This window comes from Meriones unguiculatus, chromosome 11, assembly GCF_030254825.1.
Source record: "Meriones unguiculatus strain TT.TT164.6M chromosome 11, Bangor_MerUng_6.1, whole genome shotgun sequence".
Classification (NCBI taxonomy): domain Eukaryota; kingdom Metazoa; phylum Chordata; class Mammalia; order Rodentia; family Muridae; genus Meriones; species Meriones unguiculatus.
Window position 1 is genome coordinate 59,952,426 of NC_083359.1, and position 288,358 is coordinate 60,240,783.

Consider the following 288,358-nt stretch of genomic DNA (forward strand, 5'->3'; position numbering starts at 1 on the left):
TTATCTCCAGACGCAACTGAATTTTCCCATTTGGCCATTTCTTTCTCATTTAGAAAATGTAAGCAGTCAATACAGAACATAACTAAGACCAACTATTGACCTCAACAGCTCGATATGGATGTTCGATATTAGTCAGACATAGCTCAGTTGTCAAATTTGCACTTGAGGAAAAGATTACTGCTTCCATTCCTATTACTTATTCCAGGAACCAGCTGATTCCCTGTGGCCCTCTGTGTAACCTATCTGTCATATTCAAAACAAAGCTGCTTTCAAATGCAGTATTGACCTTAGAGAGCAAACCTCAGGATGGAGAGATTGTTCCTGCTCTGAGTATTTGTGCATCAGCCACACATTTATCCTGACTCTTGCCAATCACCTGGCCTTGAGAGAAAAAGATGCGTGCAACAACGCATCCAAGCTGTGTAGGAAAGATCCACACAATAACGATGTAACCCTGAAATCTCTGCTCTTACATTTTGTGAAGTCCATGCTTTTCTTTCTAGGAAACAGTGAAGTACTGTAACTTTCAGCTGCCAAGTAACAACACAGTGAAGCTAGAGCAATAAAAAAAAATGTTTAGGGGCCGAGGAGATAGTTAAGTCAGTAATGTGCATGTCACATAATTGGAAGGATGTAAGTTAGATCCCAACACCCATCTAAAATTCTAGTTATTCTCTTTTATTCCTATGGCTAGGGAAGTAAGGCAGGAGGAACCCTAGGGGGTCACTAACCAGCCAGATTAGCCTAATTAGTGAACTCAAAATTCCAGTGAAAAACTATATATCTGCCCGTCTCATTAAAGCATAGCTAACATTTATGTGCATGTGTATGATGTTGTTGGCATGAATGAAATGCATTTTGGGGAGGAGGCAGGAGGGAAGCCAAGGAGGATGGCTCAAGAAAAAACACTCAAAGCTGACCTCTGGTCACACACACATACACACAACTACCAAGAAAGAGAGAGGGAGATAAAGAGAGAGCATCGAGGAAGCACAGTTACTAGGTTCAAACAATAGAGTAGAAAGAAAATGTCTTAGAGGCAATTCCGGCACAAACCACACAGCACGCAGCAAGGTTTCTTAGCCTGCTCTACCAAGTCAGGAAAAAGACTCTCTCCAGACCAACTTCGTAATACAAGGTTTATGTGTGGCACACTTTATTCTGCACTCCCATTTTCAGAACATAGTTATTTAAAAATAATCATATAATTTAAGGTTTGATTGTGAGAATAAAATAATTGGCTGCTGACTGATAAACAAATGGCCTGTTCATTAAATAATTCATGTGCTTGGTTCTTACCGGGCCGATAGTGAGTACTACTAATAAGATAGAAGCTAGAACACGAGAACAAGTAAGACACAGGCTGTGGTCTCTACAAGCATCTGATGTCGTACGTAAGCAGAATATGTGCAACGAGAACACGGTTAAGAAAAACAAAGGCATACAATGAAGCAGTCAATATCAGGACAAGTTTCCATACAGACAGAAAAGTGAACTAAGCCAATAGAGATAAGCAGAGCTGCAACTGGATAACAAGGGTCGCAGAGACCAGTAGTTGAGGCCAGGCACATTGAATGTGTTTGTAGTCTAGAAGGCTAAGGAAGAAAGGTTGCCATCCATGTGAGGGTACCCGGGATTATATATTGAGTTACAGGCTAGCCTAGACTATTGTGTGAAAAATTGTAGTGAAGACCAAGGAATGAGCAAAGAGGTAGAAAGAAAAAGGGGAAAAGATTAGTAGTTCAGACTCTATGGGCCCAGATTAGTTGATTCTGTAAATCTTGTGGTGTCCTTGACCCCTTTGTCTCCTTCAGTCCTTCTCCCTCTTCTTCAACAGGATTGCCCAAGCTCCATGTAACATTTGGCTGTGAATCTCTGTTACAATTTCCATCAGTTATTGGGTGAAGCCTCTCTGATGACATTTATGCTAGGCTCCCGTCTGCAAGTATAGCAGAATACATTATCAGTATCAGGGGTGGGCCAGTCAATGCTTGGCCATTCTCTCATATTTAATCCCTGCACATCTTATAGGCAGGACAAATTGTGGGTCTAAGGTTTTGTGGCTGGAATGATATCTCAGTCCCTCCATTGGAAGTCTTACTTGGTTACAGGACATGGTCGGTACAGGCTCCATATTACCTAGGAGTCTTAGCTACAGTCGCCCTCATAGATTCCTAAGAGCTTCCATTGTCCTCAGTGTTTAGCTTATCACAGAGATGCCCCTCGGAATCCAGTTGTCTCTTCAAGTACTCTCTCTCTCTCTCTCCATCCTCCCCTCCCTTCATCCATCCTATTCCCATTTCCCCCTCCCCCATTCAGTCTCTTCCTTCCATCCCCCCTGTCTAATTTATTTCCTTTTCCAGTAAGATTCAAACCCCCTCCCGGCAACGGGCCTCCTTGTTACTTATCTTCTTTCAGTCTGTGGTTTGTAGCATGGTTATCCTGTACTTCATGACTCATATCCTCTTATAAGTGAGTGCTTACAATATTTGTCTTTCTGGGTCTGGGTTACCTCACTCAGGATAAGCTTCTCTAGTTCCATTCATTTGTGTGCAAATTTCATGATGTCATTGAGCTGCCAACCAGAGAGCATGAGTGAATCAGACCTAGTCCTTCTGCACATATGCACAGTAGTGCAGCTGGGTCTTCCTGTGGGACTCCTAAAGCAGGAGCAAGGGTCTATCTCTGGCTACACTGCCACACTGCCTGCTTTTGGATCCCTTTCCTCTAACTGGGCTTTTTTGTCTAACTTCAATAGAAGAATATGCATCTAGTCTTACTGCATCTTGATATGCCAAGGAGGGTTGATATCCATGGGAGACCTCCTCTTTTCTGAGGAGAAGGGGAGGTGGGTGAAGGAAAGAGGGGTGAATGGGGAGGAGGGTGGGGAGAGGGAGGGACTGGGAAAAGAGGCAGGAGATGAATAACTTAATCAAGAAAAGGAAAAGGAAAGGAAAGCGGAAAGGAAAGGAAAAAGGGAAAGAGTTCTTGTCCCTGAAAAAGGGAGCAGATACCACACTGTGTTAAAAAGAACACTAGCATAGCCCTTGTCACTTATGAGTGCTCGGTGCCTCCTTGACAATGGGACATGAATGTGGCTTTTGCTTTGGAGAAAAGACTCGATGAGAAAAAGAGAGTAGATTCACAATTAGTGAGACATAAGTGCCCCAGAACACATTGACCAGTGTAATTAACTAGTTTAGAAGTTGGCTATTTGGGAGAAAAGAAAAAAAATCTAGAATTCATAGTTTGATCATTGTGTGACTTTGATTGATGGTAGTATGGACCACAGAGACAAGACAAATGAGAGAAGGCTAGATTTCTATTAGAAAATTATGTGGACTGCTTATCCCTGTCATAATACAACTACATTTAAAGATTAAGTATCGCTTTTATTTCAGATGCTGTGGGTCTTTATGTACTTCCTTATAGTCTATGACATAATTCTTGGCACAGACTACATATTTATTTAGAGATGGGAAGAGAAGAGGGGCATAGACAGGGAATAAGAGACAGGAGTGTAAAAGAGGAAAGGAAGGGAGGAAAAACTAAGAAGGTGTCCAGTTCAGAAGAGATGAGTATAGGTCTGCAAATAGAATTATTAGCATGGCCACAAATTTGATATGCAAATTAAAGAATCAGGAGTGTTTTGAAACTACAGTTTTAACCCTTCCCTACTGACATAGATATTTTTCAACCAATAAATTGCTTCTTGATTAAAGAGTAGATTTTGCCATAAATTCACATAAGTTTCTAGTGACTGTACATCTATTGATTGTTCTATCTTCAGTTGAGGTATTATTCATTCCAAAGCTTAATAGCAAACTAATAGCTCCTTACGTGGACTCCGATAAAGAGCATTAGAGTGTCTAAAGAGTGCATTTGCAGTGTGCCATTTCACAGGATAAGATACAAGCATTCAGAAAACTACAGACAGGCTGACAGATGGAGAAATGACTCTCTGGGACTGGAGTTTTTTGGGCTTACAACAAAAGTGTGCAACTGCATTCAAGCAATAAACTGTTCACTTGTCAACACAACGATGAAGACGAAAATCATCCTCATAATTTTGATATTAACATTCTTTGGTGTTTTGAAAAAAAACACCTAAAATTATGGCATCTACAATATCACAGGAAGAAATGGAGAAAGGAAAAAAAATAACGAGTTAAAAAAAAGTCACGTATGCTTTAATATGTAGTGTCAAATGTAATTTAACACTTAACACAATTTGTCTTTAACAGGGGCCTGACTTAATGCGAGATGGCTGACAGTCTCTCCCTATTTCATCTATTGTGATATTCTTCAATTGCCTGTGCGCTTCTTAATCAAAAGACGAGTTCTGCACCACCTTTGGATATCAAAGGCAAAGGTTTCTATAGCTATTACTGAATCAAAGAACTATTCTTTGAAGAACCTAAGGTGAAACATTGAAAAATCCTTCTGGGAGGCAGATGGAAAATGCCACGTGTGTTTCCCCCACGTATCCAGTGCCATCCATCAAAAGACTAATGAAAACACCAGCCCACACTCACTTACTATGCGTATTCATTTCTCCTATTATTTTCTTGCATTTTCTGTGTGGTCGCTGGTCTTTCTCACTTGGAGTATAGCTGGACTAAGGAAAACTGCCAAGGCCTGATTAATGAGTCAGGTGAGAAAATGACCCCAGAAATGCTTTCATTTCAATAAGCCTTTTATGCTAAGGAGCCAGGCCAGGGTGTGAGAGGCATCCTCACGGAAGAGCTAAAGGTACTTTACACACGAATAATGATGAGATTTCCTGCATTATGGCATGTGCTATCTGCGGCCATAATGTCACTGGGTGAAAGTTATTTAATTACTTTGTTCTGGAAACCTAAGCCTTTTTGGTTCAAAAGAAGACATTTATAAAGGCTAGTGAGAATTAAGGTAATTAACACATATCCCGTTATTTTAACGCTCAATTCCATGAGATTAAATAATTATAAAATTCACATCAGGAATGACTCAACATTTTTTTTTCTAAAAGATCCAGTAAAGAGTCTGTTTCCTTTCTGTAAATTTCTTTTTTAAGGTAGAAACGACCCATCTGAAAACAGAAGTTGTTAGCCTGCGCCTTGGACTTAACATCTGGTAACATTTTCATCTTTTGCAAACTAGTGAAATGTTATAGTATTTTTGACAGTGGGAGGTTCAGTGCCAGGAGAAATTTTATCAGTACAAAGAGACTACAAAATAGGTTTCTTACTGGGCCACGGGGTTTCTTAATCCTTATCTTAAAGCATAAAAAAGTCACCGCGGGGAAGGTGCTATTTGCTTGTAATTTCTCTAAGAATTAATTTAGGGAAAAGTTAATGGCAAAGAATGGGATATAATTATTCCCATTTACTGTGTTAATGCACAGAATGAAATCTGCTGTTTTAATGTTTTGGTTATTGAAAAACTTTATGAGCACTGCTACTTTTCTGGAATAGCTTTGCACTCTTATTCAATCAATTACATCAATCTTTTAATGGACTGCATTTATCATTCATTGATGTAATTTTCAAACAATGCTAATTTTTATTACTATGTGATATTCAAAGACAAACACAGTAAATGTTATCAGTAAGTTTTTAATATGGAAAAATGGAAACCTGCTGGGACCATTGAGACAAACTCACTCCCAGGGTTCAGCCAGCATATTCTGAGGAGCAAAGAACTCTGCCTTTAACAGAAGCAGAGATGGGCAGGCACTGGGCAGTGTGGGGCTGGGAGTCTGGCTTTGCACGTGGAGACCTTGATTTGGCTTCTCCTTCTGGCACTTGAGAGCTGTGGATTTACTCCAGAGCTCTGAGCTTGCATCCCTCCATTTTTTTTTTCACTTGTAAAATGGCAGCTAAGATGTGAAGAACCAGATAACTAAGAGAAAGAAAAAAACAATGAGCACACGCTGAGGTTCCGTGAATGATGTGGTACCTGTAGGTGGCACTGTGTGAAGTTTCAAGTAACATTTAAAATACCAGCCTCCTGGTACAGAAAGACAGTTCAGTGGCTAAAGTGCTTGGTAGGAAAGCATTAGGACCTGAGTTCAAATCGCCGGATTCCACCTTGGGGGAAAAAATCCCTGTGCACAGTGACACATGCCTATAACTCCATCAGTGGGGAATTTGAGACAGTCACTACTGAAGCTCATCAGTCAGCCAGCCTAGGCCAACTGATGCTTCAAGATCACTGATAAACCCAGTCTCAAAAGATAAAGGTGGAGAGGGACTGAGGAAAGACACGTGATGTGAACTTGTGAAGACACACATGCATTCATGCCTATACACATGCATACGCACACACACAGACCTTCATGTATACCCTCATGCACATGTGCACACACACACAAAGAAATAGAAAGGCCACACATACCAAGAAATATATAAGCCGTTTACAACACACACACAATTTCAGTCTCCTTATAGATTTTGAGCAAAAGGATGGTATGGCTACACACACAAAATAAGTTAATATTTGACCATGGATATTTAATATAAGAGCAGATAAAAAAAAAACTGTCTTCTTAGTTTTCAAAAGTCTCTGTATACAAAATAAATTATTTATCAAGGACATCAAAGCACAGATTACTTCTCCAAGGACAGAGGGTCAGGCCCAGTAAGTGTTGTGAGTAAAGAGTTACAGTCAGAACTGACTCATCTGCTGTGTTATAGAAACAATTTATCAGCTAAAAACAAAATAGAGAGAGAGAGAGAGAGAGAGAAAGAGAAAGAAAGAAAGAAAGAAAGAAAGAAAGAAAGAAAGAAAGAAAGAAAGAAAGAAAGATTTGTCATTTTTTCAACTAAACAGAAACTATTGAAGTCTTGAACTAGGAAAAAAATGGTATACCCAAAATCATCCTGTTTTCCCTAGATGCCACATGACAAAAGAGCAAGACTCACACAACAGTTACCATTTAATTGTTATTAAAATAATAGAATTGCTCACATTGCTTGAACCTGCTATGGAATGTTCTGTGTTCTTTGTTTATGGTGTTACCAATGGGTCATAATTCCAGAAGGAAAAGGAAGCTAAAGAATGAAAACTTATCCCAGTTCTCCCTACTACAAAGGCACCTGGGATGCGTACCTTCTGAGTTGAAGATGTACTTTCAAATCTTTTCTTTATGTTCTGCAAAATTAGAGCAATTAAGACATCTACCAAAAACAAGGCTTACTTTCATGAAAGTTTAGCTGAATTTTCCCACCAACAGTATGTGTGCATTGCCACAAGTTTATGCACCGCAGTCAGAGATGCATTTTAAATAAAATGTTTTAAAAAGCACAGTTGTGTCTGGAAATACAGAAGCCGGTAGTAACGAGTGAAGCAGTTACTTCAGGAACACAACGTTAAGGCAAAGAATGGGAATAGCGATTTGTTTTCCTTCAGAATATCATTTTGAAACAGTAATGTGGCTTGAGCATAAAGCTTTATCAAATCCAGAAATCTGTGGTGACAAATCCCTCCCATGTCATAGGAATAATAGGAGTAATAGGAGTAATAGGAGTAAAACTTCATTCGCTGATTCCACAACACAAGATAGAAAGTGTTTGTCTTTCAAGCCGTGAGCAGGGAGAAGAGGCTAAAAAAATATCTCATTCTAAAAAATTGATAAGATTCTCTATTTCTATTGTTTTGTTATTATTGGGATGTATGTGTGCATGTGTGCATGCGTGTATGTGTGTGTGTGTTTGCAGATGCATGCATGTGCAAGGAGCCAGGAAGACTCCTTGCTGACTTGCAGTTTGCACATGTGCCAGACTGGCTGGCATCGAACACATTCCATTGTTAGGGCACCTGTCTGTGTTGGTAACTTCTAGAAAACACTTTAGTATGTGGGACATTTATATGTCTGTTTTATATACTTGTTCAAGCCTCGGAGGTCTGCTGTGGTTTCTGGGCATTACACACAGGTCCTTTCCCGAGCTGAGCTATCTCCCCAGCCCACCTGGATCGTTTTCTCAAGAATTGTGTCTTACACAAGAAGACAAGAGTCTCCTGGCTGCAGCCCTGCCTTGGCGAGCTGCTCTGGGTGAGCTACCTAACCTGGCAAAGATTCCACAACTCAAAACTCACGTAGCACCTTACTCAGCTCAGATTAGCTTTTTGTTAAATAAATCTTTGTAGTTACATATGTAAGTGAAATGTTTGCATTACAGATGATAATTGAAATATATTGGCTGGCTACCATATGCCAAGTGATGAAATAAATCCCTTTCCCTGAATGAGTGTATTTAATACTTTCAATAAATTTTGGTGGTGCATGCCAGGTGAGAAAACTGAGGTTAAAGAAATTAAATCACTCCCCCAAGGTCATGTCGCTGACGCGCAGTGGCACTGAGACTTGACCTAGGCCATCTGGCTCCAGAAGCCCTCCCCTTAATTGGAACCCTTCGAACAGCTTTCCTGAACAGGAAGGAAATCTCATCATTAAAGCACTGTGGGAACGGGTTAATGATAAACATCAAATGAGTTCCGAATGAAGTTGATTTTTAATTAATCAACACACAGACAAAGTCTTGTAGTGTCTTTAACTCAAAGAGAATGTTTGTGTGTGAGTTTAATTCCTCAAAGGCCACTAATTTGAGTCCAAAATAAATATTAAAACTCTTGAATTTTCAATATTGATTTATATCACTATATAGAAAAGCAAAAACAAAACAACAAAAAAAACCCCAATCATACATGGATTAACCATGACCTGATTATTTTGCTTTGCTCCCTGCAGAAACTTTCTGCCTTAATTATTAGCTTTTCATTGGACTGTAGACAACCCCATCTATCCTTACTTATTCTTATGCTACACACTTATAAATCCACTGATAATAGCTATTGTGTATTGAAATCCATCCCATTCCATACAGCATACAAGAACAAGGCTTCCCAAATTGTGTTAAGAAAAAAAAAATCTTTCACTCTTTCACTTGCTGTAATTAGATATGCCAAGAAAACAGACCTTGCCAAACAAGTAAGTTGGTACATTTAGGCTGTTGACCAGGCTTCCCTTTTTACTGCAGTTATTAATATTGTTCCGATATGTATGCCGTGCCTCTCCCAGAAGGAGATTTAGCAAAGTGGCCTTTCCCACATTTATTTGTCCATGGAGACTTCAATTTTTAGAGCACACATTTATGCCTTCTGGAGGTGAGTAATTTCTAAAATACACTTCAGTACATGTGACGTTTATGCATTTATTTTAAACAGATTTTCAAGGATATGTATCATCATCTCTGTTATGCTACTGAAACTAATGTTAGAAATGTTGATAATTTTTACTGAGATTGCAGCTATAATATGGCTGTGGATTCAAACTCAGGACCAACTCAGTGCAAACTGTTCTGTCTGTTCCATCACACCTGCTTGCCTCATTTTAATCCCAGCACTCAAGGAGGTAACAGCAAGCAGATCTCTGTGAGTTCAAGACTAAACTAGTCTACATAGTGAGTTCCAGGCCATATGGGGCTAATAGTGAATTCCAGGTCAGTCAGAGCTCCATCACGATACCCTGTTTCAAAATACAAGATGGGCTGTCTGAGGACTTCCTCTGCTCCCCAGAACTTTCCTTCCTTCCTTCCTTCCTTCCTTCCTTCCTTCCTTCCTTCCTTCCTTCCTTTCTTCTTTCCTTCCTTCCTTCCTTCCTTTCTTTTTGAAGATTTATTTATTTTGTACTTACTCCCAACATGCAGCCCCGTGTTTGCATGCAAAGAAGAAAACAACTACTGAGTTATACCCTTGATATTCTTTCTACTTTCACCTCCTGCCCCACTGACTAGGTAAAAACTACCAGACCAAGTTGACATCAGAAGCAGAAATGAAGGAGTCTAGAGAAAAAAAAGAAAAGAAAAAAAGTAAAGTCAAGTCTGTCTCTACCAGGTAATGCATACCAGAATCCCTTTACAGACTCAGGACTTCCCAGAAACATCCAAGCATGGATATAGATTTCCCTCAGAGGATGAGGGTCCCTTAACCAAAATGGATTCACAGCCAGAATCCCCATTCAGAAGGAAGCCTTTAGAAGCTCAGAATGCAATCACGTTTCTTTTGAGTTATGAACCATAGTTGTGCTGGTTTTTGTTTTTGTTTTAAGGTTTTTTGTTTTGTTTTGTTTTTGTCAATTTAACAAAAACTAGAGTCATCTGGGAAGAGGGAAATTTAATTTCGTCCATGAGGTCGCCTGCAGGTGAGTCCTTTGGGCATTTTCTCGATTAATAATCAGTGTTGGTGGGCCCAGCAGAATACGGGTGCCGCCACTCCAAGGCAGGTCTTCCTAGTAAAAATAAGAAAGCCAGCTGAGCAGGCCGCGAGGGAGGAGAGAGCCAGCTGAGCAGATTTCTCCATGCTCTCCAGTTCCTGCCTCCAGATTCCTACTTGAGTTCCTGTGCTGACTTCCTTAGTGATGGAAGATAACCTAAAAGCTGTGGGCTGAAAAAAACGCTTCCCAGCCCACAGTATTCCAATCATGGCATTTTATCACAGCAACAGAAAGCAAACTAAGCTCATAAATTTTGTCCCTCCAGGTACAGAATTTAATAGTAAATGAAAACCTTTCTCTTTTCTATTGTGTTCATAAATGGACTATTTCATCTTCAAGATTGTCCAACACGCTTACTCCCAACATGCAGCCCCGTGTTTGCATGCAAAGAAGAAAACAACTACTGAGTTATACCCTTGATATTCTTTCTAAACTAAACTGGGCGTGGTGGTGCATGCCTTTAATCCCAGCACTCAGGGAGGCAAAGGCAGTTGAGTTCAAGGCCAATCTGGTCTATAAAGTGAGTTCAGCACAGCCAGGGCTACACAGAGAAACCCTGTCTCACAAAAATAAAAAATAAAATAAAAAAAAGGATTTTTTTTCATGTTTACATCTTCCATGTTATCTAACACTGTAATCTGTAATCACACACATTTGTTGAGCTTGCACTGTGTCAAATGATCTACCCCCCCAAACGCAAAAACAACTCTGCTAGGTATGCAAAGAAAAGAAGTGCCTTCTGGGTAAATTAGTCCAGGCTTAAACATAATTGGAAAGTAGCTGATCTTTATTCTCTTTACTCCAATCTGTGATTTGGAGGAGTTAACTCAAAGGTGAGGATGGTGTGAGAATCTTCAAAGTTTGTACAAACTTACAAGTTTAAGCACAGTGGACTTTCCCCATCAAACTTATCTCCTTTCTATGCTTAGAAGAAGCACTGTTTGTTTGTGAAATTATACACAGTTTTAACCCCTCATTCGTCTATCCACCTCAGCACTCTCTCAAGCTGCCATGGATGGGTTTACTTTGGTCAAATAGATGCAGTGCTTTCCAAACTGCGAGGTAACAAAAGCCAGACCCCTAAACTTTATGTCATAAAATAAGTGTTTTCCTCTTCTGTTTCATGACATCATCATTTGAAGGGGTGCAGTTTCTTGTTTTCTACTATGATCTGAATGTTTGAAAGTGAAGTCTTTTGAAATTGGATGGAGAGTGAAGGCTGGGGAAACAGTTACACAGCCAGACTAAGCACATGCCCGTTCTTCAAACTGCTCATTTTTTTGCGGTTACCATTTAAATATATGTGGCTTGTGATGCGAAGCACAAGAAAAGGAAACAGAGCGCCTGCATTACCTTTAAAGCGAGCACTCGAAATGCTTCAGCATACCTGTATGCAGCACTTTGTACTTTCCCGGACACCATTGCTTACAGCCTTCCAGTCACACGTCTGTAACTAAGAATGGGGCAGGTTTTTCTAACCACCAGCATTAGTGCCCTATTTTATTAGTAGCTAATAGCTGCTACCAAAAGAAACTTATTATTTGTTGTTGTTTTGTTTTCTGTTTCTGTGTTTCTGTCAGGGTATCAGAATTAAAAAAAAAAAAAAAAAAAAAAAAAAAAAAAAAAAAAAGGTGAACCTGCCCCAGTGGGTGGAAAGTAAAAATTCAGGCCCAACCTGATGAAAGCTGAGAGTATATGTTCTGGGCCATTCACTGACAAGAAAATGTCAAAGTAACAATGTTACTTGGGAGAACAAACAAAGAAAAGCCAGCGATTCTAACAATTCCCACTAAAGGCTCTGTATTTTACTAATAAATTCTCTACAATCAGGCATGAGGAGAGCTTTAGCAATAAAGTCATATCCAAATATAGGTGCTTGCTACGTGGTGATAATTGTTTTCTTCATTTACCCGAGAAAATATGCAAGCTGTTAATAACAATTCAAGTTTAATTACATTAGCTGATATGCTTTCAGCTCAAGAGAAACTGCTTGTATACTATCAATTGACATACAGACAAGGATAGAATACATTTCTATCAAGAACCTCCCTAAGGCACATAAATCTCAAGAATAAAACAAAGGTTTTTTTTATCGGTGGGGGTTGGGTCAAATAAAAACTGGGATATTTAATATGAAAGTAGGCAATACTCTTTCTTTACAAGAAGAGATTTCTTTCAATAACAAATGAATAGACCAGAGTGAGGGTGGAGTGGCCAGAACAAGAGAGAACTTCTCTTTTGTTGAGATTTGGTAAGATGACATTAGTCCCCAGGATGTTTTACAATGGCAGGTCCAGTCACTGTTAACAGGATGGGAAACAAAATCTCACAAAAAGCCACTAATTTCATGAGTTGATTGGAAAGATGGGGGGGGACCCATATGTTTTCCAAGGAGATAATAAGCTATTAAAGAATACAAATATATTACAGCACTGTATTTGCCATAAAGTTTTAGCTGCAGGAAGCTTAACTTGGGGAGTCCCTTTAAATTTTGGCCGATGTATTCATCAACTTTCACACTCTATAACAAAACATCTGGCATATAAATGGTTTGGCAGGAGAAAAGGCTTATTTTGGTTCAGGGGTTCAGGGGTTTTCTCCATGGTCATTTGGATTTGTTGTTTTTGGAATTCTGTTGGTGAAGGGCAGCATGGTAGAAGGGAATGGCGAAGGAAAGCCACTCACCCTGAGGCTCTCTAGGAAGTATAGAAGAGAAAATAGAAAGGAAGACAGAAACAGAGAAAAGGAAGAAGAAGGAGGAAAAGAGCACAGTCCCAATATCCCCTTTACAGGGATACCCACAATGCCCAGCTTCCAACTAGGCCTCAATTCCTGAAAGTTTAACCACTCTCAGTTATGACACAGTTTGATAACCAAACCTTTAGTGTAGGGTCTTTTAGGGACATTTCAGAATGAAATTGTGACATAAAGTAACCAAAAAGTACTCCTATGGTGCTGTAAGTTTTTGCAGTTTGCAAAAATAACTATTGTAACTTGATTCCATTGCAATTAAGGTCTTCTTCCATATGGGTTTTGCTTCCTTGAACTTTTGCCTACATTTCAGGTATCATGAGGTGGCTGTCAGTATATATGCATTATAGCTGAGGAGAATTGAACTGGAGATACAGTTAATTTGGAGTGTCATCAATCTGGCTCAAATCACAGACATAGAGATCACAGCATAGCATATGGGGAATTTTTTTAAAATAAGAATTACTCTACAGATGGATTGGAGTAATAAATGGCTAATAAGAAAAAGAACTCTGAGCAAAGGACACCATCATCAAAACAGAATAACTGCCTACAGATTGGGAAAGAATCTTCACCTACCCTTTATCTGACAGAGGGCTAATATCCAGTATATATAAAGAACTAAAGAAGCTGAAAAGCAACAACCCAAGTAATCCAATTAAAAAATGGGGAACAGAGCTAAACAGAGAATTCTCGATAGAGGAATATCAAATGGCAGAGAAACCACTTAAAGAAATGCTCAACATCATTAGCCATTAGGGAAATGCAAATCAAAACAAACCTGAGATTTCACCTTACACCCATCAGAATGGCCAAGATGAAAAACTCAAGTGACAGCACATGCTGGAGAGGTTGTGGACAAAGGGGAACCCTCCTCCATTGCTGGTGGGAATGTAAACTGGTACAACCACTTTGGAAGTCAATCTGGCGGCCAGCTATATCACTGCTAGGTATATACCCAAAATTTGCTCAAGTACACAACAAGGACATTTGCTCAACCATCTTTGTAGAAGCTTTATTTGTAATAGCCAGAACCTGGATACAACCCAGATGTCCATCAACGGAGGAATGGATACAGAAATTGTGGTATTTTTACACAATGGAATACTACTCAGCAATCAAAAATGAGGAAATCATGAAATTTGCAGGCAAATGGCGGGATCTAGAAAAGATCATTCTGAGTGAAGTATCCCAGAAGGAGAAAAACAAGCATGGTATATACTCGCTTATATAGACCTACAAGATATAATAAACATATTGAAGTCTATACACCTAAAGGAGATAAACAAGAAAGCAGACACGATGTAAGATGATCAATCCTCACTTAGAAAGACAAATGAGATGTGCATTGGACATATGACAGGAGTCTACCGCAGAAGGCATCTGAAAGACCCTACCAAGCAGCATTTCAAAACAGATACTAAGACTCATAACCAAACCTTCGGCAGAAGGGGAGTTAGTATGACAGGGAAAGAATAGGAGCCCCATAAGGACCAAATATATCTGGGCACAGGGTTTTTTTCTGAAACTGTTTCTCCAACCAGGGACCATGTATGGATATAACCTAGAACCTTTACTCAGACGAAGCTCGTGGTAGCTCAATAACCAATTGGTTTCCCATAGTAAAGGGAACAGGGACTATCTCTGACAGAAACTCAACGGCAGGCTCTTTGACTCCCCACCCCCCAAGGGAGGAGCAGTTCTGCTAGGCCACAGAGGAGGACTTCGAAGCCAGCCCTGAAGATACCTGATAAAACAGGGCCAGACGAAAAGGGAAGAGGTCATCCCCAATCTGTGGACTTGGAAAGGGGCAGAGAGAAGCTGAGGGAGGGAGGATGGGATTGGGAGGGAATAAGGGAGCGGATACAGCTGGGATACAGAGTTAATAAAATGTAACTAATAATAACAAACAATAAAAAAAGAAAGAAAGAAAGAAAAGAAAAAGAACTCTGAGTAGAACCAGGCAGCTCATGCCAGAAATCCCAATGCTGAGGAGGCTGAGACATTAGTTTAAGTTCAACCTGAAATACACAGTGAGTTCCAGACCAGCTTAAGCTACAGTGTAATATTTAGAAGAATCCCCTAAGGTTAAGATCCAGTCAGAGCTGGAGAAGGTGTGGCCATGGCTTTCTAAGTGACAGAGAATTTCCCCCTGGTGCCTTATTGGTAGAACATGCAGGAAAACAACCCTCTATGGTACCAAGGAAGCTTGTCATGAGGACACACCTTAGAAATACACTCCCCTATGAAGCCACACAACTGGATGTTGGTTTGGTATTGGAAAAACTGATAGAGCTTTAGGACTTGGGATTGTAATATATCTGCCCAGAGGTAGCTATGTGCTTTATCAACAGAAAAAAAAAAAAAAAAAAAAAAAAAGGAAGCAACATCCTTCTTCCTCTAGTATCTTACCAGTGCCCTCTACTATCAAAGTCTGATGTGACAGCTGGAAAAAAATTAGCAAAATAGACCAAGATCCTTTCACTAGAGCAAGCAATGAATTTACAGTGAAAAGTCATAACTTTACAACTGGCGCAGTGAATTCCTTTGTTCATTTTCTCCACACATCTGTATTTGTGTGTACATTCAAATTATAGGTTGTCAACAAAATGACTTTATATCTCTATCTTAAAGGAGATGTCTATCTTGTGTTTACAATGTTTCATTTTTCATCCAAAATGAGAACCTCCACCCAGTCATTATATCATTGCTACTTTTAGTAATTATTTCCTGTATTCATTTATATTCACACCAGAAATTCTGATTCACAAAAGACTAGATTATAAAACCAACATTCACCATTTTACATAAAATGCAAGCATGTAGGGAAGAGAAGAAAAGTTGTAAACAAATGTGAATAACAGATGTGTCAAGAAAAGTACTTCTAGAAACTAGTTTGTTCCTAGAATTGGTCCTGATTTTTTTTGGTTGCTATCTATAGCTTTTTTCTTTAGAATCCATTCCACTCTTTCCTTGTCCTTAAGTAAACATCGATTGACCTCGGGTCTTTGCCTGATGGGATAATCTAAACCTTCATTACAAAGTGTCAGCCCTTCCTTTTCCAGCCTTGTGGTGATTCTTGTCATTTTCCATTAGTATTTATGATGAAGGAAGGCGATGCTAAGAGTGTCCTAAAGGGTTTCATGAGCTCAAGACATCGTCCTTTTAGAACGTCTATAAGGCAACTCAGCTTGTCCTTGCTAGTCAGGAAGAATCACCTGGACTCTTCTTCATTTGCTTACTGGTTCAGGAAGCCAAGAGTTCCGAGTGTCCAGCTGGCCATTTTCCAGCTCCAGGAAATAATGTGACTCTCCTAGTCAGAACTGTCACAGGTGAAAGACTGGAAACTGTAAATCAGCAGACTAGAGAATGTTTTCATCTTCCAGCCAACAAATGGAAGCTTTATGAGTAACTTTTTACATAGTTTAGGACAGTTCATCCAGTATGGTATCAGCTACCTTCAAAGCTCACAAAGTAGTCCCCATAAGATGACCTAAGTTTTATCCCTAGCACTCATGGTAGAAAGGGAGAACTGATTTCAACAATTCTGACTTCCACATAGGTGAACACTTAGACACACAATATAATGATGATGATAATGATGATAAATAGGCATATTTTAAAGATCCAAAACAGGACTTTATAGGTCCTAAGTGGTGCAAAGTTCAGAAAACTTTCTTTCACTCCGAGGAAGACGTCTTAGTAACTTCAGACTATTCAACTCTGAGAAACTGTACTAAGGCATCAGTTTCCTGAATGTCTGCAGGACTCCACCCTGTCCCTCATATGAATCCTGTTAAGGTGTTCTCCACCCTTGCTACTTGCTATTCTTAAAAGGCAGCCTACATCATGTCAGTGCAGTGGACTGGGTGGCGTTGTGTGGAATATCGAGAGAAGCGGGTGTGGTTTTTCAGTTACTTCCATGTATACTGGACTTCAAACCAATCATTCTTATGCAGGAATAACTTCCAATAACTTCTCACTGCCTACTCGCTGAGCAAGCAACACCATAAAATGCATAAAAGTGAAGATCGACTTTTGGAAATTTCTTATAGTCATTAAGTACATACATATGTACAAGTGGAAAATACAGTCACTTAGACAAATGAATTTACTATTTGGTGACAAAACACACACAATTAAGAAGGCCTTATAAATGTTTTATTTTGTAAAAATTCCATGAAAAGTATTCAATAAGAATGAGTGTGTTTCAATACATAAACAAACACACAAATAAAGAAAAGAATTACTTTGTTTCTAGGCAGCAAACCTGTCATGGAAGTCCTACAAAAAGCAAGACCATCTGTGATGGCTCATGAATCAATATAACAATAATTTTTAAATGCATCAGCCATGTAAAAAGAGAGAGTTCTCTCTTTTCCTTATTAGAACTATTAGTTATTTTGTTATTTCGAGTAAACCAAGACTACGCAAACAGTTATTGATGATTTTTCCATTTCCCGAGATATATGTTTTATCTGTCAACCATTTAAAAGACTATCAGAACTTATATTTTTGTAATTTACATTCAATACATATTTAATGCTAACCGTTTTCTTAAAAGTTTCTGAAATTAGCTTTAGGTCCAATCAACTAGAATCTAACCTATATAAATAAGTAAACTACACAGAGATTGGCTTTGTAACATACAAAATAAATTTGTTTCAACACAGACCAGTATTTAATATCAAATTATTCATATGGATATTTACATATCAATGAGACATATGCTGTTGAATGCCTAAGGCAACAAAAACAAACGTAAGACACTAGCTATAATGAAATTTCTCCCATGGCCTATGGTCTTCACTAGATCCAGCCACATGCCTCCCCAAATGTACACACACACACAATCTTAGCAAAGATCTTACATTTTACATTAAAATCCTAATGTTACAGTGGTAAGTTTCTATAAATTGTTTTAAGCTTTATTAAAATTGAAGCGGGGAACAGGGACTATTTCTAACAGGAACTCGATGACTGGCTCTTTGGTCTCCCCACCCCCGAAGGGAGGAGCAGTCCTTTTAGGCCACAGAGGAGGGCTTTGCAGCCAGTCCTGAAGATACCTGATAAAACAGGATCAGATGAATGGGGAGGAGGTCCCCCCCATCAGTGGACTTGGAAAGGGGCACGGTGGAGATGAGGGAGGGAGGGAGGGAGGGACTGGGAGGGAATGAGGGATCGGGACATGGCTGGGATACAGAGTTAATAAAATGTAACTGATAAAAAAAAAATAAATACTATTCAGAAAAGTAAAAAAAAAAAAAAAAAAAAAATTGAAGCAAAGCATCTGCAACTTTTGCTTACTTAAGGCTGACTTCAAGGCCCACCAGCAAATTTATCCTTTGCAATTTGAAATCATATATTTGCTTATCAATTATGAATTTTTCCAGAAACTGGTATAAAACATAATGTTCTAAATAAGTTAGTAATCATAAGTTTTCTGACAGAAGGAAAGAAAATGTCTTAGAGACATTTTGTGCTGTGTATAAAGGCACTACGTAAGATTTTTCATAGTTGATTTAAGCAAAGTACTCTAGCTTTGCTTAAATAAAAACTTGAAACTAGTTCCATCCATTTCCCTCCAAATTCATGATTTCCTTGCTTTTAATAGCTGGGTAGTATTTTATTGTGTAAATGTACAGCAATTTCTGTATCCATTCTTCGTTTGAGGGAATGAGTTGTTTCCAGATTCTGGCTATTATGAATAAATAGTTCTGAACATAGTTGAACAAATGCCCTTGTTGTATGATGGGGCATATTTTGGGTACATGCCCAGGAGTGGTAAAGCTGGGTCTTCAGGTAGGACTATTTCCAGTTTCTGAGAAAGCACAAGATTGGTTTTGCCCTGGTGGAGGTGCCTTGCCAGGTCACAGAGGAAGAGGATGCAGGCAGCCCTGAGACTTGATAGGCTGGGGTCAGATGGTAAGGGTGGAGGACTCCCCTTCTCTAAAGAATAGGATGGGGGATGGGCTAAGAGGGAAGGAGGGTGGAACTTGGAGGAGATGAGGGAGGGGGCTACAATCAGATATAAAGTGAATAAATTATTAAAAAATAAAGTTAAATTAAAAATTTAAAAAACTTGATACTAAAACTTGGTAGAAAAATTGTGATTCTATGAGCCTGGCAACCAACAAAGCTACCTAGCTTAGATATCAAATTTAGCTAAGGCATCTTGAACAGATGAGCCAGGTCAATCATTCTTTCAATTGAGGATGAATGAAGTTGTTGCCTTATTTTAATGTGTAAATGCCTGCATAGCTGATAAAACTTTCGCTGGCACGTAGAATGTGATGGATCTAACTACAAAGTCTCATGCTGTAGCAAGAAGAACTACAGTGTACTCTAAGATGTGGGGCAGGGGAAACCTCTTTAAGCCATTTCCTGAAGTCTTAAATTTTGAAAAGAGTACAATTGAGCCACAATTTTCATTTTTTAGTAGAAAACTTTCAGTACTTAAAGAATTTTTGTCATTGTGTACTCTCATTTTTTTAATATAGTTTTTTTTTTTTTAAGTCAGGATTTCTCTGTGTAGCTTTGGCTATCCCGTTAATATAGTTTTTAATTAACAACTACTCTTATTTATGGAGTATTTGTGATTTAAGCAAAAAAAAAATCTTATAAAAAATAAAAACATATCTACCAGTCTTCCAAGCTGCCAGTAAATAAGATAGACCCTCTTTCCTTCCTCTTTTCTTCTCTCCCTTCTTCCCTCCTTTCCTCCCTCCCTCCCCTCCTTCCTTCCTTCCTTCCTTCCTTCCTTCCTTCCTTCCTTCTCTCCTGTTTTGTTATTCTATCTGACACAGGATAAACATAAAACATGTTTTTTGTTTTTGTTTTTTTTTTTTCAGTGAGCAACCATAGCCTCTAGAGAGAGTTGATTTGTCTCAGGCTTTAACCTCACCCAAGTAAGACTTGAGGAAATCTGGCTGGCTTTATGGTTGAGATTAAGCACATCTTCCCATTAAAGTGCTTCCCATGTTTCCTCACAAATAAAAGGTTATTCAATGCACATGAGCCTTAAAAAGTCTTGGTTCATGAACATTCAGCAACCAAAGGGACAGTGCCATTCGAAACATGAATGCTAGGACCATTTTAGTGAGCCAGTGGACAGAAAGGGGTCAAAGATAAAAGAAGAAAATGAAGACGTTAAAAAAAATTGGGATAAAGGGAGAGTGACTTGATGAAGGGCTGCTTGTTAAAAGCAGATAAGAGAAGACTAAAATCAAGAGGTTACTTTGCAGAGCACAGGTCAGGAAAGGGTTCTTTCAAAGGTATTATCCTTCAGGACCAGCTGACATTTAAAGTTCCTTTTCTCCGAAGGAACTACTTGCAATGCAATATGATTTCACTTAGAGGGAGGAGCTAGAACATAAGAGAAATGTAAAAAAAGAAGAGGCATGAGAGGGGAGAAAATGGAGGAGATCTGTAAGTTGGGCTGAAATGGAATAAAGTATGACACTAAGAGGAATAAAGAGGAGACCCCAAACGTAAGAGGCATCAGGTGGATGAACAAAACCAACTTAGCAATTCTCTTCTTAAAAACAACAAACACCCAACATTTTAAGAACATTTTATTTGGGAGGAGGTAAGCATACATGCATTTGCTCTGTCAAGCCATGCCATGCATGTTGAGGTCAGAGGGCAACCCTGGAGAGTTGCTTTTTTCCTCAGTTATGTGCAATCCGAAGCTGAAACTCAGATCATTGGCTCTGGAAGCAAGTGCCTTTACCACTGAGCTTTATCGCCTGCCCTGTCCTTTTTTATTATACTATAATGGTAACTAAGATCCCCCCTCCATCTAATGGATATACTCTAATAGTGGGAACTGGAAAAGACCATCCTGAGTGAGGTATCCTAGAAGCAGAAAGACACACAGGGTATATACTCATTCATAAGGGGATATTAGACATATAATATAGGATAAACCTATATTTACCTTTTACCATCTTTTTATATTCTAAGTTTTGGGTTTTTTTCTATGCTGGATGAGTATTTTCTTTCTTTTTTTAACATTCATGTTTTTTCTTTTATTTTTAATTTTATGACTTCAATAGAAGACCCTGAAATAAACTCACATACCTATGGACACCTGATCTTTGACAAAGATGCCAAAACCATTCAATGGGGAAAAAAAAAGATAGCATTTTCTTTTTTTTTTTTTTTCTTCTCAATGCAGTTTATTCAGGAACCTTGAACAATCTTCTGACCCTGGGGAAAGCCAGCCCACAACTTAAATAGCCTCTGGGTAGCCAACCCCAGCGTGCCTCGTGGGCAATGCAGATAGGTCCACATACACGGAAGCAAGCCAGAACCTCAGCCTCACAAAAGATAGCATTTTCAACAAATGGTGCTGGTCCAACTGGATGTCTACATGTAGAAAAATGCAAATAGATCCATACTTATCACCCTGCACAAAACTAAAGTCCAAGTGGATCAAAGACCTCAACATAAAACCAGACACACTAAACTTGTTAGAAGAAAAAGTGGGGGAGAGCCTTGAAATTATTGGCACAGGAGACAACTTCCTGAACAAAACACCAACAGCACAGGCTCTAAGAGCAACAACCAATAAATGGGACCTCATGAAACTGAAAAGCTTCTGTAAAGCAACGGAAACTGTCCTCAGAACAAAACAACAGCCTACAGATTGGAAAAAATCTTCGCCAACCCTCTATCTGACAGAGTATATATATAAAGAACTCAAAAAGTTAAACAGCAACAAATCAAGTAATCCAATTAAAAAACAGGGTAAAGAGCTAAACAGAGAATTCCCGATAGAGGAATATAGAATGGCAGAGAAACACTTAAAGAAATGTTCAATGTCCTTAGTCATCAGGGAAATGCAAATCAAAACGACCCTGAAATTTTATCTTACACCCATCAGAATGGCTAAGATCAAGAACGCAAGTGACAATGCATGCTGGAGAGGATGTGAAGAAAGGGGAACCCTCCTCCACTGCTGGTGAGAATGCAAACTTGTACAACCACTCTGGAAATCAATCTGGTGCTTTCTCAATTAGGAATAGCGCTTCCTCAAGATCCAGCTATACCACTCCTAGTCATATATCCAAAAGATGCTCAAGTACACAATAAGGACATTTGCTCAACCATGTTTGTAGCAGCTCTATTTGTAATAGCCAGAAGCTGGAAACAACCCAGATGCCCCTCAACTGAGGAATGGATACAGAAATTGTGGTACATCTACACAATGGAATATTACTCAGCAATAAGAAAAACAAGGAAATCATGCAATTTTCAGGTAAATAGTGGGAACTGGAAAAGACCATCCTGAGTATTGTATCCTAGAAGCAGAAAGACACACATGGTATATATTCACTCATAAGTGGATATTAGACATATAAGATAAACCTACTAAAATCTGTACACCTAAAGAAACTAATCAATAAGGAGGACTCTGGCTAAAATGCTCAATCCCCATTCAGAGAGTGTTTTCTTTCTTATGTGACTTTCCTTGCCTTAAAGAAGGTCTTCCGAATTGTTTCAGCACGCTGTTTCATTAAATTCCACTGGAATGGCCTGTAGAGGCCTCTGAAGCCTATTACTGTAGAAGAGACATAAGCATTTCAGGCAGGTCAGTACCATGAGTCATTTGGTACACTGATGCTGCTTCTCTGCCCCTGTTGTTTCCCAGAATCACACATCCAGAAGCTCAGGCTTTCTTAGAAGAATAGATCTTCAACCCAGCTCCTACTTCCTCTCCTATATAGATCAGGACTTAGGACAGAATAAAATGCATCTGCCTATCTTCCCTCCTTTACATCTTTGCTGTCTCTAGATTGACCCTTGATTTATAAATTAATTGCCTTTGCAACTCATTTGGCTTTGATCAGTGGAACAATTGGATTAGAAAGATAGGAGGGATATTTCTGAAGGAAAGTTCAAATTATGAAGAAAATGGGGATGAGTGTTCAGAAGAGAGGCAAGCTGAGGATCACAGAATTTCTAGCTATGAAGACAGTCGAAATGTCAGCATTTTCCAAGTGCCACACCGAGAAAAGACAGAATGTGCACTAGGAAGTTGGTTATATATAGGAAGGTTCCTGAGTCCCTTTTGTCTCAGCTCACTGTCATTGATGAGTCTTGCCAGCTTGTCTGTGTCGTTAGTTCTTTATCGCTGCCCATGATTAGCCTTTGTTTATTAACCATAAACCTCAGTAAGTCACACTGAAAAGTTAATAACAAACTGGCTGTGTAGAGCTAAAGAGCTCACAGACGGCAGCTGAGCACGTGGAGGCACAGAGGTTCCATGTGAGTACTTGAGGATGCATCCAAGGGGTTAGTTCCATGGCTTGAGGATGCCTGTGTCCATCCTCTCCTTGAAGGAATGATGCACTCACTCATTTTGACACTTGTTAAGAAAGCAAAGCATTTTCTAGTGAAAGAGAACTGGGAGGGGACACACACACAGGATCTCACACAATTATGAAAGCTAACAGGTACCATGCTCTGTCATCCACAACCTAGAGAATCAGAAAAGACATCAGTGTTATTATTGAGCTTCTGAAGAGAGAGCATTGCTATGGGTCAAACCAGGAAAGACCCCTTTTGTTCCACTTCACATCTAGTCAGGCCTTTGGTGAATTGAATGGTGTTGCCTGCACTGGTGAAGACAGACTGCCTTATTTTAATGCCACTTTCTCCCAGAATCATTTCCACAAACATGTCTAGAACTAATGTTTCATCGGCAATCTGGACATCCTTCATCCATGTAAACTGACTAACACATTAAAATTAACTATGGCTCCAGCCTTGCTCTACTATGGTACAGGTGATTGTTAGGGAACAAAGATATGCATATATATGTAAATGAAAGAGATGCTCATTAGTGTATACAAACCAATAAGGATTAATTAAATAAGTATTTCAACAAACTACAGTAGATTGTTGATATCTTTTCAAAAGTGCAAATGTACATCAAATTCTAATTGTTCAAGCAAATAAGGATCAGTTATTTTTAGTTGGCATCATATAATTCAATTAAACCTAATACCATTTACCATTAATTTTCTTATTACTAATAATCGGAGTAGTCAACATTACATGGGACTGAAAGTCTACATGGCTAACCTTGTTTGCCAACTTGATTGGATCTGATATCAACCTAGAGAAGACCTGACTTTGGGTGAGCCTGGAAAGAACTTATTTCTTGAGAAGACCAGCTCAGGAGGCAGTTCCTCTTAGAGTACCTTTGCTTCTTTGCTGAAGAGAACATCAGCTTGGGAGCTATTTCCGTCGTCCTCCACAGGCACTGCAACTCATATCCTCCGAATTTCCATGTAGTGAAGGCCAGTGGCCCTCAAGGGCTTCTCCAAGTTTTCAATGTCAAATGAGACTGCGAGACATCAAAATTTGGGGTTTAGCAGCCATCAGCTTCTCAGCTTCTGCATTTTGCACACAAGCACTGTCGGACTACCCAACCCATATTGTATAAGCCAGTCAAGTAAATCTTGTTAATTGTACACATTTGTATATATTATGTATTTTATTATACGTTTATATTAATTACATTTGTCCTGTTCCTCTAGAGAAGCCTGTCAATATACTGGACTGTCTAAAAAAGAAAATAAAATACATAATTACTGTGTTCCAAAAGGAGTCCCCCACCTCACTAGAGACAGACATTTTGCCAGTTTGTTAAGGGTATTGGGGTCCCAAAATATTCGTATGGCAATATTATCTTCCCCTTGATGCAACCATTACCCCTCTTCTTGTTTGTGGTGGGTCCACTGACTGAAGACATTTTTCTGTTATCCTCTGAGATTATATCCTCTGAGATTATTACCAAGAACACATTGAGAGATAAGATTACAGTCTTTCTGTATACCCAGAATCATGTCCACACTGACTCCCAAGAGTTTTGTATTATCCTAGAACTTCCATAAATCCCGGGTTACATAGCAAAAATCTAAGAGAGTAGAAATAAGACTCTTATTTATATGACCTATTTGGAAAACTAGCAGATTTCAAACTTTGTCAGTCACATAGCTGGTATGATTGCCCTCACAACCAAGCTGAAACAAATACTTTTATTCATCTCTCAGAAACAAAGACAAGCTTAAAGAGTTGATACAAAAAAAGTAGCTTCTAGACAGCAGAGAATGAAATAGGAATCGGTTGATTGTAAATCCCCTGCTTCTTCTGACATTGTATCAGAAATGTGTAGCCGCTAACAGAGTATTAGCCAATAATATTTTGAGAGTTCTATTTGTCACTTGAATTAGTGTGTCATTAATACATTGAAGATAATTGTAGAGAAGGCACAAAAAATGTGTCAATGCCACACTAAAGAAAGAGTGAGAGGCACTTCTTTTGGATTAATTTGACCAAGGATTATCCCAAATTTGAATTCTCTATTTCTCTCCCTGTGGTCTGGGGCTATTGGCCTGTCTATCATCTACCTGTTGTAAGTGTCTGACTTGTCTGTTTGTCCCTGTTGCTTGTTATGCCTCTGACTCTTCTGTTCCTGTCCTGAAGAAAGGGTTTTTACTGTATTTCTTGAATAGCACAGAAAACATGTTTGGCAAAGGGAACAGGAGATGCTTTACAGAAATCTTTGCTGAAGTTGTACAATGGAAGAAGTTATTTCTTTGATCCAGAAGAACACTCAAAACCACAAACAGGTGTTATCACCCTATCTCAATGTGTTGCTTCCAGTGCTTATGGTGGATACTGGTTTTGTTTAAGGTTGCTTTCAACCTGCTGGCCACTTTAAGCAAATACTTAGCACAATACACGCATGCATTTTTCTGAGCCAGGGACACAGAAGAGCGTGTGACTAAAGTGAAAGCAATGTATTTAGCTTAGGTTGTAAAAGCTGATTACACAGGAAACCTAAGGGATAGTAAGGCTGGTTACATCATTCTTTCAATGGCAGATTAAACCTAAGGCCGAGTACACAGTAGGGTAAAGAGTTAAGTACATAGCTATAAATGGCATATTTTTAACTTGGTTATAAAATCCTGAAAATTTTCAGTCTCTTTGGAGTTAAGAGGTGTTTTCAGAAAAATGTATCACATTACAAATTAACTGCTTGCTATCCTGGTTATATAATTCCTACAGTGACTCTGAACTATAAAAGTTTTTTTTTCTCTAACTTTCCATTAGAACCAATATATGAAGTTCAAAGGGTTCTGATAGCACCTTCAGCATCTCAGAGTCATTATAGAATGCACATAAATTACTTTAAAGGCATAATAGATCTCCAAAGACACCCTCATCGATTACGTGTCAGAAATGAAATATTGCTTCTCAACTTCATAGGCTTTGGTGAAGAAATGGGGACAATAATTGAGAGATCTATGAGTTGCAATTTATGGTACTTCAATTCTAGGCTCCATTAATTTTTAGTAACAATTTTTAAATGCATGATTTGGCCTCCTGCAGTGGATTACAGTCCACATCCTATCACCTTCCTGATGTGTCCCAAATAATCCAATTGTGTTTGCCAACCAAAGAATCTATCCTAGCAAGCTTCCTGATTGTGAAATCTCTGTGCTGTAGGAAGGAGGATAATCTTTAGTGGAACATTTTGCAAACCCCTTGATCTCATCTCGAAATGAAAGAATTCTTTATTCATACCGATGCTGAAAATAATGTAATTATCAATAATGTGAAGTTGACTTTGGTTCATGGGTAGTTCTTTAGAATGCCAGCAGCCAGCATGGTCCTTCAGATGTAAGTGGGTGGAAGAATCAAAGAAGAAATCAGGCCCAGTCCAGCTTCCTGCCTAGCAATACTTACTCAACTTGTCTGTGTTCAGAATACATAGACAGCGCTCAGTGGTTTCTGGGCAGCAGGTGATCTGTAAATTCCCTTGTCTGTCTGAAACTGCTCCGAGAGCATCCTATTGAGCTCTGCAATATTGCTGCTGCACAATTTCCTATATGACTTCTTAGCCCTTCAAAGAATAAGGAAATCAATAACATTTCTTTCGTTTGTTTACTGCCACTTGGCATACAGTCCCTTCAAATCCTCTCCATGTGGGCAGAAACAGCTGAGGGAGGGCAGACAGGTAGAAAAGCGTTTCTTTCTCTGGGAGCTTCATTATGTCTTCCCTATTCCCTGTGGCTGAGTACAGGATGATTTAGCAACACAGCACAGTGAGAGGGCTGTCATGATGGGCTCTGACATTGCCTGCCTGGGATGAAGCAAGGGCCAGAATCACCATGATCACTGATCATGCAGCAGAGGAGGCAGACAGGCATCTCAACAATGGGACTTGTTTGCCAGCAAATCTTTGGCTCTTTAAATTTAGAGATAACAATTCTTGCAGTGATGTTCAAGTGTTGTCAGGTTAGTCAAACAAATAAACCATCATTTTTGACTGTTGCTGAACAGTCTCTGAGCTTATGGCTATTGGAAGCATTCCTATTAATAAAACCACCCACTGAAGCAGTATTCTTACAAAACTGACCATCTTTCTCTAATGGGTTATGCTTTAAGCTTAAGTCCCATTTTGCATTTTAAGAATGAATATTAAAGCTGTACCTATGAATGATTGTTTCTTTGAAGACAAATTGGCCAAACTGAACATAGCTACAATACATATATAAAAATGAGTCATCAATTTCTCTGTCCTAAAACATTTTCACAAAGTGGGAGTTTTTTTGTGTATATATAGGCATACCACATAAAGTATTCATTGCTATATTCAGGTAGGCAGCTAATATACCGAGTTCTCCACAAAGACTTAGTTATTATTTTGTCTTATTTCAAACTGAGAACCATATTGTTCTAGAACACACTGCTCTTTGGGGGAAATTATAGTTGCCCTTGCTCTTGGCCGGGAGGAGCGCAAAGCAGGTATGAACAGTTTAACACTGTCAGAGGTTGGGACAGGGAGACACAGCAGTATTGTCTATGCCCTTTTCTACAGCTCATGATTACAACTCAGTGGTGCTGCCGGTCAAATGGGCAGAGAGTGTCTTCATTTTGCCCGCACAAGGAGCAAATCCAAAGAAGAAAGAAGTTAAGAGAAAACAGCTCTCAGTGACAAGAATATGTCAGAGCCAGAAACAGACATTAAATTCACAGTGATGAATCAGAGCAGTAAACACACAGTGGAGTTGATATGTACCATGGATGCAATGAAAAGTGCCACTATAAAACAGAAATATCTGCTTTAGAAAAGGGAAAAGAAAACCCAGGATCAATTGGTTGCAGCCTGAAGATACGAGTATCATACAACCACCATTAACCAAGCAACCATGAAGATACCCAATACAGAGATCACTGCGATAATTTTTACTGCAGTTGGCAATGTTGACAATTTTTTAATTCCATAGAGAAAACTATGCAATAGTCAAAGCTGATTTATCAGAGCGCCATGACAATGACCACAGAGAGGTAAATTGGTCAAATGGATGATCTTTGATAATCCAATCAGAAATTAAGAAGGGGAGAAATGAGTACATCTACATCCCAGGTCCTTTTTTTTTTTTTAACAGCTGAGTAGTACTCCATTGTGTAAATGTAACATTTCATTTATCCTTTCTTTTGTTGAGGGACATTTAGGTCATTTCCAGTTGTTTGCTATTATGGATAAAGCCACACTGAACATGGCTGATTGAGTGTCCTTGTGGTAGGATGGAATATCCTCTGGTTATATGAACAGCGGTCTAGCTGAACCTTGAGGTAGACTGATTCACAATTGTTTGAGGAACTTCCATCTCGACTTCAATGGTGGCTATACAAGTTTGTACTCCCACCAGCAATGGAGGCGTGTTCTTGCTCTCCATTCTCACCAGCATTAACTGTCACTCATGTTATTGATCTTAGCTATTCTTACAGATGCAAGATAGAATCTCAAAGTAGTTTTATTTTGCATTTCCCTGATGGACAAGGATGTTGAACATCTCCCTTCAGTGCTTTTCAGCCATTTAAGATTCCTCTATTGACAATTCTCTGTTTAGAACTACAGTTTTTAATTGTATTATTTGGGTTATTTTTTTATATCAATTTTCTTGAGTTCCTTATACATTTTGGGTACTAGTAGTCTATTGCATGCTTTTCAATTCAGGGTCTCTTTGTCTAGTCTTGACTGTCCTGGAACTCATTCTGTACACCTTAAACTCATAGACACCTGTATGTCTCTGCCTCCCAGGTGCTGGGATTAAAGGCATGTATCACTAATGCTCAGCCTTTTCTTCCTTAGGTCCCATTCATTGCTTATTGATCTTAGTGCCTGCATGATTGCTCTTTTACTCAGAAAGTCATCTTCTGTGCCAGTGTATTCAGGGCTCTTCCCTGCTTTCTGTCCTATCAGGTTCAGTGTGTTTGGACCAGACCCGATCCTCCAACATTGTCCATGGTCTCTGTAAGGCCATATTGTTCTTAGTCCTTCCACTGCAAGCTCCCTGGCATTGCAAACTGGCATGCTCAGTTTGCCCTGTAAAACACACTAAGGGTTTTTTTCCTTCTGGCTGTGTATTTCAGAGAGTTATATTTTTAAGTAAATAAACATTGCAAGTGTTTTCCTCTTTGAAGTAGCATATAGAAACATTTTGTGTTTGTGTGTCTATCCATGTATATCTATGTGTGTGTACATGTGAGTGTGTGTGTATGTGTGTGTGCACGTGTGCGCACGCGTGTATAGGCTAGATAAACGATAGGTGTCTTATCTGCCTATCTTCACTGTAGTTTTTGAGACAAGGTCTCTTACTGAACCTGGAGCTCATGGATGCGGCTACAGCATCTGGGCAGTCAGCCTCAAGGATGCTTCTGTGTCTGCTTCCTGGTGCTGGAATTACAGACACACACCTGTGTGTCCAGCTTTTGCAACGGTACTGGAGATCAAATTCAGTTGCCCACACTAGTGCTGTGAGCACCAGGCTGAGTTATCTCTACAGCCCAAGTAACATTTAATTCATTTGAAGGTTGTCTGTTTTGATAACATAAAACATGTTCATTATAATCATGTACAGTCTGCTAGAACTGTAGCAATTTCATGGGTTCTCCATTAACAGTTTCATGTTAAGACTAGTGGCTGTGAAGGATAAGAGGGAGCACAGTAAACTCACCTAGCACTGACAAAATTCCCATAAGAATATGAAAACTATTATTCACATGAGCCATGACTTTGTTTCTTTTTCTTTTCTTTTTTGCTTTCTCTCTCTCTCTCTCTCTCTCTCTCTCTCTCTCTCTCTCTCTCTCTCTCTCTCCTTCTTGAGGCAGGGTTTCATGTCTTCCTGGCTGACCTCAAAATGTACTCTGTGACTAAGACTGGACTAGAACTTGTGACTCTCCTGCCTTCATCTTTCGTGTAATGGGATTACAGGTATATGCAACAATGTCAGCTTGTAACAACAATTAATGATTGAAAATAACCACATTTATTTTTACTTACTTGCCCAAATAGTTCTTGCTAGATGCTGTAGGCCCATAAAAAAGGACCTTCGTATAGCTAAGTGTTTCTGCATTCACTATCAGGGAGATGGCAGGGTTGCTGTCACACCTAGAAAAGAATGTGAGCTCACACTCTAATTCTACTAACCTGTGAAAAAGTTACGTTCCTTTCAGGGGCTGACTGCTGCAGTTTTGGAAAGAAGATCCAACATACATGGCTGGGAAAAAAATCAAATGAGACTGTGAATTTATGCAACTTTATAAAATGCAAATAACACAAGTGTCAGTGACAACTACCACAAAACATGAAAGTGTGCTCTAAAACAGTGTCTCCACACTTCCTGTCTTCATATCCAGGAAGGGAAACATGAGCTGCTGCCTTGCATCAGTTCCTAGTCCCGGCCTCTGCTCCTGTCTTCTTTCCGATGGCTCCTGCAACCTACAGCAGAAACAGAAGTAGTTTACAATGTATAGTGTAATTTAACCCAAAGCAGATTTTGCCTTGTCTGTTTCTTTCTTCTCCTTCTCCCTCTTCTCAGTGACCATATGGTGTCTTTTTATTGGGTACTTCTGTGTAAAGTTTTTTCATCACATCCCATGAGAGACTAGAATCTTGACATCTGTTGTCTGTTTGTTTGTTGTTTTTGTTTTTCTTTGTTTTGTTTTGGATTAGGGTTTCTCTGTGTAGCCTTGGTTGTCCTGTACTCACTTTGTAGACCAAGCTGGACTTGAACTCATAGAAATCTGCTTGCCTCTGCCTCCCAATGTGCTGGGATTACAGGCATGCTCCACCATTCCCAGCTTGAATCTTGCCATCTTTATAGATGAGGAAATTGATCCTCAAGAGCTTTAGTAGCCCCAAAAGATTAAGTAGCCAAGCAGTAGAAATTTAGAGACTTGCCTAACTTATATCCATGCAAGGTGGGATCAAATTAGTCATCAAATATTATACATCAGCATTAGAATAAAATCCATACTTGTAGGAATAAGAAAGAGGATTTATGGGGGAAATGAAGACTTGAAAACTAAAGTCAGCAAAAGAAGAAGCACACATTTCACCCATCTTCCCTCACTCTGTAAGTAAAGGTCTATCTTCCTGTGATGATGAGATGGAACACTGTTAACCTGCCTTTCACAAGACAAGTCCAAGGGAGTGCATTGTCTGTGGTTTCCAGCAGACTAGATGAGATGTTTCAGTTGCTTGTTAGGTCATCCAGAAATGCCATCTTCCAACGAGTCTTGAACTCAGAGCTCTTGGGATGCTGAATATCAGAGGAAGCCCCTGAACCTGGGGAAAATTAATCTTGAGCTCCTCCTCATGGGACAAGACAGAGGTACCTTCAGTTCACTGTGCAAGCAATCTGGAAAGATCTCAGACCTGTCATTGCATAACCCCATTAATTGCTCTAGATTTACGCAGGTTAGAGACACAGAAAACAACTTCATGCAAGTTGTCCTCCTATCCTGTGACATTTCTTCTTGATCCATTTTGTCAGCAACAGATCTTCTGACTACCCAAAGCCTTGTACGCCTCCCAGATATACAGGTATTTCTCCTCCTCCTCCCCTTCTTCCTCCTCTTCCTTCTCCTCCTCCTCCTCCTCCTCCTCCTCCTCCTCCTCCTCCTCCTTCTTCAACCACCTCAACCTCATTAAAATTCTTCTTAAGGGTTTGGTTATTAGTAAATTATGGGTACTAAAGTGTAAAATTAGCCTAAATGTTTATAAAGAGTTTTAGTTATCACAGAGAGAAGTGATAATTTTCCAGTTCCACGGGAAATTTTCCAGATGTTACCCTAGTGAAAGCCAAATGTAGAAACTGTTCTGATGACTGCAAATGGGAAATCACCATTCTTGGGCCTATCCACAGGCCACATAATAAATTTATATTTTTCAGGTTTATCAGCTAGTGAATTATTTTGGTAGACACTGGGAAACTGAGGAACTCTTGTCTTCTGCTTGGAAAGATATTTCTTTTTCAGAAGAACCAATCAACACTGGTAATGGTTTAGAAGATGTTAAACTTTGAAGTTCAGTTGTTTCAGAGCCTGAGGCTGACTTATGTTCCCAGTCATTCTCATTCATTAGTGAATGTGACTCCTACCTGCAGGCCAAAGACATGACAGAGTAAAAATGAACAGAAATAGAAATACATCCAACAAAACTAGGGATTCTGGGGGAAATGGCTGTCATTCCTTGGAGATGGCAGTGGACCTCAACATGTTTTTAGAAGTGGCTAATCAGGTTTGGTACTTGAAATTAATGAGACAGGTGCTAGAGAGATGGCTCAGAGGTTAAGAACACTGGCTGTTCCTCCGAAGGTCCTGAGTTCAATTCCCAGCAACTACATGGTGGCTCAAAACCATCTAAAATGAGATCTGGTGCCCTCTTCTGGCATTCAGGCACACATGCAGGCAGAATACTGTATAAAGAATAAATAAATAAATCTTTTTAAAAAATTAATGAGACTTGGGACTGGAGAGGTGGTTTAGTGGTTAAGAGTGCTTGTTGCTCTTTTGCAGGACCAGTTCCTAATATCTACATTAGATGCTCACAACGCTCTGTAACTCTAGTTCCTGGGCATCCATGGATGCCTTTGTCTTTCAAGGGTACCTGTGCTCACCTGAACCTTGACATACACACACACTCACACACATTACTTAAAATGCAAATAAATTCTTTGTAAAAAAAAAAATTGATGAGACATTTTCCAAAGTCTTTTTTTTTTCCCACTTAACTAATACTTGGTAAAATTTCAAGATGCTCATTTTGAAATCCTTTCAGCCTCTGAAAACTGCCTTATTTGCCAATGAAATTAAGATTGAGGACATTGGGCTGGGGAGAAGTCGCCTGGATTATATCTAGTTGTGCCCAATGTTAACATAGGAGCTTCTTAAAAAGCGGAGACCCTAATGAAGCTGAAAAATCAGAGAAATGGCAGAAAGAGACCTTCTCTCTGGCTTTCAAAATGGAGGAAGTGGCCAGGAGCCATGAGAAGCCTCTAAGACTAAGGAAGTACAAAGAAACATTTCCTTCTGTACAGCTTCCAGAACAAACATAGAGGGGCTGACCCTGTGAGATTTCAATGGAAATTCTGATCTTAAAACATCAAGATAATATCTTTATAGCTTTTGTATACTCCAGCAGCAACAGAAAATGAAGAACTATAGTGTGCTATCCCAGGCCAGCCCTGAGCTAAACACCACTGTTACAACGGTACATTCCTTAGACTTACCTCATGTCTTAATGAGGTGAACAATTTATGAATTAGGGATTCCTAAACTGGTGAAAGCTTACTTATAGATGCTTAAGATCCAACTGAGGCTCTCGTCAAGGTGCTTACCTTCTTCTGTATCGTCTCTGAGTCATCAAGGTCAATGACTCCTCCAATATTTGTCACTACTAAACATTCCTTTCACAAAAATAGAATTCATTTTGTATAACTTCAGAACATTTTTCCTACTGAAATAAAATAGCATTCAAGACTTGGTTTTGACATGAGAGTTCCCATAACATTGCTTAGAAGAAACTAAAGGAATGAGTGGAAAGAAATAAAAGCAAAAACAAACCAGGCAAAGATAGAAAGAAGCAACAGAGGGGGTTAAATTCTGAAGGTTCACAGTTTTGGAAAATCGATTGTTTGTAAACTTCTACACAGAAGCATAACTAAATGAAGACATAGCTAATATGTTAGATGAGCTTATGTTGCAAAAATGAAGAAATGAAGCATGTGTTTTCATTTGGTAAATTAAAGGGCATAATTTATATTTGGAATTTATACAAAAATGCTAAAGTGTGCATCTGAAAGACTCTAACTAGCAGTGTTTTCAAAGCAAAGACTCATGACCAATCCTTTGGCAGAGTACAGGGAATCATAAGAAAGAAGGGGAGTTAGTCTGATATGGAAAGGATAGGAGCTCCACAAGGACCAAATATATCTGGGCACAGGGTCTTTTCTGAGACTGACATTCAACCAAGGACCATGTATGGATATAACCTAGAACCTCCGCTCAGATGTAGCCTGTGGTAGCTCAGTAACCAATTGGTTTCCCAAAGTGAGGGGAACAAGGACTATTTCTAACAGGAACTCAATGACTGGCTCTTTGGCCTCCCCACCCTCCAAGGGAGGAGCAGTCCTGTTAGGCCACAGAGGAGGGCTTTGCAGCCAGTCCTGAAGATACCTGATAAAACAGGATCAGATGAATGGGGAGGAGGTCCCCCCAAACAGTGGACTTGGAAAGGGGCACGGTGGAGATGAGGGAGGGAGGGAGTGACTGGGAGGGAATGAGGGATCGGGACATGGCTGGGATACAGAGTTAATAAATTGTAACTGATAAGAAAAAAATAAAATTAAAAAAATGCTAAAGTGGTTGTCATTTCACAAGACATACAACTACATGTCTGTAGAACCCTGGTGATGTAGCTGAAATGATGATTTATTTTTAATTACTTTTAATAATTTAGTTGGCTTTTGATGACACAACCTCAACCATGTTCTCTGTGTAGAAATGGATTCTAATATATGTTAAAATAAGTTAGGAAGACGACAAATATCCTTACAGATACCTGACTTCAAGCATCAAACTTCTACCTGACTTTAGGAAAGGGAATTTCCTCTCAAAGACCATGCAAAAAAATTCTTCAGTGCGTATTTCATAGCTTTCACTCTGATCATATACATAGACACTATTTTCATGTTTGAAGTCAACTTAGTTCTCAATTTTTGGTCTCTACTGTATGTGAAGACTTTTTAACTCTATAACATTTTGGGGCTGGATACACTTTCTTAGAGAATTATTATTAATTTATATTCCATCCTTTGGAACTGGATATTCTTTCTTGGATATTCTTTTGCTTCCTCACTACCTACCCCTGCCTCTAATTTTGCCCATTAAATATTTCTGTAGATTCTGCCAATAAGAGGAAGGTTACAGAACCTTACTGATTAAAGGTTGCTGAAGTGACTAGTGATTCATGTAGATTAAAATAATATAAAAATGTACCTACCTGTAGAAATGTGAAGTTTCCACCTCTATTATTGATGTGGTGAGACAGAAAGCTTCCATTTTCAGAGTGCAGGACAATCTGCTCCCAGGAATTTGTGTAACCTACCGACTGCAATGTGATACACACAGAACTCTCACCTCAATATCTGACAATTTTCACTCTTATAGCTGGAATTAAAACTTAAAAGTTAAAAATAGCTGTTATTTCTAGCCACAGAGGAGGACAATGCAGCCAGTCCTGATGAGAACTGATAAACTAGGGTCAGATGGAAGGGGAGGAGGACCTCGCCTATCAGGGGACTTGGGGAGGGCATGTGGGAGAAGAGGGAGAGAAGGTAGAGTTGGGGGGGGGAATGAAGGAGGGAGCTACAGCTGGGCTACAAAATGAATAAACTGTAAGTAATATAAAAAATAAAAATTAAAGAAAAACAAAAAATAGTTATTTCTAGAAAAATACATATAGTATTTTATCAGCCACTCCCCAAAACAGGTGCATAGACCAAATTCGAATTAAATCCAAGGACAGCCATATGTGACTAAAAGTAGGCAAATCAAATAGAAACCCTGAAATTATTTAATAGGTACATCATTAGGAGTGAGAGCTGAAAACTTCACAATACAGTAGGTTTAAAAAGACTTTGAAAGATGCAAAAACTTAGCTCCTCAACATGAAAACCTGGTAACAGATAAATTCCTGGGGTGTAATGTCAAATATAAATAACATTCTATATTAATTTTTATAAATTTTCCTGGAAAATATTTAGTCCCAATAGAGGGAAGTGTTTGAAGAAAGGAAGGGAGGAAGGAGAGAATTCCTAAGAACAACATGCTGACTTATAGATCACTTTTATTATTTCCATAACCCAAACAACTTTCACTTTTTACACGTAATGGCAGTGGTTTTGAACAATGACTTGTGTTTGATATTTTAAAGGAAGTCTTACTTTTAAATCTCTGGGTTTTCAAAAGTGGAGTAACATACCCGAAAATAAAGAGTATCATCATGTGAAACTGAATGTTTTAAAACCTGGGTTTAAACCTCTAATAACACATAACCTAAGTGAGAGAACATGAAAGGCAGAGCTGTTGGACCTGTGTCGTTAAACTGCAGTGTGTCCCTGGAACGCTGAGGAGGAAATGCCCGTGGCTCCATGGACAGGCAGATACACTTAGAGAATGGATGGAAGGCCGGCAGAGCCTTCCCAGCTCACACCTGCATGACCAAGGGGTTTGGCAGTTACCGTTAGCAGAGGAAAGTGCTGTTTCACCTGAAACTTTCATATTTAAAAAACCATATAAGCAGCACAGATTAATGACTAAGTAGAGATCAACTTTTCAAAAATTATACTTTTCCTCATTTACCACCAAATACTCAAGAAGGGGGTGTGGTTTCTCTAAGAATGAGAACAAAACTTAGGTCTGCTCATTTTACGTAGCTGATTGCTGTATAATACATTTCAGGAAACAATGGTTCGTTTGAAGTTTACGATTTCTCTCCTAGAGAGTGAATACATTTGGGTTGCATATTTTTAAGTTCCTGTAACGATCTGTGTCATCTAATGTAGGAAAAAAAAAAAAAAAAAAAACAGCTCTCAGACACTCCATTTCTATAGACATGCACTGGGGTGTGTAGGGAGGTTGCATGCTCTTTTTGCCTGTAGGAGGTTGAAATTTGATTTACCAAGCTAGTGGGCAGATTGGCAATTGAAATCAAACTGCTCTCTGCCTCTCAGAATGTTAGGCATAAGGGTCGTTTCTACTGATTGGTTATCCCTGGAGAGAAGTAAAGAGAAGAGGAGAAAATGCTGTGTCCAAATGCACCTGAGCTAGCTGCTGGATCAATGGTCAGTATCAGCGGGGCTCTACTTAATGAAGCTTTCCCCGGTGTCACCGCCTCGCTGACAACAGTGGGTAGTGCCGGGGCCCAGTATAGGGGAAGCACAATCTATTGGAAGGCAAAATAATTGCTTCATTTTGTACGACAAAGACATAAATCTGATTTGCTGTGTCCATGAGAGCAAGCTTTAAATTCGTAACAGGAAGAGAGCCTCGCAAGAACAGGGTAAAACATGACAGAGACGGGGCAAGAAGGCAGGCTCCCAGAGCTCCAGGGAACATGCTAAGGGAGCTCTCCTAGAGGGCGATCACTGACTGTGGGGGCCAGCACTGCCCCCAGAGCGTGCTGTCTTGCTTACACAGAGAAAAAAGTTGTTTTCATTTGTGTTTTTTCCATGATAAAGTGTTTTGACAAATCAACAGAAGCACGGAGCAAACCCCACAGATGTGATTTACAGCTAATTTGTCTCCTCATTGCCTCATCATTATGGGGCGCCCCAGCAGGGCACCCCTCCCAAGTGGCAGTATCTGGCATATATTTGAGAGTCAGAAGGGAAATGGAATTGACAGGCCTAACTCAATATCCATACCTTGTTTAAATGTCCTTGGATTTCCTTACTTGCCTTTGTCCTGGAAAGCAAAGTCACGAGGTGGTTGATTCTTTTTCAAGACATGTTTTGAACGTTAAAAATTAAGGTGCAATTTCTCTGAGACACTGAGCAGTGTAGCCTAAAAATAAGGAGCTCGCATGCTACCGGAGGCTTTGTACATGCTTTCAGAGTTCTCTCCACTGACTGCCTTAAGTCTAGACCAGGAAAAATGTGTTGTATTTGCTTCGAGACAATAGAGTAAGTCAGTGGCCCAAGAGATTTGATTAACTTCTTCAAAGAAGTAGCTGGCGTGAGAATAGAGCGGCGGAGAAGTTCACTTGTCCTGCAGCTTTGGCGGAAAGAGTATGAATTCTAAGAGACGCATGCCCAAGTGATATTTAAGGAGCCTCAAGGCCAGTCAACACTTTACCTCCACTATGCTTTCATTTTGATTTGTTTATGGTGAAGGGGACAGAATCCAGAGCCACGCACATGCTAGGGAAGGTTTCTACCACAGGGCTGCCCCCACCAGCCCACCACATCCTGTGAAAGGATGCAATCTTTTCTCAACAACTCCGTATGTTTTCAATCTCATTTTTCTTCCTTAATGTTTTTTTAAGTGCTTATTTTGATCATCTAAACAGGGTGTCATCTTCACCCACTTTTACCAGACTGTGCATCATTTAGCCTGCCAGTAATTTGAGCTCCTCTGTCTAATCATGTTAAGAAGTTTGAGACTCTTCACAACTACTTGAAATGATTCTGATAGTTTTTAAAAGATGAATGTAGGGGCTGTGCCTAAGCATCATGCCTGCCAGGTAGGATGGTCTAGTGGATACAAGGTTGAAATATTTGAAATATGCTTCACTTTTCTATCTTTTTGGGCAGGCACATTGGAAGAGGTCTGCATGATGCTAAATAAGTTTGTTTTGTTTTGTTTTGTTTTGTTTTAGTCTCTCTTATTGCCCTATTATTTAGCCACAATTTCTCCATCTCTGGGCCATTCAGGAATCAAGATCTTTTACCCACTGTTGTGTTTTGAATAAAAATGGCCCAAAAAGTGGTACTATTGGAAGGTAGGTATGGTTTTGGTGGAGGAAGTATATCACTGGGAGGTGGGCTTTGAGGTTTCAGATGCTCAGTCCAGTCCCAATATTTCATTCTCTTTCCCTGCTGTCTGCCAATCTGCCTATAAAACTCTCAGCTACTTCTCCAGTACCATGTCACCTACAGGCCTTCATGCTTCTTACCATGATGATAATGGACCACCTCTGAACTGTAAGCCAGCCCCAATCAAACATAAAGGTTGCTGAGGTCATGGTGTCTCTTCACAGCAATAGAAACTCTAAGACATCCACTAACCACCAGGCTGGCTTTTTTGCCTTTGATTTTGCTGGATTCCTGTACCAGAAAACTACCAATGAGAGGGAGGAAACATCAAATAACATAAATGTCTCATCTAAATTTAATTTGTATGTAGAGGGGAGCATAGGCCACAGAATACACGTGGAGGTCAGAGGATAATTTGAGGAAATCAGTTCTCTCCTTCTATCCCCTGGATTCCAAGGATAGAACTCATGTTCTGGTTTGGCAGCAGGCAACTTCAGCTGCCGAGCCATCTAGCCCACCCCTGCATTTGACTTCTTTTTATTATTATTTTTTACTTATATACTCACATGTCAAGCAAAATCATTAAAAAGAGTTTATACTACAACAAGAAAAACAACAACTATCCAATAAGACGTTTCTCTGTGAATGAAAACTAACATACAATTATTTCTAAACTAAAAGGGAAATACATACACTACAACATTATTCATCCTAACTACTTAGAATACATTACTCGGGATTTTAAGGCAATTCTTAATCTTCTCAGATCCCTTAAAGTCAACAGATGACAGTGTTCTGAGAAGTGGACCAGAAGAACTAGAATAGCACCTGAGATTTTCAGCCATCTGGGAAGACCCTTTACTCCTGGACCCTTGGGAACGCAGCTGCTAAATGGAAGGAGACCGTGCTAGTATTCTGACTAGAACATCGAAAAATACAAATAAGTGAAGTAAAGGATGTATCTGTTCACTCAGCAAGCAATCATGGGTGCTCAGGACATTGCAGGTGTGCTGCAAACCCTGCAGACAGAGCTGGGAGAACAGTATCTCTTCTGACAATGAGCAGGTAGGCTAACACGCGAGAAGACATTAAAGAACAGTCGACTATTGTTAGGTCACAAGAGTGCTGTTGCTCAAGGGAGGCGGGCTGCACACCGAGAGAGCCCACTGCAGCAGTTAGGAATGTCAGGCAAAGGGCAACTTCAGTAAGAGAGCATCAGTCTTATGGTCAGTTTTAGATACTTGATAAGTTCAAGGTATACAGGAATAAATTTTGTTTTTCTGGCTCTAGAACTCAGGGAACTGTTGAAACAGAGACCTATCTCCTGTTTGTTTGCTTCAGTGCACTTTCATTCTAAAAGGCATACTATGGAAATAGCCCGGTGTTTCAACTGCATACTCAGGTTTTCTTGGATGTGATGAAAGATTGTATATCCTTCTGATGGTTGAATATTCAAATACTCCTTTCAGTCTTCTAAAGTTAAATAAGGTAGTTACTAAGAACATTTTTAGCCAACTTTCAATGTTTCACTAATCTACCTATTTATCCAGACACTATGTCCAATTCATACTGACAAAATTGCGAAATGATACAAATGCACACTTCTCCAGACTCCTTCTCTGCCCCGGTCCACGTGCTTCCTCTATTCGAGACATGAGCCTTCCACCGAAAACCTCCATTTAGCCAAATGTCTTTTCACATCGAACAACCCATGCCCTACTGCTGCCTTGTTTTAGATAGTAGATGATAGTGGAAGTACCCATGTGAGCCTTCTGCGTGGGCTGCTCTTACTCTGTCCTTGTGACCTGGCCTTGTGGATGCTCAGGGAACCACCCAATAAATTCTGCAGCTTCTGACCCAGCTCCTGGACGTGACTTATGCTGACCACCCAGGACTTCTCTGCAGCGAGGACAGTGGATGCTTGTGAAGATTCATGTGTGCACAGCATGTGGGACCAGAAGAGTATAAAGTGCTTTTTAGTGTGTGTTGCAGGCACTCAGCGGGAGGCCTGTATTACCTGACCTAGAAGCCCCGGTGAGCTTGACTCCCAGATTTTTTTCAGTGGCCAGGAACTGGATAAACATTCTTTTGTTACGTTTTTCCCCCCTCCCTCATTGCAGTTTGCACTATCCCACTCTTTTGATATAAGAACTTCCTTCCAGAGAGGAGGACCTCCCCTATCAGTGGACTTGGGGAGAGACATGGGTGGAGAAGGGGGAGGGAGGATGGGATTGGGAGGGGAGGTAGGAGGGAGCTACAGGGGGCATACAAAGTGAATAAGCTGTAATTAATAAAAAATAAAAATGGAAAAAAAGAACTTCCTTCCAAAAAAAATTGCCTGCATGCAACTTCTTGTCTGAAAATGGTTTTGGAGCTGAGGTGTCCAGGCTGAGGTCTCTATATGATCCATGCATGTATTTGGATATCAAGTATAAAAGATTGTGAGATAATTCTAAGTCGTGACGCATACTTTAAAGAAGTAGTAAGTGACAATTAATGATGTCAGCGTGAGAATGTGAGGAGACATCGTTTCAATGGGGTGAACTTGGAAGGCCTGTTGGAGAGGGAACCTTAAACTAGCCATAGTAGTGAGAGATAAGAGCTAGCTGTGGCAGAGTCTATGGGAAAGAAACTTCCCTTCAGGCAAAGGATCAAGTGCAAGGTCCCGGTGGCAGCTTAGGGGCATGTTCCTGAATCAGAGCACAGTGCAGTGGAGCACAGCGAGAGCAGAAACAACCAGCCTTTTCAGGACACGTTAGCTTGGATTCTGTAGCTGATTAGGAAAATTTCAGTATGTTAAGAAGAAAAGGTGAAGTCACGTGATGTTTATTATGAATAGATCACAGTGTCCATTGCATGGAAAACTGCACAAGGTTAAGAATGGTGGCAAGTGTGTCACTGAGAGATTGAGTTGGCAGATTACAGTCATTTTGACTGCAAAAGGGGGGAAATAAGGAAAGTTCAAGCATCTCCTCACTGACAGACTGACTCTGAAATCAGAGCTGGTCCCCTGATTCCTGGATGAGGAGACCTGTGTTGGGAGGTGGAGATGGTGCCGGCTGGTGTCCTCTCCCTGCTATGGGACCCACAGACCTACCTCAAGTGAAGCACACACTTATCCTGCTCTTTTCAAAGGACTTGGATCTGTATTTAAGGCACATTGAGCATGAAGCATTCCCTATGTCAGGGTCACTTCAGAACTGGCCCGTTTGCACTTTAGCCATCTCACTACAGCACTGCTATAAAGGGAGCGAAGGAGAGGGGTCCTACAGCGAGCCACACCCACATCCGTAGGACTAGAAGCATAAAACAGCAGCAGGAGTTTATGATTTAGTTAATGTGCAGCATTATTTGTTGAATAAAACTTTATTCAAATATCAATGCATTTTCTCTGTGTGTGTGTGTGTGTGTGTGTGTGTGTATGTGTATGTGTGTGTGTTTCTCTGTGTAGCCTTGACTGTCCTGGACTTGTCTGGTAGAGCAGGCTGGCCTCGAACTCACGGAGATCTGCCTGCCCCTGCCTCCCGTAGTGCTGGGATTACAGGCATGCACCACCATACTCTGCCATACAATGCGTCTTCATTCATAAATTTAACATAGAGGTAAAATTCTCCTTTCACAGGAAAGAATGAAATACTAAAAATCACTGCAAAATTCCAATGCAACAAACTGGAATGGCTTTCTTAGATATTTGTTGCACATTCACAGATTGTTAAGTGAAAACATACTTAACTCCATTAAAGAATATTTGCTGGCAAGGCATCTAGCTGCATATATGAAAGCTCACGAGTGAGAAGCCATTTGCAGGATCCTGGCTGGGAGTTTTTCCAACCTGACTTCATACTTACATATATATTTGTATAGTTGGATAATGTGCACATTTTTATTTTCAAACATTTTCTAGTCTTTGTCTTTCTTTTAAACAAATAAGGACTGAATTTCTCTTCATTTGAAACAAGTGAAGGCAATGTGATCTGTAGGACCTGGACCCTGAGAGGAGAGAGTGAGAGAGGAGGGTAAACCTGGGGCAGAGGAGTGGAGAAACCCTCAAGCCTGGCGCTAGGGAGACAGTCTTGTTCATAAAATCAGGTTTAAAAACAGAAACAAAAACAAAATTCTCACCACGTTATGTGTTACTGGAGTGAGACCAGCTTGATGATGATGTAGAATCTTTTTGCTGTGGTGTTGAATTTGATATGTTGGTTTCTCTAGAATGTCACTCCCTTCTCCCCATCCTGCTTGGCCTTCTTGGCCTCCTCCTGCTCTTCCTCTCATGCTGCCACCGCCTCTTCCTCTCCTTCCTTTCCTGTCTTCTTTTTAACATGATCTTGTCCAGTGTTACTAACAGGAAAATACTAGCTTGGTATAACAAGTTTGGAAGAATTTGTTTCCTTTTAGTTCTATGGACCTACTGGGAGGGGGAAAATGGCATTAATTCTTCAAAAGTTTAGAAAAAAAAATAATCCAAAATCATTTGGACTGGGTTTTTCTTTGCTGGAAGACATACTCACTGATTTAACCACACAGCTTGATCTCAGTCCATCCACATACGCAGCCCCTTGTTTAATAGTATGCACATAAACATGTCCGTTTCTTTTAGGCTTTTCACCTTGACATCACATAATTTTCCAAAATACTTTATAAGAATCCACTCTACTTATAATTTATCAGTTATAGTGTCTTTTTAATAGCTGTTTTTACTTGTGAATACCTTTTCTTATATTTGATAAGAATAGCAAATGCTTTTTAAACTTTATCTTTAAAAAAAACACACATTTTGTGCTTCTTTGTGTTTTATTTCATGCAAACTTCATTTATTTCTGTCCTGATATGTTGTTTCTTGCCTGATAATTTTTTATGTGTTTTTTTCCTTAACTCTTTAAGAGGCATCATTACACTGTTCATTTGAAAACACGACACATTGCTATAAATGTTCCTCTTAGAACCGCTTTAGTTTTATGCTTCGAGGTTTTACAAATTTCAACTTTTATTTCCATGTTTATAAAATTTGCAAATGTATAACTTTTCTCTGATTGCTTGAATGTTCTAACACTCAGTAGTGTGCTCCTTAGTCTTCCATACATGTTTATGATGCCTAAGCTTAATCTTGCTGATACCTTAAAACACTGACATGAAAATGTAAGAATTTACAAGTAGTTGTGTTTTACATTCTTTGAATATTTTTGATAGCATGATAACCTTCCAGTGAGTGTTTTATCTCAACACCATTTTGTCAAAAAGAACAGTTGCTACTCAGTTTACTTTTGCCTCTTCTTGAAGCATCATCGCTTCCTCCCTTCACTTTCACTGTGCCTTTAATTTTGAAGTGAATTTCTTGTAGGCAGCATATTTCCAAGCCTTGTGGTTTTGTTTATGAAATCCATTTAAATGGTGTCTTATAAAGTTTGATGTTGTATGCTCCTTGTTTTTAATTTGTTTTGTTTTGTTTTGGTAAAAGGCCTAGGCTGGCCTCCAATTCACTTTGTAGCCAAGGATGACCTTAAACTTGTGATCTTCCTGCCTCCACCTCCCAAATGCTGGAATCAAACCAAGGCTTCCACATGCTAGGCAAGCATGTTAACAGTTGAGCAACATTTTCAGTTAATCTGTCTGTACCTTTCGGTTGCATCATTTATTCTGTTCACAGTCAGAATTATTATTGCTACGTAAAGGCATTCCTGATACTTTATTTCTTTCTAGTCATTTTGAATAGTTTTTATATTTTTATTTCCCTGTTATTTATCCCCATAGTTTAATGGCTTATTGCATTTATAAAAGTTTGAGGGTTTTCTACGTGTGTGTGTGTATTTGCACTTTTAGTAGATTTTGTATTTAGATGTAAAATACTTCTCTTTCATTTCTGTACGTGGAAGTCTCCTTAGCCTGTTTTGTAAGGGTGGTGGTCATAAATGTCCTTTATTTTTGTTCATCTTAGACTATCTTTGTAGCTCCTCCTTTTCTGGAGGATAAATGTTCTGGATGTTGGGATTTTTGTTTGTTTGTTTTTGGTTGTGATGTATCATCCCATTTTTTCTGTGGTTTGTGCTGTTGAAAATTTTTTTTAAGATTTATTTATTTATTTATACATGAGTGCATATACATCTGCACACCAGCAGAGGGCATCAGATCACATGATAGATGGTTGTGAGCCACCCATGTGGTTGCCGGGAATTGAACTCAGGACCTCTGGAAGAGCAGACAGTGCTCTTAAGACTGAGAGGTCTCTCCAGCCTATGCTGTTGAATTTTTTTTTTTCTGTTACTGTGAATATGGATGCTGTCAAATGTAGCCTGATTTTTTTTCTTACAGATTTACTTGTTTGTTTGTTTGTTTACTAAAATAGAATCTTGTAGATCAAGCTGGACTCAGTCTCTTGTGATTCATCTGCCCCTGCCTTGTAAGTACTAGAATTACAGGCATATACCATCACTTTCTCTTTCAGATTTTAAAATTCTTTTTCTTGTCTCTAATGTGGTTTCATGCTAATATGCTCTGGTGCAGGTCTTTTCAGTCTAATCTGTGTGAGGTTTTGTAAGTCTCCTAGCCTGTATGTCCATGTATTTTCTGGATATATCTGGACAGTGGATACTTTTCTACTATTATCTCATTGAATAGGTTTTCTATGCTCTTTTTTAATTTTAATTTTTTATATTAATTACGGTTTATTCACTTTGTATCCCAGCTGTAGTCCCCTCCCTCATCTCCGTCCACCCCACCCTCCCTTCCTCATCTCCTCCCTGCCCCTCTCCAACTCCACGAATAGAGGAGGTCCTCCTCCCCTTCCATCTGACCCTAGCTTATCCCATCTCATCAGAACTGGCTTCATTGTCCTCATCTGTGGCCTGAAAAGGCTGTTCCCCCATTGGGGGTGGGGAGGGGACAGTCAAAGGGCCAGCCACTGAGTTCATGTCAGAGACAGTCCCTGTTCCCAGTACTAGGGAACCTACTTGGATACTGAGCTGCCATGGGCTACATCTGAGCAGGGGTTCTAGGTTATCTCCATGCATGGTTCTTGGTTGGAGTGTCAGTCTCAGGAAAGACCCCTGGGCCCAGATATTTTTTATATGTTCCTGATTATTCCTTGCCTTTAGTTATTCCAAACATGTAGCTGTTTGGTCCCTCTCCTTAAAAGAAATAAACAAGAAAGTCAGGTCCCCACCCCCCTCTTGGAATAAGAAAGGGAAGGTGAGCTGTGGACTTGTATCTTCTTTGTGATGGAAAGTAATGAAATGCTCATTACTAAAAAAAGAGCTGGCCTCCCCACGAACTAAAGGGAAATGTATGCACACAATTAAAGCTGATAGTGGCAAATTAAAACCCACTAAGATTGAACAAATGCCTTGGGGTTAAGATTTTACACTTCTCTTACAGAGGAAATCTCATGAGCAATTCACAACTGCCTGTAAGTCCAGATCCAGGGATTCTGATGGTTTTGGCCTCTGCAGGCACTTGTATTCAAGTGCCACCCCCCACAGACCCATACGCATAATCAAAGATGAAAAATTAAAAACCCACTGAACAAAACATTGATGAACATCAAATGCTTCCTTAGAGCAGAGTGTCAACTATTGATTTTAAAAAATGATGGAATTGGAACACCACTGTTTACAATCACAGTAATATTTAAAACAGGAACGACTGATGAATGGATATTAAAACTAGTTTTCTTGGAAACACAGTAATTACGTAGCCTCAATATATCCACTCCATGCCATTAAGTACTAAGAAAAAAATAACCTGATAGTCAAGGTCAGCTACAGCACTGGATGATCCAAATTGACATCACAAGCAACAGACAAATTGACAGTCTCACTTCATGACATGTTGCCCTGAGATAAACTCAGCATCACTTCTGTGATGTAACCGCCAGAAAATAATCACGAGGAAATGCCAGACCATCCCAAGTTGAAGGGCATTGCACAAAATAACTGGTTTGTACTTTTCAAACTGTCAAGGTCATGAAAGAGAAAGAATACGCCAAGGGACCCGTTCAGACTGAAAGTGAGTTAAGGAGATATGACAATTAAATATATTTGATTCGTAGTTTCTGAACTAAAAAGATGGAATTAGACTATTGCCTGTAAGATGGGTTTTTACTGAGAGGTTAGTTTTACTAATGATGGTTCTGTGGTTAGGTAGGAGGGGCCCTCTGTTTTTAGCAAAGACACATTAAATAAGGATACTAACTATCACAGCTACCTTTCACTCCCGGTTGGTTTGGGAAAAGATGAAAAGAAAACACTAAACTTATGAAGTGATAGCATTATACCAAAGCTGCTATATGAATGCCAAACAAAGGAATAATGTGTGGGCCTCCCTCCGTGTTAGCTGACCTAGGGTGTTAGCTTATTCTGCGATTGACTGTCCTTGCCTTCCTCCACAGTCGCTTGAATGTATTACAACACAAACGTTCTCACGGCTTCACCTTCTAACACAGAGCCAACCCACTATGAGCTTGTGACTGGGGGAAAGGAGTGCTGTGAACTCAGGGGAAGGACAGAAAAGCAAGAGCACTTTTATTAAGAGCAGCCTGGCTGCATACAATACTTTCTACAGACATTACCTGTAGAGTTGCTCCCCTCCTCCCCCTCCACGGTTCTCTGCCCACTGTGTACTGTGGTTCAGTTAATATCTTCATGGAATCATTACTGGGGGCTCCTCATGTGTCCTTGGGCTTGTCTTTATGTGTACATGGTCTTGTAGAGCAGACCCTGGAGTTTAAGAGTGACACGTAAAACCATAAGCATGCATATTTAACAAATTACCATGATATCCTGCACACGCACACACACTACACTGTGCTGTTTAAATTAGGTTAAACATGTTTATCCTGCCAAGATTCATATTTTCTTTGTGGAGGAATCTTTAAAAGTCCTTCTAGATTTTGGAATTTACAGTACATTTTAGGCATCTATCATTACTGTAAAAATAACTTACTTAGCCCCAGCAGTAAACAGCAAACAGCCATTCTACATCTTCAATAGGGTAATGCACTTTTCAGAGTTCACTGAACCCTCTACTGCTGATAAGCAACTGAACATCAACTGTTGAAAATTATCAATTCATTTTGTCCTGTGTTTTTTATTTATATTTGCTAACAATTTTGCTCATTACTGTGAAGCTATCCACCTGTGATGGCTCTTAGTTTACAGTTTGGATTTTAATTATTCTAGTGCTTAGACACCGATAAAGCATATACGTGGCTACCTGTGTGCTCAAATGTGGCTTCTCCACTACATCTCTAGATAGCACAATTTTGAAATTGTAAAATGACTGTTATTAAAACATTAATTATATATGAATAGGACACAGCTAGCTATTTCAAAAATATATGAAATATGCTCATGTCTTTAATCACTTAAGGAAATATAAATCAGTACTACAATGAGTTGTCACGTTACCATTGTTAGAGGGCTATTTTTATAAAGGGAAGAGGTTGTAGAAAGAAAGGAGCCACATACAGAACATTCATTTATCATACCCAACCATTTCTTCTCTACCTTTCCCAGCCTAGATGCATACAAAATCAGTCTCCAATAAGGAATATTCTAGTTCTAGGGGAACATATGAGAAAGAAAATGTGAGCTGCTCCTAGTTCTTCTTCATCAGAAAACACTGACTGGCTAGTTCAATCTCTCATTTCCTTATTGGTCTATTGAAGCTCTTTGTCCTTGCACCTGTGTGTCCAGAAAGTTCCTCATTTCATGTAGAGCTTCCTATTTGTCAACAGAGTTTTTCAAACTAAGTCCTAAGGGTCTGTGGCATTGCTTGCAATATCTCCTTTTTATCACTAATTTTATTTTTAACATGTATCTTTTATTAAAGCACATTAATTATCTACATTAGTGAGGTTACTATGTATTTCCATAAGTGTATATAATGTGTGTAGATCATAAGCAATCGCCCTTCTCCCTTTCTCCTTAGCACCAAAATGCAGTGATATGCTAATGACTTGCAGTTCTAATTCACATTTAACTAAATGATTAATGACATTCAGTGTGCTTTATATGTTGTCAATACCTACTTTTGAAAACATCTTAACTCAGATAATGTATAATTTTACAGTTGAGATTACTCGTGTTTTGTTATTCTTTTAGTTCTCAATATATTTAATATTAGTTTCTCTGAGGACTAGGTGCCAACTGTTTGTCATTCTCTTGATATCTTGCCTTGCTACACAGGGATTTTGTTTCTTTTTAATGTTTTTAGCTTAATATAATTTCATTTTTCTCCTTCTCTGTCTTGTAGTTTGGAAGTTTCTCTACACCTGTCTTCAATTGTTCCTATCATTCTTTTCTATTCAGCTTAATTCTTACATTTAAATCATCAGTTGATTTCAAGTTGATTCTTCTACAAGGTAAGAAATGGGAGTCAAAGTTAGAATATAAATTTTGATTCCAGTGTTTTGGTTTTTTTTTTTTTCCCCTTCAGTAAGTTTATTTATTTTTTTTATTTTTATTTTTTTTTTCAATGCAGTTTATTCAGGAACCTTGAACAATCATCTGACCCTGGGGAAAGCCAGCCCACAGCTTAAATAGCCTCTGGGTAGCCAACCCCAGCGTGCCTCATGTGCAATGCAGATAGGTCCACATACATGGAAGCAAGCCAGATCCTCAGCCTTAGCCAAATGTGGAATTGTTCATGACAGAGAGCACTCACCATCGGGAAGGTGGAAGGTGGAAACCAGCTCCATCTTTAAGGCATAGCATTCCGCAGCTCTCTACAGTTCCCCCTTTTTGTTTTAGACGCATCAGGCAAGAGTAGAGGTCTGATCTCTGATATTAGAAATAAATTGGGACTTTGTACTGATGTTCATTTAGGTGTCATCCACCCAAAGAGCATCAGACCCGTCTGATACCTTTTTCTCAGAGGCGGGACCTGGGGCATCAACCCGCATGCAATCAGACATGCTCTTCTCTGGGTCGAAAGCTGCTGACCCTGAGTGCAGTGCTTAGCCTCGCATCCTGAGCGTATCATTTTAGCTTTTTATGGTATCCAACCATGCTTGGGGAGAATGTCCTGCTTCAATGGCTGTAAAGGCCTGAATGATCATGGCTACATCGCACTGTTGTGAGACTCTAATCTTGCATATATACCACAGGCAAACCAAGGAGACCAACACCAGAAGGCCTGCTAACGCTCCCATGCCCGCCCATTCCTTCAGATGATTCATGGCTGCAGCAATCCATGATGATAATCCTGTGGCTAGTCCTGCATCCACTCTGGTAGAATTTACTGTGACAATGGCCACTCTCAGCTGCTCCATCGTAGTATCGAATTCTCCAGTCCAATTACCTAAAATATAGCTCAACAATCTTCTGTAAAGCAAAGGACACCGTCATCAAAACAAAGCGACCACCTACAGATTGGGAAAGAATCTTCACCAACCCTTTATCTGACAGAGGACTCATATCCAGTATATATAAAGAACTAAAGAAGCTGAAAAGCAGCAAACCAAGTAATCCACTTAAAAAATAGGGAACAGAGCTAAACAGAGAATTCTCTGTAGAGGAATACCGAATGGCAGAGAAGCACTTAAAGAAATGCTCAACCTCACTAGCCATTAGGGAAATGCAAATAAAAACAACCCTGAGATTTCACCTTACACCCATGAGAATGGCCAAGATCAAAAACTCAAGTGACAACACATGCTGGAGAGGTTGTGGAGAAAGGGGAACCCTTCTCCACTGCTGGTGGGAATGTAAACTTGTACAACCACTCTGGAAAGAAATCTGGCGCTTTCTCAGACAACTAGGAATAGCGCTTCCTCAAGATCCAGCCATACCACTACTGGGCATGTATCCAAAAGAGGCTCAAGTACACAAAAAGGACATTTGCTCAACCATATTTGTAGCAGCTTTATTTGTAATAGCCAGAAGCTGGAAACAACCCAGATGCCCCTCAACTGAAGAATGGATGCAGAAATTGTGGTACATCTACACAATGGAATATTACTCAGCAATGAAAAATAAGGAAATCATGAAATTTGCAGGTAAATGGTGGGATCTGGAAAGGATCATCCTGAGTGAGTTGTCCCAGAAGCAAAAAGACACACATGGTATATACTCACTCATATAGACATACAACATAGGACAAACCCACTAAAACCTGTGCATCTAAAGAAACTAAGCAAGAGAGAGGACCCTAACTAAAATGTCCAATCCCCATCCGGAAAGGCAAAGAGGATGGACATCAGAAGAAGAAGAAAACAGGAAACAACCTAGGAACCTACCACAGAGGGCCTCTGAAAGCCTCTGCCCTTCAGACTATCAAAGCAGATGCTGAGCCGGATGGGCAACTGTTGGGCAGGTGAACGGAATTTTAGGTAAGAACTGGGAAATAGTAAGAGCTGGAGAGGACAGGGTCTCCACAAGGAGAGCAACAGAACAAGAAAATTTGAACACAGGGAACTTCCAAGAGACTCATACTCCAACCAAGGACTATTCATGGAGATAACCCAGAACCCCTGCACAGATGTAGCCCAGGGCAGTTCAGAGTCCAATTGGGTTACATAGTAATGGGAAGAGGGACTGCCTCTGACATAATCTGATTGGCCTGCTCTTTGATCACCTCCCTCTGGGGGGGAGCAGCCTTACCAGGCCATAGTAGAGGACAATACAGCCACTTTTGATGTAAACTGACAGACTAAGATCAGAAAGGAGAGGAGAACCTCCCCTATCAGTGGACTTGGGGAGTGGCATGCAAGCAGAGGGAGGAGGGAGGGTGGGGTTGGGAGGGGAGGAGGGAGGGGCTTATGGGGGGGGATGCAGAATGAATAAAGTGTAATTGATGAAAATTTTAAAAAAAAAAAGGGAAAAAATAATTTAAGAACCTTAAATGACTTTCAAAATTGGAGGAAAACATGGAGTTAGTCAATTGGCATGGAGCATGTCTCGCCCCTGGAGGCAATGGTCTCCTGAACCTACTCAGACCTCGGACACCACCACTGCTAGTTCTAGAACTGACGCAGGATGTTCCAACGAGGGGTTAAGGCTTCTCATAATATTTCCTATAAGCCCACACCTGTTTGTCTATATCTCCCATTTTTATTCATTATTAGCCAGATAGAGCCAAGTAATTGTGGTAATGATACTTGCTTTTTTGCCCAATGCTGGAATGCTAGTAAATTTAGGTATGCCCTGGTTACTCGCATGCCTCACTGGGTGCCTGTGCCCATTGATGCCCCTCACGCTATGACTCTCTTCAGACAGAAAAGGGATCTTGGAACTACAGCCACCATTGTTACTACCATTTCATTGGCGGCTGTTGGAGCTACCACCAGGGCATTAGCCATGAGTCATACTGGGCAGACTGCTCAGACCCTGAATAATCATTTAGCCAATGTAGCTCATGCCTTAGTTGTACATAAAGGAATTAATGCTCAACTAAAAGGAAGCTTGATGGTGGTCAATCAGAGGATTGACCTCTTGCAGGAGCAAATTGATACCCTATGGCAAATCGCTCAACCTGGCTGTCAATGAAAGTATGCTGGACTTTGTGTCACTAGCATACAACATGAGAATTTTTCCTGTGCTGCAAATCTGTTTTTTTTTTTTTCAGCAACATTTATTGATGATTTTTTCCCCTGTCAAAGTATATTTTTACTACCTTTATCAAGAGTGATTTGGCCTGGATATGTACATATATTTCTTTTTTTAAATATAATTTTAAATTCTTTATTAATTACACTTTATTCACTTTGTATCCCCCCTGTGGTTCCTTCCCTCCTCCCGTCCCAATCCCTCCCTTCCTCCACCCTCTGCATGCATGCTCCTCCCCAAGTCCACTTATAGGGGAGGTCTTCTTTTCCTTCCTTCTGACCCTAGTTAATTAGGTCTCATCAGGAGTGGCTGCATTGTCTTCTTCTGTGGCCTGGTAATGCTGCTTCCCCCTCAGGGGGAGGTAATTAAAGAGCAGGCCAATCAGTTCATGTCAGACACAGTCCCTGTTCCTATTACAATGGAACCCACTTGGATATTGAACTGCCATGGGCTACATCTGTGCAGGGGTCTTAGGTTATCTCCATGCCTAGTCCTTTGTTGGAGTATCAGTATCAGGAAAGACCCCTGTGCTCAGTTTTTTTGGTTCTGTTGCTCTCCTTGTGGAGTTTCTGTCCTCTCCAGATCTTACTGTTTCCCATTTCTTTCACAAGATTCCCTGCACTCTGTCCAAAGGTTGCCCATAAGTCTCAGCATCTGCATTGATAGTCTGCAGGGCAGAGCCTTTCAGAGGTCCTCTGTGTCAGGCTCCTGACTTGTTCCCTCTTTTCTCCTTCTTCTGATGTCCATCCTCTTTGCCTTTCTGGATAGAAATTGAGCATTTTGGCAAGGGTCATCTTGATTAGTTTCTTTAGGTGTACAGATTTTAGTAGGTTTATCCTATATTATATGTCTATATGAGTGAGTATATACCATGTGCATTTTTCTGCTTCTGGGATAGCTCACTCAGGATGATCTTTTCCAGATCCCACCATTTACATGCAAATTTCATGATTTCCTTGTTTTTTATTGCTGAGTAATATTCCATTGTGTAGATATACCACAATTTGTGCATCCATTCCTCCACTGAGGGGCATCTGGGCTGTTTCCAGCTTCTGCCTATTTTTAAATAATTTTATACATTCACTTGTATCCCAGCTGTAGCCCTCTCCTTCTTTCCCTCCCAATCCTCTCCCATCTCCTCTCTGCCCCCTTCTGAGTCCACTGAGAGGGGGTGTCCTCCTCTCCTTCCATCTGGTCCTAGCTTATCAAGTATCTTCAGGATGGTTGCAATGTCCTTATCTGTGGCCTAGCAAGGCTGCTCCTCCCTCGGGGGGAGGGGAAGCTCAATGAACCAGAGATTGAGTTCATGTCAGAAACAATTCCTGTCCCCCTTACTAAAGAACCCACTTGGATACTGAGGTACCATGGGCTATGTCTGAACAGGGGTTGTAGGTTATATCTGTGTATGGTCCTTGGTTGGATAAACAGTCCAAGAGAAAACCCCTGTGCCCAGATATATTTGGACCTTGTGGGGCTCCCTGTCCCCTCTAGGATATACTAATTCCTCCTTCCTTCATATGATTCCCTACACTCTGCCGAAGGCTTGGTTATGGGTCTCAGCATCTGCTTTGATACACTGCTAGGTAGAGTCTTTCAGGTGCCTTCTGTGGTAGGCTCCTGTCCTGTTCTTTGTTTTCTCCTACTTCCAATGTCCATCCCCTTTGTCTTTCTAGATGAGGATTGATCATCTTACCCCTGGTCCTCTTTCTTGTTTATCTTCTTTAGGTGTACATATTTTAGTATGTTTATCCTATCTTATAGGTCTAGTATCCACTTTTTAAGTGAGTATATACCATGTGTCTCTTTCTGCTCCTGGGATATCTCACTCAGGATGATTTTTTTCTAGATCCCACCATTTGCCTGCAAAATTCATGATTTTCTTGTGTAGTATTCCATTATGTAAAGTACCACAATTTCTGTATCATGGTTGTCTATTTTAGCCAATTGGTCTATGTGTGTTTTACTCCTGGTATTTATTTCCTATGTTTATGTAGTATGTCTCGAAATCAGGTCTTCAACATGTCTAGCCAGTTGTTTCTTTCTTTCCATTCTTTCTTTCTTTCCTTTTTTCTTTTCTTTTCTCTCTCTCTCTCTCTCTCTCTCTCTCTCTCTCTCTCCCTTTCTCTCTTTCTTTTTTTAATGTGTGTATGGGTGTTTTGGTGTGGTCTTCAAGTACTTATTTCTGTGTACAGAGTTATATCCTACTGTACAGCACATACTTGCCTGTTGCCCACCAAGGCCAGAGTAAGAGTTGTAAGCTGCAGGATAGATGCTGAAAATCTAACTACGGTCCTTGGGAGAGCAGCAAATGCTCTTAATCACTGAGCTCTCACTAGCCACTAGCCAATTCTTTTTGTTGAAGTTCACTTTGTCTGTTCTCTCTCTCTCTGTGTGTCTCTCTCTTTCTCCCTGTGTCTCCTCTCCTTTCTCTCCCTCTTCTTCTCCTCCCTTCCCCTCTCTTTTACCCTCCCCTCCTCTCCCCCAACCCCCGTGCTTTTATGCTTCAACATGAATTTTAAGATTTTTCTTCTCTATTTCTATTAATGAATGTCATTGGTGTTTTAGTGGATCATACTGATAGATCACTGAGGTTAGTGAGGCATTTTAAGATGCATTCTTTTAATTTATGGATTTGTAGTTGCGGTCATTTCAATTGATATAACCTAGATATAACCTAGATGCACCTGAGAAGAGTCTCAGTAAGCAATTGTCTTTATCAGATTGGCCTGTTGGCCATGTCTGGAGGGAAGGGGAGACTTTTCTTGGTTCCCTTAATTGTCGTGGGAGGACACCACAATTAAATCCCGTGGGTGACACTGGCTTTGGGGCTCTGAACTGTATAAGGAAGGGGAACGCTAGCTGTGCACTAAACATACAGGCATTTATTTCTTCTGCTCTAGAGTGAGGCTGTGATGCGATTATCTGTGTCAAGTATTTGAGGTCCTGACTGTCCCACAATGATGGATAAACCTGCAACTGTAAGGGGAAATGCACCTTTCCTCCCCTCAGTTATTTGTTTGTTTGTTTTTCACAGCAAGATAAGTAAAACTAGGATAATAGGTCCTTTCATCTTTGTGACTTCTTCATTTTATTTAATAGACCTCGTGCAATTATTTTTGTGGAAATCCTTTACCCTCTTGGTAATTTCTCAATATGGAAACAATTTCATAGGTTTTTAAAGAAATTTGCTGGTGGTGAATACAGGTGTTGCTATTTTTACATGTTACGTCCTTGTGCACTTTATGAAAATGCTTACATTTAAAACTGTCATTTGGTGTAGCCTTTAAATATTTCTGTGCACGGAATTATAGCGTACTGTTTACATGCCGCTTCTTACTTTTTCTTTTGCTTTCCTTTTTCCAAGTTACTCTGACTAAAACTTCTATTACCCCAATTGCATAAAAATCACACAGTGGTTGCTCTTGTTTGATTTGTGATGTTAAAGGAAAAAGATGTTTTTGTTGTTTTGTTTTTCTGTTATGCCTCAGTTAGTAAAATGTTGGCTATTGTTTAGTGCTGCAGCTGTAAGATTCTGAGGTGTGAACTTCTGGACCTAATTCATTGACAGCTTTTTAAATTGAAGGCATACGACAATACGTCTGTTTGAGCAATCTTACGATACTTATTTTTCATATTGTTAGTGTGCTTATGATGTATTTATTAGTCGACTTTGTATCATCTGAATCTCTCTTATTAACTAACTTTGATCCTGGCATATTGATTATTTTGATATGAAATTGATATGTTTTCTTGGGGATTTTTGCATGTTGTCCATGAAGGATACTAGGCTAGACTCATATGCATGTCAAGCATTTTGGTACTGCAAAATGATGCTGTGATATAGAGAACTCGGGATCAAAACCCATGCAACTGAGTTAAAAACAAATAGCTCATGTTTCAAGAAATTTTACAAATTTTTGTGTTGGGCTACATTCATGGCTGTTTTTGGCCATGAGTTGGAAACAACTCATAAGTTTTCTCCTGTTATATCCTTGTCAGGTTTGTGTAAGAGGCTAATCACGACCTCATAGCATAATATTCTAACTTTCCTCTTGTTTTGAAATATTATCTGGGCATTGACACTTCTGGGTAAAAGTTTGAAAAAAATTCAATAGTGAACCCAGGTTGTGTGAATGATTTTTATGAGGTATGTTTTATACTGACTAATCTCATTCCTCATTACTGGTCTTTTCAGTCATTTGGTGTCTGCTTAAAATCAGAATAAATATGCCCTATAATTTTGTAATTTAATGTGCATTTTCTAATTCTTTACCATATAGTTTCCATAGAATCCCTAATTATACTTTATATCTTTGTGATACTGCATGTAGCTTCTCTTTTTCTTCTTGACATAATTTTTTTTTTACTTTTATTTGTTTGTACAAATTAGTTGTATAAATGAAATTCATGGTCTTTTCCCATAGGACCTTTTTTCCATAGGTCCTGATTGCATACCAGGACCCTATGCTTCTCTCGTTGTCCCTCACCCTCACACCTGGTAGCACTGAGTAATTACCATTCTGCTATCAGGTCATTTCTCTCTTTTTTAGCTCCCAAAACCAAGAGAGCGTGTAATACCCAATTCTGCATGCCAGCTAATTTCACTTCATAAAATACGTCTATTTTGCTATTGGTTACAAATTTTATTTTTCTGTTCATGTAATCTGATTTTTTCCCTATACTTGTAAATAGTGATGGAAAAAATATATAAATGAGAAAGTCTTTGGTTTGATGATTTTTTTTTATTTCTTTTAAAGATGTGCCCAGATAAGATATCTTAATAATGTGGCAATTTTCCTTTTAAATTTTGGGGGAATTCCTCATTCTGATCTCCACAGAAACTGCCAATTTAATGTCCAACAGTGTATAACTGTATTTTTCTTTCATATCTCCCCCAGAGTGTGTCTAAAATTCTCTGAATCAGACGTGCAATGTGTGATGACATCGTTCTTTATTAGTTTTGTTTTGCACATAAATAACTTTGAGATTACATTAATCACCATTTCATGCATTTTTTTACTTTAGAATTTTTTTAAAGTACAGGACTTTAGATGTTTGAGAGTCCTCCTTACAGATTTTGGTATTAGCGATGCTAATTTTAAAGGCTTATTTTATGTTTAATTATTTTTTTGTGGCAGGGTACATACATACCAGTAGAAGTGCCTGTGGACTTATTAGATACCCTGAAGGTGGAGATGCAGTTGGTTGTGAGCTGCCTGATACAGGTTCTGGGCACTGACTTCAAGTCCTCTGTAGGAGCAGGATGAGGTCCTAACCATTTAGCTATCCTTCCAGCCGGGCTATTCTAATTCATAGCACTTTTACAGTAGGTGTGTCTTCCTTTTCTATATATCCTCTCCTGTACATTTTTGTCAAGTGGTTGTTTTTAATACAGAATAGCCATTCTAGGTGCTGGAGAGATGCCTCCATGATTAGGACTGCCATGAACTGCTCTTGTAGAAGACCTGAGTTCAGTTTCCAGCACCAACACCCAGGAGCAGAGCTGCTCAAAACCTCCTGCAACACCAGCTTCGGGGAATCTGGTGTTCGGCTCCTCTGGTCTCCTTAATCAGCCTCACATATGCATATATTCACAAATAGGCATGCATACACAAAGTTAAGATTAATAATAAATTTTAAATACCATTTGAATTGTGGTAACATGTTATGTCACTGTGATCTTGAATTACATTTTCATGATGGTTGATTATATTGAGCAGTTTTCCTAACATAATGGACAGTATTGTTTATTGTTTTTTGAGAAGCATCAGTTCAGATTATATTCCCATTTTTTCTATGAAGATTTTTTGAAGTGTATAACCTATTTGAATATGTTATAGGGTCTGCTTGGATCCAACATAACTCAAATACCAGGTCAGCGCAGATGACAAAAAATTATTGTAATCAAGTTGCTGCTGATCAGTCATGGCCATAGAAAAGACTTGGGAGCTGAACTGTGAGCTGGAAGGGACGCTGTACAACGCATTTAAAGGATGAAGCCATAAAGTGAGGGGAGCAGGGTGGGCTGCAGCATTGTCCAATCATATTTTGACATAAGGAGTTGAGCAAGGGAGTTTCCATCCATCAGGATAGGAGTTGGTTTCTGGACCTGGAAACATGAACTTCATTTGAATCTGCCAGCAAGATGGTTGCCTCAAATGTGGCAAAGATGGCCACTGGACTGCTGGCAGCATGCTGTCCAAACTGTGGACAAGTTAGGACAAGGAGAAGTTGACTGTCCAACTTTGCTGAGATAAGGAAGGCCAGTCGTTAAAACTTCCTTCTTCACAGCAAAGTCTGTAAAGTCCAGCAGCCAAAGACTGATGCCCCATCGACACAGAGGAACCTGTGGTCCAGGTAGCCATCTCTGTCATTTTTAATAGACTAGGAAGCTGCTTGGCCTGCACTTCCTGCTTACTTAGGTGAAATTTATCCTTCTCAGGTCTCTGACGAGTTTGAAGGCTAGACTAGTGAAAGATTAATCAGTTTAGCAGCAGCAACCAAGGCTTCAGCTGCCTTCCCAGTAATCTTCACATGTAAAACTTAGGACACAGGCTTCAGTTTACTAGAGCTGCCACTACTAGGCCTAGACACCGTCTACCTCATTACCAGACTCAGAAAAGAAATTTCAAAGTAATGTTTTCTACTAAAGGGACTCACTTTACAGTGACTGCTCCTAGTAATCAACCACCTATGTCTCATGATAAAGAATTAAATAAGGAAAAAAAAAAAGTTTATATAAGGTCCGAGGAAACAGAAGCTTAAGTTGTGAGGGCCTAAAAAAATGTTTTATGATCTAAGAAAATGTTTTAAGGTTGGTAAATGCAAGTTATGTAGGTTAGAGGACATGAAAATTTAAATGATGATAAGAAAATAATTAAAGGTATATAAAAGGAATGAAAAAGGCATCAGATTTCTTCCTGTCACTATGCTACTGTAGTATTCAGTTCAGGGCATCGGCATTAGTCAATGGAGGTTCTTCTGTGCCCCATTTCTTTGGAGGAGATTAGAGGTGCTGTTAGGAGCCGGCATGTGGACCACGAAAAGCTTTTTTTATTGGACATTTTAAATGCTATATTCTGAAGATCCCTGAAGTGTTTGAGGACCAGTTCCCTATCTAAAGTATATCTGGACAGACAAACTTTGCTTGTTTTGAGTTGCCTATCCTAGGCTTACCCATGAAAACATACACAGGAAGCTAAATATGGCTTATTCATGTAATGAATTACATCAGTTCTTAGCATGGCTAAATATATTTTTGAACATCTTAAAGAATTTGATCATTTATGAAGCAACTGACAAGTAATTTGTATTATTTTTTAATACTTAACAGTTTACAATAAAATGAAAATGTTTGAATTAAAGCTCTTTCAACGTCAAGATAAGATTTTGAAACACAGAGACTGGCAACTTTCTTGATCCATACATGGCATGCCATTATACAACATAACAGGTCCTTCTACGACTCAGTTTATAAAAAATAGCTACGTCTTAATAATGCTAGCAAAAACAGGTAGATTTGACATTTATCTTTAAATCTGTCTCTGTTAGCTTGAGTAGACCTTATGTAGGAAAGACATATTTTAAGCCTATGATTTTAACCAATTTTTAATGCTGTAATCCTTTAATAAAGTTTTTTTTTATGTTATGGTAACATCAATCATAAATTAAACATCCAATTTGCAGACCATACTAGCATACCTTTATTAAAAGGTCTTTTGACCCCCAAAAGGGTTGCAACCAAAAGGCTGAGAAACTGTTCAAAGTTCTTTGTCAGACTGCCCAGAGCCATTGTCTAATTGCATCATAAGATAGGAATTATTTAGTCTTTGGTGTTTAGCTGTGACCATTTTTTTTAATTTTTTATTTATCTATTCATCAAGATTATATATGAAAAAACATTACAATAAATACCTGATAAATGTTTAAATGTCCCATAGCCTTATGAATTTAAACATTTTAAAAAAGCTGTTTCAACATCCAGTTTTTAATTTTCTGTAAAACTCCAAAACTTTCTTTAAAGAAGTTTAAAATCTCTCAGTTGTGTTGCGTGTTTTTGCAGCATCAAGATAAAGTACCTTTTTAAGAGAGTGAAGACACAAAGCTTAACCATAATGTTTAGAAGACAAAACCAAGTTTTAACAGCATAAACAATTTAATGTTTCTAAAATCAATACCAAGGGGATTACTTTGATGTTATAAAATCTGGCTGCCAGCAAGATATGTTCTTGTGTAGAAATACTTGGAGATGCAGCTTTACTATCTCATTAAACAAGGGTTGCTTTAAATCTTGTCTTTTATACACGGGTTTTAAGACAGGACATGAATTATAAAAAAAATTCTCCCAATTTAAAAGTATCTTGGAGACCTGTTTCTTTGGTTGGCTCATGCCATGTGTGAATATGGCTCATGCCATAGCTAGAATGGCTCCAACCATGAGTTAAGGGCTTTAAGTTTACTTTTTGTTACAGATATTATTATTATTATTATTATTTTACAATTTATTCACTTTGTATCCTCCCTCGTCTCCTCTCATTCGCATGCTTTCTCCCTCTTTCTCCCCTATCCCTTTACTCTATAGACTACAGATAGTCCTCCTCCCTTACTGTCTGATTCTAGCCTATTAGATCCCATCAGGACTGCCTGGATCCTCTTCCTCTGTGGCCTGGCTAGGTCACTGCACAGGGGAGAAGTGATCAAGGAGAGGGCAACAGAGTTCGTGCCAGAGATTGCCACTTCTCCCTTTACTAGAGAACCCACATGGAGACTAAGCTGTCTATGGGCTACATCTGAGCAGGGAGTCTAGGTCCTCTGTATGCATGGTCTTTGTTGATGAATCAGTCTCTGCAGTGGTCGTTGGGCCCAACTCTTTTTGGCTTTGTTGGTCTCTTCGTGGGGCTCCTGTTCCCTCCAGATCCTTCTATATCCACCCTCTTCCATTAAGACTCCCTGCGCTCTGTCCAAAGTTTGCCTGTGAATCTGCATCTGCTTTGTCCTCTGCTGGGAGGAGTCTTTTAGAAGACATCTGTGGTAGGCTCCCATCCTGTTCCCGCTCTTCTACCACTTCCGGTTTGTATCCTGTTTTCCCTTATGAATGAGAATTAAGCATCTTCCCTAAGGTCCTGCTTGCTGTTTAGCTTGTTTAGGTCTGTAGATTTCAGTATGTTTATCCTATATTATATGGCTAATATCCACTTATAAGTAAGTATATCCCATGCATGCCTTTCTGTTTCTGAGTTACCTCACTCAGGATGATCTTTTCATAGGCATCATCTCTGGGCAGGAATACTAGTTGCCTTTCTCTATTAGAAGCTTCAGTGACAACTTCTGGTACCAGAGAGGGGGCTTTCAGGTCTGTTCCAGCCAAGGGGTCTGTGGGGCCTGTGTCTGAAATGCATAATATTTTCAGTAATTATCTTCTAATTCTGGGGTCTAAGCAAGACCAACAAAAATAGGCTGTATATTTTGGGAGTCTCTTAACAGACCTAGCCAACAACTAAGAAAGGGCTTCTCATGTGTGGTATTGGAGGTTTTGTTAAATGATTTTGGCTCTTAAAGCGAGTACCATCTGGACTGGTGGTGAGAAAAGTTCATTAAAAGTATATATAATTTATATAGAGAGTTTCAGCATTATAGGGTTTTTGTAAGTAATTAATGGTAAGATTCCTTGTAACTTTTCAGACATCATTATTTCACCCAACATCCTTTTGCTGTGTTTACCTCCCTCCCCTTCCAGAAAGAGCTCTGCCTTTCCCATTTTTCCTATCAGACCACTTATGTCCTGCTATTCTCTTTTACCCTCTTTCCCATCTCTTGGCTATTTACCTCCCTTCCTGTCTCTAAGGAGCTTCCCCTTTCCTCATTTCCCTGATCGGATAACTTGTGTCTTGCTATTCCCCAACTCCTCCTTACCCACTGTAGAGATGGTTCCACTTTAATGTCTTGCTTTCTGCAGCTACACAGACTGTTTACACACATCTGAGGACTTGGAGCTAGCTAGCATCCTCCAACAGAGATAGAGAACAGGCTGCATTTGTTTTTCTGGCTCAGGATTACCTCTCTAAATAAGATATTTTCGAGTTGCATACATTTACCTGCAATGTACATGATTTTTTTTCTTCATGGCTTAATAGGATTCCAGAGTGTATATGTGCCAATGTATCAATGAATAGATAACTTTCACTATCTAATGAATAGATAACTTTTACTATCTAATGAACAGATAACTTTCACTATCTAATGAATAGACAACTTTTATTATCTATTCATTGGTTGTAGGACATCCAGGTTGTTTTAGCTATTGTGAATAGAGCAGCAATGAACATGGCTGTGCAAGTGTCCATGGAATAGGATGTTGAGTCCTTTGGACAGATGCCAAGGACATAGATGAGTCATATGACAGATTTATTTATAGCTTTTTTTTTTTTTTTGAGGGTAGCGTTTTATTGAGCAGTTATTGTGAGGTTCATACTACAGTATGTAGTAATAGCTTATTCCTATTGACAAGCACTCCAGATTTTATTGCTACAATAGCATTTTCTTTCTTTTTTTTTTTTTCAATGCAGTTTATTCAGGAACATTGAACAATCCTCGGACCCCGGGGAAAGCCAGCCCACAGCTTAAATAGCCTCTGGGTAGCCAACCCAGGCATGCCATGGGGGCAATGCAGATAGGTCCACATACATGGAAGCAAGCCAGATCCTCAGCCTTATTTATAGCTTTTTGAGAATTCTCCACACTGATCCCTATAGTAGCTGGATCAGTTTGCAGCCCCTCAAATAGTGAAAGAGGCTCCCTTTTCCCACATTGCCTCCTGCACTTGTCACTTGTTCCATTGGTATCTGGCATGTGAAATCACAAAGGTTTTATTTTATTTATATTTTAATTTTAATTTGTAGTTTCTTAATAGCTAAGGATAGGATGATAAACATTTTTGAGATGTTTATTAATCTTTTTTTTCTTCTTTTGAGATCTATTCAGGCCACAGGCCTAGTTTTTGAATGGGTCATTTGTGTTTTTGAGTTATTTTCATCCTCAGGGTATTAATCCTCCATCAGAAATATGCCTGACAAAGAGTCTTTCCAAGTCTATGGGCTTCTTCACCTGATCATTTCTTTAGCTGTACAGAAGCTCTTTAGTTTCATGAAGTCCTACTTGTTAATTACTGACCTTAATTCTTGGGCAAATGGAGTCTTATTCAGGAAGTCCTTTCCCACACTCATAAGATATAGAGAATTGTGTAGGTCACTTTTTAGTTTCAGAGTTTCAAGTTTAGGTCTTTGATACACTTGAAGTTAGTTTTGTGCAAGGTGATAGATAAGTGTCAAATTTCATTCTTCTGCATGTGGACATCCAGCTTTTCAAGCACCGTTTCTTGAAGACATTTTTTTTCCCTCCAGATTATAAATTTTGACAACTTGGTTATGGTGTGTATCTTTCTGATCCATGTCTATATTCTGTTCACAAGTATTTTGTTGAGTATCTTTGAGTTTGAATTCATCGTGGACATTGATCTGTAGTTATCTTTTATTGCATCTTTACCTGGTGTGGGTGCTAGTGTGATCCTGCTAACCAGGTGCTGCTCCAGTAGTGGAAACGTTTTAAGATTTCTCTTCTCTCCAAGTCTGTATAATAACTTTGAGAACATTTGATACTGGCTCATATTGCAATGTTGGAAAAATTCAGGGAAAACTTAACCATTCCAGAACTTTTCCATGGAGGTGTTTTTATCCTGTCTGAGTCTTGTTCATTGGATTTTATGCCTTTTTTAGTTCAAATTATCCAGGTCATATTTCTTTTTTCTTTTTAAGTTAACATTACATGAGTTTATCAGTTTCTAGCTCATAACATTTCCTAGTCATCCTTTGTATTTCTATGATACTAAATTCAATATCTCTGTTTTCAACATTAATTTATCTTTGACATATATTATTGGTTGGTTTTGCTAAATATTTTATAGTTTTAAATTTTTTATTGTATGTACTTATTTTATGTACTTGGTGGGAGTGGGTAGGCATGTTTAGAGGCCAGAAGACCACCGTGGAAGTCCTGCCTTTCCTTCATGTAGATTCTGGAGATTGAACTCAGGACGCCATGTTTGGTGGCATGCCTTTTACTTTCCAGCTTGTCTTCCCGGCCCAGGATTTGATAATTTTCAAAGAACCATCTTTTTCTTTTTCTCTTTTCTTTTCAGCTTTTGGTTGGTTTTTGGTTGTTATTTCTCTCATTAATCCTTCTTTGATTTTTTTCCTCTGGTGCTGGCTCTCTTTTCTTCAATAAATTTTGTGTTTAGTTTATTATCTCTCTCTTGTGTGTGTGTTTGTGTGTGTGTGTGTTTGTACCGTGTGTGCTATGGTGCATTGTGGAAGAACAACCTCTTTGTCAGTACTTGCCTTCTACAATGTTTGAGGCAAGGTCTCATGTCATAGTTTCATACAAGGTGGCCTACAAGCTTCAGGGTTTGCTCCCTTTCCATTTCCTGTCCTAGTGTAGCCAGGCTGGGGTTACAGACGTGGCTATTATAGCTCTCTTTTTCATGGGTTGTGGAAATCCAAACACATCATGCTTGTGTGCTAAGTACTTTGTCCACTGAGCATCTCTTTAGCTCTGTTAGATTTTTAAGTACTGAAGAAATACAGTTTTTATTTTAAGTGAAATAAATTTTGAGAGGGTTGACACTAGTCATTACAAATATTCCGCTTAGAGATCCATTTTGTTAAATTCCACATTTTGGCTTGTTATTTTTTTTTCATTTTTATTAGTTTTACAATTAAAAAAAAACTTTTGCTTTCATAGAGTATTCATTCAATATTGTATTACTCAGTCTCTACATATTTGTGTGATTTCTCAAACTTTCCTTTCTTACTGATTTCTAGTTTTATTATTTGTGCTTTTAAGTAAGAGACAGGTTATGATTTCCCATTTTTTTGACTTTTTAACACTTGTGGCCTGATGTGCAGCTTATGAAAAAAAATTATGCTTTAAAGAAAATAATTTGCATTTTCCATTTGTTGGATAGACTATTCACTAGATGTCTACTAGGCACATATAATAATTTAATTGTTCCCATGTTATGTTGTCTGCATGATCTATCCATTGATGAGAGCTGGACACTGAAGGCCCCTCATTCTGCTACTATTGCATTGGAGAGGATATATCTCTTTGGATCTAATAATGTTTGTTTTTGTTTTATTACATTTGATTTTTCTGACATTCAGACTCATATCTTCTTGTTGAATCAATTACTTGATCATTGCATAGTACCCTTCTTTTCCTGTAGTTTGTTTTAAAGTAAATTTTGTTGGGTAAAATATAGCTACTCCCACTTGATTTAAGTTTTATTTGATGGGAATATCATATTTAGTCTGTGTTTTCTTATAAAGTGAATTTCTGGTAGGTAGCATATTGTTGGGTGTTGGATTTTTGTTCTTTGGTTTTAGTTTCTGACAGCTATTTTATACCTTTAAATTGGAGAATTTAGTACATTTACAATTAATGTACTCTTTTCCTCCTCTATCACCATTATTATCATTGTAGTTGTGGTTAGCAGCAGCAGCAGCAGCAGCACTATCATCACTATCAACATTTTTAGTGGTATTGGAGATTGGACCCAGGGTCCTGTTGGCACTAGACAAGTACTTTATACATTCTGAGCCCTCAGAGTCATTATTGACAGGTAAAGAAACCTCTGTCATCTGTTTTCTGGTTATTTTGAATAATGTTGTTCTTTTCTATCTTGTTAATCTTTGTAGTTTGATATTGTAATGTTTGATTATTATCTGTTTTGCTTTTCTGTGTCTATTTTGCTAGGGGAAAATGAGTTCATGATGGGATGTTATCTTTTTTAATATCTGCAGAAATACCTTAAAACCGTTTTATAAATCTAAACATGGGGTCATGAACTCCCTAAATTTTGCTGATCTTGCCATGTATCTATTTCTCTGCCACTTTTAAAGGTTAGCCTTACTGGGTATAGCAATCTTGGTTGGCAATTTTTTTTTCAGGACTTGGAACATATCATTCCATTCTCTCCAGATCCATAGAGTTCTGCTGAGAAAGCTCTCTGCTAGTCTGAAAAGATGCTCTCAATGTGACCCACTGCTCTTCTGTATAATATTTACAGTGTTTACTTTTCTTATCCTTCTCACAGTAAAGATTTTTTTTTTTGTCATGTCTATTTGGTGGTTTATAAGCATCCTTTGTCTGGATACCTGTCTTTTCCAATAGTTGAGACATTTCTATTATATCATTAAATAGCTTTTCTCTGCTCTTCACCTTTGCATCCTTGCTGTTTGGGTACTCAAAACATGAGAATATTTGTTTGTTTAAGAGTATCTCATTGTTGTGATGAAGTACCTGAGAAGCAAGAAGAGTTTATTTTGGTTTACACTTTAAGGTTACACAGTCCATCCTAGTGGGGATGTTATAGTGGCAGAACAAAGGATGACTGATCACACCAGGAAACACAGAGAAAACAGAAAAGAAGGCTGGGAGAGAAAACCACAAGCACCACCCACCCGATTACATACTTGCCCCAGCAAGGTCCCTTCCTAAAGGTTCCATAACCCTCCCAAACAGCAACAGTAGCTGGGGCCCCGTGTTCAAAAAATAAAAGCCTTTACCATTTCATACTCAGAAAACAACAGTGTCCCAAAGATCTTGAAGGCACACTTTAACTTTTAAATTTCTTCTCCATTTCTTCATTTGTCCTTCCTTCTTTTCCTTTCCTCCTTTCTTATTTCAAAAGACACAGGTATTTTCTTACATATTTTTGTGCATGAATGTGTGTGAACATGTATATAAACATGTGTATGTATGCGTGCCACAGCATGTTATGGGATTGAGAGAACTTTTGGGCACTATCTCTCTCTATTGTGTGGGTTCTGGAAGAGTCATGGTTTTGGAAGCTGTGAGTGGTCTGGTAGCAGAGACTGAACTCTTCTCTGTTGCAACTATTATCACAATCACATGAGAGGGCTTTGGCCCTCTCGTTCATGCACACACAAGAATGAAGAACTGGCTAGAGATTTTCTCTTTTTTTTCTATAGTGTCTACGTGGATACAGCAGCACACAGCTAAAGGCAGGCAATCCTTCTCCAGGCCTCCTTTGGAAGTGTGTATCCAGATCTGGTGACAGATAAAGCTCCAGAGCCTGTACCCTCACATAAGGCCACCACATTCACAGCATTGCCTAAAAACATTGGAAAACACAGATGTTTACATCATGATTCAGAACAGTAGCAAAATTACAGTTATGAAGTAGCTACAAAAATAATTTTAAGGTTGGGGATCACCACAAACTGAGGAACTGTATTAAAGGGTCACAGAATTAGGAAAGTTGAGAACCACTTCTCTAGTGCCAGGAATGGGCTATGTCTTGTTGAATCTTTGGCCGAGGGGTCTGACAGATGCCCACCCTAAAGCATCACAGGCTTTTTGCCAAGGTTTTTAACCCCCGCAGCCTGACCCTCAGGCTCCACTGATGAAGACACCCCTAGCTTTTCTCATTAACCGTGGGCAGTTCAAGCTGGTGCACAACTAAAGGATTCAGTGTCAGTGATCAGCATGCGTGGTGCTGGAAGCTGCTCTACAGGCCACAGGAAGAGCGGCGATCTTTAACGCCTCCCAGCTACAAACCTTGCACCTTGTAACAGTGCCATGGCTGCAAGATCATACTGGCAACCGTGGCACAAAGGGTATGAGATTAACAAAAAACCTCTTAACTAGATGTGAGGTTCATTCTAGGATATGGAACCTCTACCTGACACTTCTAAAGTGGCCAACAACCAGATACTAGACAAATTATGGGCCTAGAGGAAAACCAACAGCTATCATTCTGCTAGATGGAGGTAGCAATAAAATGACTCCTAATGCCACAGTGCTATACCCATCTGTCGGGAATTCATTCAACACGTACCAGACAAACTTATTCTTATAGTAGATGGGTTGAGCAGAGACCTACAGCTGAGCAGTGTGCAGGAAATGAAACAAATTCCAGCACTCAGTTTTAAATAGCATGTCGACCAAACCCCTCCCTCTGAGTGTCAGAGATCTATGTGGAAAAGAAGTAGGAACTTGTAAGCAAAGGGGATAGACGACTATAAGGGAAACATCATCTTCCGAAATACAACACAGATGACACACATACGGACTCACAAGGAGGCTATGGCAGCACATACAAGACCCGCACAAGTTCAAAATAGACGGAATCCCAGCACTGAGCAGAAGAGGACACAAATCCTACCTGGAACCAACAAGGTATTTGCAATGATCTCTAATGAGAAAGAGAAAATCAGTTTCTTTCCAATGGCGTGTCACTGAGTTATATTAACCACATGTCAGGGCAGGCCTGTGCTACCCCGGAGTAGCTGGCCAGCGTAAAATGGAAACCATGATGTGTGTGTGTTGTTTAGGTATCATCTCATTGCTTTCTGTTTGTTGTGACCGTTCTTCTTTGTTTGCTTTTGAGCAAAAGAAAGAATGTAAAGTTGGGTAGGTAGGAAGGACATATGATCTGGCAGGAGCTGAAGGAGGAGAGAGAATACGACCAAAATATATTGTATATCATTTTTTTTTTAAAAATAAAAATTTAAAAGATATGGATTTGAGAGAGCATTCGTAATATTGTCAAGTACTCTCCCATTGAAGAATAGTGCCCCTCTCCTTTAAATTTGCTCTGTATTCTTTAGGAAGATTTCATAAATTTCCTTATACCTTTTTCATAAACATAAGCATTTTTTCTTCATTTTAGCTGTTATTAATCTTTCCCATCTGTGGCTTTGAACAAGAATGTCCACCACTGGCTCCAAGATTTAAATACATGATCACCATGGAGTGACACTATTAGGAAGTATGGCATTGTTGGAGTAGGTGTGGCCCTGTTAGAGAAAGTGTGTCACTGGGGGTTGTGGGTGTGTTGAGGTTTCAAATGCTTAACCCAGGCCAAGTCTTTCTTTCTCTCTCTTCCTGCTGCCCATCAATCCAGCTGTAGCATTCTGAGCTCAGTCTCCAGCATGCCTGTATACTACCATGATTTCTGTCATGACAATGGACTACACCTCTGAACCCGTAAACCACAGCCAATGAAATGTTTTCCTTTACGAGAGTCGCTGTGGTCATGGTGGCCTTCACAGCAACACAAACCCTAAGTAAGACAGAAGTGTATTGCTGCGATAGTCCTACCCTGCAAAATGTGTGGAGAAATGTGGACTTTGGGACTTTGGACTAGAAAAGTGATTGAATACTTTAAGTGAGACTTAATGGGCCATACTGGTAAATGATAAACTGACTCAAGAGGTACAGAGAAGAATATTAGTAAATGGCCTAGAGATCATTCTTGTAATATTTTGGTGAAGAATGTGGCTGTTTTCTGCCCTTGGCTCCCCCTCTCCCCGCAAAGAAAACCTTGCTGAGGCTAAATTGACAATTTTTGAATTAACAGCTTTGACAGATGAGATTTCAAAACAGCCTAATATTGACTGTTACACGGTTATTACTGACCAGTATTATGGAGATCTATAATGAAAATGAGCAAATTTACCAAGGAAAAATAAATGTAGTTTGAGGAGAAAGGGGGCACCCGGAAATACAGTGCAGCTAAATCCCGAGTTCAGAGAGGTAAACAGAGAGTAAAGCCTATGCTAAAGTAAATAAAGGGAGCGGTGACAGTAGGGCAGGACTCACCCAGCTAAGCTTCCAAGACTCACTGCAGCACTTATGGGAGGCAGAGGCAGCCAGATTCCTGAGTTCGAGGCCAGTCTAGTCTCTTCATAGCATTAGAAACCTAACTAAGACACCATCTTTTAGTACTGACTGGCTATTGCAAGCAGAAAACAGTATTCCAAATGCATCTTGCCTGCCTCAGCTTATCCAGTCTTCTAATGTGCGTCTCAGATGAATAAACCACTTTAACCTCCAGATCTTCCCAGACATTCTTCCCCTGTCCATCTACTTCAGCCTGATTTGCTCTTTGGCCGACTTCACTTCACCTTTAGGTACTGACTTAAATGTCATGTCCTGTCTCACTTGATCATCATCACGACATTCATCACAACTGTCATTTGCATAATTCCGTTAGACGTGTGGCCCCAGTATAGAGGAATAGTCAACAAGCTCCTGGGGAGTGGATGGATCCTTTCCAGGGGTCTCACTCTTTACTACCTCCATACCCTCTTGTTCTGTTTCTTCTCAGTTTCTAATAAAGTCTGACAACAGTCTAAGTTCACTTTATCTCAAAAATCCAAGTTACTATTACATCTAGATATCATTTAGTTTCTTTCATGGCCATTGTTTCTGTTTACCAAAGTCTGTTTTTTGTTGTTGTTGTTGTTTTTCCTGCTTACCTATGCAAATGGCTGCTTTAAAGATGTTATGATATTTCTCACATTAAGTTCAGGGGCCTATTCTCAGTCTCTTCAGTTTCATCATAAACCACTGTGAAAGTTTCAAGAACTTCCATCTGGTTTAGCTTTTCATCTGTTCTTCTCATTGCTCCTCCTAGTTCTTCCCTGTCCTGCTCTTCCCTACAGGCCTGAGGAACTAGCTGTACGTGCAGCGTCACAAGGCTCAATGATTAATTCACCAGTGACCAGTACAAAGGAGGCATCCTGCTAAGCATTGAACCCACAAAGAAGACAACAGGAAGAACTTGCTTTCCTGTCATTTAGGATCAAACAGGGAGAGTAAGTCACACATGGAATCATTTGGCTACTGTTAGGGTAGAGAGTAAAAATACTTGTGGGTCACCTGCATACACGCAAAAAAGAACATGTCACATCAGCTGAGAAAGAGTACTTGGAATTATTTGTAACAAAAATGGACTCACAGAAGTTCTACTGAACAGATCAGAGCATTTGAAAAATGAGGTAGCAGGACTAGAGAATGTGGAAAAGAGGATGAAGCTAAAGCCCAAGAAGATGTCACATGCATTCCTGCCCCCCAGCCATGGAATAATGACCACATTTATCAGGCTCTCGGGTGATATGCTATCCTACATAGGGTCCTTCCAAGACTGACTTTACCTGGTTAGGAATTTATATCCCAACTTTACACAGAAGGTAAAGACTAGAAAAATGAGGAATTTATCAATAGAATAGTTATGGCAAAAATTATTTCCTATGTGTTATAACCCTGGTATGGAAAATAATTTATTAATATCCAGAGCTACAAATCCTAACTCTAAAGATTTCCATTTACATTGGCTCTTTAAGATTTACAATGGGATTTGGGTACTGAAGTGAACAGTGAAGTCCAGTGTGTAAGGTGACAGGAAAGACTTGTTCCTGAGTTAAACCGCTCAAAAATAAATGCCATGGGACAAGCTTTTACATTCTCAGAAGTCAGTCAAGTAAATCTATTTAAAGAACACCATGAAGTTCTTTTGATAATTGAGGGACATCTGAAATTATTTCCTACTGTGCTTTAAAAAAAAAAAATCAACCATATTGTATGGTACCTCAACTGTACTCATTAGACTTTTAAACACACAAGCCTGGTACCTACTTTTCCAATGAATACATAGACTGGAAATAAAAATTACAACTAGCACTAAATATTATAATCTTGTTGAAACTGACTATTATTTTACAATTATGAACACATACCCACACTCCCATAATCAAACCAAAGCTTTTTTAATACAAGTCATGGTCTATAACATTAGCCAATTAACAAATAACTTATGAAATAAAATCTATCCCCCTAAGATCTTCTCACCTCCAGTTGGCAGGTGGGACAGTGATCCTCACTCAGGAGATCACTAAACATATCAATTATCTGTGATTTTGTTAGCAGCCCACTACAGTGATAGGGAATTGTCTTAATTCTAAAGGTTCAATCCAGGAAAACGAGTATCCCTTCCTTAAGGTTTAGATGTCTTTTATTCAATGACCAAAAGTGAGACGCTGAAGAGACTAGCGAGCTGTGTTTTGGAATATAATGCACATTCAAAAGCCAACCGTAAACCTCCAGAGCCTCCAGAGTGGTTGTCAAATACTGACTGGCTCATCTTTTAGGTTTCTTCAAGACGACAAAGTTCTGGAAATTCTTAAGAACTGTTTCTGTAGGTTTGGTGCCAAGCAAAACAATGGTAGATGTAGAGAGGTGAGAGAGAGAAAATTACAGATACTCAAATTTACAGTACTCATCTTTTATTTTTATATATTTATATTAAGATATTGTACAGTTTTTGAAGCTAAAAACAGAATCTTTTTGCATGTGTATTTAAAGCATAACAAAAGAAAAAGTATTTCACAAAAGAAATTCATATTACAGTACTATGGAAATCGGCAAAGAGTATGCATTTGTGGGTTATGAACAATACATTCATTTTAAAGAATAAACATTTCATGTGAATAACGGCGTCTTGGTTATAATAAATACAGAAAAAGTTAAGAGCAACACCTGAAGCATACAGATACAAGGAAGGTGTTTTATACTGGGCGAGCTAGACAACAGTGGAGCTCTCATGACGTGGGGGTAGCATCTCACTAAGTTTACAATCATTGCACATTGCTGAGGGCGAGAGAGGGGGTCCTTCATTCACCCCACACCTCAGCACACCAACCAAAGTTAATACCCATCCCCCCTCGGGTCTAAATACGCTGTGCCTTTCATTTGACCTGTTACTCAAATCAACTCCAATATTTAACTTAATATAAAATTTATTCACAAACAGAAATATAAAGAGAATATTTTATAGCTGATTGCTAAGATTAGATTCTAATCAATTCCATAACTGTTCGTAAATAGTGCACTGAATTTAGTTTTACACAATGGTTTCTTTGGGGAAAAATATGAACACTTGGACTTTAAAAAAAAAGTATTTGAAAGAAAGTTTCCTCTTGTAGAAAATTATAATAGACATCCCTGACCACTAAGCTCTCCAGCTCTTTCTTTTTAGGAGACAAATTCATAAAGCAAAATCACTACAAGGGGTTAAGGCTGAGTTTAGAACCTTGTGTTTTCATTTATTTGTCTATTTTTGGTATTCCAAGACAGGGTTATTGTGTAGCCCTGCCTATCCCGGAATTCTCTGGAGACCAGGATGGCTTCAAATGCAGAGAGTTCCATGTGCCTCTGCCCCACAAGTCCTGGATTAAAGGAGTGTGCCACCATTGCCCAACAGAGAGCCTTGTGTTTTTAAAGACGGAAAGCGAAGGGCTTTTGTAAGAAGGGGCTGCATTTCAGTCAACCCTGGGAAATCACAATGGACATCACACATATGGTCAACAGAAGCAGCTCTCCTCACACTTCTGGGGACTCATTTTTTCAAGCCCAGGGAAAATGCTAAGAAGCCACTAAGACCTGGGTGTACCAAGTTCAGCCTGCAAGACAAAAAACAACCAGGTTTCCTTTGTCTAACTCAAGATGAAATTATCCTTAAGACAGCATACATAGACAATTAAAATTAGGAAGACAGGCATTGTTTTTAAAATTTATAAATTACCTGAAAAATACCTATAAGAACAATCCTATGTGAGAAAATAGAGCCAGGAGTTCTACCTGCCAGAGCACGCGCTCCCTGAACACGGAGCTGCTGTGGGGTAAGCCTTCCCACGGCTCTATCAGGGCACACAGTGTTCTGCAACAGTGACTACCACTCTGTCCTTTGGCTGCACAACTCCATAAAGAAACTAGCTGGTATTAAGATGAAGACATTCACAGCATGGTTTCCTAACGTGTCCATTTCCCTAACTAAAATGAGCTCCTCCATGTCTGTCATCTTCATGCACAAATACAGTACTTTCCTCCAAAGCGTCTCTACTGAGAGTCACTCTCTGTCTGCAGTAAGGGCCTATCTTGTGTCCTTAAGCATATTCTAAAGTTACAACCTTGTCAAACAGTATCGACATTCACAGGCACATTGTAACACACATCCTTTCTTTCTAACAAGATAAAACATGCACACAGAGTGGCTCGAGAGTTTAAAAAAAAAAGTTTTAATCTAAGGAAAGTTTTGGCATACCAAATATCTTTTAAAAAGAATTATGTTCTCAGAAAATCTGAAACATTAATGGAGAAAATGTGCACATAATATAAATAAGAAAGTAATTTGAATAAAAAAATCCCAAGGGGATTGATCAAAACTTCATTACAATCTATGAATAAGAACACGTGGTTACATTACAGTGTACAGTTATGAGTTAAATGTACTTAGATTTATAAAGAAATTGAATTATAGTTACTGCAAGTTTACTCTAAGAATATTCTTCAAATGTACAATAAAAATGCACAAAGCCTCAGACAATGTGCAACTTTAAAAACTGTCACGCCAGCAAAACAAGTCCTTAACCACTTTTAAAATGGATTCATTTATACCATTTAAATGCAGAGGCTTTCGAAGGCATTAAAAGACAAGACTTTCAGTGTCTGACTCATATTTTGTCCCCTCCTTTTCACATTTAATAGTTGCATTTTGAATATATAAACTAAAATTTTAAATGTTTCTCAAATAGTTTATGACTGCATTTATCATAAGAATTATAGTTAAAAACTATAATGCTAAGAACTAAAACATGTACTTGAAACTTTAAAAAAAAAATCACAGAAGTTCACAATTATGTCCACTGCAATGTCTTAAAATGATTTAAAAGCAAACAGGTAAATGCTCAGGTCCTTTGCTTAGGTTCCGCATCTCTCCTGATGTGTGCCAATGTGTTTCTTCACCATTTGGCACTGACAATCAATAACACAATTTATCTGCAGAGAACTCCAAACAATCCTCAAACCTTAGGCCGTTAAAAATTCTTGCTGTTGCACTTGCATTCTGAATGCACTCTGAGTTATGGATTTGGAAGGTGAATGAGCCTGGTGGAAAATGAAGCTTATCTGAAAACTGGTTAAGGATTCAAAGCACATTAGCTCCGAAATAGTGATCTTAACATCCAGACAAAAAGCAGGGAGGTATGATTTGCACAGAAATACTCTGAAGTCTTCTTGGTTGCCTTCTGCATGATCCTGTACAGTTTAGCTGCTTGCGGTACATGCGTGCATCCTCTTCGCTACGTCATACACATAGGTGATGTCTGGTCGCTTCTCTGGATCTGGGTTGATGCACATATTAACTAATTGTCGTAGCTGAAAAAAACAAAACAAAACTGAAAATCCTCCTTCTTAATTCTGAACAAAGTAACTCAGAATAGTTAGCAAGGAGGGAGCCTGCTAGTTAACTACAGATATGCACACATTTACCTGAGCTAGAATTTAGTATATTAGGTTTGACAAGCTTAAGTTTTCATAAAAGGAGATGAGAGTACATGTCTATCAGATATATTTATTACAAATTATTTTATGTTAATAAAATATATACAATTTTATTCTTCAGTTTCGTAAGTTTATTTTCTTTTATATAAATTGTCAGCATGGTAAAGTATAAATATTCCTGTAATAACTATGTGAAGTAGTATTTAAATGTTCCCACTTTATAAAGGAGACAGTTGAGATCTGTCTATGTGCCAGGAAAAAAAAAATTCCCAAAGGTTAGATAGCTTCTTTTCCAGATTTAACTATTAGAGTATTGGGTATTGGGTTTATTCTCAATTCCAACAACCACTGTTTGGCAAATTAAGTGTCTATCTGTAACAGCACATGGCATCTTCATACCCAGATCTTCTTACCCTGTACCTGTTGTCCTTAGGAATAATTTAGACATTTTGACAACTTTCTGCTATGCAGATTAGCACAGACTTTGTGAGTTATTAAATCCTCACATCTCTTCATGTCCTTCGCTCGAGAGAGATACTGGTGAGCAATATGGGCACAACCTGTTTACACTACTGAGGCTAAAGCCTGAGTGATGTTATGTGAGGAGGAAGGGTGGGCAGGAGGCTTGCAGACGTGGAGTCAGGCATGTTGACGGGGGCAAGAGAGGGAGGCAGCAAGCAGTATTGCTGAGGGAACCTTGAAGCCTTGTGCCCTTGTCTTTGCAAGCTTATTTACCTATTAAATAGTGAGGCGAAAGCTGATCATCGGAAATGCTGACCCATTTCCGATTCCTTAATTACAAGTCTATCAGAATGAATATAATGATTTAGGTCAGCCATATTTGGAAATCACAATGTTGGGTGAAGTGATGCTATGTCCACTGAGAAGGCCTGAAAATACCAATTTATATTCCTCTCAGAAGAACATGAAATGGCACTGAAAGTGCTTTAATAATTTGGCAAAATGTAGAGACATTCTATTATGTTGAACTAATAAGAAGGGGACCATTTTACCAGTAAAAGACAAACACATCCAATTATTCATAACACAGACAACCTTAGGAAGAGTCCTTAGCTGATGATTCATATGTTAAAAGAGAGCACTTCTTACCAGGTCATCAGGTTGTCAGAAGTTCTGTTTAGAAATAGGAATGAGAAAGGAAGCAGAAGAGGTAGCTGAAAATGGCCACTCGCTAACAAAAACTCATCATATTCAACCAAAACAGCAGTGGGGAGGGGAGCAGTTTGCTTCCTAACACTACCACACCATGCAAGCTTGTTCAGAAGTCTCCCTATCTCTCAGAGAACTTCATAACAGGGTGCTCTCTGTAGCCAGTGAACAAACAGCCAGCCCTCATGCTGTGAAGAGCAATCAACCAAGATTCTGCAAGCAGAGCAGACAACAGAGATTGCAGAAGCCCTCCAAAGGGGCCTAGTGACAAGGAGAGACAGAGGTGGGGCACCAACAGACTGCTGAGCAGCACACTGTCCAGATGACAGCTGAACAGGGACTGCCTGGACAACTCCAGAGGCCACAGTAGCAGTGCTGGCTTTGCCTTCCCCTTTTGTATGTCCAGTCTCCACCAACTACAAAAATTATTGCCACGAAGTTTTCTTGGCCATAGGAATTACTGACAGATTTATCACTGTATGCCAGATATATAAGATACGGAATACTCAACATACTTCTGAATGAAATGTTATAAAATGTGTTTTACTATACATTTTGATATGACTTAACATATTCAATCTTCCTAATAGCCCTAAAGGAATACTACCAGTGCAGAACAACTTTATAAAGCAGTAATAGTCTTAAGATCATGAAAGGCATTAGAAGGCAGGATGCAGATGTGAACTGAAAGGGTCTCACTTCCAGCACAAGCTTTTAAGAAGTACATGTTTCTGTCATTAAAAAAAAAAAAAAAAAAATTCTAACTTGGTCAATAGGTTTCTCCATGACCACTTCTGAGCCAGGGTGGGATGGCCTTTCACACAGTGAAGGGCAGACTCTAGGCCATTTACTTCTCAAAAAGACTGCTAGCAACAGTGATTACAAGTTGGTGTTTCGTAATAGCATAGAAACCCTATGACCAAAAACAACTTGGGGAGGAAAGGGTTTATCTGGCTTACACTCTTCCACACTATAGCCCATCACTGAAGGAATCAGGACAGGAAGTCAAACAAGGCAAGAACCTGGAGGCAGGAGCTGAGGCAGAGGCCATGGAGGGGTGCTGCTTACTGGGCTTGCTCAGCCTGGTTTCTTATAGACCAGAACCACAAGCCCAGGGATGGCCCCACCCACAATGGGTTGGAACCTCTCCCATCAATCACTAAGAAAATGCCTTATAGCCAGATCTTATGGAGGCATTTTCTCAATTGAGGTTCCCTCCTTTCAAATAACTCTAGCTTGTGTAAGGTTCACCTTGGACCTGTATTTTTCCTCCCTTCTTCTCCCCCTTTCACCCATAAAACTAGCCAGCACAATGAGGCTTTAACATTAATGGCTCTGCACTCACAGTTCACAGGACAGTTTGCATCAAAACACAAACCAATCCATTTTGTCTAGGATTTTGAAGAAGGTACAAGTTAAACACAGCAGCTTAATCCTGCAAATACTTTTACATATTGACACAAACGTGTTTAGATGAATATTATAACCTAGCATGACAGTTTTAATTGCAATTTCAGTGTTGGTTTTAAAATGACTCATCCATGAAACTGTCAGGAACTCCGTCTGAACAAAAGATACTTGGATTTCAACTTAGACCGACCTTGTCATTAGATTATAAACTTAAACACAGTGGGCTGGAGAGCATTTGCCTGACAGGCACAAGACCTGTGATCCTCAGCAATGGGAAGACTGGGGTTGAAACCCTCATGAGGGCCTCATTTAAAAGAAACAAAACAACAGCAAAACTCTAGTAGTAAAAGGAGTGTGGAAGTCCTTATATAACACCCTCATAAAAATAAAAAGTGACACTAAGTGTTCTCCCAAAGTCAAACATTAAATAAAGTAAGACATTAAAGATCAGAATAAGATGATTATATTCAAGACCTTACTCAGTGTTAGCTGTGTGTGTGTGTGTGTGTATGTGTGTCTGTAATTTTAAGAAAAGATCTTCCTACATAGTTTTAGCTGTCCATCAGCTTTCCTACCTCTGCCACCTGAGTGCTGGGTTTAAAGGCATGCTCCCTTTGTATTACCTTTAAAAATTTTTTCTCTAGCCCTCTGGAAGAAAGAATTTTTAAGAAATTCTTTTAACAACTATTCAATGCTTTGCAATGACAGTAACTACTACATTTTTAACCAAGCTAAAGGAAAATGTCAAGAAAACAAAGTCGAGATTGCCACCTCTATTCTTTTATGTTAAGTTTTAATTTCTAAGACCACTAGGCAATCACTTGCTTAAAAATGAGTTCATTGAATCAAGAGCTACCCAGTTTTTACTGAGAAAACCAGCATCTAAATTATAACATTGACAAAAGCAGGAACAGATAATGCAAGCGAAAAGATACTTTTTACAGTCGTAGAAAGTTTATTCCTCACACTTTCTACCTTCTTTTTAAGATCATATGTTATTATTTTTAATATAATAGTTCAGAATCGGTCTGTCTACTTAAGAGCCTTTACAAAGCTAGAGAAAACTGCTACACTTATGCACTTTGGAGATATTTAAACAGGAACACAAAAACATTTAAATGACCACAAGCTAATTAAAGGATTCTATATACTATCTGTAAAGAGTTATAAAATTAATGCTTTTAAATTCAGTAGATAAACCACCAATATATTTTGATTTATGTATTTCCAAGGAAATATCAAAGCATGCAAGCTAAAACCAGAAATATTAAAGAGAGTGTCAAGAGTCATTGTTCTCAGGTGCTAACCCAATTACAGTTCAAGTTCAGCCACGTAGGGGTAATAACAGTCAGGCTCTTTGTGCATTATAGCTTTAGGTCACCAACACTATTCTCAAAAGGATAATAAAGACTAATTCTATTGGTACTGTTTCTTTATCACCCCATCTTAATCCCTCTGAGACCAATTATGCTATATCAGCCTCCCAGATATGCCCAATTTCCATCTATCCAAGGATACATTTTAGCACCCCAATGTGGGTCTAATATATTAAAGCCACTATATTTGGAGCTTTAGATATTTATACAAAATGATTAGTCAGATCCAGCATGGATACCATCAGTGACACAGTCTGGTGTCACTAATGATTGATTTAAGGGTAGGAAAAAAAGCCATCTTACACTGATGTAATGTCTGTATTTCACAATCAAGAGATCATTCAGCATCTTTAAAAGCTGAAAGTCTTACAGAAAGTTACATGGTTTTATAGGATCCCACAGGATACGTGAAATATAGGGCACCGTTTTGGATTCATGTCTTCAAGGAACAATCCTCCAGTGTCAGTTCTGTAGCACAGGTGGATAAAGGGCCTGCTTAAATATATATGTATGTGTGTATACACACACACACACACACACCACACACACACACACACACACACAGAGTACTCAAAACTTAATCTTACATAGCAACCTTTAGTAAAGTGGTCAAATAGCACAGTGATGAGAATATAAAATTTACTAAAACAATTTTTAGGAAGGAAAAATAAAATGTTCATAGTCTCTGAGGTAACAGTGGATGGTAATTTAAATAACTGCATAATTGTAATATTCTCATTCAATATTTACATACACAATACATTAAATATTTTTTATCTAGCTTGGAATATGAACACATTAATTGTAAAGATTGCATAAATGCACTTTTAAAATAGTGTGCGTATCAAATATTATAATTCCATTTATTTTGGTATTATTGTTGGCATGTATTAGGGAAAACTTCCAGCACCAATTTAAATAATTCTGGCTAATTTTCAGTAACAACCCTAAAAAATTCATAAAATTCTATTCAAATTTGAGAATCTAGAAACTATAGATAAATACATGTTTCAATTATTAAATTAAAATGTTTTATATTATTTATAGACTTCCACAAACTTCAAACATGAGAAACAGCCTCTGACACTTTCTTATTTACATAAAGCAAGGCTGTATGGGTGCAAAACAAAGGTCATTGTAGTTACTGAAAGTTTAAAGAACTTTCTTTAAATTTTCTTAGGTATATTCTGAGTTTTCAAACTGAGAATGTTTGGTAAATGTTAACTTCAGATCCATCATCTCTGAGATTTTTATTTTCTTTCACGTTGCCAACACTGGGAATGAAGACAAAGCCGTACTGGAGGGGCAACATGTCTGATTACTTGTGGTGTGTGCTCACTCCCGTTCTCAAATAATGCTGCATTCCACAAAGTATCCTCCTTCCTTCCTTTCTGTGTCGCATGGTCACAAGGCACATGAGCTTTGGAGGACATGAGTGCTCCCCAACAGTGGTAAACTCAAGGAATTGCAGAGAAGATGGGAGCAAAGGGTTTACGGCTGAGAAGTCTCCAGAAGTCAAACACTGCCTGTGGCGAGCACCTGAGCACTTTTAAATACTCTGAAAACGATGATCTTTATTGGCGTGTGCATGTGCACTTGCACACCCAATAATGAAACGTATCTTTTGTCAGTTCTGTTTATTTTATGTGAGGATGTCCCAAGACGAGTGAAAAGAGGTGTTTACTGTCAGTATTTAATGTGAGTGATGCACTAGGCTGCGGTGCTGTGCCAACCCAGGAAAGGCCAGAAAGGGAAGAGAAAGCAAGCGAACACTCCTCCTGCCATCACTTCTCTAGCTTGCCAGAAATGAAAAAAATGAAAGAGAGAGAGAAAGAGAGAGAGAGAGCACTGTCCTACTATAACGACAAAAATAACAGAGCAGGGTGAAAGCAAAGAGGGCTGTGGCTTCAAGGTAAAAGCTCCCGGCTTGTTTCCTGCCAGTTCTGAGAGGATCGGATCCTCAGGTCCACATTTCAAAGGATAATTCTATGAGAGATGTGGTCCCAGCGAATTGTTTTTTAATATAACACACCTTTCTATGAGATAAAGGCTTAAGAACTATAAAACTGAACAACCTTTAACATAAAATGAGAGACTATAACATGAAAAATGATTAACCAACTCTGATTCATACATCATAATTTGGTTTCTTCAGTTATAAAAAGCAGTAACAAGACTTACAAAGATAGCGAGTTTTCCGAAATATAACTAGGAAATACATTCTCTTATTTATAGGGTAAATTTAAAATTACTGAGCTGAGCCTGGTAGCATAGGCCTAAGATCCCAGTCACTTGAGGGCTTAAGTCACAGGACTCACCAGGGCAAAGGCAACTGGTGCTATGGCACAACATTGAACTCAGCTATACAACTTGCTGAGATCCTTTACCTCAGTTAAAACGTAGAAGGCTGAGCACATATCTCAATGGCATGTTTGCCCAGCAGGCACAGGGCCCTGAGTTCAATGCCTAGTGATATCTCAAACAAAATACCTAAGCAACATCCGCCACAGCAATAAGTTCATACCTCCTGCTCTAATAACACAGTTCACTTTAACAATTTTACCATCTTTCTAAGGTTTTATAGGTATGTATTTTTTTTTCTTCCTCAAAGGATTGCTATTGAGTCTTCAATCTTCTATTTTATTTTCTGGAATCAAGATGTATCCATTCTCATTCCATTTGCATTTGACTTTTCAGAACTTTTCTCCAAACTATCTAGATATTCAAGCTATTTTTTTTCCCTTGCTGGGTCTAAAGAGATGATTGACAGACAAATGCATAATTTTGATGAGTATTCCAGTGTCTCTTCAAGAAATTAAGCATAGGGACCAAGTCTGTGTCATTTTCTAGTAAATGCCCTGGATGTTTCATTGTTGATGCTTATGCAAAAGAATGAAAAGAAAAGCCACAAGGGGAAGAACGTTAGAGACAGAACACTGCCACATCTCCCAGTACACCTCTGGATGATCTATGGCTCACTAGACAATTCTTTTGAGAAGTTTCTGTCATTTAGTCCTCCCTGATTCCTTTACTTCCTCATTCCCTCAATCAGTCCATCACTCAACTTTTAAAATCCACCAGGCCCTCAAACTCTATACAGAGGAGAGTTTCTGTAGCTACCTGACATCATAGAGGGGCAGAGGCATAGATGAAGGAGCAGCTATCATGGGATATGACTACCGAGAGCAGGGGTGGGAACAGAAGAGCCAGGGGAAATGATAGAAGGCCAGCCGGACAGGAGGATGCAGCACCTTTAAAAACACGAAAATTCATGGACCTCCTAACCGACCTCACAGAGGCAGTGAAGGGAAAGGAGATGTGTCCATGAGCATTAAGCTTTAGGTGCAGGTCATACTAAGGCAAGCGCTTGACTTAGGATTCCTAATGAACAGCAAACGTCCAAGAAGTGCTTGCTAACACCAGACGACCTAAACAGAAAGTAACCTAGGAGAAGGCAATTGTTTCCAACCCCAAGTTTTAAGTACAATAATTCATTACTTACACATGGATGAGGTTGTTACAAGTAAAAAACCAAAAAGTATAAGAAATACCAAATTTACAAAAATAAAATCATATATAAAGTCATAATATACATTTTTAAGAGCCTCCATGAATAGCCAAACTATTTCAATCTAGAATCTACATTATCTACATATAAATACCATACTTCAGAGGAAAGATCTGATGTACATACTTATATTTCCAAAGCATATTGCTTTGGTTTTTAGTGTTAAACCGTATTCAACTTGTAGAATATAACATGGGTGAAATTCCCATTTTTTTAAGCTCTCAAGTTCCTTTAAATTTAAATGGAATGCCTGTATTTAGAAATCTTGATATGTTCCTTACAACTCCTATTGCTGAGGTGGGCGGACAAGCAAGGTTGTGGCATGAAGAAGTGTCCCCTGTGTTGGTGCCATGATGAAATCTTCCTTTTAAATCTTTTGTGGGCAGGAAACTTAGAAAATGTATCAGTGCCTAAGTAAATCTGGAAAGCTCTCAACATACTCGGAAAGCTGTTTGTTTTCATGCTTCACTTACAGAAACCTATGATTTAACTATTAAAGACACCGCGATTGGGTCTTTAGGACAAGGTCAGTGCTAAAGATGGCACTTGCCTCCTCATTGGTACCTGTTCTCTCCTGGTCTAACAAACACCAGTGTGGATTTTAAACTTTTAAAGGGCCTTTATAATAAGCCTATATAATATATTATATAATAATATAATAAGGGGTGTCACTCATATGATTGTGGTGGCACCAAATCTATTTGGGATTCTGTTGCTACCATAAATTTGGAATAATTATTTTATAAACAAATTTAGTTCCTAATTAAGGAGGGAAAATATTAACACCGCATGCATCTTAAAGACTTGTGCAACTCTTCATTCCTGATGCGATTACAACACCACTGCTATATCGACTGCATGCTTTTCAAATTTGTTTCTTAAGTATTATTTTCCATGTTTGTGAATGCACTACAGCCTCCTGTTTCATCAGGGCATTACAAAAGACCTTACCAATACCAGAAACTGCAGTCTCTTTTGGAAGGTGCACCATATAATATATTTTGCTTTATAGCTCTTTTTGGAACTGGTAACTATACAGAGTGAAGTAAAAAGTGGAATCTATTTTCCTTTCCCAACTTGAAGACCTTCTATCTGGGCCAGACTTTGATATTTGCCCCTTGGCTGAGAAGCCGCATATCCAACTTCACACTTAGCTGCAGTGAAGTAGCCCTGCAGGCAGGCCGACTTCAACGAACCACTAGTGGTATCATCATTAAAATCCTGCTGAAGGTCACCATGGTAACCGCCTGCTGAGGCTTCGCTGCTGCACTCGGCATCTCCTAATCAGCTACCATGTGAAATGCAAATTCAGACAGTCTGAAAATTAGTCAAGAAGAATAGGGGATGAGGATGCAGATATGTGAAATATTCATGTGCTTCATGGAAAAAAGAAGACAGCATGAATGACACAACAAAGAAAGGCCCCTGACATTCTTGCTATCGTTTTGCATTATTGTTCACACTCTACTGTATTTCTAGGTCTATAGTTCTGAAGTTGGTTTTGTGAAATGTCATATTTATATTCTATACCCAAAATAGTAATTAAAAATGGCTAACATAAGAGTATTAACATCAAATAAAGATAATACTTCCAAATTATCATCATTGCTTCCTAAAAGTATATTCTAATTATCTAAATACAGTACCATGAAGCAAAAATGGAGGCATCATTTGTTATCAGTATCAAACTATTAGATGAATACATACTAATTATATTCTAGGAACACACATGATTTACATATAGTAAAAAAACATTTACAGGTGTTTATTATTCAAGCTATATGGACACTAATCTCCTTGTATAATAAATGCTAAGACCAGATGCTATCCATTTCACAATAGAAAGTATAACAAGACTACTTAATAAGTGAACACTATAATTGTTTGCAATTTTTCCTTTGCTCCTTTCCATTTCCTGGGGCAAAAATATCTGTTGCTCATGAGATGAGACGTCCATGGCTTTACAGCTTAGAAGTCCCAGAAGAGCCTTGTAAACTCATCTTCATTGAGCAGGGACACTGCTCTTCGGCATGACCCTCAAAGAATCATGACGTATTAGGAGAGAATGGAAGATCCTGGTTAATGAAAAACTGGATGTTGGGTAAGTGCCAACTCATTCTACTGCATCAGAGGCAAGCAGGAATTCAGATCTGAGAGTCTTTGAAAATGGTCAGTCTCATCCAATGTATTTTATAAACACGTCTAGAGTGGTAACTTTAAACCACCTACCCAGAGGAATGAGGCTGAAGAAGTGAGCGGATGAAAGGACAAGTATTGCCCAAGAAGAAAGGAGGAGAAGGAAAAAAGCTCAAAGACAGGTGGCCGAGAGGTACACAGTTCAGATCTGGGAAAACACAAGGAGGGAAGTTCTACCGAAGTGAGTTTTCACTGTTTTCTTGTCTGCAAGGTTGGGACTGAGGACTCAGCCTGTCACAAGGTGCCCAGGAACTAGTACTGGGTCAGAACATTCCTCCTTCCCTTCAATGGTGTCACTCCATGTCAGTGAAGTTAACTACTTGTGGTTCTTCCCCTTGAGGAGGCCCCACTCCTCGTTGTGAATTGCAGAGTTAACCTGACAGCAAGACTCTGAGAGAATGAGAGTAATGAAGGGGCTCTTTCTGCCACCTGGACTAGTCGTCTGTATTTCTGAGAAATGTAAAATCTGGAGAGTGCTTACCTCCTCCGAGTAGTGATCGGACGGGAGGGGCGGATAGTCACACTGCTCTATCTTCTTGCACAGAGAGTATAAGTTCATCTTGTCGCCGTAGAAGGGGCTCTGCAGCGCAGCCATCTGCAAGACACAAGGAGACCGATGGGCGCACAGAGCGACTGGGAAGGTGACTTCACCAGGTACACGACACTGAGGTGGAAAACAATTATGAACGCTTGGAATAAAATTATATAAGCATTTTGATTTCTATGATTATCCTTTTCTGAGAATTGTTAAGTGTGAAAAAATCTTAATTCTATTTTTGACACATTTAAAATTCCTTAAAAATGGTTGTATCTCACACAACATAAAACAATATTAAGAAATGGACGGTATTGTGTACATATGGCCATTAAAAACAACTAGCATATTTTATGACAAAATAGATATCATATGTTATGGCTCAACTATGTAATAGTAAACTGTAACATAAAACTAATGTTAAAACTGAATTAAATTTATCGAGAATTTATGGAATAGGATGTAAAATGTATAGTATATTCTTTAGGAAAATGTTATTTTGAGAGGGAGAAGACGGTTTTTTTAATATTATAACTGATCCTTAACTAGTTTAACCACAGCTGTTCTTTTGATAATGTCCCAGAAGCATTAAATGTGTTTAAAAAAAAAAAAAGTCCATGACTCTAGATGCAGTTCAAGGTATCGAAAGGTGATTTTTTTTAAAATGCGAAAACACAACTTAGAGGATGAAGCATGGTAAAAGAGACATTACTGAATTTAAATGTATTTTAAGACAAGGCTCTAACTTGACATTTAAAAGTGCAAGCATCTACTTGGTAAGCAAGGTTACAAACTAAAAATTCAATTTAAAATGTTCGCATCCTGTTCAAAACCTTCTAAATCTCTGAGCCGCAGCCGTAAGAATACAACACGGAGTGCCAAGCTGCCCCAAAGTCAGTCACCCTTTTCTACATGTGCTAATAAGTTTGATTTTAGAAGGACAATGTGTACATTCCCCAGACAGGCAGAGTGTGTGTGAAACACGCCGGTCCATGCTGCGCTACTCAGTGAGCGTCAGTGGGGACAGGACAAGCTGAAAATGGCTCTCATCTGTCTTCTGTGCTCCAGACAGGCCTTTAACTCCTTCAGAGCCTCAGCCATGAGGGGGACAGGCTTGGAAATCCCGCCTAGAAAGCAGTTTTATGTACAGTTTTACCTGGCCCATGTTTTGTATAAAACCTACACACACCCACACAGAACAACCTTGGGAATAGTTGTTCCACATGACGACATACAGTAAATAATGACTTGAATGCCCTAAACACAAAACACTGAGCAGGAATTTCTAATGGAGGATCCACCACCATAAGCAATGCTTACATTTGAAATGTGAGGACAATATATGATAAAATCAAATGTTACAAAGGCCACCTTAAGGATCCACTGTAGATATAAGCTACCATCTCTCCACCTTTGTAAGACCTTAAGTAAGGGTACACCCAATCTCTATCATATCCTAGGAGTTCATTAGATTACTTTTGTCTCAATACTGCAGAGTGTTAAAAAAAAAAAAAATCTGAACGTCCCCTAAGGAGTTAAACAGGAATAGTATATTTTCATGCATCTCCTGCTTTGACAGATGAAAAATGTCAACTGTCCTGTTTTTATTTTCAAGCTTTTGCACTATTCATCTGGTTCATTAGTGCATCCCGGCGCTGCCCCTGACAGCTGCTCGCCCTCTCCTCCCAGCAGCTGAATTTTTCAGGCTAATTTGATCCTCCACACTGAGACGATCGCTAGAATGATTGACTCGCTCCCTGACCTCCAGGGTCTGACTTTCCTCATTAGTATTCTGGGGGTGTCGGAGGGACGAAAGCCCACTGTCTGTCTCCGGGCCTGGTGGCAGCTCTCTTTTTTTTTGAACTGTAAGCCACCAACCTCCAACCCTGTAAGGATGCAATCGCTGCACTGAACAATAAAGGAAATGTGTAAAACCTACTTTTCCATGTAAAGGTCCATGTAGCAAAGCACAGCATCTTGATTTTAATTAGTAAAGTCTACTTTGTTGCATATCAATTAAAACTGCACACCTAGTTTTTTCAAAGGTTTCGGGAATATTTGAAAGTCTAATTTCCCCCATTTAAAGTATGTTCTGAAAAAAGGGCTTCCTACTCCTTCATTGTTAAACGGTAATTTCTTGATGGATTATGATAGAAAAAAGCATCTATCTGATACTACAGACAGTTAGGCTAAATTATACCAGAAAAAATTAACAATAGAGCAATCTTGAATAAAGACAAATTAAATCTTTTTAAATGTTCTCAATTCTTGCATGGAGGATTTGGGAAAATACATTGAGATGGATTTTGATGTGAACATGATAAACACTTGAAATTATCAGGACATGCATACCTTGAGAACATGGGAATGTTCACAGAAAGAACTATTCTGGCATATAAAAATGGACCTTGTCTTTCAAAGGCAATTGTAAAATATGTAACTGTTTCAATTTTGATATAATATTGTTAGTCTTAAAAAATATTAAGTAAATGTCCTCCTCTAACACTACTTCCACTCAGCTTTTCTCTTCCCATTGCTAAATTTAATCTCATTATTAGTAACTTACTTCCTACCTTCCTTTAGGTTGTTTGAAAGAAAAATGTTTCTTTGATTGCAGATTATGGTCTGAACAACTCTAATGCTATCTGGCCAGGTTAAAAGAAAAGTTTTTAACACACGAAATGATTAACTTCTAAAATTTGCAGTAACAATACTGCCAAGCCAATTATCAATCTTGCCCCCCCCAACCCCCAAATCATCAGCAGAATCCACAGTAAGCCCAAACCTCCTGTCATCCCATGGACACATGAGGATGCACAAGCAGCACGGCCCCGCATCATCTCATGGACACACGACAACACATGCTCTGGCACATCACTAATTCATATTTCACAGTCAAAACTGAGGTGAGTTCACATAAGAGCATGTTAAAATCCCTTGAGTCGTCCTTAGTCATCAGAGAAAGCACAAAACCAGAAAGGTCAGTTTCCCTAAATGAAGGAATCTGTATTCAGCAAAACTACAAAATGTCAATAACACGCACACCTCAACGAGCTACCTCCAGGTAAACGTGGCGAACTGCAGCAGGTGACACTGGGTCAAAAGAACAAAATCGACACGGATTTTAGATTTCCTTCTTGAAACACAAAAATGGTTCCATGTATTGTGTTTCTTCAATTGTGTAAAACTTCCTTAGATGCTGACTGATTTTTAATTAGCATCTTTGACTCTGTATTTCCCGGACGTACAATTAAGATTGTATCTTCGGAGTTGCTAACTTAGGATACCGTCAATGCTGTTGCTCTGGAGGACAGTGCAAACAGGGCGTCCTTTTCTATAACTACAAGACTGCATCACAATATTAACAGAGAACTGGTCTATGGGACACCCACCCCTCATGCTAAGACCAGAAATTTCAAGCCTAAGTGAGAACCTGCAAGGCTTAGCTTTTTGGAAGCCATCCTTAAAGCTGGATTTCACTTGTGTAAACAGAACACAACATACTGATAAAGAGCCTTAACTATTTTTGTGCCTTAAATCCATGGCATCCTTCTCTTGCAATGCACTAAAAATTTTTCACCCCTCTCATATATATACATATATGTGTGTGTCTGTGCACATAAGTATGTACATATATACACATATATATGATGAGCAGATTAGCATTTTATTAAGACAAATATTAAAAAAATAAGTCATCAAAAAAGAATGTTAAAATATATTAGACAAAATATGTGGTAGCTTACAATAAATAAATCATTGCCTAGTGAGTTAATTCACCTCAACAAGAGCCAACTACAAAATATCCAGAATAAAATTAATGTAAACTATAAAGTGGATATATAACATGAGTGAAACTGTATCAAGGTACAGAATTTATCAACAGTGCCTACCTCATAGAGCAAACAGCCAAGAGACCAGATGTCAGACTTGAAGTTGTATCCATTTTCATGTATTCTCTCTGGAGACATGTAATAAGGAGTACCCACTGAAAAGACAAACCAAATAAAACTAGTACCATAAAAATGAAGATGTAGCTACTGTAAGAAATTAAACACTCATTTTGAGGTGGGAAAAACAGGGTGGAGGGTGATACATGGGAGGGGTTGTAGGGAAGAATTGGAAGGGGAAAATGATATAATTGGTAATTGTATTTAATTTTAAAAACAAATAAAAGAAAATATTGAAAAATTAAACACAAAACATTAAATTGAAAAAAGTTAGCAAAAAATTGTTAGGTTCGCCAAATTCTTTTGAGAATACTCAAAGTTTATTTCATCTTTACTATTCAAAAGAGTACATTATTATCTACACCACAATGAAACAGTGTAGTGGCTTAAACTTGTTAACTGTCTCCTTGAATCAATCCAAGGACAATTTAAACAGGATAACTAAAGAAAAATAAAAGACAAATTTTTTCAGAAAGAGTTATGCAAATGATTTACGTGGGATTTTGTTGTTTATAATACAGCTTCCTATGTTGAATAACTGAGCATAATACTTCCAACTAGTATAAGGTAAGAGCTGCGACGCATATAAACCAACACAGCACGCTTAACCAGCTTGTAAAAGCATCCCTGACAACACAGTCCTGGCTCCTGACATAAACTGTGCCACCACTGACGCTGTGCTCAGTCACTGTATGGGGAACACAGGGCCTGTCATAGGTAGAAGCCGTGAAAACCTACAGACAAGGCCTCACACCTTTGCCAAAGGACCTGAAATACTGCTATTATGGAGTCTTTCTATGATCATTTGGGGACTTTCTGGGCTTGTTGGTTTTGTTTTAAAATATACATTTTTTTCACTTTTGTGGCTATATATTTTTTCAAAATGCTAACATTATTAAGAAAACAAAATCCTGTATAAACATGCTTTGTAAAGTAAAGACATTTAGGTGACCTTCAAAGTGAACACCTTTAATTTCACGTATCTCAGCTGTTGTTTCACTATTAGTAGTCCAGGTTCTCTGCCAAACAGCAAATCAAACTTTAGTCAGAAACACTACTAGGAGTCACACCAATAATCAGAGCACCATCCTTGGAACCAGAAGTCACTTCTCAAACAGAATAAAGTTACAGCCTAAGATCTGTGTGTGGCAACTCAGCTGTGCCGGGCAGGGAAGAGGCTCAGGTTTACCTAGAACGGAATCCATTTTCAGTGAAAATGAATAGTCCTTACCAGAAAGGATCAGAGAGTTAAAGAGAACAAGTGAAATCAGATGATGCAAGAATGTCAAAACTTTAAGGGAACTCTCAACTACTCTGATAGGAAAACAAGGGGAAAAAGCTTTCAGAATCACTTAATCGTAGCATACACCTTGGAGGCAAGTTTGCACATTTTAGTAGTATCATGAAGGCATAGTGGCTCAGGAAAACAACAACAACACAACTAGCTTCAAAGTGTCATAGTGTGGAAAATCAACACAAGCACTTCTGCAGCTCAGACCACTTTCTCTAGTTTGCATAAGCAAGCCCAATTACTGGCCAGATGCACACACGTCCTCTGCTGAAGGAAGGGTGGTGGGTGTAGCGGGGATAATGAGGAGCTCCTCACAGGCTTCTGGTTACAGGACATGAAGTGAGAGACTGGCAGGGAGAGGCTTCCCGGAATCCACAGGGGGCAGCTGAAAACACCAGGCTTGAAGGTTCAGAGTTTACCAAAAGCAAAAGGTAATTTTATCCAGGAGCTCTGGGAAGCCTGCTGATACATTAGGGGTTTGATATGAGTGTGAAAGATTGATGACAGGGAAGAGGAAGAACAAATGCTAACACTTTACAGAGATTAGCCTCAGCCCAGCATAACACCTTAATGGAAACACCACTCAGTTCCCAACAGCAACCTACAAGAGAAGGGAGCAGAGAAAAGAATGAAGATGAGTTCCAAACTACGCTTGAAATAGCAACAATTTGGCGTAGTGTAACACCCTCGGTAGCACTGTTGCGGGGTCAGCTGCAGTTACAGACTCAGCACTGTGGTTTTAAACTGAAAAGCGGGCTCTCCTTCCAAACAATACACATCTTCCAACTGTTTCTATGTGTTTTATCTCAAAGGCTTCCTGAGAATATATTCCCACAGAAAACCAAGCATGCTACCCATCTCCTTCACAGCACATTTCCCGTAATCATCACAGAGAGTAAGCAGGTTTGCATTCTGCACTACTGGCAACTGGGCAAATTCTTAATTACTGTTGACCTGAGGCCTGAGAGGGAGCTTCCACAGCCCCCCTCCAACATGCTCCTAATGCGTCCCTCCGCTCTGGACCCACATCTTCTGCTGGCCAATGTGAGCAGAAATGTTCAGCCCCATCACACTCAGACTGCTTCATCCTTCCTTCTCTCTTCCAAACAGACAGACCTACAACTGCAAGTGCTTGGAAAATTTGTGGGGAATTTAAATGTAGTGTTATGGCTTCAGCATTTCAACTTACTGAAGACAATTATGTCTTAAAATCCTTTCCTTAAACTTCACGGCAGCTGTTTTCATGATGGCTGTTGCCTGAAGACTGCTGTGGCTTTTTAAACCGCTGTACAAGGAGAGGAAACTGTGCAGGGGAGGACTGGATGCATAAAACAATCGTGCAAACGGTTACACGTGGAGGCACTGAAGGCAGGATGATGCACAGCCCTGCTCATCTTTCTAGAATTTACGGTTATGGGAAAGATGAGAATGCATTTTGCAAGAGTAGATACGCCATTTTAACCTTCTGACATGAGTAACAGTGGGTAAAAAAAAAAAAGTGAAAAAGCTTGGCTTCAGAAGAAAACTGCCAACAACTGAAAATGTTATCTGACCTTTCTTTAATCTATACTAATACTGTACTATGACAATCTTTCAACTGTAAAAATAAAACATTTTCCTGACATTAGCTGACCTAGCTGTATGAGAAGTGTTTTACATGGTACACACTTCATCAAAAGTAAACACGCCTTAAATTTGCTCTGAATAAGGTGCCGGGTTTTTATAAGTACCACAGTAAGTTCAAGAAGGCCGACAAATCCTGCTGTCAGGATGCTATCCCAGGGGCTGTGACTAACGTGGCGACATTTGGTGAGACTGGCCAACATACAGAACGCTTTTACGAGGCTAGCCAAAAGCCCAGCACTTTAAGCTCTGCAAAGACTTAGACAAAGAAATACACCTACAAGGAAAGAATCTTTATTACGCCTGGATGCTGGAGTCTATCTTTGTGCTTTTAATCAAAGAAGCAACAAAGCACTCGTCCAAAGCCGGAAATGAGTTTCTTCCTTTGCCGTTAGTTACACCCTCTTCTTCTCTTTATTTACTTATTTATTTAGTGTGTCTGCATATTCATGCATGTATGTGTGTATGTTTGTGCATGTGCACACATGTGTGTGTGTATGTGTGCTCTCATGTTTGAGTACATGAGCACGCACCACGGTGCACATGTGGAGGTCAGAGTTCAACTTGGAGTAGCGGATTTTCTCCTTCTACCACGTGAGTCTTGGGACTGAAGTCAGACTGTCAGGCGTGGCTACGAGCAACCCCTTCCCTGTTGAGATATTTTGGTTGGTCCCCCGACACCTACTTTTATTCATTTTCCTTAACTATGAGAAGAGAAAGTGTAAAAAAATGAGATTATCCACAGCACTTATAAAAATCTCTTTAAAATTCCATATGGAAAATTATAGGGTAAAAAACCCCCCGATATGCTCTCTTTTAGAACTGTTCTTTGGGTCAGCCAAATGAGAATGCTCCAAGAGAAATAAGCGAATTCAGGCCAGACATGTTGCTTCTTTTCTGAGTCCAGACTAACTGCAGAAGAGAATGCCGTGAATGTTCCTTGCTGAGGGTATTAAAAAGACACAAATCACCTTAACCACAGTTTGATTCAAACACACAACCGAGAGACCAAGCATTAATTTCCATTTTTTCACTGTACTTATGAGTCAGCCAGAAATGCTGCTGGCAGACAGAATGGAAAGAGACCAAGTTTATTTCATTATTATGAGTATAATCTGAGGTCAACATGGGATGTCTAGATCAGTATTTCTTCTGCAAAAGACATTTAGAAAATAAAATTTGTCACCTGCGAAACACACTTGTTAACACTTTTGACACCCCAGAAGGAGGGCTCCATGGATCTCACTGTTCCCCTGCTCTGGGCACTGCAGTCAACTCACTGGTGTGTTGGCTGACTGACTCAGCAAATGTTCAGGCGCCACCCTGGTGCACACTGATCTACGTCCTGAGAGACAGGAGTAAACAGGGAAGATCCTAATGCTCTGGGGCCACCGCAGAGCCACACAGGGTGTGTTCCAAGGAGATGCTGTAGAGATCCTGGACTCCCCTGAGTAAAGAGGCCTGCCAGGTGAGGCAAGCTTTCAAAGCTAGAAGACTTGCCCAGGGCAGCCTGGAATTCAAGACAACCTAGTAGACAGTTGCTTCATTAAACTGATGACTGGGATGTAACCGAAAACGTTTATAGTTCCCCAAACCAAACAAAAACAAACAAACAAACAAAAACAGAGAAACTAGCATGAAAACCTAGAAACTCAGTGGGCTGTACGTGGAAATTATACTGGGCTATACGACTGTGGTTGTTTTAAATAAACACTGGCGACGGAGGCTGAGAGGTTAAATGTGCACAGTTTAAGACAGATAATAGCTTCTGCACAGAGCAATTACTTCAGTGGAGAAAGGACTGAAAGTTAAAAATAAACCAGTGGAAACGGCCCCCAGGACTGATGCACATATGCTACCTCTACCGCACACCACCCCGAACAATGCGGGGTGCACAGCAAAGGTGGACTCATGGAGAGGAGCCAAGAAAGGTGTGGGGAAAACAAGCGTGTGACCACAGGTGGCACCTGGCACCAGACAGGAAGCGGCTTTAATGCCTGGTTGAGAAACACTAATTTTCTGAGCTGAAATCAGAGGATGCATCACACTTGGAAATAGTGTGGGGAACACGAAGAGTACACTCAGGAGACTCCTGTGTGAAATTCTGGTATCTAGCCCCAACGGTGGGCATGCATTTATTCTGCTGACAGCATCAGGGAACCAGAGAGATGCCGGTCTCCTTTTGAAAGATAAACATCAGCCACACTATTTCCCCCTGGGGGTTTCAAGTATTTGTGTCACATAGACACCGATATTGGTGCATTCTAGTTAGAATTTCATTTTACGGTACAGAACAAACACGTGCAAAAACTAAATTCACACATGTGGGGGCAGGACAGCTCTGTCCATCTTTACTCTTCCCAGGAACATTATGAAAGCATGGACAACCCCATCCAAACATCAGTGCACCTCTTCCCAGTGTGTGTTCACTGCAGCAAGCAGGTAGAGTACTCGGGAATGTGTTATTAAGTACATTTTCTTAAGTAGAAGATAACCACCTCAACTATGTATACCGGAGCACAATATGTGGAGAGATTTGTATCTGGGTTTAATTTTCCTGATTTTGCTCCTCTTGCTTTTTCTTTTATCTCCTCTTTTTATTTTTTAAAATTTATTTTTTTTTATTAATTATAGTTTATTCACTTTGTATCCCAGCTGTAGCCCCCTCCCATGTCCCCTCCCAATCCCACCCTCCCTTCCTCTTCTCCTTCTTTACCTCTCCCCATGTCCACTGAGAGAGTAGGTCCTCCTTCCCTTCCATCTCACCTTAGCCTATCAGGTCTCCTCAGGACTGGCTGCGTTGTCTTCTTCTGTGGCCTGGTAAGGCTGCTCCCCATTAGGGAAGCTGAGCAAAGAGCCAGTCACTGAGTTCAGGTCACATACAGTCCCTGTTCCCCTTTTTAGGGCACCTACTGGAGACTGAGCTCCCATGGGCTACATCTGAGCAGGGGTTCTAGGTTATTTCCATGCATGGTTCTTGGTTGTAGTATCAATGCCCAGATTTCGTGGTTCTGTTGTTCTCCTTGTGGAGCTCCTGTCCCCTCCTTTTGTATGTCGCAAGCCATGAAAGGGTAAACCCCTGAGAGGCATGTCCGCTGGCGAAGGGTAAACCGCGGAGAAGCCCTTTGTGGCCCAAATGAACTTTCGGGAATAACTTCAAATATCACAAACCTTCCCCTCCTCAAACCAACCCCAGGACCCCCCTCAAAAAAAAGAAAAGAAAAGATAAAAACATTAATGCCTCTGGCTTTTACAGTGTGATGGGCAGAATGTTGGTGATAGGATCTTTCAACCTGGTGTTACACTTGTTGGCACTATGGAGCTGGCAAAGGGGACTCTGCAGATGTAAGGTTACACCTGTTACAATACAGATTGCTCTAGATGATCAGAAAGAGATATGACAAAAGAGCAAGAGAGATTCCAAGTGTGATGGAGGCTCATCCCATGGCCAAAAAACTGAAAGCAGTTTCTAGAAGGTGGGAGTGGTCTTTAGCCAACAGGCAGCTAAGTTAAGGACCACAGTTTGAACAGCACCAAAGAGTAGGAGTGGGTGTGTGTGTGTGGGGGGGAGAACCTGAACAGACAACAAACAGATGGCACCATACAGCCTCCAGGAGCCTTGGAGATGACATAAAGCAAGCTCACTGGGATCCACCCTGGACATAGGACTCAACAAAAACCTGCACAAACAGATGGCACCATACAGCCTCCAGGAGCCTTGGAGATGACATAAAGCAAGCTCACTGGGATCCACCCTGGACATAGGACCCAACAAAAACCTGCACAACAATACACTTCTATTGTTTTGTCCCATTAAATTTGTGGCGGTTTGTGACGGCAGTGACAGAAAAAGTACTAATGTGATAATGATTCCTGCATTGCGTGGGAGAGTGAGAATTTAATACCATGTGTCATGGACACACTCTGCAATGAGACCCATATAAGGCACCGAGGGGCACAGCAAATCATATAGGGCTTAAGAATGTGTGATGTCTGAGAGGTCACCGGATCATTCTGTGAAGGCTTTCTTTTTGGGATTTTTTTTTGGGGGGGTAGGGGGCGGGGAGGCAGTAGGTGAAAGAGTAATAGAGGCCAATATGCTCACTATACAAATAACACTTGCTATAGAAAAAACTATGGCTTCCCTAAGTTCAGTGAGCTCCAGCTTGGCCATTCACTGACAAGAATGTAAGTAACTACATTTATCTCACAACTTAGTGAACTGAAGGGAGATTAAAAAAAAAATAGTTAGCAGATCATGTGACATTTAGGCCAGACTGTCTGAAGCTTGACAAGTTAATATGTTTCTTTTAACTGTGTTGATTGCCCAAATACAGTGATTAGCATAAAGATGCACCCATCCACCAAACCATCACCAGGGGCCTACTCAGAGGACCACAAAACACCCTATGCTCAGTGCATTCCAATTTAGAAAGATAAAAATTCCTTAAGGCCACACATTACTACCACTTCATTCACAAGTATCCCCATTAAAAGAGTTATCTGGAGTAGCTACAACCATGCCACAAAATAAATATAGCACAGATATAAGACCAAAACGAGGCATCTTTCCTAGAACTGCTTTTCCAGTTCATTAATACAAGACAGGAGACTTGTCCTGGATGGTGCGCCGTGCATGGAAGTACACTGTTTCACACTCAGGCTTTAGTTAAGAGCCACTGAGTGGGCTTCTTGCTCCCTCCACTCCCATGCAGTCCCCAAAGCAAATGCTGAATTGAGGATAACACAGGACTGAGGCTGCCTGAAGTGCTGTCACTGAGGGGTGGGGATAGCACTCTGAAGAGCAAGTGCGGGCTGCAAACTACTCTGGAGTAACAAAAGATACGAAATCCTTTGATGCAAAATACATTTCATTCTTCACCATAATCTTACCCACACCAACACACTCAGTTCAGCTAACCCTTTTATGCAGAACCTGTCTCTGAGCCCCATTCATTTAATGCCCACACCTTAGGCATCTACTGCTGAATCTCAGGGTAGAGAAAATAGTCATGAAGATGGGTTTCAGATGTCCCACAGACCCAGCTCCTGAGTTTGTTTGGATTTTTCTTAAATCTGGAAGGAGAATGAGCACTCAAAAATGAGAGAAAGCAAACTATTTTTCACCGTAGACTCACAGGTAATGTCACAGCAGATTACATAATTCCAGATTGAACAGAAAGCCAGAAAATCGTAAAAAAAAAAAAAAAAAAAAAGCAAGAAGAATGTCACTAATTGCTCTTATGATGGGAAATTAAACCACTGTGAGAATCAAGTCCAAAGCCAAAGACCTATGCACCCATCTTCTGCCCAACGGCATCCACCTCTCTGTGTTTTCCTCAACACCAGAATGGGCACACTCGAGCTGACTGACAGACTGTTGAAAAGCCCCCTGTGTGTTATTGCCCACCTGCAGCAGCACAGGGAGGACCACACAGGGCTAATTTATGTTTGACCAACTGCACTGATCAGACAGGATGTCAGGAGGAAGTCTCCAAGTGGAAAAATGGGAATCGGCGTGAAAATGAAACAGCGTGAAAACCCTGGAGATCTGGACCAATGTTTTTCGGATTGCAGGCCAGGCAACTCACTAATGAGTTGTGAAATCAATTCACTGGTTTGCAATCAGCATCGTTTTAATTGAAATAAAGTAGAACGAGGTCAGAATACTGCTGTCTGAGAGAGAAAACACATGCAACTTCTGCTTCAGTATACTTGACCATGGTCCCACGGGGTCACAGTTTTGTTGGAGGTTACCTTTAAGAAATCTGAGAGCCATCAACCTAGTCAATCAGAAAGCTGGATCAAGGGAGAGCTGTGTCTTCACTATAACCTTTAAAGATGAGGATAGATAGCAGTTTTCCCAACATCTATTACACCTGTGAGGTTATAAAAAATATGCAAGAAGAGAAGGCAAACTTCATGGAGGTAAGTATAGTATTCCATGATCGCTCTCCCTAGACTCACAGCCGTAATAGCAGCAAAGCACAGAATGCAAACCCTAAATTCACCTATGAAACAGAAGAATTCTCGAAGAAGATAAACCCGGAGAACAGTCCACATCTCAGGTCACAGCTGAGATCGGCCACCTTCCTGGTCCACAGATAGTCAGAGTGTGAAAGAGGAGAGCTCCAGGCACATGGAAGAACTGGAACCAGCTGCGTAGACAACCCCAGACATGCTTGACTGGAAGCCGATGAAGGACACTAGCGCCTGCTACCTTCAACTCGGAGCGTGCCATTCTTTTCATTAAACTCTTGTAAAAACTTGCCTGGGTAGTATAGCTGCAATACCATGGGAATGTCTCCTAAGTCTGGCCACTCCCTTCCCCTGTTCCAGCAAACCTGGAGCTCACACTGCACCTGCCTGTGAGGCTGAAAAATCAGCGCCCAGGGTGTGTTACAGTAGCCTGTTTCTGATCCTTTGACTCACAATTTTTCTCCCCAGACAGGCCCGCCCCACTTCACACTTGTTAAACATCTCTGTCCTGCTTCTTGGCACATCAAGTCATCTTACCACTTCCTGTGCTTTGGATCAGTGCTCTCAAAGACTTGTCTAATTCTCTCAACTATGGATTGCAGCCCATATAGCTAAACGTCAAGGCCAAGAAAACCTGAGCAACAAATGGGTTTCTGAAAGCCCAACCAAAAGTCAGCTCCAAACCAGACCAGTAATGAAACTAGTGTTTCTAGCAGCCCTTGAACCCCTTCTCCCCACTTCCCATTGAAGCACAGAACATCTCTGCAGACTTGGTTATGGACGCTCAAGTTAGTACCATTCATGCGGTCACCCCTGGCAACCTGAGTTCTGCCACAGCCTTGGCTCTGGACCCTCAAGTCATAAACCTACAGCATGAATTCCAGAAGAGTTAACAAATAGCCTGGACGGAGGTGTTCCAGAGCTGAGGTCACACAAACCAGCAGGATCTAGGACACTATGCCGTTCCTAATGCTTAGCACAAAGCAGGGGTTGGGGAGGCACACTTCAGCAAGAGAAGCAGAGTCAACAATCAGAATGGAAAGTCAGGGATCCATGAATTCTAGAAGCCCTGAGTGTTGGACCAAGATCTGTGAGGATATTCCTCTAGCAGCAGAGAACCATTCAACCTGGATGGAAGTAACACAATCTACTTCTGAAAGGAAAATTACTGCAAGCAGAAACAATCGAGATGATTAAGGAAGAGGATAAGAAGAAAAAGGGGGCTTTTCCACAGCCCATGGTTATAACGTGGTTAAAGAGTCAGGGTGTGGAAAGGAGAGAAGGGGAGGAGGGTGGCTGTGGATGGGGCAGACAAGGCCATCAAGAGCAAGGTCCCAGGGTCTGGCTGTTCTTTCACAGGAACTGAACGAGGAGAACTGGATGAGGGCTGTGACTATCACATCAGTCTGTGGTTGTAATTGTTGACTTCTGTATCACTCTTGCTTTTCTGCTGCCACATCTTCAGAGCCAGTTGTTGGGTGGATTGGAAACATAGTCTTCCCCACAAGTGTGCCCGCTACAGAAAGTGTGAGCTCACTGCATGCTAAGCTGTCACAGAACCGACGCTGGTGAAGAACTGCAGAATGAGGACAGGCGAAACAGCCACAGACTTGCTGATCTCATATACAAGTTAGAAAATAAAATATTCCAGTATGTTCTGATATCTCAATAAATGTATACAACTTCGGGGGGGAGGGGGTTAAATACTGTGTAAGGATATTCCTTCCAAAATCTGAGAATGCTGCAGTTGCAAACTAAATTTCTAAAAAAGAAAAAAAAAATAAGAAAATGATACTCTGCTAAACTTGCAGACAGGAGCCTGACAGAGTTGTCCTCTGAGAGACTCTACCCAGCAGTGACTCAAAACGAGATTCTGAGACTCACAGCGAAACAGTGGGCTTTAAGTAAGGAGTCTTATGGAAAAGTGGGAGCAAAGAGAAAAGGACCTGGAGGTGACAGGAGACAAGAGCCCACAAGAAGACCAACAGGGGCAACTAAGCAGGGCCCAGAGGGGCTTGCTGAGACTGGAGCTTCAACCAAGGACCATGCAGGAACTGGACCTAGGCCTCCTACAAAGACATAGCAAATGCATAGCTTAGTCCTCTAGTAAGGGAAGCAGGGACTGCATAGGACAAGAACTCACTTGCCAACTTTTTGATCACTTTCCTCTGGTGGGACTGCCTTGCCAGACTATAGGGAAAGAGGACATGCTTAGTCCCAATGCATGCAGCTTGATGAGCACGAAAAGGCAAGGGGGAAGAGGGAGGGAGAGAGGGCGAAAGGTAAAGGGAAGAGAAATGGGGCAACAACCAGGATGTAAAATGAATAAAAAATAAATTTTAAAAATTAAAGTAAAAAAATTTCTTGACAATGTGAAATAAACTTTGGCGCTGCTACAAACTTTAGTCTAATACTCAGGTACTTTTTTTTTTCTTCCTTCCTGGCTTCCTATTCATTCATTCACTTACTCATTCATTTGTTATTCACTCATTTATTTACTTTATTGATTGTTTGACTGATTGATTGGAAGTCTCACACAGAACAGAATGGCCTAAAACATGCTGTGAGGCAGAACATGAACGTGAACCCTCTGATCCTCCCGTCCTCATCTCCCATGCCCCGGGATTACAGGCATGCAGTGTGTGCAGTCTACGTGACACTAGGAACAGAATCCAGGTCAGAGTGCATAGACAAGCATTCGAACAACTAAGTAAAGCCGAGGCCCTGTTTTGCTTAAAATAGTTTTTCTTTATGAATTGCATTAAGCACCTTATTTATAGTTTCACTAAAAGTAGGCCTATTTTGAACACAAACTACATCACAGACTTTACTATCAGTAAAACCGGAAAATGCATCAATATACAATAAACAAGCTGATATACAGTATTTTAATTATCAAAATAAATTTATATGGGTGGCCATGTTTTTACTTTTCACTCAACTATTAGAGGCCAACCAATCTGCGTATAATAATAAATGTTTGTAACAATAACACACTAATAATTCACTAGAAGTAAAAAATAGGGCCAACTTGCCAACAACAACAAAAATTGTGTCAGCATTTCTATTCTTGCTATATTACACATTATTTTTTGTTAGCAGTGACTTTTCCTTGATTCTTTTGGTCCAATGATGATTACCCAGCTAGAGTTCAAACTTTAATGCATTACCCAGTGCACTGTGCTTAGGAAACATGAATTTTACACCATCAGAATCTTCACTGTGTACACAAAACCAGGAAGAATAGGAGAATTTTTTTAACTCTTATTAATTACACTTTATTCATTTTGTATCCCCCCATAAGCCCCTCCCTCCTCCCCTCCCTCTCCTACCCTCGCCCCCCCCCCCCTTTCTGCATGCATGCCCCTCCCCAAGTCCACTGATAGGGGAGGTCCTCCTCAAGAATAGGAGAATTTTTAATTGTTTTTTTTTCCCCTAAGAATTAAAAACAACATTACTGAAGAAATTAGTTCGTTATAGATTTGCTATCAAAGTGCCTTGTTTTCCCTCTTTAGGAACCCTCAGACCAAATCCATTTCAAATTGTGCATTAGTTCAGGAAGGCTGGATGACTACAGGCTGCTCAGGAGTGACCACAAAACAGCATTTAAGCAATGCACATGTGTGCCCAGGCACATGCTGTCTGTGTGTATGTAGGAATAAGCTAGTGTTTCAAGTGAGTTAATGCTGTTATGACATGTCAATCAAGTAAGCAGCACAGAGTGACAGTGTCTTTAGTATTGTGAAGTGACATGGCTTCTTCCTAGAAATCTACCGCATCTACTGCAAAAATTGTAACTTCCCAAATAAAACTTTATCACAGCACTGTGCAAATTTATTGAAATTCTTATGAAGTTTCAGATCGAATTTTGGCACTTTGCAAAGGTAGTGCAGTTATGTGGCTGTAAGTGTGATGTGAAAAGGACAATGTTACAGTGCATCAAGCATGGAACTTTATGTTCTCCATAACAAACAAAGCTGAAAGGATACAGTTAAAGGACAAGTGACTGTGACAACTACAGGAGAGAAAACCTCAAGATGATCCACAGCAAATGAGGAGAAAAACAAATTCTTCCTCTATAAAGTAGAAGAAATGCCTGCATTTCCACCACATTCTAGGACAAGCCAAACTCTGTTCTAGTTACAGAATATTAATAAATGATAGGTTCAAAGGCACACGGAATCTTAGCAACAATATCAGGAACAAAAGCCTTTAAATGTCTATCAGCTGATATCTGGATGCTTGTTTAACTGTTTGGTTATTTTGTTTAACTCACTGTTCTTCAATGGCCCATTCAGAAGCCCTCATTTCACATTAAATATTGTTTTCAAAGAATAAGTGGTTTTCAAAAACATTGTGACAGCAAAGATAGACACAATTAAATTGAGGCCAATTTACTTTTGCTTTCTTATTTTAAAATCCACTATTTATGTGTATTAGGAAATGCATATAAAATGTGACTTGGAGAGTCTTGAGATAAATTAAGATTAACTTAATTTAAAAAGCATTTCTCTTAGGAATTTCTATTCTTTCTGATCCAAAACAATTTTCTTCCCATTGCTAATGCAATATTTTAGTTACACCAATTCTATTTTTGATACAAAGGACATAAAAATAATGTTAACTGTGCAAAGAATCAACTGCGGGCATTTCTCCCACTCTACAAAGGGAGAGTTTATTTTTCTCCTCATTTGCAGCGGATCATCGTTAGGTTTTCTCTCCTATGGTTATCACAGTCATCTGTCCTTTCAATAAATAACTACGGATGAACTTCTGGCATTTAAAACATGTTTAGTGAAGTCTTCTTCCAAAATACAGTTTCTTCATTAAGTTTTCTCACAATCATTACAAATAAGATAAAAGGAGCTCTCCATGGCAACAATAAAAGCCAAGCTTATCAGCATTATTTTTTTTTTTTTAAAAAAAAAGCACCACAAAAAGAAAAAATCCTCAGGGCCTGCTTGAGGTCAAATAAACAGGAGCAGCGAGGCATCGTGCAAAAGGTAACAAGGACGGGTACCTGTCAGGAGTGGCTGATTGCTAGAACAGTTTGTAAAGGATGCGGTCAGTGCTGTGTAGCTGGCATACCTGTTTTAATCCATGACCAACACACACACAAAAGAAACCGATGGAAATGGAATTGTGTCTCTTACCTAGAGAATGTGCAGCTGTGGTTTTTGAGCTGAAAAACCGACCAAGTCCAAGATCTCCAAGTTTGACCACCCCAGTGGCTGTGATGAACACATTAGCTGGTTTTATATCTGTGAATAAATGAAGGCATCAGGTGAAAGGTGATGGAACTTTGGGAATTTGAAAAGAATATAAAATTTCCTTCCATGAAGAACTCGAAATGTCTATTTAAATATGAAAATCTGAACTATAAAACACTCACTACATTTTAAATAATTTTCATATATATCAAATTTCCTAGTCCTTCACAGCCTGGTGAAGACTGCTGATACCCATGTCAAATAATTTTGTCTTCCATTTCCAAAAAATATTAATGAAAATTTAAGACACAAAATAAATTTATGCCCCTTTCATAACAATTCTAAATAGCATGTTATATTTACATCAGTTATAAAATCATAGCTCAACAATATCATGCATACTGTATTCACTAGATGGTTATAGAAATCGGAATTTCTTAAATAAACTGCTTCAGAATTCTTTGCACCCACAAGTCAGCGGACCAGCCAGTTAATGACTGACAACAACTTGAATGATAATTGCGAGTACACACAGGACTGAGGCTGATGACTGAACCAGTCTGCGTAGCCTCTTCCTTGTGCACATGCAACGATTCCCCATAGCTCGGCCTTCTGAACCGACAGAGCCAGCAAGATACTCAGAGAAGTTAAGCAAAGCCTGACTTTCCTTCTAATTTATAATAAGCAGGGCTGTGCTTCAAGGCTTACGGTCCTAACAAGTTATAATTTAGACAGAAGCCATCAGAAAAGGATAATGCTGTGGACTGAACGGAAGCTATCTGACACTGCTTGATGGCTTATGTCATTTAAAGTGATGCCACAGCTTCTGAGCGCTTTTCTCACCTCTGTGCATGACTCTTCGAGAATGCATGTGTTCCAGTGCACTGCAGAGCTGAACAAAGTATTTCCAAACAGTTCTTTCGGGAATTAGCCTCTTCTGCTTCTTAAAATGCTATTGAAAATATTACAAAGTAGCGATTATGAGAATTCAGATGTCTTAAAGTTGAATTCCAGCATTCAGAATCAGCTAGTCAGAAAAATATCAACTTTTACCTCTCCATTATTATTTCTTAAAAAGTATGATTTTTCTATACTGAAACAAAAACAGAAATTTCACTTGACATGTTAGGTTACATTTCTTCCTGTTTATTCTTAAGGTTAACAGAAGCTACGGGACCCTCTCTATCTCTATAATGTCCAGCTATTTAAAAAACACATCTATGTATCTCAAATTTCATTTGAAGAAAAGCTCTGGTATTAAAAGCTGAACAAATAGTAACGTAGTCAGACTCGATGAAAGACAATCTTTCAGGGTATGTTGCTCAGTGGAGTGTATGTCTGGCATGCGTGAGGCCCTGGGTTCTGTCACCAGCACCACACAAAACCTGAGCACAGTGCTGCACGCCTGCCCTCTCTGCACATGTGAGACAGAAGGGGAGAAGGTCAGAATTTCAACCAAGCCCTTGGCAGATGGTTGTCAGAGATCAGATGTACATTCTCAGCTACATAGGGATTTGAAGCCAGCCTGACACACAAGACTTTGTCTTAAAAACCAACATCAAGAAATGAAAACAACAAAACAAAAGACAGTTCTGCTTCAGGCAGATGACTTCACTCTAGAACACCATTTAAATATTGAGCTACATCGGTGACCTGAAATACCATAATTTATTAAAAAATTAAGTAAAGCTTTAAAAGTTTTCATGAGTAAATCCACTGCACATTACAAGACAAACCTGTACTTTGAATGAATGAAACTACATTCTGTAGAGTCAAACTTGTCTAGGAAATCGAAAGCAAATGGCTGAGAGTGTCTACAGGCTGTTCAAGAGGCAGTGGTCTACACACTGACAGGAAGATTGCTTAAAACAACTGGAAGCCCACAGCTAGGGTTTTGTGCATTTTGCTCTGGTAAGTCTGTTAGGAGACTATGACAGTAGCATATCCAAGAACCAAGCTCTCAGCCCCACTGGATAGTCTGCAAATAAAAATCATTAAAAAAAAAAAAAGAAAGAAAGAAAAGAAAGCACAGTGGGCCTCTTATTAAACAGTGCTTCTAAATTACCAACGTGAAGAAAGTGCCTTTCAACAGCCTTTTCCACAAAGCTTCCTGAAAACTTTAACTGTGTGAGATGTATGTATTTATTTTAAACCCATTCTTTACTGTATTTGAAAGCCACATTTGGGAAAGTTCAACCAATTATTATTTTTTTTTTTATTGATTAGAAAGAAACTATGTTTGAGAGAGTGAAAAGCTAGCCCTTAAGGTTCACACCTGTGGTCAGCTGAGAGCTGGCTGAAAAGGCAAAGCTACATGGAAACTACTGGAGTTCTTCTCCACAGGCAACAAACAATGCCCTCCCCTCTCCATTGTGCTCACTTTCTATAGGAAAAAAAAAGTCCCTAAAAAAGGTAAGAATATTAGGTTAATCTTTCCTATAGAACACATAATTGAAAATCAATTACTTTTTGCAATTTCACTAGCAATTAATCAGGTAATAATAATAAAAGTATACCATGGTCTTGCTACATTTGAAAAAAGCTCATATTGGGTTTCAATAAGGTTTTCTTTTATGGTAGACTGCCAATATCAGTTTTCACTGGAAGGGGACAATGCTCAAAACTGTGTTCTTTACATATAATTTTCCTTCAGACTTGGAATGCATCCAATAAATCCTGTGCATGCACTCCCCCAATGCCGCATTAACATATCAGAGGACTGTTTGATGCCAACAGAAGATGGGCAGTGGGTCTCTTCATTCAAAAATATGCTGTATCCTATTGACATTAGAACATGGAAGAAAAACTTAACGCTTTAGCACAGAGCCTAAACTCATCAGCTTAGCAGTTTAATATTTTAAATAATTTTTTTAAATGGGACTTTTTATTAAAAAGTAATTATATCATTTCTCTGTTCCCTTTCCTCCCTCCTAGCCTGCCCACATACTCCCAACCTCCACCCTTGCTTTCTTTGAAATTCATAGCCTCTTTTTCTTTAATTGTTCTTGTTGTTGGGTGTGGGTTTATTAAAAGACAACATATAAAAGGGACACTGAAAAACACTGGCCATAAAATGCACATTATGGCAGAAAAGACTTGATGGTTTCCACGTTTTTATATTCTTCTCTGACATTGTTTCTTATAACAAATTAAAAATGATGAAAACAAACTGACATCAATCTCATGCAGCCCATACAGAATGGCCTGGCATTAAGGGTCACTGAAGAATAACACAAATTTGACTATCAGGCAATAAAGTCTGATTATACTACTGGTGTTTCTCAATTTCTAAAACTGGGAAATTTTAAATGCTTAGATGCCTGAGCTTGTCAAACATTCCTGATATGCAGGGCTTTTGCTATGTGAGGAACTAATAGTTACAATGCTGAAAACCTGTCTGTTCTCATGGTGGCACTGTTGCCTGCCTCCTAACAGAGGGTGGAGAGCAAAGCAATGAAAAGCTGACTTATTTTTAATACTGTAAGGCTTTTGTCAGCAATATTCAACTTACTCAAATGGACACACTTCTTTAAAAAGGTAATTTTTATCTTCTAGAAGAACAGCATTACTTTTCAAAACTCCTACTTTCAGAAGCTGGATATCCCTATGATAAGACTTAATTCTGTTACAGAACATCTAGTGTAAGTGTCTAAGACTTAAAATTAACCATGCATAAACAACAATTAACACAAGGAAAGCTTCTAAAAATTAGTATCAATGAAAATATTTACATGGAAGATTACATGCTGTGGCACATTTGCCATGTTCACACTGTGAAACAGAATGTCTTTAAACCCACATAAACGTATGCAAAAGTCTGTGAACAACAGCTGCCACTCTTGGTTTAATGAATTACTTGGATATCATTTTTTGTTTGGATATCATTTTGATATCATTTCTTTAAAGCAGGCTCACCTTGAAATACTGTATGTATATTCTACCTATTAACAGTATTCGTATACACATTGGATTTTAATTCAGTAGAAACACTAAACATAACAAAAAGCTAAGTAGCACACACGAGGTTACATTATTATGTCACTGAAAGTATACAAGTTTACCAGCATCTCACTGGGGTGAAGTCAATTCCCCTGGGACAACACATCTGCAAGACCACTGAAGTGACTTATTGCTGTGAGAGATAAGCAAACACAAGCTGCCTGCGTTCAGATTTTAAGAAAATAAACCTTAATAGACACCCTTGTTTTTAATTGTAAGGTATCTTACAAATTGAATGCTTACGCCAAATCCATGCATAAAGTGAGGCCTGGATAGCTAAGTACTATTCTTTGAACTCGGGGGAAGTTTGGCTCCTGCATTCTAGACTCTAGGATCTCAAGTACACTGCTCATTTCTCATCTTTAGCATCCTCATGAATTTTCTGAAAAACCTTCAGTGAAACTACCCAGCACATATTTACTAACAGAGAAGGAAAAGTGATCCTGACTTGTAAAATACATTAATATCTATAGCATACAAAAATATTTAAGCCTGTAGTTATGTATGCTAATCTTTTTTAAAAAAGAAAAGACTTTGCAGAAAAACTTCTGGGATTGCCAGAGGCAGTGTCATGGGTCTGCAGCCATGTTGGTTCCCCATCAGCCACCGGCTTTGAGGTCTCCTTGCTGTACCACCCCGAAGCACCTCAATTTCTGACAAAGGGTCCCACAATTATGTAGCTGCTCACTGGAACTTACATAAAGCAACGTTTAGAAACGCACTGTCATGGTTAAACAGTAAAAACAGCAATAGGAAATGATTTATATTGAATATGAGAAAGCACTTCTCACTTGGAATGTTTAAATGTACCTCCAACAACACATATCTGTCTTAGCAACAGAACTGATTATGAAGTCTGACAAAAAAAGAGCTAAGCGACCTTAGGCAAATCACTCAACAATGTCCATTTCCTCGCTACATCAAACAGAATTTGGCCATCATTTAAAAAAAAGTCCCTTCTGCCTCTAAATACTAATGTGGCTCCACAATTTCAGCAGCAAATAACACATAAATGTCTGATACATTTTCACACTTAAAAACAGTCAAGTTTACAGGTCTGTTACAGCCTTCAAATCTCCAGTTAGTAATAAAGCAACAAAGAGCCCAGAGATCCTAACAGGTTCCTAACATAGACATGGCAGAGTATACATGGCAAGTAGAGTCCTCTGCCACGAACTGGTAATTAGGTCAAATGTTTACCATCAGCAGGGGTAGTATGTCTCCAAACACCTTTGTAATTGTAATGCATTTATTTTTATAAACTGACATTTTGCAGTTATTAATGCAAAGATGTGAAGGCAGAGACTGGATACAGAAAAGACAAATTGCTCTTAAAAGTGTAACTGGCTGTTCACTGGAATTTTCATTATATATTATTTTTTTCTAAACAAACGCTTTTCTTCTGAACATGTAGTGAGGAACTGACAGACTCAGATACACAACTACTTGTTACACACAGGTAAGGGAGAATTTCATGGGTAAAACATCTATCAGTTAGAATTTCAGGATTACAATAATTTGCAGTATGGGAAGACTTTTTTCTTTTGGTGGTCAGGAAAAAGCTAAGGTACTTTGAATTTTCTGAAATATAAAGCATAACTGGTCTGACCAGTACGAGGTCACTGAACACACCCGACTGGCATCTTGTTTTACTCACTTTGATGAAGTATTTTCCAACCACGTTACAATGTGGCTTACCTATGGGTTTGTCTTTTACCTATGGGTGGTCTTCTAAACATAGGTATATCAGCACTAGGAAAATTTATTTAGGATATTGTTTAAAAAGAAAAATCAGTCAAAGAGTTAAAAACACAAGCAATGATTCCTGCATTGCAGAGAAATAACTCATAGAAGTGTCCTGTTACTAAAGCAGTGGAAAAATGTTTCCAAGCAGTTCAGAAGTTTTCCATACCACATAGAGTAATCTAGGTAAAGTCAGACTTCTAAAAAGCAGAAGTTGGGCACCAATGAAGACAAAAGCTGGGAAGTCAAACTAGGAGGAACAAGACTTCAAGGTCATCTCCCAGTTACACAGCAAGTTTGGGATGACCAAAGCCACAGAAAACCCCATCTCCAAAGAGATAAATTATATAATTAAATTTAAAAATAAGGCAAACCTTTAATCTTCCAAATGGCATAGACAATCAGAAAAATAAACAAAAAATATTTGTCTTTGTTTACATTAGACCAGACAACAAAGATACAAAGATGTTTCAGATTTTATGTGGATAAAGAAAACACAGCAGAGCAATCAACAAAAACCTAAATAAAAAGACCTGAGAAGCTTAAGACAGAAGAGTCAGTAGCCCCAGCTCCCCCAGAGGTCCTGCTAAGATGAGCTAGGTACCTTGCAAAGGCAGCCTTGGGCCAGTACTAGCAATACCTACCAACATTAGGAACCATGGACTTGGAAAATCATCCTCTCTCTCTCCCAAGCACCCATGGTGCAGAATTTACTCATAGCGTCACAGGCGATGCAACAGTCTTTATCACATATCACTTTCAACATAAGGAAATCTGTAAGTTCTGTACCATTTTGCTATCAAACCACACAATTACAAGAAAATACACAGGATATTTCACATATAATATTGCTCTGTAAAAATCCTAGATAGCATACTGTTTATAATAAGATTATATATACGATATATACACAGGTGTTTGCAATTATTGGAAGACTGTATTTGGGGAATCACTGGTTGAAATTGGAAATGTTGATAACCTGTTATCAATAAATATTGATAAATAAAATACACAATAAATCAGTCCTATCGAAGAGAAATGATGCTATTGGCAAGACTTTATTGCTTTAAAAGCACAAAGGTCAAGAATGTAAAAGACATTTCAAAAAGACTTTATTTCCTATACAACCTTTACATTTGGATAAGTAAAATAAAAGTGTGTCTTATATAAAACAATAACTCAATCAAGGAAATAAACATGTTTTCTAACTTTTAATTTTTGAGGATAACAATCACCTCAAAACATCATTGAGAGTCTAGCTAACTTATCAGTGTGATAAGCTGAATTATAAGATATACTTCACTCCTGAAAGTTTGCAAGACATTGTAATACACCACTCCCCTTGAATATGAGTTAAACAAGTGAATGTTGCGATGTTTATCCCTAAACTGGGTGGGGTGGTACCGCAATCCCAGGATTTAAGAAGCAGAGGCAGGAGAGTGAGTTCAGGTCAGCTTGGGCTAGGTAGTAAGATGCTGTGTCTGCTGGTAGGTTGTCCATGCCGTGGCAGACAGACCCACACCCCATTTGCACAAGGAGAACATGAGGTTGGGGAGATGGTTTGGCAGGTCCCTGGGGGCGCTGGAAGGAAGTAGTAGGAAGTAGACTAGCTAAAACTATATTGTATACATGTATGAAATCTTCCAGTAAATACAACTATTATTTTAAAAACATTTTTAAATGATGACTAAAAGTAAAAAAAAAAAAAAAAAAAAAAAAAGAAACAACAACAACAAAAAAAACACTTTCCCAATTATATTTCATTTTATGATAGAATTACTTAGTATAGAGGTAATTAAGATTCCAAGCCAATTGACTTTGAGTTAAGTGAAAGGGATGTTATCCTGTGCTGGCTTCACATAATCCTGTGGACGCTTCTAAGAAGTCAGAGAGACTCACAACCAGAAAGCCTTTTCTCCTGGCCTAGCCTTTGAAAAGGCTATGAGGCCGGGAAGGCAGGCGCCTATATGACTGAGTATGGCTGCCAGTCAACAGCAGTGACTTGAATCATGCGGCTACAGGGAACTAAGTTCCCTCATAGTCAGGGAGTGCAGGAGAAACAGGCATGCAAAAGGCATTACAGTACATCTAAAGTGTATTGTAATGATGTCACTGATGAGCAGACAGAAACAGAACTCTGTTCAGATATTTAGATTAGAAATGGGAACAACAGAAACACAAACTGAAGGATCCAAAAGGACAATCTGTGTCTAAATACAGTAAAAATAAGAAAAGAGCCTTAGTTAATTGGTTGGAATAATGACATATTCCAGTCTAAAAAAACAAAGATACTCACTTGAATTATGTGTATTGAATACTTTACTGAAAATATTTTATTAAGATAATAAGATAATATATATCTCATTCTTAGGTATAGTGGTTTAATAAGCCATTTGTTAACAGACAAACTTCTGAGCTTCCTTTAAAGAGATTAATTCCATAAAATCATATTTTGTTGTGTTGATAGGATAACAAAATACAGTTTTAAAAATATAAAGAGTAATATGGATGCCTTGGTGCACATCTGTGATCCTTGCACTTTAGAAGGCAGAGGCAGGCGGATCTCTGTGAGTTCGAGGTCATCCTGGTTTACAAAGCCAGTCCAGGACAGCCAAAGATACACAGAGAAACCCTGTCTCGAAAACACAAAACAAAACAACAAACAACAAAAAAAAATACACATTTACATTTTTTTCTATCTGTATAAATTGACTTTCAAATATGCATTATAAATTATCTGTATTGAGAACAGTTCAATGAATGCAGTATATTTTACAAAAGTGGCTATGAAAATTTTAAATATGTTGTAGTAAAATGACTGACAATCAGAAAGAAACAAAACTCTGGAAATTTAGACGAGTCTTCTTCACTTGCATCGGAGCCTGCAGGACCGTATTTTCTGACATTACAGCAGTGAAGTAAGCATGCAGGGCTCACTGCGCAATGGGGCGCACCAGGGTTCCACTCCACCCAAACAGCATGGCTGAACTGAACTCAAACTCTTTTCCAAAACTATTTTATTTTAGAGTTGTGATTACTGTTAATGAAGAAATCTATGATGAAAAAAATATCCCAGACTTCCTTTTATCCTCCAGCTCATCTGGGGAGTATTTCATCTGACCACAGCCTCAGGTATTCCTTTGTCACTAATTAGGGAAAGACTGAATATTTCAACTATAAATTGCTTAATTATATTTGTCAGTCTGCTCTAAACCAATTAATTATTTACTTGTAAGAATCTTTGATGCAACGCTATCCAGAGGTTCATCTCTGGAATAAAGACCAGGAGCTATACGTCCGTTTCTAACCCAATTAGGCTGAAGACTTGAGAGAGTGAAACACTGAGGTGCCGTGAGATGATTTACAGCATTGCTCACACAATGCTAGCCTTCACTGTTTTCCTTTATGAAACGTTAGGCCACTATCATGTTCTTTCACAAAAGAAGCTCCTATGTCAGTATCCTTTTCCAATGCTTCTAAGATTGGGGTATTTAGAAAACAACTTCAGAATTTCAGGACCCTCCCCCTACATCCCCTTCTAGACAGGAGGGCTCTTCTCCTGCTCCAGCACATCACTCATTCACACTGCAAATCTAGTGAGTACTAGGAAACTGTCATGCATGCCACATACTGACCTTGGGAATAGAGAAGTGGAAACAAAATAACAGTGTTCTGTGTGATGCAGAGTTCCTTCCATCACCCAGGTGCCCCCCAACAGAGGAGAGCCAGCTGAAGGAAGAATTCTGTTTCTACTCAAGGGGGCAGTAAGCCTCAGGCAAAAGAAAGTACCAATAAAACTATCACTATGGGATTGCATTACTAAATGCTGGGGAAGGATGGTACCCCAAGAGAATAAATGTGTATGTCCGAAGACAAAGGAAGAGACTTGAAGAACTGGTACCTACATGAAGGGCTCAAGGATAAAGAGACAGAAACTTGACCAAATGAAGAGACGCATGCACGGCAGAAGGAAAGGCTCACATGATACTGAGGACGAAAACCTAGACGGTCAGGGAATGGTCGGCCCTGTGCAGAGAACAAGGGAAAAGCAGAAGCTGGATTCTACAGCAGACATTGATTAAGTGACCACCCTAGGCCAGGTACCGCTCTAGGACATGGAAAGTGACCACACAGACAAAGTCTTCCCTCAGAAAGTTCATCTCCTGAACCACGCAGACTGCCAAACAATTCAACCTTTACCCTCATTAAGAAATCCTTGGAGGGTCTGGCTGAAGAAGAGGGTTTTCTTATTCTTCCCTGCCACCTAAAGACTGATGAAGAAATACAGATTTCTATAATAAATGAGGGGGAGGGGCATGAATTAAAAGGCTCTCACTCTGGAGAAGAGATACAGATAATTTCAAACTTGCAAGTGAAAATGGGCAATGGAATTAAACAGAGACAGAGATCTGAAAAACAAATAAATTTTAAAAAAATGATCAGACTAATTGAATTAGGTCAGAGAGAGCCCTCATCTTTAGTCATGCTCTCATGCTGAACCTCCACTTAGAAACACAGGCCAGTCTATAGGAAGATCATAAATTTGTTTACAGGCACAAGACAGAGAATAACTGACCCCAGAGGCATCAACAACACGAACCGCAGTGGGGTGGGGGGCAGCCTTGAAACTTGAAACTGCAGGAGTAAGATGGCTGGCCACGAGACTAACATCAATCTCAGCACTAGGGAGGAAGTGGGGAGATCAGGAGTTCAAGATCAGACTCTGCTACATGGCAGGTTTGGGGCTACAGTCTGAGCTACAGGAGGCTTTATCTCAACAAAGGTGAAGACAGTGACTGGTTAAGAAGGGGTAGGCAGTGAACAGTGTCATTCAGTACTTGGTGAGCCAAGGAGAACTCCAATGAGCAACTGAAAAGCAGATCTGAATGCTACTGGACAATCAAGAAGAATGAAGACAGTCCCACTGGAGACAGTGGGACTTCTGACCAAGGTCACCCCAGAGGCCGCTCACGGAGCTTTGACGGCGGCTAAATGGAAAAGCAGGCAGAGGTATGGGTGGTAAAACCTGACCCACCTAGATCATCCCGTGTGGACAGCAGATCCTTCCACCTAATGCCTGCCTTTTGACCCTCTTTGCTTTTCTGCACTGCGCTCACCAACATCTGGCAAAACACAGACTTGACCTGCTTTTCATTTTCTTTGTCTTTCTACCAAAACCCAAATTTCTTGAAAGAGTAAATTAACAAGGGATACACATATATGTCTGTATGTATATATAAAAGCATGTAAATAAATAGTGGAATGAAAATATTTAAATGACAACAGATGAAACCCAGAAGATGCACAGTGGCCACAGCTAAACCGGGAGTAAGACTTAGGCTTAGAAGGCAATAGAGCAGAGAGACACAGGTGAAGGGATGTATAACAAGCCCTCTTATGTGAGAGCATGAGAGCTCTCAGCAGGAGAGCAGGAGGGATGCATGATGCCAGGCACAAGTCATCATGGGAAAGTGAGGGTGTAATCGCTCATGCATGAGGGGCTCTAGTCACTCTGATATGGGAGGGTAGACTTTCGATGATGTAAGCGGTGAGCTAGGTAGAGTACCATTCAGAGTCTTAAAGGGATGGAAGAAAATGTGACTATGAATGGAAGATAAAAAACTTCAGATAGGCTTAGGTAATGTGTGTGAAGGTATCTGTAAAGGTCTAAAAATAAGTGTATAGATAACACGCACCACACACTAAACACAACATGTACACACACATACTGCACATATTGTGTTTGTGTGTGTGTCTGTGTATCATCTCACTCTCATAATAACATTGTGAGATGGGTATTATAAACCAACTTACAGATGTGGCAGCTGTGGCTCAGTCACTGAAGAGTAAGCAAGTCAAGGTCAGATAGCACAACTGCCCAGAAGCCTCTTATGGCCACCAAACAGTCCCATATCAGCCGTTCTGATGATACCCTTGTCGCCTTTATATGACTGCAATAAATGTTACACAATTTTCTATGACTATTAGTTTCAAAACTGACTTTTGTGGTACAGACTGTGTTCAAAGAACGTATAAGCCATATTCTTGGCATGTGCTAATAAACAAGAAAAGAAATGAAGCTACTTTTTTTCTTGGAAGAGGAGTTTTAAACTGGAGTGAGCTGGCAGTCTCTATGACCTAAAATGTGTATACCCTGTTACTCAGCAATATCACATGAGTGCACACAATACAAATGGAAAACAGGTGCAAAGGTGCAGCATGCTACACCACGCTTCATGCTTGAGCTTTTTCTTCTCTAACAAAGCAATAATTAAATCGTGATGTGCCTGAGAACATGTACATACATACTGTCATACATCTATCTTTGAATTAGATTATTTAGATAAGTTAAACTAAATCTAGAGAAAACAAATCTAAGGCAAGCAGGCCCTCTGCTTTAAGACAGGAGATAAAACACAAAGCTTAAATCATATAAGGGTAAAATAACTATGTGCACTATTGAATTGTGCTGAACCATAATAAAGTTCTACTTGAAAGGAACCAGAAGAGACCTTCAAGTCCAAATGCATTACACTATTCCTCTGAACATAACATTGGGATTTTGTCAAGTCTGAAATACATACTGCAAAGAGAAAAAGAAAAGAAGACAAAACAAAACATAAAACTATACCCAGGATCCAAAGTGAGTCACTGGGAAGTGACTTTACCCAGAGGGTCTTAAACCTACCCTAAACAAACACTGTCAGAACCTATAAAAAAAGCAAGCTGCATCCAAAAGCCTACCCAAAAACACACACTAGAGGAGGGACAGAAAGTCCAGGACTTTACCAAAATACATTAAGTCACCATGCTCACAGCTTCTGAAGTAAAAAATGATCCCCTCTAAACAGTATGCTACATTATACACATCAGCAAACTTTGTCAGAGGCCTCAGGAGTACAAAGGACTCATCTGTCTACAGCAGTGCAACCCATTCCACATAGAATCCCATTTTTCTGAACCTACTTTAGAGACAAAGATTTTTACCCTCTTTCCCATCGCACCACCAGGTAAGTAATTAAAACACTCACACACACCCCCAAAAGTTCAAATACTTTTACATAAGTTGTAGCTGTGAGTAAAGATGGTTTTCTTTTGTATGTTCAAAGAGCTGGAATCTAGGTGGTCCACTAGAGGTGGACAGAGAACACATCCTGATTTCTTTTTAAAGCTATGACTATAAAGTTTTATTACACTTTAACTTGCAAAGAAATACTTCAGCAGTTGGCAGCTTAAGTAAGTGGTGGGAAGTCCCTAAAACAGAAAATCAGATAATAGGTTGGAAGTGATTCATTTTAACTGTAATGCTTCGCCAGCTCCCATAAGGTAATCACATTACCTTAGCTCTCCCCAAGCCCCGTGCTGAGAATTGAATGCATGAGGCAAGCACTTGACCTATTTCCCCAGCCCATTTTACTTCAGTGCTGTTATAACTAAAACTGTAGCCAACTGTGCTCATCTTACAGGTGGGGGAGCTAGAAGAATTTGAGTGACACAAGTCACAGTGGCCAATACTGTAGCCACCCTCAGGAATAGCTCTTAACTACTAAGCACCTTGACCAGAAAGTTTAATAATGAAACAGAAGTTATGAGACCCTTTGATTGAGTAGATGGTCAAGTACTTGCACTGATATTCAAGGAAACCCTGCCATTTAAGAATCTTTAAGAACCATTAAAGGAAATCACATGGATTGCTACATCAAATAGACCTCTCAAGAAGTAGCCTTCTGAGGAATAAAGAAGCCCTCCTTTCAATAACTAGCATCAGACTATTCGTGATTTACCAGACTCTACCAGCCACACAAAGACTCAACGCACAAGCTGCAGACTCTCAGGCCACTCACATGAACAGAACCTGAGACACTACCTGCGGCACACTGACAGAAACCCCAACTTCAAGTGCACCTACATCCCTGCTATTCTAAACGCCTCCACCCAGAGCAGCCCTAATCTCTAACTTCTAACCCACTTTCCCTCCGCAATGCTGTCACTCCTCTGCAAGCCTGAAGTCTCTGCCAAAGTGGAGGTAACAGTGGGAGACTCCTCGGTTACAGAGGTTCTAAATTAACTGCCTTTGTTTGTCTCCTTTGCTTGGGTTGGTTTGTTTTCACAGGAGACAGTTTGTCTTCCAAAGTTACAGAGGCTTAGCTGGGCACGGCCAGCGGAATACAGACTACCTAGTGCAGCCTCTACTGTAGATAACTATGTCCATGAGACTACATTCTAGTCAAGGGACTGAAGCTCAGTGTGGAGCACAATTCTAAGATCTAGATAAACAGAAATGGAGTTCATCACTACAATATCCCTGCCAATTATATGTTTGAGAAAGTGGTACAGATAAAAAACATGCAAAATAAGCAGCCTTTACCTTACTCTCATTCAGTGGTTTCTATTACTACAGCTGAACATAATCCAAATTAATATGCTTTTAAGAAAGAACTCTAAATAGCTGTTCAGTCAGACTGAGATCCAAATTCTTCTCGGATGCGTCCCCCCAGAAAGAGGTCACACTGCTTGCTCTTGGGCTTCTTTCCTTTCCATGTGTGTCGACAGGTGTGTGTGTACGAACATGTACCTGAGATGTGTGTTCATGCAGATACATGAGCATGATGTGCATGAACGTGGAGAAGCCAGAGCTAATGTCTCCCTCAGTCATTCCCTATCTTCTTTTCTGAGACAGGGTCTCTCACTGACCTCGAGTTCACCTATTCAGCTCTCTGGCTGGCCAGCCAGCGACTGCCAGGGATCACCCTGTCTCCACCCCCAAGCACTTGGGTAACAGGACCCAATTGCTCCCAGCTGTTTATATGGGTTTGGGAGACCTGATCTCACAACTCTTCCCGGTGTGGTGTCCCTGTGTGGCAAGGACTTTTAACAACTGAGCCATCCCTCCAGAGTTGGATTTCTTCCTTCTCCTTTCCCTGAGGTCCACAAAGGACCAAGGATAGTGTGCTCAGAGTAACAAGCTGAAAACCTCTAGCTTCAGAAAACAAACCTCTAAACCCACTTCCAACGCTAACCAGACTGAACCCTGCTAAGTAGGCCAACTTCATAACCATTTCCATCCTTATCACCTACCGTATGCTGCATAGTACATTGAGGCCCTTAAAGTAGCTACCACAGCTATGTATTTCTCAGGCAACTCTGGCAGAAAAAGAAATGAATGCACAGACATACCTTTATCATCCTGGAGAGGTCACCAGCATCTGCTAATTCCAAAACTATGTTCAGCTCATTATCTTCAATGAAGGATGCATAGTATTTAATTACATTTGGATGGTTGAGTTGCTAAGGAAAAAAAAGTAGAAATCAAAAAATTTTATTTTAAATTCCAGAGTCATTTTTAGTTTGTAATTACTTTAATTTAGCTACAGAAACTCATTTTTAAATTACAAATATCTTGACAGCATACTTTTATAGTCAATTTTGAAACACATAATTATTTAACTAAAACTAGATATGAATAAATTTATCTTAATATTTTTACTAGATGTAATAAATAGTGTACTCAAGATTTTTTAATTACTACTGTGACTAGTAGGCATATAAATAAATGCAATAAGTGAATGGTAGGACTGAATTATTAATTGCTCAAAATTACATCCTTCAAAATGAGAATGGTCATACAAGAATATTCAACTATAAAATATCTCTTTATACTCCTACTTTTAAATTACAGCTGTTCCTACACAGCTAGACTACACAAATCCACAATTACCATTCACTACACAGTATTTAAATATTGTTTTTACATCAAGAAATATAAACATAAATACATGGAACCTATTTATGTGAGTTGGTTAAGATCAAGCCCCCCAAAAACCCTCATCTAGTAGAAAAGCATGCAGCAATCTGTACACATTATAATTTTTCTGTTCAAACTTTAAACAAGTCAACACAAGGCATAATTTCTCAAAGAGAAATTCTTATCAGTTATGGTGGTTTTCTTTGTTCTTAGAAGTTTTCTTCCATGCTATCCATAATGATGCTATTTCTAGTTTTAAAAGTTGTGTTTGTGAGTGTGTGTGTGTGTGTGTGTGTGTGTGTGTGTGTTTAAAGCAGTAACTTCAAATGCAAAGAGTGGAAAACATAGTTTTAAAATACTTTGGTTAAAACTGATACATTCTGAGGATATAAAAAGATGCATAAAACACTGAATTTTTCCTTTTCTTTACAGAGAAGCTCTTGCTTTGTAGCCCAGGCTATCCTGGAACCCAGGTTCTCCCTGCCTTAGCTTTCCAGGTGCTGTGAACACAAGTGTGGGCCCTCATCCATAACTGAGAACAAACTAAAAATATAGCGTAAGCACTTCTGTAAGAGCATCACCAACAATGAGATACTGCCCACGTGACTGGAACTCTAAGGTGGACAAGGAACCAAAACATTAATTCCTCACATCCTCTTGCTATTCACTTTGTCAAAATCTGTAAAAATTATTTAGGACCTGTTTATAAACACAAAACATCAGTTAGTCCAGGCTCTCAGTGTGATATACCTTATCACAATATTAATACACACTTACATTACTTGAGCAGTAGCACAGGCTTAAATAGAATGTTCTACAATCAACCAATCAATCAATAAATAAATAAACAAATAAACTTCTCCAATGTTTCTGTTTTGAAAAAGTGGACTCTACCTAAAGTTCTGATTTAATTATTGTACCATAAATAAAAACTATATTCTCTTAAACATACCTACTCAAACTTATGCAGTGTTCCTTAAAACGAGTGTGTCACCAACCAAGCCTTAAAAATTGTTTTACTTGGAAATGTGACATTCTGGTAAATCATTTTATCAACATGTTTAAAATATTTAAAAACAGCCCATAGCTCATTATTTACCTTAAGAAGGTCTATTTCTTTGATACAATCAGCACGTGCTTTGGCATCCATTAAATCAAATATCTAAAAATAAAGTTTAGAATTATTTAATAAAATAGTAACCTACATTTTAGGCTAACATGTAAATTCTTTATAACACCCTCTCTTTATATATCTATATATAGATATATATACAAACACACACACACACACACACATATATATATACATATATAAGTATTTACACACTCATACAAATAAAAATTTATTTACTGTGAAGGGCCAAAGGAACTTTATCTTATGTTCACACAAAACAACAACAAAAATCTTAGATGCTATCCCTCCAAAGGCAACAGCTGGGTGTGTCCTGGCACCCACATCGTTTGCTCAAATAACCAGAATGAATTCACGGTCAATAGAATAATGTCGTGTACGTTGAATAATTAACATATACTGAGTGTATTTCATGATAATAATAATAATAATAATCAGTGTACATTGAATAATTAACATATACTGAGTGAATTTCATAAACCATTTCATAAAATTTTCATCTAACCCTTACAAAGGTAAGAGTTTGCCCATGTTATAGATGGAAAAAAAAAGAATGCTTACAAAACTTAAGCAACTGATCAAGGGTCACACAGCCCATCAGAGGAGCAAGTGGCATTTACTGTTAATTGCTCCACTAGCAGCCTAGCTAGGAACGATTTCTCTGCTGGTAGAGACTGTTTCTACTGGCTCTGACCTGTACTCATGACAGGGATAGTATAGCACAGAGGGGTGATGACAGACCCTCTGAAGATGGAAGAACTTTATTAGTGAAATACTAAGTACAGGTAGATACACGTAAGTACACAGTCAGACATACTATGTCTTTGGCATGAAATTTTCATGAGAAGAGATTGACTCCTTGGGAAGAAGAAAAGGAAGGAGAACACAAAAACAAATGACCAAAAGGATGTTCCTGCATCTTTGAAAATAAGAAATTTAAAGGTTTTATATATATATATATAAAATCATGATTTCCTTGTTTTTAATTGCTGAATAGTATTTCATTGTGTAAATGTACCATACTTTCTGTATCCATTCCTCCATTGAGGGATACCTAGGTTGTTTCCAGATTCTGGCTATTATGAATAGAGCTGCTACAAACATAGTTGAGCAAATGTCCTTATTGAATGGTGGGGCATCTTTTGGTATATGCCTAGGAATGATATAGCTGGACCTTGAGGTAGCACTATTCCTAATTTTCTGAGGAAGCACCAGGTTGATTTCCAAAGTGGTTGTTCAAGGGTTATATTGCCACCAGCAATGGAGGAGGGCTCCCCTTTCTCCACATCCTCTCTAACATGCATCATCCCTGGAGTTAGGACTAGAGAAGATGTTTAATCATCATTCAGAAGGGCAAACACGATAAGCATAGGAAGTAGGAGAAGAAAAGGAACAGGACAGAAGCCTTCCATAAGAGGACCTCTGAACTACTCTACCAACCAAGGTATTGGAGATACTGAGACTCATAGCCAAACTTTGGGCAGAGTGCCAGAATCCTTACAGAGAAAGGGGGAGATAGAAAGGCACGGAGGGGACAGTAACTCCACAAAGAGAACAATAGAGCCAAAATACCTGGGCCCAGGGGGCCTACAGAAACCTATACTCCAACTAAGAGCCATGCATGGAGAGGCTCTAAACACCCTGTTCATAGGAAGCTGACTGGCTGCTCAGTCTCCAAGTGGGTTCCCTAGTAAGGGGTACAGGGGCTGTTTCTGACATGAACTCAGTGGCCTCCTCTTTGATCACCTCCCCCTGGGAGGTGCAGCCTTGCTAGGCCACAGAGGAAGACAATACAGCCAGCATTGATGAGACCTGATAAGCTAGTGTCAGATAGAAGGGGAGGAGAACCTCCACTATCAGGGGACTAGGGAAAGGGCACAGGGAGAGAAGAGGGACAGTGGGTGGGACTGGGAGGAGAAAAGGGAGAGGGCAGCAGCAGGGATAAAAACTTAATAAATTGTAATAAATAAATATATGAATAAAATTAATTTTTTCTCCAAATCTTAGTTATTGTACTATAAGCTGACTAAACCTTACTCATACAATTATTTTTAAGTGAATGATATTTTTAGTCAAAAACTTGAATGAAGTCCTGCTACCCCAGTCAGGGAGGTTGTGTGGTTTGAAGGAGTAGGGCGATCTGAACCGTAACTAGGAGGAGACTAGCGACCACCTCCCAGTGAATGCTGCCCTCTTTACCCCAGCCTCCTACAGGCAACGCTGGCTGCAGGACAGCGTCAAGGATGGAGGCACAGGGCTTGCAGTTCTACGACCGCAGTCAAAGAAGTATCACAGAGATCTGAAGCCCGAGTCCTTCAGCTAGATGCACAGCCAGTGACTTCTCACACTGCCGTGACTGGACTCCTGGACACACTGGACTGCGGTGACTCCTAACACTCACCAACTACTAAGAACTAAAAGTCCATGCGCAAAGTGCCGGATTAGAAACCTGGAAAGGAATCTGGTGTGGGGAAGGGATAACATTATAAGTAGAAAAATTAAAGGCTTCCACCAGTCAGAAATCAAAGACATCTGACTCACAGAAGTGAGTCTAGGATAGGAGCACTTAACTACAGCTTCTATCAAGAGACAACTTATAATAGATATCCTTCTGAATATTAAAGGTGCACAGGGTTTCAATTTTCTTACATAAAGTATGTTATATACATAAACATATATATATATTAGAGAGAGAGAGAGCAGTGGTCACGGAGGTTAGGGAGGAGTTGGGAGGATAATGGGTGACAAGGCAGGACTACATACCGGGGTAGGTTCTGGATGTTTTAGAGCACACATCATAGGGTAAAAGCTAACATATAACAACTCATTGTCTATTTTATTTTAAGGGGGAATTAAAAGAAAGGTTTTGTAGATTCCCAACAAAGAAAAGTGACAGTAATTATCTGGTCTGATAGCCACCACCCATAGCACACAAATAGCAAATTATTCATGTAAGCCATAAAGATTTACAATTATGCCTCAATTAAAAACATAGTAAAAACCAAATTGAGGCTATTAATTAAAAATTTAAGATAAACATAAGATCTATAAACCTACTAGATTAAATAATTGAAGCTGTGGCCCCTTCCATCTACTGTGGTGACTCAGTTTTTACAGTAAAATAGGAGTTGAGGTTGTAATACAGTTATTCTGTACTATATCCAATATCTGCTTATATGTGAGCACATACCATGTGTGTCTTTCTGGGGCTGGGTTACCTCACTCAGCATGATCTTTTCTAGCTCTATCCATTTGCCTGCAAATTTTATGATTGCCTTATTTTGAATAGCTGATTAGTATTCCATTGTAAAAATGTGCCACAGTTTCTTTATTCATTGTTCGTTTGAGGGACATCTAGGTTGTTTCCAGTTTCTGGCTATTACAAATAAAGCTGCTATGATCATAGCTGAGCAAGTGTCCTTGTTGTACGGTGGAGCATCTTTTGGGTATATGCCCAGGAGTGATATAGCTGGGTCTTGAGGGCCCCTACACATATGTGGCCTATGGGCAGCTTGGTCTCTATGTCAGTTGCCTGGCAAGTGGGAGGTAGGATGGGGAGCTGTTTCTAACATAGACTCTATTGCCTGCTTTTGGATCACTTCCCTTTGGCAGGGTTGCCTGGCCTGGCCTCAGGGGATGAGGATATGCTCAGTCCTGATGTAACTTGATGTGCTGGGAAGAATTTATATGGGGGAGGGGGGCCCCCTGTTCTGGTGAAGAAAGGGGACAGGGGAAGAAGAAAAGAGGGGAGGGGGGATTGGGAGCAGAGGAGCGAGGGGCCATCCCTGGGATGTAAAGAAAATAAACTGAAATAAAATAAAAATTAAAACTAAAGAAGCTGAGAGGAGCAAAAGGCAGAGGAGAAAAGAGGGGAGTTGAGGGTGAAAGGTTATTGCCAGTCCTTAAGTTGTTCTCTATATGAGGTTTGAAAGAGAGAGGAAATAGGTCGGCTATAAATAGGCACCAAAATCAGGGATAAAAACAAAACTATTATTAACATGTATCCAGTATCAATGTATCAATGTATCAATACCCTTACTGAAGAAGAGAGGAACCTTATACACTGTTAAGTTCAAGGTAATCCTCAACTATAGTTTCAAACCAGTCTCGGATACATTATGTCCCATCTTTTATGTACACATATTTATTTACATATTATATATTTATATTAAATATATTTTGTTTATATATACATATTATATATTTATATATTTTAACATATAAATATTATACATATTTGTATGTGTATGGATCTGAGTGTGTGTGTGTCTGTGTTTCTGTATATATCCAGATGAGCACCAGAAGAAATGAGAAATTTTTGGTTAGTGATGAATGTTGACACTATTCTCAGGACTGCTGATCATAAGACTTGAGATAACAAAACCTTTTCAGAAAAGTCAGTATGTTAGCTAATCATGGAATCCCTAAAGAAAAACTGCCCAAGATGAAGAGAAAGGAGAATGATGGCCTTCATGATTAAAAAAATGAAAACCCACAACCCAGAGACATAGAAAAAAATCTCAATAAACAACACCTCTTTTATTAGAGAATACTTTAAAAACAAGCACCTGAGAGTGAGAAGCACAGACCTTTAGAAAACCACATACACGCACACACACATACACACACACACACATACACACACACACACACACGAAGGCTACCTGGAAATCACAAATATTTAGCTCAAATTGTTTCAGCCAATTTAGAATTGAGACTTATTTATTTATTTTTAAGTATTTATTTATTTTTATTTTATGTGCATTGGTGTTTTGCAAGTATGTATGTCTGTGGGTGTCAGATCTTGGGAATTACAGGCAGTTGTGAGCTGCTGTGTGGGTGCTGGGAATTAAATCCAGGTCCTCTGGAAGAACAATTAGTGCTCTTTACCACTGAGCCATCTGTCCAGCCCCTGGGTTTTATTTTTAACTAACTTTTTAACAATATCAAAACTTCTCTTTAAGCCTTGGGGAAAACTACTCCCTGCACATTTAGTGTGACAACACTTTCTGAACCAAATATATTGACAAATACAGTTAACTGGAAACATGTATCTTATCTTTCTTTAGTCAACATGTCAAGACAAAAGTAAAGGCTGAGTCTTTGGAATAAGTCATTCCCAGAACAGATTCAAAGCCGCCTGGTGTTTTAATGAGCAAGGAAAAACAGAAAATAGAAAAAGACATGATGCATTTTAATAAGAGAAAAAAAAAAGACATTTTACATAACACACATGTACAAGAAAGGTTTCAGAAGGCATTTATTTTCAGTCCAAAGTTTCTTTGGGATTCAAGGCTTATTTTATTCTTGGTGAGAACCAAAGTTATTAGTTGTGATTGTGGCTGATAAGGTCTTGGCATTCACTGAATCGTTTAAAAAAGTCTCTCTGTCACATTCCAATTTTATCGAAACTACTCATAACTTACAAAACTCAAAAGTTAACATCAGTTTACTTTCATAAAGGATCATTCATGTAACTTAACAGAAACATCTCTGAAAACAACTCTAGAAAAGCAATAAACTAGTATGAAATATCATAAAATGTAGCAAGGATACATACACACATATTAAATATAATATATACACAGTCATTGAGTTCCTGTTAGAAATAGTCCCTGTTCCCCTCACTTTGGGAAACCAATTGGTTCCTGAGCTACCACAGGCTACATCTGAGTGGAGGTTCTAGGTTATATCCATACTGGTCCTTGGTTGAGTGTCAGTCTCAGAAAAGACCCTGTGCCCAGAAATATCTCACTTTTAACCTCGCCTGTGCAAATCGTACCCTGGCCCTGCTAGTCTAAAGGACCCGAATAAATGAATGGAGCGGCTTGTCCCTACACTGAGCAGCCTCCTTCCTTTTTCATCACGCAAACGGCTTGTCCCTACACTGAGCAGCCTCCTTCCTTTTTCATCACGCAAACGGCTTGTCCCTACACTGAGCAGCCTCCTTCCTTTTTCATCACGCAAACGGCTTGTCCCTACACTGAGCAGCCTCCTTCCTTTTTCATCACGCAAACGGCTTGTCCCTACACTGAGCAGCCTCCTTCCTTTTTCATCACGCAAACGGCTTGTCCCTACACTGAGCAGCCTCCTTCCTTTTTCATCACGCAAACGGCTTGTCCCTACACTGAGCAGCCTCCTTCCTTTTTCATCACGCAAACAGCTTGTCCCTACACTGAACAGCCTCCTTCCTTTTTCATCACGCAAACGGCTTGTCCCTACACTGAGCAGCCTCCTTCCTTTTTCATCACGCAAACAGCTTGTCCCTACACTGAGCAGCCTCCTTCCTTTTTCATCACGCAAACGTACATGCGCCTTAGTGTTCCCCATGCTTTGTCCCAATTAAGCATAATGTCGGAAGACGGCTTCCATCCCTCTATTCAAGTTACGCAATGGCCAGCCAGAACCCACAATCTATACTGGACAGGAGAAAAAAAGAAGAGCCCTAATCTGTCTACAAAGGCTTTCTACAGAGTATTACCTTTGTGGGTGGGAGGCACTGAGCACAGTGTACCTGGGCTCTGCCCTAATGCTGGAAACTACTCGAACACCCAGTTCCCAACTCTAGTTCATCAGCTTTCTTCTCTTACCCTACTGATTAACAGAAGTTAAGAGGCAGGGTTCCATTTCCTTTTCATGGATTCCATAGAGCTGCAACATGACAGGCTGCACCCAGACACCTGTGTGTGTCCACAGTTCTTTCCTGACTACTGAAAGCTGCTGCCCCCAGGCAGGCTTGCCATTCAGGATGGTCTAACTTATCAGTGAGCAATTCCTGGTTTTCTTTCTTTCTTTGTTTCTTCTCTCTCTCTCTCTCTCTCTCTCTCTCTCTGTTTTTTCTCTCTCTCTGTTTTGAGGCAGTGTTTCTCTGTGTAGTCCTGGCTGTCCTGAACTCGGGCTTTAAATCAGGCTGTCCTTGAACTCAGAGATCCGCCCAACGTCTGCTAGGACTAAGTGTGCAATACCACACTGTATATGATTTTCTAACTAATATGTGCAAAATGCTTAAAAATCTCATGCTTTTATTTTGTTTACATTACCAGTAATACTTGCAAATAAACCATAATGGAATGGTCACAGGATTTTAAAGGATTGCTTTCTGTTCTCAAGTGCTTTAGGCTTTCAGATTTGTTGTTGTTGTTTAATATATAATTTCCGGAAAGCAATGAGCTCAGTACAGACACTGGTTCCACTTACAGGTACAGGCAGAGCTATAGGGAAGTGGCTGGGACCTAGCACATTGGCTCTTAAAGGCCCAGTGTAAGGGAACTGCACAGTATGAGACAGGGTCCTTAAGGACTCTGAAGGATAAGCTCAGCGGTCAGATGGCAAAGTTATCAATGTTCCATTACAGAGTTGCAAACAAGAAAATTACAGAAGTAATAGGCATCACACAGCCAAATAATTCTGCAAGGATCTTCACAAAGTTGCGAATAGTAATACAATTCTTAGACTAGTGATATAGCCTTAAAATCCAGGATTTGGTTCTTCAGGATTATTTTGAATATTTGTTTGGAAGTCTTTACAGCAGAACACCACCTGGTTAAGCAACACTTTTTCATTGTAAGAAGAGCAGATTGCTACTCTTCTAAAATGAAGAACAGTGGTTTTCCTTGTTCAACACCATGCATCACAGAAATCAAGAACACGTCTGAGGTGCAAATACATTCCTCCTCTTAAAACACTATCCCCTAAACAAATAAGCTAGGCTTAGCTTTATCACATCATTCGTCTCTTCTGCAACAAGTCATGTTTAAACTGGGAGAGACCACAGAATCAACACTTACAGAAGACAAAATACAAAAGCAAACTGGTACGTTCCCACAGCCTCTGAGGCATACAGTGCAAATTGGGGCAGCCAGAATCAGAGAGGACATTAGAAGCTGAACAGAAGTGCAACCGCACACGCTAACTCACTCATCCTCAGCCTCCCAAACTACAAAGAGCAAAAGCATGGGTAAGGAGACAGTCAGGTGCTACCTGAGAATCTAAGATGCTATTAATCTCTGGAGTAGACCCGCCCCTTCTTTCTTCCTATTTCTAATAACAAGGATCTGTAGTTAAAAACTAGCCACAGGAGAGAGCTAGGGCCCTGTTCCTTTTCCATACTTTACTGTCAGTGGAAAACAAGAAGTGAGCCAAGAAATACCCTGAATTTTATCCCTTGGCCTCCACTGCCTTTGGCAAATGGTGAAGTCTACATGAGGTTCTGAGGGAGGAATTTGTAACTGCATTTTGAGAACAGTGAAATCAAGATGACCCCACCTAAGGATCTGTAGAGAATCCTTACTTGTCTACTTCTCAAATTCCTCTTCCTGGTTTCAACCTCTCCCAATTATAGCCTGGCTTAAACTCCCAACAGCTGAAACTGACATCTTTATTCTGTAAAGTCTTATTTAACAGGAGTCCATGCCACTAGGTTTAACACACAACTGTTTTAAGCATGCCCTGCCCCTGGTAATCAGACATACAGTGGAAGTTTAATAGAGTTTTAATATGAATTAAAGAGGCTTGAGTAGAGGCATAATTTTCCCCAGAGTCATGTGTTTCCTAAACACTGACATCTGTATTCTATATTGCTCCCTTTATATAATCCAGGCTGGCCTCATACTCAAACCCACCCTCTGGCTTCAGCCTCGTGCTGCCAAGAAAAAAAATAAACTAGTCCAACTTTGGGAAACAACCCAGCATTAACTTGTGGTACACAAGAATGCTCTACAGACCACCTTTTCTACTTTTAGGCCCAAAGGAAAAAATAAAAATTCCTTGCATGAGCATACTAGTAAAAAACACAGAACAATATCATGCAAGTGTTGTCTGACCAGCAAGTAATGGTAAGCAACCTCAACAGCCACTAAATTTATAATATGGATACCTTTGAGGAATGAATAAAAGGCACAAATGAGAAATATTTTAATGTTTACTTCTTAAGCTGACTATTGAGTATAAGGACATTGCTATTGTTGGTAATAATCTAAACATATGTCACATGGTTCTTTCATTTAAAATATGATTTTTTTGAAGTGCCAGGAAATCAAACATACTGGCTCACACTTGATAGGTAGGCACTCTCCTCAATGAGCTATCTATGCCCAACCCTAAATTTCATTTTTAAAATATGAATGAAATGGAATGACTATGGCAAACATATGGATAACATGGAAAGTAAATAAAGAAATAAGTTATTTAGGTTTCAGACGTTTCTATGGAGATGGGGTCTCAGAGAGAGTGACACGGCAAAATGGGATGTAGATGAAAAGAGCTGACAACTCATTCCCTCAGAAGGCATGTGGACCTGTGCAGTGCCATTCATACTTCAAAGCAAAAGGGGAAGTGCTTTCCAGGCTGAAGATGGCCTGAGCAAATGAAACATGGCAAGGCTTTGGGAAGTGGGAGTGTCTCGTGACTATCCATGTTGAGTGGGGCTGAAACACTAGGGTTAGCAGCAGGATAAGAAGAGAAGCTAAAAAAAGATCAGCAAGTTTGAAAAGGAAAAAAACCAGCCAACAAAACTGACACTACACCACTAAAACAGCATGGAGACTTTAAATCACAGGTTAGTCCTCTCATTTCCTCTATGTCACTTCCCCAAAGTAAATAAGATCCACCATCATTTCGAATGTGACTGGACTGCCATTCATTGACTTCAGGCAATAAATCTTATAAACCATTGCTTCTTTTGATACCAAATAGATGCAGAGCTTCGGCTGAGACATTCTATTTCAATGTCTAGTTAGTAATAACTCAGCTTTACTTCTTAAGATCTGCCATCACCTCCAGTCATTGTTGGTGATGGAGAGAAATAGTTGTCAACAACATTTTAAAGCCTGAAAGTAGTGTTAAGCCTAAACACTAATTTCTGTGTATTGGAGGCATATGTAATAAAATGAGAACAAGACAGATTTAGCAAGGGCCTTGTGCAAAGATGGTATGGAAAAACTTAATTTCTAACCTGTATTGCTTTTAAAATACAATGTTAATTAAAATAAGCTTTTAAAATACAATGTTCACACTCTAACTCTATGACCCAAACCATTCCAGAAATTGTTTTCCCCATTTAGTTTTTAGACAATGTAATTGCACATTGATTTATACAGTAAAACTTCTTACCTGCACTTTTTTTAAAGCTACCGGTACTCCATCCAAGAGACAGGACGCTCTATAAACTTCACTAAATTGTCCACGACCAATTTTCTTTTCTATCCGGAAGTTGGCTAGGGTATTATAGCCCATATCTGGTCGTAAAGCCTTCTGCGATTAAAAATAGCATAAAAAATATTTTCAATCACACAATATAAACCAAACAGGTGACTTAAGTAAATGAAGTATATCCTACCTACAGTAAACTTGCAAACATCTCATGCCAACAATACTTGAGTTCCTGAGAATACAGCGGGAAACTGAAGATACAACTTCAGTCCTGGAGGAACGGACATTCTAACAGTTGCGGGTCAAGGGGAGCAGGTAATAAAATAGGAACTCAGCCTAGGCATTGTGGCACTTTAATCCCAGCACTGGGGAGGCAGAGGATTACACGTGTGCACTATCACACCCACGTTACTTCATTCTTTTTAATTGGAAATTCTTTTTACATTTTTTATACAATATATTTTGACCATATTCTTCCCCCTTCCCTCCAGTCCTTATAAAATTCTCCCTACATCATTCACCCAACTTGATGTTTCTCAGTTTCTCACTCTCATAAAAACCAACAAAAAAGAAAAAAAAAACAAACCCCCCAAAGACAACACCACCACCAAACTATAACAACAACAAAAGGCACACACAAAATAACCATAGAGTCCATTTTTTGTTGGTCAACTACTCCTGAGCATGGGGGCTGTCCAGAAGAGTGGCTGTTATACCTAGTGTCACTTGTTCCACTGACGAAAAAAAGACTTCCCTCTCCTAGCAGCCATTAATTACTTCTTGGTTACAGGTAAAATAATTCTTCTTAACTAACATTTTTTTCTAGTACTGTTAATCAGCCAAAAACCCAGAATGATCAGAAATGGTTTCTGTTTTCAAGCAGCTTGCCAAGACACATAGAAACGGGCCACACTGGGCCATGAGTGAAGCAATCACGGTACTGAGGAGGTGTACACTGGCGAGGCCTAAGAAAAACTTGACTTACAAATTTTAACCATTACCGTCATTTTGTTGTTGCTCTACAATGATACTAATACAACTAATTCATGGACTCTGTTAGTCATTTGGGCAATTAGTAAAAACAAAACTAAGCATTCTCGGGACACCCACCACCTTCAGGTGCTGTCATTTGTCAGGGCTATTACCCGGAGCCATGGAATACTCCTCATGCTCCTTATGTTAGTAACTCTCCCTGTGTATGACACAATAAAATGGCCTGTTTAGCAATCCTATGCCCTTTTCGGGGGTGGGAGAGCTTCATAATATTTTTGGTGTTTATATAAGATTCTTAAATTACTGTTAAGTACAAGCTTCCACCCTCCTCCCAGCCTTAGTACTTGCTGTAACCATGAGCTAAGGTCTTGTAAACACAGCATTCCAAAGGGCTTGCCTAGTAACCCTCTAGTGAACTGAACATTAAAGACTTATTAATGCATCCAAAGATGGCACCCGTTCATAAACAAATTACATCCAACTTGAACTCTCAGGCCTTCAAATGAACTTTGGGTAAGGCTGATAATGCCATGTCCTAGACTTAATCAAGAGTCTCTTTTGATATATGAACAGTATATTAACTCCTAGCCTTTTACACTTTATCTTGCTAATTGCATCTCATTTATTATACTGAAGGAAAATGTAAAATTCTGCTGTGGAATTCCATGACTTTAATGCACTCTTTTTCAAAACGGGATGGGGAAAAATTTGATAACTGTACATTGCTTTTACTGAAAACTCAACTCTACTTATTTTTAAATAAGCATTTTTGGGCTGATGAGATGGCTTATTACATAGGGCACTTGCCACAGAGCCTAACTGGGTTTGATCCCAGGGAACCATATGGTGGAAGAAAAGAACTGATGTCCTCAAGTTGTCCTCTGACCTCCCCGTGAGCACCACAACAAGAACACTCAGATACATAAAAAATAAATTGCAAATGTAACAAAATATCTTAAATAAAATATTCTTCTTTTGAAATATATAACATAAGGACATAAAAGTCACAAATTCATTTTATCAAAACCGTAGGGTAATTGTTGTGCTACTAAAATATTAGTAATATCTACTACAACAATAACACTCCACTGTGCTTGCTGCCTAACAGTCCCTAGACTTTGGGGGTTTATACAACATCTGAAAGTTCTTAGAGTTATACAAATTCTTTTAATTATATTATGGATAGTTCCCACCAATTACAGCTATCAAAACAAACCTGCACTACCTTACTCCCAAACACACAGCTCATGCTAAGCTGCCGTGGGCTCCAGGAAACTCCCCTACAGTGAGACACCACACTATGCAACGCCACAGAGTAAGGCAAGGTACGTCCAACTTCAAGTTTATTGAGATTGTTAAAAATAAAACTTTAAGAGTCTACTATCAGAAAACACACGCACACACAATCAAGGTTAGAAAACTGTCAGGCTGCTTGTTTGAAAGAATTTTTTTTTGTAATAATCCCCGAATTTACAATGTCAACTAAGACAAAATGGCACATATTTAACAATGGAAACACGTAAGTATCACTTTCAGACACGTTCAATGGACAGCAACATTTTAAACTAATCTTTCAAAAAGCCTCATTAAAAGTGGAATTTTTAATTGTGATGTTTTTCCTGATATAACTTTTTAATTATTGATGAGGACACTCTTACAAGACTTTCACAGCCTGGGATACTTGCTCCATTAGCTAACTTAAAGTAAATATGACATTGTAGTAGGGTCTCAGTAGTGCACCCTCTAATGAAGTGAAAGTTCCAAACATATTAGTGCATGTATGTGCATGTCTGTTCACATGCACGTGAGCATCTGCACACATACACACACACACCACGGGCATGCATTCACAAACACAATCTGCAGCACCCAAGAAATGCAATTTCCCCTTCTTTTCATATGAAACCATTCCTTGTCTTGACAAAATCTTGTCAATCTCAGCCGCAAAATACAGCTTCATTACCAGGGACATCGTCATCAGATCCATATACTTTAAATCTGACTGGCAATCCTATCTTCCTTCTGCACAATAACTTGACAAATATTAGCATGAATTGCTAAGGCGCTGTGACAACCACATGCTGAGAGCAAAGTCTCACTAATGTGTTTTGGCATGCAGGTTTGTAATCACACATTTACATATGCAATGACCTACATTTGCATGTCAGATCACACACTGTCTTGGTTTATTAAGACTGGGCACCTCCCTGTGCTTGGCGGCCAGAGTGGCAAGAGAGGGCCAGAGGGCGGTGTTTTTTGGCAGTTGAGGGATGAACTGCCACCAAGGATTAGGTTGATATGGCCTGAGCATTAGACACTTCATTAGACGTAATCTGTTTAACAGTGGGCAGTGTATGTAAACTTCACAGCCCATTTGCGGCACCTTTCTCCCCCCATGGCCTTTCTTCAAAGGGCAGTGTGGGTGAGTGACAGCCTGTCTCATCTGCTCCCATGTCCTGTCATGGAGTGAAGATGTGGAGCTCTGACATGAGAAGGAACATAGCTGCACATCTCCAACTACCCTTGGGTCTCGCTACCTCACTGTAATTTGTATAGAAATAAGCTTGTGTGAGATGAGGTCTCCTTTAGGAGACCATCAGACAGGTCAGCACTACTCTCTGGTATGATCACATGACACTGTGTTCAGTGCCATGCTTCATTTGGATGAGTCAGATGCCACTGTCGATCAAATCCTATTCCTGCTTTAAAATGGTATAAAATCAGTCCCACTAAAGAACTATTTTTAGGAGTTATCATCTGCTTCTTGAATGGTGTATAACTGCCTGTCTCAACAGCCTAAGTTAATAGATAATATAATGTATATATATATATATTAATTAATGTAATATAATGTATATATGTGCATGTTAAGCTGTATTAGGAGTAACAATGAGATTAAAACCAGTATGCATCAGAAGCCAGGTGAAATCACTTACACTGAATTTGCTGCTCTAGTGAAAATGAACTCTCACTTTCTTCTAAGTCACACAAAATGGCATCTGAGAGGCATCCACTTCAAAGATCTTCAAGTTTCATCAGAGTAAAGACCTTGTTTCTGTCACTAAGAACTTCAGGATACCTTACATGGGCGAGCCCTCTTACGGTCACCTGTGCGTCCTGGCCCTACCCACCATCTGCACCATAAACTCTGGCCTCCCGGTGCGCTGCGCCTGCCTGTTCCCATACGTTCTGAATCACTTCTTCACGTGTGGCAAACCACAGCTGTCTCTGCAACTTAATTCCACCCTTAGCCCCTGTAAGCTTACCACCTTGAGCTCTGAAGCAGCTTTTTATTTCCTGGATCCTGCTTCAGTGTCTTCAAAGCAGCTGAGGCAGCCAGTCATCCTGACATCAAGGCACCCAGTTCCATAGAGTCCTGAGAACTCTGGCCCTGTGCTAGGGTCCAGATCAGTGGTTCTCAACCTGTGGGCTGCTGCCCTCTGGGAGCTATCTAGCAGATAGTCTGCCTATCAGATATTTACATTACAATTCATAACTAGCAAAGAACAGTTTTGAAATAGCAACAAAATAAATTTCTGGTGGGGTAACAACACATGGAGCTAGCTGTATTAAAAGGCTGCAGCATTAGGAAGGTTGAGAACCCCTGTTCTAAATCACGCTGACTTCTGAGTGTTTGTTTGCACATGTGTGGTTCTCCTACCCTGCACTGACTTTTCCAAAGCAAACACTAAGACCAAGTTCTTACTTCATAACTAGAGGCCGGGAAGAAGAAACATGTTTACTAAACGAATGTACTGAAAAATTCCGAGTGAACGTAAAGCATCAAGCACACTGGACACTTATTTAAGACAGGTTCTGATTACTGCCTAGCAGAGACAGCATGGCTGTGGAATGGAAAAGAATTCCAGACCTGCAAACCTCTGCCTTTCACAGCCTGCCAACAGGTGAATTCAAGAAATTTCCCTTCATCCCATCTATTGATAAAAACTTCAGTAATAACTTGTGGTCCTTCTTGGGGTGATGGAGAAACTCTGAACACTATACTTCAAATCAAGCTTTCTGGAAAGCCTGGCTAACCACAAGAGTCCACTATGTTTTCATAGAAAGATTCTAGGGTTGGTCAGCAGGGCCTAAGTCAAACCCTAGCTTCCAGTTTCATTCTGAACTGGGCCCGTATTCATATCAATTGTTAACACACGGGATCTGGAATCATCTGGAAAGAGCATCTCAGTATGTCTAGACTATGCTGTGCTTCAGCATGTCAATAGGGGCATATCCGGCTTATCTTAATTGGGTTAACTGAGGCAGGAAGTCCCACTGTGAATGTGGCCAGGACCATTTCATGGGCCAGGCCCTGGAATGAATGAAAAGTCAGATAGCAGATCAACAAAAGAACCTGTTTCTTGACTGTGGATGCCTGTGACTATCTCCTTCAAGTTCCTGCCATAATGGGCTGTAACCTGGAACTGTGAACTAAACAATCCCGCTGCCCTTTAAGGTGCTTTTGTCAGAGTATTTTATCATTGCGCCAGAAAAGAAACTAGACAAGTAAGCCACTGGATCTGTTTTCTATTTCTTGAGAAACAGGCAAGAAAATGAACTGTATGTGGGTGAGGAATGAACAGGAAGCACCTGGTACAGAAGCAAGCATCCCCCTCCCCGACGTGAGCAGTGGGGAGGCTGTGTTCACAGATCCTCCTTGAGCACCTCAGCTGCCAAACAGCATCCTCGGTCTCCACCCAGACCTTATGTTCTGTCCGTCTTTCTCTAGGCCACAAGTGGAGCCAATGTGTTCCTGTGCTCCACACACGCCAATGACATACTCAAGCAGTGTCCAACCAAGCACCTCCCAGTTCTGTGCTGGGTCTTACAACTGGGATTTTCATTGCCGTGTGCTTTACTATGATTGGTAAATGAAAACAGCCAAGCCCCTTAGAGACAAGTCTACACTATGTGAGTGGCAACGCAGCACGCGGCACTGTAGTCGCTCTCCCCAAAATCCTTCTAACATTTGCTGTTATGAAACTTTTAACACATTAAAAAAATGTATGAAATTTGTGAAGTCTTTGGTGGCATTTAGGTTATATGGTTGGAATATGCTCACAACAGAAATCACAAGCTCAACAACAGAATGCTGATCATGGCCCATAAACAGTGTAGAACAAACACTGCATGCTCTCCATGACAAACGACACAGAGATGTCACAAGTTCAGTGCACAGGGCTTCTAAAACAATAAAGACTTCATGTCCCGGGTAGTGTTTTCAAACATTCATTTTTGGAAGAAGCTCTAAAATACAACTAACATGAGTAATAAATACATGTCTATATAAGGTGCTTTTCAATACTGGTTTATTTCTAAACAACATCCATAACTCTCTACTCAATAGGCAAAACAAAACCCGCTTTTTGAAAGCACTTAAAAGTACCAGTTTATTGTAAATTACTACTTTTTAGTCTCTCTCTGTGTGAGTGCCTGTATGAGTGTGTGAGAGAATGTGTTTGGGCGTGTGTGTTTACTCAGAGGCTACCTTTTGAAGGAATTCTTAGATCTCAGAAACTCATATTAAGAATCATATACAGCAACTAAGAGATAAACCTCTTGAGTGAACGAAGCTTTTATTATGTTAACTATCCTGTGCTCTTGTTGAGGCACGTCTCACTGATCTGAAGTCCTCATTTAATAATCTTGTTAACTACAGTAATTATGGTGTTCTCCTCTAAGCTGTGTTTCCTTCACATGAATACTTTTCATTTCTAAAATAAAATGTATTCTGTAAGACACTGGCTCTTATATAAATAATTAATAATTTCCTAGGATTAAATTAATTTCTCTAATTTGCTTTAAAATTTGAAGGCAAGGACATGTACTGAGCAATAGATGATTCAAGGAAACATTATAATGATAATTCTCCATGGAGAAATTAGAAGAGCCACAGCCTGGACTCAATAAACTCCCCAGAGAGAAAATTATGTCCTGATAGTCCTTGAGGTATTAGCAATGATCTGCCATACAAGCCAGTACTAATTACAATACTTAACACCATTAATAAGGTTTTATTATTACTGAAAACTCTTCTTATTGATTTTCACTTTACGACTTGCTTAAAGCAGTGAATTGGTGTATATTTTATATTAATGCTATTGAGTATCTCTTAACTGAAAACCAGCAGAATACTGAAAGTCCATCCATTTTACTTTGCAGTGATGGCTACGCTGCTCTCTCTAATGTTTTTAAAGTACGCTTTTCACCTTCAAGCCACACAAGTCCGAACACTGCTTCTGATGCATCTAACATGACTCTACTACATATTATTTCCTACAGACCTCACTAGAAACCAGAAGAGGAAAACAAAATGTCACACATACCATCAACGCTAACTATCTGTGTTTCTTCTCAGTTGAAAAAGTATCTCCCTAAAGTTTATTTCAAAAGCAACCCATAAGAAACTTACCATCACTTTTTTTTTTTTAAATATGCCAGTACTCACTTAGTACTGGCATTTTGTAATTTTGTAAATTTTGTAATTTAAAGGAGGAATTTCACCACAAAACAGGAAAATGAGTAGCACATACATGTGAAATGCAATTTAATAGCATGAGACCTGGCATTTGTATCACATGACCACCATTAGTTATATTACCCACTGTAATAACCACTACATCCAGATGAGTGAATGAGAACACTACGCCTCTCAAGTTATCGTGAGCAGGATGAGTAAAGCCAAAGTCACCCCGTCTCCCCCACTTTACCAGCTACAGCTGATAAAACACAACATAGAAGAAAAACCTGCAATATAAGCAAATTCAGAGCAAAACAGATTGTCTTTAAGACTGCTCATTTATCCCACATATATTAATGTGGCCTGTTAAATAATACAGAACCATGTAATATTATGGCAATAAAAAGGCAACATATGCATGGCAACATTTGATATTAATTCTGTATATTTGCATATTATGCAGGGAAATAACCTAGGATCGCGTGGTTGAGGATGATTCGTGGTTACTTTAGATTACACAATGGAGGGAAGACCCCCCTGAGCATAGAACATTTATATTGTGATTAAAAGACAAAAGGGCTCTAGAGGTAGAATTCAGGATCAGAGTATTGGCTTAGCACGCGCACGGACCATGGTTTGAGCCTCTGGGAAACAAAACAAACCAAAAAGAGTATACTCGCTGTATTCAAGAAAGAGCACAGTATGCCAGGGCTGCAGTAAGCTTAGGCGGGGGACTGAAGAGACAAGGTTAAAGAGATGAGCACTGATGAAATCCCTTTGAGTTCTGTCTGACAAGAATGGAGGACCTGGGCTTTAATCACGGGAGCACTATGCTGTGTCCTGGGACACACTGTGTAGATACCTCAGGATGCTGAGTGGAAAAGGACCTGGGAAGGGGCATGAGTGGAGCATGGGCAGAAAGGCATAGAGTAGGTGCAGAAGTGACAGCGGCATGAAGAGAAGGTGGAATCAGGAGCAAACAAGCCAGTGCAGAAGAGGACCAAAAAGCAGAGAAGCCCTGAGATAGCAGACTTCCTGCGTGAGCATAATATGGACAGTAATCTCATTTACTGAGATAAGCTAGGCTAAGTGAGAAACCATTGAGAAAGAAGATAGATAATAAAAATGTAATACAGGGAAATGTTTGATACAGTAAAAAAAAAACAAAAAAACAAACAAACAAACAAAAAACGACAGAAGTATGTGGGCCAAGACAGTTGCTGGCATCATGTGTGGTAGCACATGCCTGTAATTCCAGCATGTGGACAGTCACATGGACTCTGGGAGCAAGACGATCAGCCTCAGCTACATAGCAAGTTTCGGATAGCCTGAGATATGTGAGACATGGTCTCAGCAAACCAAACGAAAGGACAAATTTGTTAAAGAAGTATTTTTATTTATGTTATAGGTATGAGTGTTCTGCCTGCGGGCATGTAATGCACACTGTGTGAGTGTCTGGTGCCCTTGCAGGCCAAAAAGAGGGCCCTGGATTTCCTGGGACTGGCACTACAGTTCACTGTGGGCCACCAGGTGGGTGCTGAGAACTGAAGTGGGTCCTCTGCAAGAGCGGCAAGTAGTCTTAGAGCCACCTCTCCAGCCCCAAGAAGACAATTACTGACAGCATGCTGTCACTGTCGTCATCATCAATGCTAACATTTAACAAAGGTCAGCTGTGGCTAAACAAAAAGAAAGCTGCATGTTAAGTTATGAGTTAAAATCTATTCTATTTCTAGTCAATAAAGACAAGAAAACTGAGGATGCTAGATAGTATGTTACCCTCTATACAAGGTGAAAGAACCAAAACTTAATTCCAGCCAAGTTTACATCAGAGCTTACACTACACACCAGCAGTGAAAAGTCTCTGTTTTCTTCCAGTTTCTAAACACAAATTCAGACTACTCATATCTGGGAGAAATGCAGACAGACCAACCCCAGGACCTTATATCAATGACTTTTGAAAGGAGATCCTTCTCTCCGACTCTCTAAATTCACATGTAGCTCAAGCTGACCTGGACCTCCCAATACTCCTGCTGTGGCCTCTTGTGATTATATACACATGCATCACCATGTCCCAGGCTACCAACTTCTAACAAGACAATTTACACATTAAATGTCATTCTTTGGAATTTCTACCACAGGGGAATTAGTCTTATTCTAGAAAAGCTTCAACTACTGAAGCGAGATCTGAAAATTGGACTTGAGCACTGCAACAAGAGCTAAATAGTAAACCGCATGAAAATCATAAGTCTTAACTAAAACTGTATCTTTTTTTTTTTTGAAAAAAAAAATAACTTTATTAATAAAATAAATATGTAGCTCTAAAGAATTCTGGGCTATTTTCAATTATCAAAGTTACTCTAAAAACTACCGAGATTTCATTGCTGTGATTCCTACAAGTATGCTTCTGGACTCAGTTTGCACTCAGCTAGAAAGCCAGTCTGATAACCACCGCCCTTATCCTAATCCGCATCACTCTAAATGACTTCAAACTCCAAGAGAGCAGAGAAAGAATTTCAACCTCTCTCCAAATTTCAAAAAGCATGTCCTTTGAAATATAAGGAATGCTCACTTTTAAGTATGAAAACACGAGTTCTCAATCTAAAATCGAAGAAAGCTCAATCACATTTTAAATATGTTGAAATTATTTCTGATTTGATAGCCTTCTTAGTATTGTATAGCTGAATAAAATTACTCTAAGGAACCGAAACCTACATAGTGTAACATGTTGATCCATATTCATATTGAACTAAGAGGTTAAACTGAAGCTTTTCATTACAGCTAATTATCTACCAAGCAAGCATTTGTTGATTACCTATCATTTATCATTCATTAATATAAAATATGATATATAAACGAAAACAAGCCAGGCCTTACCAAGCTTGTGATTCCAGCTATGTGGCAGGCCGAGGCAGGAGATTTTTTAAATTCAAGGCATGCCTGCTCTGTAGAGTGAGGTGAAGGCCAGCCTGGGCTGGTTAGTGAATGCCTGTCTCTGAATAAAAAATTCATAAAGGGCTGGACCTGTAACACTGTAATGCCGTGTTTGCCTAGCATGTGCAAGGCCCTTGATTCAATCCCTAATACGAGGGTGGAGTTTCAGAGACAAGAAGACAAGACAAGGACTATCTAAATACGTATGCGCATGTGTCTGTGTGTAACAAGCACACTACTTTTCTCAGAATGATCTTTGCTGTCTTCTAAGCTATCTACTTTCTTCACTATAATTTTCCCCTAGGGCCTCTAGCAGAATATCATAATTTCACAGGAACATAAAACGTAAGGAGCAAAGAAAGCTCACTAGGTCCCATTGGTGAGCACATATTCTTGACAACCACCTTACACTGGAGAGGAAAGAAAACATGTAGATTTCATGATATGGCTGAGTCAGAGTCCATAGCTGACAATGCTGGAGATGTGCTGGAGAAGTAAAAGGTGAACAGATGGCACTGATATTTAAAGCCATATATAGAGCTCACCCAAACCACAAAAGTCACAAGGACTATAACACAGTGTGCCACCTAGCTGAGTGTCATGGCTTTAATCCTTTAATCCCAGCACTCAGGAGGCAGAGGCAGGTGGATCCCAGTGAGTTCCAGGCCAGCCTGGTCTACAAAGAGCTCCAGGAGAGTCAGGGCTACAGAGAGAAAGCCTGTCTCAATAAACAAAACCACCAAGACAACAACAAAAACTTGATGCTTACTGCAGAAAAGTCAATAGAAACAGTAAAGTGACTATACTCTGGAATAATCATTAAAAAAATATTAAAAATGGAGAATGTGAAAAGCTGCATAGATAATGCAGGAAATTCTGAATATATTTATATATTATGTATAAATGTTATTTAAAAGTTATTATTTGAAAAAAGGATGGGCTGATTTGGAAGCAAGTTTGTATTCACTCAAAAAGATTAATTGAACGGCTACTATGTGTTCCTTCAGACTAGTAACACAGGTTACAGTCTAAAACAAGAAAAACATGAGCAAAGTTAACAATGATAAAACAATAGCTTTCATAGAAAAATATGCCAAAAAAAAGTATATTATGTGGTTAGGAACATTTAATTTTCTCTTAAAGAAGGTCAGACATACACACACACACACACACACACACACACACACACACACACGCGCGCGCGTATACATACACACCACATTAAGTGTATATGTATACGTATGTATGTATATACTTAAAAAAGATGAATGAGCAAATGAGAAATTACACAATGGTTTTAAACAAACACTGACTGGAATTTTATAATGGTTACTGAATGCTGTGCTGGAAACGGTGGAAGGGGACAGAGAAAGGCAGCAGAAAGACCACTGAGGAAGCTATTCCAATTCAACAGAGGCCTCTGGCCTGGTGGAGGGAATGGGAGAGGTAAGAAATCGCCCAGGATGGTTATTGGTGGCTCATAAATCAAACCTAAGGAGAACAAAACTAAGAAGCCAGGCATGTTCTAGCCTCAGTCGCAAGAAGGGGGAACTGGCCAATAACTGAGATGCAGAGATGAGGGATAGCATAAGTAGAAGGCAAATACTTAGAATTGATGGACAGTTCCATTTTGGGAAGGCTGTTGGGCATATAGTTTGAGAGAAGCAGCATTCCAGGTTGAGATGACTCTGAGAGCCACGTGCATGAAATTCAAGAATGGAATAGGGCCCAGAGAAGGAACACAAAAGGGCAAAGAAGAGTTATAAGAACTAAGCCTTAGGGGGATCCATTATTATTAAAATGTTCTGAAGGTTAGAGACACAGGGCAAAAAGGGAGGCCAGTAAGACAAGAGAAAAAAGAGATATATGGAAGTCAAGAAGAGAAAGAGCTGGAAGGAATAGAGTATGATCAGTTCTTTTCCAATGTAATCAGTAAGATGAGGCCCGAGTAGCTCATGGGTAAGAAGTAGAGGAGCTTACATGGAATGAATTTAAGAAAAAGAAATGGAGACTTGACTGTAAACATCACTTTCTAGATTAGTCTAAACTGAGTAGAAGATAGTGCAGGATCTGTCTCTATTGAGAATTTTGGCAGATGAGGGTAGAGGATGATCCCATAATAAAGGCAAACTACCTGAGCACAGAGTCCAGCTGTGAAAAGTGTGATTTTTCAGGACGTGTCAGCTGAGAGTGAGGTCAGGAGACTGATACTGGAAGAGACAAAGCAAGAAAGCAGGAGAGTTTGTAGAAGACAGTGGGAAGCTTCCAGAATAAGGATGTGACTTCTGGGAAGCCTTGGGGCTTACTGACGGATCAGACCATGACACTCAATTATGGCCAGATTGTTTTTCCTTAAAATTGCAGTTACAGTTTATCACCCTGTTTCTACATCCATAAAATCTACAAGTAGTGAATGCTTACGAGGTAATGTAGTCACCTAAATTTATATGAAGACTTTCCAAAGTGTAAGCTCTATTCAATGTCAAATGACAAACACCTTCACAGCATGAATTCACTAAAGCAAGCAAAATGAGCCTTACTGCTCAGCAAATAACTCCAGCAGATAAACTACAGAGAGAGAGAAGAAGGCAATGGGGTGATTATGACCACACCCTTACCCACACTGTGAGCCACGGGGGGAAGGGGGGGAAGCTACTGTCCTGCCAGAGTCAACACGTACGCCCTGAACAAGCAGCAAGGTGCACTTGACCACAGGATCCTGCTCACATCACACATTAGAAGTTCTAGTTGGCACTGCCGGAAGCTTGAAAGAATGACTGGCTCCCCATGTGGTTAAGAAGCCAACTCTAGTCCTCATACTCTGCAAATTACAAAAGTACGGGCTGTTTTCTACATGCAGTTCTGGTATATGTTCTCTTTCAAAAACAGCCTAGATATTGCAATATTTCAAATTTTTAAAAAAGCAGAAACCCCAGAACTCAAGCCTCTGATCAGTATTAAAATGAATCTTCTTAGAAAGTCTTACAATTGTACTCTGATTGCTGTTATATAATTAACTTTAGAATTAAGAAGTAGAAAATGTATCATAACCCTCCTGAGTTAAAAACTAAAAATGAAACTAGTCTCAAACTGTCATAAACCTTATGACAAAAATGTAAAATTCCACTGTTTAGTATTAGTCTTCCCGTAGTATTTTACTTTTTTGGTCCACACCTTTTATACAGTCCGAATTAAAGGAGGAAAAGAAAAGTCTACTGTTGTACAAGAGGCTTGAGCAATGAAATACAGGAGAATCTAATCAAATGTGCACTCACAGCTCTCTAGACAGTAGTGCGTACCATCGAGGGAGAAAGAACAGAAAAGCTAATAAAAATTTTGCCTTAACTTTACAAGAGCAGTAGTAATGGAAAAAATAATAACAAAAAATATATAAATTTCATATTCTAAACCTTAAACACACAGGGATTCATACTAAACTAAAAATGAGACCACACATAACAGGCTCTGTCCGGGCTCCTAGAAACACGGAAAAGGAGAGCCATGCTAAGAATACACGCGGCTCACCCCTCCATCGGAATTGGAGTGTGACACTTAGGAAGGCTGACTTCTTCAGTTCTCTGTTTACAGCCAGATTCCCATTAGCATTACAAAAGTGAGGGAGTCACTGGGCTAACCATATGTTGCCATATCACCCCCATTATTCAGGCCAATGGTGTGGAACAGAACAAAGGAAGGTTGTCAACCCTGAGCTGAGGCTGTCCTTCCCCATCTTTTAAAATGCTACGGAGAGCAGGAACATTTCTCAAAGACTTAATAAGCAATAACGCCTATAAGCTCTTGTCAGGTACTCTTTCTTTCACTGTCTCACACCATCAGTCTGAAGGCAGAAAGGAGGAAAAAGGGAAGCCTCCTCCCTTCCCCCATACGCCAGGAGGCTGCCAGAGCCTGGGATGACACTTGCCTATTTCCAGCAGGGAAAGGGGTCCACCCACACAGGAGCAACAGCAGGAGGCAGAAACGAAAGGAACGGTGTGAAAAGAAATGCAGAACCGTCTCTATGATTTTGAAATTTAGACTGTGTGGCAGCCTAGAGTCTCATAAGAAAACAATTACTTTCATTTCTGCCTCCTACTGCCACCCGACCTTTCTTGGTTGGCTAGTCAGTAGGAGGCAAAGAAGAAAAAAAAAAAAAAAAGATGAATTTTTTTTTTCTTTGAAGCACAGGACCAGTCAAAACTGTGAACTTCAAAATCACAACATGAACTACCTAATTTTTAGAGGTGCTCTTTTATTGTCTTTGCTAGCGACGGTGCAGTATGAAACGGTGGCGTCTCACCAGAGGTGTGAGATGGTACTAGGAGTTTCTAACACCATTTGCTTATACAATCTTGATCCTGTAGCTTAAGACCATTACAAAGTGCCAACCATGAGAGCCACTGTGTCCTCCTTTTAAACGGCTTTTCTCAATACAGAGAATTCAAGTGCATAGAACGACGCAACACAATGTGAAAGTAGACTGAGAACTAATTTAAACATGGTCCTTTTAAGAACATCCTGGTGGTTTCATTCAACTCTGCATCTAACTGAGCCCCTCTACAGGTAAAATGAGAGGTCCACAGAGTGTCCAGTGCCTTTACCAGAAGGTTTTAGCTTAATATGGAAAGATATAAGAAAACAAAACCAAGTTAGTAAAGATTTGGAAAACACCAGAAGAGAGAGTGAGAAAAACCACTGGTTTCCAGGACCTATGGCAGTGCTGGTGCTTTAGATGGTCCTGGAAGGACGCACCAAACTTTAAAAACTAGCGAGTAGGAAGGAAGGTAGAAATGAGTGACTTCACAGAAGTAAAAAAGACAGTTTTCCCTAGGCAGTATTTCTGAGTTATGCTTGTGGGTGGGTCAACAGATGTATTACAATAATCGGTAACCATAGATTTAGTAAGTTCGAAGACCAATATGGGCACCTCACATCCTCGCTTTGAGATTCAGTGCACACAGCACAGAGAAGTATGAGGAGACATTGCCACGGCCCAACCCACTAGTGTTCAGCTGAAAGAGCTACCATTGAGTCCTCAACACTGAGAAAAACCTCCGGGCAGAACTGAGAAAAGACCAGCAGAGTGTAAGTGGGGCCTGTTGTGGAAGACCTCTCAAACAACAGGCTGAGAACCAGCCTGCGTGAAAGATCATAATAATAAATAAATAAATAAAAAGTACAGCCTATTGTTTTAACCATCCATTGCATGTGGGTCCTTGTGGGGTGACAACAAAGGCAGGGAAAGTCTGGAGTGAATTTCAGTATAGTATGTTCACATAGTTTTATCAAAACACCCCTTCTATTTTATTTTACATTATAAGAAGGAATAATGTAACAAAAGAAATAACAGTTCCAGCCAGAGAGAGAGAGAGAGAAAGAGAGAGAGAGAGAGAAAATGGAAGTCAAGAGTAGTCAGCCAAAGCAGAAGTGGGTACAAAATGCAGAGACACGCCTTAGCCCACCTTTTCCTCCCACCTAGCACTAGCAGGGACCCTCAAGGCCAAGAAGTCACTGCCATGAAGTCAGAAGCCAGGGCTGGCCTCTTGAGATTCTCTATATGAAAACCAAGCATCATGAAGCACTTAGGAGTCAGTAATTCCAACTACAACTTGGAAATTAGAAATGAACACTTTGCAGCACCTTTCCTGCAGATGCAGATTTACTCACACAAATCTAACAGAGAGATATACTTATCCCACTTAATTAAATTACCTGTGGCTGGAACTGAGGAACAGGTGGTCCTTGCATTCCTTGTGATTGTTCATCCATTGTCTGACTCAAAAGAGACTTTAGAATTCTGCAAAACAGTAAAGTTGAAATTTAAATAATGCAATCATTACCAATTCACACCACTTCCACATGCATCCAAATATGATAGATTTGTATGATGCTTCAGAACAATTCATTAAGATATTCTCCAGTTCTATCTTTGACACTTGCTGAATCCAAGCTCTGTTTAGCTCCCACAATCACACACTACCGCGCCATTTCCACTTCTCCAGCAGTTCAGGTCAAGGACATCCCCTTTGGCCCATGCTTCAGAGAAGAGTAACAGCATGCTGAGCTTCCCAGACTTCTGCTCAGTGCCTGGCACCTGTAAAATGTATCTTTTCTTTACATTTAAAAATACCCATACTTCTAACACTTTCATTCTTTTATTTTAAATTTGAAGTTAATATACCCTTTAAAGAGTAGTAACAATATTCTTGATACAGGTCATTTGCATTGGGAGTTTGATCTTCAGCCACATGATTTCTCTAAAAGCTTCTCAGTGGTGAACAGAAATTCATCATTTTGATGCAGTCTAGATAATCAGTCCTCTCTCTGATGAATGCCTTAGAAGCTACTTCTGAATCAGTTTCCTGCTGTAAGTTTCCTTAGCAGTATTTTCTAATGCAAGGTCTATGGTTTAGCTGTCTGCATTCAGACTGCTTTCTGGAATTATATTTATATAATGAAAAATTGTTTTGCCTTATGGATACCCAATTGTACTCTTCTTAGAGAGTACCCTTCACCATGCCACAATGCTGCTCTCTCATCTCTGCCTTGTGTCAAGTGACTATGTAGATACAGACTCACAATCAGCGCTCTGTAGTTACAGGGATGTGTGGGTTTGGAAAACATATAGATATGTCTTGGCATTATTCCTTGAATAATACAGCAACACTTTACAGAACCTTCAGCTGCATTAGATGTAAGTATTTAGAGTTCATGGGAAGATATATGTAGGTTACAAGAAGCTTGAAATACATATGCCCTAATTTATATAAGGTTTATCAGAGTGCCATCAGATTTTGGTACCCATAGCAAAACAGAAGACTCTAAAACCAATTACCCATAAGTATAAAAGGAGCCTGTATCTCTTTCAGCTTTCCTTTCCTTTCTGTTGAGAGACCCATTTGTCTATGTTTAACCCTGTCAAAAAGCATCTAAGCTTCTTGTACTGCAGTATACTAGGTGCATAGATACTACCATATGTAATACAAAAATACGGTATTAACTAGCAATGCTTTATTATAAAATAATTTGAATAGCTGAAACAGGGTCTTCCTACATAGCCTTGGCTGTCCTGGAACTCTCTCTGTAGATCAAGCTGGCCTTGAACTCAAAGAGATCCATCTGCCTCTATCTCCAGTGTCGGGATCAAAGCTGTGTGGCACCATACATGGATTACTACAAAATTCTGATACTCAGGCATGGTGATAGACTCCTGTGAGTAATAGCACTTGGGAAGCTCAGGCAGAAGGATCACTGTCAGTTCCAGGCCAGATGGGGTTACATAGTGAGAAGCAGTCTCAAAACATCAAAATAAAAGTCTTTGTTCAGCTTAATTACATATTTAATTTTAATATTAACTTCAGAATCTGTTCGATTCCATTTTTAAAAATGTTTTTCACTGAGATATAATAATACTGTAGTTAAATTTAAGGAGAAATAACGAGAAGTCTTCAAATTTGTGAACATGGAATATTTAATTTCTTGCAAAGCTAGTTAGTTTTCAGTTTCAATACACTGTTTTTTAACACCTTTCTCATGTTATTTCCAATGTATCCTCTACTTTTATTACATTGTAAAAACTGAATATTTTCATTCAGTTTCTAAATTTATTCTGTAGGCTAAAACTAACTGTACTGAATAAAACCATATAAACTTGTAACCCACCTTAGTAAACCTAAATGGCTTTTAAAATAGATTCTTGCCTTATTGCTATGGCCAGACTTTCCAGTACAATGAACAGACATGGAACCAAATATCTTTTCATGTTGCTCACTTTAGGGGAAAGACATTAATAGTTTTGATAGTGTCTGACCGTTCAGTAAAATATTATCCATTTATTTTGTGTGTGTGTGCATATTTTGCCTTTACATATGTATATACACCACATGTGTGCAGTGCCTGTGTAAGCCAGAAAAGGGTATCAGATTCCCTGAAACTGAAGTTATAAGTGGGAGTGAGCTGCCATGTGGGTGTGGGAATTGAACTTGGGTCTCATAGAAGAGCTTAGCCACTGAGCCAGCTCTCCAGCCCAAAGTTGTTCATTTGATCTACTTGTTAAGAATAATGTAATTATTCTCAATGTTGGCTTTGATTTTATATATTATTGAATTTGAGGAGGGGAAAAATAAAAATAAAAATGAAAATGAAAATAAAAATAAAGATGAAGTCCAACACTGAAATCAGCATTTCATATTTGCTGCCCACAAAAGGTTTCTTAAGACATCCCACAAAGAAACACTTCTTGGTCAAAGCTCTCTATGAAACCTTGTTATATTAAACTCTCTCTAAGCATTAGAGAAAATATTAGCAAACTGATATTAATTTGGGGTAATTGAACCCTGAAAAGTATTACATAATATTTTTATTATCCCACAGCCTGACTGATCCAGGAATACACTGAGAAATCCTGAGTTACAACAAAGTGCTCTTACCACACACACTGATACACGGCACCATCTAAGTAATACAAGTCGGGGAGAACAAACAAAGCCGAAGAAAAAGGAGCCTAGAACGCTGACAACCATAAAGTGACTTCATCAAAGAGTATTCAGTTGAAAATAAAAATCTACCTGATTATTAAGCTTCAGCACCCAAACAAAAAGCACAAACAGCAATGCGAGTTTCTTTCCTAAGATATGCTACGGCTCATTGTGTCACCAGGTGCTTTAGCTTTGTGTACACTGTGAATGTGAATGCATGTTAGTCTATGAGCACGGGTGTGTGACCACACCAAGCCTATAGAGACCAAAGGACAACCATTGGTATGGGTCCTCACCCTCTATCTTGTTTGAGACAAGGTGTTTGCCAAGTTCGTTGGCCCAAAGCTCTTCTCTCTCCCCTCTCCTGCTGTGAGAGCTCTGGGGATCTGAACTCAGGTCTTCACACTGTGCAGCAAAGGCTTTACCCACTTGGCCTTCTCCCCGGCTATTTTGTCTTTTAACTAATCCTGCAAAACATATTTTAATGCCTGAAGTATGTTTAACATACGTTTGATCTTCTAGATTACAAAGTCCAAGTTTCAGATAGCTGTGTGTGTACACTGCACTTCTGAAGTTCGGTTCAATATCTGGCATAAGCAGGTACCTGAATGGATATCTAATGAATGAATCCACATGTGCTTGTCATAGAGAGACCAAGTGATTATTGATACCAATTAAGTATAAAGTTAGTGATGAAAAACATCATCAAATTCAACTAATTTGTAGTTAATCTTTAAACCACAATGTTATTCATAGACGGTGTTGGTTGTGTTATATTTTAAAGGATGAACAGGAAAAATTAACCAGGTTTAAATGGGAGCCAGAGAAAGAAAATAACGTATCAGTGGACTAGGAGAGGGGCATAGAAAGGAGAAAAGGGAGGAAGGGTGGTATTGGGAGGAGATGAGGGAGGGGGGCCACAGCTGGGATACAATATGAATAAATTATAATAAATAATAATAATTAATAAAAAAGAAAATAGAATTACTAAATAACTATTAAGGAATCATTTTTTCACTGATTAAATGTTAAATATTAAATATTTTAAAGCAAATAGTTTTCCTCAATGTGTAATGCTTTAGACAATACTAGAAGTTAATAATAGAATTTGTCTATGAAACTTATATGGCACATGAAATAAAATACTCAGAATTTTTAAAAAAATCAAAATTCAAAACAAACAAACAACTGCAGCCTGTCTTGTATTCAAATTAAGGTTGGTGAGTGATGGACCCAGGTCATGTTGGCTCACGCCTTTAATCTCAGAACTCTAGAGACAGAAACAGGAAGACCTCCAGCCTGGTCTACACAGTGCTCTCCAGACCAACCAAGGCTACACAAGAAGACTCTGATTTCAACAAATATAAAATAAAGTTTCCTATCCTTGAAAGGCAATACAACAAGCAAGAAGGCCAGTTCACAGGCTAATGCAAATCCATGTAAGAGAGAGGATGACCTTCAGCAATGCCCTCCCTTATCTCAAAAACATTCCACACTACTGACCAAGCAATATGGACTCTATCTTCTGTGACCTCAAACCTTCTCTTCTCTTCAGCAGACTGTGTCACAGCTATCATTACTCTCTATCTTTAAACACTGGATTACTCCAAAACTGGAAACTTCTATTAAAACTACACTTAATCCTCAAATCAGCCTATGGCTTTGCTTTTGTTTGTGTTTAATAAACCATAAAAAATGGTCATGGAGATATCAGTAAATTCCTGAACTCTTGAATATGACCCAAATGAGACAACTGTTAAATTTGTATCTTCACAACGATGTTGAGCTATCACCGTCTATAGCCTGGTGCCCACCTTGTCATGTCCACCAAAACTAAGGATTCCAACTTTCATGTCCCTGTATCTCTTCTGTCTTCATATGTACGCTAATCTACTCACTAATTCTAGCCCCACAATTTTTAAACATTTGTATCTTTGGACTTCATCTCCTGCCGATCTTAAAATCCATTTGTTTATGTCCATTACATATGCTTGTGTTCTAGATACTTAAAAGAAAAACGGTAAATAAATGCTAACTTATTTGTAAACTATTCTGTTTATATAACATACTCTGTTTTTATGTAAAACATTTTTATGAAAAATTATTACAATTTGAAAAAACTTAGTCACAAGACCAGCATTACTTTACACTGTACAAAGGTCTCTGATGCCCATAATTATAGATGCAGCTTCTGTACAGTCTTATAAAGTACTGTTCAGATATGTAAAACTAGACAAACGACATATAGCTGACCTTCTATACATGTGTGGTTGAAAGAGAAGAGTGTTTTAATAGCCATTTCTTATTGTTCTGGGTAGTCATCTTTGATACAAAACCCAGCAGAAGATAAACTCATGGATTCTGCACTCTAATCAATGAACCAATGAACTTTTATTCTCTGAAAATCTAGTTGTCCACCTTGCCCTTGAAGTAGATCTTTGACTCATATATTTTTGTAACATTTTAACATCTGGAAATGTTTAATTCACCAAGTAAACTTAAAAACTTTGATTGACAAACATTCCATTATCCTTTATTTTTAAAAGTCTTAATTGTTAATATCACCACTAATTTTATCAAAAAAGTTTTATCTTTAAATACCCAAAAAAATGTTACAGAGTGATGAACACAAGTTTTCCAAAATTCTCACTTCAAAGGTCTGAAATTTGGCTAGGTGTGCTGGTGCACACCTTTAATCACAACACTGGGTAGGCAGAGGCAGGAGGATCTCTGTGAGTTTGAGGCCAGCCTGGTTTACAAAACTATTTCTAGAACAGCCAGAGCTATGTAGTTAGATACAGTCTCAAAAATAACCAAATAATAAAAATAAGAAGTCTTAATTTTATTACTGGCACAAATTATGTTAGTGATTTGCCTAGAAGATAATTTTCAATAAAATGTCTTAAAATGTTTCTCAAAATAATCACCAGCTGTCATTCACTCTTCAGATAAAAATGGTGGCACAAGAAAAGCAGCTGCCCCACTTGTTCTCCAAACACCTACAAGAATGTTATTTCTGGAGGTGCCTGAAAATTTGCTCAAGTGGTATTTTAAAGCTACGTCATCATACATCATACTCAAAGGCATGTCCTCAAAGCTTGAGATCTGGTAATATACTCATCCTCACTCCATCTCAGTTAGTGTGGGGTGTTTGGAGCAGGAGGGTTAGGCTCATGCCTACTGCTGAACCACAATTAAGAACATTTTAAAGTAAAGCTTACAATTAAAAAATAAAACACCGCCACATAACAGACAAAGGATACAGAGAGCAGTACATTTTGCCATTGCACTGACAATGTTTCTGTAATAAACATAAAAATGATATGCTCATGACAGGACCTCAAGGGCCTAACCATATTTCCTAGGCCTCTGTCTACAGACTGTGCACTCAACATTTCGACAAGAGCTGCTTGGTCACAAATCTAAAGTCCAAAGCACTCAGTGGTTAAGAGTGCTGGTTCCACAATCAGGAGGACCAGAGCTGAGAATCAAGTAGCCATACAAGCCCAGCATCTCCTGTGTGGCAGGAACTACAGTTCTAAGGCAGGAAAAGACAGGAGGATCTCTGAGGCTTGCTGTTTTCCATCCTCACTGAGAAAATGCCAGCCCTATGTTGACGTAGAAACCTTACCTCAAAGGAGGATGTGAAAAGGGAGAGACACCTGATGCCATCTTCTGACCTCTATGCACATGCAAAGGTACACACCCATTCACATGCATGTACAGAAACACACACAGATGCACACAAATAAAATCCCATTTTCAAATCTGAAATATATCCTCTTATTTCTCTCATTACGTTATCGTGTTCCTCCCCAATACTGAACCTACTTGTGACTGGTGTTCTATCTCCAAGATGCATCTCTGTCCGCCTCTCCCACAACAGCTTAGCCCCATCCTTCTTGCTACTTCCCATAAACACTGAAATCCCTCTGTCTACGAGACCCACTGATCGCTTTCTGGCATGTGAGCCTGTTGTTTGCCATCGGTCCAGAACCCATGAATAACCGGCTCAACACCAAGCAAACTCTAGCCATGCTATCCCTCCCTCTCCTGTGTATCTTTCATGTCATCACTCATTTCTATACAGCACTTTGAAGAATTTATAATTATATCACTATGTTTGACTTATCACTTCTATAATAACATAAACAATGAGGGCAAGAGCTCTGCCATTTTGTTCCTCACTGTATTTCTCAGCCATCATATAATATATGCATGGAAGTGGCTAGTAATTGAATGAAAGCTGAATGGCAATGGGGACGAAAGGACAGATTTTAGCCTTGCTTCTAAGCTTATCATTACATGTTTGGGACTTTGAATGATTAGATTTGACTCAAAGTAAAAAAGTTACAATTGATTGCAAGATTTTTGCTAGGAGGAATGAGCATATGGTGGTGCCACCAACCAAGTAACAGATGGGAAATAGAAACAGGGTGGGTGTCAGAAGAGCGAAGAACAGGACAGAAACAATACAGGAAGACCATACTGTGAAGGAGGAGGAGAAAGTATATGTATAAAGTATTGCAGAGAGAAGTAGAAGTCATACTGTCTTGCAATTTTCAAAGGCTCACTATTTACTGCTAGCTAAAACTTTCTTGTCTGGTTGAAAACAAGCCTTTCGGTGAACTGAAGTTTCTGAAAAAGCCACACCTATACAGATTATACAGACTTATCGGAACTTCTTGATTGTCCAGAGATGTATAGTATATTGCAGATGATCACCCACTTCTGTCGCTAACCTAACACACCTTTTGTCTATCTAGTAAAACCTTTGAAATGTATTCTTAGCAAAGCACTAGCTCCTACCAACCCAAAAGAGCTGCCACCTATATTAAAGGGTTAATAGAGGAAACCTACAACAGGGTTTCTCCTGCTCTGCTTCACCCCGCCTGCCACCTGTCTCCACCAACGTGCTGATTTATGACTGTCATTATCCTGTGACTACAGAAGTCCACAGGACCGCTTTCACCATCAGACATGTCAGTGGGGGCAACCTGAATTCATGTTCCAGACCTATGGTCACTCATCACTCATCAGGGGGGAAAAATTTAAAGAATTCAAGTTTGCCAGTGAGCTGATTTTAAATACGACCTTAACAAAATTATTAAATAAAACATAATATATTATAAAGCAATATGGTTTACTTCAGTGACAATTTAACCATCTTATCGTCAATGCTAAAATAATATTAGTATCACTCCTTAAATAAAATATTTACCTTATTCCCATATTTACTCAATTTATCAAATGAGTACAAACTAAAATTCTGAGCATTATTAGCAAACTGCATCTCCCTGGAACTGCCAGGGTCATTAGGTTCACTCTGCAGAACTCCTAAGCAACCCTCTATCCATACCTACAGAATCCACGGCAAATGTCATGCTTTAAAAGTTTATACAGTACACTCACAGAAATAAAATAAATTAATGTATGTTTCAAACCAGGATAACAAGATTTTTATTCAATTACAAAACACAGATTTAAAACTTAAGTTATAGAAATTTTTTAAAAGAAGAAACTTTGAAAATATGTCTTTCAAAAAACTGTTATTAATAAGTTTTATTTGTAACAATGATTTTTTTCAAAACACATTTCAACTTGTCTTTTTTTATTGACGTTTCAATAATCACAATGTTCAGTTAAATGGACATATTTCCTTCATTTATGAGTAAAGAAAATATAAAAACTAGTCAATTGGAAGATTGTTCTAATTCATCTTCCCTTTAATTCATATTGACAATAAAACAATTTTAACAATAAAGGTTGCTCTCAGAATCTAAAGAGCACTTGCCCCATTTTTCTTTTTCTTTTTTTTTCTTTTTTTTTCCCATTTTTCAAATATACATTTTCATGATACAGCCACATAGCCACTTCTTAATGCAGTGTAAACTGTTCAAGGAGAAGAATGCAGTGGGGGTCAAAAAAGGTTTTAGATAACCAATTACAGCCTGGTTTTACTTCTTTGTTTTTTCAGAATGCTAATGGATTGAAATACATGATCCAAATTTAAGCTTACTTTTCTGAAATGGAAATTTCCCTTCTATCTTATATGCTATAGGAACATTAAAAATTCATATTTTATTAAACAAGAAAACTATCACAAGAAAGAAAATAAGGAACAAAAGAAGAACAACCATGCTGAAAAATAGAATACTTCCTGTCCTTAGGACAATTATTTATCTAACTATGTAAGAGCACAGTCACATGCACATGCGTGTGCACACACCAATGCAAGCACACACACACACACACACACACACACACACACAAATGTAAAGAAACATAATGGAAAGTTTAAGGTGACTGATACTTGGCAAAGTCTGAATACTTAAATCCAGATCGAAATATTTTTCTTGGCCCCAAGTCACCATTCAACAGGAATATTACTGACCTCACCCTCCTGTCTCCAGTCAAGTGAGTGAGTCATCTAGTATTTCCCACAATGAAGCAAGTGACACATCTATATCAGCCAAAGCAGAGAGAGTAAGTGCTCAGTTAGAAGCCCATTCACACATCTCCCTATTAAAATGAGTAAGTCTTTAAAAGGTACTAGGATGACAACCAGACATCTGAAGAGAATGATGGATGTTTCTAGACCATCCCAGTCTTAAGATTTATAGCTAATAATAATAATAATTTATTAACACACGTGGCTTGCAAAGCCATTCTCTCTTTAAAGGAATTCGTGCTCTATGGAAAAAAAATTGGTGGTTCCAGAGGCTAGGGCTGGGAAAGTACAAGCTGAGCCCGAAACATCATGTACCAGAAAACAAAGTTCTACTCAAAGAACAATGGGGACATGTAAAAAAAAAAAAAATAGTAATAATACAGAAGTCAGCTTGAAGGTAAGTGGACAGGATCCCTCTGGCCATATTCGGAACATCTAAGTAGCACATTGTGGTCCATTTAGTGAAACAAGAACATATAAACAGTGGTGAGGCAAAGGCCATTCCTGAAAACAGAATGTCATCTAACAAAGAAACAATGATGGAATTTAAAAGTCACCAGTAGAATAGAGAAAATGAGGTCAGCAGGAACTGGGTTCCTTTCCTTAAGTATGCAGCTCCTTTATTAGAGGCATCATTTTAATGCGAGCTGCTATCATCAAGAAATGTACTTGAAGTTCTAGGATCATGACTTTAATTTAATGACCTTGTCATTTCTTATCAACTCTGCAGCTCATGCTAAATTCACTGGATGCTATGGAGTCCTCTTCTAAGGAAAGAGCTTGAAAATTAGACTCATATGCACACACCAAGAATCAGACTGTCTACTTAGAACAGCCCCAAACACCAAGGTTTACAACTGCAGTACAGTATGAGTAACTGCTGGGCAGGAGGTCTGTAATGGGACTGTCACTCTCATTCTGCTTCCCACTGGAAAGAACCATTGTTGGTTGTGTAATACTCTCCGGTAGCGTCTGCTGTTTGCACTCAATAGAGGACCAAGTTACATATGTCAATCCAGGAGTGAGACAGTAACATCACAGCACCAGAAAAGCCACGAATTCCAAAACACATGGCTCTTGTTGAAATCTAAACCCACTTTTTTTCATAAAATAGTATACCATTCTAATTTGCTTTCGACCTAATTGACACAAATGTGTCTACGTCTACATGGAGAGATATAAGAAAAAAAAAACATACTATCTCTAATAGAAAATACAACTTTAAATAATAGTGAAAATACACTGATATACTGATACAAATTGTATGTTACAAAAATCACATCAATTAATATATTATATATATATATCAGTGTAGCATCACCTTTCTAAAAGAAATACAGTAAATATTGCTATTGAGTACTCTTAATCCCTCAATTCTTCTCTAAAAAATAAATCAGCAACTGAATTTCAAATTATGTACAAATTATGTTTATATGTTATTTATTATAAACAAGTGTTTATAATAAAGAAAACTGGTAAGCCCATAAAGACTGGCTAAAAACGTAAAAGGAGGGTCTCGCAAGATTGTTTAGCCGGGAAAGGCACTTGTAGACAAGTAAGCCTCGCCTTGAGTTCGAGCCCCAGGACCTACATGGTAGGGTAGAGAACCAAGTCGCAAACGCTGCCCTCTGACCTCCACACCACAGACACCCACCCACCCACCCACACATACACAATGCTTTAAATAAAACAATGTTAAAATTCAACACATACAGAAAATTGAAAACTAGACTGAAAATGTTTATTTACACCTTAAATGAGTTTTTAAATGTCACCAGTATAATATGAAGCAATAAATCAAGAATCAAGAGGAAATTTTTCACTTTATATGTACTTGAATGATACTATGTATACCAAACTTCAGAGACTTACTTAATTGGGCCACTTACACTATTTATTCTGCCAATACATAGCCAAATAGGAGCAGGAAATTACCTACCGTACCTTGGGAAATTTAGGCCAAATGAGGTTAGGATAGTATGATTTAGAGACTGTTCTACCCACAGTGGTTGGCACAATGCTAAATGTAGCAAATTTGTATTTGTTAATGTATCTAATGTGAATATATTAACTAGACCTAAATACACAGTAACGTGACCGTATTAAATCAAAACTAACATTTGCACTCATGTACAAAATTACCAAAATGTTGCTTCATATGTGTATATGAGTACAGAAACATTTTACTTCCATAATGACAAAAATGATAATTCAGACTAAACCTCTGAGGACAATTAGTTGGACTGTTTGTGAAATGTATGAATGCAAGATGACACAGTAAAACATCAAAGGACAAGGATCTGAGGGATGAAAGAGAACCAAGAAAAGCACACCTAAGCATGTTTTCCATCCAGTGCTGTGTTGACAGTCCAGAGACAGCTGAAGCGCTAAGAGGAAGCGGAGCTTTTCTTTTGGGCTTTCGGGAACAGAAGGCATACCAGAATTGAACAGAAGGCTCTGGTGACTGAGTGCCCCAGCACTTGGGTGGAGACCTTGAAAGCCTTAATTCCAACAGAATTCTTAGCATTCAATAGGATCTAGAATGAGGGTTCCCTGGGAACTACTGCCCTCAAACGCATGACAAAAACCAATGAAAACACTCACTGGAGAAGGAACATCTATGGTTCTACTGTAGTTCTATAAATGTTTTCCCAAATATAGTATCCAACACACGATAAAACATAACCAGATAGTTAAGCACGTAAGAACTCATGAACAAAACCAACAGATAGAGTATGCAAAAAAAAAAAAAAAAAACTGTTCTCAAATGAAAAGCAAAGCCAGGCAGCTAAACACTGCACATCTGGTTTGCTTTCTGTTGTGGTGATAAACACTGACCAGAAGCAACTTGAGTAGAGAAAGAGTTTATTACAGTTTACAGCTTACAGTCCACTAGGGGAAGCCAAGGAAGGAACAGAAGCAGACACCATGGAAAGAGCCTAAGACCTCTGCTCTCTGCTTACTCAGCTACCTTCCTAACACAGCCAAGGTCCACCTGTGCACAGATGGCACTGCCCAAGGTGGGCTGGGCCCCAATATAACAATTAGCAAAAGAAAAGGCCCCACAGACATGCCTACAGGCCAATCCGATGGAGGCAGTGCTTCAGCTTTCTTCACAGGCGACTCTGGTTTGTGTCAAGCTGACAAAAACAAGCCAGCAAAACATGCAAGGGGGGAATTATAATTAAATGTTAGCAACATGAAATAATAGGGGATAATGATAATAGAATTTAAAACATATCTAAAATTAAAATACAAAAAAAAAGAATAAACAGAAGATAAATGGAGTTTGTGTTCTAAGGTTCCTATTAAAACGTGGACAAAAAAAAGGAAAAGTAAAAATCAGCATTTTATTTCATTTTTAATGCCATGCTTTCTACAAATATAACAAACACAGTTCCTGACGCCAGCATCAGATTCAAGTACCAAAGAGCCATTATCATCTCATTTCCCTTCATACTCACGCCCTCCCAGTTCCTGGCTACTGCACATCTGTACTGTGTCTCTGCAGTTATGGCTTTTCTAGGATGTTGTATAAACACAGCCTCTTTAATACAGCCCCTCCACTTAGCATGACACGTCTGAGGTTCATCTCTGCGCTGCAAATAGGTTATTCCTTCTAATTGCTGACTACTACAGCACTGCCAGGATGAGCACTCCAGTATTTAACTAGTGATCAAATGATGGGCATCTGCACTGTTTCCAGTTCCAGGGAATTGGGACAGTTATTATAAACATTCATGTGTAAGACAATTTTAATCTGCTTGGGTAAATCGCCAGGAAAGAGACCAATACCAGATTTATTAAGAATGCATAGAAAATACAATTTTGTTATAAGAAATAAAACAAAAATACTTCCACCTGCCCTGCCTCATTATGTGTCTGCTGTGGCCTCAGCAATGTACTATTCACTCACTCTTTTCACTAAACTTTCTCCAAATATATCATAATTATAGTAGCTCTTTATCTAGCTAGAACAGCTAAATAACATGATTATTTGTAGGATATAAATGATATATATCCATTGTAAAATTAAGCTCACTGCAAAGCTATGAAATTCTTACAGTCTGATAAACTATTGTGGTTATTAACTGATAAATAACAAGCAAACAAGTGAAAGTGCAGAATACAGCTAACCAGGAAATATTTAAACACTTCAACATAAGGTTTTTGGGTACGGAGTCATTATTGTAGGTATATATTTTTCAAAACAGTGAAATAAGGAAAAGTTTCTCATGCTAGGCAATATGTCTTCTTTAAACTAAATATTTATGGCATGATTGCTCTACTTCAAAAAAGTTCTCCAAAAACATTTGCTCGTTTCCCACTATGTTCCCTCCTGAGGAAGGGTTCTACAATAAATACTGGGGGTCTTGTAAAAAACACTGTAAGGCTGCTCTGGGCTGAAGCATCAATGAAATGAAATCAAATTATGGTACTGTTGAGATTGATGGCTTTATATGTTTCTTGCTGACACCTGCTGGCTCAACTTTATCTTCCTCTTAATATACACTGGAATTTTGAGACACTTACATAAACAGCTTCTAGTATAGCAAACAGAACCTTCAGGTTAATTAATTAAGGAACCACTGACCTGAACTCTCTTCGCAGACCCGCTGGCTTTTACTGAAACATGTTACAGTAATGACCACAACTTACTTCCTTATGCCTTTTCCAGTACAAACTCATTACTTTCCATTTCAATTGTCTCATTTAACTATGTAACCTGATTTGGAAGCAGGACACATTTTTTAAATTTAAACTGTAAAAGCCAGCATACAATACTAACAATTTTTTAATTGGCTATCTTTTAAATATTATGCAATGTAACTTTTTAAATGTAATCTAGCAAATTCCATATCTGATAGTAGTAAAACATGAAAGAAGATGGTGTGGTCCTCTAAGCCCTCCACATTTTACTCCCAACTTTCCACTGCCCTTAACCTAAATGTACTATGATGTAATATGAAAGGAAAAACACTGTCATCTTTCTCGAAGTTTCTGATTCATATTCCAAATGTAAATGACAAAGAACTTACTATTTTAAGCAACACCTTTCTAAGAGGGAACTACAATATCTGCCTTAAATACATCCTCTCACTGCTTTTCTCTAGCTTGACAAACCCAAGGGAACCACGTAAGTTCCACAAGTTCAGAGAAAGGAGTAACTCAAATGCAAGGTTAGACCTTTGAACCCAAGGATGTGTAAGAGGAAGCAAAAGAAATAAACATGCAACTATCACATGAGTAAATATGGGTCCTCTACTTATTACCTATAGCCTGCTTCTCATATAAATGAATAAAGTTGTTTAATAATAAATCATTCTGAGCAAAAATAATAGTGAGTACATCCTGTATCAGGAGATGTAAAGCTGGCTAGCTCCCAGCATCTCCCATTCCTGCCCCTATACAAACTGGGTAAGGGGGAAGCGGTGCGGATATTTCCCTATTTTAAAATGAGCACATAAGAAACAGTTGGTTAGAGAGCAACATGGTTAAGATCTACACAGAATGTTAACTTAATAGGTCACAGGACCGCTCTATTTTAAGCTTGGCTCTTCGTGTCCAGGTGCAGTACCACAGCTGATGAGTACTTGGCAATGGCTGCTAACACTGCCCCTTGTGTTTGGCCCCGCTAATAAAGCTGTCTCAGATGCAAGCCAGGAACATGAGAGCGGCAGCTCTTGCTCAGGACCTTTCTAAATCTAACTTGGATCCACAGGCATTGCCGGATGATGTAGTGGAAGGTAGACAAGCGGGAAAGCAGGCCGGAGGCAGGCCAGGGCTGTCTGTAGGACACTTTTGTTGTTTTTAACATTTGTTTTATTTTAAAAGAAGGAAAATCAGGAAGGAACACAAACATCTCTTTCACATACACATAAATGCCTCTTGTGTACCACCCTCCTCAGTTCTTCAGACTAGGGAAAGCCAAGCCATTAGTTCAAAGCCATATAAAATCGGATTTATTCCCCTCAGAGCAATACTTGGACTTGTCATTTTCAATCCTGTTTATAAATGTAATGTCTGGATCTAGATTTGACTTTTTAAATAACAAATATACACATTTAAGCTACTGAACTTTTAAAGCCGTAAATCAAGCACCCCAATGTTTGCCAGCTTAAGAGACATGATGTACAAACAGGAGAATTCAGCAAAAGACAGTGCTGTGGCGTGTTCCCATGCTTACAGCTATTCCTCATGTTCCCAAAGCACCCAAAGAATGCTAGTTTCCGGAAAAGGAGCTCACAGGAAAAGCTAAGAATGTTAAAGAAAAGCAAAGAAAGCCCAACAACATCAGCATCTAGCCTTCTCTAGAACAGATCAAACGATGCCTCTTTTTGAGTTCCGAGCATTAGGAAGCCCCTGCTTTGACAAGATTTTTCTGCTAGTATTTCCGTAAGCTTTGTCGTATGAGTCCTACCCTACTTCTTCACTGGTTAGGGAGTGTGCTGTGTATACACTGTTACTCAGTCCTCACAATTCCTATTCAGCAAATGGGTATGAGCCACCAAAATCCTAAGTAGCACTGAGTCAAGACAGAATCACTTTCTCTTCTTTGGTGAAGGTAACAATGGCCACGCTGACCTAAGTCTATTTCTCCTAGACCTGAGATCATGAGAACTTTTCAGTGTGGCAAAGATCTAAAGCATTCTTTACAATGCAGCGATCCTCAAACTTTTCCACAAGTAGTGAAAATAAAGCTTATAACTAAAACATTAAAGAGTTCACACTGTAGTAATCCATTCAACTTCTTGAAGTGTGTGTGTGTGTGTGTGTGTGTGTGTGTGTACAGTGTGCACTAATGCATATAGAGGCAAGACTATGTCAGCTGTCTTTCCTCAGATCCCGTCCAGCTTGGTTTGGGCGCTATTTTGTTTTTTGAGCCTGGGTCTCTCCTTGGCCACGGCCTCACCAATCAGTCTAGTCTAGCTGGCCAGTGGGCTGCAGGGATTACAGTTGTGCCCCATCACAACTTGGCTTTTTTGTTCATTTTACTGATGCTCAAACTCAGGTCATTGTGCTTGCATAGCAAGGACTTTAGTGATTTTACTCAGTGACTTCACTTTCTTCATTGTACAACACACTTTCTAAAAACAAGCAATACAACAAAACTTTCCATGTTGCTGAGGAGCAGGCTTGAGAGAGCAGCATACCTGGGATAAGGACACTTGACAAGTGAGCCACGGTTGGCTGCCATCTCTCTTGGCATAATAATTGCCACAACCCAATCACAAAGACCAACAGACTTTTGAACTTGGCAGCAAATGGGAGGAATGGCAACAATGCCAAGTGAGAATTTGGAAACTTACTAAAGATCTGACTTTACTCTAAAGGCATCTGTAATTCAAATGTTCAATCAGCTTCAAAAAGGAAGCAGAGGCAGAGGCAGAGGCAGGTAGATCTCAGTGAGGAGTTCAGGCCATCCTGGTCTACAAAGAGAGTCCGGGACAGCCAGGGCTACAAAGAAAAACCCTGGTTGGGAAAAAAAAAAAAAAATCCAAAAACAAACAAAGGAGGGTCAAGAAGGACTTTTCCCAACTAAGTACTGTTCACTTGCATTGCCCTGCCCCTGTCTACAGTGACAGACCACTGAGAGCTTGGCCGTTGTCCTGGCTTCTGGAAGCAGGGCAATGGAACAAGGAGAGCCTGGAAGCTGACCACCACCTGCCTGAGAAGCTGTGCATACAGCATTACATAGGTGCTACCGTCATCTGCTTCCAACCCAAAAATAACACCTTCAGCAGTAATGAGTTTCCACACTGGATCTCAGGCAAGTCCATCGGTGATTGACAAGGGAGTGCTGAAGTGATGAGAGTGCCAAACCAGACCTCGCCAGTCCTCCTCCTGAACAAAGACCGGGTCACACTGATTTTTTTTTCCAGATTCCTGACAACACCTACAACAGCATTAAAACTTTAATATGATGATTGATGCCCGTGAGCATTCAAATCCTAAGCCAGTGGAACTAATGTGGAACTCTAGTGAGGCTGAGCCTACGTCTGAGTTATTTCTGGTTTGGAAACAGACGTGGCAAAGTACCTCTGACTTTTTAGGTGCAGCCAGAAAGAGTCAGCAGACTGGATGCCCTAAGATGAATGATTGTAATAAACTGTCCTCAGACGTGAAACCTTAGCTCGGTGCTAAATCCAACCCACAGAGCTTTGACTGCCACACCCTTGTACTAAAAGCATTGTTGAACAAAGGGCTCCCGGTGTGACAGCTTTCAGCCAGGCTTCCTACCGAATACCAGCCTCAACAGACGCTTTAGAATTTAAAGTTTGACTGTGGGCAGGGGCTCTCTTCCAGCACTGTGTGAGGTGACACGCCTCTCCCTTGCCACTCTTTGTCCACACTTAAAGCTCCAGAGCTGAAATCCTGAGTGTGTCTCCATGTCATGTATACTATTAGACTATTAACAGGACCGGTTTCCAGAAAGAAGGAAATGTGCCATTTTTTAAAACGTGAAGGCAAAAGGGAGAGAAGATATCTTTATCAAGCTATAACCAGGTCCTGAGAATATTACTAATGAATCCTACAGAAGAATAATTAAATCACTGTGTCTTGGTGATCCAAAACACAGAGAAGCAACGCTTTCCTAAAAAGAGCCACGCAGTAAACACTTCAAGCGTCACCATCCTCACATGGTCTCTCTGCAACGGCTCCATTCTATCAGGGTGAAGCAGTCACTGGTGACATTTAAAGGAACAGGAATGACATTTAAAGGAACAGTAACAAAAATAATCACTAGCTCCACTCCATACTCCTCGATTTTAGATGAAATTAATAAAAATAGATCTGTAAGAACAGAATACAAGCAAAATAATGTACTATTCAATTGACACTAAAGCGAAGCTGAGCCATCTTGTGACTATCTAACAACTTTAAGAATGTAGGTACGAAGTATGAAAAAAATCCTCAGGGAGGACTTAACCCTTTTATGCTTCTGTTATACCCTCCTCACTTCAACACACACAAGGCCACAAATTAAAAAAAAATAAAAATTAAGTTTTTCATGCCTTACACAGAACTTCTCTCTACCCAACATTCCCTGGATCTTAGCCAACTGATGTGAATCAACAAAAACTTCTCCAGAGAAAAGGCACGGTCAAGCCTGCTATCTGAAGCAAACCAATAAACCAGAGAAACACAGCGCTAATAGGGCCGGGAGAGAAACTGCCGCAGGATCATGGTATGGAAGACAGAACTGGAACAGCGTTTTGGCACCACTGTTCAGAGGTCTGGGTAAATATTGAAGACCCTAGAGGCAGACCAACCCTCTTTTGGTCAAAGTGTAAGAAGGTAGCTCCAACCAGAACAAAAAACTGTCTCTGATATGTAAGTGGAGATAATATCTAGAGCCTCCATGGGTTCTCATGTAGAATGTCTGGGATACAAAATAGAAAACAACAACAGCAGCAACCCAAGCCTAGCCAAAATGAAAAAAAAAAAAAAAAGGTATATGGGGGAAGGGAAGAGTTCCACAAATGAACTAGATTTTCTAATCAAATAACAATCTTTAGTTGCAGGTTACTATGTTCTATAAACTACATGAATGTCAAGAGAAAAAGCACACGAGGCCTCAATCCTAGACAAAGAACTACAGGTAAGTAAGGAATGCTTAGCAAGGAATCAATGGTCTTCCCCAGAGAAGAGCACACCAAGTGGTTATCCAATATCAAAGAGCCAGCCAGACAACATGTAAAGAACATTATATGGACTGAAAAGGTTGTACTTATGTATTTAGGAATATACACACAGAGACATACACACTACATGTAAAACAAAAAGTAAAGAAAAAGAGTTTAGAAGAAAGCAGGAGGGACAGTACAGGGGAGGGCTTAGAAGAAGGAAAGGGGAGGATAAAATAAATTATAATCTCAAAATTTTTTAACTATGTATTAAAAAAAGGTTAGTGCCCACAAAATAATAAAAAGTCCAATTAACATTGTGTAAATGGGCAAAAATATGTTGAAATATCCAGGGTGTCTATTAACATAACAGGTACAGGCATTCACTAGCAAGGTACAAAAGGGGTTTGAAAAAAAGGCAAAAAAAAAAAAAAAGGAGGGGTGTAACTTTAAAAGAATAAAGAATAGAAAGGAATGCAGAACAGTTGAAACAACAGAAAACAAATACAAATAGATCAGCAATGGCATAAAATGGAGTGAACTAAAAGCTCCAGGAAAAAGAGAATAATGTTACATTTTTTAATTCTAAATTGGTAAAACAAGTCTTACATATTAAAACCCAAAAGCCTAAAAACTTAAGAGAGGAACACAATGTAGACAATGGCCAAAGCCAAACCAATGAAACTTCACAGACAAAGAAGCTGTGAAGATGTGTAAAACAAAATTAAAAATAAAGAGAAATAGTTCATAAAAATAAAAGGAATACTTCAAAGAGACACCACAATTCTACAATGGAGCAAGAACACATAAAGCAAAATAAAGAAAGAATAAACTAAAAAGAAAGGCAATTCTTCTATATGGGGGGCAAAATCAGCAATAATTAGAAAATGAAGAGAAAAACAAAAACAAAAACATCAAAACCAAATGCCAGTATAGACAGAAGAGCTAACCCCATAAAGGTACCCACAGAACCTGCAGTAAGTTAGCCTCCAGCGTCAGGACTGAGGAACTCACTCCCCACCGTGTGGGGAGTGCTATACAACACTCACACCTGAGTTCCCTGAAAGGCAGCTGCATCCAATGACTTGTCTGTGCGAGGGTATATAGGTTCCAGCTGCCTGCACCAACCTACGATGATCTAGAAGAGCTGGCCTAGCTCCAGAATGACCCCACTGGCTGGCTGAGGCCTCTGTTGCAACTACACTGCAGTTCAGGTTCTTCTGCCTCACCCTGCTTTCTTCCTTCCCAAAAATGTTGTGCAATGAATACTATGTATGGAAATCTCCATTTCAAAGTGAGTTACTTGGGAAATACAGCCTATTTCAGTTGCTGCTAAAACGGATCTAAACTATAAATCCAAAGATGGGAGTTTTCAGCTAAATCCACTGGTTGCCGTGAGCCCCCCCCCATCACTGATGGGAGTCAAAATACGGACAGACTGCCACATGAGTAGCAAAGAGTAATCATTTCACAATCTAGAGTCACCTGGGAAGAGTCTTAGAGAGGGATTATTTAAATCAGGTTGGCCTGTGGGCATGTCTGTGTTAGCAGAGGTGGACAGACCATTACCTAGGCATGGGACCCTAGGACTATTTAAGATCAGAGAAGAAAGCAGATTGCAAGCCTGCATGAACCTCTGTCTGCTCTGAACTCTGCAGTGACTCTGCTCCAAGTTCCTGTTGTCACGACTCCCTGACATGAGAGATTGTAACTATAAAACTATAACTGTAACTTGCAAGCTAAAATAAACCCTTTCTTCCCTAAACTGGTCTTGGTAGGGTATTTTATCATAGCAACAGAAACCAAAGTAAGACAAATTGTATCCTTTACCAGTGCACAGGGTACCAAACAATGGGAATTTACTGGGAGCTGAAAGGGAGCCTGAGAAGTAATAATAACTGAGGCCACTGATAGGGACCTGATAAACTAGAGGAAGGAGGTTACAAACTGAAACAATTTGTGGTATTATGAAAACAAGCAAGCAAACAAACAAAAACCTGGACCTTTGGAGAACACAAAGAGGGACTCATTTTCTGTTGTCAGAAATCTGTTGTCAGAAATACTTACAAAGGCAACTTAAGGAAGACGGGATTTATTCAGGCTCAGTTTCCAGTTACAGTCCATCCTAACAAGACAGGCAGTGGTCAGAAGCTAGAAGCAGCTGATAATTTTACATCTGCAGTAAGAAACAATGAATGCATACATAGTAGTGCCCAGATCACTCTCTCTTCCTCAGTCCAGGATCTCTGTCCTAGGGAATGATACCATCCATAGTGGACAAGTCTCAATGAATGTTGTCAAGATACAAGTCCTCCCCACACCAAGACATGACTAGAGGCTGGTCTCCCAAGTGATACTAGATTAAATAACATTAACAATTACAACTAATTATCATACCTTCGTACCTTCAAGCCTGTTATTTTGAGGTAAAGATTCCAACTAGGAATAATCAAGACTCTCAGGAGTATATGCATTACGAAGCTTGAAATTCTAAATCACTTAAAACCCCGTGGCTGCAGAAGCAGCTCCTCTTCCTTCCACTGATGATGACATCAAGCTTCTACTACACAAGACTATCCCAACCTTCCCTCCTGGCTATCAGATCAATAACTAGCATCAAGGGAAACAGGTCATGACCCAAAGGAGGCACAAGGAACAGCCTGGCAATCATCTACACACTTACCAGCATTGTAATCACATGGGTGTGCTTGTTTTATATTAATTTATTTATTAAGTTGGACACTTAAATACATTGGAGTGTTTCATTTGTTGATGCTTCAATACTCTTTAAATTATTTTCTGTGTATGAGTATTTTGTTTCCTTGTATGTATGTGCACTTCATGTATGCCTGGTGCGCACAGAGGTCAGAAGAGAGCATCAGGAGTCCTGGGACTGAGGTTAAGACAGTTGTGGGCCACTGGAAGTAAGCTGGGTCCTCTGGAAGAGTAGCCACTATTCTTAACTGCTGAGCCAACCCCCTTCCATGACTTTTTGAAAAGCAATTATATTCAATTCATATTTCCAACAAAGAAAAGGGCTTTATAAAGAAACTTCTACAACATACTGTCATTTTGGTATTTGTATATGTCACTATCTGGCCAAGTAACGGAGTAGTTGTCTTTTATTAAAACTGTTAACTGGGAGAGACCAATACAAAAGCCAGACCCAACTACAGATCCTTTTCAACACCTGCCTACTACTCAGTATATTTAATCACTGCATAAACAAAACCTTTATAAATTAGCATGGGCACATGACTGGACTAAGTACCTTAGACATATGTGTCATGTAACCCTCATAACAATCTCCATGTATTTCTTAATTGATCAAATATAACTTATAAACTTTCTCGGGTACTAAAGGATGTTTAGCTCTTAATAAATAATAAATAAATAACAAAAGAAGCAAACAAAAACAAACAAACAAACAAAACTCTCCCAGTCCCAGGGGCTCATTTACTACCCCAGAAAGAAAGAGGCTTTCTCAAGTAACGCAAAGGCCAACCTACATCCTACCACAGCCTCTCCTTTTGGGCCTCTACTACAGACAGTGAGAAATCCCTTGCTTTCCTACTGTCTGATATAATTACAATGGACCATGTAGTCTACAACTGTTGAGACATAAGCAAAACTCTCTTGTCCTGATTAAAGCTTTGCCACTCTCCCACACAATGTTGTAGGATGCATCAAGCTGAAAAAGGCCCTTCTCTATTTTATTAGAAAAAAGCCAAGGAACTGCCTTGATTCCACTTCCGACTTCAGTGAATGAACACTATCACTGAAAATCTGAAAGACATTCAGCAGCTATTGACACCACATTTCTAGTTGGGTGAGCAGAATCACACTGCAGATAGCCACCAATGCTGTCTATCTGAAGGCACATGTGCTCCTAACAGATGTCACACAGCTGGTAGATGGGAGAACAAAGATTTAAAACGAGGTCTTCCTCCAGAGCATCAAATTAGAATTTTTTTTAATGAAGGTTTACTCCAAATCATTAATACGTGGATGGCATCCACCTAAGCACATAGCCTGAAACCAAATTAAAACGACACACAGTAAAATCAAGGAGACACGTTATCCAGGAACTTTCTCTTGCTTTTCATTCTTCGATAGTGTAGTGAATAAGCTTGTGCTGACCCTGTCCTGATCTTTATATACAACTGTGTAAGTGTTAAACTATAAACAAGAATGTTCCTGGAAGCTTATCAACAGCATTTAGCCTTAGAATCAACAAATATGAAACTCTGCAGTTTCCCAAGGACATGACGGAAAAGAGTCTTAAGCATCTGCAACGGTGAGTCATGTACTCCACCTTCATTTAAGAAGACCTCCAGAGAAGAGAGGTATATTCAGACAACAGGAACAGAAAAATAGCTACTAGAAAAGAAAGCCTGTACCACTGAAAAAGCGTATCAGCCGTTAGTGCCTCTTCCTCTAAATCACAGATACCCATGCCCCTAAGCCGTGCCATGAAGCCTGAGTAAGGTATGCGCCACTCTGCTACCTCCACACACAGCAGAGGTCACATTAACTAAGCACGTTCCCAGTGGCACAGGGCTGTCTCCCTCCACAAGATTTAAGAGTGGGCATCTTGCTTTGTCAGGAAAGACTGACACCCTCACCATGCTGTACTGCCTGTCTGCTAGTATCAGTAAATCTCTATCCTCAAGGATAACACCATTCAGTGTTTATCTTTCCAACCCTCTTCAGTCTACCTAAAATCTAACATGCCAACAGCATAAGAAGACTCTTACAGACTAATATACTTGTTACAATTGAGTACCACAAAATGGGACCAAAGGACAGGTTTTCACAAGATTTCATGCCAACTCTGATTGAATTGTATGATGGGATTTATATAAATATATATATAATCTATAACCTTGGGACTATCAGGAACCAAGAAAAACTTTTAAGTATTTTTTATGTTACTTCAGGAATAGAAAACTTTAAATGAATATTTTCATCTGACTCATTTTTAAATAGGATTTTGGGAACTGAGTTACAAAATCACACATAGGAAAGTGTTTTTCAAAGCATTGCATCTTAAATAAAGCATCTGTTTATACAATAATGCAAGGCAAGTAACCTGACCACTTCTAAGTCAGTTCACACAATCTTCATTTAAATCTCACCATTTCTTAAAAGCAGTTACGTTGTTTTAATTTATATTAGCTACAGCTTATGCAGTTTTTACAGTTTGTTATCTCAGACTACAGTAGCTTCAGGGGTATAATACTAAAGACAACACCACTCTACAAGGAAGGAGCGAAATTGCTTTAAGCTATTAGGCCCAAACAATGCATAATTTTAAACGCAGAGCTGCTTCATCTTAAAAGTCAGAGTATCTAAAGAGACTTGTACATGAGTCATGAAATGTTTGTTCCCAGACTAAGAAGCTGTATACAAATTGTGCCCTGGAAAGAATTTTCAACCCAAAGTTATTAATACCGAAAGAAGGATTAATAATGGAGAGTCTGACCTAACCGCAGCCTGACTGCTGTGATGTTCCCCTCAGCAGTTCCTGGCGAGCTGTTCAGAGAGTTACGGACGATACTCAGATCTTTCACCTTGGAAGTCACAAATGTCCACTTCTTCTTTCAGTGTTGTTCTAAGTGTGACTGTCCAACTACAGTATCAGTGCATGCAACGGGGCTTTGACAGCAAAACCTGAACAGAACTTAACTCAGTCCACACTCTGTTTTTCTGCTTGACACTAAGAACAGTAAAGTCTTAATTCAAGCGTATATTCAAACTCTGTAGCAAGCCACCTACAAACGAAACTCAGTATTACCAATGATACTTTTCCTGAGCAAATTGCTAACAGGATTCTGAAAACTCCGGGGAGTGAGAGTTGTACTGCAATCTTAATGTAGTACATCGCACGCAAGTGTCACTCATAACCTTGCCTCCTCAGTCAAGCCCCGCTGATTCAGAGTACTAGAAGCAAGCAACACGGATCCAAGGTCTGGCCCGTCACTTCTAGGTTGAACCTACAACATGTACCACTGAACCCCTCAAATGCACCAACTTTCTCTGCAAAATACAGAAATGACACAAAGTCCCGACTATTTCACCAGGCAGCTGGTGACTCACTGACTTCAACTTTGAAGTGTTTTATTATTACCACTAAGAGCAGAACTCAAATGCAAATGGTAATCACCATACTGCTTCCTGTTCCCTGTTTGAATTTGTAAAAAATGCCTATTATATTTTTGGTGTTTATATTATGAGTAGCATCAGCAGAGCCAAATGCTCCAGTGAAGGCCTTGTGGTGTGTGCAAACTCCAAGGTCTAACCTCCCTCTCCCCTGGTTAACCAGTGAGGCAGCCCAGGAACTGCAGCCAGGCATCACCAGAAAGTTCACTCCAAAGGTGGAGGAGACTGGTTTGCCTGGTGCTTCCACAGAGGAGGTGAGTGCTGAGCCCTGTGTTGGTCACCTGTAACCCAACTAGCTTCAAGCATTGCTACCAACCAGGCCCCTGTAGGGGTGAGTACCCACACTTAGGATGCTCATTCTCCTGCTATCTGCCAATGATTACCCTGATCTAGTCAGCAACTTTTGTCACCTATCAAGGTGTGGCAAACCAATGTGTTAAAACATCTCTTCCTCCTGAATCCTGTTACTCATTGCATGCTGTGTGAAGTCTGCATTCTTCCCTGGTGGGGGAGGGAGGTCCTACCTTTTGAAGATAAAGGACTGAACTGGAATATCTTCCAAAGGCCCAACCACAGGCAACGTAGATATGGCATTTAAACATGGGTCCCCAAGAAAGACGAGAGTGACCGCCACCAGAGAAACAAAATTGAACTATAAAAGCTTCAAGGCAAGCAGGTAAAACCAAAGCAGAACAGTTGAAACCAAACACACCGCTAGAAAACTGGAAACTGAGAATCACTCCATCCATGGACGAACTACGCAGGGTAGCAGCCGTAGAATGCTCATTAGCTAGCTCCACCACCGAACTCTGGCCTTTGTACCCCGATTTGCTAGACTTTAAAGCACTGGTTCTCAACTTTCCTAACGCTGGGAGAGACCCTTTAATACAGTTCCTCATGTGCTGGTGACCACCAACCATAAAATTATTCTTGCTGCTACTTCATAACCATAATTTTGCTACTGTTATGAGTTGTAATGTACATAATCTGATATACAGGATATATGATATGTGACTCTCCCCTCCCGCCCCCGCAAAAGTGTTGGGACCCACAGGTTAAGAACCTCTGCTTTTAAAGAGAAAGGAGCGCAGAGACCCGACCAAACCCTCAGGGAACAAAGGCTGCGAGAAGGGCAGAGAAGGCAGTGTCCGTCTGTAAGTGTCTTCTCGACCCTGATTCTCACCGGGCTTCCTTACTACTTTTTCTTGAAGGAAAAAGGCCACATTTGATTGTCTGGACTTGAGAATGAACAACAACAAAAACAGCTTACTGGAAACTATAAATGGGGCCACCTGAGCCGCTACTGTGCACTGCTCCTGCTGCTTCCACTTCTGAATGTGACTGTGGGGTGGAATGCCCACCATGTGTGCCCATGAATGCTCACTAATCCAAAGAGTGTTTTCACAATTCGGAATAAGTATGTACACTTGTAGAGATGCAATGGTGGGGCTAGTAACAGAAAATACGGGGTCTCCTCCCCAAATGAAACATAAAAAACAACACAGGATGCCAAGAGACAAAACATGCCCGTGGTTTAGGGCTTGCACATGGTGGGAAAACACTGAGGCATGCAGCATTTGATCTAGGTCCTTGCAGTGGCAAGGAAACGAAAGGGCACCGGCAGCCTGCAGTGGATCTGCACCAAGTGAACTCGGTTCTTGCCCCACGTGCTCATGCTTCTCCAAATGCTGGAGTGTGAGTCAACCAAACACCCCAACTAGGAACACCTATTGTGCCATCTTGAATATTGCTAATAGCCATTTCCCAGTCCTTTGGGTACCAGAAGTTCAGTTATCTTCAGGTGGCTGCAGTACACAAGACAGGCCTCCTGAGTAACCACTGGTTGGCCTGACTTCTGCTTTAAGCCCAGATTCTGAGATACAGAACAGTTCCCCTCAGAAGTGACTTGGATGCACTCCATCATGACCGAATGGTGATCCACAGACTCAGAGAACAGGTGGAAGTTTTAGACTAAACGCTGTCTCACGTGATAGACCAGGGTAGCTTACTAATCCTGACAAATGACCCTGACAACCTATCTAGGTCAAATTCTTCAGCATCACAAGGGCTACCCTGAGACAGTAAGGAAAAATCACCTTCCAGCCCCTCCCTCCTAAACAGCACCCTTACACTGAGATAGACTGGATATCAAAAACAGGTAGGCCATACTATCAGAGGAAACAAGGCTTCAGTTTCCTACAGAACTGTAGTTTTTCTGTGGCAATGGGGTTCACGCCCCAGAGCAAATGGTGAGAAACTGATCCTCACCTTGGTGGACCTAAACCCGTTTTACAAGTTGCATGGGTAATAACTAGCTTTCAGCTACATTCTGGCTTAACAGAAGAGGTACAGGCTAATACCACTGGTCAGATGAAATCATTCACACAGCATACAAGAAAGGATTCTGAAGGATTATCTGATATAAAACAGGCTGTGCCCTCAGGAACGTTACTTTGCTTTGATGAATCCAGAATCCTGAGGAACATGGCTGATCTGACAATGCCATCTGGCCTCTTTTTATTGTTAATAGACTACGCTATCAAATAAAGTAAATGCAGTTGATCTTAGCAGCTGACAGTATAGCTACCCAAGCTGTTGATTGGGGTGGTATAGTCACAGGAAAGAGTTTCCCTGAGACTATACATGGGCAAAGAGCAGAGCCCTGGCGAAGCTGTCACTGTCTCCCATCCCAACTGTCTCTACACATCCGCACCAAGACAGCCAGCCTCTCTGGTTCCCTTGAGCCATTTCTGTAGCTCGTTATGCCACTATGTAAATGTCTGCCACCGAAACCTGATTTCTACTGTGAGGAGCCTGCTGCTGGTGTGACAAACATCACTTTAGAAACGTGTGGAGCTCTCAGCCCTGGGTTCTTCAGCTGTGACCTGAAACTCACCCCAACTACCCACCTGTCCAGGCCACGCATATCTCCTCACTTGGTGGGGCTCAGGGCCTGAGAAGCACAGTGATACTTGTGCTGTGGGCTCTACTCTTATTAACAGTCCTGTTCTGATCCCACAACTAGCTCTAACCTGCACGTTTGCTCTGTCGGCTTCTGACAATAGCAGTCCTCCTCCACAGCCCATGAAACTCACAAACCACCACAGGAACATAACAATGTGTTCTGTACACAGTCTCTGGGGGTTACAAGGCTTTAAAAGGGAATTGCCATAGCAATAACAGAGTCAACAATCTTGAATATTTACTTGGCAAGATTTAATTCTGTTCTGCCAAACATTTCAGGTACTTGGTATGTCCTAACATTGCCTGATTTCAGTTTAAGCAAAACAATCATTGGAGAGAAGACGTGATAACACAGATGGCCCAGGCAGCTGAGGGATCACAGCACAAGTCGTTGTCTTGAGCCCACTCTGTACATCCATTTGACCTGTAACGTTAGAAAGATGGCTGGGCAATGAAGGCGCTTGCCACCAAGCCGGACACCATACATCTGACCCCTGCTGTGCATACGGTGGAAGGAAAGAACTGACACCCACAGGACGCCTCTGTCCTCTCCACACACACTCCGGCATGATTTGTTGACAGTGCTTTTCAGTCGTCATATTTCACTATGTACCCACTGGTACAGCTCCGGGACATCGGAATGACAATGAATCTGGAAGACAACCAGCAACTCATTGCCTATCAAAATGAATGAGTCCTTACCTTGTAATAAAGAATATATACACATATGTTTTACTATATACACATACATATAAGATGTGTTTCATTTTTGGTTTATGCTTGTTTACTGAAACTAGGAATAAGATTGCCTTTCTCCTTGGTCCCTTTTTTCCAACATTATTCCTTCAACACCTGTAGTTAATACTTAAACATCCACCACACGGTGTGCGAGAAAACAGAATGTAATTCATACTAGGTGAGGGGGGTTTGCTTTCTCATCAAACTCAACAATTTACAGCTTTCTAAGGCTCCTTCTAGGTGGCATATCACAGCATAACTGTGTGGTCTCAATTTTCAAAAGTATAGAAAAAAAAAGAAAAAAAAACATGCACAAGAATTAATTTATACTTCACAGTGTGAAGCTTGCAGGCATGCTCTGTCCTTGGTGCACTTTCATTAGTGTGAAAAAGTTTCCAGAGTATTTTTAATGTCTGAATCAGTTTGGGCATAATTAAGAAAAGGCTAATGATAAAAACAAAAGGCAAAATCTCTTTGAGCTATGTTCCTTTTCTATCTATGGCAGCAAGCTCGGCAGGTATCCTAAAGTCGATGCTGGGAAAAGCAGCAAACAGTGATGTTTCCATCCCCAGCAGCGCGAGATTTTTTTTTTCTTTTTTTCTTTTTTTCTTTTTTTTTCTTTTTTCTAAGACACAAAAGCAGCTATGGTGCTCACTTGAGAATCTGATCAGAAGGCATGGAAAAATCAGACTTACTTTAAATAAATATATGGTTGTTAAGAAAACTTAGCTGTCCTAAAAACCCTTCAGTCTACAATGGTATCCTGCCTGTGACATATGCTCATGTGACGGTGGCACAAAGCCTGTGGGAGTAACCAACCAATAACTGACTTGACTTAAGGTCCTCTCCACCAGATGGAAGGCATACCTCACCCTGCTTGAGCGACCAAGAACCTGAGACTACATAGCCCAGAGACCTAAGGTAAAACCAAATACTACTTCAAAACAAAACAAAGCAATACAATTGCTCCTAATGACATTCTGTTATAGTCAGTGTCTTACTCAGACATGGTCAGGCACGCTTCCTCCTGCAGTAGATGGAAACAAACACAGAGACCCACAGTCAGACAATATACAGAGAGTGAGAGACCTACGGGGAAGACACACGCCTAGATGGCACGTCTCCACCAAATCCCTCCCCTCAGGGCTCAGAACCCTGCAGAAGAACAGGAGAAAAGAGCAGGCCTTCTAAACACAGCAGGACCATTGCACACTTGAACTCACAGACTGAGGCAGCAGGCACAAGGCCTGCACGGGTCTGCACCAGATGAGGTCCCACAGCTGAAAGGAGAAAACACATAACTCCACCCTAACCCAGAAACTATCTCCAATGGCTAAGCATTTGTAAATAAAAGCTAGTGTTCTCCAAGGGACTCTCACTACAGAAGCAGTAACAATATATTTTTAACTCTAAACTCTCACTATTCTAAGTAGCATTCAAAGCTTTATGAGTTACTAAGCCTAATGTTTCACTGATTCAGGCATCAGAAATTCTTTACAGTAATTGGTTATGACTTTGAATTTTTAGGTAACCATTAGCTATACTTAGTCTGGATATTCAAACAATCTAAGAAAACAGGGAAAAGATCAGGTCAATGAATATATATACATACATACATATATATATATATATATGTAGCACAATTATTTTAAATGGAAACTATATTCTAAATTTTCTAAGAATGACTAGACAAAATTTGTCTCTCTGTTACAGAAGCTGTCAGGAAGTAAATGAAGCCAAGTAACCAAAGAGAGGAAAAAAGTCATGAGTGTTAAGCAGCTGTAGCAATACATTCTTAACTCTAAACTCTCACTGTGTATCTCATTATAAAATCATTTTAAAGAAAGCTATTACTAAAGTAGGTATCAAACTTTTAAACAGCCTAGGTCCCTCCACTATACATAATGTCCAACGTGGATCCCTACATTCTGATGTCCACTTGTGACACTGTCTAGGCTAAACAGAATAAAGGGGGAAAAAAACTTTCTTCATGTTCTTCATGATCGGTGAACCACTTTTAGAGTTCTGAAAGACATTAAACCGTTAAAACACCTGGAGTTTGTCGTGCTAACGCCGTGGTGCCAACACTGGTATCACCATAGGCACGCAGTAAATACGCAAATGTTTGCTGAGTGGATGAAAACTAAAACCTACATAATCCCGCTTTGTCTCAGTGGAGCTGAAAACTACTGGTAAAGACTGTAAATGGCTCCTCGTTTTCATAAGCAGCACAGTGTGAAACCTGTCAAGTTGCTACCACAGCTTTAAGACATCACTATAAACTGATCTTTACTGTAACTCCAAAAGACATCAACTGTAATATTTAGAGGACATAAATAGAAGCCAACTGCTACCAGTTTTTCTAGAATTCCAGTTTCACGGTATTGCTGCTTCTGATTGGTGGCTATTCACTGCATGACTTTCATAGGCATGACTTCTCTCATTCAGATACAGCATGTGCATTGACCACATTTACCCTCCCATATACACCTTCCTCTTCCACCCCATAACACTGATTTGTTTAATATTTTTCAGTATTTTCTATGATCATTAGAATATCAACATTCTTTAGCCTGGTGTCATGGGCCCTTATTTGGGCAGGAGAGATCTGCTCAGTTCCCTTGGTGAAGCAGGCAATCGCTAATGACAGGGAAGATAAACATGAAGGGCCCTTCTCTTGAGACTCAGACCCTTACAGAGCAGTTTGCAGGAACTTCTAACCCAAACACATCCAAGGAATATCAACCAAGTCTGAGGCTTACCCACTGCAGCCTTTGAGACGAGCTCTCAAACAGCTAGAAGGAAGGTTTTCCTTCTACAAATACCACCACTTTGGCCAGCTATCACTGCCAAAAAAAGTTCCATTTCTAAGCTTTGGAGATCTTAGTATCACTTATGAAAAAAGCTCCCCTTAATGCTAAGGAAAAATATGCATAATCGTACGAGGGCTGTAGACAAAGAATCCCTATCTCCTCTACTGTCCGAGCTATGGTAGCCTCTCAGAACTGGGGCCTTTTTCAGACTGTTAAATGGCACTACCAAGAGGGATTACGAAAGCCTTACCAGAGAAGTCTGCAGTAGAGCCCTTTGACTCTCCCATAATGCCTGGCACAGTTCTTTTTCCACAATTAGCCTTCCCGGTACACAATAAGCTACTGTGGGTTACCAACTGTGTAATGTTTTATTCAGCTAGTTTGTGGATGCTGTAAACAGGGTCGGCGAGACAGAAAATGCAGTTAACAGTTCCTAAACTCCCAAAAGCAGAAGCAAAGTTCAGAGCATAAACTCAAGATCCTGGCAATGCCTTCTTTCAGATCACTTAATTATTAGTAATACATACTGAAATCAAATGCCCCAGGCCTGGCAACAAGAATGCATCAGAAAAGCAATTTCAAATTTTGATCTCTGATTTATGGAATTGCCCTATTTATGGAAAGCAGATATGTACAATAATCTCTCTCTTCCCTTCTTCTTCTTCCTTTTATCACACACACACACACACACACACACACACACACACACACACAAATCCACTCTATATGATCACTTCACAGCCTAAGATATTAAGGCAGGCTTTTCTGTCTGCATACATAGGCTTAATCAGGGCTACCTATTCCTCATTGCAAGAGCTTAAAAACAGAGGAAAACCCCAAACGCTAGTGAAACAGTAATGTATATCAACATGTAAGTTCATCCTTACATGCACATCTAACCCTTCCGGGATTTACAGTCTTCCAGTGGAAACTGTTCATTACACAGAACTTTCTAGAAGGTGGCTGTTCTGGTACTCTAGCTACTGGCCAGTCCCACGTGTTCATCCTCTGATTATTTCACTATTTTCATGAGAAGAGATGAACCTGAAGAACACCCACCTATGGCTTGTTCAACATATTAAACATAGGAAGCCATCTTAAATGTATGCCTATTACTTTTATATCAGAAGAGAAAACCAATAATGTTAACATGTACCATTATTTGATTAATTGACAAAGTTTAATGAGTTGTCTTCTTCAACCACTTTCCATTTAATTTGTCGTTTTTAAAGAAGTGTTTGCTTTACCATAACTTAATTATTTATAACACACACTGAAAGCAAATGCCCCAGGCCTGGCAGCAAGAGTATGAGTCAGAAAAGCTGACTTTTAAATGTTAGTAAATTACATTTTAAATGTAAATTATGGGTTAGTTTGTGGGCAAAATAAATTGTCGAGTGATGGTTTCTTCTGCAAGGAAGTGGGTGACATCTAAGAGTCCTACAAACTTGGGAGTTTCCAGTCTCACATTTGTGGCAGCCTCGGTATTATTCACAAAGGATCAGGGGAGGAGGCAGGACCTGACCAGGGGCACAGACTCCATCCACCAAGTCCACTGAGGGCGTCCTCTGAGATGTCTGGCCATTCTCTCTGAACGTTAGTTATGCCAGTACCAAGTGAAGCTCTTGGATGGTGTGGCCTCTGCTCCTTTCTAATTTCTAACTTCCACCCAATTCTAGTTTCTTCATGAATAGTGACACAAATTCCATTTATGGATATTCTGAGTCAGGAGAGGATTTTGGAGTGCTGCAAGTTAGTTGCTCAGAGCATAATCTAAGAAGTGATGTGTGATTAATTCCAAACCTACGTTTCACTTAAATTTTCCTGTGGATAATATATATATATATATATATATATATATATATATATATATATATTGATTAATTTAAAATGTAAGATATCATGCAGAATAAAGATTTTTATTTGGTTAGCATGACATACCAAATACATGGTTGACCTCGCACATATACCAAAAAAAAACAAAAAACAAAAAACACCTAAATCCTAAATTAATGTTTAATCCAATTGGTAGTTTTTTTCTAAACTATTTAAAGGTAACACAAACCTCTAAGATTTCAAATTATAATTAGTTATTTCAGTAAACATGGGCCATATGATATATTTAATGTTAATGAGCAAAGTATGAAAAATAGGCGCCCTGAGTGCAAGAACGTGTCCCTTTGCACAAATGTCCCCAAATATTTCTTACATTAGCATGAAATCAATCACTAGGGATATATATTGTATATCTGGAGTATCACTGTAGACAGTTTTCCTACTGTAAGTCAACACTGAAAATGTGTGTGCTCTAAGCCTCTTGGTAGTTCCCTCTTTATTTTTTGTAAATGACTAGATGAATGTAATTCATTTACCATGGCTGTGTTTGTTTCCTCTAAGTTAAAACAGTAATCTCTTCTTGAGAATACTCCATGTGTATTCTCACTGTGACTCTTCAATAAACAAAAGTAACATTATCATCTGACTATCTCCCTATAAGACTGTAATTGAATTTTATCATAATAATTAAAGAGGACTATGAAGTCGTAATTATCAGCAAGAAAATGTATCCAAAAAGGAAGAAATATGTCAAGCGATAACAAGATTATTACTTCTGACCTTGGCGCTATCACTCCTGAACCAAGCAGGCTTAGAAAGGCCCCTGAGCCTGTCAGAGTGCCTTCCCTATCCTCCTATGCATTCCTACATGAGACAGAAACCCTGCCCAATCCTGGGGCGAACAAAGAGAAGAAAGCTCACCCAATTGTGTTCAGGTTTTCATCAACCTACCATGAAGAGAGTCTCAGTGTACACTTGGAATAAGTTAGAATAACAATGTCAACATCAAGATACAAATTATGGCACAACTGCATCACTGATGAACTTTTTCTACAATGTAAAAGCTTTTAAATATTAACGCAAACTTATTTGTGAGCTGAATACCCATGTAAAAAGTAGAAAAATTTAAAAAGATCTTCAAGTTGCTCTACTGCCTTGACTTTTAAGGTTTACAAAACTCTCTGTTGATATGTATTCTTCCAGCAAAAATACACACACTGTTTTATAGTTTGCAGAATTTTCCACACAAAGTTTATAAAAACATCACCACAGAGTGAACAGGAAGTAATTCCAGATTCCAGATAAGAAACTCAAAGGAGAGAAGCATGCACACACACGTGTGTACACGTACACACACACACACACACACACACACACACACACACACACATGTGAACGTACACACAGACATGGAATTAGCTGAGCCAAGCGGACCAGAAGCTCCTTCCTGGCAGGAACAAGTGCAGAAATCTACATATGAACATTTTCTCAAACTCCTCAAAGCCACAAGTGAAGGCCAGGGTTTCAAGAACTCCACAGGCATCATCAAGACCACAGAAATTTGTGTTTAGTTCAAAACTCAACCACATCCTGGAAAGTTCCAGGCCAGCATCGGGTCCCCAAATCCCTTCATTTTCCTGAACAACCACTTCTCTTCTATGATGCCGCCGTCGGGACCCTACATGCTGGGAGTCGTACTCCTGTGGGGCTCAAGAATCTTTAAACCTAGAACTTAAGGATTAGGCCATAACTAAGTTCATCTTAAGAATTCAAGACATTAAAAAAAAAAAAAAGAATTCAAGACATGCTGGATAAATAAACTAAATATAGTCCATCCTAGAGAACATCTACTTCCATTCTGAAAAGCCATTTTTTTTATTAATTACACTTTATTCACTTTGTATCCCCCCCATAAGCTCCTCCCTCCTCCCCTCCCGGTCCCACTCTCCCTCCCCCTTCTTTGCACATGCCCCTCCCCAAGTCCACTGATAGGGGAGGTCCTCCTCTCCTTCCTTCTGATCCTAGTCTATCAGATCATATCAGGAGTGGCTGCATTGTCATCTTCAGTGGCCTGGTAAGGCTGCTCCCCCCTCAGGGGGAGGTGATCAAAGAGCAGGCCATTCAGATTATGTCAGAGGCAGTCCCTCTTCCCATTACTATGGAACCCACTTGGACACTAAAAAAATAAATAAATAAATAAAGAACACACAGGAAAAAAATAATTTTTGTAAAGCCTATTTTAATTTTTAAAACTGTACAAGGCTATATTGCAAATAAAGTTTTCACTTAAATAGCTGGATCAGTGAAGCCCTAAAATATTCTTTATTTGAATGAATAACAAAAACCAAAAAAATTCACATATTTCTTCTATCCGAGAAGTCAAACTGTAGCAATCTGGAGCACAGAGTAGATGGGCAGGGTGGTGCACACCTTTAATCCAAGCACTTGGGAAGCTGAGGCAGGAAGATACCTGACTTTGAGGCCAGTTAAACATATAATCTTATTTTGTTTTTATTTTATTACAGATTTACATAAGTCTATAAAACCTAATATGGTGATATAGTTATATACACCATATCATTGTCAAATTCCTTCATTAGTTGTATTGCTTTGCTTCAAGGGGTCACAGTGTGCCATGGGAAATGTGGGGGCTACACAGAAAGCTCTCAGCAGGCTCTCCCCTGACCCTGTAGGTCCTGGAGACAGAACTCAGGTCCTCAGCTTTAAGCTACTGAGCCATCTCTCACGGGCTCCAAAGACATGTTTTATTGTTTTAATTTTACTAAAGATTCATCCATTTATATTCATGTTTTTCAAAGCCTGCTTTTTAAAAGTCCAGACTCCTATGACTTCTTAAAAAGTACTTCATGACCAAATTACAAAAGTGCAGCATCGATAACAAATGAGTCTACCAGACACTGAGCTACTGGGTTCCCAAATATATGCGCTGTGCTGTGCCCAAAGATGCCTTCCACAGCTTTTCCCAAACCGCTCTGGCTATAAATTCCTATTAAATTTGATTATTACTTTGGAAAAGCCTGGTAATCTATTGGACATAGCTTAGTGAATTTAGGATCAAAATGGTTTTTGGTTTGTTTGTTTGTTTGTTTGTTTTTGGTCCTAATTCTGGCAGGTTTGGGTACAGCAATTCATAGCGTGTATTAGAAACTCCCTATTCAGTTACTATAAAAATTTAAAGCACAAATTTAAAAAACCAAGCTTTAGAAGTCTAATTGTGACAGCAACCTGCATTGCTTTTGTTATTCTGGTTATTAGAGCATTACTTTAATTATTCCAGTTATTACAGTGCTATTTCCCAGGGCACCTGGCAATTTATAAAGTAGGTCTTTAGCCTTATCTAATGATTATCCTCATTAATTCCACTCCAGAATTCACACTACTGTTCCTCAGTCTTTCCTGTTACCTAATCTATAAGGACCCCTTCCAATTTCTTAATGAAGAGTCTGGTTCTAGTAACTCGGCTTCATTAACCGCTGGTTTAGAATACTGTATTTGCAACTGCTACGACTCCATAGTCACTTGGAATAAAGCAAATGAGCCAGGTGACTCTAAGATGAAGAGCATGATGAGGAAATTATTTTATCTATTTTATCATTTCTATACAAAATGCACCTTTTGCTCCATGATCAATAAACAAGGCTGCTGATTCTTTTGCTCAGGTTTCCTTTAACACTAAGTCCCTTGATTATTTAAATCAATAGTCATGCATTTTCAGTGGCACAGCACGATCCTCCTACATACTGATGAGTTTCCAACCTGTAGCTCTACAATGCCATTTGCACCTGCTGTATCTTCCTCACACCCAAGCACAGTGTGTCTAAAGTCTTCATCACTCTAAACCCACTCAGTCCTGTAGTCCCTTCTTTAGTGACTGCACTGCTCTTTTAGTGCTGCCTCAGCAACCCATATAATTCTCTAGGGTATACAACCCTATTACTCCCTTACCTTCATAGAAATCCTCAACTCTAATTCTACCTCCCAAATTTCTCTCTCTCCCTGCATAACCCAGACCTCACGATTCTTGCCAAGACTACAACCTGCTCATAACTCATCCAGGTTTTGGTAATCATTCCTACTCTATGTGCTCATTAAATATATACAAAGTATACAATGATATATCTGAGATGCAAACCAAATGACTTTGTCCTTCCTGTGTTTACAACCCCTTAAAAGAATGAAGCACAATTTTCTAAGCCTTGATCTTCCTATGTCAGAATTTTTCTCCACAGAAACAGGACATTCTGACCTTAAAACACCATTTATATTCCTCCAGACTATTATTATTATTCCAAACCTACATCGCTCCGACACAGGTTGTACCATCCTTATTGAAGAGCCCTTCCTAGCTAGCTGTCCTTGCCAACCTCATTTCTTCCCAGGGAACTCTCTGTACTAGTTTGCCTCTGTTCACTGTGATATAACACTAAGCAAAAGCAGCTTGAGAAGGAAAGGGTTTACTTGGCTTAGTTACGGACCATGAAGGGGAGCCAAGGCAAAAACCTGGAGGGAAGAACTGAAGCAGAGACCACAGAGAAAAGCTGCTCATTGGCTTGTTCCCCGTGGCCACCTCAGCTTGTTTTGTTTCACACAACCCAGGAACACCAGTCCAGGGATGGCACTGCTTCTACCAATGGAGGAAGTGGGCCGTCCTCTTATCAATTATTAGTCAAGAAAATGACACCCCACAGGCCAATCATTTTCTCAACTGAGGTGTCCTCTTCCCAGATGACTCCAGCTTGCAGCAAGTTGACAAAAAAATAACTAGCACCCCCCTGTCACCATATATTTTAATGATCTGGTTATCTGTCCATCTGTGGGTCCTAGCCATCTACTAAATATCTGAGGCAAGAACTACTTAAAGCTGGATGTTTGCTCCAGTACACAAACTCCAATAAATATCTGGATACACACAGAAGAAAAAAAAGTGGTCCTGCAAATTCACACAATTACTAAATTGAGGTAATTAAGAACAAGGGATCTGGGAAAACACATTATGTTCAGGTGCACTGACACAGCAAGACCCCAAATTTTTGTCCCAGAGCAACAAAGGCCAGTGTAAGTTAAGGACATGTCTCCATAATAATACAGGAGTGAGAGAGCACTGCTTACTTCTGCTTATTGTCACACTTTCTCTCTGAGAATGTGAAAGACAAGATCTCTATTTGGATCTTCAAAGCAATTTACTTAAAAAAAAAATCCTGACAGACTTTGTTTCTTTAGCTTAACGCAGGCAGAGGCCACTTGTATGAGTCCTATTTGCTCACAGGGGAACAGCTAAAGCTTGATATTCCTCCTAAACGTCACAGCAAACAGACTGACATAAAGTGAGGACAAATGTGCTAACTTGCGTTCTATTGCTAGGATAAACACCATGACTAAAAGCAACTTGGGCAGGAGTTTATGTAACTGACAGGTTACAGTCCAGCAAAGGGATCCTGGGTAGGAGCCCCAGGTAGGAACCTGGAGGCAGTTACTGAAACAAAGTCAGCAGGTCACGCCACCTGCTTCCCCAACTACCTTTCTTCTGCAACCCAGGACCACCAGCCTAAGGTAGCACCGCCCACAGTGGGCTGCATCCTCCATCAATCATTGATTAAGAACGTGCCCCTGAGACAGACTGTGGAAGGGTAATCTGATGGAGGCATGTTCTCAGTTGAGGGTCTCGCTTGCCAGACGATTCTACTTATGTCAAGTTAAAAAAAATTAAAAAAAAAAAAAAACACCAACTAGCATAATGAATAACTTGGACCCAATTCCAAACCTGATTATGTAAAAGGTTCTCCTGAATTTATTGTACTAAATAATGCATAGCAGTGACTTCTCTCACAACAAAGTTGACAAGGCCCTGTGGAATTCAGGCAAATAACTTAGAAACACCGAATTTGTATGAATTATTTATTATGAGGCCATTTGTTTCCAACAGCCTTTGGTCTATAACAAACACTAACAGAGAAGTCATCAAAACAGCAGAAAACAACACATCTATCTAAACAAAACAGAGAGGAAGCAATAACATTTCTGAATTAACAAATGCTGTGCTTTGTGCTTGAAAAACGCTTAACTGTCCATAATTGTTAATTTAACATTCTTTGCTTTCTCTCTGATCCTCCACAATTCTTTTTTCTTTACACACTATAGTTTACTATAACGCATAAAGTAGCTGTAAATCATTTTCATCAATTCAATGGATGCTCCTAAAATCTAGATGAAGAAACAGGCCCTAGCCAAAAAGCTAGAACTCCAGAGCTTCGGCTACTCTTTCCAGTGAACACTGTCATTAACCCTGGCCCAGGCCCTGATGGCATTCTTAGGACCTGAGTCACAACAACCATTTAAAGAATAATTAGGTTAGTAGGACATAATCAAAGTTTAACCAAACAAAATGCCAGTTTGTTACTTTTCTTCTACCAAACTTCAAGCTTTTTTTGTTTATCCCACAACATGCAAAACATTTTTCTAAGGCATAATAATTACAGCTTTTTATTTGTTCTTTTTTAAACACTAAGCATGTTCAGTATGCAAATTAAGATTAAAAGAGAAAACGTGAAGTATTGAGGCCAAGTGAAGACTTCTAAGAAACTGCAAATTAGGAAAAACACAAGTAGATAAGACACTGAGCCCTTTATTACACAAACTACACTTTTAAAAGCAACATTTTAAAATCTGTGTGCGTGTGTGTGTGTGTGTGTGTGTGTCCGCGTGCACTTTCCCTGGAGACCACATGAGGGCCTCAGCTCTCCCGGAGATAGAGTTACTGGCTACCCATAAACCTTATGACCCTCTGAGCATCTCTTGATCTCCACAGCCAAAACTTTTAACCTATTTATAAAGAAAGTCATGGTCATGCAGGACATTTTAAATTTTACTTTCTGAGATAATAAAAGCAATTGTCCTCATATCATTCTTTATACCTCAGAACTGAGCTATTCTTTGAATAGATGGTTAAAAGTTAACTTGGGAGCGGATAAGCCTGCTTCCTTGGCAAACTCTGACAAATTATTCTAATCCTAACCTCCATCATCTTGCAGTTGTCCTCTTACTCTTCTGGGCAAAGACCAGAAAACACCACCAAACTGTGAGGGTATGTCTTTAGCACACAAGCATACATATATAAAATGCATTTTCTCCAGAACATTCATTTGTAAAAACCCTGGTGTATGAAGACATTATTTAATAGGCAATATTAGGAACAACAAACATGATGTTCTTGTGGTGAACATTAAAGACTGGGAAGAAGTCAAATCAAAACTTGAAAATCTTGCTGTAGCAGAACACTGTTTAATTTTTTTTATTTTATTTTAAATTTACATTTTTTTATAATTTCATACCTGAGTACATTATTTACACCATTTCCACCCTTCAAACTAGTCTATGTGTCCCGCATACCCTCTAAAATTTCTATTTACTTTTACTATTGTTCCATACACGTATATATACACAAATGTACACACACAGTCTGCCTAGTCCACTTAGGGTGTTGGTCTTGTATGTATATGCTTAGGGCTGACCATTTGGGACTGGATAAGCTATCAGGTGGCTCTGTTGAAGACCTGTTCAGACATTCAAAATGGAATTACATAACTGATACCCAATTAAATCATTACCTGAGATTTCTGAATCTATGAAAATCCATTATTCTGATTATAGAATGATGAAATATTAGAAAGATGGCATAATCCAAGAGTTTAAAAACAAAGATTTATTAAGAATAGAAATGACTAAAGTGAACAGATTAATTTAAATTGAAAAAAGAATACAAATGACATTATTCAGGTGCATAAAAGTACCTTACCTTATACAATACACAGAAGTTAGTCAACAAATCATCACTTAGCTGTCCCTATCATCCATGACTGACTGACCTTTTAATAAACGGTCCTTCTAAAGGAGCTCCGATAAAAAGGACATCTTCTCTCCATGTGATCCATCACTGCCCCCAGTGATGCCAAAACCAGCTCACTCTTGACCACACCCTCTGCCAAGCTTGGAAGGCTTCCAAATAACTGCCAACTACTGTCACCTAGATATCAGCTATCCAACAAACACCCTGAAGGAGAAGCATCTTCCTCCACACACATAAAGAACCTTTAGTTTATTTGTAACATGTTTAAAAAAATCAGCTTCCAGTCAAATAAACCTAACCTGTGTCCTATTTTAACCTATGGCCTAATTCTGGGACATCACTCACTGCAATCTTTCTTACTCGTGCTGCTAATGTGTCTGATCACCAGACCAGCTAGCCTCTCGACCCCATACCCTCCCTCACAGCAAAGTCTGACACACCTGTTCCTAGTTCCTCCTCACCCACCTTCCCTGCAAGGGCCCTCAAAGCCCTGACAGCGGCACTCACAGACCAGACCTTCACCTGTTTCACAGTGCACACCCTCCTTCCCATCTTGCTATGTGGGCCTGCCTTGCAAAAGCATGTGCCTGGTACCCATTCCAGCCTTCCCTGACCAGTTACTCAACTGTTCTGGACATTTGGTTCTCACTGCTAGGACCTGCCCAAACCCTATGCTTCTTATTCTCTCTGGGAAGCAGGCATCTGCCATTCCTTGAATGGCCAGTTCTGACAAGAATGGTATGAGGCCATTTAGGGAACACAAAGGTATACAGGACATGACTCACACCTTCTGAAAACTGATATTCCAGGAAAGACAGTAGGACAAGCATATGGATGATGAGAAAGCACTCTCTAGGCTTGGAGGCAGAAGCAGAGGAACAGACACCCCTTTATAATTCTCTGTATAATATTGAGCAGAGATTTAAAAGATGAAGACGACTTTAGTAACTGCAATAGAATAGCTGAGGTGTGGACAGCAGCATAAAAATAGTGAGAGAAGCATAAAGACAGAGCAAAGGGGAGGAAAAGTATAGGTCATTTTATCCAAAAAAGTATAAGTTGTCAGGTGTGATTAAAACAGGGAGCATAGAAATAAATCTAAGGAAATAGGTTAGTATATATAGAAACATATATTTCCCACTTCAAATAGGTGAGCCCACCAATACTATAGAAAGCTAATGGTTAATTTACTCTCATATTCTATGCATAAGGCTGGAGTATAAAAAGCAGAAAGCTGGAAATTTGCTTCGATCTGGAACATAATCCTGCAGACAAAATATGCAGTCTAAATATGACAGTGGGGACCCCACGTGAAGAATCATCATGGAATTTTGGCAAATACGCTTGGCATTGGTAGAAGAGGAACAGGCTCTTTTTGCCATGGGTTAGTTAAGATCTCTGTCCTTCTATAAACAATCAATAAATGCAGATGTTACCTAGCAGAGCTTTTATATCTAAAATTAATAATCAAGTGTGTGTAAATCTCAATGTTTTTTGTCACCTTAATTCTTAACTAGAGGAATGCTAGCAAAGTAAGACAAATACCACATGCCTACAATTTTATAGTAACTCTGAATAATCCGAATGATTGAACAGCACAGACACAGACCTATCTTCCTTTCTCATATTGTCTCCGTCATTCTCTCCCTCTTAATGGTATCTTCTTTTCTTCCTACTTTACACCAACGATTCTATTTCTGTACCCATCCCTCCCAAATGCCACTGCTGACTGGGATTTTCTTTCTCGCTTCCTGTTATGGCCCTTTTCTTAAATGTCATCAGTTCTGTTCACTTTCAGCTACCCACCAGCAAGCTCTAAATTTCTCCAGGAAGGGAAGACTAAAGGAAAAAAATGAGGAAAAACAAGAAACAAAGGCAAGGTGATCACAGAACCACCTTACAGAGGCCGGGAGGCTGCAGAGGTAACGCAGTCTGTCTCTGGCAAACAGGGTTCCAGGAAGGTTCACCCTGATTTGAAACTGACTTTAGCCCCAAACTCTGTGCTATGCAAAACACCCTGCAAAGTTTTCAAGACAGGAAATGTGGAACTTCTAACAAGCTGAGCATGTTACCGACCTTATGGAGAGACCTAGGAACTAGGCCTCACCCAGTGAAAGACCATGTTCCACAAGACAGATGTGTTGGTACTCTGTAACTGTGCTCGGTCCTGCATCTCTCAGCTCGGCCTCTTCACCCATACCTGAATCAGTACCAACTCTATCAATGCTTTCCCCAGGACCAGGCAGGGAACTGAGCTCCATGGCTATTCAGGTAGCTTGTACTGTCAAACCCCGCATCTGGCACTTGAAAAAAAAAAAAAAAAAGATAAATGAACCTGGACTTAGTCTTCTGAAAAAGCATCAAGAAAAAGGGGGTGGGGAATAGCCATAAACAAAAAGGAGCTATAGTGTTCATAAAGTATAAACCGAAATCACTTACAGCAGCTTTAAAATGACCAAACAGGAGTCCTTAGACAAAGAATCCTTTGTATGAAAAGGCCTGTTTCTTCCAACTGGGAGGGAAGTCTGAAGGCACTCAAGTACCAGTCATATGTTATCAAAGCACCCAGTGGAAATAAGGCGGTCATGGAAAAAGGTGGGGGGGGAGCATGCTACTCATCCCAATGTTCTTAAATGCTTTCCAGCATGGCCAGACATTCAAGACTCCTGTGTGATGAGGTGGGGGAGTGCAGGGAGAGAGATCTCCAGCCTTCAGAGCTACAGGCAAAACCTTGATGAGGCAAAGCAAAGGAAGTTTGCTCTTATGCAAAAAAAAGAACAAGGCGACTTGGGAGCAAGGGAAGTGGTAAGCTTTCACACTGAGCTACAACACTGGAACAATGCCAAAAAAACAGCAGTGCAACACACAGCATGAGCAGCTCACTGGCAAGGGGTTGGGAGGCAGCTAGAGCTGACACGTTTGCTATTTTCTTTCCCCTTATCTGAAATGGAATGTTTCTCCGCTTTGCTCGGTTGTTACTTAGAAAATATCTGTCTTCTTTACTTAGTAATTTATAGAGTGATTTCAAAACACTCATCCATATTTGGAGCTAAGACGTTTACATACGCTGGGAAAGTCTGATTGCTAGAAGAAAGCTAAGCCAAGATGTTGTGATACTCTTGATAGAATTAAGGCCTACAATAGGAAAGAATTCTCATTATAATGAAAAGAAAAAGATGTTACAACGGAGCATTTTCTGGCGGTGGTGTGAGGGACCTCTGCTTGAGAACCATCTGAAGGATGTCCTGCAAACACAAGTTTCCAACATAGAACAATCTTTCCAACACCAAAGCTCGCAATCAACAAATCAGAATTTCTTAGACAGGCACTCTGGGGACCACAGCTTCAGAAAGCAGTTCTGAAAAGCCATACAAACTTTTCAATACATAAAATGTTTTCCATATACAAATGGATAAACCTATTTAAAGGAACCACGAAATCCCCTAGGGTTGATCTGATCCATTTCTATTTGACAAGAAGAACAGTTACCACAAGGGAAACAAATACAATAAATAAACACAACTCAACTTCTAAGAGCAAATCACTGACTAAAAAGGTAAAAGGAAACTGAGGCACCATTTGGTGTCTGAACATAGTAAGAAAAGAAGAAACTGGAGGAAGAAAGTACGAGTGGTTTTACAAAGCTTTCAATTTCCTAAGCAATGATGTGTGACTTTTACTAATAAAGGTATCTGATCTCTGTGGAAATGACTGACTAGAAAACCTGTGACTACCCAGGAACATTGACTTTTCCTGTTCTACTTACGACTAAGTAAAGATTCCTCCCTAGGACAAGCCTCTCCCTAGGCCTGGCCATTTCTTCTCCTTTAAGTCTATTTCAAAGTACACACAGAACATCAAGCCATAATGTTTCTCTTTTCTTTTTTCTGCAACAGAAATACTTCACAAGGTCACACTTCAGCATTCAGAGATTTGCTGACTGAATACAGTGTTCAAGGTCTTAACACTATATTAAGGTGCTGGAGAAGGGACAGTGTTAAGTGTCTATCAGCAAATCCTTACTGAGCAAACAGGAGCCACCAACAAAACAACAAATTTGCTAATTCAGGAAAAAAAAAAAAAAAAAAACAGTGCGTATCATCAGGAGCCTTTGAAACTCCACAGGTTTCATCACCATCAGAAAACAAAGAGCAAGCGAAAGCCTAAGCTGTCCATCAGGAGACGTGGGTTCCAGTGAGACATAGATGAGCGAGCGCGTATCCTCGGGTTTTAGCTTATTCCCCCATTCAGTGAGAAGCCTAATTTAGACTTCATCAACTTCCTTCTACTTCAGAAAATGCATGATTTAGTAAGTTAGACATCTGCAGTCCCCTTGGGGAAACTACAAGATAATAATGGGAAATAGCTTGGTTCCGGAACATTCCTTTCACTGTTTCAGTAGGATACTATTCCTATTATAATTGTGTAAAACAATGCCTGCCTTTATCTCAGAGATACAGCCCTTCTACAAGCTTAAAAATCTGTCATTATACACCAAAAAACATCAGAAATTTCAAAACACTTCACACAAAGAATCTACGTGAAAAGTATAGATGAAGATACTGTCAGTACATTTTAAGTGCAAGGAAAACTAGAGGTACAGCGTGTTGCAGGTCAGGTCCTCTGAAGAGACCCTGAAAGGACAAAGTGTGAGGCTGTAGACTCGAAGTCTAAGTCACAACGGAGATCGGAGAATGCTGGAGATGCCGGGAAATTAATAATGTCTACAGAGAAAAGCTGAAGGCACTGTGCAGATTTAGCCCCAGAGAAATCACAGTATCTCAAAAGGCAAGTCGGACAAGTGGGACTATCTAAGTCCTCAGGTGCGAAGGGGGTGCCCCCAAGGGCCCCAGGTGTTGGATAAGTATCTACAGAATTTGCTGTTTGTTCTCCAGATTTCCCCTGGCGTTTTTCCTTGCTGTGTCCCATCCCTCACATTTTGAATGATGCTTATTTTGTGAAGGTATATGACTCAGACTTTTCATTTTACAGGAGTTCACAGCTAAAACTTTGGACATGTAAATAATGCTGAAACTCTTATGACTAAGTTGGACTGAATACATTTCGAGTTGTGAGATAGCCATGAACCTATGTGAGTCACAGCAGAATATCAGGCCTTAAAGGTGAAAAGTTCCCCCACAGGCTCATGTGTTTAAACACTCCATCTCCAGTCGGTGGTGAGGTTTTGGCAGACTATAGATCCTTTGTGAAAACAAGTCTAGCTAATAGAGACATACCATTCGCAGAGGAAGAGTGCCTTGAGAGTTTAGGCCTGACCCTGCTTCTGGCCCCTCCTCTCTTTCCGGCACCACTAAGCTATGAACAAGTTGTCTCACACATTTCTGCCAACCATGGTCAAGTCTCTCCCGTCACCTTGACTCCTCTGACACTAAGGATGGCGCCCGCTTAAACTGTGAGCAAAAAATAAACCTTTCTGGTTAAAAAAAGAAAAAAAAAAAAAAGAAAAAAAAACAGAAGTAAAGACATAGCCATTAGTATGTCCTTCAATGAGAAGACACAGATGTAGACATACAGAGATGCTACCATGCGACAGAGGCAGATTTGCGTGATACATTTATTAACCAAGTAATAAAGTCTCCACCAATACTGGAAAGTTAAAGAAAAGAAAAAGAAATACACACAGCACACCTTCCCGAACCTTCAAAGACAAATTTGATCTCTAATATGCATCCTTTAGAACTGGAACCAAATCTGTCCAGGTTGTTCTATGATGCCAGATGGTGCTACGTTATAGCAGACCTAAGAAACCCAGTGTAGTATCCTGGGGCTCACTGATTCCCCTTCTATGATGGGGATGGCTAAGGTTTGGTTCTGGGGAAACTAGAGTAGCAACTTCCTCCTTATTGCAGCTTCACTTTAAAAAAAATTAATCATTAAAATACTATCTCAAATGTGCAAAACATTAAATTATAAATATGAAAATCACAGGGCAAAGGGAAAGGAAAATTCAGGCAAAGGAAAGAAAGGTGCAACTGAGGAACAGTGAAACATCTGACAAGGTGGGGCCAAACATCACAAGACTTTGTCCCGCTTCCCTCACCAGAAGGCTCTGTGATTAGAGAAACGGATGAAATGAAACCACCACTCACTGAACCGAACCGACGGTTCTGCACTCACAAAGATGTTTTCGTTTACTATTCAAAGCACGCTGGTGTGAGCCGGAAACAAGAGTCTGAAAAAAACTAAAACTACTCAACAAGGGTGGTAAAAAAGGGAAACAAACCTAGAGCATTGTGCCTGGCCTTTTCCACATCGCTATTTTTAAACACAGCAAGAAAAAAAAAATTCACATGTAGAAGGGTCAGAAGATGCTACCTGAAGCTGAAGGCAACTGGCCACGAGCTCTGAAATGCCCGTTGTTTCCTCTTGGCCTTCCTGAGGACTTGCAGAGTTAAAACTCCCATACAACCGAGGTCTACTCCTAGCCAGGGCGAAAAAATTCTGTGTGATTTGCAAGGTGTTTCATTTTCCATCGCATTCCACTGCTTCTCAGGAGCTGCACCCCAGCCAGCCCAAAATTCATTCTTAGACTAAAAGGAGGCCCTCTTTCTCCCTGTGGCACACGTTCCTTGACAACAGGCTCTTTCCAGTTATTTATTGTTTTCTTTTTTTACTAGTCCACTTTTTTTTCTGTTGTTTTGTTTTGTTTTGTTTTGTCTTGTTTTTGGGGGGTGAGTCTGTTGCATTGGTGTAGTTGTTGTTTGAGATATTATGTAATCCAACCTGCACTGGAACTTCCAATACTCCCCCTCAGCTTACCCTGTCTAGGATTACAGACGTGTGGAACCATTCTCAGTTTTCCACGTCTTTAAAGAAGAAATAAAAATAAATAAGCAAATAAAAATTAAAGGTTCACTAACTCACACATGCCCAAAATTTTCTGTAATGGTGACAGCCACGTCAGCAAGCTAAAATGAAAACTAATGAATGAAACATAGCAAGATCCACTCCTCTTAGGAGTATCACTAGTTTAAAAGCAGATAAATGACTGGCATCAGATTCTACCGTAGTCTCCTGAGGAGGAAGCAGGAGATAGCGCACACGCACACATGCCTTCATTATCTCAAGATGGGTCTGGGGGGCCACCAAGGGCAGAGGGTGTCTAAAGCCAACCGTAGAGACAGAACTCCATTCCCTCTCCAGGCTATTATGAGAATTAGCCCCCTTCTTCTCGCAGATTATTTTCTCTAGTAAATCTTCTCTACATCTGTCCTAATAAGTAAATACTTTTATGCCCCTATCCTTCACAGCAGGACACCAACCTAAGTGACTTGCATGTTTAGTAACACCAATAAGCAAAATTTAGGGATGCACAGTAGACATTATACACGATTTCTAAGAATAAAAACTTGACAGTGTACTGTTGTTGGGCTCTCAATGTCTTAGAATTCGTGTGTAGGGCTTTGATGTTCTTTTCTATATAAGTAAAGTTTTATTAGAGCACAGCTACAGCCACATGTGTGGGTATTGTTTGTGGCTGTAGAAGCAGCAGCTCCAGCAGATAATACAGCCCACAAAGCCAAAAATACTTACTACGAGATTTTTTAGAGTTTGTGAACCTATCTGTATAAAAGGCAGACTGGAGTTTAAAAGTAGCCCTTAACTACTGCCCACACAAGAGCTGTGGCAACACACAAAAATGGCCACTTCCACTAAGTCACAGAAAACACACACCTGTACATTTTCATAGACCAGGAAGGTTTTCTCATGTTCACGCTGTCTATATAATATTGTGGCTAGCTATTAACTTTAGCACGACTCATCCTATTAGGTCATCATATACACAGTATGACAAAGTATTTTTTAATAAAGGCTGAAAAATCATTTATGCTAAAAAAAAAAAAAACAGAATGTTTCTTAGCATATGGCCTCATTCCCACTGTGTGGCGTGCACACACAAAATCAACTGTAAGTTATTTTCTTTAGAAGGAAAAAATATTTTGAGACGTAGGTAACATCATAGGGATAATCAAACTATCAAATGGCAAATTACTAATCAGTAGAAGTTTTACAGCTCACAGTTGTATAACATTAAAGATTCTAACCAAGAATATTAACTCATGCCTATAATCACAGCCCTTGGGAAGCTGAGGCAGGATTATTCCATGATTTTGAAGGCAGCCTGGGCTGGATACATAGTAAGTTCCAGGCCAGCATAGGCTACAAAGTGAGACCCTATGTCAAGAACAACAAAAATAAATAAATAAATAAATAAATAAATAAATAAATAAATAAATTCTGAACTGTCATTATATTTCACAAATGCACATGCTTGGATATAACTATATAACTAAATGTTATTTTACCTATACTCTCAATGAAATAAAATCGCAAGAGGAAGAAATAAATTGGAACTTTAAAAGAATATTTTACAATGCTGCTAAAAGAAATGTTGCTATATTAGTAGAAATGCAAACAAAGTAATTCAGAGTAAAGAGTAACCATCCAGCCGGTCATCTTGGTGCACTTGGGGAGGTAGAGGCAGACGGATCTCTGTGAGTTCCAGGCTAGCCTGGCCTAAAAGTGAGTCCAGGACAGCCAAGGCTACACAGAGAAACCCTGTCTTGAAACAAAACAAAGAGAGAGAAGAAGGAAGGAAGGAAGGAAGGAAGGAAGGAAGGAAGGAAGGAAGGAAGGAGGGAAGGAGGGAAGGAAGGAAGGAAGGAAGGAAGGAAGGAAGGAAGGAAGGAAGGAAGGAAGGAAGGAAGGAAAGAAAGAGGGAGGGAGGAGACAGTAACCATCCACGCCATTCACACACCTTCAGAACTATATCAAGTTTGCTCCCGTTCTGTAGTTTCGCTTACTAAGTAAAATATCTGCCTACGCAGTAATCAAATATTTGAAAGGAAACAGGTGAAACTGGAAACGGATACCCTGAGCATTCTTACACTAACAAAGTCTATTTCTTTTAAATCACTGGCATTTTTCAGTCAGTGCTGAAGGCTTCGTTTGTGGTAAGCCAGGGCCGAGAGGCACCGACTGCAATCACCAGAAGCCTGGAAGTGAAAGGCGAGTCCTGACAATATGGATCTTAAGAGTGTCACTGCTCTGCCCCTCGGCTTGCGTGACGCTGCGATGCTGGTTTTTAATCTAGTGTGGAAGGGCATGTCAGCGATGCAGCCTCGGCTCTCCTCCTCCGCTAGCGTGGGGCCACCGTACTGGGGGTGTTTTCTCATTTTACTAGGCTGGGGAGAAACTGTTCAAGTGTCCAGCCAAGAAAGCATTTGTGGGAAAGGAATGGCATGAGACAGGTATCATCCAGATAAATAAACTTTAGTAGTTCAGATTACAAAACAGGTCTGTTTGTCTGAAAATGAGGTCCTGACTTTTTAAACCGATGATTGTCTTAACCGTATTAAGATGGCCAAACTGCCATAAATGTGTCTAACGAGTTTTCTTCGGGCAGTTCTTGGTTTTCAGTTTCAGATGATCTCGCGGTAAAGTCCCAGTCAGTCACAGACTATATTTAATCTGCTGACCAGGTTCGTTTCTTATCTACTGTGGCTCCTGTGGAAGCGGTGACTTCAAGCTGAGCCGGAATCTCGAAAGGTAACAAAGGGCGCAGAGGAAACCAGAGCCCCCTGCCTCTATTTTTACGCACTGATTTCACAGGGCTGCGCCTCACCCTGCTTTCCACAGGCCCACATCCTCGGAGAAACTTGGCCTGGCTCTCCCAGGGCAAGGCAGCGGTAGGAAGTAGCCGCCCTCCGGAGCCGGGGCCGGGTGTCCTCGCCGTTCATTGGCCGCGGTGGCTGTCAGTGCCCCGAAGGGCGGGGACGCCCACCTCCGAGCGGAATCGGAGGACTGCGTGCTCTCTAGGTCCAGATTCCCCCTCCACTCCGCCCCAGGGTTCCTTCTCCTTCTCTGCGAGCCCTCCTCTCAGCATCCACCTTCCTGAACTGTCTAAGAAGCAGTTTTTCCAAACGTCCAACATCCCCCCAAGGCCAAAGCAGAGGATGTAACAGTTTGGGATGTAAAACAGATTAAGGACCTGATCCCGCGGAGTGGAGCAGAGGGCTGTGAAGATGAAATAGCTGCTTAGGTTGCAAGCCAGCTAAATCAAGTGCACTGTCCGTCACGAAGCAGTGCAGCCATGAACCCGGGCAAGAAATGCCACGAAGCAATGCAGGCTGTATTTCTTATTCAGCGTTTTCAGAATTTGCCCAGTTGTCCCAAAGATACTATCCATTTTTGAGCGTGGGTACTAAGCCCCTCTTGGACTACATTAACATCCTATCGTCCAGAAGAGAGGAGATTTATAATATATACATTCTGAATGTTATCCTGTAATTCGCCCTACCAAGCACACGGTCATGAGCGGCTGTAGGCAACGTGCCTCCTGAGAACTGCAGATTCCTTGGAGGAGAAACTAAAGGGTGGTCCCAATAATGCTCTATAAACTACGGGTATCTGGTTGTTTTTAATAACAACCTTTAGGAGTAGTAATCTCAAAGAGGAAAAAAAAATAGTCATTCCATCTCTATACTGTTTTCTCTATGTTCAGCTCCATCACCAGAATTGTAAAGGGCACAAAATCTTACTCTAAAGTAAATATATTCCTAGTATTTAGCCCGGGCAAAGACCTAGGCTACAGGAGCTCAGTGCGAGCAACAATAAACGCATCCTCTAAGGGTCTTCCAAGGTCTCCAACACCAGACGGAGGCGGCTGGCATTGCTCAGCAGCATCCCCCACTGCCTCTCTAACTCCACGCTGGCCCCGTTTGTGACTCAGCTCATACTCTGCTGCAACCCAGGCCTGGATCGGGGTCGGTCCGTTACGGACACGGCTACCCCTCCACTCAGGACTCCCAGGGTCTGTGAACTTCACTTTTCTAAACTGAGCTGCAGCCGAACCGGTGGAGCCAATCCGCGAGCGGTAAATAGCCACCGTAGCCAATGAGCTAGGCCCGGAGGCGGGTCTTCGCGGGAGTTCCTCCTGTCCCAGCCCGGAGACCTGTTGCCGCCGCCGCCACCTCGGTGGAGCGTCCCCGGGGTCCGGGCGCCCCGGGCACCGAGCTCCCGCAGCCAGGGGCTTGCAACGCCCTCCGCCAGCTGCGCGCGGCCCGGCCCGACCTCGGAGGCACGCAAGCCCCAGGCCCCACGCGGCCCGCCCGCTCCCGCACCGGCCCCACCCGGCCGGGCCGTGCAGACTCACCGGGACGCCGGAGCAGCTCGGCGCACGCGGGCTGCGGGCTGCGGGATCCCGGGCCGATCGCCTGTGCCCGCGCCGGCTCCCACCCCGCTCGGCCGGCGCTTCCCACTGCGAGCCTAGCGGCGGCCCATCCTCCCGGCTCCGCTCCTCCTCCCGCGGCCGCGGCTGTCAGGAGGGTAAACATCCCGGCATCCCCGAGGAGAGGGCGGGCCGCCGCAGGCCCCTCCCCGCGCCCGCACCCTGCTCGCGAGCCCACGCCGCCACTTTCCAGAGAACTGGGGTGCGCCTCGCCCACGGTAGTCGGCCGCTGCCCCCGATCTCCGAGTTTCGATCCCACTCTCTGCTACCAAGTGCTTTAAGCTGCCTCTACACCTTGTCCGTGCAGGGAACCGAGAGTTTTCCCGGAGTCTGGTTAGGCAAGTCGTGACTTTAGGGTCCCCGCATTGGGAATGCCTTTCAGGACGTTTGCGAAAGTTGAGCTACGAGGTGCGGTGTGCAGGATCTTGGAGATGCGGGCATACTTATAAAGTCGCATTACAAAAATATTACATTACATAAGTAATTTTACACGTCACATGTTTGCCATATGGTTCTCTCCCTAGGACATGGAGCTGTTAAATAAAAATAAAAAGCAATGTTTTGATTTCTACTGTTGCACTAACCAGACTTGAACTGCTGGGGCAGACAGCTGGGAGGTGGTGTAGAGTCTGTCATACCTGCATTCTGATCTCCTTTCAGTGGACAGTCATTTAACTTCAAGTTATCAATGTCTTTCTCGGAAGGATGGCTTTAACGCCTCTCTTTAGAAGTAGAGTCGATGAGATACAGCAGCGTGCTTGAGCAGAGGGTCCAGACCTTCTGTAGCACCAGGTCTTTCTCTGGTTTCATTCCCCTGCCGTGGGAACTAGGAGCCAAAACTAGGGATTGTAGCTCAAATATGCTTAAACGATGGAATTAGGATTTAGAAAGTTTGGGCCTAACGAGATGGCTGAGAGGGTAAAAGCACTTGCTTCCAATCCTGATGACCTGAGTTTGGTTCCCTATATGAGAGGAGAGAACTGGGACCCCACAAGCTGTTTTCTGACGTACACACTGCAGTGTGGCACACAGATATGAGTGCGCATGTGTGAAAGGTACTTACAAAATAAACTTGCAAACTTCAATTTTAGAAAGAGAATTAAGTTTCAAGAGGAGACCTTGGTGCAAGCACTTAAACGCGCACATGTGGCAGGCAGGTAGAGTTCTAGGCTCGGTGCGGAACCACATGCAAAGGCCTGCTTTCATAAAATTTAACTTCAGTGAGAAAGTCCAGATTACCTGACGCCTTTTATATCCAAGGGCAAGTCACAGAGAAATAAAGCTGGGGAGTGGGAGTGTTCCTGTAATATGTTTATCTGAGAAGGCCACTAGGCATTTGAGCAGAGGTCTGAAGAAGTGAGAAAAAAAATCATGTGACTATCAGGGGGTAGAACGTTTTACACAGGAAATGCAAAGTTACCCTGTGTGACCGTGGGTTTGCCATGTTGAAGAAGCAACCAGGAAGTCAATGCAGCTAGAATTCAGAGAGCAAGGGGGAATGGCTGATGACATAAGAGGGGGTGAGGTACAGAAAAGGGAGCGATGTAGAACTTATATTTTATCCTGAATAAAATGGAAAGCCACATCGTAGTAAACTGAGAAAATACAGCCTTGTGGGAATAGACTGTCCCGAGCAACTAGACGTTGAAAAAAGATAGCAATGGTCTCTGTAAAATATACACATCAGGCAGAGCACTAGCAATACAAGTAGCAAAAACAGACTTCAGACATATTTCCATGCAAGAGCCAACAAGGTTTGCTGGTGTGGTGAATGTGGTGTTTGAGAGGAAGACAGGATGAAACCAGCAAGCTGGTATTTGAACCATATCATATGGTCAGCTCACACAAAATCAGTCATAGGGACAATGACATTTGAGTAGCCGTGCACAGGCATAGCTTACAAAAACAGTAACAGACACCTTCAAGGTAAAGTTTAACCTGATGCATGGGTGAGAGTTTGTTCTTACTCTCTTCAGTATTCCCATTTTAGAAATGGGAATTTGCCCAGTTTAAGCATGATACCAATTTATCTACATACTAAATAGTCCACTGATAAGCAAACACTAAACGTAACGAACACTGAGTTTTGGTAAAATTGGGCAAAAGTTAGCTCACACATCCTTGATGGCCACAACCTTTATCTAGGAAAAATCCTGTTGTTATATGATATCCAGAGTACTGAAATAATCTAATATGTCCTATTTTTTCCACTTGTGAAGAAGGCTTCATGGCTACAGATAGTCATCTGTAGTTTGGTGCACAGCGCTTTTAAAGACTAGAAGAAGGTCAAAACAGAAGACACTGTACTTTTTCTTTCTAAATTTATATCACCTTTGTTGTGGGTAGGCATGGCTATTCCCAGCTGCCAGCAGCCAGCCTTCTGGCCTGGAGCAAATGCTAATGGAAAAGTAGAGAAGCCTGCCCAAGAAGGCCCTTCTGGGCCAGGCCACTTAGAGCAGGAGCAGCTTTAACTGCTTTTCCATTCATCTTGCCTCTGAACTTGCTCCCAAAATGCTGCTTTAGCTCCATGATCTGCATTAATTATAGTCCTTTGTATGAACGACCCAGTGTTTATGCATAATTATCATGCAGCACATATATTACATATCAGATTCACTTGGTTATAATTGGTATCTGGATATCATACTTAAAACCGTTCAGTTCATAACCAAGTCTTCACATACGTGTGTATACATATGTGTGTGTGGATAGATAGATAGATAGATAGATAGATAGATAGATGCTGGCCCCATTCAAGAAAAAAAAATTATCAGCAATATTTATTCCCAAAACCATCTATCTCTTCATAAACTAACCCAAAACAGATGTTGCATACTAGTTTCAGTATAAATGTAATTTCTCCGTAAGGAAAGAACTTAGGAGGAAAAAAAAAATGTTTCCATGAAGAAGAATGATGAAGTAATATTAAAAATAATTCTCCTTTGAGAGAGAACGTGGCCATTGGGGTAAACCAGAAAGGTCTAGTCTTCTTGATTCAAACATAGCACTGGTAACAGCTGTACTTAAAAAGCTACTAGCGAGACTGGCAGCCACTAAGCTTGGCAGCTAAATGGTGATGAGGCTTAGTCAAGCTGTTGAAATGTCTGGAGTAAACTGGGCCAAGAGGAGGAAGTCAGAGTACAGACTGCAGACAGCCCAAGGGAGATCACTTTTCTCTGGCCTTGGCTTGTGGTTACTGTACAGTGTCAGAAAGTAAATACAACACTTTGAAAACACCCATGAAAAATATTAGCAATTTTCATTTCCACATTTAATGGCTCCTTGCAATTGTTAGTGGGTTGTTAACAAATGAGCTTCCATTATAACAACTAAATCCATCTTAGCTTTATTCTCACATTAAATCCCTAGAATTCAGAATCTCAAAGACAAAATGCTACCACGTCCAAATTATTGAGTTATGATAATTTGGGGATATAGTTCATAGTTAAAAATAGTGGCATACTGACCATGGCTTTTCCATGGCTATTTTTGCTATAGTAGTGAAACTGAAGAGATGTTTTAAGGTGTATTTTAAGCAGAAGACACTGAGATATGATTGTGCAAAATAGGAAGCAATCGGTCCAAACAGCTGCGAGGATTTACATCACGATTTTTTGCTCACTAGAATTCAATTTGTTTCTTTCTTTTAACGCAAGTTGAAGAACCAATATGCAATGAGCAAAAAGAATAATGTGGGAAATACATTAAGAAGTTACACCCTGATGCAGCCATGATCATTCAGGCCTTTACAGCCATTGAAGCAAGACATTCTCCCCAAGCATGGTTGGATACCATAAAAAGCTAAAATGATACACTCAGGATGCGAGGCTAAGCACTGCACTCAGGGTCAGCCGCTTTGGACCCAGAGAAGAGCATGTCTGATTGCATGCGGGTTGATGCCCCAGGTCCCGCCTCTGAGAAAAAGGTATCGGACTGGTCCGATGCTCTTTGGGTGGATGACACCTAAATGAACATCTGTACAAAGTCCCAATTTATTTCTAATATCAGAGATCAGACCTCTACTCTTGCCTGATGCGTCTAAAACAAAAAGGGGAAACTGTAGAGAGCTGCAGAACGCTATGCCTTAAAGATGGAGCTGGTTTCCGCCTTCCACCTTCCCGATGGTGAGTGCTCTCTGTCAGGAACAACTCCACATTTGGCTAAGGCCGAGGATCTGGCTTGCTTCCATGTATGTGGACCTATCTGCATTGCCCCCGTGGCACGCCTGGGTTGGCTACCCAGAGGCTATTTAAGCTGTGGGCTGGCTTTCCCCGGGGTCCGAGGATTGTTCAATGTTCCTGAATAAACTGCATTGAAAAAAAAAAAAAAAAAAAAAAAACAATCCTAGATTACTATTATTTTTATAGTAGATACTAGTTAATTGGATGTTGATGCTTTAGAACTTTTCATAATGAAAGCATGTATATTTCAATGTAAGATTTTTATAGCATGTCTATGAATGTTACCGAAGTAGTCAAAGTATGTGTATTGAGTCTTCATTTTAGATTAAGTATTTTTGTTTTGAACTAAAATCATTTGTATTACAATTACCCACCAATTAAATAATAATAATTTTTCTTTACAAAGAAGGGAAATAAAAAGAAATTTGAGGATTGGAATTAGAAAATTTAAACTATGGAGAATAGTTAGTTATCTAGTTATCTCTTGGCTTGTGAACAGATAAACTGAGCACATGATGGCAGGCATGTATTTTAGTAGTGTAAGTTGAAATTATCTTCATGTTGTAAAAAAGACATGATAGACTGAGTAACTATATGCTTACTATATGCTTACACATGCTAAATACAAAATTACTTAAGTTTCCAAAAAAAAAAAAAAAAAAAAAAAAGAAGTTACACCCTATCCTGTGGAGGTGTATCCTTCACCAAACTGAAGTCATTTCACCAATGGGGTAGAGTGGCACCTCTGGCCATCACCACAGTTCGCAAGCACCTCTCAGTTATCTACACTGTTGGAAACCCAGGTCAATAACATAATCAGATCTCAAAGAGTTTTAATTGCAGGTTTCTTGGTAGCACAGGCATATGCTTTTGTGTCTACTTGGAAATAAAATGTTATAAATAGCCTGTCATTTTACAGAGCCAGACGGAAAGGTTTCAAAGAATTGTACCTAATTTCCCTGCTCTGACTCCACCCAGCTTGTAGAGATAGCCTTGTGTGTTAGTCATTCCTGGCTTGGAATGTGCCAGATCCGCTCAGGTGTGGACAATAGGAGCAGTGGTCCATTTCCTAACAGAAATGAAAGCAGGACAATAAGATCTTCTGTTTGGCTTTAGTGTTTCCTCATACTTATATTGAGAGGCTTGCCTCAAGTTCTACTTCCAAAGGCCTGCCCCTAACACCTTCACAGAGAGGAGTGAAAGCTGATCCTGTTTTCATCTTTCCAGCCCCCTTTGTTCATATTTAAGCACTGGCTGCTTACAGTGTACATTTCTTCCATCTTTAGTTGTTCTGCTTAAGGACAGAAGCATGAAATACCTTAGTAATTTTTTTTCAGCAGTTCAATTGGGTGCTAATGTTCAAGCTGCTCGGAAGCCCAGGGTGTGAGTAAAATCAGATGTGGAATAGTGCCCCATTGAATCCAAAGGTATTACTGGAAGCAGTCTCCACGTGCTTTAGAACAATGAGCCTAGTCAATCATCAACAGCCTCAGCAGCCTGTGTCATTCTGCCACTGAATTTGCCACTGGCTGACATCCCAAATATGGAGATCTTTTTTCTTTCTCTCTGAACTATCTCTGTGTTCATGAAGAAATCAGTATTGTATAGAATAAGAAGCTCAGAGAATGAGATTTATAAAATAGTGCTGTTTCCAAGGCTTAGAATTTCACACTGCAGATGCCATTCTAGTGGCACTGAGGCAAGCCTGCACATATCCATAAGCCTTATGGGATAATCTCCTCTCTAACAATAGACTGTTTCTCAAAATAACCCTCTTTGGACAGATATATTGAATGTGTCCTTCTGTGTTATTTACCACTGTAGAACTAGTAGTTTATTTAATCTATAGAAATTTTGAATTATGAAATGTATATAAATAAGCTTTCATTAGTGTTTTAGGTTAGCATATAACTTAATATATTTACTATGGTATTTTCATATATATGTATAAGTTTTGTAATGCACCGCTTCCCCCTCTGACTAGTCCCTTCTTGACCAAATAGCCCTCCCTTATTCTGTTATCATATCACATGTATTCTGTTACCCCCTAAAGGAAGATGTTTTTTAAAAATAATTTTATACATTTTAGTAAAATCATTTCAACAACTAAAAGACATCACTACTTAAACCATATTTTTATTTACCCTTTCTCACTCAAATTAAAAGTCAAAAATAAATTCCTTTCTGAAAATACAATTAAAGCATTAGTTCTTCATTTCTAAATTAAATAAAACTCCTATCTAAGCAGTGGCAGGTTTCTCTGTTCAGAAATAAAACTTGTGGAAATAAAAGTAGAGGTTACCAGAAGACAGAAAAACAAGAAAATGAATCTTGTCATGAATGAGATTCAACTTTTACATAAATTTTAAAAACATATTTCTACTGTTTATGTACAACAAAAATTTTATTATGAGCAATAATAAATACATTGATTTAAGAACCTGAAAATCTAAATATATAATAATTGCACCTGACTTTGTTTTCTTGTTCTGTCTCAGAAATTCTACTTGTATCAGACACTCTCAGGATCTTGGGCTTTACTCTCTTTTGTAGATTTCTTTAGCTTTCCTGATTTATGATTCCTCAAGGTTATATAGCCATAAACAACACAAAAGTGTGTGTTAACAATCTGCCTGTTTCCAGGCAAGTGGCAGGATCATCAGCTGCTTTGTGAAGGATTTCACACCTAGGGTAAGATAGCTGCTCTAAGGAGTTCTAAGGGCAACAGGTTTTGGGGTGAGATTTTAGAAAAATTTTGCCTCTGCTGCTTCAAGGGTGACAGATTGGGATCAGATGCTAAGGCAAAAAAAAAAAAAAACAGAAAAAAAGAAAGAAAGATCAGTGCCAAGGATTGTAGCAAACCACAAACTGGTCTTCCAGCCTTCATGAGCGAAGGGAGCAAGAGTATACCATACACAAAAAGCTCAATGTTGTCCACCAGTCTCCATGACAGAGCAACACTGAAACAGAACTATTTCCAAAAGGATTGAGCAAGGGAAGAGATAATTGTTGTTATTATCTTATAAACTCAAAAAGTACAAAAAAAAATGAGGAGGAGGAGGAGATATGGCCTACAATTTGCTCTAAACTTTGTAAACTTTCAGGGTAAACAATCAAATATTCCCATGAAACATTAAAATGGAATGCATTTCCTCTCTCTGGCCTGGTTTAAATGTAACCTGTCTAGAAATAAAACTTGCCCTGTTTACATATTAGCTTGTTTACAGTGTAGCACTGGGGAAATGCTAAACTCAGTCAGTTTAACCCTCTCATCCTGGGAGGGAATGCATAACTCTGGTCCCATTTACCTTCATGTGTTAGCTATACATTTTGAGTTTTATAATTTTAAAGCTGATAACTCGTACCATGTTTATTTTTGAACTGAAACTTGTAATTAATATTCAGGCTTTCATTTCTTTGGTTCGTAAATGTCTTTTGATCTTTGATATCTCTGGCACCATGGATATGCGTTCGGAAATAAGCTACACATTAAGCCAACTTAATGAGCACCCTATGGGGATGAGTAGACAGCCTGAAAGAGCAAAGGATAAGCTGCTCCAAAGGGAGCAACAACAGGGAGATTCTTTAGATGGAGCGGTCCAGGCTTTTCTCTGCAAGCATTACATGAAGTAGGCTGTGAAGCTAAGACGGAAACAGCAAAGCGCACACCTGCGTTGAAGGCCAAAGGCACTGCTGTCTGTTACTCTTCCTACCACCTGGAAGGAAATTGTGCAGGAGCCTGTGGACCTGGGAATGGAGTGTCTTTGTTTTGATTAACTCAGAAGTGGCCAGATCACTACTGACCTATTAAGTTGACATAAATGTGTTAACTTTCCCGTTCCTGTGATAAATACCTATGATTAAGTGAACTAAAAAGAAGAAAGGCTTATTTGACTCATGGTATGGATGGTTTCAGTCCATCACCAAATGATCCCCTTCGCCAAGTCCTGTAGTTACACAGTACATCATGGCCTAAGCACAGGGCAGAAGAATCCAGTTCATCTCATGGAGAGGTAAGAGAGAAAGGAAGAGAAAGTGAGGTCCCATTACCACATTCAGGGCATGCCTCCCATGACCTAGAGACTTCTCACTTGACCTGATCTGTTAGTGTTTCCTCTGCCTCCCAATAACACAAACTTGTATTAGACCTTTAACACAGGGAACTTTGAAGATCCAAGATCGTGCTATAGCGAGCTGAAAAGCAAACTTGGAGATAATTTCCACCAAGAAAGATTTCAAATTATGCCTGTGTTTGGGGAAGAAAACACAATTTGGCCTTGGAACTCTTTATCATGTACTAAAATGCCTTTCCTCCCTCTCAGCCTGTCTTTCCTTCTCTTTTCTTCCCTGTTTCTTTCCCCTCTCTTCCTCCTTCTTTCCTTTCTTCCTCCCATTCTTTTGTTTCATCCTCCAGTCTTCTTCTTTTTTCTTTATTCTTCTATGGACATATTTAGTAAGTTCTCCTGAAGCACCAGGACTCTGCTGAATTCTTCAACTCCATGTCATTGTTTCTGAGACATTTTTCAACATGAACATCTGTGAGCTTTAAATGCATGTCCTATACCATCTTAAAATGAGCAAACAGTGATATAGTTTTATTATAAGATAAGCAAAATCTTTTACACAAGGGCTAGAAAGATGGCCTAATGATTAAAGCCACTTGCTTCAAAGCCTAAGGACCATCCCTGGCCCTCACGTGGTTCTACAAAGTTGCCTTTTGTGCTGCCAGAGATAGATACAGAGACAGAAAGACAGGCAGAAACAAAGAAGTGAATATTTTAAAAAGTTTAAACAAAATCTGAGCAAAATGTAAAACGCAGAAAGTAAAATCCATTGAAGAGGAAACAGAGGATTTACTCGGATGACCAGTGCCAGCTTTCCTTGCTGTGCTCACTTTAAAATCTGAAAATATTGAAATATCAACAATGAAAAAGTAACCCAGACTAAATCTTTTTTAAAAAGAATATCTAGTGATTTAATCATTGCAAAAAAAGCACCTGTCAATTCTGAGTAGCTTTTAATCTTACATGTGTAAAGGAATACACAGAGGGAAAAAAGAAAAAAAGATTCCCAGAAAAAAAAGGAAAAAATGTCCTTCCAGGTGACAGCAGTTAGGGAGAGTCTGAAGATGGCAGTGACCATATCTAAGGGGCAGAAGATCAGAGTCTGTGAAACCCATGAGTAAACAGGTGGCTGGATCCAAAACACTGACTTTGGTGCTTCCTGGACTGGAGGGGACATCTTGGGAGTTGGAGACAATCGGATCCAGGCCACACACACACACACACACACACACACACACACACCTGTGGCTGTCACCTGGGTCCAAGAGTGATGAACTAAGAGCCCTCTGCCTGTTCCACATACTCGAGAGAGTGCAGGCCCCCAGGTCCAGGGACCCTCTGCTCCAGCAGCCAAACACTGGATCCCTCCTGCTCCTCTGAGGGGAGCATCCCAACCTCCAAACCATGGTTCTACTGGTCCTGCTGTGGAGACAGCATACAGACCCCGCATCCAAGACAGTGGAGCCCAGATGAATCTGCGTCCCAGAAGCAGGCCTCCCCTCTGCAGCTTCAACCTGTGGTGCCTGGACTCCACCCTTCAAGGTACCCACACTGGTGTCTCTCACCCTTCAAGGTACCTTTGTCTACACCCTTGCCCTTCAAGGCACCTGTACTCTTGCCCTGCCTTCTGAAACTCCAACCCCAGAGTGACTACATCTAAAACGTGAGAACCCATGTGTGTTCCTCTGTACCTCTCTCATCATCCTGAAAGCTACTTTACATGCAAAAGACAGGTGAATCCAGTCTTCAGTGCAGGTTGAAGGAGCAAACAGATAAGGCTATGGACAACCAGGTGGCTAATGGCCAGCATAAGAACACAACACAACATAACAAAACAACAACAACAAAAGACATCATAGCTCCACCAGAAACCTCAAAAAACAACAGATATTCTAATGGAGCTGAAACACAGGAAAATAAGCTTAAACCTTTGTTTTTGCAGTAATCAGAGGCATATAAAGAAGAAACAAACAAATCTCTCAAACAAATGCAGGAAAGTACAACCAAACAAATAGAGGGTGTAAAGGACAGACAGGAAACCACAATCAAACAGGTGAAGGAAATGAATAAAACTGTTCAAGACCCAAACACAAAAGAACATGCTTTTTTCCAAGAACCACATGGAACCTTCTCCAAAATTGACCATATAGTCGATTACAAAGTAAATCTCAACTGATACATGAAAATTGAATTAACCCATTGTTCTTTTTCAGATTGCCAAGGATTAAAGCTAGACCTCAACAAAAACAGAAACAACGAAAAGCCTACACACTCATGGAAACTAAACAACTCCCTGCTCAATGATCACTGGATGAGGGAAGAAATAAAGAAACAAATGAAAGACTTCCTAGAATTCAATGAAAATGAGGGCACAATTTACACAAACTTATGAGACCTCATGAAAGAGGTGCTAAGAGAAAAGTTCATAGCACTAAATGCCTTCATAAAAAAAATTGGAAAGATCTTAATTTCTTAACAGAAAGCCTGGAAGCTTTAGGAAGAAGAAGAAGAAGAAGAAGAAGAAGAAGAAGAAGAAGAAGAAGAAGAAGAAGAAGAAGAAGAAGAAGAAGAAGAAGAAGAAGAAGAGGAGAAGGAGGAGGAGGAGGAGGAGGAGGAGGAGGAAGAAGAAGAAGAAGAAGAAGAAGAAGAAGAAGAAGAAGAAGAAGAAGAAGAAGAAGAAGAAGAAGAAGAAGAAAACAAGAAGAAGCAAACACACCCAACAGGAGTAGATGGCAAGAAATAATCAAACGAAAGGCTGAAATCAATAAATTAGAAACAAAGAGAGCAACACAAAGATCAACGAAACCAAGAGTTGGTTCTCTGAGAAAATCAATAAGATAGACAAACCCATAAAACTAACTAAAAGACAGAGAGACAGTGCCCAAATTAACAAAATCAGAATGAAAAGGGGGACATAACAGACACTGAAGAAATCCAAAGAATCGTTAGGTCTTACTTCAAAATTGGAAATTCTAAAGGAAATGGACAATTTTCTTGATAGATTTTACCTACCAATGTCAAATCAAGATCAAATAAACAGTTTAAACAATCATATAACCACTAAAGAAATAGAAGTAGCCATCAAAAAATTCCCAACCTAAAAAAGCCCAGGACCAGATGGTTTTAGCCCCAAATTCTAACAGACTTTCAAAGAAGAGCTAACACCAACACTCCTCAAACTACACAAACCACACAAAGACTCAACAAAGAAAGAAAATTTCAGAACAATCTCCCTTTTGATCATTAATGTAAAAATACTCAATATGATACTTGCAAACTGAATTCAAGAACACATCAAAACACATCATCCATCATGATCAAGTAGGCTTCATCCCAGGGATGCAGGGATGGTTCAACATACAAAAATCCATTAATGTAATCCACCATATAAACAAAGGGAAGTAAAAAAATCACATGACCATCTCATTAGATGCAGAAAAACACTTTGCTAAATTTCAACACCCCTTTATGATAAAAGTCTTGGAGAGTTTAGGGACATGAGGCCCATACCTAAACATAATAAAGGCTATATACTAACATCAAACTAAATGGAGAGAAACTCAAAGCAATCCAACTAAAATCACAGACAAGACAAGTTTGCCCACTCTCTCCATATCTCTTCAATATAGTACTAGAAGTTCTAACTAAAGCAAAAAGACAATGAAAGGAAATCAAAGGGATACAAATAGGAAAGGAAGAAGTTAAAGTATTACTATTTGCAGGTAATATGATAGTGTACACAAGTGACCCCAAAAATTCCACCAGTAAACTCCTGCACCTAATAAACTTCTTCAGCAAAGTGGCTGGATACAAGATTAATAATAACAAAAAAAAAATAGTAGTCCTCCTATATATAAATGACAAATGGGTTCAGAAAGAAATCAGGGAAATTACACCCTTCAAAATAGCCAGAAATAATATAAAGTATCTAGGGATAATTCTAACCAATTAAGTCAAAGACCTGTGTGATAAGAACTTCAAGTCTCTGAAGAAAGAAATTGAAGAAGATATCAGAAGATGGAAAGATCTCCCATGCTCAATATTGGTAGGATTAACATGGTAAAAATGACCATCTTACCAAAGGCAATCTACATATTCAGTGTAATCCTCAACAAATTTTTTTAAAATTCTTATTATTTTTTTATTTTTCACAATTTATTCATTGTATATCACAACACATTTTTTCCACAGGCCTTGAAAGAACAATTCTAAACCTCATATAAACAAACAAACAAAACACAGAATAGCAAAAACAATCCTATACAATAATAGAATTTCTGAATTTATCTCCATATCTGACCTCAAGCTATACTACAGATCAACAATGATGAAAACTGCATGGTTCTGGCATATAAATAGGCTGGTTGATCAATGGAATCAAACTGAAGCCTCAGAAATAAATCCACACACCTATGCACACCTGATTTTTGACAAAGAACCAAAACCATACAATGGAAAAAGACAGCATCTTCAACAAATGGTGCTGGTCTATCTGTATGTCCAGATGTAGAAAAGTGCAAATAGATTCATATTTATCACCTTTCACAAGATTCAAGCCAGGTGGATCAAAGACCTCAACATAAAACCAGATACAGTAAATCTGCTAGAGGAAAAAGTGAGTAACAGCCTTAACTCATTGGCACAGGAAACAACTTCCTGAACAGAACACCAACTGCTCAGGCTCTAAGATCTACAAGTAATAAATGGGACCTCATGAAACTGAAAAACTTCTATAAATCAAAGAACACTATGAGTAGAACAAAATGGAAGTCTATAAACTAGGAAAAGATCTTCACCAATCATACATCTGACAAAAGGCTAATATCCAGTATACATAAAGAACTCAAGAAATTAAACACCAACAAACCAAATAATCCAATTTTTAAAAAAATGTGATACAGAGCTAAACAGAATTTTCAACAGAGGAATCTTGAATGGTGGAGAAGCACGTAAAGAAATGCTCAACTACATAGTCAATAGAGAAATGCAAATCAAAACATTTGGCTAAGATTAAAAAAGTCAAGTGACAGCACATGCTGCTGAGGAGGTGAAGAAAGGGGAGCACTCCTGAATTGCTGATGGAAGTGCAAACTTGCACAACCACTTTGGAAATCAATCTTGTGCTTTCTCCTAAAACCAGGAATAGCCATACCTCAAGACCCAGCTATACCACTCCTGGGCATACACCTGAAAGATGCTACACCATACCACAAGAACATATGCTCAGCTATGTTCATAACAGCTTTATTTGTAATAGCCAGAAACTGGACATAAAACTGGACACAACCTAGATGTCCCTCAACCAAAGAATAGATAAAAAAAAATGTGGTACATTTACACAATGGAATACTACTCAACCATTAAAAACAAAGAAGTCATGACAATTGCTGGCAAATGGATGGAACTAGAAAAGATTATCCTGAGTGAGGTAACGCAGACCCAGACAGACACACTTGCTGTATACTCACTTAAAAGCAGATTTTAGTCGTATGGTACTGGATAGACAAACTACAAGGCACAGACCCCAAGAAGGTAAGCCCAATGCACATCTTAGGCTTCATGTGTGCTCACTAGTTAGGGGAGTGGGCATATCTCTGACATTGACTATGTTGCCTGCTTTCTGATCCTTTCTCCCTGATGGAACTTCCCTGTCATGCCACAGGGGAGGAAGATGAACTCGATCTTCATGGAATAGATCAACTAGGGTGTCTGGGTATGGGGCTCCCCTATTCTAAGGAATAGGGGAGGAAGGATGGGGGATAGAAGGTGGGACAGGGGGGAGAGAAGAGAGGGATGGGTCTATGACCAAGATGTAAATTGAATTAATAATTTTAAAAAACATATATAGTAAACAACAAAAAACAAGAAAACAAACAGACAAAAACTAAGGAAGAACCTGGCCATAACTTCCACACTTCCTGTGCAGAAGGTGGGCATGAAGAGCTCACATCCAAAAAGAGGTTACTCTATCAAATAATCATGAGCCACTCTCACTTGCAGCATGACCTTTTAATTAAAATTAGAGCAAGCGGAATAGGATCCCAGAACTCTGGAGTGCTTCTCAACCTGAGGCAGGAGAAGCCTGTCAAATAACAAAGTTTATGCTTAAGAAAGAAGAGCTGAACAAGAAACAGGACAGCAGCCTACCATAGAGGGCCTCTGAAAAACTCTAGACCTAGCAGTGTATCAAATCAGATGCTGAGACTCTTAATCTAACCTTGGGCAGAGTGCAGGGAATCATATGAAAGAAGGGGGAGTTAGTATGACCTGAAGAGAACAGGAGCTCTACAAGGACCAAATATATCTGGGCAAAGGGGTCTTTTCTGAGACTGATTCTCCAACCAAGGACCATGGATGGATATAACCTAGAACCCCTGCTCAGACGTAGCCCATGCAGCTCGGTATCCAAATGGCTTCCCTAGTAAGCTGAACAGGGACTGTCTCTGACATGAACTCAGTGGCTGGATCCTTTACCTCCCCACCCCCACCCCCCCAAGGGAGGAACAGCCTTGCTAGGCCACAGAGGAGGACTTTGCAGCCAATCCTGATGAGACCTGATAAGCTAGGGTCAGATGGAAGTGGAGGAGGACCTCTCCTATCAGTGGATTTGGACAGGGAGGAGATGAGGGAGGGAGGGTGGGATTGGGAGGAAATGAGGGAGAGGGCTACGGCTGGGATGCAAAGTAAATAAACTGTAATTAATATAAAAACTAAAAATAATTTTAAAAAGAAGAGCTGAGAAGGGAAGGGAGTCAAATGTCCTGCCTTCGATCCAGCCATGCTCAAGGTCAGCCTCGAATGGGCTTTCCAGTCATAATAGTGAGTCCATTGGCTCTAGGTTTTAGTCTAGTCCAAGGACAGGATTCCTAAGCAGTTTATCCTACATGTCATACCCATGAGCAGACTGACACCTACTCATGAGTCTCTCCTTCTGTTGAGGCAAAAGAGGTAACAGAAATGTGACAGCGCAGCCAGTGGGAGGGCGGAGGAAAACGGTGTGTGCCTAGTCCACTTGCTCCTTCCTCTCTGTTTCGGCCCCTGTATGCCTTTACTTTTAGAGCCTGAATTGTATGCTAATTTGGACAGGTCAATCTTGAAGAATACCTAAGCCGTGAAGAGGACATGACCAAGGTTTTCTGCATCATCCCAAATTCAAGGCCATAGAGAACCCTACAGCCCTACAGTAACAGTCACACAGGGCATGGAAAGCAAACCGAAGCAGAAAGATTGAAATCTGTTTATCATTTCTAAGGACTTCCCCAGGGATGGCATTTACTGCCTACTTCTGCTCTCTCACACACCATGAGCACTGGATCAGGTATGCCTTCTCTCATTCTTTTCAGCCAGACCATAGCCATCTGGGACATAGTCTACATCTTAATATCTTTAGGTCTGGGACAGGCTTAATGGTTGTTCTGTTTAATTTTGACTAACAACTTGACTCCACTAAGAAATGCCCAGAAGATGAAGAAAGCACAACTCCAGCTATGTCTATCAGGCTTTTCCAGAAATGGTTAGATCTGAGGGCTCAGGTTTAATCCATTGGTGGGATAAAACTCTGAGTGAATGATAGAAGAATGAACAGGTGATGGGAGTGTGCAAGGTAGGGCCTAGTTTGAAAAAATGGGTCCTGAAAGTGTGTCTCTGTGGAGTATATCCGGTTATGCCTGCTTTCTGGTAGCCATGATGTGAACACCTTTCCACTGTCATGCTCTTCCTCATGATTTTCTGCTACCATTCACCCAAAACCAATGGAGCTAATTATGAAGTAAAATCTCAGAAACAATGAACAGAAACCACGCCCCACTTCTCAGAAGACTTTGTCATAGTAACAAAAACTAATACAATGATATTTAACATATATTGCAACTGTATGTGTTGCATGAGATAAGGCACATAAAGAATATGATTGATATTATAATTAAAAAGGAAAAAGATGCATTTTATTCCCCCAAAACAGACTCTTGTAGATTATTACATTATCTTAAAAAAGTTATTAGCTAGTCCATGTTTCCTTTTAAGAATGCTATATTAAAAGATGATCACATAAAGAGTACAAATATTAATTTCACAGATGACTTCTGACAAATATAGATAGATAGATAGATAGATAGATAGATAGATAGATAGATAGATAGATGTACCCGTATATAAATTTAGCTCAGATATTACTTTTTTTTATCCAGAAAGATCCTTCAGCAAAGCCCCTTCAATGCAGGTAATTTCTATCACCATAGATTATTATTATATATTCTAAACGACCTCATGTAAAGAACCATACAGTGTGGTTTCACCCACCTTAAAGTGTAAGATTTTCAGTTGCTTCACATCCAATCTTCCCTTTGCTATTTCATTCTTGCTGTTTTTAGCCATACCATTGGCTATGCTCACAGAACTGTAAATCAAGCTAACTGGATGTGTGCCAACCTCAGGACTTCTGCTAGTGAGGTTTCATTGTAGTTCGCATGCCACAAGTCACCACTCTTATCAGTCAATTAATCCCACCAATCCTTACATAGAGACAGTAGGCTCAAGTCCTAGTTTTCAAAATTCTATTCAAGGGTGAATATCTCATTTTAAATAATGAATACCTGTGGAGTAATATGATTTCAAGCCATTTCATAAACAATTTTATAAACATTCGTAATATGTTGTTTATTTTATGTGTACTAATGTTTGATCCTCCATGTGTGATGGTGCATCACATGTGTGCAATGCCCAAGGAGGCCAGAAGACGGCTTTGAAATCACAGCAGTTGTGAGGCACCACGTGGTTGCTGGAAACTGAACCTGGATCCTCTGCAAAAAGAGCAAGTTCTCTTCAACACTGAGCCATCTCCTCAGACCTCTGAACCAAAATGTGAATGTGAACCAAAAACTAGAGAGCATCTAAAAGCAGGAAGGGAGTCCTGACATATAATTCTGCGATTGTGTAGATCCCTATTCACACATACATAGACAATCCATATATTCATGAGCCAGCCAGAAGAAATCGGAAATGTGTTAACTGGTAGTCTTGAGGTCTTTAGGATATTTATAGTTTCGTGCATCTTATCCAGGTTGTACTAGAACCTGTGTGCAGATTGTCTAATTAGTTTAGGGAGGGTTGGTGACATTGGTATTTCTCAAAGCATTCCTAGGTGGCCTTAATGTGTAGACCAAGATAGAAATCACTGATTATCTGTACTGTTGAGTTCAGACCATAGCTAAAGCACCATATAAAGTACTTTAGGAGCTATAAACATCTGGAGCTGTAATGTTAAATGCTCTAGGGATATAAAGAAGAATACAATAAAGAACAGAAGACAGGATTTCAGACGATGGGTCTAGGAAGTACAGGAATATGACTGTTTTCATAAGCACTCCGAATTCTAATGCTTAAAACACTTGCAAACCACAATCTACATTATTTTTTCCCTTCTGAGGATAGTGCCCTCCTCTGTGTCATGAGAAAGAGGTGGCTATTATATCCAAATAATGAAGTTTAAACATATATAAACTTTTCCTGTAATAAAAATAGTCATGTCATAATTGCCAGATGTGTTAGTGATATATCAGTAACCCTCATTGTCAGCTAGAATGGTACAGATTGGATATGCTTTGGTGATACACAATTTCTCCCATCCTGCTGAAGGTACGGTGGTAAATACATAAGATATATAAATAGTAGATATCTGTCCCTGAGTTCAATATGCAGCATCAAAAAAGAAAGAAAATGAAAAAAAATGTAAAACCATATCAATTCCAAAGCAAAAAAAAAAAAAAAAAAAAAAAAAAAAAAAAAAACCACCACAGAATAGGCAAAAATCTTGACCAATTATAGTTGACAGGCATCTAATATCTAGAAAATACAAAGAACAGCAAAAGTTTAAACACTAAAATTTACAAGTATCTATCAACCAATGAGCTACCAAAGAGACAATTCTCAAAAGAAGAAACCCAAATGGTCATTAAGCACATATTTAACATCCGTAACATCAGGAAAATGCAAATTAAATATACTTTGAGATTTCCGCTTTACCCAAGTCAGAACTGCTAGCATTAAAATATATGACAACAAATGCCGGTGAGGATATGGAGAAAAAGGAGCCCTTTGCTGATGGGACTGTAAACTAACACTGCCATTATAGACATCAGTGTGAGATGTCCTTGACATTTTAAAGAAATCTCGGTCTCACTCCCAGCTCTGTAGCAGAACACCTATGACAGCCTTCTCTGCCCTGCTCCTATGTCCCATGGGTCCCACAGATCTTCCCCTTCTAAATGTCTTCTCCCCACTTGTTGCTTTGTCCCAACTCCTCAACCCAAGCAGGCACCCCAAGTGAACCCAAGGGCCACTCCTGCCATATAACAATTGGGCTGAAGGCAGAACTACACCTCTCTTTTTGTTCCTCCAGATCCAGTGCCCCCAGACCCATCCACAGCTCTGTCGCAGAATACCAGCTGTGGTCTTCCTTTCCTCTCTGACCCCATCCCCAGTGACCACAAAGATCTCCTACAGTTAATCCCAGTTCATCCCAGTATCCCAGCCTGGAACAGTCTCAGGCATTCCCTCTGAACACACCAGCTGAGCCAGCCAGGGAAACAAGAAAGCTAGTCAAAGATGGCACCACTCCCTCCAAATCCAATCCCCAACTCTCCTCCCTATCTCTGCACAGCACACCTCCTGCAGCCTTCCTTCCCCCATGTCCACATCGCCCATGGATTCCACACACCTTCTCCTCACAACCTCCCTCTCCTAACTTGTTGCTCTGCTCCAGCCACCTAATCCAGCAGCCGCTCCCTGCTAACCCAGACCATTCCTGCTAGGAAGGCAGCGAGGCTGTCTGTACATCTTCTCCTCTTCTTCTGCTCTCCTATATCCATCCTCCCAGTTCACCCCAGTGCTATAGATGACCCTCTGGTGGAGGAAGCTCTTTGTCACTATCTCCACCCAATTCCAATGAGAAGAAATAAGCAGCTCCTGGTTGACACTCTGCTCTTCTTTCTCCCGTGAACCCCTACAGACAACTAGCCTATCTCCATTCCTAAGGGTCAGCTCCCAATACCCAGAAACACATTTTATATAGAATTCCCAGCAGCCATAACTATGAGTCCAAAGAAAATTTCCTAGCAGGCAATATGCAAAAATCCAGAGAGGAAACAGAAACTGAGAAACAAAATACCCAACCAATAAAGACAATCCAGAAATCAGCACCTAGGCCTATAATCATCCAAAACCCAGATGTCTAACACCAGTATAAAAACACAATCAATAACAGCCAGGCACTATGTCTGCAATAGAGACCAGCTATCCTACCAAAGGAGGCTGTGACTATCCCAAAAAAGCTGAAACACAAGAAAACAACCTTAAAACAGACTTCATGAATATGATAAATGTCTTCAATGAGGAAATTAATAAATCCCTTAAAGAAATCCAGGAAAACACAAATAAACACTGTAAGAAAATAAATAAAACTGTTCAATATCTAAAATTGGAAATAGAACCAATGAAGAAAACCCAAACAGCAGAAATACTGGAAATGAAAACTTTAGAAATTCCAACAGGAACTACAGAGGCAAGCTTCACTAACAGAATACAGAGATGCAATAAAGAATCTTGGGTGTTGAAGCTACGATAGAAGAAATGGACACATTGATCAAAGAAAATGTTAAATTAAAAAATCTCCTGACACAAAACGCCCAGGATATATGGGACACTGCGAAGAGAAAAGGAAAGGGGAAGGGAAGGGAAGGGAAGGGAAGGGAAGGGAAGGGAAGGGAAGGGAAGGGAAGGGAAGGGAAGGGAAGGGAAGGGAAGGGAAAGACAATGTAGCCACTCCTGATGAGACCTAATTGACTAGGATCAGAAGGAAGGAAAAGAAGTCCTCCCCTATCAGTGGACTTGGGGAGGGGCTGGCATGGCCATTTTTACTATGTTAATTCTGCCAAGCCATGAGCATGGGAGATCTTTCCATCTTCTGATATCTTCTTCTAATTCTTTCTTCAGAGACTGGAAATTTTTTTTCATACAAGTCTTTGACTTCCTTGGTTAGGTTCACACCAAGGTACTTTATGTCCTTTGTGGCTATTGTGAAGGGTGTTGTTTCCCTAATTTCTTTCTCAGCCCTTTTGTCTTTTGTATACAGGAGGGCTACTGATTTTTTTTTTGAGTTAATTTTGTATCCAGCCACTTTACTGAAGGTGTTAATCAGCTGTAGGAGTTCCCTGGTAGAGTGTTTGGGGTCACTCAGGTATACTATCATATCATGTGCAAACAGTGATACTTTGACTTCTTCCTTTCCAATTTGTATCCCCTTGATCTCCTTCAATTGTCTTATTGCTCTAGCAAGGACTTCAAGAACAATGTTGAAGAGATATGGAGAGAGTGGACAGCCTTGCCTTGTCCCTGATTTCAGTGGGAATGATTTAAGTTTCTCTCCATTGAGTTTGATGTTGGCTATAGGGTTGCTGTATGTGCCTTGTATCCCTGATCTTTCCAATACTTTAAATATGAATGGATGTTGGATTTTGTCAAATGCCTTTTCAGCATCTAAGGAGATGATCATGTGGTTTTTCTCCTTCAGTTTGTTTATGTGATGGATCACATTGATGGATTTCCATATATTGAACCACCCCTGCATGCCTGGGATGAAGCCTACTTGGTCATAGTGGATGATGTCTTTGATGTGTTCTTGGATTCGGTTTGCAAGTATTTTGTTGAGTATTTTTGCATCAATGTTCATGAGGGAGATTGGCCTGAAATTCTCTTTCTTTGTTGAGTCTTTGTGAGGTTTAGGTATCAAGGTGACTGTGGCTTCATAGAATGAGTTTGGTAGTGTTCCTTCCGGAACATTTTCTTTAAGTGTTTCAAACTGGAAACTATCCAGATGTCCCTCAATAGAAAAATGGATAAAGAAACTGTGGCACATTTACACAATGAAAATCTACTCAGTTATTAAAAACAAAGATATCATGAAATTTGCAGGAGAATGGATGGAACTAGGAAAGATCATCCTGAGTGAAGTAACCCAGACCTAGAAAGACACACATGGCATGTACTTACTCATAAGTGACTATTAGCCATATAGTACAGGACACCCATACTACAATCCACAGACCCAAAGATTAGTAACAAGGAGTATCCAAGGGAGGATGCATGAATCTCACTGAGTAAGTAAAGTGAGTGTGGAGAGAAATGCAGGTGTAGATCAGACTAGGGAGATGGGGCAGGAGGACAAAGGGCTTGAAGAGAGAAGAGAAACCAAGAGTGGGGGCATCTCTGTGACAGCTAGAGATCTAAGACAGATTAGGCTACTGGGAGGATATGGGGGTGAGTCTAGCTGAGACTCTTAACAGCAGGGGTCACTGAGACTTAAGCCACCCCGTTAAGTTTGGCCGTCTGCATGGTCTTATATTCCTAGCAGGGAAAAGTAATAAAAAACTAAAATGTTAAACTACCCAAGTAATGGGACTCCCCAACATTAGGCATTTATATGTGTTTGTGTACAAATATTTTTAAGATTATTTCTTAGAAATGATATCCTTGTTGATGATAAGGACAATGATACTCAGAACAACACCTACAGACACAAGACAGACAAGTCCACTGTTGTTTTAAGCTGAAAATTAAATGATGGTTAAATATTTTTCTATGCCTATCTAGATGCCATGTGGGAAGGATATCACAATGATTCTAGCCATCCCAATGGCTATCAAAAGGACTGAAAAGCAGAACCTGGGTTCATAACTGTGAAACCAGAAAGTAATGAGGAGGCTCCCAGTAGGTAGATGCTTTTGTGAGTGCATAAGAGAGTCTAATGGACTCTGATTTGGATATTTACAAAAATGTTCTCTGCTATGGATTCTCTTGGTTCTCTGCTTAGTATTTGTAATTCTAATAATGTTTGCCTTTACTTTTCCCGCACATCACTTCCCCATCACTGGTCAAGGACATCCTTTCCTTCTTATACCTGGCTGTTATACAAATTAAATTGCAGAGGCACTGTTGGCTGCTTTTACATAGGGGCCCACATGAGGGGTGTCTGAGTGTTATGCCTGATGACCTCATCCATCAGGAAAAAGCCAACATAGTCGTCATCCTGGTCCCATAAGGGTAGATAGTGTTTTCTCCTCAGAGGAGAAGAAAGGTGATAAGGACAGGAAGAAGAAATTGGCTAGGCAGCTCAGGAGTAAATGACCCTAAAAAAAGAAACAACCAACTATTTTATTTGGGGAGTAACAACCAAAAATGTCTTTGAGCTTCTTGTTGGCCTTATTCTTGCTACATATCAGATATCCAAAAAGTGTTTGGGAACAGACAAGATCTCTAATCTGGTTCCCAAGTCATTCTAGAGTTACTTATTTTTTAATTTTTATTTTTTCTTTCACAATTTATTCATTATATATCCTGATTGAAGTCCCCTCCCTCAGCTCCCCCAGTTTCACCATCCTTCCCTCCTCTCCTCATCCCTTTCCCCTAGTCTACTGAAGGGGGAGTTCTCCACTATTGCTGCTGCTGCTGCCTCTGTCATGAACTCAGTTGACTGCTCTCTGATCACTCACAGCTGATGACACAACTTTGCCAGGCCACAGAGGAAGAGGATCCAAGCAGTCCTGGTGAGACTTAACTTTTTTAGAGGAGAGAATAAATAAATAAAGCTCCATAAGATAAAATTCTGTCTGGTCAAGAGAATAGGCTTTCTGGTGCGGGTGGAAATTTTGTATTCCAGTTACACTAGACTACTCACATGGCCAAGAAACCACTGGTAAAAGGTCAGCATACTTTAGCCATCATTTATCATAGGAATAATTTACTACACCAGAAAATTCAAACAGTAAACATATGCTGGCTAAGTTTGAAAAATGTATAATAGAGGTGGGAATTATGGGGAAATTTTTCTATCAATTGTAGTTAGTTTTTCTTTTTTCCTATTGAAAGTAGTGAGGTGAAAAAACACTCATATTTTCTTAATTATTACCTTCCCTTTTGTGATGATTATCCAGTCTCACAAGATTGTGAATTTGAGCTTCCACCAATGGGATGAGACACAGTTGTCACCTACATTAAGGATAAAAAACCAGAAGCCATCTTGGCCAAGTGTGCTTGCCATACTGGTTTGATTCCTAGAACACTTTTTTTTTGCAAAAAAGCATTGCCTTGCTGAGGATTATAGGATAAATTTAAAGCACATAAAGGGAATGTACAGGAAATGTGGAACACTATAAAAATATCAATGATGAGAACACCAGAAAGAAACTGTACATGCAGATCAGGATAAGTACCTGAGCAGCAATTCTGAAAACACCCTTGGTTCTCTGACCAGCAATGCCAGAAGAGAGAGCCCCTGGTCTCTTATTTCCCCTTCATTGAGCTTGTCTGTCTAAAAGCTATAAGTGAGGGGAAAGACTAGAATCCCATCTAGTCCTCATACTGATTGATGCCTTCTGATGGAACTGGATTTTTAAATTTGGTGAAAATAGGATACATATATCCTACAAGTTCAGCTCATAAATAATTTTAGGGTTACAGGGTTACATCTCCATGGGGAAAAATGATGTGATAGGAAAAGCCCACCTAGGGAAAATTAGCTCTTTCTTGTCAAGAGGATAGAATACCTGGCCAGGATTGAACACTCCAGTCAAGTAGGGTCAATGACCTGGATAAGGGACCACCCCACAAAAAGGCAGGACTGCCTGGAAGAAAAAGAAAGAGGAGGAGGAGGAAGAAGAAGAAAGTGCTAAGAGAACAATTATCCCTTCAAAGAGATAATGTTCTTTTATTTCCAGGATTTCTGCTCCTTTTCTAAGTAGCTTACAGGGCCAGAAGCATGAAACTTTACAAGTCAGCCCACTTCTCTGAGTGACCCAGAAAACTGTATTTTTTTTCTTTTTCTTTTTCTTTTTTTTTATCTCTGTTCTAAACACTTTCACTAACACTTTGGGCTTCCTTACTTCTCTAAAGCACAGTTCCCCATCATGAAACTGCCTGCACCATGTCAGCTTGACTCAAACAACATGACTTACCTTCCCTCTCCATACTTCTCCAGACAGGTGCTGAGACACACAGGTTGCCTGTGAGAAGTTTTCTGAGAAATTGTTCCTGAGCTTCAAAGAAAAAAAAATTAAAATAGGACTACCATATGACCCAGAAATCCCAAATTTAGGTAAATTTCCAACAGCATCAGATAGTAGAAAAGTTATGTACTTCTTGTTCATGCAATTCTACTTTCAGCAGACAATCTAAATGCCAATCCACAAAGGAATGAAGCAGAATACAGAATTTGTACACACCCGATGGATATTGTTTGCCTTAAAAGGGGAAAGAGCTCTGTCATTTGTAGCAATGTGGATAAAGCTGGAAAGCACTATGTTAATGGACATAAACCAGATCCATGCCAGTTATGATGTGGAATTTGGATGAACTCACAAATGAAAAAATAAGGGTGAAGAGGAAGATATTGGCCAAAGGTTACAAAGTTTCATTAAAGAAATAAATTCTGCATGTTGACTATCTTTAGTAATAATGCATTGTAGTTACAAAACTGCTAAAATATAAGTATGCAAAGTGATAACATCCTAATTGTCCTGGGTGATCATTCTGTAATATAGTCATGTATGAAAATACCACATTTATATATTACACTCGTGACTATTGTTTATGAATTTAAATTTAAAATACTTAGTTGTTTAGATATAATTGTTTGATAAGTTGAACTAGGAGAGGAAATTCTTTGTTGTTAATCACTGAAAGCTTCTATTTTAAAATTACTAAAATGCTAAACACAAGATGAACTGAAAAAGTCAGAATTCTTCTGCTATGATGGCTGCAGGGCATCATCTTGGAGCTCATCTAGGATTTGATGTTCTAAACAGTGAGATTTTAGATGTCTGAATTTGTCTCTTCCTGATTTAAATTTTTTTATCCAACAAATAGTTATTAAATATTCACTGCATATTACAAAGTTTCCAGGCACATACTGATGAGTAATATACAATATCTCCTCCCTGTATATTTTCTATTTCCCTACACAGCTACTTTGTACAAAATGAACTGTTTATCTGTGGTACCCACTTCTTTGTAACATGCTTACCAATGCTGTCTCCCAAAAAAACGTGAACTTTGGTACTTTATGATTTGCTTCTTCTAAAATTTCACAGATTTAGCAACAATCCAAGAAACCTTCCTGTGTGCTGTAGAACAGAGTTTGAAACTGTCAGCACATAGCTTTAAGCAGAGTATCAAATTTTAGTAATTCTTAATAGGTAACTTTAGAGAACAATAACAATAAACAAAACAAAAACTTCACCCACCAGTTCAATTCATCAAATAATTAGATCTAAACAACTTGGTATTTCCATTATAAATTCAGAAATAAACAATAGTTTAGTATACACTAAACTAAGTGGGATGTATGATATGTGCATACATTTGTGGCATGAACAAATCAGGCTAACTAGCATTCCTATCACAATGCAAAACTATTTTAGCAAATCTGAGTGAGGAAAGGAAGGCTCACCAATAGGACCATTTTCCTTCCATGGCAGTTCATCTTTCAGAACAATACCACTAATTGAGAGAAATAAGCCCATCTGTGCAGGCATGGGCTTCCTTTCCTTTCTTTCAATGCGATGACAAGCACCCAAGTGAACTAACAAAAACCAATACAAGAAAATTATAAAGTAATTCCTGAGATAATAATTTTCTATTTTATCCCACATGCCATAGTCAGTGTGTGCCAAAGATGAACTGAAACATTTGGGGCTCTTAAATACGTCCAAGGTCCTTGCTGTGAGTTCTGCACCACCCTTGGTGTTTTTGAATTTGTTTTTGAATGAGGCAAACTTGGAGTTAGAGAAAAACAAAAATATTCTTTTTTGATCGATAGCTAGATATTGGATTCTCAAAAAAGATGACAGAAGGAATGCGAGTTGAAGAAGAGGAAGAAAAAGAAGAGAGGAAGGGGAGCAGAAAGGAGAAGCAAAAGAAATGGCATAGGTGAGAGCAGAGGTGAGAACACCATGTCATCAGTGAAATTAAAGCTAAACTTGCCTTACAGAAGTCCCATGATGCTGATCCATGCTGTCATACATGCTCAATGACTGTCTTGTACGCCTCCCAAGGAAATGCAGTGCTTAGAACAGAACAGAAAACATTCTGAGACCTTTGTCTATGGAGTCCTTACATGCATCTCAATAAAAAAACATTTCAAACAGTGAAGTTCTCACCATACAATTGAAAAAAAAAATAGTTAAATGAAGTTCTTAAAACTTTTAAGGGTTACATTAACATAATTGTTAAGCATTAAGGGTTCCTTCAAAACAAAAATTAATATCTTTTTTAGGAAGTTGTTTGTTCTTATATAACTTTAATCAACTTGAAGACAAAATCATAATTCCCAGAGTCTACGAGCCTGTTGTGCTTAGTTCATGCCTTTTGTGTTCATGTAAACTCTGTATTTGACTGGCACCTTGAAATCCAGGCGGTCTTTCTAATAACACATACTAAAAAAGCTCTGTAAGTAAGCTAGTTACCCTACTAATGTTTTTCTTTTGATATTTTTTTGAGAATTAAAGTTAGTTAAAATGGTTAAGGGTGCAAATGCTGGTTTAGTTTGTAGCAAAATTGGCTATGATGCTTTTCATTTTTTGACTACTGTAGGTTTCTTTGCCCTAAGTCCATCCATCCTCATGACAGCATCAGCAGGGCTGGGAGAGCTGATCACACTCACCTCCCTGAGGCGGGCAGCGATGAAGTTCATTAACTGGGAAGACAACATATCTTCAAGAGTGTGCCACAACTCAGTCAGCTGGCACTCCCCATTGTCACTGAGGCATTGACTAGAACCAGGTCAGAGAAATTTGACACAATGTGCTTCGTCATGGTAGAGTGGAAAAATTACACACTTATTGCCAAAATGGTATTCTACAGCATAGATTAGAAAAGCTTGCAAATTTCAAAGGAAACAACTGAGATTTATCCCTCAAAGTATTTCTAGATTCAGAACAGATTAATTCTGTAATTAATTCAATTACATATGAGAATATTAACATGTTTACAGTGTAATGTTCAGAACTTATTTTTCTGTAGTCATAAATGTCATATACTCTGTGCATATATTTGAAGTACTGGAAAGTTATAATTACCTCATATGTTTTATTACCTAAAAATGTGTGTAAATAGCATTCTGAACCAATTTTGCCCATTTGAGTTTTATAACATTATTTTGCACACAATTTTCAGCAGTGTGCTCGTAGCTGTTAAACTTTGTAGAGTCATCTGCCAATACAAAAAAAAAAAAAAAAAAACCCTTATGTTCCTTACGTTCTGGTTCAGCTAAGCCTATCACCCAGAAGGTCAGGAACCTAAGAAAGTATGCAGTGTTGAGATGTGGCGAAGCTCTAAGAGGATTACACACTGACACCCATTCCTCATTCGAGATTTGTCATTGTAAAAATAAATTTAGCAAGAAATTTTGTTTAACAATATTAATGTTATTTTAATTCTGTTATTTTGATTATCCATGATTTCCAGTTTTTATTGCGAAATCAACTTCCCACCAATAGGGAACAGATAGCCATATTCATCTATATTGTTAACTGTTATATTGTTGGTATAATGTTCTTGTGGATTGTACACAATTTACCCTTGTTTACTCAAATGCTGATTTCTCTACCCTAGTATCTGGTTTCAATCTGGACATTGCATTTTGATGTTTATTCTAAGTATCACCCGTCTCAAGTTTGTGTAAACATGCCACCATTTGTTCTCTTTATTATCAATAAAACAGCCAGCCAATGCTGAGCAATGGAGAAAACAGGGTGGGACATCCTGGTCCAGAGGGGAGGAGAAAGAAGTGAGTGGGAGGAGTCAGGAAGAGATATCGGAAAGGAGAGGACTTGAAACACCAGGAGAGATGAACTGGACCTATGATATGACTAAAAGCAAGTCTAATTTAGGAATCTGAATGGGAGGAAGCTATGCAGGCTTGGACACTTAGGATGGAATAATTATTACCCAGCATTGTGCTCTAAGTTAATTAAATAAATCCTAGTCTCTGTGTGGTGATTTACCTGGGTTTATAGCTGGTTTAGGAATAACCGCCGTTTAAAAGAGAAATCAACATTAAACATTAATAATCAACATCATATATATATACATATATACATATGTGTGTGTGTGTGTGTGTGTGTATGTGTAGTGTTTGTGGTCCAATGTAAGGTTATTTTGAAATTGATACATTAAAGTCATACATGTTTATTCAAAGAGTTTCCAGTCCATGATATAAAGGCAAAGAGCTCAGAAAGGTTTAAAACAAAAGGTGACCATCCTTTGTCCTACTGCTTTCCCATGCCATCTCTGTTTTACAGAGATAACCATTTCTAAATGCTTCTGGGTTCAGCCATTCTGATAGAATCAGTTGTTAATTCTTGATTAATTTTATGCTTTATTTACTTTCTTCTTCAATAAACACAGACATAGGTAAAGTAGCTCTATTCCATGATCTCTAAATATCTTTATATCAATACTTTCTTTACTTAAGCCACTCAGCCAATAGTTCTTTAGTTTTTCATTCCACAGCTACATATATCAGCTAACAAAAGGCATAAAACCATTGCCTCCCACTTTGTAGTTGTGAGAGTTAAACCCAGGGCTTAGAGCATATTTGGCAAACTCTGCCATCACTGAGTTCTAATGCCAACCAAAATTTTCCTCTCAGTTAAGATAAAATAAACAGCATAGTTAAGTCCTATTAATAGCAGTTATATGATGGTTAAAACTACAGAAAGCTGTAAGATAAGTGGCATTGTACAGAGAAGCATAAAGCAAAGGCTTGAGAAGATCTGCTAGAGCTGACTATGCAGGCACCTGGGGGAAGCATGTCTTCCTCAAAGCAAGCAAATTCTGCTAAGGAATAAAGGCAGGAGTTTCGGAATCAGATGCCCATAAATGATGAACAAGAGGCCACAGTAGGAACAATGACTAAGAGGCAGAAAAGAAATGAGGTCATATGGGAGAGTGATAGCAGATCAGTAAGGCTCTTGGAAGGCCTTTGGCTTTGCTCTGAGTCATCTGTGCGGTCTAGGCATGGTTCTGAGTGGAGACATGACGGAATTTTTCCTATGACTTGAAAAGCTCTCCCTAGCTGTTGAGTTTAACTCTACTGCTACATGAACAAGCTATTAAGCAACAGGATCACATGGGAAGTTATTGCTGCAATTTAGAGCTGACTATAATAGTTGGGACATGGTGGAGGCAGTGCAGCCATTGAGTGGGACTCATTTTCTATATGATACAGTACTTTGAAAATAGAAGCAAGACAATTTCTGATACATTGAACTCAAGATGTAAGAAAATGGCAGCAGTAAATGATAATGCAATAATTTCAGTCTCTTTAAATAATTTTATATTCTTAATATTTTTCTATCAATATACAAGCACTTGTCATTGTTTGAGTAGCATATTTTGGAAAAGAAGCCTACGCTATGACTCATTCCTTGCCCATGTGAGAGGCACTCTCAGAGGCTCATTTTCCTTGCAACTACAACATAGGTATGTGACCTAGTTTCTGGTGAACAGATTCACCTACTCAAATCTCACCAATTGGTTATAACATGACTGACGGGAAAGACTAGGCCTGTGAGCTTCACTGGGGCTGTGTGTGGATGATAGTGGGGCCTGAAGTTCCATAGTGTGATCAGATGGGGTTCCTGGCACAGAAGTGTAATCAGTTGGAGAGCAGAAGCCCTTTCCTCTCAGGAGAAAGCATCAAGAGGTTTTATCAGACTTGTTCTGCAACATGTTGTTGGGTATTACTCTTAGGGACAGCTTTGAATCCCCTCCCCTTAGTCTTCCCAAGATTAAATAAGGTGTGGTGGAAAGAAATAGTAATAACATAAAAATTACCTCTAGCTTCATGCTGCCACATCCAGCAGATACGTTCCTGCACTAACTTTACTCAGCCTACGCACAGCTCTGCGTAAACTTGTCACTTCTCGTCTTGCACAAGCCATCTCCCTCCTGTTTTTTTCTGATTCCTCTCCCTCAGCTCTTTCTTAGCCTACTTTGAGGGCTCATCCCCCATGATTCAGCCTCTAAATGTAGCAGCTTTAGGCAGACTGTTTTCAGCAGCTGTGTCTCTCCATATCTAGGACAGCAAATATAATTTTATACTAAATTCCATATATATATTTCATTAGTTCATATTCTTCTACCAGGCTCCAGATTTATTTATGTAAGTGCCTACTCATATGTATCGGAGGCATCTCAGGCCTGGGTGAAACTTCTCATAACTTCCTTGCCCTTCTCCTGTGCTTTTCAGTTTCTCTGTTTTCTTTCCTTCTTCCCTCTAATCTATCAGAAAGTGTCATCAGTTAAACCTACATAAAATTTATAGAATTCACCAGCCCATATCACTGATATTAACTCCGGCTTAATTCTCCATCACCTTAAGTCTGCATGCCCCTTGAGCTTCCTCATTGGTCCCTAATTGGCTGGTACTTCCTGCCAATCCATTTCCACCCAGCACTAGGGACACTTTGAAAAGGTAGGTCTCTGCATGTGGCTTCCCTACTGTTTTACCTTTCAATGGCTTTGCAATAAAATGAACTTCTATCCATGATGACCAGGTACTGCAGGTCACATTGCTGACACTCATATGAGCTAAATTTATGTTTTAAAGGATGAACCCAGCTAGTTGTGGATAAACAGGTTGAAAGTAGCCAAGGGTGTTACTCGCATGCCTCACTGTGTGCCTGTGCCCGTTGATGCCCCTCACGCTATGACTCTCTTCAGACAGAAAAGGGATCTTGGAACTACAGCCACCATTGTTACTACCATCTCATTCGCGGCTGTTGGAGCTACCACTGGGGCATTAGCCATGAGTCATACTGGGCAGACTGCTCAGACCCTGAACAATCATTTAGCCAATGTAGCTCATGCCTTAGTTGTACATAAAGGAATTAATGCTCAACTAAAAGGAAGCTTGATGGTGTTCAATCAGAGGATTGACCTCGTGCAGGAGCAAATTGATACCCTATGGCAAATCGCTCAACTTGGCTGTCAATGAAAATATGCTGGACTTTGAGTCACTAGCATATAACATGAGAATTTTTCCTGTGCTGCAAATCTGTCTAAACAATTGTTGAGCTATATTTTAGGTAATTGGACTGGAGAATTCGATACTACGATGGAGCAGCTGAGAGTGGCCATTGTCACAGTAAATTCTACCAGAGTGGATGCAGGACTAGCCACAGGATTATCATCATGGATTGCTGCAGCCATGAATCATCTGAAGGAATGGGCGGGCATGGGAGCATTAGCAGGCCTTCTGGTGTTGGTCTCCTCGGTTTGCCTGTGGTATATATGCAAGATTAGAGTCTCACAACAGTGTGATGCAGCCATGATCATTCAGGCCTTTACAGCCATTGAAACAGGACATTCTCCCCAAGCATGGTTGGATACCATAAAAAGCTAAAATGTTACACTCAGGATGTGAGGCTAAGCACTGCACTCAGGGTCAGCTGCTTTGGACCCAGAGAAGAGCATGTCTGGTTGCATGCGGGTTGATGCCCCAGGTCCCATCTCTGAGAAAAAGGTATCAGACGGGTCTGATGCTCTTTGGGTGGATGACACCTAAATGAACATCGGTACAAAGTCCCAATTTATTTCTAATATCAGAGATCAGACCTCTACTCTTGCCTGATGCGTCTAAAACAAAAAGGGGGAACTGTAGAGAGCTGCGGAATATTATGCCTTAAAGATGGAGCTGGTTTCCGCCTTCTACCTTCCCGATGGTGAGTGCTCTCTGTCACGAACAACTCCACATTTGGCTAAGGCCGAGGATCTGGCTTGCTTCCATGTATGTGGACCTATCTGCATTGCCCACGAGGCACGCCTGGGTTGGCTACCCAGAGGCTATTTAAGCTGTGGGCTGGCTTTCCCCAGGGTCCGAGGATTGTTCAAGGTTCCTGAATAAACTGCATTGAAAAAAAAAAAAAAAGAAAGAAAGTAGCCAAGGGTGAATAGAAGGAGCGGGGCAAGCAAGGCCCAGAAAAATTCCAAGGTACAATGAAGAGCTGCAGAAGAACAGTGAAAATGAGTTGACAAGATGGGCAGAGTGGGATACAGTGAGTTTTTTAAAACTAACACAACACAATTGTATCATTATGAAAAAGCATTCGCAAAAGTAGAAAAGAAAATTGTGGAACAAAGTGTACATCCTGAGGCCATCATTGGCTATCTTCTCTCTTGATTTTGATGGAAGGTCGTATACATAAGTAACTTAGATTTGGTTTGCAGAGTTGGACCTTAAAATGAGTAACTCCATGTTGGTTTCGTCTGCTTGGTATAGTTCAAGAACTCTGTCCAAAACAATGGTGGTCCATGATAAATTTAACTATATATAGATGTGTGTGTGTGAGAGAGAGAGACAGAGAGACACTGACTTTAGAAACATAATTGCAAAGATCCAGTGAAGGCAACACTATGGAAGAGTGCTGCCAAGGAGAAGAGGGAAGAGATGTTGAGTTGGAGAATGATGCATTAGGTAACACCTACGTTTTAGAGTAGACTTTGGTGTTCTGATTCACTTTCATATGTTTCCACACACCCAGAATATTTTAGTTGCTAATTTCAAGCTTTGTCTGTTGGAAAGAAAAAAATACAAAGCTCACCTCATTGTCTTAATCTATAGTTTGTTTATTGTTAAAAACTACACTTTTTAAATCCTTATTGATAAATGATACACTTTTACCACAGAATAACCTCTTCCCTCACTACTTTTTGTTGTTATTGTTCAAGGAATTTTTATCAGCTAAGAGAGAAATGAGTTGATGTAGTAAAACTAGGTTAAACCTCAGATAAAGGAATCTTTCATTTAGAATTTCCAGTCTAAGAGATGGCACATACACTACTAACAATACAGGCATGAAGTATGAAGTAGTCAGTACAGTGTATGTGGGGTGTAAAATTCCACATTTGTAAAGTACAGAAGAACTATTTTTTGGAGCTCTATGATTTTAACTAGTGATTGAAAAACCATGACAATTGACTGATAATCTAAAAATCCTTCTTACTTCAAAATTCTGAGATCAACACACACACAGAAAGCACAGACACCATCCAAAACAACAAAATCAGAAATGAAAAGGAGGACATAACAACAGACACTGAGGAAATCCAAGCAATCATAAGGTCTTACTTCAAAAGCCTATGTGCCACAAAATTTGAAAATCAAAATGAAATGAACAATTTTCTTGATTGATTTCACTTGCCAAAGTTGAATCAAGACCAGGTAAATCAATTAAATAGTCCTATATCCTCTAAGGAAATAGAAGCTGTCATCATCAAAAGTCTCCCATCCAATAAAAGCCCAGGGCCAGATGGTTTCAGCACAAAATTCTACCAGACATTCAAAGAAGAGCTAACTCCTATTCCACAAAATAGAAACAGAAGGAACACTATCAAACTCATTCTGTGAAGCCACAATTACCTTGATACCTAAATTACACAAAGACCCAACAAAGAAAATTTCAGGTCAATCCTTCTTATGAACATTGATGCAAAAATACTCAATAAAATACTGGCAAACCAAACTCGTACAAACACTCTGGAAATCAATCTGGCGCTTTCTCAGACAACTAGGAATAACTCTTCCTCAAGATCCAGCCATACCACTCTTAGGCATATATACAAAAGGGGCTCAAGTACACAATAAAGACATTTGCTCAACCATGTTTGTAGCAGCTTTATTTGTAATAGCCAGAAGCTGAAAACAGCCCAGATGCCCCTCAACTGAAGAATGGATACAGAAATTGTGGTACATCTACACAATGGAGTATTAATCAGCAATGAAATATAAGGAAATCATGAAATTTGCAGGTAAATGGTGGAAGCTGGAAAGGATCACCCTGAGTGAGCTGTCCCAGAAGCAGAAAGACACACAGGGTATGTACTCACTCATATAGACATATAGCATATAACATATGATAAACCTACTTAAACCTGTACATCTAAAGAAACTAATCAAGAGAGAGGACCCTGACTAAAACACTCAAACCCCATCCCGAAAGGCAAAGAGGATGGACATCAGAAGAAGAAGAAAACAGGAAATAACCTAGAACTTGCCACAGAGGGCCTCTGAAAGGCTCTACCCTGCAGACTATCAAAGCAGACTATCAAAGAGACTTATGGCCAACTGTTGGACAATGTGCAGGGAATCTTGTGTAAGAAGTGGGAAATAGTAAGATCTGGAGAGGACAGGAACCCCACAAGGAGAGCAACAGAACCAGAAAATTTGAACACAGGGGTCTTCCCAGAGACGCATACTCTAACCAAATACCAGGCTTGGAGATAACCTAGAACCCCTGCACAGATGTAACTTATGACAGTTCAGTGTCCAAGTGGGTTCCATAGTAATGAAAAGAGGGACTGCCTCTGACTTATAATCTGATTGGCCTGTTCTTTGATCACCTCCCCCTGAGGGGGGAGCAGCTTTACCAGGCTGCAGAAGATAACAATGCAGCCACTCCTGATGAGACCTGATAGACTAAGATCAGAAGGAAGGAGAGGAGGACCTCCCCTATCAGTGGACTTGGGGAGGGGCATGCGTGAAGAAGAGGGAGGGAGGATGGGACCGGGAGGGGAGGAGGAAGGGGCTTATGGGGGGGATACAAATTAATTAATAAAAATAAATAATAAATTAATTAATTAATAAAATAAATTAAAAAAATACTTGCAAACTGAATCCAAGAACACATCAAAGATATCATCCACCATGACCAAGTAGGCTTCATCCCAGGCAGGCAGGGGTGGCTCAATACACGGAAATCCATCAATGTAATACACCACATAAACAAACTGAAAGAAAAAGACCACATGATAATCTCCTTAGATGCTGAAAAAGCATTTAATAAAATCCAACATTCATTAATTTTTAAAGTCCTGGATACAAGGCACAAAACTAAACATAGTAAAGGCGATATACAGCAAGCCTAAAGCCAACATCAAACTAAATGGAGAGTAACTTAAATCAATCCCACTGATATCAGGAACAAGGCAAGGCTGTCCACTCTCTCCATACCTCTTCAACATAGTACTTAAAGTCATTGCTAGAGCAATAGAAATTACTCTAATGGATAAAGTGTGTGCTAACTACATTTCAGACAAGCATTTCGTGCCACATTTTGTCCTTTTTAATTTAAGAATTTCTGTATTTGATAAATTTGCGTTGATTAACACATAGTTACTCAATAGATGACTGTGTAAATTCTCCCCTGTCTATTTCATTATTTAAATAAGGAAGAAGAAATCAGAAAGCAAGAAGGGATAAGCTACCTTTACGAGATCATTCAAATAATGGAAGGGTCTGCACGGTGTAAATAAGACCCAGACTTGGCAGTTAGACGGTACACTGCATTTGCAGAGAATCTGGGCCCACATCATGTGGTTCACAAACTGCTTGTAACTCCAGCGTCGGGAATGCAGAAGCCTCCAGAATTTGTGGGCATCCGCACTCACATGCATATATGCACACACATACATGTAATTAAGACAATAAAATAACTCTTAAAAAAACACACATGACCAACAGCTCAATCTAAAAATATAGGAATAGCCTTGGACAAAACATGTAACCAAACAATGTTTGAAGAGTAACAACATACTGTAAATGTACAGAATAATGAGCAGTTTTCTTTTTGTTCTTCATTATATGGTGACTTTCTCTGGCTGAAGACAAGCTGCATTTGACTCAGGATAGACTAAAAGTGAAAACAGACAGCAAACAAACAATCAAAAGTCCAAAATTCAGATTTTTATTTCTAAAAATTGGTTTTTGAAATCTGAGTCAGTTAGAATAGATGGGAAATACAGGTTTTCTAATTGAAGAGCATGGTAATTAAAGCCTTACAGATAATTTTGTCTTGTTTGTATATACATACCTTGTGTTTATATGTAACAATAATAAAGAAGAGGTCATAAATTTGAGAGAAAGAGAGTATAGGGAGAGTTGGAAGACAACAAGGAATGGGAATGATTTAACGTAATATTCACATCTGATACTCATTTTTAAAGTTTTAAATTTTTAAACAGAAAAACTATAAGCAGATTTTCTTAATGAGGGAGTTACATATTGCCTCAATGCCGTTACACATCCTTCCCAAGTTAAGGGTAGAAGCCTGGTGATGGAGAGATAAGACGGAGGTGAGAGGAAGGTGGGGAGACAGTGTGTGACTTGGGTTCAGAGCATCTGAATAGTCTTCTAAGCTACGGTGTCATTGGTGACCACCAACTAGACTCATGTGATGGACATAGATGTGTGGAGGTCCAAGGAGAGAAGCTCTAAGTCTTTCATATGATGTGGGACAGATCCAGTGAAGCATGAACAGTAGCATGGCAGGCCTGGAAAGAGGATCTGCAATCGGTACGTGCACATCACATCAGGACCCTTCCCAAGCCACTCCTCCCCTAATCCCAAGCAATGGAGAACTGAAAAACCACTAAGGAGGGCCAGCTGGTAAAGAGGACTGGATCTGGCTAAGGAGATAGGGCTGTAGTATGGAGCACACTGGCTGCATTGAAACTTTAAGTAAAGAATTTTGAAGTGCAATATTTGTATAGGAAATGCATATTAAAATATTACTTGTGTGTCTGGAACATACATATTTTCATTAATCAAATTTGACAACAGTAGAGTGAAACCAATTTGGCAGGCTGATATATAGTTATAGGTTCTTTTTAAAGCTTGGAAAGACCTAAAAAAAAAAAACCAGTGGCTGGAAAATGAATATGCCTACATTATATTGGGCAGCAGATCACTTTCCAAATTAAAATCCCCGCTCACCAGTAAATTTATTATTTACATTCTCTGTGTTTGCTTCCAAACTTTACCTTTTTGTGGTTGGACATTTCTACCTCTAATAGCATTAAGAGTCTGTGTTCTACAAAATGACAGGTGTGTGACATTAAGAGACATAAGTTCATACTCTGTGTTAGGAACAAACAAAAGTATTGAACTGCCTAAATTCTCTAAGTTACAAAAACATAAAATCATCTTAATGATGTTTTATGAGATTTGAACTCTTAACCCCACCCATTACAAATTCTCAGAAAATACTTGACCTGGGGGTCAGTTTTATTACTTAAAGTGACTTCAAATTCATAGTTAAAACATTACATAATCAATGTTCTATGTGTTGAAATGAGAGATGTTGAATGGTCACTTGCCAACACGATCTATGCTGTTTGAAATTCTCATCATTTTTAAAAGTTGTCTAAAGACCCGCCAATTAGAAAGTTTGCTAGGGTAACCAACTGAAAGCAAGGTTTAATTCCCAGCATTCCACTAGGTTTATAATATGCAATAAACCCTGGAGCTACTACTTTTCATTAGCCCCACAAATTAGCTTGTCTACATGTAGGCTGGAAATTGAGCCAAGAACTGAGTGCTAAAAGGACTTAAAAAGGTCTCTGAATCTTTAAGTTCTGCAGACACTACCACGCCACTGTTAGGAGCAGAGTGAGAAGAGTTCAAACATCACCAGCCCCAGGCTTTACAGCCCAGGAAGTGTGGGAACAGAGCGCAAGCTTGTTCATCTTTATGTTTTATTGTGCGCCAGCGTCCAAAGCCTCTGGGATTCAAAGTTCACCCTGATTGAGCCTTCTGTATCTTGTACTCTCAGTAAAGATTTATTTATTTATTTTTCTTAACTCAGCACTGTGTAGAGATAGGGCACAAGTTATTATTTGGAGAGTTCAATTTGTCCTCAAAAGAATGTTTACTTGGGGCAAGAGCCTTGACCTCATTGGCACAGGAGACAACTTCCTGAACAGAACACCAACAGCACAGGCTCTAAGATCAACAATCAATAAATGGGACCTCAAGAAACTGAAAAGCTTCTGTAAAACAAAAGACACTGTCATCAGAACAAAATAACAACCTACAGATTGGGAAAGGATCTTCACCCACCCTATATCTGACAGAGAGCTAATATCCAATATATATAAAGAACTCAAGAAGTTAAAAAGCAACAAATCAAGTAATCCAATTAAAAAATGAGCTACAGACCTAAACAGAATTCTCTGTAGAGGAATGTCGAATGGCAGAGAAACACTGAAAGAAATGCTCATCTGGATAATGCAAATCAAAATGACCCTGAAAGTCCACCTTACAGCCATCAGAATGGCTAAAATAAAAAACCCAAGGACATGAACCCAGTGGCTGGCTTTTTTATTACATCCTTCTGAGGGAGGAGCAGCCTTACCAGGCCACAGAAGAAGACAATGCAACCAGCCCTGATGAGACCTGATAGGCTAGGATCAGAGGGAAGGGGAGGAGAACCTCTCCTTTCAATGGACTTGGGGAGAGTCATGGAAGGAGATAAGAAAGAGGGGGTTGGATTGGGAGGGGATGAAGGAGGGGGCTACAGCTCGAATACAAAGTGAATAAACTGTAATAAAAAAAAAACTCAAGTGACAACCCTTGCTGTCCAGAGGATGGGGAGAAAGGGGGACCCTCCTCCATTGCTGGTGGGAATGTAACCTGTACAACTGCTTTGGAAATCAGTCTGGTGCTTTTTCAAAAAATTAGAAATAATGCTATCTCAAGATTCATCTATACCACTGCTGGGCATATATCCAAAAGATGCTCAACCATACAACAAGGACATTTGCTCAGCTATATTCATAGCAGCTTTATTCATAATAGTCAGAATCTGGAAACAACCTAGATGTCCCTCAAGAAAGGCACAGATACAGAAAGTGTGGTACATTTACACAATGAGATACTACTCAGCAATTAAAAACAAGAAAATCTTGAAATTTGCAGATACTGGGAACTAGAAAGGATCATCCTGAATGAGGTGGCCCAGAGGTGGAAAGACACATATAGTATATACTCACTTATAAGTGTATATATAGGACAACCATACTAAAATCTATAGTCCTAAAGAGGCTAAGTAAGAAGGAAGATCCTAGAGAATAGGCTGAAACCTCACCCAGAAGGACAGGAGCCTTCCACAGAGGCCTCTGAAAGCCTCTACCCAGCAGAGTATTGAAGCAGATGCTGAGACTCATAGCCAAACTTTGGACAGAGTGCAGGGAATCTTTTTATTTTATTTTATTTTTTTATTTTATTTTTTTAGGGAATCTTATAAAAGAAGGGGGAGACAGAAAGACCTGGAGAGGAGAGGACCTTCACAAGGAGACCAGCAGAGCCACAAATCTGGGCTCATGGGGTCCTGCAGAGACTGATACTCCAAACAAAGACCATGCATGGAGAGGACTAGATGCCCTGCTCAGATGTAGCCCATGGGAAGCTCAGTCTCCAAATGGTTTCCCCAGTAAAAGATGTAGGGGCTGTCTCTGACATGAACTCTGTGGCCAGCTCTTTGATCACCTCCCCCTGGAGAGGTGGTCTAAGTAGGCCACAGAGAAAGAGGATCCAGGCAGTCCTGATGAGACTTGATAGGCTAGGGTCAGTTAGTAGGGGAGGAGGACCTCCCCTATCAGTGGACTAGGGGAGGGTCCATGGGGTGGAACAGGGCTAAAGGGTGGGGCTACAGCTGGGATACAAAGTGAATAAATTGTAATAAATAATAATAATGAGGAAAAAAATTTTAAATGATGTAAACATTAACTTTCAATATGCTCTTGATTCTAGGAATTTAAGGCAGTGTTTAGGGACAAAAATCTCAAAGTGATACTGCTTACATGCAAAATATAATGTCTGCTACATAATAATAAACAAAAGTATGAAGTAATGTTAAATGCACATTTGCATTCACTACAAGTTTATACTGATTTTAGAAAATTATGTCCATTCAATTAATGCTCATTGAATCCTTACTTTTGTCATATCCTGTTCTAACAAGATAAATAAGGAGTTAGTTTACATTCTGGGGAATAATGGATCTTTGATGTGTCTTAATTGTGCCCTAGAATTGTAAATATATATGTAAATTGTTTAAAATTAGTAAGTATAATTATTTGTAGGTGGAATGAAGGTACTTGGAAAATATTAAAAGCATCATGACCTTATTCATAATTAGAAATTCTAGATACCTATAGATAATAGTTATTGCTAGCACTGAATTTAAGCTGCTTGCCTGTATGCCATCAATTTAGTCATGTTATTAAAATTTTACTATGGATTATGCCGTATAGTCCTCATCCCTCATCAAGAAAACTTCTCTTTGAGACAAAGACCACTACAGAAAATCTCAACCAATCAAAATTTTAGAGTGTGGAGTTTAGTCGTAATTAATAATTCTACAAAGCAATTCCCATATCTAAGGCTCAGGGACCATTGAGGAAGAGGGGCAGAAAGACTGTAAAGGCCAGAAGATCAGAGAGTTTTCTGTAAAATTATGTCGCCTAGGAATGTCAGGCACTAACACCCATAAAGTCTCACCAACATGAGATGAAAGGAAGGTATGTATCAAGTTTATTCTTTCTGCTTCAATCCTTTATATATTATCAACAGTTTTTCTGTAAATTTCTGTTTACTTGTTTTCTCATTTGGAAGGGTTTTCAAGTTACTGATTTTTGCAAGAAATGGAGGCTAGGCATTGCTGGTACTGTCCTTTTTTCTACAATTAGCATTTCTAATCGCATTAGACATGCTTTTAGTATCCATGGAGGATGCCTACTCCCTACAGCTATCATGAACCATTAACTTTAATTAAAATTTACAAGTCTAATGTTGTTACATCTGCTAAAAGCATTAACTTCCATGTTAATTACCAAAATGTTAATGTTGCATTAAAATAATGTTCCCTTTTGACAGTTCATCTATACTTTAATTATTTATTTTGTTGGGGAATATGTTTTAAAAATTGAAAAGAGAAAAGACTACAAAGTCATTTTTTAAAGCTTAGATACTGCCGCAAAACTAACATAAATGTCATGGTTCAGATGAAGGTGATTAAGAATCAGTTATTCTACAGAGGATGTGTCCTTTCCTTACATGTGAGTTACTTTTAGTTGACTTCCTCTCTGGTTTACAACGCTAGCTCTACCATCCGTGCCCTTTCCCTACATCCCCAAGTGTTTACACAGCTGCTTAGTCCTCTACCTATACTCATCATTAAAACATGACTTCCGCTTTAAAAAAAACAGCCTTCTGTGCTTTCTTTTTAAATATTTACATATTCTTTAAAGTGTGTTTACTTCAATAAGCTCTTCAATACACCTCTGAGAAAATGAAGCTCAAAAGAAGTCCTCAGTGATCTCTGTGCAATCGAGAAACGTGAGAGCACCAGAGCCTCTCACAGGCACGGGCAGGGACTGTGACCTGTGGCTTCTTTATGTATCGATGGTATAGTCTTCTCCTGATCCTTCGTACTGGACATGACCTCTCACCTGGAAGTTTAGGTACACAACTGAATTTGCAACAGAGAAACACCCTTTTTGCAATAAGATTATATATGGAGTGAACAACAACAACAACAAAAGATAATCCAGGTGAAAGGTCACAGAGACCTTTTTTCATTAGTGGCTCTGTGTGCCTGCAGTCCTGCCTGGTTTGTAGCCACCATTCAGTACACACTTTGTAGTTGACTAAATTCCACTCTAAACTTACTATTTATCTTATAGAATATTGCTGTGTACATTTTTCACACTGTTTTCTATATAACTCTACAAGTTATCTAAGTAAATATACAAGTCTGACCTTGGTCCTTTAAAAATTATAAACAATCACTTTACCTAGAAGCACACTAACCTAAATTCTTATGTACTTGATTTATAGACATATCAAATAAATCTGACTATTGCAAATCCACAGGATAAAATTCTTTCTATATAAAGAAATTAACTCTTAAGTAACCAGCAACCCGGTGTCTTTATGTCTGAGAAATTCCATTTCCTGAGCCAGTGAGCAGATGGCACCATATTAAGCCCTCCTTGATCATAGATGGCCAGGTCTGGCCATTCCTAGGTTCCATGCCTCTTCTTCAAAGGACTGAAACAAAGACCCACGCAGTTCGGATAAGTACTGAGAAAACTTCATTTATAGCAAAGTAATAAGAAAGATCAGAATGTTGCAAAGGAGTAACAGGCCACATGAATGAAGCTATTCAAGGGCCCTAATTATTGCTTGGGGATTTCTTTTATGGGGTTCAAAGCAAAAAGGAGTTTGGTTACTAGAAGCATAGTAAGGGTGGATTTCTGTTTTGTTAGATTACATCATATAATCATTTTGCTATTGAGCATATTTTTCAATAATTCTCAGTAGATTTTTGCTTCTCTTAATATGTAGAGATTATAATTTAATTATATTTCTCCTTTTTCTTCCCACCAAACACTCCCATACAGTCCTCATTAATCACATATACTTAGGTGTATGCTTAGGTGTAAAATAGAAATGGGGTTGTTCTTAAATTTCATGTCAAGATATAGTTGCCTTACTGTGACTGTAAGAAAATTCAGTTCAGATTGGGTGGGCCTTCCTACCACCTGAGCAGGATGTACTGGGAACACATTTGGATGGCCATTCTCCAAGGTCCATCGTTACTAAGGTGAAGAAAAACTTACTCCGTTGTTCAGAGCAGAGCATATGCCTAGAACACGCAGGTGAAGCTTCTGCCAAGAGTGTTATTAGAATAGGGGGTATGTCCATAACCCAAAACATATACCACTCCAGGTTACTTCACTATCTCATCCTTGCCTTGCTGTCCAGGAACTATTGCCATGGATGGAAAATGATGACTGGGTCATCTTTCTCTAGTTCTCAATCTATGCTCCAACATATCAGAGAAAAAAGGAATAATCATTGACTAGATTGTGAATCATATTCGTTTGTTGCTGTACATTTACAGTTATGTCTTATCAATGTTCCACATGCAGTATCTATGATTACGTAAAATTGTGTTTCACAAGGGATCTGAGGCACTTACTAAGAACACATGCCAAAGCTAGAGCTGGTGGTTTATGCCTCTGACCTCAGCACTTGCGAGGCTAAATCAAGGGAGTTACCTTGAGTCCAAGAACACCTTGAGCTAATGAGTGAAGCTCTGCCCCAGGAAGGAAAATAGAGGAAGGGGAGGAAGAAAGAAAGGAAGAAAGAAGAAAGAGAGGAAGGAAGAGATGAGGGTATGGGGGAATGAAAGAAAGAAAAATCCCTAAAATATATAGACCATACATAGACCAACCTAGAGACAAGCGGAATTGGTGGCTAAAGCTAAAGAGAACACAGTAGAGATAAGTAAACTCTGTGGTCCACACTGAGCTATAGTTCAGCCTTAATCTTCCACAACTGCAAAGTAGAGTGTTGTTATGAGCAATTCTTCATCTTCCAGTGATCAGAGGAGAAAAGAAATAGCTTAGCCATATTCAATAATTCAGTCATGGGTGCTCTCTCTGGCTTCAGAAAAACATAGACTAATAATGTCTTTTCATAAAAGGACCTGGTGAAATAGTATCATCACTTCCCAAACTATTAACAAAATGAGAATCCCTCTTTATTACTATTACTAATATATAAATTTATACAAAATCAAACACATAAAATAAAAAGCTGAGCTGTACACCTGTAGTGCTAGCACTTGGGAGGTGAGGCATAAGGCTGAAAGTTCACAGCCATCTTCGGCTACATAGTGAATCACAGCAGGCTAAGGCTGTCTTTAAGACTGTCTCAAACACAAGTCATAACAAAGAGCAATAGCTGAAGAGATGGTTAAAGTACATTGTGCTCTAGCATAGGATCTGATTTTGATTCCTAGCATCCATGTCAGGTGGCTTATAGCCACCTATAATTCCAGCTCCAGGAGACTTGATGTCATCTCCTGGCCTTTACAGGGCACCTATATTCTCAGGCACATACTCAAGTACACACACACACACACACACACACATTCACACACATCCCTGACCAGTGACTCCCCTAAGCTTCCCCCTCCTTTGTCTGATAATGGGAGCTCAGACCCTCAGTCTGCCTCTTTGGAGTTTCTTCCACTGGACAGGCTTAGAACCAAAAAGTTCTGGAGGACTTTGAGAACAGTTCCTACCCTGAAAGAAAGGAATGTGCACAGCACCAGTCTCAAAGTTGTAAGTATTCAAAGGAAAAGGCACAGAGAATGGCCGGCAGGATGGGACTGTGAGCTTCATTATAGGTATAGAAGTAAACTTGGGGTTTGCAGTCACATGGGCCTTTGTTTGAACCCTTATTCTGCCGCCATCGGCTGTTAGGCCTTGAGAAAACTTACAAAACTCTCTGAGCTTCAACTAGTAACTGAGGTTGAAGATTTCCATTTTATACACAGAGATAAGATGAAACGTTGCATGTAGCTAGTACTTAGAATGTTAAAAATGGAACATAATGACCATTTCATACGTGCTATATAATATTAGTATGTTTACACAACTAAAGCTATCTTGGCAGAGATTTTACCCTCTTTTCCTAAGAACGAGAGCAAAAATTTGGAACAAGTGAGACAGATCTTGAGTGTAAGAAGCACTTTTGGGTCATTCTGTGCTTGTGATGTCTGGAAGGGTGTTGGCCGAAAGTAGACATTTATAGACAATTAATTAGTTGTGTTGAGTGATGTTTCCACTGACACAGCTTGCCTGTGGTTTAATCAGCATTCAAATGGAAACAGAAAGAAGGTGGCATTTCATAGGAAAACAATACATGTGGGAAGAAAGAGTGGGGGACACACCCACTGCTCTTCAATGCCTCAGGTTGGGGAATAATAGGAGGTTCCAGGCAAGGAGGGGAAGCTAAAGAGAAGAGCTCAGAAAAGGTGAGGTCACTAAGCCAAGAAACAGGGACATTAACGAAGAAAGAGTGTGAAAGTCTGAATGCTGCTGAGAAGGTAAATAACACAGGGTGCTCTGGATTTAGTTGCTTGAAACAACTAGTGACTGTAGTAACAGCTGTTCTTAACAGACGGCTAAGAACGAACAGGTAAATAACACTAGCAAAGGGGAACTGGGCATTGAACATCCAGGAATGAAACACTGAAATAAGTATTTGCTTCATGAAGTCATTGTGAAGGTGAAATATGGTAATATCATATAGATATATATATAGTATTATTATATAGAGATATAGAATGGCTATATAAAGGGCTTAAAACAGCCCTCATCATGTGGGAAACACTAGGGGGAAATCAATTGGTTTTTAATAAATATAAGCTAAAGACAGACAAAAGTAAAATCTGGTGAAGATAAAGATGATACAATGGCAGAGAGGCTCCATTATACCAAGACCAATTAAAGTAAGAATTGCTGAAGATGCGATCCAGAAAGACAGATGTCTCTGTCAGAGGCTTGGATTTCTAAGTTACCATATAAAACATGGAGCCAGTTTTGATGAAACTCAGCTCAGAAGAGCAGAGCTCAGAACTGAGTTTGTGTGAGGAATCACTGAAGAGGGCTGTCAAAATGCAGATTCCCAGTGAGATTCTTTTCCGAAAAAACATGTAATTCAATACATTTAGCATTGAAATCCATCCCTTTTCTTAGAAAAATCCTGACGCAGCCAGCCCATGGAACCATCTTTAAAAACTGTGGACTGGACTAAGTGGTTGGTATAATGGGGAAGAACTGGGAAAAGGTGGGGGAAAAGGAGGGCACCCAGGATGGAGACCAGACAGGGTGAAGAACATCAGAGCCAGAAGGTAAAAACCACAGGGAAGAGTGGGAATGAGTGTGAGGATACAATATGTTGACAGGGGTCTCATCAAAGACCAGAAAGCAATGGTCCAATGCGGACCATAAAAAGGCAAGTTATTCTCCACAAGAAAGCCTGAGGAATGTTGCTAGGAGGCTAAGAAGCTTGCCTTTAAGAAGCAGCAGAAAAAGCTACATAGCTAGACATGTGTTTGGGTGAAAGTATGGGTGCTACAAAGTATTTGAAAGCATTCACTCCTGGGAGAAGTTCCAGAAGAAACAATGAGAAGTGAAAAGTATGAATGTGGATTAGAGAAAAGGAAGCAGCAAGTGTCATGTGACCAAGAACTGGAAGAGAGTAAAACTGACTAGAGTGGTTGCCTTTGTGTGCAGTAGAATACTAGGCACAGAGCAGCAGACCTTCAAAAAAAAAAAAAAAAAAAAAACAGGCAATCAAAGCTTTTCCTTCTCACTAGGCACTTTGGAGATGGGACTAAGTTGTTTGAAGGTAGTCTTAAATTTCTGTCTCATATACTATGTACTTTTCAATTCACAGTGTCATTTGTAACTCAGTTGTTTCTGCAAGAAAGTCCTTAGTGTAAAAAAATTATTTACTAATCCTGTTTATAACAAACTGCTAAAAGCTTAAGGCCTAATGGTTTGCTATTACTTAAAAATTAATGAATACTTTGAAGATTGTAATATTTTTGAAAGATGTAATTTTTTATTAATCATCCCTAATCATCATTTACAAATGGCAGTAGTACCTATATGTTTGGGACACTGAACAATCTCCAGTTCTATGCTAAATTTTACATGTACTTATTTAAGCCCAGAAATTACTCAAGCCCAACTTTGCAAAATTATAACACCTTCAAGAGAAATATAATTGGATTTGTTGTCCCAACTGGAAATAACTTTGAACTAACAAAGTCCATGAGCTATCTCACAGTGTTCTAACTAACGTTTCTGTCTTTGTATTCAATATCAAGGGGTTTTAAATCATGCAAACACTTTAAAATAAATGTTGGTGTGGGGAGGTGAGGAAGACTAGAGGCAGGGAAAGTGGGAAGGTAGTGACAACAGTTCAGGAAATAGGAGACAGGCTAGGAGCTAAGTGCCTGTGGTGACTGGAATAAAGCAAAGGTGACAACATGGAGGATGGGGGGTGCTGTTATTACTCATGTCCCAATTCTTTGCCTTTCTGCCCATTGAGAAGTAGTTTGTCCCGTCTCCATGAATCTGCCTCTATAACAGCTGTAACAACAATATGATGGAACTGATTGTTAGCCAATATCCAGGCCAAGGAAACATAGTTTCCACTTCCTGACCCGTGAGCTGCTCGCTATCAGATCCACTTCCTCTCTCACTGTGTTATCCCTCATGCTATGAGCATCTAACACGCAGAGAGGCCTATGTGGAGATGGGCAGAGGTCCCTGGGAATCCTCACTCAGCCACACCCACACTGATTTACCAACCACCGAGTGAGCCCCTTTACAGCTGAACTCTCCAAACCAGTTACTTCAGCCGCTCCATTTGATACAGTGAGCAGAGAAAAGCTATCCTCTCTGGAACCAACTGAATTACAAATTCATGAGTAAAATCAATAGCTCTTTAAGCCACTAAGGTATAAAGATTATAGAACATATTCTTGAATAACAATAAATACGCGACAGTAGGCTAAGTTTACTTCAGGCGTACTGTATGCCAAACTCTGTGTAACAAGGTGCTTTATGAGGAATTTTTCAGCCCAGCAAATATTACTAGTGTCTCTGTTTTAGGTATGAGAAAACTATATTAGGGTTTTTCCAGGTGACAAGTTAAGGGTAATTGATAAGAAAGTGAGGAGAGGAGAGTGTGAAAGCTGGTAAAGTTTGGGTGTTTTTTTTTTATGTTAAACAACATAATAAATATGAAACCATTAGCGAAATAGAAAATAGAGAAACATGGTAGGTCAGCCTACGGAGGAAGATTATATTTGCTACACTCCACTTTCAGTTAGGGATGTCGGAAAGCATTTAACTGTAGGAGAATTGAGCTCAAAGACTCAACAATTAGATACACTGAATGGAAAAAGAATAGAATAGAATTGATAAAAATTTGACAATGGATGAAACACGCTAAAAAAAGACTGCATTGTTAAGTAATAAAGCAGGAATGAAATTCTGTTTAGGATTAAGATTTCAGGAAGGGGGGCTGGAGAGATAGCTCAGCAGCTAAGAGCACTGGCTGCTCTTTCAGAGGTCAGGAGTTTAATTCCTTGTAACCGTATGGAGGCTCACAACAACCATCTATAATGGGATCTGATGCCCTCTTCTGTCATATGCAAACAGAACACGTATACACATAAACACATAAATCTTTTAAAAAAGATTTGAGGAAGGGAGGATAAAAGAAGATGCAGAAAATAGGAAAACTAATCAATGATGAAATGGAATTCACAGGATTAAGGCGGTGGTGCCCGCCTTTAATCCCAGCACTCAGGAAACAGAGGCAGGTGAACCTCTGAGTTTGAGGCCAGCCTGGTCTATAGAGTGAGTTACAGGACAGCCAAGGCTACACAGAGAAACCCTGTCTCAAAAAAAGAAAAGGAATTTTACGATGAGAAATTGAACAATATTTTCCTATTCTACAGAGAAGTGGAATAACTCCTGACAACAGGTGACCTTAGTGACAGAACTTCGCACGGTTCAGAAAGACTGGAGGGCAGTTTATTGGGGCTTAGGGGTGAATGGAAAGTAAGGAAGGCAAGCATCACAACTCCACATTTGGCTAAGGCTGAGGATCTGGCTTGCTTCTATGTATGTGGACCTATCTGCATTGCCCCCGTGGCACGCCTGGGTTGGCTACCCAGAGGCTATTTAAGCTGTGGGCTGGCTTTCCCCGGGGTCCGAGGATTGTTCAATGTTCCTGAATAAACTGCATTGAAAAAAAAAAAAAAAAAAGACATTTGCTTTGAAAGTGGCAGGAAAGGAAATACAATGAAAATGACTTGTGCAGAAAGCTGTCTATTGCTGATGCAAAGGAAAATCCGAGAGCATTTCTGTTTTTAGTCACTGTTGAAGTCCCCAGAGGCAGTTTCCCTCCACCCAGTTCTTTTTGCTCCTCTCATCTAAGCCTCCTCTTTGAGTTGACAGCTTGTTACAACTCCAGTGCTATCTCCCCAAGTTTCAAACCTTGTAAAGGAAAATCCACGCCCTTAATTGCTAGGAAAAAATTTCGAGGTGTGATTTGATTTCTCGTGATACGGGTCACACGCACCTCTCAGAACCAACCAATATTGCATTGCTAAATGGAGGTTGAGAGATGAGGTTTACATCATAAGAAGGCAGGTGGGGTAGTATTGGTGAGACAAAGGATGAGGAGATGCCAGCAGCAAATCCAAGAGGTCGTCACTGTGACTGCAAACGGCATCACAAGAACAGCTGCCAGAGTTAGCCGAGACCAGCCAGGAAGAGGTAGGTCTAAGTATAGCTATGACTTAAATCTGTGGGTGGAAGAGTGGGACCTTCAGGAATTTATACCTCAGGACCTCTGTTAGATCTCTGATTCAAGTAGGTCATGTGCAGAGATAAGGCGTTATCTGGGGAAAGAGTGGGCATGCTTCCTTTGGGAGAATGGGAACATTTGAGCCACTGGTAAATCACTGATGATAATGTCAAGTTTTCCTGGGGTATAATTCAAATTTCATTTTGGTTCATCATGAGTGTGATTAAAATAAATATCACTTAAACTGAAGAGACTTAAGATAAAAATGTGCTAAAGCATGAAAACGTTTTCATTAACTTATTGACTGGAACGGGAATTATTTTACTGAGAAATCTTTGCAGAAAAGACCGATTGACAGGTTCACTCAGGGACTTGAGGCACACTTGAGTAGTGTGCCCTCTGTGGTAGAGTTACCTCTGAACAGAATGAGAGTAGAATGTTTCGTTTCTAGAAGAGTGAGGGAGAAATGAAAGAAAGAGTTTAAATAACACAATAAATACAGAGAGGCAAGCCCTTCTTAAAACATCTTCAACTCTTAAGTCAAATTCAAAAACTTTATAAATAATTAATCCTACCGGAGGTGGAGAGATAGTTTGAGCCTTCAGAACTCTGGCTGGTCTACCAGAGAACCTGAGTTCAATTCCTAGAACCCACATGGCAGCTCACAAACATTTGCAACTCCAATTCTTGGGGCTCCAATGCTCCCTTTCGGCCTTTGCAGACAGCAGGCGTGTACATGGTACACAGACATACATGCAGGCAAAACACTAATACACACAAAATAATTTTCTTTAAAAAATGTTACTAAAGCTAGATCTTAATGTCGCCTGAAAGATTATATACTGAAGATTTTGTCCCCAGGATGGGATGTCACAAAATCTTTATTATTTATTCTCCAATGCTGGTGGGGGCAGGGGGCAGGTTGGACCATACGTCATTGGTATGTCCTTGAAGAGGATAAGAGACTTGATGCAAGCAAAATCAAGACAGGGCTGTGAGCATGAAGCATGGCAGCTGGGGACGTCTGAACACTTCACCCCAAGGTAAGGCACAGTTTCAGAAATTGCACTTCAAAATAAATTTAAATATTTATAGTACTTTCTCACAAGGGGAAATATGTAAATTTTTTGGTCAGCCTCTTATATTTTGTAAAATAATATTAGAAGAGAGAAGCAAAATAAAATGTAAATCAAGTTTTATATGTTACGCATATAGCCATTTAGTTCAAAAGTTATTGCTTGGAATTCAACTGTGCGAGAAAAATACCTTCAGAAGGCTAAGATGTTTATTTTTAATTTAAATTTGCTTGGCTTTTTCTTTCAGTGACTCAGTAGATAGTATGCCAGAGACTAATGATTGTGGAGTATGACTCTACTGGCAAAGGCTACTGTCTTAGTTGTGTACCCTATCGTACTACAATACCCTGACAAATCAGCATAAGAGAGAAAGGGTTTATATGCTTTACAGTTCCAAAATGGCACAGTCCACTGTGGCAGCGAATACACTGGGCAGGAAGTAGGTCTGCATGCAGGAAGCAGAGAGTGAACCGGAAGTAGGGTCTGGCTATAAGCATCGAGGCCCACCCACACTGACCTTTGCCCTTCTCCATCGAGGCTCCACCTCCTAAAGGTCCCAACCTTCCCAAACAGTACCACCAGAAAGTAACAAAATGTCTCAACACATGACCCTGTGCATTATATATGTACATACATATACTACAAAATGGCAAACACATTTCTACAAGTTAGATAGATAAAAATTATCATTCCATAAACGTTTGTAGAAAAGAAAATGGCATTTCACTGCTGACAGTCTTCCTATTAGACTTTGGGAAGTCTGGTGTATTTCTTACCTAAATTTATTACAGGGTGTAATAATTAACATTGATTATCAACGTGATGGAATTTAGAGTCACCAGAGAAATGTGCTTCTGAGCATGTTTAAAGGGGCATTTACAGAATAGAAAGTGAGGTAGGAGGATCCACTCCGAATACGGACAGCGCCACACCATGCTATACCGAAGAAATCTAGCTGAGCACCCACATTGTCTCTTTCTTGGCTTTCTAACTGTGGATGCAATGTAGCCATGTGCTTCAAGCTCCTGGTACCATCTTTTCTCTGCCATGATGGTCTGTATCCTCACATATGACACTTTCTCTTTGAAGTTGCTTTTGTTTGATATTTTGTCACAGCAAGGAGAGAAGCAACACGGGGCTGTTTTATCACAATCCCAATCTTTGAAATCGTGGAGCAGTATTAGCATTATTGCTGCAGCTTTTGTAATAAGTGACCTGACCAGAGCCATACCCTCAGTATTGTAGAGATTCACAACCCATTTATTCTAGAAATAGAAATATGCTAAGAGATGAAGATCCTCAGTCTTCATGAAACAGAAAATACAAAAGCTCTCCTTCACATTCTCCACACATAAGAGGTTTTCCTGCAGTTTGCCATAGTCACCATTTAAAAAAAAAAATGTTTGCCAATAACATTAAATAGAAGGAATCTGTCTCCTCAGAAGACAGCAGCTCTGCCCCAAGCCCATTGTCTCCTCAAAGAGACTCCAGGAATCTTTTCTAATAAAATAATTCATTATAAAAGGAGCTTCTGTCTTCTTAAGCAACACATGTCAGTATCATTCCTCTGGAATGTACCAATAACTTTCTGAGCAAAGTTGACACTTCATCAAGCCTGTGTAGTTACAAAAAACAAAACAACAAAAAGAAAATCAGTGGTCAGTGGTAGAAATATGTCACTAAAGAGGCTTGCTCCCTGATGGCTAGTTTTCATGGTGCTGGAAAGTGCTATATGGGATGTTGGAGGAGGCACCAGTGGTGTTACCATCCGTGAACCTAAAGATCTACAATATCAACCTGTCTGGTATGGTGTGCCCATGGGTGCAATTGTGGTGGAACTGTTACGGGCAAACCAGCTGCTCTTTGATTTGCTTTCAGGTCCACTTCACAAGAGGGAATTAATACCTAATGTAGTAAACCAAACAAGAAACAGGACAGAGGCCTGACACAGAGGGACTCTGAAAGTCTCTACCCAGCAGGGTATCAAAGCAGATGCTGAGGCTCATAGTCAAACTTTGAGCAGAGTGAAGAGAATTTTATGAAAGAAGGGGGAAATAGTAAGAGCTGGAGGGAACAGGAGCTCCATAAGAACAGCAACCAAACCAAAATATCTGGGCACAGGGGTCTTTTCTGAAACTAATATTCCAACCAAGGACCATTCATGGATATAACTTAGAACCCCTGGACAGATGTAGCCCATGGCACCTCAGTGTCCAAGTGGGTGCCCTAATAAGGGGAACAGGGACTGTCTCTGACATGAACTCAGTGGCTGGCTCTTTGATCACCTTCACCTGAGGGTGAAGCATCCTTACCAGGCCTCAGAGGAAGACAATGCAGCCAATCCTGATGAGACCAGATAAGCTAGGGTCAGATAGAAGGGGAGGAGGAACTCCCCTATCAGTGGACTTGGAGAGGGGCATGGGAGGAGATGAGGGAGGGAGGGTGGAATTAGGAGGGAATGAGGGAGGAGGCTACAGCTGGGATACAAAGTGAATAAACTGTAATTAATATAAAAAATAAAAATTTAATTAAAAAAGCCATCACTTAGGGGCTCTTAGGCCCTAGTGTTAAACTAATATAACCCTGTTGTTTAGCTAAATTGTCATGTCACCAGGCTGACTTATACTCATTTATATCTATACTTATAGATAAATGCCTCTCCAAACTTTTTTCTTTGTTTGTTTTGGTTTTTTGGTTTTGGGTTTTGTTTTGTTGTTTTTTTGAGGGGGACAGAATTTGTCTGGGTAGCCCTAGCTGTCCTGGAACTCACTTTGCAGACCAGTTTAGCTTTGAACTCAGAGGTCCACCTGCCTCTGCCTCTCAAGTGCTAAGACCACTCACTGCCCAGCTGCCCCTCCCAGCTTTAATTAGAGAAGCCTCTCATCACAGTGGATGATAGTGAATGTGGAGATACATGGCTGCTCAAGGCAATAAGAATACCTTTAGATGGCCACAGCAAGGAGAATTTTATATATATATATATATATATATATATATATATATGTGCTATCAGGAAAAAATAAAAAATATAAAAAGCCCATATTCCCCTACTGAGTCCAGGAAGTGGAATAAAATGAATCAATCCAGAGAAAAGCAAAAGAAAAAAAATCTTGCCAGGGTTGTAAAAATGATTCTTATTATTTGAGGTTAGGTATTCATAGGTTTTGTTGTATGGCATTAACTAACTGAATTCTACCATGGTGGGCATGTTTATGGAACTGACAGGTTGTTGAGGATAGAGAAACCCTTCAGGTGCAGGAGACCACAGGGAAAACAATGGCATAGTTAGCTCTTTGTGGACACCATTGAGACACTTGGACTTATTGACCTTTTTTGAAAATCACTTTAAAATGTTAATGTAATTTTTAGAATATTGCAACTACAGACTTTTTATTTATTTATTTGTTTATACAAATGAGGAAGATACATATGCCTTAAGACTGTGCTTTTTGACAATGAAAACACTACTGGGAACATATACATACATTCTGTAGAACTAAGGAATGAATTCAGCTGCCTGTGTGTGTGTGTGTGTGTGTGTGTGTGTGTGTGTTTGTGTGTGTGTGTGTATTTTTTCCTCCTCTAACTCCTTCTATTTTTTTCTATAACCCCCAATTTAAATTGCTCTTTTTTCTTGCTAGAAAAGGGCAAGTCATTTTAGGCTGTTTTTCCTTCATATAGATTTTAGTTCTGTTAAGCATCATTCTACAACTCTTTAATGTAGAATAATATTTAAGGAAACTATCTTCCAGGATAGGATATGAATGCCATTTTTAGGGAACCACTTGCTGAAATGCAGCAGCTGAAGGCAGCAGGCCCACTCCTGGGCTCTCTCACAGGTGTAACTGCCCAGGGCAGGCCTTCAAACAAGGTCACTAAACTGTGTACCTTTGAGGGCCTATCTTCTGAAAACAAAGCTTTGCAAACCTCTCACTGTACAATTTAGTTGTGTCTTGGCTTCACACTATATAGACTTTTTTTAAAAGTAAAGTATCGATCTGAATAGAAACTGATATCAAATATCTAGTTCCTGAAAGTCTCCCAAATTAAGGTAACGCCTTGCCCATTTCCACATCACTGCCATTCCTGACTCATTCTACCCCACCCCTTGAGCTGCTCTGCTCTTAAAACTGTCTGGAAACCAAACCATACTTTAAAAATTATTTTTATGGGGGGAAAATGAAAACATATTTCACTTTTCTTTATGGAAGAAGGAGCACCTTTTCATGACTCTTTCAGTTTGCAGGAGACCTAAGTGCCTACATTTCTGCTTGTTCTTTTTTCCCCAGCAAAAGGCAACATCCAGAAATCCCTCACTTCCTAACCCTTAATTCCCACTAGAAATTATCAAGATACCTCTAAAAATGGCAAAGCCAGTTCCTCTCTAGCCAGTAGTCCCTGGTAGTTTTTTAACCCCATAGGAACTATGTATCTTAACTCTTCCTGAGGCTTCCCAACCTTGTTTCCTTGCTCAAGCTTTGGGGTGTATTATGAAGGTGGCAAGTGCTTGTCAGAATAAATTACAATTTTTGGCAAGCAGCTGTGTCTCTTAGCCACTCAGGAACCAGAATATTGCCTTGTAAAACAGTGCAGTCCTTCTATTAATACCCAATTATAAGGCCAAAATGAGGACACTGTTTTATAGGCTCTTTTAAGGCATATGCATAGGATTTTCATGTTAGAAACTATCAAGAGACTAAATTTTTCATAGCTGCTAGCAGGCTGGCTCTGAGGACACCAGCAGAGCAGGGCTCTGCTTGGTCAGGAGCTCAGGTCCTGAAGCCCTGTGGGGGGATGCCCTGCATATTTCCTTTGTGTGCTCTCTCCTTCATACACACCAAAAAGTTAGTACACACTCCAAACCTGAGCAGGAACCATTCTTGCAACATGGGTTCCATTTTTACAGCCCGACTCTATCAAGTTCCCAAGAGAGGCACTAGGATAATTAAGGCCTGGTGTTGGCCCTCAGCTCTATAGATCATTTCTGGTAGGAGGAAGGCTCCTGACAATGCCAACAATTCTCAGATCACACTCACGTGGTCTCTGTCTTCTCTTCTCACTAACCCATGCCTGAGTCCACTCTAGCCTCTTGTGCTGTGGTGGTCTGTAGGAAGTCCTTGGGCTGTGTACTCTTGAAAAAGTGGTTGACATTTGGGGAAGGATTTGGGATGGTTGGTGCATTTCAAAAGGTCAGGATTTGAAATCTCCATTCCAATCTCATCAATTTCAGCATGAATTTTTTCAGGTGGATTACAGCACCAAAACTTAGGTTTAATAGACACAAACCAGAAAGCACACTTCATATTTTATACCTGTAAACACTGCTAGCATCCCATAATGCTCAGTAAATTTTCTTTCCATCAATATGCCTATTGAGTAGAAATGACTCTAAGGACTTGGTACAAATACAAAGCCTTTAGCCTAGGGCAGTATTTATAGAATGGGCCTCTTGCTTTTAATCATTCACTCATTCATTCATTCATTCTGGGGTAGGGGGTTGAATCCAGGACCTTGTGTATGATTTCATTTTTAGATATATACTCGGCTTCTAGAATAATCCCTCGATTACTTTGGCACCAAGTCCTTGGCACCATGTCCCCCAATCAGCTCTGAAAAGCTGCTGACCAGGTTTTTAATCTAAGCTGCCTCACCACTCTTAGAATCACATTAAACATCAATTCCCTTCAAAAGGCCATGTCGAGAAGAACACGTAACCAACAAGAAAGGGGTTTTACACTGTGTTTTTGATTGTACTTGATCTCAACCAATGTGGATATTTCTGGGAAGTTTGAACTTGCTGGTTAATCTAGTTCTTCAAGCAAGAATTTTATATTTAGGAAATTCTCATCTCCTCTCTCTCACTCCCCCATTTTAGGCTTCTTTATACTGGGTATTACTAGGAGATTCTGGAAATAAAATCCTCTTGCCTCAGTCTCCTGAGTGCTGGGATTGCAAGTATGTAGCAAGAGGCCTAGCTTTTATATTTGGTTTTATAGGGGCTCTAAATTAATTTACCAAAGTGTTAGGAATGCTTATTACAGATGTAACAAGTAGACAAAACCTAATATACATTAAGTACCATTTGCTGTTTTCATGTAATATAGCAAATGTGTGCTAAACAATTTCTATACACTTTTTTAATCGAACAATTATGATTAGTAAGGTGTAGAGGTGACCTTCACTCACAGTGTATTAAGGTGTGTCTCTGTATATTCGATTGTTAATTGCTGAACCTGTGGTCAGTTAAATGCTAACAAATTCTAGTAGTGTCAATGCTGCTGAGAACTCTCCTGTCTCAGCGTTGTGTGGAAATTACTCCCTGATTATCTCTGATTCGTTAATCATGAAGCTGAAGAGCCTTGACTAGGCAGAAGAGATAGTTGGCAGGACTTCTGTTCCCAGTCTGGGAGTCCCAAGTAGATAGAGATAGATAGATAGATAGATAGATAGATAGATAGATAGATAGATAGATAGATAGATGAGGTCGTTGAGCCATGACAAACAATGGGCCATGAGGAGTTGTCATGAGGGTAAAGATGGAGCAGGAGTGGCCGGATGAAACTAGATGGGAAGTAGCATGGGGTACATGGCTGGGAAGTAGCTAGGACAGTATAGATGGGTTAGAATAGACCAGTACCTGCCCAGCTGTAGTGCTCTGAAGATTATTAGTAAATGTAATAGGTCTCCATCTCATATTAGGGGGCTAGCCCTTTAATTTTACAATAAGGTACATGTAATTACCTTCAGTTTACAAGAGACGTAGGCCTTGTGATCTATGTCAACTGTCTAGTGCATACATCTATTATTAGAGTTTTAACACATATATTCTTTCATACAAACTTATTTTCAAGTCTTTATGGTGAAAATGACCTAATTAATATTTTCCTACCTCTCTGAGTCATCAAAGACATAATCTTCTACCTTATCATCCGCTGCCTACACACAGGGTGATACAGAATCTCTTGGGTGTGAAGGAACCATTTGCTTAGTTTTCCAATTTTATCTCATCAGGATATTTCATGTATCTGTTGCACCAGTTGAAATACAATTTTGAAAAGTTGATAATACTAATAAGTCTTATTTACCAGAGCATAAATTTATAACAAGTACTATCTTAACCTCATTGTCTTTTTTCATCAAAGAATCTTATCATCTGAGATTTACTATTCCTTTTACTGATGAAAACATTAGATAGTAGATATCAGTGAAGGACACTCCATTGTCCAAGCTCACAGAAAAGGAGAGCTCGAACTGGTAGATTACCAGATGATGAAATCACTAACCACAGATGTGACCTTCCTCTGAAAAATCCCTAAAGTTCTTGAATCTTGGGTCCTGCTTGGCAGACTTTTAAATATCAATTTGTGATAAGAACATGAAAAGTTCAATCTTGACAGAAAAAAAGAAATTCACTGTGTCTTGATTAGGTTTTAATCACCGTGAATAGATGCCATGACCACAGCAACTCTTATAAAGGAAAACACTTAATTGGGGCTGGTGTACAGGTTCAGAGGTTTAGTCCATTATCATCATTGTGAGCATAGCTGTGAGCAAGCTAACATGGTATTGGAGAAGTAGGTGAGAGTGCCACATCTGGATCTGCAGCAGGAAGAAAGAGTGACACTGGGCCTGGCTTGAGTTTCTGAAACTTCAGAGCCCACCCCTTGTGAAACACTTCCTCCAAACAGGCCACACTACTCCAACAAGGCCACACCTCCAATAATGCTATGAAGAGATTCCTACACAGTCACTTCAATATGGAAAAAAAAACCAAAGTACCTACATAGCTGGTTCATTGTGAAACCAAACAAAAAGAGAAAACATTGATTGAGGAACACCTGGGATCGTGTGAGTTTTACTGCTGACATAACAACTTGTCACAAATTTAGTGTCTTAAGCCAAGTCAGTAGTCTCACCCCTCCTCATCATTTGGAGATAACTCTTGTATAACCTGATGGTACCTAATCCTATTTATACCGTTTTTTACATTTAAGTATACATTATAGGTACACTAAGTACCTATAATAAAGTTTTATTTACAAATTATATACAGTAAGAGATTAATCATGGCTAATAATAAAATATGCCAATATGCAATGACAATTAAGTCTATGTGTTTGATTTCTGGAATTTATTACATTAATTTAAGGAAATTTCCATCTAATAGTTCAAGACCACTGTTGACTACAAGGAGCTGAAATGGAAGCTGAACACAAGGATGATCGAGAGCCAGAAATCACTTTCAACGCACTAGCATGAAGTGTGTGCCTCTTTCTGGACACTGGGGAAAGAACCCACTTGCTAAGCTTTCTTTGGCTTCTGAGGGGCTCCTGGCTCCTTCTCTGCATCTTCAAAATCAGCAATGGCCAGTCAGGTCTTCCCACTTACTATGACTTTCACACAGGTGTTTGTGCTTCCCCTCTCCATGCTTAAAGACCATTGGGATGGTAGTGGGTTTACTTCTATTATGAAATATAGTTTCCCTGTTTTGAAGTATGCAAGTCAGCAAATTTAATTCCACTTACAACCTTTGACATGTTTTCCAACACAGTACAGAATCCAGGAACATCTTCTGAGCAAGGCACTGTTCTTCCCATGACACAGGAACTCCATAGCATTGCTCAGACCAGTGATGCTTAACAGAAAGAGATTTTAAAGAGACAACAGATTCTCAGACTATGCTGAACTACAGTGGGCAATGACAAATGTACAAACCCACACAGTAGGGCATTGGTTTAGAGGGCCTGAAGTATCAGGTGTGCAGTAGAGAAAGGTGTTCAGATTCCAAAATGTTTGACTTCACAATCAGAAGCACACCAGCTCATGATGATCATGAGCTACTTAAACTATGGCTTGAATGTCCCTTCTGAAGTCATGTTGAAGTTTAATTGCTACTGTGCTGTTAAGAAGAGATTGTAAGAGGCAGTTGGATCTTTAGAGCTCTGTCCTCATGAGTAAAGATGTTATGGTGGGAAAGGGCAAGCCTCCACAGAAGGGTTTCACATCAGCAGCATGGATGTGCTGTGAGGTCAGGCCCTCTTCCTTCCTCATTCTCTGGCACAGGTCAGAGGCCCTCATTGAGTGCCAACACTGTGCTCTTCAACTCTACAGCTTCTACAACTGTTGTTCACATAAATGTCTATGGTATTCATTTGACCCAGTCTGTGGCTATATGTGACAGCAACAGAAAAAGTGTTAAAATGGCATGTAGCAGGAAAGACATTTTTATGTGAGGACATTTTTGTCTCAGGGTCTAATGTGAACTGACTTAGTATAAGTTAATGGTACAAGTAAAACATGAAGCATTTTGTTCATTCATTGCTGGGCAACTATCCTCCGTTACCCAGAATCACCTCAGGTTTCACAGGTTGGTAGGATTAAATGGGAAGGTTGGCCAGGTTCCCACTATATGTAGCTGTCCTTTGTCTTTTGGTCCTTAATTTCCCTATATGTCATTCAAATTGTGCCTTGCCTTGTCAGGTTGCAGACACAGCTGGGGAGGGTCACAGAGGCTGGAAGGGAAGGGTAGCTTTTTGAAACTAAAAAGAGGAGTTGCCCCAGTGGAGCTGTTACTCCAGTGGAAGATGCTGCTACATCTTGGGGGTTATGTTTGTCACATTCTCAAAGGCAGAAGTTCAACTCAGGGGTGACTGAGTGATCATAGAGGACCAGACAGCCTCTACCAAATCACAACCAGGAATGACACTGGACCAGAGTATTCACAGACAGAAAAAGTGAAAACCTACAATTTAATAACAAGTCTGCAGCATTGCCACATCTAGCTTGAGAGAAAAGGACAAGGAGAAAAGAAGGAGGAACTGCAAGTTTGGCAAGAGAAGAAAAACATAAGAAAGACAGAAATACAAGAAATGATTATTTGGAACAGTGTTTTTTTTTTCAAATTTGTTTTTATACTTTTTTGATACTTTATACAAAGAGGGATCTTACCAAACATTACATAAATGATAAGCAAAATTCTGTGAGTACATGGACAAGTTAGGGTTCTAAGTCAGTAAGCGTGGCAACTGTTTACACTGAGCTGTGACCTCTATTGTCCGCTGATGGTAGCAACACCAACAAAAAATACCCGTGTGGATCAACTCAGTTCAGAGAGGGGTAGGCCCTCCTATGTTCTACTGTGATCAGATCTAAATACATGTAGCAACCCTAGACAGACTCAGCAGAGTGTGTGGGAGCGGGGGCTATGTGGAACAATAATAAAGAAGGAGTCATGAATTTGTGAGACAAGGGTAGAAACTAAGAATACATAGAAATTCTCTGTACTACCTTGCCATTATTTGCAGTCACGGTACCTATCAATAAAAGCAGGGAGATAAATCTAAAAGTAATTGATGGTTACCCCAGCCATTGAAAAGCTCTAATAAGTATCTAAAAGAGTAATATTGCACCAGCTATTGCACTGTTCTCTGTCTCTCTCTGCTTTGACTGCTTTGGAGATCTGATTTCTAATCTTTACATTGAGCACATTGTTATCAAAAGTTTGCAGATTGCAACTTATATGTCATTATCATAGATTTTTGTTGCCAAAAGCTATCAAGATGAGCAAAGTGAAAGTTATGACTATAAGAAAAATGGACAAGTGAATACTTTTAATAAGAATTTTAAAAGCCTGGGATCTGGGGAGAAAGCTCAGGCAGTAAACTACCTGGCAGGCAAGCATGAGGATCCTCATGAAGACCTAAGTTCAAATCCTCAGAATCCATCAAAGAGATACTAAGTGCTTCAGTGCAGGCTGCTAACCTCGGTGCTGAGAGTGAGGAGGCAGGTGGCCCCCTGCAGCAGATTGGTCAGCTAAGTGAGCATACCTGGTGAATACTCAGCTGATGAGAGACTCCATCTCAAAAGCAAGGTAGAAAACAAGTGTAGCAGACAGCCAACACCAGCCTCTGCTCTCCACACACCTGTGTGCACCGTCACACCCATGTACAAACACACATACATGACCATGTCCACCTTCATATACTACACATATACGTACGCACAAAATAAGAGAAGAGAGAAAGAGAAGGAAAATAAACCCAGTTTAAGTGGGAGATGCCTTGAGTGGAGGTTAGCTTGCCTGATCACCGAGTTTCCTCAAGTTCTTTCTAAACCAGGAGCCCCGATTCTGGTCACAAGTCAGCCCTGGAGAGCTGCCTTACCATGCTCTCTCTCACAGCAACGTCCGCTTAGTTCTGCATGTCCCATGCCACAAAACAGATAACAAGGACTTTCCAGGCTCAGCTTGATATACTCGTTGCTCATTGGCAAAGCTGTGTCCTTACAGCAGAATACTTTCTCACGTATTTCATCCCCCAGGGCAGAGAGCTCTTGGCTGGTCTTTCTTTCTTTCTTTCTTTCTTTCTTTCTTTCTTTCTTTCTTTCTTTCTTTCTTTCTTTCTTTCTTTCTCCTTCCGCCCTTCCTTCCTTTCTTTATTTCTTTCTTGTGGGAAGCATTTGCATGCTTGCCTTCACCGAAATGCAGTGCAAGTGCTGTCATTGCAACCTCTTGGGTTTTATATCTATTTTCTTGCCACATTTAACCTGCCTACCTTTTCCCTGGCATTACTCAGCATCTCCCTGGCTGTCTAAAAATCATAGCAGAAGTTAACAGTTTGGAAAGGTGGTTAGCAGTGTGGCATGACTGCTTTCAATCAAAGTGTTAAAACTGCCAGTAAATCAGGGAAAGAAAAGAAAGAGCATGTGCCTGAAGCCCAAAGTCAAATTTTACCAACATGAATAATTTTCAGGGCTTAGGTAGCTTTTAAACCTTTTCTTTATAAGTATTTTTATGTTCCTTTGAGAGTGTTCACTGAATTCACAGATGCTTATAATATCTTGATGATTCAAGCAATGTTAAATTTAAGATTTAAATTCTAAGTCCCCTCCAGCTCAAAATTTATTAATTTTATTATCTTCTCTCTAAAGGTCTGGCAAGCAGCTTTAAGATTATAGTGTGCAACTGTGCCGCATGGAGGGTTATTACCTAAGTCTCAAAAAGTCAAAACTTTGCGAACTGTAATTACCCAAATAGTACATTAACAGATTTTCAGTTGAGCTTTTATTTAAACAAATACTTGTTTAGTCATCACCCTGTGTCAGTGCTTAAGTGGAGGAGTTACTCATATGTAGTCCCTTGACTCAAGCTGCTCAGGGTTACATGCTGAGGTCCTCAATGATTGATAAATAAGATGCGTATCATTTAGCTTAAATTTTTTACATGAGAAAACTCCTTATTTCATCATTCTGGAAAAAGCTGTTCTCAAGCTTTCCTGCACTAGGTTTTGTGAGCTGCTGAGTTTCTGACCATTTCAAAGCTGAACATTTGTGGTTCTAATGTGTACTACCCCTGCTAAAGTAGACAGAGCATCCATACACTCTGCCATCATCCATGTGCACACAGACCCGGTTCCCTTCGTGATGAAAAGATTCATTCCTTGAATGCATTTCAAAGAGTTATGGAAAAGAAAACGGTGGATGGTTACTTGACATATAGTCTGCGGCCACTTTTGTTATATTCTTGCTGTTGAAAAAGCCTTCTTGTAAGCCAAAACAATACAATGGAAAAAAAAAAGACAGCATCTTCAACAAATGGTGCTGGTCTAACTGGATGTCTACATGTAGAAAAATGAAAATAGATCCATACTTATCACCCTGCACAAAACTAAAGTCCAAGTGGATCAAAGACCTGAACATAAAATCGGACATACTAAATCTGTTAGAAGAAAAAGTGGGGAAGAGCCTTGACATCATTGGCACAGGAGACAACTTCCTGAACAGAACACCAACAGCACAGGCTCTAAGATCAACAATTAATAAATGGGACCTCAAGGAACTGAAAAGCTTCTATAAAGTAAAGGACACTCGTCAGAACAAAACAACAGCCTACAGATCTGTTGGGAAAGGATCTTCACCAACCCTATATCTGACAGAGGGCTAATATCCATATATATAAAGAACTCAAGAAGTTAAAAAGCAAAAAATCAAGTAATCCACTTAAAAAAATGAGGTACAGAGCTCAACAGAGAATTCTCTGTAGAGGAATGTCGAATGACAGAGAAACACTTAAAGAAATGCTCAATGTCCTTAGTCATCAGGGAAATGCAAATCAAATCAACTCTGGGATTTCACCTTACACCCATCAGAATAGCTAAGATCAAAAACTCACGTGACAACATATGCTGGAGAGGTTGTGGAGAAAGGGGAACACTCCTCCATTGCTGGTGAGAACGTAAACTTGTACAACCACTTTGTAAATCCATCTGGTGCTTTCTCAATTAAGAATAGTGCTTCCTCAAGATCCAGCTATACCACTCCTAGGCATGCATCCAAAATGTGCTCAAGTACTCAATGAGGACATTTGCTCGACCGTGATGTTGTAGCTTTATCCGTAATAGCAGAACCTGAAAACAACCCAGATGGCCCTCAACGGAGGAATGGATACTGAAATTGTGGTACATTTACAAAATGGAATACTACTCAGCAATTAAAACCAAGGAAATCATGAGATTTGTAGGCAAATGGTGGGAACTAGAAAAGATCATCCTGAGTGAGGTATCCCAGAAGCAGAAACACACACTGGAATATATTCACTTATAAGTGGATATTAGACATATAATATAGTGCAAACCTACTAAAATCTGTACACCTAAAGCAGCTAAGCAAGAAGGAGGACCCTGGATAAGATGATCAATCCTCACTCAGAAAAGCAAACAGGATGGACATCAGAAGAAGTAAAAAACAGGAAACAGGACAGGAGCCCACCACAGAGGTCCTCTGAAAGACTCTACCCAGCAGGGTATTAAAGCAGATGCTGAGACTCATAGCCAAACTTTGGGCAGAGTGCAGGAAATCTCATGAAAGAAGGCAGAGATAGAAAGACCTGGAGGGGACAGGAGCTCCACAAGGAGATCAACAGAACCAAGAAATCTGGGTTCAGGGGTCTTTTCTGAGACTGATACTCCAAACAAAGACCATGAACAGTATCAAGTATCCAAGTGGGTTCCCTATCAAGGGGAACAGGGACTGTCTCTGACATGAACTCAGTGGCTGGCTCTTTGATCACCTCTCACTGAGCAGGGGAGCAGCCTTACCAGACCATAGAGGATGGCAATGCAGCCAGTCCTGATGAGAATTGCTAGGCTAGGGTCAGACAGAAGGGGAGTAAAACCTTCCCTATTAGTGGACTTGGAGAGGAGCAAGGGAGGAGATGAGGGAAGGAGGGTGGGATTAGGAGGGAGTGAGGGAGGGTGCTACAGCTGGGATACAAAGTAAATAACTGTAAGTAATATAAAAATTAAAACAACAACAACAACAACAAAAGGAAAGAAAGGGGTGGGGGAAAGAAGAAAAAGCCTTCTTGTAGATCCAATGACCCAAGGAGCCAAATGTATTTGTATCGAATCTTTAGCTTATAAACTTTACCACTAAAACCACTAAATAATTAGTCGTTACTGAGTCTCTGTCCTTTCCTGGCTGCCTTGATGCACATTTCTCTTGGTTTGTCCATTAAATATCCAAAAATATTTTACTCCCCTAGTGTTTTTAACTCCTTCCTATGTTTAACTTCCAAGTACACAGTTTCAATCAACCAATCAACAACAAAAATGTATAGAAAAAGAGCAAGGTGGCAAATGCCTATAATCCCAGCATTCAGGAAGCCAGAGGCAGGAGGCTCTCTGTGAGTTTGAAACCACCCTGGCATACAAACTGAGTCCAGGACAGACAAGGCTATACAGAGAAACCCTGTCTTGAAACAAAACAAACAAACAAACAAAAAAAAGAGCATAAGCAAACTGACAAGATATATATAATAGATTCCCTTTTATCTTATCAAAATAATACATGTGTATGCTTAGAAATTAGCACAAATCAGACCTTTGGAGCCACAGAAACAACATTGAAGTTGAAAGTGGCTTGAGTTGACTATATGCCTTGCTGCAGAAAACAAAAAAACAAACAAAAAAACCCCCAAAAAACAAAAATAAAACAAACAAACAAACAAAAGAAAACAACCAAACACAGGCAAAAGAGATCCTAAGAAGTCAAAAGCCAAAGAAAGCTTACAAGAGTTCTTTGTGTAAATGTGCTGGGAGGAGCAGAAGCACACAGATGCTTCAGCCAGCTTCTGAGAATTATCCAAGAAGGACTGTGCCTGCTACAGATAGAAAGGGAAAATCTGAAGACATGGCAAAGGCAGGCATAGCTTGCGATGAAAGAGAAATGAAAACCTACATCCCTCCAAAAGGTGAAACAAGAACAAATTTCAAGAACCTAGCACACTCCAGAGCCTCCTTCAGCCTTTTCTTTCTTTCTTTTTTTATTTTTAGAATTTTTATTTTGAGAAATCAAAGGAAGGCATCCAGCTTATGCATTGATGGAAGTCAAAGAGACCAGGACATGTGAAACAACCCTGTTGCAAATGACAAGTCGTTGGATGAAAAGAAGGTGCTGAGCTGAAAGAGGAAATTGCTGCCTATGGAGCAAATGGGAAGCCTGGTGAAATACAAGAGAGAAGGGGGGTACCTGAAGCCGAAACAGCAGAAAGAAGAGGAAAGGAGAAAAGCGAGGAAGAGGAGAAACATGCAGATGAAAGTCAGAAAGATGATGAGTGTGTTGGTGCCAATGCACTTGTTTTCTTGTGTATAAAGCATATCAGCCCCTGTGTATACAACTCACTCCCTTTAAAGAAAACGTTGAAATGTGAAACCTTGTAAGGTTTCTTTTCTCTTTGCAGTGTCTTTTTCTGTAGAGTCAACATCCTACCAAACATGGTCGGTCTTTAGTCAACAACTTTGCCTGGTGTAGATCAGGGGCTGCGGACTGACAAGGGAACACACCGAAGCCTCTTGGTCCACGGCACAGGTGAATTATATATGGGAACAGTAGGTTTCTAGCTTCAGTTACTTCTGATGTAGCTTTTATAAAATAATTCTCCTTTTATTAACTGAATATCACTTTGTAATTGCAAGTAAAGCTATGGATATTTGGTTGACATTCTGAATGCTGCGCGTAGTTTTTTATAAAAAGGCAAATATCATTGCAAAAGCTAAATTATTATAATCATCTTCTATTCAGCTACCACCCCACATAATCTTACTTAGCATGTTTAACTTTATGCCTCCAAATTCTTACTCATCTGAGTATAATTCAAGCTGTTCTGACAAAGTGCAAAATATAATGATGTAAGTGGATTAGAGGTTATTTTATTTCTCATGTATCACTTCCAGCAGAAGCTGAGGGCCACTTGACAGTGCTGGGACCCAGATTTCTGTCTCTTGCTGCTCTGATCTTTCTAGGATGTGGATCAACTGAGTGCTTAAGAGATTCATGCAGGAGGGAGGATCCAAGATGGCATCACCGAGCTCACACAGTTTCTTAGTGACAGGACCATGGACTGTAAAGCCAGTGAGAAGCTGTGATTCAAATCCCATAATGCCAGCATCTGTGTTTCCAAGGAGAGGAGAGTCCATGGATGCTGGGAACAAGCAGTTTTAGCTTCTAGTCACCCAGCTAGTCCTGATGTTCCCTCTTCTCCTTCACCCTCTCTATCCTCGTGTTCCAGGGAAGCCCCAGGGTTCCAGGAAAGCTCCCTGGTTCCAGGGTGCATAGAGCAAGCAAGTGAATGGCAGGGCTGTTGATTCTGGGAGTTACCATGGCAAGAGGAAAGCTCCTGGGTCCCTGAGGAGAACTGTGGGTCCTCTGGATCATACAGGCTAGACACGCCCACTCCAACCCAGTGCCTGTGGGTCTAATTGGGACACAACCACCTAAGAGGAAATGTGAGCTATTTCCTAAAATCCAGCAGCCAGTCCACAACCACACCCACCACCCTAAGGAGGGCTGCTCTGGGGGTATTCAGCCTCTTGCCCAGAGCCCACGTCAGAGACAAACCCAAGTTTGTCTAAAGGCTAAAGACCAGTGCCAAGAACAAAATCAATAAAAGGCATGGCTCTACAGCCCCTCCAGAACCCAGTTATCCTACTGTAAGCAGCCATGGATACCCTAACAAAGAAGCCCAAACTATACAATGGCAAAAAGACAGCATCTTCAACAAATGGTGCTGGTCTAACTCGATGTCTGCATGTAGAAAAATGCAAATAGATCCATATTTATCACCCTGCATAACACTGAAGTCCAAGTGGACCAAAGACCTCAACATAAAACCAGACACACTAAATTGGTTAGGAGAGAAAGTGGAGGAGAGCCTTGAACTTATTGGCACAGGAGATAACTTCCTGAACAGAACACTACAGCTCAGGCTCTGAGATCAATAATTAATAAATGGGACCTCATGAAACTGAAAAGCTTCTGTAAAACAAAAGACACCGTCAATAGAACAAAATGACAGTTTACAGTCTGGGAAAAGATCTTTACCAACCTTACATATGACAGAGGGCTAATATCCAAAATATATAAAGACTCCAAGAAATTAAACACTAATAAATAAAACAATCCAATCAAAAAATGGGGTACAGAGGTAACCAGGGAATTCTCAACAGAGGAATCTGGAACGTTGGAGAAGCACTTAAAGAAATGTTCAACTTCCTTAGTCATCAGGGAAATGCAAATCAAAAAGACTTAGAGCTGAGAGTGCCTTTTCCCCCTGTGGCCTGGAAAGGCAGTTCCTCCAGGAGGAAGTAAGTGAAAAGCTGCCAAGAGAGTCCATGCCAGAGAGCTCTCAGGCTCCCCTTACAAGGGAATCCACATGAGATCTAAGCTGCCCATCAGCTACATCATTGTAGGGGGCCTAACGAGCTGAGGTGGATGGGAATGGGGGCGCTCCCTTCTTCTGAGGAATAGTAGAGGGGGATGAAGAAGAGGGAGGGAGAGCAGGACTGGGAGGTAAAGAGGGATGGGTCTATGACCTTGATATAAAGTGAATAGATAGATAGATGGAGAGATAGATAGATAGATAGATAGATAGATAGATAGATAGATAGATAGATAGATAGATAGATAGAGATGATAGATAGATAAATGATTTTTAATGGGTATATAAAGCTAAACAGAGAATTCTCAAGAAAGGAATCTTTAATGGAAGAGAAGCACTTAAAGAAACCCTCAACCTCATTAGTCATCAGGGAAATAGAAATTAAAATGACCCTGAAATTCCATCTTACACCTGTCATAATGGCTAAGGTCAAGTGACAGCACATGCTGGCAAGGATGTGGAGAAAGGGGAACATTCCTCCATTGGTGGTGGGAGTGCAAACTTGCACAACCACTTTGGAAATCAATCTGGTGCTTTCTCAGAAAATTGGAAATAGCACTACCTCAAGACCCAGCTATCCCACTCCTGAGTATATATCCCAAATATGCTCCATTGCACTGTAAGGTCATTTGCTCAACTATGTTCATAGTGGCTTTATTCATAATTGCCAGAATCTGGAAACAACCTAGATGCCCCTCAAGGAAAGAATGGATAAAGAACGGTACATTTACACAATGGAATACTATTCAGCTATTAAAAACAAGGAAATCACTGCTAGTTAGAGTCTTTCAGATGCCTTCAGTAGACTCCTGTCATACATTCAATGCACATCCCATCTGTCTTTCTCAATGAGGATTGATCATCTTACCCCATGTCCTCTCTCTTGATTATCTTTTTTATGTGTATAGATTTCATTATGTTTATCATATCGTATAGGTCTATATAAGCGAGTATATACAGACTCTAACTAGCAGTGTTTTCAAAGCAGGTACAAAGACTCATAACTAAACCTTTGGCAGAGTACAGGGAATCATATGAAAGAAGGGGAGTTAGTATGATGTGGAAAGGATAGGAGCTCCACAAGGACCAAATATATATGGGCACAGGGTCTTTTCTGAAACTGACATTCAACCAAGGACCATGTATGGATATAACCTAGAACCTCTGCTCAGATGTAGCCTGTGGTAGCTCAGTAACCAATTGATTTCCCATAATGAGGGGAACAAGGACTATTTCTAACAGGAACTCAATGGCTGGCTCTTTGGCCTCCCCACCCCCGAAGGGAGGAGCAGTCCTGTTAGGCCACAGAGGAGGACTTTGCAGCCAGTCCTGAAGATACCTGATAAAACAGGATCAGATGAATGGGAAGGAGGTCCCCCTATCAGTGGACTTGGAAAGGGGCACAGTGGAGATGAGGGAGGGATGGTGGGGAAAAAAATGTGTAAATGTTTCTCCTTATGTGATTTGCATGTATTTTCATGAGACTTGTGTATGCGTGTACATAAATCTCAGGAAATACCCATGAAAGAAAAAAAAATGTCATATGAGTAACATATTCAAGACTGAAAAATTTCAAAATGGCTGTTCCGCTTTGTTTTTGCACTACAATTCATGATTAATGTAGCGATCTTGATTTTCAAAATTTGATTTTTCCATTTTCTTTTTCTTTTACTTATTCTGGGCAAAAGAGTTTAGTGGTATGTTGTTGCCATTTAAAGTTCTTTAGTATTTTTTTTTTTTATGATGAGTATTATTTGGTGATTTTTATGCATCAACCACTTAAATTGCTTTTTAAATTTCCTGGAGAATTTTGACCATATTCTTTTTTTTCCATTTTTTATTTTAATTTTTATTAATTACATTTTATTCACTTTCTCTCCGTGGTCCCCTCCCTCCCCCTTCTCCACATGTAGCCCTCCCCAAGTCCATTGATAGGGGAGGTCTTCCTCTCCTTCCTTCTGATCCTAGCCTATTAGGTCTCATCAGCAGTGGCTGCATTGTCATCCTCTGCAGCCTGGTAAGGCTGCACTTCCTCAGAGAGAGGTGATCAAATAACAAGCCATTCAGTTCATTTGACCATATTCTTTAGACTTTTAATTCTTTATTGGGAATATCTGTGTTCATTATTTAAATAAAACCTTTTTTCTAATAAAAGTAAAAAACAAAACAAACAAACAAAAAAAAAAACCAAGGAAATCATGAAATTTGCAGGTAAATGGACAGAACTAGAAAGGATCATCCTAAGAGAGGAAACCCAGACCCAGAAAGACACACCTGGTATATATTCACTTATGAGCAGATATTAGCCATGTATTAGAGGATCATTATGCTATTAATCAGGAACCCAAAGAAGCTAGGTTCATAACCAGTGCATACTTTGAAAGCAGAGTGAAATGAAGAATTATTATTGTGCCGAATACAATACCTCAATTCCATCTACTCCACACTTGTAATCTTTCTGTCTATGGTTTTTCTTTGTCTCCTAGCTTCTTACTTATTCTGCCATTCGCTTAGAACCCATTTTATGTGTCTCCATGAGGCATCCTGTTTATTTGCTTGATGATAATAATCGCTTTGACGTGGAGTTGGTGCTAACTCTGTGCATTCTGCCATTACTTATCCTGAGTTCACACCAGCAGTTTTGTGGAAAGCTCTGCACTCCATCCAGCTTGGCTCCGTGGATCCTGCAGCACGGTTCTCAGCCTGGATGTTCATTCTATCGCTTGAGCAGGATATTTGTTCATGTAGTTTTATGACTCTGTACTTGTTCACCTCTTTGCTTTTCCAAAACACATCCTCTTGTAATGTCCTGAGAAAGAGCACACAATAGACAAACTGTTTGACTTCTTCTCTGCCTGTTTACAAAATTCATTTATTCAGCTTAATGGGGATTCATACTTGAGGATGGAATTCTGAATTAAGGGCATTTGTTCCTCAAATGTTGAGGAAACGGTTCTAACTTATTTCCTAGGATCTACTGTTCAACATTCTACCTAAAAACTAGCAATTAATGCCCAGTTTCCACCACTTCTCCAGTTTGCTCTCTGGTGACCCAGTCTGGTGGTTAGGAATCCTGTTTCTCCTGCGGATGCTTCCTGTCAACATGGCATCTCCTCTCTCTTCTGACGCAGCCTCTCCGTGGGAATCTCCAACTTACAGCACATGTCAGCATTCTGCCTTCTTCTATGTCTTGTCTTTTGATATCTACCATGTTTTCTGCTGTTGTGTGGTTACTAAAATAATTTTAATGAGGTTTATTAATGAGTATGTTCAGACTAGCATCTTATCTTGGGAGTACACATTTTGTGTTTAAATTTTTCTGTTAACAGTTTAGTGCTTTCTAGACATTTTCTGCTCAACTTATTCCAGTATTTAGGCTCATTCTTTTTCTTCAATATCACTACTAAAAATTCTCTAGATTTTTCTTTTATTTTTTCTATTGTTTTTTAATTACACAAATGTGTGTGTGTGTGTGTGTGTGTGTGTGTGTGTGTGTGTGAATTCAGGTGCCCACAGAGACCAGAGTAGCCCTATTTCCCTGAAATTGGAGACAGGCAGTTGTGGGGCACCAGACATGGGTGCTGAGAAGCCAATTCAGGTCCTCTGGAAGGGCAGTTTGCATGCTCAGCTATTGAGCCACCTGTCCAGCCGCCTCTGGCTTTGTCTCTGGAAAGGATTACCACATATCTGTGTATAGCCCTGGCCTCCTTACCTCATCCTGAGACTGATGCGGGCACATGCACAGGTAATCTGTGGGCTCTGCCCACTCTTTAGACCATCCTGGCAATGTGGCAGCCCAACTCTAACCCAGTTCTAATCCCAGAACAGGGAGGCTGCTCCTAGAGGGGCAGAACTCTCCGACTGCCAGCTGGGAGATTTTTCTCCCGCTCTGAACCGAAAGCCCTTCCCTGCCTTCCCACAACCTCATTGTGCAGTGCTTCAGTCATGCGACGCTCGTACAGGGTGCACCGCTACCTCGCTTAACTGTTATCATGACTTTATGAGACACATAAGCCTACAGATGATAAGTCAAGAAACATATAACTAGCATCCAGGGAGACACCGAATGGAAATAAACCAGAGCCTGAACCATTGTTTATGTTGACTTTGTGGAGGAATCAGCAAAAGCTACTCCTTCTGTGTCCAAGTTGCTTCTATATGGAGAATGCAAAGTGTCACCAAATTCTGCATCTAGGTAGTGCTCGGGCAAAGGCAGGTTAGTTTTAGGGCATGCGGAGTAAAAGATTACATAACAGTTAACCTGGAGTCATAATATGTCCTCTCCACTCTGTCAAAATCAAAGACTATGGCTTCATCATCCTCACCCTTTCAACATTTACTAGTGTTTGGGGACTCATAGCTATCTATTAAGTTAAATAATAACACAATAAATTTATTAAACAATCTCTATGTGTCAACCGAAAACCTTAATCCTGATAATTTAAAGAAAGCCATTTAGAAATGGCATGAGATAAATAATAGCAGCAAATTTACTTTGCCTTCATTTTTCTCTTTCCTATCTCATATTAAAAATAATAGATAATTTAATGCTATGGCATACTCATCCATAATCAACCACTAGCTGTCAAGTTGTGAGAATACAAATTAGATCTGCTACATAGAATTCTCTTGACTTGAACTCCAGCTCAAATAATGTAATTTCTACAGTCAGTAAAGATTAATAATTCATCTTAACAAAGTGAGATATGAAGAATTAGTTAACATTATGTTACCAACTTTCCTGATTATGTATTCTTCCAGGATTACCAGTAATTATGATTTACTGACCTAGAGCATATGTTTTGTTTTCATGACATTTAGCAGGAATATATCATTAATCAGCCTTTGTTTTCCACAAATCTGAAGATTCATTCTAGAGGAGTTTCACAGAAACTCTCAATTACTGAAAGTCCTGGTTATGTGTCTACAGAATGTTCTGAATATAAACATAATAAATACTATACTTATGGGGATTAATTATTAAATTCATCTAGGAATAATAGGCTTCATGGTGCAAGTAATAACAATTGCATAAAATAATGTTTAAGATCCAGGAAGCATGGAGACAAGATTAATATCGGTAAGAATGGTAAATAACACTGAGTCTACATATTAAAGAAAAAACACTGTGCAAACTTTATAGAAGTAACTGTTTATAAAATCGATGAGAATGACAGATCTTGACCCTATATGTCCTTTTTTATATGTTACAGGAATCTATGTGCAAAATATCTTCCATTCATAAAATTTATATTTCCACACATGTGAAATGGACAAAGCTAGGACAGGAAAAGATAATGCAGCAATATTTTCTCTGTAACGGAAGATGGTACCGACTCTTCCACTCTGTAGCAGCTCTGTGACTTTAACTCAGCTCTCCTTTCAGATTTACCCCTACCCCTGCCCTGTCCATTTATCTATATAATGGAAGAAATACTACCTGTGGTAGGTATCTGATCAAGAAAACTTCCACAAGAGGCAGGGCTTTTGCTGTTGTTGTTAAATATCTTGAGTGACATAAAAAGTTGGTATTTCTAAGAAGTACAGAAAAGTTAAAAGATTCTAACTTCTTTTTTTTGTAACTTTTATTAGTTACACTTTATTCACTTTGTATCCCCCCCATAAACCTCTCCCTCCTCCCCTCCTAATCCCACCTTTCCTCCTCCTTCTTCACGCATGCCCCTCCCCAAGTCCACTGATAGGGGAGGTCCCCCTCTCCATCCTTCTGATCTTAGTCTATCAGATCACATCAGGAGTGGCTGCATTGTCATCTCTTGTGGCCTGGTAAGGCTGCTCCCCCCTCAGGGGGAAGTGATCAAAGAGCAGGCCAATCAGTTCATGTCAGAGACAGTCCCTCTTCCCATTACTATGGAACCCACTTGGACATTGAACTGTCACGGGCTACATCTGTGCAGGGGTTCTAGGTTATCTCCATGCCTGGTACTTAGTTAGAGTATGAGTCTCTGGAAAGACCCCTGTGTTCAAACTTTCAGGTTCTGTTGCTCTCCTTGTGGAGTTCCTGTCCTCTCCGGATCTAACTATTTCCCACTTCTTTCATAAGATTCCATGCACTCTGCCCAACAGTTGGCCATATGTATCAGCATATGCTTTGATAGTCTGCAGGGCAGAGGCCTTCTGTGGCAGGTTTCTAACTTGTTTCCTGTTTTCTTCTTCTTCTGATGTCCATCCTCTTTGCCTTTCTGGACGGGGATTGAGCATTTTAGTCAGAGTCCTCCCTCTTGATTAGTTTCTTTAGATGTACAGATTTTAGAAGGTTTATCCTATATTATATGTCTATATGAGTGAGTATATACCGTGTGCATCTTTCTGCTTCTGGGATAGCTTACTCAGGATGATCTTTTCCAGATCCCACCATTTACCTGCAAATTTCCTGATTTCCTTATTTTTCATTGCTGAGTAATATTCCATTGTGTAGATGTACCACAATTTCTGTATCCATTCCTCAACCGAGGGACATCTGGGCTGTTTCCAGCTTCTGGCTATTACAAATAAAGCTGCTACAAACATGGTTGAGCAAATGTCCTTTTTGTGTACTTGAGTCTCTTTTGGATATATGCCTAGGAGTGGTATGGCTGGATCTTGAGGAAGCATTATTCCTAGTTGTCTGAGAAAGCGCCAGATTTCTTTCCAGAGTGGTTGTACAAGTTTACATTCCCACCAGCAGTGGAGAAGGGTTCCCCTTTCTCCACAACCTCTCCAGCATGTGTTGTCATTTGAGTTTTTGATCTTGGCCATTCTGATGGGTGTAAGGTGAAATATCAGGGTCATTTTGATTTGCATTTCCCTGATGGCTCATAAGATTGAGCATTTCTTTAAGTGTTTCTCTGACATTCGATATTCCTCTATCACGAATTCTCTGTTTAGCTCTGTTCCCCATTTTTAAATTTCTTTATTTATACTATATGAAAAAACATAATTCATGGTGCCCAAGGGTAATGATAAAAGATTTCTGTAGCTGAGAAAAGCTTATATAAACCAATAAGATAATAAGGGACTAAAAAGGAAACAGAATAGTAAAATAAATAAAAATTAGTGTTAACATGAATTTTTAAAAAGCAGTAACTATGGTAAATGCTGCAGCCTGAACATTTCTGTCCCCTCACATCAACACATTAATATCTTAATCCCAACGTGGTGGTTTTAGGTAATACCTTTGGGACTGACGAGAGGGTTGAACTGGTGCCATGGTTAAACAGCCCACGAGGGCTTCTTTACTTCTTCAGGAGGCCACACAAAGTAGGTGCCACGTGGGAACCCGCAAACAAGTCATTTCAAGTGTTGGTACTTTTACAATGGATTCTCTACCTTCTTAAAATGTTGGAAATAAATGTCAGTTGTTAAAAAGATACTTGGTTAATAGCATTTTGGACTGAAGCTGAACGGACTATGTTCTGATTTGTTTTCTATTGCTATGGAAAAAAAAACATGGCTAAAGGTAACTTGGGGAAGAAAGGGTTTATTTTGTCTTACAGTTCCAGGTAACATTTTATTATTGAGGGAAACCAAGACAGGAACCTGGAGGCAGGAACCTGGAGGCAGGAACTGAAACAGAAATGAATGCTGGTTTGCACTTGATGGCTTGCTCAGCCTGTTTTATTATACAATCCAGGACCACCTGCCCAGGAGTGGCACTACTCACAGTGAGATGGACTCTCCCACATTAGATAGTAATCAAGAAAGTGTCCCCACAGACTTGACCATGGTTCAACCTTTTTTCAATTGAAGTTCCAGCTTATGACAGTGGAAACACACAATAAAAATGTAAATTTCTCTCATAATAGAAAATATTGTCAATTAAAAACCTAGAGAATTCTATTTTTATTTATCAGAAGTGTGAAAGCAAAAACTGACGCCCAGGCTAGAGAGATGGCTCAAAGGTTAAGAGCATTCACTGCTCTTCCAGAGATCCTGAATTCAATTCCCAGCAACCACCCAGCTCCTAACCATGTATGGTGAGATCTGGTGCCCTCTTCTGGCATGCAGGTACAACATTGTAGACATAATAAATAAACAAATAAATAAATAAATCTTAAAAAAAAAACTTAAAAAAACATAGAAACTGTTGCCCCTGGTTCTAGAGAGAAACTGAGGAGTACTGTTAGGGTGATATTTTCAACCTCATCAATACAAAAGATGATGTGCTGTTTCAGCAATTCCTCTCCCAGGAATTTAGTCTTTGGGCCTATTTTTTTAATCTTCCCAGAATACAAAAGCATATTTATTGCAGAAAGTATTAGAAATATCAAAAGAGGGAGTAACAACCAATACCTCCATTAGAAGCCTGGCTAAAGTACAGAATATGGATAGAATGTAGCAGAAGAATTATAGAGAGTAAGGTAACTATAAAATGATGTAAAAATAATTAAGACACTGTGACATGTAAAGAACACAGAGCCCTCAGAGTCTTCTGAACCACATCAGGATTTTATTGTCTATTTGTATAAAAATATTTCATACTTTTGAGTGAAGTTTTTCTTTGCTTCAATCAAAGACAATTTTGTTGGTTTCAATGCAAAAGATCCTTTTTACATGTAGTAAATGTGACCAAAACATCATAGTGCAGATATTCCTTACAGAGTTTTCTATTAAAATGAATAAATATCTAGTAACAGAGAATATATAGAGTCAATTGTGACTTTCCCGCTTACGGAACAATCCTGTAATCATCAATATTAACTCGTGAGGAGTTTTGATGATCATAGCATTGACTAGGCATGTAACTTAAAAGCAATGTGTAATTCAAGATTGAGAAGCACTTGCTTTTAAGAAGGGATGAGTATGAGATCAACTTAGAGGCAGCATCTGGAAAAAATTATTTGAATATGGAATTGAAAATAAAACATGAGTCCAATCTTGCAAAACATTATGAATAAGAATTAAAAGAAAACAATCCTACACCCCATTAATGAGCATCTCCAAGTAAAGAAATTGGAGGCAGTTTTAAGCTACTTCTCATATATTTAATTTTAAATGTGAAAAGATATTATAAGCCATTTAGATTAGTCTTCTATTTCTTCTAGATATTAGTCTTCTAGATATTTCAATCATGCAGAGTGTAATTGGAGACTCTGAACTTTATATTTGGGACTCACATGACCTTCAGAATGAAGGCTTAGTTGTTAACAATATATCCACATGGGGGAAGACGTTAACATTTGTATATGTAAATTGTATTGGAAAAACTTAATTCCTACTACGTAACTAAAATTTATTTTAAGTCAGCTTCATTTCCAAATATATTTCATTCCTTTGTCAATTTTTAAAATATAAAAGCCTACCACTTTATTTCCCTATAAGATAAAATATGTGTACCAGTAGAGTTAGAAACACTTTGTCATTAACTATATCTTATTTATTTTAATCTCTGATAAGAAAGTACATTTACATAATTCTAATACCCATCAGTCACCCATTCAACCTTGAGTTTGTTCCCTGGGTAATTAGCTGATGGAATATTTTCTTTCCACACATTTGCTTTTCTAACACTCCTTGACTTTTTTGTCTTCTACATGGTGGTCAGGATGAGTGACCCTTATCCCTCAGAAGAGCTTTTGGTTGTAGATCACAGAGGAGGGCTTTCACATTTTAATGCTCATATTAAAAAGCAGCCATGCAGTGGAGCAGTTTCAGCTAGCAACTCAAGTGAGCAAACCAAGTTCAAACCATTTTGTCAACCATCCTGACATCTTTAGTTTTTGGGTGTGCAGCTAATTGAATTAATGAACGTTTATTCTGTGACACTATCAAGTGCTACTAAAGAAAAGGAAAAACAAGGAGAAGGCAGAAAGAAAAAAAGGTAGGAAAAGGAAAAGGACGAGAATAGGAGAGAAGGAGAGTGAATGTGAAGCAGAGGTGAGAGGGAGCTGTGTGAAGCCATAGGGCCTACAACTATAAAACCGAGATCAAGTCTCTCAACATCATGGTGAGGTAGATATTATTTCTCATTGCTCGCCTTACTATGTGTCATCTGAAGCTCAGAGGGGCTGATGTATTCCTGACAACAAAGCAGAGAAACCGAGCCTGGAATCTCAATTTTGCCTTTTCCGTTCCAAAGCCGATAAGCTTAGCACTGTACTGAGATAACATGACACTGCCTTCCACAACACATTTGCTGAACCTTGGCCCAGGCTGTTTGGCGTGGTGACCTTTTCGTTCTAATAATTTCTATTAATATAGTACCATCATTATCACTATCATCACAATTCTAATAAAATAAAATATGTGACTGAATCAGCATCAGCATTCAGAATACTGCCTTTACCTTTGTGAAAATCATTTTCACAAGGTATGTAACCTATAGATACCGATGAAGGCCCTGGTGAATGGGTGGACGGAAGAGCAACTCCACTAAAGCAAATTGTTGTTCTAATATCAATTTTTCTAACACCTCTGCTTAGCCTGCTTAGCCTAAAATTATGGTGCCCGCACTTCTGATACTGACCTGATAGCATTATGATCACCCTGATTTCTGACTGTTATCTTTGAGTGTTGGCATTTGAGAACCCCATTATATCCTATCATACAGAAAAACTTTCATCTTAGCTGGAAGAAAACACACTGTCTCCAATGTCAACGTAGGGGCTACAAAATAGTGGGGAAGAAAGTATGAGGGGCCACCCTCCAGGGCTGCACCTATATATAATCACCCCCCCAAATGTTTACTTTATTACCCAGGATCTTATGAGAATGCCATCTGTTTTATAGATCAAGAGAAATGTCATCAGAAGAAAGATGTCTCACATGAAATGTTTTAAATGTGGTTCTTTTAATGAGTTAATGCCTGGCAAGTCATTTGATCTTAGTGAAGACACGGGCTGAGTATGATCTCTTCAAAGGGAACACGCCACCTACTTTTTTTATGTGGAGAGAAAGGGCACAAGGCGAGCCCGACTTTTCCTCAGTCATACTTTCAAGTTATTTATAAATATGTAAAGTACTGGAAACAATGGAACTTATTAAATACAACACGAAGTGCTGACTTCTGATCCTATCAGTGCATGTACTGTTTGGAAACAAAAGATTTTCATCACTCAGGCCGGCAGAAGAGCCTTGCAAGCTACGCTCACCACATGCATTTTATTAACTACCTCGTAGCTCTCTCATGTCCTGTGATTTGCAGCAGTGCTTAAGAATAAGCTGTTTTATCAGTTCCGTGACCCAGAAAGAGTATATATGTACAGCGTATACATGAGAATATTTATGATGGTGATTAATTATAGAGAATAGCACCTTAGAAGCATGCAAATGAAAACGTGGATAACGTATTCCATTATTAACATTCCCATGTGGAGCGGACGGCCTGAAGAGAGAGGAACAATATGCAGGAAAGTTGGGTCAGACAAGGGATAAATCAGTTGTAGGAAAACAGGGAAGGAATTATCGTAAGCGTTAAGCTATCATTCTAACAGGAGGAGTGCAGAGTAATAACACCATATTTGTAATTGTAATGATATTCCTATAAATCAGGGATCGATTCAGAAAGCAGACTTTTATATTTTTAAATAAATGCAGATAGTATATCCCCAACAATAATGAAAAGGCTCACATTATGCCTCAATAGAATCTGAAATCCTCAAACACAACTCTCTACGTGAATACGAGGCGGGATATATTTCTACCTTTTCACAAGACAAGCGTCATTGTGCTGAAGTTCTCTGACAGGCACATGGTGCTCCAGCCGCACCCTGTCTCTGAACGTCACTAGGGGGTCCTGACAATGAAAGCAGCCAGAAGGGGAGAACCAAGGCCAGAAGCCACACTTGTAGTTCCTGGAGCGGGGATGACTTGGCTGTACCATTTGTGGGTTACCCTGAGCTCCTCACACGCTAGCTCTGACTTGTGTTCCCACTGCCCGCAACACTCCTGACTATGTCATGTATGCTGCAGACACTTGGCCATTTTGCTCAAAGACTGTTCTGTGCTTCAGAGGAAGGAAGAGCTGGAGAAACCACACTGGGCGGGGGGGGGGGGGGGAAGGGCCTAACTCTAGAAGCCTGGACATGTGTCAGTATCGCCCCTAGGTTTTAAAAATATATGGATTCCTTGGCACAGTATTAGATGTATGATTTGACGCTGGTGGAGTACAGCCTAAGAATCGGCCTGTAATGTGGACCCCAGGTGATTTTAATGTGCAACTGGGATAGGGAACACTTGGTCTGATACCTAATTTCTTTATTAGACTAATTTCTTTATAAGACTAGTGTTCAAAAAATTAGTGCAATAAATAACACCTTCTTCATTTATATTTCTCAAGATGTGTATATGGACATCATATATAAAACCCCATTTCGTTAGAGTAATACATATTTAACAAATTGTATTCATCAAAGATACATTCAATGCATGGCTGCCGGTTGAGGGTTGTTCTGGATAGCTCTTTTCCCAGGCAACTAACTTCCTCCTAAGGAGAGTCTTCCCCGGGCTCCCAGCCTCCTCCCTATCATTCTGAATACTCACACGCTGACTTCTAAAGAAGACAGGTGAACAGACGGTTAATTATAAAAATGTCCAGTGTTTGGCAGCTTGTCCTCAGTGACATACTCCAGGAAAAAGAAATGTTTTCTTCTGCCACACCCTTTTCTAGTAATTTGTTCAGAGAAATGGAAAGGAGGTGTGGGGAGACTTTTTAAGTTAAATAAAACTTCCCCCCAGGCTAGAGACATGGTGTCCCAAAGCAGAGTTGCATGGGCACAGCTGCCAGCATGCAATGCTGGCAAGAATTTTTTTTATTTTTTATTTTTCAGTCCTACTGTGTCATTCAAGTAGGAAAATAAGGATCCACCAAGAGGCTGGATGCAGCTCACCCGTCAGTGCATGCTGGCCAAGCTCAGATTTCTCCTGGAGTTTAGACACCCTTGCCAAGGTCCGCAGTTGAGGATCCAGCTGTGCAGGGGTGCTGCCTTTCTGAGTCTATCAGTTATACCAGAGGATTCTTTATTTCTACTTTATTGAGCCAAAGAGGCAATTTCCACATTTGTCATGACAATATTTTTGGCAAAAAACAGCTAAACATTTTGTTCTCACAAAAACAGAATTAACTGAATCTGTAAAAATCCTCATCAAGTTAACATAAAAACATTAGTCTTTGTTTCAGAGCTATTATTGTTTGAGGGACTGTCACAGTGAATAGCAAATATCTCAGTACTCTAAAACTCTCTTGCTTCAACTGGGCGGTGGTAGCACACACCTTTAGTCCCTGCACTTGGCAGGCGGAGGCAGGTGGATCTCTGTGAGTTCAAGGCTAGCCTGGTCTACAGAGTGAGTTAGAACAAAGAGAGGTGTTGCACAGAGAAACCATGTCTTGAAACAAACAAATAAAGCCATAAAACAAAACAAAACAAATATCTCTTGCTTGGATAAGAATGCAGTTGGTGAATCAGATATTTCAAGCTGCAGTGGATAGCCTCTGTATATTTTTTTCTGCCTTACCAGGGTAGTATTTCTGATTTGCTATTTAAGTGTACAGTTACATTAGTCAGACCACATCTCTATGCAATAACCAGCTGCCATAAAACAACCTAAAAAGTTATCTGAGTAGAAGCTAGTCTTTATTATATCATAATCTAATGGTTATAGCATAGCAGGTATAACCTGTTGTTTCAGACCTCGTTGATACAATATTTAAATGCTGCTAATATTTAAGATCTTTTCACAAGCACGATCACTTAAAATGTTATAAAATATTAATCATTGCATTGTTTTTTTCAAATATCAGAAAATGTTTTAATAATTATTATCATAAAACCTGTATATCAACATACCAGAAAATATGTTCTAATTATTATGATCCTAAAAGAAAACATATAAATCCACTAGTATTTGGGACACATAAAGTCCCTGATATTTAGGACTTTCAATATGCAGGTAGGAAACGTACATGTCATTCTTTTTACAGTAGAAGAATGCAGTCAGCATCACAGACATACACTGTCAAGGAGACACAGAGACTGAATTTCAGTTATACTTAGTCAAACTGATGATTCAAAGGAAAGGGGGAAAACCCAGAATTTTAAAATTGTAGAAATCATCCTCAATTATGTTAACTTGATTTTTGACAAAGATACCAAAGAGAGAGAGAGAGAGAGAGAGAGAAGAGAGAGAGAGAGAGAAAAGACAGCCTCTTCAGCAAATGGCTTTAAGAAACCCTTGTATCACCATGCAAATGAAGCTAGATCCTTACCTCTCACCTTGCACAAATGGATCAGCCACCTCAAACACAAGACTGACACTCAAACACTGCTAGAGGCACACGTAAGGATAGCTTGAACAGATATGAATAATGGTTTTCTGAATAAGATTCTGGTGACAAAAGAAATAAGACCAATAGCTGACAAACGGGACCTCATAAAACGAAAAGCAAAGGATTCTGTAAATTGAGTGGAGAGGAAGGCAACAGAATGGAGAACAATTATTTTTCTGCTATACATCCAACAGAAGGTTAATGATGAGAATACAAAGACTCAAAAGAAATTAAACCAAACAAACAAAGAGCCCAACTAATGGCCTATTGAGTCTCAAAAGACAAAAGACAGAAGACTAGGAAACACTTTTTAAAGTATTTAACATCCTTATCATCAGTGAAATGCTCTTTAAAACTACCATCTCAGAGCAGTCAGAATGGCTGCCGTCAACAATGTCAGTAACAACAGTTCTGATGCAGACGTGGGGAAAGGGGAACATTTATCCACGGCTGGTGGGAATAAGAACTGGTGCCGCCACCATGGAAATCAGTCTGTCAGTTCCTCAAAAGGCTAAAAATAAAACTAGCACATGACCCAGCCATACCAAGTCTTGGGCATACACCCAGTAATTATGTTTATGAAGAACAGTTATTGGCAACAAATAAACTACAACCGCTTGAAATGTATTTCAACACAGTCAATGCTGAACAACACTAGTGGAAACTGGAAGGGTTGGTCTTGATGCCATGTTTCCTAGTCCCTAGGTCTTTATTTCTTCTCAAGTCAAATTCTAAAATTTCAAAATTAATTTCAAAGTCTCTGTATCAGACATAAGCATATCACTATTAAAAGAAAGATTTTCTTTAACACTGAGGAAAATCACATTGTTTGAACTACCACAACCAGGTAAACATCCTTCTGTGAAACTCATCAATGACCTAGAGTAAACTGACACTAAAAGGCCCTGAAAATTTTCTCAAATCAGACACCAGCAGAGAATGGAGACCTTGAAAGTTGAAGTACATTTAAAGCTATCTACTGTCAACACTACCACAGGAAACACAAAATATTGGAGCAAATAACTTTCAAAACCAATCCTATTAGAGCTTGCTGTGGTAGTATATGCTTTAATCCCAACACGTGGTAGGCACAGGCAGGTAGATCTCTGTGAGTTCGAGGACAACCTGCTCTACAAAGCAAGTTCCAAGCCAGCCAAGGCTACACAGAGAAAAGAAACCCTGTCTGGAAATATTAAAAGGAAAAAATAATTATATTAGTTGGGGTGTGGAGGTACATGCCTTTAATCCCAGCATTCATGGGACCAGAGGCAGGCAGAATGCTGTGAGTTTGAGACCAGAATGGTCTATAAAACAAGCAGAGGAGAGCCAAGGACACACAGAGAAATTCTACCCTCCCTCCCTCATCTCCTCACACCCCTCTCCAAGTCCACTGATAGGGTAGGTCCTCCTCCCCTTCCATCTGACCCTATCCTATCAGGTCTCATCAGGACTAGCTGCATTGTCTTCCTCTGTGGCCTGGTAAGGCTGTTTGCTCCCCTTCAGTGGGAGATGATCAAAGAGCCAACCACTAAGTTCATGTCAGAGACAGTGCCTGTTCCCCTTACTAGGGAACCCACTTGGATACTGAGCTGCCATGGGCTACATCTGAGCAGGGGTTCTAGGTTATCTCCATGCATGGTCCTTGGTTGGAGTATCAGTCTCAGAAAAGACTCCTGGGCCCAGATTTCTTGGTTCTATTGATCTCCTTGTGGAGCTCCTGGACCCTCCAGGTCTTTCTATCTCCCCCTTCTTTCATGAGATTCCCTGCACTCTGCCTAAAGTTTGGCTATGAGTCTCTGCTTTGATACCCTGCTGGGTAGAGTCTTTCAGAGGATCTCTGTGGTAGGTCCTGTCCTGTTGCCTGTTTTCTCCCTCTTTCAATTTCCATCCTGTTTGCATTTCTGGGTGAGGATTGTTCATATTACTCAGTTTCCTCCTTCTTGCTTAGCTTCTTTAGGTGTACAGATTTTAGTATGTTTATCCTATATTCTATGTCTTATACGTGAGTATATGCCATCTGTGTCTTTCTGCTTCTAAGCTACCTCACTCAGAATGATCTTTTCTGGTTTGTACCATTTGCCTGCAAATCTCATGATTTCCATGTTTTTAATTGCTGAGTAGTATTCCACTGTGTAAATGTACCACAATTTCCATATCCATTCCTCAGTTGAGTGACATTTGGGTTGTTTTCAGGGTCTGTCTGTTACGAATAAAGCTGCTAAAAACATGGTTGAGCAAATGTCATTGTGTACTTGAGCATGTTTTGGATGTATGCCTAGGAGTGGTATAGCTGGATCTTGAGGTAGCACTATTCCTACTTGTCTGAGAAAGCGCCAGATTGATTTCTGAAGTGGTTGTACAAGTTTACATTTCCACCAGCAATGGAGGAGGGTTCCCCTTTCTCTACATCCTCTCCAACATGAATTGTCACTTGAATTTTTTATTTTAGCCATTTTGATGGGAAGAAACCCTGTCTTGAAAGATAAAAAGAAGAAGAAAAGAAGAATTTGATTACAAAAGAACAAAATGTGTAACTATTTCAATTTTACTTTTTCAGCTCTTTTGTGTCTATGTTTATTGAAGTTGAATATTTTAATGTTATCACTTTAACAAAATAATTTGTTAACAATGTTTTTCTAAGAGAAAAGCTACCTTGTTCAAATTCATGTAAAAGTGTGATAAACGTGATAGCCCTGTTGCAGGTTTTTAGTTGTCTTGCTAGATGACCCCAGAGGCTAGTGGGATAGGTTTCATAGTTATTCTAGGAGAAAAGTCCTAGGAATATAACCATCTGAGAACCAGTGGCCAGTGGGATTAAACATTTAATTGCTTACTTCTAACTCAAAGGACCACATGCCAGGATTCGGGGGTTGGGGGTGGGGAGGGGTAGAGGTAGGTCAAGGGAAAATGGTGTCAGCCTCAACAGAAGCTACACAGAATTGTAAAGCTGGTTCTCCCAAGGGAGAAGCCAAAGGCCTATATGCACAAAGAAAAAAAGGGGAAATGTTTGACAGACTGAAGCACAACTACCATCATTGGTTATCACTTTTTAGTAGATTTCTGGATTTGTAAAAACTTCAGCATAGGTGACAGGAGACAACTGAGATTGGTATCATCCCTGGGCTGAAGAAATGGTTCCGGCAGTAAAGTCGTTACCACACAAGCATGAAAGATCTGAGTTTGATAGCCCAGAAGCAAATAAAAAGCCAGGTGTGTTGACATGCATACCTATAAGCCCAGGTTCAGAGAGGTGGGGATGGGGGAACCTTAGGGCAGACTGGCCAGCCATCTAGCCAAGTTGGAGAAACCCTGCTTCAAAAACTAAGATGGAGAGTGATTGAAAAAGACCTGATCTTGACCTCTACTCTCCATGTATACTTGCCTACATACACATATGTGAATACATACACACACGCGCGTGCGCGCACACACACACACACACACACACATTTTATCATCCTTTATAGAGTATTCTAGCTTGCTTCCTATTGCTGAGATAAAATGCTCACCAAAATCAAAGGTTTATTTTTAACTCCTAGGTTGTACTCCATCATTGAGGGAATCCAAGGTAGAAACCCAAGGCAGGAACTTGAAGCAAACAGCAATGGAATAAGGCTGCTTGCAAAGTTGCCCATAGGCTCACAGAGATCAGACCCACCTCCTAAGAATGGCACTGTCCACAGTGAGCAATTAAGAAAATGCCTCACATCCATGGTCACAGGACATTCTCATCTGGGCAATTTCTTAGTTGAGGCTCCCTCTTTCCAAGAGATGCTAGGTTTGTGTCCAGTTGACACCTAAAGCTAAATTACTCTAAATGAATGCAGGTGGATAGGCTGCATGTTTATGCTAGAATGTCACTGTCTGTCTTCATTTCTGCATATAGTTAGAAGTTTGTGGTTTAGCATTTAGTTTTGCTGTTAGCAAACATTTGAGCATCTATTATTTTTAAAGATTTACTACAAGGGGCACGGTGGAGATGAGGGAGGGAGGGAGGGACTGGGAGGGAATGAGGGATCAGGACAGGGCTGGGATACAGAGTTAATAAAATGTAACTGATAAAAAATAAAATAAATAAATAAATAAAAGATTTATTACATATAATACATACACACACACATATATATTTCTATTTTGTCTCTCTGTATGTTTGTGTGACATTTGCATACAGCCCTTATGGAGGACAGAAGAGGGCACCAGCTCACCTGGAACTAGAGTTAAAATAGTTGTGAACTGCTATGAAGATACTGGGAATTGAATATGGGTCCTTTGGATGAACAGCAAGTGCTTTAAACCATGAAGCCATCTCTCCAGCCCTGACCATCCATTCTTAGTGAATGCATTTTTGTTATGGTGAGAAAGTACTAAGAATGGTTTCTCTTTCTAAGGAGTTACACCTGAATTAAGGAGGTCTCCCAGCAATTACAGTAGGGTCATAGTGCCTGTATCAGAAAATCGGTCCCTCACAGAATAGTTTTTAAGCAATTTCTATATTTTTGAGGTTCCAAACACCTCAATAACAACAACAAAAATAATCAGTTTTCAATATCCTCTTGATTCTCTTGTTTGCATTGGTCAATCTTTCTTCAGAAGTCACAGATTTGTAAATCACCTTGTACAGAGAGATTAGGAGAAGAAATAAGTATGATTTATCTTTCTCCTGCTTCACTATGAAGCCTTGCTGTATCCGCACCTTCTCTATATCACTGCTTTTGCCCACGCCAAAAAGAGAATCATGTGACTTAAGAAATGTCTATTTATGCCTTTTATGTAGCCAGTATCAAATACGTAGCATAAAAAGGCGCTTTCTCCACTCATAATGGTGTTAATTACTTTCAGCAAACGATTGTTCTTTGTGTCTTACTGTAACCATGAAATAAGTATTCCATGTAGGTGTTCTCTTTTCATGTCCTCACATGCTTTGTAAGAGTCAAAATAAATAAGCCACAGAATGGAGAATTCTTTGAAATCCTAAGATCCTTGATCTTTCATAGATTCTGAGGACTGAGGGACTTATATGTCACTGTTTGGAGGTCACTTCATTATCATAGCCTCAAAAGCACTGACAAGTCAGTCTAAATTGTGAGTTTTAAGGATGGCAAAGATGGAGTTGTCTGTATTGATCGGGCTAAAAATATGGATATTTTTAAAAGTATCAAAAAGACATTATACCTCCCATATTTACCGTACAAGCTATCTGATAAATATTCTTAGAGTTTAGTAACCTAAATCAATGGTCTCTTTATGAGTTTGCTGAATTAATTTGAACTTATTCAAGGTATTAGTTTTTAATCAGGCCAATTTCTTTTTTTTTTTTTTCAATGCAGTTTATTCAGGAACATTGAACGCCAATTTCTTTTTCAGGGAATGTTTAGATAATAGTTTGGAAGCCCTCTGAAAGAAAAAAAAAATTACCAGCCCTTAAAATAAGACGATCAGAAGAAAGAATTGTTCAATTTCTATGCCTTCTCCAAGATGGGAGGTGAAATTATCATTCATTGAAAGTAGCTCCTCCCTGTCAAATAAAGACAGTGGATAATGAGACTGACATTTACACAGCGCTGCAGTGTTTTCCTAAACATGATGTGCAATTAATACAACTAACACACAAATCACAGGCAACATGCACCAAATGGTCAAGGCACATCAGTTAATAATGTCCCTCAGAGATACCGTGCAACACTTTCTGTGTTTCACGGCCAACCTCAAAGCATTTTTTTCCCATTATTTACAGGAAAATCAAACTAGCTCACATTCATGAAGCTGGTCAGTTCTTTTCAACATGGAAGGAAGAAGAGCAGAAAAGAGAGGGAAACACTAGATTTTTTTAACAGCAGCCATTCAAAATGTGTGCTACAGTTCCGAGAGTGCAGGAGAAGATTGGCTTATGTTTGGACCCATTTCCTGTCCCCATATGCTGAACGGGCATCATTATATAGTGCTCTGTTTATTTCAATTAACAATATTATTTATGTGTGGGTAGATGCATGTTTACATCTTTGTATATTATCAGCAGAAAAAATAAGGCTACAGAAACAATGTGTTCTTTGTATGTATGTGTGTATGTGTGTGTGTGTAATAAAAAATAATACCCTCATAGGACCATATGGAGTTATAAATAACAGGTATGATTATTCAGGAAAACAAGAACTACTTATTCTTTATTTTGTTTTGAAAACATTGAACTTTTCTCATTCATAGTGCTAAAAAGATAGATTCAGATGAAGAACAATACTGAGAAAATCAAAAGGCATCATTATTTGCATGGACCAAGACTGTTAGGTGGGCGAGGGAGATGGCTCTGTGAATAAAGGCTTCCGTGCAAGGACAGGACCTGGGTTTAGACCCCAGGATCCACTTAGAATGTTTGGCATGGTAGGACATGCTTGTCTCTGGAAGTGGAGACAGGCAGCTTCCTGGGATCAGCCCCAGGAGTAAGAGGCCCCTTCTCAAAAGGCAAAGTGAATAGCAAATGGCTCTTAAGAAATAATACTGAGATTGACCCACAGGACTGTGTACACGCTTTTCTTCTCACCTCCCTTAATTCCCAGTAGCCTTTGAGTCCTAGTTTCTCTATACAGGATAATAAGAACTGGAATACAATGCTCCCTGCTCAACACTGTTTTATGGTGTTGTGCATACCTCTTAAAATGACAGTTCAGAATTTTATGTTGCTGGAAGCT

General features: G+C 39.7%; 1 protein-coding gene across 3 annotated transcripts; it reads right to left on the bottom strand.

The window, feature by feature from the left end:
• Positions 1-72,584: 72,584 nt before the first annotated feature.
• Positions 72,585-199,384, bottom strand: Nek7 (NIMA related kinase 7). 3 transcript variants are annotated; one of them, XM_021664359.2, is made up of 10 exons: positions 199,227-199,383; positions 146,829-146,913; positions 130,694-130,834; positions 120,551-120,613; positions 118,884-118,994; positions 104,808-104,916; positions 103,908-104,015; positions 89,805-89,899; positions 85,858-85,971; positions 72,585-75,530 (listed from the first exon to the last, which is right to left on the bottom strand). In XM_021664359.2, exons 2-10 carry the CDS (start codon positions 146,883-146,885, stop codon positions 75,420-75,422), a joined length of 909 nt encoding a protein of 302 aa, XP_021520034.1. In that variant the 5' UTR covers positions 146,886-146,913; positions 199,227-199,383; the 3' UTR covers positions 72,585-75,419. The 3 variants fall into 3 exon arrangements, with proteins under 3 accessions (XP_021520034.1, XP_060220367.1, XP_060220366.1); XM_060364384.1 differs by lacking the exon at positions 89,805-89,899 and having other exon boundaries at positions 199,227-199,384; XM_060364383.1 differs by lacking the exon at positions 130,694-130,834.
• Between the last annotated feature and the right edge of the window lie 88,974 nt (positions 199,385-288,358).

Bases quoted from the DNA above. Each gene is read 5' to 3' on its own strand.
- Nek7 (XM_021664359.2), bottom strand. From the start codon at position 146,885: ATGGATGAACAATCACAAGGAATGCAAGGACCACCTGTTCCTCAGTTC. The intron at 130,835-146,828 runs GTAATTTAATTA...TTTTAATCGCAG, and splicing joins TTCCTCAGTTCCAGCCACAG to AAGGCTTTACGACCAGATAT. The intron at 104,917-118,883 runs GTATGTCTGTGC...TATTTTCAATAG, and splicing joins ACCTCTCCAGGATGATAAAG to CATTTTAAGAAGCAGAAGAG.